This window comes from Coregonus clupeaformis, chromosome 29, assembly GCF_020615455.1.
Source record: "Coregonus clupeaformis isolate EN_2021a chromosome 29, ASM2061545v1, whole genome shotgun sequence".
Lineage (NCBI taxonomy): Eukaryota > Metazoa > Chordata > Actinopteri > Salmoniformes > Salmonidae > Coregonus > Coregonus clupeaformis.
In genome coordinates this window covers 54,422,220-54,666,012 of record NC_059220.1, presented here as the reverse complement: position 1 = coordinate 54,666,012, position 243,793 = coordinate 54,422,220, and the positions used below count along the sequence as shown (strand labels likewise).

Sequence of the window (243,793 nt, the reverse complement as noted above, 5' to 3'; positions counted from 1 at the left end):
TCACGCTGTCATTTAGGTTAGTATTGTGGAACAACTACAATGTTGTTGATCCATCCTCAGTTTTCTCCTTTCACAGCCATTCAACTCTGTAACTGTTTTAAAGTCACCATTGGCCTCATGGTGAAATCTCTGAGCAGTTTCCTACCTCTCCGGCAACTGAGTTAGGAAGGACGCCTGTATCTTTGTAGTGACTGGGTGTATTTACACACCAACCAAAGTGTAATTCATAACTTCACCATGCTCAAAGGGGTCTGCTTTTTTTATTTGGAACCAATAGGTGCCCTTCTTTGCGAGGCATTGGAAAACCTCTATTATTGCACACAGAGTGAGTCCATGCAACTTATTATGTAACTTGTTGATTGGATATATCTGGTTGTTTTTACCCACCGAGTTGCAGGACTGATGGCAGGTTGACTTGTCTGGTTTGGCTAGCTAGCTAGCTAAAGTTTGCATTTAAAAGATACATCTCTCTTCTTGATCAATGAGACCTGACTGCATTATGAAAATGGCAGAGAGCTCGTAGTGAGGATGACTACTGCTCTGGACTGATGTGTGGTGGGCTTTTTTGCGCTGTAGCAGCAGCAGAGGCATCACCCAAGTGGGTGCTACACGTTAGTTGTGGAGGAGTATGAAGTCCAGGCCACAGAGAGACTGAGCTGAGACGACATCAGGGCCAGCAAACCAACCCCATCACCTGGGTTCACAGGCTATCATCTGGCATCAACTGCATCACCTTTATCTGGTATCACCATCATCAAACCATCATCTAACTAAATATAGGAGCCTGAGATCGCTGGTCCTGAGATCACTAATCTACTGTTCCAGGATGATTTTTGTGAAGTCAAGCATTTAAAATGAATGGCCTTCTGGTAAAACTATTAATGATCTTTAACTCTGCACTGTCTAAGCTCAAGTCTCTAATCAACAGTTTAAGACACTCAACTGCAACTCAACACACCCCTCTATTTAATCTATCACTCAATCAATCACCCCCTGTCAATCTCCATCCCCGCTCACTTCCTATCTACCATCTCCCTCTTCTCAGCCTTCACCATCATTTACTCTCTCTCCATCTCTCTCTCTGTGCCATGGCTGAACCTACTGAACTTGCAGCCTCAGCAGTCTGCCCAATCAGAAGCTGAGCCCCATTTCTGGCATGTCTCTCTGGCTTATTCCACTAAATACTTAATTTCTCAGAATTGCCGCGCTGTTTGTTCTTTTGCCATTCCAGAATTGATACTAGAACGTTGATGTGCTTTAGGTTACCATGTATGACCAGGGATCTCTGGGCTCATGGATAGTCTCTATGTGTTTTAGTTTCATGGATGGTGTGTGTGTGTGTGTGTGAGGGCGTCAGCATCATGCATGGTGTGTGTAGCCTATGTGTGAGGCGTTTCTGCCCCCCTAGGCTGAGCTTGCTCCCTCTACTCCCCAGCCCAGCAGAGACGTCAGCTAGCAGCAGGACATCCTCCCTGCAGGTGGCAGGAAGCAGTGGAACTGACGGTTATCATTTCATCCCCTCTCACCCTCAGCCTACAAATATACTGCACTGAACATGGGCCGCCATCACACACTCATTCTAACGTAGGAGTCACAACCCAAAATTCAGATCCAACCTAGTTTAATACTGTGGACTGATTGGTAGTTAGTTACCTACATTCCTACTTTCCTCCCTTGTTTAGTTTGACAAGGTTTTGTATATCTTATTAGCAGTTTGTCAGTAGCAAGAAGGTATCAGGTCTGTGAAGAAAAGGTGGTACTTATGAGTAACAATAAGAATCAGAATGCCCCAAGTTGTAGTCATGAAAACTGTGGGTTTTAATGTAAACACTACATTCGATTGGTATTCCAGCACGAACATCCCACATGAAAGAACAACCATTCACTAAAGAGGGAGAAAAAAGCAGCACAGAAAAGAATTCACTGGGATAAAAAGAATGGATAATAAAAAAGGAGGGGATCAAGGAAAAAAGAATGCCAAACTGATATGTGTAATAATACACAGTATTCTTTAAAAAAGGCAGATAGGTAGGAGAGATCTTTCCAAATCTTTGTGTGAAGTGAGAGCTGTGCTTTTCTATGAAGACCTGGAAAGTGTTTGAGTACAATTCCCCAAAACTAAAAGAAAACGCTTGAATCTGTACAGCCGTGTGGACACCCCTCCCTTACTAGCAACGGTGCGGGACGTGCTCCAAAGTGGTTCTTCCAAAATAGTCAGGCTAAGTAAAGACACTGTAATGCATGGAGAACAGGCAAAAATAATCAGTACAGTGCATAAACATCAACATGGGTTAGTCAGTAAGAACGGCTCAAGAATGGATCACGGGAACCCTTGCAAAACGTTTTTTTTTTTTTAAAGGGGGAGAGAGAAAGAAATGTTCTGTAGCTACAAAGCACAAAAAATGTACTTTAATAATAATATAGAATCATCATCATCATTGATATTGTAATTATTATCATCGTCATTTCATCATTGTTTTTATTGTCATAATCATCCTTTTTTTCTATGTGAAGCATTTAACGGTCTCTTTATACAAAGGCTGAAGGATGGGTCATGCGATCTGTGTCAGGAGGAGTGATGGGGGACACCACCACCAAGCCTGTGGACAACCCAAAACAAGAAAACCAGGTGGGCGCTAGGAAAATAAGAAGGATGATAAAGTGGAGAAATAAAGTACAAGGTGTGTGGCGAGTACAAGGTGTGTGGCGAGTACAAGGTGTGTGGCGAGTACAAGGTGTGTGGTGAGTACAAGGTGTGTGGTGAGTGTGGGACACACGATAAATAAATACATGAATCAATGATAATAAAAAAGTAGAAGTTCCTTACATGATAATGTTAATAGATATTCATTACAGTAACAAAGTGTTCCTTGGACCATCTCCAAACCTGTCATTTTCAGGGGGTTGTCAGCTTTCAGATATCTGATTGGTTTAGAGGCTTGGGGTCACGTGCTGTGACTCACTGCTCCAAAATCCACACAGCCAAAGGCAATGGCCCACCGGAGTGACAGGAAGGGATTGGATAAAAAAAAGAACAAGCTCATAGGGCATCAATCCTGGGTGTTTCTGTTTATCTCAACGATCAAATAGCTGAACAGAACTTCTATGATACCATGAAAACCCAGTCTGGTACAAAATAAAGGAAAGAGGACCGGGACACACTAACACATCAGCTTGTTTCAACTGATCTTGACTGTGGTACTCATGACTATCATACCTGTCAAAGCCATTGTTAGAGCTAGAATCGTTTTTTTGCGTAATTACATAATTACTACAGTAACATACTTAGGCAAACGTGTACAGGTCAGCAAATGGACTGATATTCATGTAATAAATATACATATGATAAACAAAAACATTTAAAAAATTACAAAAAGAAAGACATTATGTAAAACAAGTGAGGGTTGTTTTGTTAAAAACAAAAAGACAGTCAGGAAGGGGAGGAAACAAACATTAAACAAGTTCTCAACTTTGTTCTAAAACTTTAAAGGCTGGGTTTCTATAAGAAATCAGTTCTGTTGGCAGCTCTTTGAAGTCAAACTAAAAACATATATATATATATATATATATATATATATATATATTATATATATATATATATATATATATATATATATTGATATATATATTGATATATACGTATGCCTATTTTAAAACAATCATTATTATTATTTACCAAGTTGCATTTTCAATTAGAATCATTTCCAGAGGAGAGGCAAGGGGGCGGTCAGGGCTCAATACAAGCCACAGCCTCGCAGGTTGTTGGCGATGATGATGTCAGTGACGGCGTCAAACACCACCTGGATGTTCCCTGTATCTGTGGCACACGTCAGGTGACAGTAGATCTCCTTATTGGGCGAGCGGTTCTTGCTCTCAAATTGTGCTTGGATGTAGGCAGCTGCATCATCATAGGTGTTAGGACCTGTACAGGGAGGCAATGCAGAACGTGAACGAGGAAAAACAGAGGGAGGAGGAAAGACAGGATGGAGAGAAAGGTGACAGGGAAAGAGTAAAAACTAAAAGAGCTGAAGAGAGCTTTTAGGGCTTGAATTCATTCCATTGAATACCTTTTATATTCTCCTACATCAATTATTCGCTCTATTACAATCACATTCTGGTGTGGTAACCCATGTGACTTCAGTTAACATGAGGATACAGTCACAATGGCTTGGCTGTGTGTGTCAGATGTGGAAGGCAAAATAATGTTCACTGCAATGTGTCCCTGTGGGCAGCTCTCTAAAGCAGGGAAAGGAAATGGTATGGTGTCTGTCTGTCTGTATGTGCCTAAGCATACAGAGATGGAGACAGCTCTCACTGGCCATCCCTTCACCATGACTGCTCAAGCATGGCTGTGATTTTATTCTCTCTCAGGCTATGCGTGTCCATCTCACCTTGTCAGAGAGGGGAGGGTGGAGAGATACTAAATACAGTATTTGTATTCCCCTCAATTGTATGTACCACAATGTCAACTCACTTCAACATCACATGGTCAATACCTAAGTGGATTTTGCAGACTAAAGAGCAGGCTTTCAGCTAGCAAATATGTTTTGGCCAATTCTGACATTTACAAAGGTACATCTTACCTGTATACTCAGGGAAACAGATACTCAAGGCAGATTTCTTGATCTTTTCGGCAAACAGATCTTTCTTGTTGAGGAAGAGAATGATGGAAGTGTCAATGAAGAATTTGTTGTTACAGATGGAATCGAACAGCATAAGAGACTCGTGCATGCGATTCTGCAGTGGAGAGAAAGGAGGACAGAAGCAGAGGGAGGAGGAAGAGACAGCGAGGATGAGGAAGAGAGGGAGGGAAGGAGGGAGAGAAACAGAGAATGTGGAAAGGTTAGCCTCAGAGCAATAAAAACCAAGCAGGAATAATTGAACCAAGCTTCATGACTTGAGGACAGTATGTTGACAGTAGAAAGAGTGAGCATCCCAAAGCACCCGGACAGGACAGAGACTGCTAAGTAAGAGAATAAATGGTCTATCATGTGACTGAGTTTAACCAATCAGAATAATTGAGCTCTGCGATAAAGAACATGGAATAGTTAGAATCAGATTGAGGCATAATGAGAGGCAGCTGGCAGCTGCTGCTTTGGTCAGTGGATGTGTGTCTGACAATGACCCTGCTAACAGACAGGGGGCAGGGGAGAGAGAGAGACCAGACGACTTCTCCATTCACTGATGTTCTCATCAAGATTCATAGAGAGATAGAGAAAGAGGATGGAGAGAAATAGTTCAATATTTTGTGTCTGTAAGAGTGCATGGCGTGGTACTGAGTGAGGCATTGTGTGTTAGTGTAAAGTATGTGTTACTGCGTGAGTGTGCTGTGCAAAGGGCAGTGGTTTGTTTCTAATAGTCCCCTGTGCTCTGTACTGCAGGTAGTGACACACTCATAAGTAGTTCAGTAGCATTCCCATTGGACAAGAGAAAACAGAGAGCGAGAGAGAGAGCGAAATATAGTTTTTTAAATTAGTTTTTAGTTTATTTCACTTTTGTTTATTATCTATTTCACTTGCTTTGGCAATGTAAACATATGTTTCCCATGCCAATAATGCCCTTTGAATTTAATTTAATTGAGAGAGAGCGAGAGAGAGAGAGCGAGACAGAGAAAAACAGGAAGAGCAAAACACTCACTGCACAGTACATACACAAACTTGATCAGAGAGAGAGAGAGCGAGAGGGAGGGTCAGACTCATAGTTTCATGTGGAGATTTTTTATTTCCTTCATATAAACACACCCTTCAATAAATAATCACAACAACGAAAGAGGCGAATGAGCAAACAATAATTACAGCAGTGACACAAACAACACCTACTAGAAAACAGGTACTTCAATCATACCATGATGTACTGTACTGTCAGCATCCTAGTGCTGCTTGTGGGTGGTGTAAATTGAATTTCTTCATGGGGGTTGTGGTAAGCTCCAGAGAATAGTATCCAATGTATTCCTCCCATGCTGATGCAGAGGCAGTATTTGTGTAACACAAGGTGAAATGCAGTCAGGGAAAGTCGAAGGAGGATTTAAGAATTCTGCTTTTCAAAGTTATATTGTGCCGACTGTTTAATTATTTATGCTGCAGTCTAAATACTGGTATGTTTTGCCTGCTGTGATAGGGAGCTCCTGTGTGTGTGTGTGTGTGTGTGTGTGTGTGTGTGTGTGTGTGGGAGGACTGGGACTCACAAACTTGGGACTGGGAGAGGCTGACACCCAATCAACCGTACTACAGCTACGGTACATGAACCATCTCAGCCTTCATCAAGGCTAATCTCTATTACATCAGGGGACCCCACTACTGTACATGATATTCACTGCTGTTTCTCTCTATATATCTTGGTACCAACTAGACTTGAGATCCAGTTTACTCAGGGCCACATATTGTACCTCCTATCTGTTTCTCTCCAGCAGACAGACACAATTACCAATCTTTCTCTTTACCTTGGCCCTAAGACTCCATTATCCATCAGTCTCACTGCCGTGGACATAGGCTTTATTTGTCATCAGTCAGGTTTAAGGCAAGGCTATAAGATGAGCAGAGACAGACTGTCTGGGCGGGTGATCTGGGACTTACACATGCCCTCCTAGACGTCTGATGGCTTCTGTCTTAGTTTACCCTCTGGTAAAGAAGATATTATAACTCCAGCTGTGAATCTGAGAGCTTGCTGATACCGCAGCACGAACATGCTTCTTGTCAATGAGTACTGTTACATGCACACAATAATACGATTATTGTGGATAGTCAGATTAATATAATAGTTTGATTATAACGTTTACATGCTTTGCAAGAAGAACGATTTCCCTAATAATCCTGTTTACATGGATACCTGATGGCACTCTGATTAATGCAGAAAATCGGCAATCAAAATAAACGTTCTACCACAGCGACCATGTAATTTTTGGGAAGCATATTTGATTCCGATTTCAGGCATAAAAAGTTTGTATATGAAAACCACTTCTAAGACGCATACATTCAGTTGTTCCGAACTCACTTCACTCGCGCTAAAGAGGGAGGCTCGCTCGGTTGGTGCTAGAACATGCACAGATCAAATACACAGCTGGAACGCTGATTAAGGTGTTTACATGTCCTAATCATTTGAGCGATTGCTCAGAAAACCAGGTGTTTTAATCGGCGTATGTTTACTTTGATTTTGACCTGACGCCGATTAAGATAAGCAGAGTAAGGTGTTTACATGACTATTGCATAATCTGTCTACTGCCATAATCAGTTTAATATCAAATTATTACTCTGCATGTAAACATACTCAATGACTGTATATATGAATGGACAAAGCCATCGATCATGTGACACCATTAATTAAGATGGCGTCTCATGGAGACAAAACATGCGCAGTTTGAGCTACTCCAGGAAGTGACGTTGCAGGCTAGCTCAGTGCTGCCCCCTCTCATTGAGTAACTCAAGTTGAAGGTTGACCGGGGTACTGCAGGCTGCCATTAGCAACTAAATTATACTTATAACTTCTTGTGTGTGCGATTTTAAAATAATCGGTTCAAGGACATACATCTGGTGTATTAGAAGCAATTATTGGTACCATGATTGTCTTAAAAAATAGATGTTTCTTTACACGAAGATTCACCACGAAGATTGCAATTTTTCCATTCACTATAATGGGGGATCCTGTTTTCTGCTAACAATACTTGAACTACCATGGTCGGCCTTGAACTTCTGTGGCTTCAATGAGAGGGTGCAGTCATTCTCCCCTGCCTCTTATTGTTCATAAAATGTAAAATGTAGCACATGAACACTATCTCAACAGATTTGGCACAGAATGAAAACTTGTCTGCTCATGAGAACTTAAGAGTTCATGTCCTGTTGTGGAGAACTAACTGGCCTGAGGGCTGACACAGCCTTTGCCTCCTGAGTCCTGTGCACCTACCGAAGCAACACACAGTATCTTACTGCAATGACGTTTTAGTGTAGTCAACAAATCTTTTACAGAGCCCCTAGAATCACTGCAGTGACTTGGGCTATCAGAGTCACCTGACACACGAGGCTGTACCTACTAGCGAAGGCAGGCGTGGTGCTGAGAACGATCATCATGGTAACATCTGCCCTACCCCCACTCACCCGGCACCTACATGGGTGTGTGAGGCAGACAAATTAGTGCTTTCTAAGAGATGGAGCTTCCTACAGCCATGACAAGAAAAGAGTACAGGTTTTTGTACAGCTAAACGAGGAAGGCAGTATCAGTCCACCCCCAGATTCAGGAGCGGCATATTATTTGGCAAGAAACCAAGAGGTTTTGACCCTTCTTAGAGTGGTTTGGCATTATTTGGCAGAAGAACAGGGAGGGTGTTGTGACATTTGGTGTCCTCCCTGAGGGTCTGTGTAATGAGGGATGGAACAGCTGTTTCCTGGATTATTAATCCACAGATACCTAATCTTACACACACTCTCTCTTACAGTATACCACAAACAGATACTACCTTATCTGCTCTAACACACACATTATAAACTACCTGCTCCTTAGCCTATTGACTCTCCCATTAAGAATATAGCATTGGCACCAGTAAGATAAAATAGTTACTGACTTGGCCAGGCCAATCACCATCAATATACGGTAAATAACTCCAAGTGCTTGGTTGAGACTGCTGAGGCACCTAAACTGCAACAGGAAATTCTGGACTAAATATGACAGTTGAATATTTCTACATCTCTAACTATCAGCTCTAACTCAACTCCAGGCAGTGACTATGTTGATTGTCACTCCTACCAATTTGCATAATAAATGGGCTCAGTTTCTTACCCAAATACACTGTTTAGTAAAAATGTTACCTTCAGTAAGGCCACTGCAGTGTACATGACATCTTTGGCTGTACTTTCAAATCTTACACATTTCAAACCCAACCATTGAATCTCACAAAACTTGTAGCGACAACAAAAAAAAGCCTTCCAAGACTAATATCTCAGAACCTACATGACATATAAGCAGAACAGCAAATCATTTTTCAACCCAAGAAATCCACAAATTCACATTATTTATACAGTACCATCTTCCACTAGCCGCAAACAAATTAACTCCAATTCCAACTTCAAAGTGTTTCACAAAACCATCCAGGCACAAATTCCTTTCATATCAGATGATACTACTCAATAAGCAAAATGACAAATTACAATAGATACTTTGTTGGTAAAGATGAGCAGTTTTCCTTGTAAACTGTAGATGATTGTTTATCTCTGGTGGTGACCCAATGCCAGTTACACAAAAGTAATAACTGCCTTAGTGTTTTAGTAAAACAGCATATTTTCCTAAATAACCTACCACTAACATGACTTTGCTACAAATGTATCAAATGCATCTTGCTTCGGAAATGTGATTCACCATGGATGTCTAGATTGTATTGAATAGTTTTGCAGGTGAGTGATTGTCAAAATGTATATTCTTTATCACACTAAACTAATTGTTCCAGTCAAGGGTCATCTCCCTTTCCTGTATTCACTTCTACTTATGATGTTCAATGCCTGAGGCATAAAATACAGCTGGCTCTCTTTATACAACTAAATTAAAATGTCTTATTATTTAACAAATCTAAAAGGTGAATTAAGTTGATATGTGGGTGAGGGAAAAGTGCAGGAGAAGGGTCAATCCAGGGACACACTGGGTCTATCCTTTGGGTTAATACAGGCCACAACCACGCAGGTTGTTGGCGATGATGACGTCGGTGACAGCATCAAACACAAACTGGATGTTGTTGGTGTCGGTGGCACAGGTGACGTGGGCATACACTTCTTTGTGGAGGGACTTGTTCTTGCTCTCGTACTGAGACTGGATGTGGGCCACTGCTTCCATGAAGGTGTCAACGCCTGCAAAAAGGTTTGAAAGAGCAGGAGAAAGAGGAAATTGAGAAAATATATTTATAAGACCAGAGAGAGGCAGGATGTGGAAAGAAAGTGGGGTGAATAAAAGAAAGGATAAATAGAAAGAGGAAAATACAAGTGGAAGAAAAGCAGACAAAACAAAAGAAGGATATGAGGACAAGAAAAACCGAAGAATGGATCAAAAATATATATCGTTTTTTCAAATATTTTACACCTAATGTAAAACCTGATGTCTTTCTAAGCGGCTGGATTATCCTGTAACTGCGGAGGGAGGCCTTGGTTTACACAGAGTGTACAGCAGGCTACCCAGACTCCTTGGCTGCTCTGCTCTATAAGCCCTAAGATGATAACATGGAGTCATGCCAGGTAAGGGATGAGTAACTGTTCTGATTCCAAATGCTAGTCATCTCTCTTCAAGCCTTTCTACACATTATCCCTCCCTCCCACACTATCCCTTCTTCTATTTGTCCCTCCTGCTGCTACTCCATCCCTTTCTTTTCTCCTAGCTCAGCAGCCTCCACTCTTCATCAATTACCTGTGTACTCTGGGAAGCAGATACTAAGGGGAGATTTCTTAATTTTCTGCTCGAATATGTCCTTCTTGTTGAGAAATAGAATGATGGAGGTGTCTGTGAACCATTTGTTGTTACAGATGCTGTCGAACAGCTTCATAGACTCATGCATGCGGTTCTGTGGGTAGAGAAAACAACATGTCAGTCAGTCTGCTGTGTGGCTCTATTTCGAACTATGTCACACACACACACACACACACACACACACACACACACACACACACACACACACACACACACACACACACACACACGATAAAATAAGAGAAGAAACAAGTGAAGAAAGGAAACTAAAAAGCAGAACAGAAACTAAACTGTAGATGCCCTTTCCAGGAGTTCTTGTGTTAACTGTCTGTGAGCCACTTCCCCTAAGAGCCCAGAACATTCTAAAATGCAGTGTCTACACTATTTCATTATCAATATCCTGTTTGCCACAGTGTCATGGTAATATGTTAAGTATGACAAGTACGCAGCATCCTGGGAGGTTAGCCAAGTTCATGCATAATGTTATTAGGTAGGTCGTTCCAAGAATATAGTGCCTTTTGCATTCCTTTGATATTTTAAGTAGAAATTGTGCACCAATATTGAATTTTAAAAGCCTATTATATTAAATTAAGTGCCCTTTAATATAGACCACATGGGGAATTCAATACATCTTTTTTTTATGAATAAATGCTTGCTAAAGTGCCAAAATTCAACATTTTGACATGTCCCTCCGTCAACCCTGTGTCACTTCTAAGATGTTAACCCACTTAATCCTAAAATAAGTTTCACCATCATTGTAAAGCCCAATTTATTTTGTTGCTTTGACAAAGTCATTTCTAAAGATCATTATTTATTTAATGTGATTAGTGATTATTTTACGTCTGTCCCTCATTTTAAGGCCAACCCTGTTACGTGAACTGAACTCTCGTTTTAATATGGTGAAACTATTCCTTTTTAAATATATTATTTTAAAGAAACATTGAACATCTAATAGTAAAATCATAGAGTAAAAGCAGGTGAGCTGGTTCTACTCTTTTTGGACATTTACTGGTGTTTTGTGGTGGAAAACTGTGCGGGTCAAGCATAACACGTCAACCCTGTTACCCATAGATAGACAGGAATTTTTTTACAATTATTAATTTTTTTGTGAAGCTTGCATTCAAGCTTGTGTTCTTTATGACAAAATATTTACTGTAAATTAGGTGAAATCAAAAGATTGTTTTGACCAAGTTACACTTCTCAAAAAGGTACCGAATTGGTGGAACGACCCAGGTAGCCTAAGTCTAGGACAAACCCTGTATGCTTCTCTCTAGAACAGAGATGGGAGGGCATGCAAATACATTTATAGGTATTTTAAGTTATTTCACCATGGTGTTTGCCTGTTTAAATGTTAACTCAGAGTTGAAAGCAGACACTCTCTGATGTGAGTGAATTGTTGCCTTGTTCTCAATCACAGTGGAAAAGACAGAGCACAGTCATGACAGCTCCTTCACAGCCAATCACAATCCACTTAGAGCAGCAGAGAGGGCTCGCACAGCCAATCAGATCAAATAGAGGAAAGCCCTGAGAGAGACAGATTAAATAGAGCAGAGGCCCTGAAAGAGCCAATTACAGAACAATCCAAAAGAGTACATAAGATGAGTCACAGAGACTGGTGTTCTTGTAGTGTTAGTACATCTCAGAAAATGTAAGAGAAAGAAAGAGAAGAGATAAGAAAACTAATAACATAATGAAACATGCATCTCATTAGGTGAATCAGCATCTGATGAGTAAGACTTTGAGAACAAGGCAACACATACATAAAACAGTGTCATATCACATACATTTTTGCAGACACTCTTATCCAGAGCAACCTACAGGAGCAATTAGGGTTAAGTGCCTTGCTCAAGGGCACATCGACAGATGTGTCACCTAGTCAGCTCAGGAATTCTAACGAGCTACCTTTCCGTTATTGGCCCAACGCTCTTAACCGCCAGGCTGCCTGCCGCCCATATACATACAGTCATATCCTCACAGTGAAAATCCCGGGTAAACTCACAGACATGCTAAACACACACACATAATCACATCACAACCAAAAGGTGTGCTGCTTTCAACTCTTTCCAGATGATTTTGGATTCTTTGTCCTTGTGAAAGATTTCATACCTGTGCATATGTTTGGTGGGAGGGCCCTCTGTGGAACCAGGTGGGTTTTTAGCGTTTGCCGATTGGTTAGAGAGGACAGCCGATGGCGAGAGATGACAGGAGAGGAGCTGAGACGAGAAGACGTTGAAGGAGAGACGAGAGCTGCTGGGGGGTTGGGGAGGCTCAGTGGAGCAGAGAAGGACATGCACGAGAGCACAACTCAACTCAACTCATCTCCCCCCTCTCAAACACATACGCATGCACGCACAAGCAAAAACGCACGCACAGTCGTGTCCACGCACGCATGCATGTATGCATGCACACGCGCGCTCCCACACACACCACACACACATACATAGAGACACACACACACTCCCCCCAACGGTGAAAGGAAAAAACTGTAGAGCAGGCAGGAAGGACCCAAACCAAACCTCGCAGTCAAATTATTGAACAGAATTGCTGTAGAAAATCTGCACTGCTGTGCACATCTTTGAGGGTGTGCCAGTACTTGCATGAAGAGGAAAAACAGATGGCGAGAAAGCGAGAGATAAATGCACATTTTTGTTTGTTGAAGTAGTGTATGTGTGTGTGTGTGTGTGGATGTGTGTGCGGGCATGTGCATATGAGTCCAGGAGTAAACAAATATGACTTTGATTTAGGAGTCAGTCAACCTGTCAGAGGCATAGTTCATATTTCAACAGAGCCAGTAGAGCCTTCCTTTTTCGGTTTATCATGTCTGTAAATCTACTCTGATACATTTAGTTGTGTTTTCAAATAGGATTATCCTGACCTCGCTATATAAATTTTTCAAAAATAAACCCATAAACGCACATTTTCTCCTTTCCTCCGCTCCTGACTGCATGTGCTGCCATAAAAATAGGATGAATAGAACCGGCATCCCCATTCAAGTCAATCATGGCATAATGGGTGGACTGGCGGCCATTGCCAGTGCACCGATAGGAGAAAAGCAGGAAGTAAAATATGAGCTGAAATATGTGCTGCGATTTCTTGATTCGACTCAACTGACATTAAAAAATACATTCAATTGCATGAGCCACATCAGTTAACATTTGAATGAACATTCTATATGACCATTATTGCATCGTAATACCAGGCAGCCATTGCGAGTGTACCCATGAGTTTACCTGTCAAATCAATAATGTCTATCTGCAGACAGTGGTTACTACATGCTGCGCCCACTACATGTCACTACATGCCACGCCCACTGCTAGCGCTGTCTCTGGCCCACACTCCAGCACAGTAGGTGGCGGTAATGCACCAACCGTCGAAAAACCCCACTGAAGAAGGCGGTTGCTAGCTAGCTAGGGGACACGGGCACACAGTGTCCTTTGCCCCCGCCTGCCAAGCACTGCTTTCTGCAGTTCTGCTAACGTTACGGCGAGGGAAGTAGCTTGCTAGCTAACTAGGACACCGGTACACAGTGTCCTTCGCCCCCGCTTGCCGAGCACTTCTTTCCGCAGTTCTGTTATGGCAGTGGTCACGTAGTGGGTGTGGCATGTAGTAACTGCAGTGCAACTGCACATAGACCCTACTCAGTCAAATTGCCAGGCTTAGAAGTTCCAAGCACGTTCTATTCATTCTATTTCTATGTGTGCTACTGCTGCTGCATTGTGGGGGGTGTTGCCTAGGCAACCCAAGACTAATTTGCTTGTTTCAGCGAGGAGCAACAAAGTTTCGTCATGTTGATAAGAGTCCATGTTACGGCAGAAACTGACTTAACCGCACGAATGCCCGGCGTTGCTACACAGCTATTTTCAGGTCTCTCCAGAGATGTTCGATCGGGTTCAAGTCCGGGCTCTGGCTGGGCCACTCAAGGACATTCAGAGACTTGTCCAAAAGCCATTCCTGCGTTGTCTTGGCTGTGTGCATAGGGTCGTTGTCCTGTTGGAAGGTGAACCTTCGCCCCAGTCTGAGGTCCTGAGCGCTCTGGAGCAGGTTTTCATCAAGGATCTCTCTGTATTTTGCTCCGTTCATCTTTGCCTCGATCCTGACTAGTCTCCCAGTCCCTGCCACTGAAAGCATGATGCTGCCACCACCATTCTTCACCGTAGGGATGGTGCCAGGTTTCCTCCAGACGTGACGCTTGGCATTCAGGCCAAAGAGTTCAATCTTGGTTTCATCAGACCAGAGAATCTTGTTTCTCATGGTCTGAGAGTCTTTAGGTGCCTTTTGGCAAACTCCAAGCGGGCTGTCATGTGCCTTTTGCTGAGGAGTGGCTTCCGTCTGGCCACTCTAACATAAAGGCCTGATTGGTGGAGTGCTGCAGAGATAGTTGTCCTTCTGGAAGGTTCCCCCATCTCCAAAGAGGAACTCTAGAGCTTTGTCAGAGTGACCATCGGGTTCTTGGTCACCTCCCTGACCAAGGCCCTTCTGCCCCGATTGCTCTAGGAAGAGTCTTGGTGGTTCCAAACTTCTTCCAATTAAGAATGATGGAGGCCACTGTGTTGTTGGGGACTTTCAATGCTGCAGATCTGTGCCTCGACACAATCCTGTCTTTGAGCTCTACGGACACTTGATTCGACCTCACGGCTTGGTTTTTGCTCTGACATGCACTGCCAACTGTGGGACCTTATATAAACAGGTGTGTGCCTTTCCAAATCATGTCCAATCAATTTAATTTACCACAGGTGGACTCCAATCAAGTTGTAGAAACATCAAGGATGATTTTACATTTTACATTTTAGTCATTTAGCAGACGCTCTTATCCAGAGCGACTTACAGGAGCAATTAGGGTTAAGTGCCTTGCTCAACACCTAGTCGGCTCTGGGATTAGAACCAGCGACCTTTCGGTTACTGGCACAACGCTCTTAACCACTAAGCTACCTGCCGCCCCTGGAAACAGGATGCACCTGAGCTCAATTTCGAGTCATCGCAAAGGGTCTGAATACTTAGGTAAATAAGGTATTTCTGTTTTTTATAAATTGGCAAACATTTCTAAAAACCTGTTTTCACTTTGTCATTATGGGGTATTGTGTGTAGATTACTGATTTTTAAAATGTTATTTAATCAATTTTAGAATAAGGCTGTAACGTAACAAAATGTGGAAAAAGTCAAGGGGTCTGAATACTTTCCGAAGGCACTTTATTTTGATTCAAATCCAAAATGAATCTACACTTACATGTAAATGGTTATATTATTATAAGCTACTGTACATTTGCAATGCGTTTCATAGCAGAGCTAGCTAAACCTGTTTACAGTACAGGAAGGAGGATCCATGGATAAAGGGCATGGTAATGCTAATTGTGAACCCTGACCTCAACATGAGGAGGAAACCAGGGATGTGTACAGTACAAAGCCCCTGCTGTTCATTATGTTGATGTCTTCAACGAAGGAAACATATATGACTCATATTAAATGGAATTTAATGTGCTGCATTGTAGAGTGCTGTATGGAGATATGGTCACAATTAATTAATGATGTGTTTGTCTGTGTGTGTGTGTGTGTGTGACTTACCGTGGTCTCGTCTTCATGCAGCACCTGGTCGTACCCACTCAGTGCCACACAGAAGATAATAGCTGTCACGTCCTCAAAGCAGTGGATCCATTTCTTCCTCTCCGACCTCTGTCCTCCCACATCAAACAGCCTACGGAACACACACCATCCGTTACACACGCACAGAAAAACAAAAAGCATCCAAAGCCTCTCACAACCCCTCAGAGGATCACATAGTGAAGTATATAGTATACTTTGTCAGTACAATATCTACTTCATAATAGTCTGTCTAACATAGCAGAAACACATTGGTACGGCATAGCTCTATTGATTTAGAAATTGCTCCCAATAACAGTTTCTGAGTATCATAGCTACTGTAACAATACCAGAGGTTAGGCGCAAGCACAGATTTTGAACCCCTCCCTACATCTGAAGAAACTTGGGGTTTCAAAGGGTTTGCAGCAACAGAAGGCTGTAAAGGTCTCCTACTACTACTGTAGATACTGAGATACGAATAATGACATCATACACGTAACGTTAGCTAGCGAGCCAGCCAGCTAACGTTAGCTAGTTAAACAATTAACCAGAGTGCCAACTCATGTCGTTACTACCCTGCATGAATCTGCTGGTAGCTAACCAACCAGGTTCAATGTTAGCTAGCTAACATTAGGCTCTAACTAGCCAAGCAAAAGGCTCTGAGATATGAATAATAACATCATACACGTAACGTTAGCTAGCGAGCCAGCCAGCTAACGTTAGCTAGCTAGCTAACAGTACACTTTAACTTGAAATGAAACCACTTATTGTCCAACTTAGAAACGTGTAATATCTGAAAATGTAGCTAGCTAGACTATCTTACCCGTATACATCATGCATGATGGACGCATCTCCCTGTCACGGATGCCATGGTTGCCCTTAGTTTGAAGATGTAATACGGAGACAGTCGTTTCCTCCATCTCTTTAGCTATCATTCTCTAATTCCACTGATTTAAAAAAATCAGAAAGTGGAGAGCAACACTTATGCAGCTCCACTACACATAAAAAAAAAAAGCTGCGTTACACAGGATTACCTACACATACTGACCAGCTGAAATAGACAGAAGCCTTCTATATGGCAGACCAATACGAAATCCTCTCATGGCATGTCCAGCCCACTCATTATCTCATCCAATCATGGCTTGTGGGAAGGTTGCTGTCTTTTTCTGTCTTAACCAACTAGGCTCGTAATTTAATGACTTTAAGGCTATTCCATGCGAGAAATTGCCAAGAAACTGACGATCTCATACAACGCTGTGTACTACTCCCTTCACAGAACAGCGCAAACTGGCTCTAACCAGAATAGAAAGAGGAGTGGGAGGCCCCGGTGCACAACTGAGCAAGAGGACAAATACATTAGAGTGTCTATTTTGAGAAACAGACGGCTCACAGGTCCTCAACTGTCAGCTTCATTAAATAGTACCCGCAAAACACCAGTCTCAACGTCAACAGTGAAGAGGCGACTCCGGGATGCTGACCTTCTAGGCAGAGTTGCAAAGAAAAACCATATCTCAGACTGGCCAATGAAAAGAAAATATTAAGATTGGCAGTCTGAGATATGGCTTATTTGTCAACTTGCTCAGGCACTGGGGCCTCCCACTCCTCTTTCTATTCTGGTTAGAGCCAGTTTGCGCTGTTCTTTGAAGGGAGTAGTACACAGCGTTGTACGAGATCTTCAGTTTCTTGGCAATTTCTCGCATGGAATAGCCTTCATTTCTCAGAACAAGAATAGACTGATGAGTTTCAGAATAAAGTTACTTGTTTCTGGCCATGTTGATTCTGTAATCGAACCCACAACTGCTGATGCTCCAGATACTCAACTAGTCTCAAGAAGGCCAGTTTTATTGCTTCTTTAATCAGCACAACAGTTTTCAGCTGTGCCAACATAATTGAAAAAGGGTTTTCTAATGATCAATTAGCCTTTTAAAATGATAAACTTGGATTAGCAAACACAACGTGCAATTGGAACACAGGACTGATGGTTGCTGATAATGGGCCTCTGTACGCCTATGTAGATATTCAATTAAAAATCTGCCGTTTCCAGCTACAAAAGTCATTTACAACATGAACAATGTCTACACTGTATTTCTGATCAATTTGATGTCATTTCAATAGACAAAAACAAATATTTTCTTTAGAAAACAAGGACATTTCTAAGTGACCCCAAACTTTTGAACGGTAGTGTTTATTTTTGCTAAGAAAACTTGGGGTGCCAAATAAAACCACCCGCCAGTTGGGGAACCCTGCAGTAGAAGGATATTTGAGGAGGAAGAGGAGCACTGAGCTAGTGTTTTACCTGAAGTGCAGGTTCTTGAAGACGAAGTGAGTTTCTACGATGCCAGTGGTTTTGACTCGGGTTCTGAGGATGTCCTGCTCTGTGGGCTGGTAGTCAGGAGCACCAATCCGGTCTAAACTGTCTAGGTAGCTGGGGAGAGAGACAGAAAGGCCAGTTAGGATCAATGCATTGGACTCTGTTTTGAACCCTAAGATCTGTGGACTGAGACAGGGGGTCTGAACTCTGTTCTTCTGGGGCTGTGAGTGCACTCTGGTTTTCATTGCACCACAGAACTTAATTAATTGACTTCAATCATTGATTGGAGATGGAGTAGTCTGGCCTGCTCCCCTGAGCCTGGAAGAGGGACTGACAAAAAGCTTATAGCCTAATGACAACCTGGCATTGGAATCTGAAGGGCTGGAGCAGTGCACTCCAGTTACGAGGGCCATCATGGGCATTTTGGACAGGAAATGTCGAAGACTATGCTACATTTGAGCTATGGGCCCACATCAGCTAGAGCAGCTGGGATTGCTTAGGACTGGCTGCAAACCTACTGCTCCACACGCAGGAAAGGTGACAATCAAGAGGGGGAAAATAGACAATGATGACATCAATCTTGCTAGGGGTCAACAAAACATCACAGTGAGTGCCTCATGCTGTTTTTCACACAAACACACGCACACACACAGAGACACATACAAACATATTCTATTTTCATTTACTAATCACATAGGGCTACTAACAAAACATAATTCACAGAGTGCCTCACACTGTTTCTCTCTCTCTCTCTCTCACACACAAAACACAGAGGGATACACATAATCAAATAGAAACATTTTCTCTCCCGCCATCTGTGTTTATGTTTAATGGTGTCATTCACTGATCTGCATCCAGTTGAGAGCCATGGGGCTTTGCTCGGCAGCTGCAGTATTCAGCAGCAGTGTGTGAACATTCCAACCTGGCCACAGCCTGCTGACACAACCCACTGAGGGGGGCATTTACACTGCATAACGCAACCATACACTGCATGGAACCGCAGTACAGTATGTTGCTGAATGCTTTTGAATGTATGTACACATTAAATTAGTGATCAATGATTAACAAGCCGATGTCCAGCGGTAAATGTGCTGCATCAATTGCCGAGCTCTCAGTTTGGGTGGCAGAGTACCCAGCACTAACGCAGCTCATTAACAGTAGTGCCTAAAGACCTGGGCTGTGTCCACACTGCCTGCCTGTCTGTTCATGATATAGGGAGGGGGGCAGAGATAATGATGCAGTGAGAGAAAAATAGGAAGAGGCCCAGGTCAGGGAGATAGAGGAAGAGCAGTGGGGAGACCTGTGATGTAACTGCTGGAACTAGAATGAGATGTGACATCTGTACAAAGTGTGTCCATAACTCACACTGACATGGCCATTTGAACCCAGATGAAACCACTCCAGAGAGTGGATTCAACCTGCCCTGCCATTACAGGCCAGCCCATCTGCTCAGAGAGATGTAGTAAACCTCACTGTCTCCAGGGGGCGACAATAAGACAACTGGGGTTACAGTCATTACTGTCTATGAATGTTTGATTCTGGCCACATCATCCACATAGGGCTGGGCGATATGGCCAAAATATAATATCACGGTAATTTTAACAAATTGGACGGTATGATGGTATTTGATGGTATTTTATGTTTTTTAATAATAAAAGTTCTACATTTGCTTTATGACTACCGCGTGACCCTAGGGCGGCAACACATACATTCTAAGTGATTTCAATGGGTCTTTGTCCATTCGGATTGTTATATACTGTTCAATTCAACCCCCCAAAAATGTAAGCATTTTCAATTTCTGCATTTCCTGCACTCATTTGAGATCATTTCCACTCTGCCACGTAGGGCTGCACAATATCGGCAAACTAGGCTAAACTTATTTTTAACCAAATGTTGCAATTGCGATTTGACTTGTGATTTAGAGCAAAACACTTGGGTGAACTGTTGGAATCATGGAAATATAATGATTATTCAAATTCTATAGTCAGAATATAATAGTGAGCACTTTGAATACAGTGTTGTTTGACATGACAACGAATGAAAATGCCAGGGAGGAGTTATTGTGACAGGGTAGGAACCAAAGTGTTGATAAGTGTTTGCTAGGGGACCCTATAATCTTTGGCTACGTTGACTGTTTACTCTTAGCTACTTAATGTAGCTAACATATTCATGCTTTGTGCATTCCTCTTTGATTTAGAAGATACTGTTGCACAAACAACATGCTGATTTAGGTCTACACCATCACTGGTATTATCAGGCTGTATAGGTAATTACGTTTGCTCTGACTCAGTGCATTTATTAGCTAGCTAGCGAATAGCATTAGCATTAGAGGCTAACAATTAGCAGCTAACAGGATTTAGGTCCAACTTGCTAAGAAAATTCAAACTAGCTGTCTGCAGATGTTGCTAAGAAACACAAACAAATAGTGTAATTATAGAACGCTAGTGGATTTATATTAAGAAGCAAAGTGAAAACAGCATCCTTGTCATCAACATTGTTGCATGTGCTGCATTGACCATGCAGACTGAACTCAAGTGTCTTGTGGTCCAGGAACAACAAATATGCTCCTTGAGTGACAAGGGGTGTGGCTAGGTCTGTGTGGAAAGCGGCATGGAGAGAGGGAGCGGAGAGAGATGACTCAAGTAGTGAAGTAAACTATAAAAATGGATGTTACATACGCCGTATCACATTTAACAAACCAAACATTCAGATACTGTTATAGAAGGTAAACCCAAACCGGTCCGTGCGTCAATACCGGTATATCGTAAAATATGGTATACCGCCCAGCCCTACATCCACATCATATTCACACAGCAATATTACTTACACAATATATGAACCAGCCCAAACAAAAAGCTAATTTCCCCTCTGGAAGTTCAACTTGTAACCTAAAATATCATAAACATTATGATGAGAATATAGGTTACAGCTTCCAGCGCCTCCTTGAATTTACTGTTTCAATATTCTAAGGTAGCACACTCTCCTCTCCAACGCTCTCCTTTCTGTCCATCACTGATATGTTCTATCCTTTTCTGTTTTTCTCTCCCTGTTGACCATTCCTCTTATCTGTGTTTGCCTTGCCTTTCTCCCCCATTGTGATATATTGTTTAACATCAAATAGGAGCTGCCAATGCAAATTTCAGCCGGCTATTAGAGGGGGATTTCCATAAAGGACTGTGAGTGGTCTGTTGCACAGTCTAGTCTCATACAGTGTCATAGTCTCAGTACCAGCTACAGCAAGCGCTTTATGAAATTAAGTGTGCATCTCTGTTTACTTTGGAACAGAAAGAGCACAGTCCAATGAAGAGTAAGCAGCAGAAAGTGTGTTTCCTCCTCTTTCTATCCAACTGGATATCAGTGTGCTCTTCAATGAAATAACATCTCTCCCTTATCTTCCAGCCAAACCTCCCTTGAAATATCTACTGGAGTTCATGAAACCAACATCCATATTTTCCACCAGTGACTAATATGATGAATAAAATCCCAAGGGAAGTCTTGGGGATTTGAGGTCTGGTATCTTATGTAGTATGTCACGAAAATGTAGTAGCTCTGTGGCTCTGCAACCCAGTGGTGCTCTATAGAAATGAGGTTCTATGCTGTTAGGATTAGGCTGGGTCATCTGGGGTCTGTTCAAGTGGTGTAGAAGTGGAGTGCATAGGGGAGGGGGCTCTCTCTTTGGTATGGGGGACTCATATCTGTCCCTCACTACTATGGCTCCCTGCCAGTAACATCCTCCCCCTCCCACACCCACACCATCTCCCCTCTTCCCTCCCTCCTCTCCTCCTCCCTCACCCCCTTCATAATCCAGCTTGAGTGCTCTGCCTGGCAACACCTCTCAGCCCCAAGCCTGCTGTCAGCTGCTTCCCTTACGCAGCAGGTTAGGATAATTAACGTTGCCGGTTAGGATAATTAGGTTAAGGTTAGGAAAAGGGTTAGGGTTAGCTAAAATGCCAAAAGGTCAACTTTTGACATCAATTTGACATGTGACTCAAAGACAGAGGGTAGAAAAGAGGAAGATCAGAAAGTAGAGAACTAAGTGTCCTGTGGTACACCACAGTTCAGTGCGGCATGGTAGGGCTGGGGCCCAAGCACAGCCAGGGTGGTGGGTTAAGCCACACATGGTTATCTGAAGGGCCTCTGGTAAAGGTGATGTGGTAAAACACAGCACTGCTTCAGTGAAGCTGATGGGTAGTGAGCACTGTAGCACTAAATGGCTGCCATGCATGATTTAGTTGGGAACTATGATATGCTTGTTCATGGGTATTCTTTCAGTATCAGCTGATTGTTTTAGTTGATAAAATGAACACGGTGTATTTTTGAGAGGGAATCTTAAAATTGGTTATTTTGGTCCCTCGGGGCTCCGCACAGGGGCACCGTCTGAGAAGACACACACTACCATGTAAATAGCAGTGTAATGAATATGCACATTGTGAATAAATGGGTCACAAATGAAGGGCATCCACATACTGATAGTATATCACTGAGGACATATCCAGGGCCATTGAGAGAGAGAGAGAGAGAGATAGAGAGAGAGAGAGAGAGAGAGAGAGAGAGGAAGACTGCTCTTGGCACCAGTGAATCTTAACTTTACATGTCATGTGGGCTGCTTTCATACATGTCTTTTTTTTTTTTTTTCAATACATCGAAATACATCTTCATTTCATATCACCTCAATTAGTTATAATCATGCCAGACATTGGCATATCAAGGTCTGCATGGTGTGTCTTGAGTTCCATGTAAATGTGAAATAAATGTGTTTTGTAACATATTGTCGATTGAAAGAAAATGAAATGCAATAATATAGGCTTAAAGCCCCCACCTCCTTTGAGAAGCTGAGCCACTTGCCACTGGCTATGTCCTTTAATCATCCTCTCTCTCCTGCTCCAGTCTACAGTGTCACAGTGTATCACTTTTATTTTATTTTATTTATTTCACCTTTATTTAACCAGGTAAGCCAGTTGAGAACAAGTTCTCATTTACAACTGTGACCTGGCCAAGATAAAGCAAAGCAGTGCGATAAAAACAACAAGACAGAGTTATATATGGGGTAAACAAACATAAAGTCAAAAAATACAACAGAAAATCTATATACAGTGTGTGCAAATGTAGCAAGTTATGGAGGTAAGGCAATAAATAGGCTATAGTGCAAAATAATTACAATTAGTATTAACACTGGAATGCTAGATGTGCAAGAGATGATGTGCAAATAGAGATACTGGGGTGCAAAAGAGCAAAAATAAATAACAATATAGGGATGAGGTAGTTGGGTGGGCTAATTTCAGATGGGCTGTGTACAGGTGCAGTGATCGGTAAGGTGCTCTGACAACTGATGCTTAAAGTTAGTGAGGGAGATAAGAGTCTCCAGCTTCAGAGATTTTTGCAATTCGTTCCAGTCATTGGCAGCAGAGAACTGGAAGGAATGGTGGCCAAAGGAGGTGTTGGCTTTGGGGATGACCAGTGAGATATACCTGCTGGAGCGCAGACTACGGGTGGGTGCTGCTATGGTGACCAATGAGCTAAGATAAGGCGGGGATTTGCCTAGCAGTGATTTATAGATGGCCTGGAGCCAGTGGGTTTGACGACGAACATGTAGTGAGGACCAGCCAACTAGAGCGTACAGGTCACAGTGGTGGGTAGTGTATGGGGCTTTGGAGACAAAACGGATGGCACTGTGATAGACTACATCCAATTTGCTGAGTAGAGTGTTGGAGGCTATTTTGTAAATTACATCACTGCTGCTCTACACGCTGGTGCTCTCCATACTAGTCCTCATGATGACTTACTGAACCACCACACTCATGAAGACAGCTGCCTCTGAATGTCTGATGTTTTGCCTTAATTAATGCAACATTCATTGATGATTCATATTCATATTGGGTTAGTTGGGATGGGGAACGGGTGGATGAGACGATGGCCACACCTGGTGGTGGTTTCTCTCTCTCTCTCCCTCCCTCCCTGCCATTTTGAGAGCTCACTGAAATGTAATGTGAGGGAGCCCTACAGGCTCCTAAATAAACAACATAATAGCTGATACTAAATTCTCTCTCTCTCTTTCTTTCTCTCTCTCATTTTGAGAGCTCACTGAAGTGTCTCTGACAGACGCACACAAAAACACTGTACCAGAAAATCCCAAATTACGTTAATTCAAGCTCTCAAGATCTCCCTCCAAAACATACATGATTGTGTATGTGTACAGTGCATTCAGAAAGTATTCAGACCCCTTGACTTGTTCCACATTTTGTTACATTACAGCCTTATTCTAAAATTGATTAAAAAAAATTTTCCCCCTCGGCAATCTACACACAATACCCCATAATGACAAAGCAAAAACAGGTTTTTAGAAATGTTTGCAAATGTATTAAATATAAAAAACTGAAATATTACATTTACATAAGTATTCAGACCCTTTACTCAGTACTTTGTTGAAACACCTTTGGCAGCAATTACAGCCTTGAGTATGACGCTACAAGCTTGGCACACTTGTATTTGGGGAGTTTCTCCCATTCTTCTCTGCAGAGCCTCTCAAGCTCTGTCAGGCTGGATGGGGAGTGGCACTGCACAGCTATTTTCAGGTCTCTCCAGAGATATTCTATCGTGTTCAAGTGCGGGCTCTGACTGGGCCACTCAAGAACATTCAGAGACTTGTCCTGAAGCCACTCCTGCATTGTCTTGGCTGTGTGCTTAGGGTCATTGTCCTGTTGGAAGCTGAACCTTCACCCCAGTCTGAGGTCCTGAGCATTCTGGAGCAGGTTTTCATCAAGGATCTCTCTGTACTTTGCTCCGTTCATCTTTCCCTCGATCTTGACTAGTCTCCCAGTCCCTGCCGCTGAAAAGCATCCCCACAGCATGATGCTGCCAACACCATGCTTCACCGTAGGGATGGTGCCAGGTTTCCTCCAGATGTGACGCTTGGCATTCAGGCCAAAGAGTTCAATCTTGGTTTCATCAGACCAGAGAATCTTGTTTCTCATGGTCTGAGAGTCTTTAGGTGCCTTTTGGCAAACTCCAAGTGGGCTGTCATGTTCATTTTACTGAGGAGTGGCTTCAATCTGGCCACTACAGAGTGACCATCGGGTTCTTGGTCACCTCCCTGACCAAGGCCCTTCTCCCCTGATTGCTCAGTTTGTCCGGGTGGCCAGCTTTTGGTGGTTCCAAACTTCTTCCATTTAAGAATGATGTAGGCCACTATGTTCTTGGGGACCTTCAATGCTGCAGACATTTTTTGGTATCCTTCCCCAGATCTGTGCCTCGACACAATCCTGTCTCGGAGCTCTACGGACAATTCCTTCGACCTCATGGCTTGGTTTTTGCTCTGACATGCATTGTCAACTGTGGGACCTTATATAGACAGGTGTGTGCCTTTCCAAATCATGTCCAATCAATTGAATTTACCACAGGTGGATTCCAATCAAGTTGTAGAAACATCTCAAGGATGATCAATGGAAACAGGATGCGACTGAGCTCAATTTCGAGTCTCATAGCAATAGGTCTGAATACTTCTGTAAATAAGGTATTTCTGTGTTTTATTTCTTATACAATTTTCAACAATTTATAAAAACCTGTTTTTGCTTTGTCATTATGGGGTATTGTGTGTAGATTGATGAGGATAATTTAAAATAAGCCTATAACGTAACAAAATGTGGAAAAAGTCAAGGGGTCTGAATACTTTCCGAATGCACTGTATGTGCATGTACGTGTTTGATACAAATTAATTATGCTTCATATTTGTTGTATATGACTACGGTCATATGGACATAAATTAATGTAGTGAGTGGATGATGTTTATGTATGTGTGATCCATAAACACTAGCATCGATTGAACAGAGTAAGGAGAGTTGTATTGATCCTGCAGCACCAGGCCCTCATGTGGGGGGTGGTAGAGGTAGAGTAGTACTCACTATTGGGCGGAGTCATTGAGCTGGTATTCTCGGGCGCGGCTGAAGCACTCCTGGATGCCGGAGTCGGACCACAGGTGGACCATAGCCCCCAGGAGCTCAGGAGAGTATGGCTCAGTGTCCTCCATACGACTCACCACGTCACACACTAGCTTAGCATCAGCCTGAGGAGGGAGAGGAACAACAGGTATGTTACATATACAGCAACTACAGTACAACCTATACACACAAGCCCGTAGACAGGCAAAGACAAAGCACTCACATTAAGTTTTCATACCACAGAATAAAACCAGATAGGTATTTCCTGTGCAGAGATAAAAATACTCCTAAAATTACAGTGTAAATAGAAAATAGAGACATCCAATCTAGGCGCTGAAATGAAATAACTGTTTTCATCCCACTAGTGTCAACAAATGCAAAGGTCACAGGAGAGGAGCATCCTGGAAGGAGTGACTCCCCTTCACCCCAAACACTAGTCACGATGCCCCGACCTGCACACTGGTTCTGGGAAAGGTGAGTGTGTCAGCCCTTACTGCCGACCCTCCACTGCCTGGCCAGAGAGGCGTGCAACAGTAACTCAGTTACAGGCTGGGCATCCTGTGTGTATGTGTGTGTGTGTGTGTGTGTGTCTGCCTCTTCCCTCTGCAGCTGTAATCCCACCCGCTTCCTGTGGGCTCAAACCCTAGTCCACACTAAAACCGGACACACACACACACACACACACGAAAGGAAAAATAGAGACAGTGAGACAGTGGTCCTCTGTAGCTCAGTTGGTAGAGCATGGCATTTGCTATGCCAGGACAGTGGGTTCGATTCCTGGGACCACCCATACTTAAAATGTGTGCACGCATGACTGTAAGTTGCTTTGGATAAAAGCGTCTGCTAAATGGCATGTACAGTATATACAGTGAGAGGGTCACCATGACAACAGAGTGCAGCTGTAATCTCTATTTCTCTCTGAGGACAGAGCAAGAGAAGGGTGGAGGAGGGCAGACATTCGTTCCTCAAAATCTTGAGATCAGAACACTGTGGTTTCTCTGTAGTGAGTATTGGAGCGTGATAACATGAGAGTGTAGGGAGTCATTGACCTGTGTGCCCTCTCTGAGTGACCATGTGCAGTTGACACCCACCATAGTATTTACTGACAGGCTCTAGTCTGTCCTGTGACATGCTACAGCCTTGACACAGCAGCTCTACTCCAGCCCGTCTGTCACTCACAGCACCAATCAGGAGCCTAGTTACCAACAGAGCAAAGGTCATGGGGCGTCACCAAGAAGAAAAAAAAAACTCAGTTTCTGTTTCACCTCCTGCTCTGAAGCTGATCAATACCCAGAGTCATTGATAATGATCTACACACCGGATACACGTGTTCACACACACACGCACACCTTCTAGCTGCAATCTCCTCTACAATGGTAGAGAGGATGTTACGTTTAAAAAAAGATGGAGGGAGAAACTGCTGTTTCTCTCTTTTTCACTTCCTCTAATCTCCTCACTTGCTCAACACTTCCCCTCCTTACGTCATTTCACCGATGTCCTTCACTTTTCTTTTGTAGCATCGCTCCAAAGTTACACTCCAACACAAAGCCAGGCAGTGTCTGCAGCCAAGGCCCTGAAAATAGTGTTTTGTTCCTTTAAGCAGGAGAGCCAAACAGCTTAGCTGTGACAAAGCCCAGCGTTTTAGGGTCAGACTCCCTCGGCAGTCCTAACCTGGGTGAGAGAGGCTACGCCAGCCAACTGAGCAGGGAGAGGGAGGAACACTTCAACCCAAATCAGCACAAAAACAAGCGTGAGAAATGGAGGATAGAGTGTTGATAGGGGGAGAGAGAAAATCTGTGATCTCCGTAGATTCTCTATGCCATACAGTATTATCCCTGGTGGGAGAGAGAGACTGCATTGTTTACATCGGCACGAAACCCCTGGAGACATCTGGAGCCCATCACAGGAGAAGTGACAGGAACTGCTATCTCCAATTAAAGTCTGACACTAAAATACCTCTCACTGTGAGATGAACTGAGACTAGGAAACCAAGAAGCTGCTGTTGTAGCTTAAATGATTTTACCACCTGTATTACCATATTACCTGTTCCAAAATGGCTTCTCAAATACAACTTGCCAATACACATTCAGGCCGTGTTCGAGAGCATCAAAACGGTGATGTATCATGGGTAAATTGTGACTGACTGATCTACAAATAATATTGAGCCGTTATTTATGATGCAAGGTGATTTGCAGATCAGTCAGTCTCGCCTCACCTTTAAAGTCAGCTGCAGTGTCAAACGCGCCCCCAGTCTTTCGACAGATCAGCATGGTGATCGATGACAGAGTTAGGCAAAATGTTTGTGATTGGACAGGGGAGGCTCTCTCTCCTCCCTCCCGGTAAGCCTAACCTTTAAGTACAGGCCCTGTGAACTCAGTTGACTGGAACCCTGTTGGTCCCACCTCTTCCACTATAGACGGTTTCAACAGTCAAAACAAAAACAAACCCATGCATGGCCTGAGAGGAACGAACTCCACTGACCCCTGGGCCCTGACTGATATCAGCCTGAGTGGGCATTTATCCACATTCCTTACTCCCCCTCAATCCTAAATGGATGTTTTCCAAAGTGAAAAGAAGAAACATGGATAGTCCAATACAGGGAAAGCCTGATAGCACCTTCATGCATAAACCTCATCCCACCTTTGCAGCATGGAAACCTATGGACCGTGAAATGTAAAATTCTGGACTGTGAACTGTGGCGCATTATAAACTCCATGGGCTCAGTCTAGTCAAGATAGGCTCCATTGATTTAGTGTTGAGCAGTGGAGGCTGCTGAGGGGAGAACGGCTCATAATAATGGCTGGAATGGAGTGAATGGAATGGTATCAAAGACAAACATGTGGTTTCCATGTGGTTGATACCATTCCATTCGCTCCCTTCCACCCATTATTATTAGCCGTCCTCCCCTCAGCAGCCTCTACTGGTGTTGAGGCAGCAACAGAGGCAACCTTTCCTTCCTAATTAGGGCAGGGCCATCAGAGACAATCTACTCCTCCCTGAGCCTGGCTGCTACCAGTACCCTGCCTGCCTCCTGGTCCTGTGTGGGACCACATCAAACAGGTGCCTCCCTGCCTGCCCTTCTCACCCATCCCCAGGAGACCCAGCACCAGCACCACTACTCCCCAGCACTAGCACAGGTTAGGATTAAAACAAGGCCGCAAAGTGCCTGTTTATTGGTATTATGATAATCCCTTCTCAGACTGTGTCATGTCCTACTTTACTCCCATTGCTATCTTGTTATCTTCAAAAATAAACCTTTTGATCACAGCTAAAAACAGAGGATTAGAATAGCGATGGGGATAAAGGGGTGCAGGTTAAATGTAATTTAGGATATTTCTACGCTACTTACAGTACTATTCTAGCCTGGTCCCAGATCTGTTATGTTTGGCATAACAAATACCATAATGTAGGACTTGGCTATACTGCACAAAGAGATCTGGGATCAGGCTAGTAGGCTAGTAGTTTACCCCCGGGTTACATAATTTCCTGTTCCACTGTAACAGTCTGTGTGATGGGTGAGCTGAACAGCACTCCACTCCATTGATGATCCTGAGAGGATGTACAGTAATTATGGATGTGATGACTGTGTGTGTGTAAGTGTGTGTGTGTGTGTGTGTGTGTGTGTGTATTTGTGTGTGGTCATGGATCACTGAGCCTCATGACCCTACTCAAGGTACAGTACAGGGAGCCTCTGTCGCAGCCGCCTGCACGGAGCTCCTCAGAGGAGAGATGCTACTCTGATTACAGCAAAACCACAGCAGAGGTTGTTAAAACCCCTGGAGCCTCTATTATTGGCCTGTAACAGATAAGGAAAATATCGATCACTTCAGTTTACGTCTCTCTCTTTACAACATGTTGTGTACTGTAGTGTACAGTAACTATACAAAAGGGATGATGGGTCTGTGGACAAACCGTCATGCCACATTACGATTAGACAGTGGGCTAATCAGAGCCAGAGAGATAGGGGGTCAGCTATGGGCCATAGACGTGCTGGGAGCCTCTAAACCTAGAACATGCAGGAAACAGACAGACAGACAGGCACATATGCTTGGCAGGTCAAATGGCTGCTTCCTCTGCCTCTCCCAGGAGAGACCAGTGGCCTGATCCCATTTCCTGAGACCAAGCTCTGATACTACATGAACTGTTATTTACATAAACTGTTATATACTGTCTTTTCTCTTTCTCTGTCTTTTGACTCTTTTTGACTCTCTGTGCTTGTGAATAGCACCCCTCAGCTGGAGAGGGAGACCAGTGAATGGATGTCTTTCTGTGAGCAGCACACACAGTTGAATTAGCCTTGGAGGAAAAGGTCAAAGATCAATGCTCAACAGCATTAGCTGTCCTGTGGCACAAAATGGGCATTCTTCAGGAAGGTCAATGCAGAGCTCCCAATGCGAAAACAAAACTGACTTCGGCATCAACATCTATGATAATCACCTGGCCACACATAGCTGTAGAGCATAATCCAGCAGAGAAGAATGTAGCTGAAGGTAAACCAGCACGAAGCCAGAGAAAGGCCACTCTGATCAATAGCTCTGCGTGGAAATCCTATTGACAGCATTGCCTCTTATTCAACAAATTCAATAGAAAAGAACACAGTACATTAGAATACGGGTCATTCCATGTCATTTCAGAAATCCATGACACCCACTATCTCAGATTGTTCTGAAATAGTTTCTGTAGTTAAAAACAGATAAGATTAGCATTCCTGCAACATTATTTTGTTGAAATATAATTTGAAATTAAGCTAATTGGTTGCACCCAAATTGGCCATTTTAATTTATAGGATTCGTATAATATTCAATAAATATAGTCCCTAACTTCCGATTTTGACCAACGTTTTTTTCTAACAATGAGTAAGACGAGGAATCCAAATAAATGGTCAAAAGTCACCCACGGACCCCCCCACGCCAATACCAACCCAACAACGAGTACACAGTATCAGTTCTCTATGTTTGACAAGTAGTATGGTGGTCCTCTGTAGCTCAGCTGGTAGAGCACGGCGCTTGTAACGCCAAGGTAGTGGGTTCGATCCCCGGGACCACCCATACACAAAAAATGTATGCACGCATGACTGTAAGTCGCTTTGGATAAAAGCGTCTGCTAAATGGCATATTATTATTATTATTATTATTATTATTATTATAGTATGGAGCTGCAGCTCTGAGTATTGTTTCTTCCTCCTATGTAATGTATTCTCAGTGAATTTGGTGATGTTTTCTTTTCCCTGTTCAGAGAAATTAGTCATTGAAGTTGTTAGGATTATGTCCCATCCTGGATTCTAATGTAACCTATTAGAATATATATATATATATATATATATATATATATTTTTTTTTTTCTCCCAAATTACAAAATTATACTGAACAGAAATATAAATGCAACATGCAACAATTTCAAAGATTTTACTGAGTTACAGTTCATATAAGGAAATCAGTCAATTGAAGTAAATAAATTAGGCCCTAATCTATGGATTTCACATCACTGGGAATATAGATATGCATCTGTTGGTCACAGTACCTTAAAAAAAAAAAGTAGGGGCGTGGATCAGAAAACCAGTCAGTATCTGGTGTGACCACCATTTGCCTCATGCAGCGCGACACATGTCCTTCGCATAGAGTTGATCAGGCTCTTGATTGTGGCCTGTGGAATGTTGTTCTACTCCTCTTCAATGGCTGTGTGAAGTTGCTGGATATTGGCGGAAACTGGAACACGCTGTTGTACACGTCGATCCAGAGAATCCCAAACATGCTCAATGGGTGACATGTCTGGTGAGTATGCAGGCCATGGAAGAACTGGGACATTTTCAGCTTCCAGGAATTGTGTACAGATCCTTGTAACATGGGGCAGTGCATTATCATGCTGAAACATGAGGTGATGGCGGCGGATGAATGGCACAACAATGGGCCTCAGGATCTCATCACGGTATCTCTGTGCATTCAAACTGACATCAATAAAATACAATTGTGTTCGTTGTCCGTAGCTTATGCCTGCCCATACCATAACCCCACCACCACCATGGAGCACTCTGTTCACAATGTTGACGTCAGCAAACCGCTCGCCCACACGATGCCATACACGCAGTCAGCATGCCAATTGCACGCTCCCTCAAAACTTGAGATGTCTGTGGCATTGTGTTGTGTGACAAAACTGCACATTTTAGAGTGGCCTTTTATTGTCCCCAGCACAAGGTGCACCTGTGTAATGATCATGCTGTTTAATCAGCTTCTTGACATGCCACACCTGTCAAGTGGATGGATTATCTTGGCAAATATAAATGCTCACTAACAGGGATGTAAACAGATTTGCACCCCAAAATTGAGAGAAATAAGCTTTTTGTGCATATGGAAAATTTCTGGGATGTTTTATTTCAGCTCATGAATCATGGGACCTTTACATGTTGCGTTTATATTTTTGTTCAGTGAACATATTGGTTTCCTTACCCTGTAAGCAGTCTATAGGCAAGATATGACAAAAACCAATTTTCTTATGTTACCTGGCCACTGTTTCAAATGCAAAATGTTTCGCATGTGGCACAAATCCAATAGTCAATGGTACCTATATTAGCATTTTCACGCTTCATATCCAAATCATTTATAAGTAACATCATTGAGTTACACAATACATTTGTTGATACTTTAGGATGATTTGAACATGAAGCGTGAAAATGCTAATATAGGTACCATTGACTTGCATTGGATTTGTGGCACAAATACAAAAAAGATAGCATTTGAAAGAGTGGCCAACAAAACCAAAGCATGGGTTGCTGTCATACCTTGTCAATGGACTGCTAACAGGGTAAGGAAACCAATGTAATTTTGTAATTTGGGTGAACTATCCTTTTAACTTCAAGGGGAGGGGGGGCTTCAAAAAATTTTCACCTAATAGCAGGAACAGCTTCATCTAGTGGTCAGAACCTGGTAATATCAGGCTGTAGGATGGGATATAAACCTAACAACTTCAATTACTAATTTCGTTGGACAGGGGGAACAAAAAACATCACCAAATTCACTGGGAATACATGACATAGGATGAAGAAACAATACTCCAAGCTGCTGCTCCATACTACTAGTCAGACACAGAGAACTGATACTATATACTCGTTGTTGGGGTGGGATTGGCGTGGGGTGTGGGGAAAAAAAGTTTGGTCCAAATCAAATGTTAGGTACTCGGTCCGTGGGTGGCTTTTGACCATTCCATTGGTTTCCTCATGTCTAACACATTGTTAGAAAAAAGTTTGGTCCACATTGGATGTTAGGTACTACATTGATTGAATATTATATTAATCCTATCAATTAAAATGGCCAATTTGGATCAGGGGGTTGGATCCAAAATTATTTTCCAATCGTTTTTTTTCTGAACAGAACCATCAATGTTTTTGTTCCGTTCCACTGTTCCGACCAGCCAAATAAAGTTCTGAACAGGTTCGAACCCCCGAAAAAGTAAATTTAGCTTGACATTAAATTACTTCACCAATCAGTGCAGATAGAGCAGCTTTCTATGGAGCGGGCAAGTTATAGTTGTTTACATGCATTGGACAGACAAGTGTAGGGTGCAAGATGCGACTGAAATTTTGCGGGTGGGGAGAGAGCGAGAGAGGTTGGAGGAGGAGGCTTGGCTTGAAGCGCTGGGCATCTTTTTATGACATGCATTATCTGAATTAGGCCCACAGAATTCCCCCAAATCAAATAAAATTTTATTGGCCACATGCGCCGAATACAACAGGTGCAGACATTACAGTGAAATGCTTACTTACAGCCCTTAACCAACAGTGCATTAATTTTTTTATAAAAAAGTAAAATAAAACAACAACAAAAAAGTGTTGAGAAAAAAAGAGCAGAAGTAAAATAAAATAACAGTAGGGAGGCTATATATACAAGGGGGTACCGGTGCAGAGTCAATGTGCGGGGGCACCAGAAGAGCAGCTTCTATGAAGGAACTTTGAATGTCTTTGAACTTCGGAGAGTTGGCTTAACGTTGGCTTAACGTTGGACCAGCTAGCTAACAAGCTTGTGTGTGCAGAGCGGCACCAGAATTTAAATATAAACACGTCTTACCTTTTTGTAGTTAATAAATCCCATGTGAAATGTGATAACCATAGTATCCTTAACATGAAAAAGTGAATCCATTCTTCTCTAATTAAAAATATCTCTCCCTAATTTCTGAATCACGTTTGTAACGTTTGTAGGCTACAGTAGCCTATACTTCGGAGGGGGAGGGGCAGGTAGCCTACACACGCACACACACTGGCAAATATTTCCAGCTGGCAGGCAGACACTGGAATACGTTTCTGAGTGACAGAGTGAGGGCTTTACATAGGCACCTTTTTGCTTTTAGGGGGGACAGGAAAAAAATGCCCGGAACGTAAAACAGCGTTAATAAGCCATTCCCATGCTTTTAAAATAACTGTTCTGTTCCGAACAGTATAGATCACTTTCGTTCCCGGTTCTGATTCTGTTCCTCAAAAATGCTTGTTATTTTTCGGGTTTTAATAAAATTGCAGGAATGCTAATCTTATTTGTTTCCAACAACAGAAACGATTTCAAAACAATCTGAGATGCTGGGTGTCGAAATCCTCTTTCTTGTGCTTTTTGAGGAGGAATGACCCATACAGTATCTACTGTTATCTCAAAGCACACAATAATCTTGTACCATCCATGTTGAAGGGGAGGTTTGTCCTTTTCCCTGCATGTACACTATATATACAAAAGTATGTGGACACCCCTTCAAATCAGTGGATTCGACTATTTCAGCATAACCCGTTGCTGACAGGTGTATAAAATCGAACACACAGCCATGCAATCTCCATAGACAAACATTGGCAGTAGAATGGCCTTACTGAAGAGCTCAGTGACTTACAAGGTGGCACCTTCATAGGATCCCACCTTTACAACAAGTCAGTTCGTCAAATTTTGTCCCTACTAGAGCTGCCCCGGTCAACTGTAAGAGCTGTTATTGTGAAGTGGAAACGTCTAGGAGCAACAACGGCTCAGCCGCGAAGTGGTAGGCCACACAAGCTCACAGAACGAGACCGCAGAGTGCTGAAGCACATAGCGTGTAAAAATCGTCTGTCCTTAGTTGCAACGCTCAATACCGAGATCCAAACTGCATCTGGAAGCAACGTCAGCACTAGAGTCAGCACTAGAACTGTTCGTCGGGAGCTTCATGAAATGGGTTTCCATGGCCGGGCAGCCACATACAAGCCTAAGATCACCATGCGCAATGACAAGCGTCAGCTGGAGAAGTGTAAAGCTCGCTGGAATGAGATGTTCAACGAGCAGGTGTCCACATACTTTTGACAATGTAGTGTATGTACAGTTAGGTTGGAGTCATTAAAACTTGTTTTTCAACCACTCCACAAATTTCTTGTTAACAAACTATAGTTTTGGCAAGTCGGTTAGGACATCTACTTTGTGCATGACACAAGTCATTTTTCCAACAATTGTTTACAGACAGATTATTTCACTTATAATTCACTGTATCACAATTCCAGTGGGTCAGAAGTTTACATACACTAAGTTGACTGTGCCTTTAAACAGCTTGGAAAATTCCAGAAAATGATGTCATGGCTTTAGAAGCTTCTGATAGGCTAATTGACATAATTTGAGTCAATTGGAGGTGTACCTGTGGATGTATTTCAAGGCCTACCTTCAAACTCACTGACTCTTTGCTTGACATCATTGGACAATCAAAAGAAATCAGCCAAGACCTCAGAAAAAGAATTGTAGACCTCCACAAGTCTGGTTCATCCTTGAGAGCAATTTCCAAACGCCTGTAGGTACCGCGATCATCTGTACAAACAATAGTACGCAAGTATAAACAATTTAAAGGCAATGCTACCAAATACTAATTGAGTGTATGTAAACTTCTGACCCACTGGGAATGCGATTTAAAGAAATAAACGCTGAAAAAATCACCCTACTAATATTCTGACATTTCACACTCTTAAAATAAAGTGGTGATCCTAACTGAACTAAGACTGGGAATTTTTACTAGGATTAAATGTCAGGAATTGTGAAAAACTGAGTTTAAATGTATTTGGCTAAGGTGTATGTAAACTTCCGACTTCAACTGTATGAACAATTGATTTATTTAAGCTTTTATTTCTTTCATCACATTCCCAGTTGGTCAGAAGTTTACATACACTCAATTAGTATTTGGTAGCATTGCCTTTAAATTGTTTAACTTAGGTCAAACATTTCAGGTAGCCTTCCACAAGCTTCCCACAATAAGTTGGGTGAATTTTGGCCCATTCCTCCTGATAGAGCTGGTGTAACTGAGTCAGATTTGTAGGCCTCCTTGCTCGCACACGCTTTTTCAGTTCTGCCCACACATTTTCTATAGGATTGAGGTCAGGGCTTTGTGATGGCCACTCCAATACCTTGACTTTGTTGTCCTTAAGCCATTTTGCCACAACTTTGGAAGTATGCTTGGGGTCATTGTCCATTTGGAAGACCCATTTGCGACCAAGCTTTAACTTCCTGACTGATGTCTTGAGATGTTGCTTCAATATATCCACATAATTTTCCTTCCTCGTGATGCCATCTATTTTGTGAAGTGCACCAGTCCCTCCTGCAGCAAAGCTCCCACACAGCATGATGCTACCACCCCCGTGCTTCACGGTTGGGATGGTGTTCTTCGGCTTGCAAGCATTCCCCTTTTTCCTCCAAACATAACAATGGTCATTATGGCCAAACAGTTCTATTTTTGTTTCATCAGACCAGAGGACATTTCTCCAAAAAGTACGATCTTTGTCCCCATGTGCAGTTGTAAACCGTAGTCTGGCTTTTTTATGGCAGTTTTGGAGCAGTGGCTTCGTTGCTGAGCGGCCTTTCAGGTTATGTCGATATAGGACTTCTTTTACTGTGGATATAGATACTTTTGTACCCGTTTCCTCCAGCATCTTCTCAAGGTCCTTTGCTGTTGTTCTGGGATTGATTTGCCCTTTTCGCACCAAAGTACGTTCATCTCTAGGAGACAGAACATGTCTCCTTCCTGAGCAGTGTGACGGCTGCGTGGTCCCATGGTGTTTATACTTGCGTACTATTGTTTGTACAGATGAACGTGGTACCTTCAGGCGTTTGGAAATTGCTCCCAAGTATGAACCAGACTTGTGGAGGACTACCATTTTTTTTCTGAGGTCTTGGCTGATTTCTTTTGATTTTCCATGATGTCAAGCAAAGAGGCACTGAGTTTGAAGGTAGGCCTTGAAATACATCCACAGGTACATCTCCAATTGACTTAAATGATGTCAATTAGCCTATCAGAAGCTTCTAAAGCCATGACATCATTTTCTGGAATTTTCCAAGCTGTTTAAAGGCACAGTCAACTTAGTGTATGTAAACTTCTGACCCACTGGAATTGTGATACAGTGAATTATAAGTGAAATAATCTGTCTGTAAACAATTGTTGGAAAAATTACTTGTGTCATGCACAAAGTAGATGTCCTAACCGACTTGCCAAAACAATAGTTTGATAACAAGAAATTTGTTGAGTGGTTGAAAAACGAGTTTTAATGACTCCATCCTAAGTGTATGTATACTTCCGACTTCAACTGTATGCATGTACAGTACCAGTGAAAAGTTTGGACATACAGTGGGGAGAACAAGTATTTGATACACTGCCGATTTTGCAGGTTTTCCTACTTACAAAGCATGTAGAGGTCTGTAATTTTTATCATAGGTACACTTCAACTGTGAGAGACGGAATCTAAAACAAAATCCAGAAAATCACATTGTATGATTTTTAAGTAATTAATTTGCATTTTATTGCATGACATAAGTATTTGATCACCTACCAACCAGTAAGAATTCCGGCTCTCACAGACCTGTTAGTTTTTCTTTAAGAAGCCCTCCTGTTCTCCACTCATTACCTGTATTAACTGCACCTGTTTGAACTCGTTACCTGTATAAAAGACACCTGTCCACACACTCAATCAAACAGACTCCAACCTCTCCACAATGTCCTGTGTAAGGACATCAGGGATAACATTGTAGACCAGCACAAGGCTGGGATGGGCTACAGGACAATAGGCTTGGTGAGAAGGCAACAACTGTTGGCGCAATTATTAGAAAATGGAAGAAGTTCAAGATGACGGTCAATCACCCTCGGTCTGGGGCTCCATGCAAGATCTCACCTCATGGGGCATCAATGATCATGAGGAAGGTGAGGGATCAGCCCAGAACTACACGGCAGGACCTGGTCAATGACCTGAAGAGAGCTGGGACCACAGTCTCAAAGAAAACCATTAGTAACACACTACGCCGTCATGGATTAAAATCCTGCAGCACACGCAAGGTCCCCCTGCTCAAGCCAGCGCATGTCCAGGCCCGTCTGAAGTTTGCCAATGACCATCTGGATGATCCAGAGGAGGAATGGGAGAAGGTCATGTGGTCTGATGAGACAGAAATAGAGCTTTTTGGTCTAAACTCCACTCGCTGTGTTTGGAGGAAGAAGAAGGATGAGTACAACCCCAAGAACACCATCCCAACCGTGAAGCATGGAGGTGGAAACATCATTCTTTGGGGATGCTTTTCTGCAAAGGGGACAGGACGACTGCACCGTATTGAGGGGAGGATGGATGGGGCCATGTATCGCGAGATCTTGGCCAACAACCTCCTTCCCTCAGTAAGAGCATTGAAGACGGGTCGTGGCTGGGTCTTCCAGCATGACAACGACCCGAAACACACAGCCAGGGCAACTAAGGAGTGGCTCCGTAAGAAGCATCTCAAGGTCCTGGAGTGGCCTAGCCAGTCTCCAGACCTGAACCCAATAGAAAATCTTTGGAGGGAGCTGAAAGTCCGTATTGCCCAGCGACAGCCCCGAAACCTGAAGGATCTGGAGAAGGTCTGTATGGAGGAGTGGGCCAAAATCCCTGCTGCAGTGTGTGCAAACCTGGTCAAGACCTACAGGAAACGTATGATCTCTGTAATTGCAAACAAAGGTTTCTGAACCAAATATTAAGTTCTGCTTTTCTGATGTATCAAATACTTATGTCATGCAATAAAATGCAAATTAATTACTTAAAAATCATACACTGTGATTTTCTGGATTTTTGTTTTAGATTCCGTCTCTCACAGTTGAAGTGTTCCTATGATAAAAATTACAGACCTCTAAATGCTTTGTAAGTAGGAAAACCTGCAAAATCGGCAGTGTATCAAATACTTGTTCTCCCCACTGTACCTACTGTGACGTCACGAGAGGCTACACAGCTTTCAGCGGGATTGTGTAGTCCACGTTGCAGCTAGTGGCCAACCCAGCAAAAAGTCCTTCCAAATGTCTCTCACGTATTTCCACAGGTGCATATATCCAACGGTGAGTATTTCCCAAAGGTAAGTATCTCCAAATCCTTATATTCCTCATGGAAGTGGACGTGCAGCACTCTTGTTCTCCAGAGAGCCCAGGTTGGAGACTGTGTCTCTTCCCTTCCCAAACCTTCAGCTCATCAGCTCCTCATTTGTTTCAGCTGCGTGGGAAGATTGGCCATAGAGGGGTGGAGTTCCCGACCATACCAGCAGATGGAGCCATAGCTGTCTGGGTTTGCAGCCACCTCAGGGGGATGTAACGTCCCTCCAGGACACAGCCTCTCGTGACATCACACATCCCCCTCCTCGGGACCGACGTCCCTCGTCGGGGTAAAGGCAGCGAAGAAGGCATCACGCCGGGAGAGGGCGTCCGCATTGCCGTGGTGCTTGCCAGCCTGCTCTCTCTTCAACTCCTCCACCTCTAGGACCAGGGACTCAGCCTCCTGTTGTCTCTCCTTGAGTTTCTTACTGAACGCATCAGCCTTGGTTTTAGCAGAGTTTAGCTTCTGTTGAGCAGCTTTCAGTTCCTTCTCTCTCTCTGCCTCCGCATTCTTCATCTTGTTCTCCAACACCTTGTACTTCTCCTCTGCCTTCTTCTGGACCTCCTTACTACTGCGCAGGGTCTCCTCACACTCCTCGATGGTCCTGCGCAGCCTCTCCAGCTCCTCCTGTTGCTTATGGAAGGAGCTCTGTTGGAGTTTAGCCTGGAGGATATCTAACTCTTCTGTCTTCATGTCTAACTGTTGCTTTAACAAACGATACCTCTCAGCGGTCCCCTTCAGACCAGACAGTTCTTTGTCCAGATTCTGTAGCTCCGTCTCTGTGTCGGTCTGGGCACCTGCCATCCCTATCAGAGCCCGGGCGGGAGTGAGTAACTCGGAGGATTGCACCGGAGCCTTCCCAGGATGAGTCTTGCCTCTCCGTTTCCGAGGTACTCGGGTTATCCTCTCCTGAGACTCTCTCCAGAGTGGGTAAAAGGCTGGGCAGTCTCGTCCAATTAGGACAGGGACGGGGAGGGAATCAACCACCCCCGCCGTCGTGTGTATGGTTCCCCGTGTGCTGGTCATTGTAAGTTCAGTAATGGGGTATTCTCTGGTGTCCCCATGGACACAGGAAACTGGGAGGACTTTCCCGGGGTCAGACACGTTGGGCCCACCAAATCCTTACGCACCAGGGTGGCCCGGCTACCAGAATCCAGTAAGGCCTCCACATCATGGTGATTCACAGTTACCGGGCAGGTGGGGGGGTCGATCTGGGCCGCCATCTACGACTCCCAAGAGCGAGGCAACACGGTGTGTGGGTGCTGAGCTGGAGGACTCCGCAGTGGGCATAGGTTCATCGGCTGGTTTCCCACACTGCCAGGAGATATGTCCCATCTCCCCACACCGGTAACACTGTCGAGTTTCCCCCTCCTGGTGTACTCTTCTTGGACCCGCCTGGTTTCTGGCTCCCCCTGGAGCCGGGATAAGTCCTGACGTGGCTGGGTTCGAGACCTTGGGGTCCTTTGGACGGGTTCTTCCCATTTGTGGTGGGGCCGCACTCCTGGGGTCTTTTTCGGGAAGCATTCAGCATCTCCGCTGTGGCCTGGTACTTTTCCACAGCTTCCACGGTCAGATCAGCCGTGGTCAAGGCCTGTTGACTGATGAACCGTTTTGCCTCATAAGGCAGGGCGCGTAGGTAACGATCCACCACAACGGCCTCCACCACCGCCGCTGCTGTATTCCTCTGCGGATCCAGCCATTTCCTTGCGATTCGGACAAGTTCATGCATCTGCGCCCGAGGAGGTTGGTCTGGTTGGAAGGTCCAGCTGTGAAAGCGCTGGGCCATACCAAACTTTGTGAGTCCATATCTGCTGAGGATCTCAGACTTCAGGGCATCATAGTCAGTAACCTGGTCAGGGCCCAGGTCCCGGACAGCATTCAGCGATTCCCCGGTTAGAAAGGGGGCTAACAGACCAACCCACTGTTGCTTGGGCCAGGCTTCCCTAGTGGCCGTGGCCTCAAATGCATGCAGGTATGCCTCAATGTCATCGGTAGCTCCCATCTTAGATATAAAGTCACTTGCCTTTATTGGGCGGGTATTTTGGACCACCCTCTGTCTCTGCAACTGCAATTCCTCTGCCTTCAGAAGGTTGGCTTTCTTTTGCTCCTCCAAGAGAGCCACGTTTGCTTGCATCTGGGCTTGCTGGCCAGCAACAAGGGCTTTCAATATGTCCTCCATTTCAGTCGGCGGGGAGCCTACGGCCAACTTGGCAAACTGGGTGATCAAACCTTCGGTATCCTCCTCTGACATGCACTATTAACGCTTGAGCGTGCCCGTATTCTCCACCATCTGTGACGTCACGAGAGGCTACACAGCTTTCAGCGGGATTGCTCAAGTAGTGCAAGGAGACAAGGTTCATACAAAACAAGGATTTTATTATAGGTCTTGGGAAATTAACTGAAAATATAACAAAATTCTGTTCTCTTGTGGCTCTTTAAGGGTTAACAGTTCAGGGATGTCTCTTCCACATCCAAAATCATAATTCTCACTCGCTCAGATAACTTTTCCCCAGCCTTACTGTAGTCCACGTTGCAGCTAGTGGCCAACCCAGCAAAAAGTCCTTCCAAATGTCTCTCACGTATTTCCACAGGTGCATATATCCAACGGTGAGTATTTCCCAAAGGTAAGTATCTCCAAATCCTTATATTCCTCATGGAAGTGGACGTGCAGCACTCTTGTTCTCCAGAGAGCCCAGGTTGGAGACTGTGTCTCTTCCCTTCCCAAACCTTCAGCTCATCAGCTCCTCATTTGTTTCAGCTGCGTGGGAAGATTGGCCATAGAGGGGTGGAGTTCCCGACCATACCAGCAGATGGAGCCATAGCTGTCTGGGTTTGCAGCCACCTCAGGGGGATGTAACGTCCCTCCAGGACACAGCCTCTCGTGACATCACACTACTCATTCCAAGGTTTTTCTTTATTTTTTACTATTTTCTACATTGTAGAATAATGGTGAAGACATCAAAACTATGAAATAACACATATGGAATCATGTAGTAACCAAAGAAGTGTTTTATATTTTAGATTCTTCAAAGTAGCTACCGTTTGCCTTGATGACAGCTTTGCACACTCTTGGCATTCTCTCAACTAGCTGCATGAGGTAGTCACCTGGAATGCATTTAAATTAACAGGTGTGCCTTGTTAAAAGTTAATTTGTGGAATTTCTTTCCTTCTTAATGCGTTTGAGCCAATCAGTTGTGTTGTGACAAGGTAGTCCCCTGTAGCTCAGTTGGTAGAGCATGGCACTTGCAACACCAGGGTTGTGGGTTCGTTTCCCACGGGGGGCCAATACGAAAATGTATGCACTCACTAACTGTAAGTCGCTCTGGATAAGAGCGTCTGCTAAATGACTAAAATGTAAACGTAAAATGGGTGGTATACAGAAGATAGCCCTATTTGGTAAAAGACCAAGTCCATATTATGGCAAGAACAGCTCAAATAAGCAAAGAGAAACGACAGTCCATCATTACTTTAAGACAAAGGTCAGTCAATCCGGAAAAGTTCAAGAACTTTGAATGCAGTCGTGAAAACCATCAAGCGCTATGATGAAACTGGCTCTCATGAGGACCGCCACAGGAAAGGAAGACCCAGAGTTACCTCTGCTGCAGAGGATAACTTCATTAGAGTTACCAGCCACAGAAATCGACAATTAACTGCACCTCAGATTGCACCTCACAGAGTTCAAGTAACAGACACATCTCAACATCAACTGTTCAGATGAGACTGCATGAATCAGGCCTTCATGGTCAAATTGCTGCAAAGAAACCACTACTAAAGGACACCAGTAATAAGAAAAGACTTGCTTGGGCCAAGAAACATGAGCAATGGACATTAGACCGGTGGAAATCTGTCCTTTGGTCTGATGAGTCTAAATTTGAGATTTTTGGTTCCAACCGCCGTGTCTTTGTGAACGGATGATCTCTGCATGTGTGGTTGCCACAGTAAAGCATGGAGGAGGAGGTGTGATGGTGTGGGGGTGCTTTGCTGGTGACACTGTCTGTGATGTATTTAGAATTCAAGGCACACTTAACCAGCATGGTTACCCCAGCATTCTGCAGCGATACGCCATCCCATCTGGTTTGCGCTTAGTGGGACTATCATTTGATTTTTAACAGGACAAAACACACCTCCAGGCTGTGTAAGGGCTGTTTTACCAAGAAGGAGAGTGATGGAGTGCTGCATCAGATGACCTGGCCTCCACAATCACCCGACCTCAACCCAATTGAGATGGTTTGGGATGAGTTGGACCGCAGAGTGAAGGAAAAGCAGCCAACAAGTGCTCAGCATATGTGGGAACTCCTTCAAGACTGTTGGAAAAGCATTCCTCATGAAGCTGGTTGAGAGAATGCCAAGACTGTGCAAAGCTGTCATCAAGGCAAAGGGTGGCTATTTGAAGAAAATCGAAAATAGTAGAAATAAAGAAAACCTTTGAATGAGTAGGTGTCCAAACTTTTCACTGGTACGGTATGTACAGTAGGGAGAACAAGTATTTGATACACTGCCGATTTTGCAGGTTTTCCTACTTACAAAGCATGTAGAGGTCTGTAATTTTTATCATAGGTACACTTCAACTGTGAGAGACGGAATCTAAAACAAAAATCCAGAAAATCACATTGTATGATTTTTCAGTAATTAATTTGCATTTTATTGCATGACATAAGTATTTGATACATCAGAAAAGCAGAACTTAATATTTGGTACAGAAACCTTTGTTTGCAATTACAGAGATCATACGTTTCCTGTAGGTCTTGACCAGGTTTGCACACACTGCAGCAGGGATTTTGGCCCACTCCTCCATACAGACCTTCTCCAGATCCTCCAGCTTTCGGGGCTGTCGCTGGGCAATACGGACTTTCAGCTCCCTCCAAAGATTTTCTATTGGGTTCAGGTCTGGAGACTGGCTAGGCCACTCCAGGACCTTGAGATGCTTCTTACGGAGCCACTCCTTAGTTGCCCTGGCTGTGTGTTTCGGGTCATTGTCATGCTGAAAGACCCAGCCACGACCCATCTTCAATGCTCTTACTGAGGGAAGGAGGTTGTTGGCCAAGATCTCGCGATACATGGCCCCATCCTTCCTCCCTTCAATACGGTGCAGTCGTCCTGTCTCACCTCCATGCTTCACGGTTGGGATGGTGTTCTTGGGGTTGTACTCATCCTTCTTCTTCCTCCAAACATGGCGAGTGGAGTTTAGACCAAAAAGCTCTATTTTTGTCTCATCAGACCACATGACCTTCTCCCATTCCTCCTCTGGATCATCCAGATGGTCATTGGCAAACTTCAGACGGGCCTGGACATGCGCTGGCTTGAGCAGGGGGACCTTGCGTGCGCTGCAGGATTTTAATCCATGACGGCGTAGTGTGTTACTAATGGTTTTCTTTGAGACTGTGGTCCCAGCTCTCTTCAGGTCATTGACCAGGTCCTGCCGTGTAGTTCTGGGCTGATCCCTCACCTTCCTCATGATCATTGATGCCCCACGAGGTGAGATCTTGCATGGAGCCCCAGACCGAGGGTGATTGACCGTCATCTTGAACTTCTTCCATTTTCTAATAATTGCGCCAACAGTTGTTGCCCTCTCACCAAGCTGCTTGCCTATTGTCCTGTAGCCCATCCCAGCCTTGTGCAGGTCTACAATTGTATCCCTGATGTCCTTACACATCTCTCTGGTCTTGGCCATTGTGGAGAGGTTGGAGTCTGTTTGATTGAGTGTGTGGACAGGTGTCTTTTATACAGGTAACGAGTTCAAACAGGTGCAGTTAATACAGGTAATGAGTGGAGAACAGGAGGGCTTCTTAAAGATAAACTAACAGGTCTGTGAGAACCGGAATTCTTACTGGTTGGTAGGTGATCAAATACTTATGTCATGCAATAAAATGCAAATTAATTACTTTAAAATCATACAATGTGATTTTCTGGATTTTTGTTGAAGTGTACCTATGATAAAAATTACAGACCTCTACATGCTTTGTAAGTAGGAAAACCTGCAAAATCGGCAGTGTATCAAATACTTGTTCTCCCCACTGTATGTATGGTGATAATGACATCACAGTAGGCTGTGTCCACTGAGACATGACTGTAATTCTGAAACAATACCAAGTGGCTTCCTTCACTCCCCATTTCTTCACCTTTCTCCCTCTATCGCTCTCTCCCTATTCATCTCTACCCCTCATGTCCTTCGTCACCTCTCCCTTCTGCTTTCTTTCTTTGTTTTTTTCATTCACATCTCACCTCTCCCACCCTCTCTCATCACCTCTGGATAGACCAGATTGTTATGTCATCACACTCCACAGGGCGCTTCTGATTCACAGATAGGCATAGTGCCTTTTCTAAATGGACACTGAATTGAAAGTCAAGATATTTACTGCCCCCCTCCTCTTCACTTCATTATCGTGTCTCTCATTCTCTGTCACTGGCTCACAGGTTCCACCCTCCCTCCCTTCCTCTTCACTCCTCCGCATCATGTGACAGTCAGCTCCAGTTGCCATGGTTACCAGGCCCTTCCTGGGAATGCGGTCTCTCTCTCTCTCTAAAATATTTAACTGTTATTCTGCTTTCCTGCTGAATGTTCCAGTTGTGGCCTAATGGCTGACAGCCAGGCCTTAAAGGCCCTGCCGTGTGGTAGGGTACTATGCATCGTGGCTCTGCCTCTGTTGCCACACTAAGTGCAGCCCATTGACCATGGATGCCACTCATCTCACATACACAGAGCCAACACACACACTCTCCAAATGTGTCTTCCACATGCCAGATGTTCACAATCAGAGCAATCCAGAAGCCAATATGACTGCAGACTGTTTTAGTGAAACATATCAGTGAAACATTAAGTTCATATTCAAACAGACCAGAACAAAACTAGAAACATCCTCAATGAAATGTCACAAAGCCAGGGGATGTGCTGTTTTTGTGCTGTTTTGTTTTCTGTTTCCATACTAACGTTGACCTAATTTTCATTCCACTGTGCATGTCATGTCTCGTTTCGCTGATGTACCTAGGGTTTGAACCTCTACTGTCTCTTTCTCGCTGTAATAATAGAATCAGGGACATCCTCATCTCACTCATTGTCAGAGACATACAGTACATGCACACCACTGAAGGGAAACTAGATCTGGATCTGGGTCACTGCTCTGCTGCCCACTCTACTGCACGCTCCCTGACCTATGAGATGCCACAGAGAACCTAGCGGAACTCTGGACTTTTAGAGTTAAAGAGCGCTCTACTCTGCTCTGCTTGGCTGAGCCTCTCCAACAACAGCAGCCCGGCCCGCTCCTCCCCACTTCTCTCTGCTCAGCTTTCATTTCAGCTCCTCTCTGTCTCACAGACTTCACACAGACTCTTTATTTTTAGAAGCAGCACAAAGCTGCCACCTCCACCCCTCTGAAACACACCTCAGTGAGACTCTGCCCATTTAGGTGTCAATCTTTCTCACCATTCTGCACAGGCAGTAGGCTATGGGGTTAATATTACACCTACTAGTAGGTAGGTAGCTACATGGCTTCAGTAGGGTTGCTGGATGCACTATGAACATTACCAGAGGATCTCAGCTATCTCACTCCTCACCCTTTGTCTAGGCGCAGGGCCACAGTAGGTACAGCATGCAGGAAAAACACGCCATCCTTTCTGTTGCACCCCCATATGGGACTATCCCCAAACATTAACCCCACCCCTCTCAGACATCCCAGAGAAGTTTATCAAATTAAGCATGCAAATAACAAACAACATGGGCGTCAGGGCGTTGGCTCTGTGCTGTGTCAGGCTGTCCAGTAATTAGACTGGCTTGTGTGCCAGGTGGAAATGACGTGCCCACAGGTGGAGGTGGAGTTGGCACATAGTGGTGCCCGCCTGGCAGGACCCCCGGGACACCACACAGGGAGGAGGAGTAATTAGACAGAGTGCAACAGGATCCATATCTTCTCCTGTCTTAACGTTACTGCTTTGTCATCATCCTGACCTATGACTTTTCATTTCATACTCAGGTTGTAGTAGTAGTGGTGGTCCATTAGTAAAGTAGGGGGTGAGAGACGAGTGCAAAAATGGAAAAGGGATGTGTTCCCATATTCTCTGTATGTACAGTATGGATGTATTGACCACTCACATGGAGGTATCGATCACAAGGTTTGACCAGCAGAGGATAATGCAATTCCACCCCTTAAACCACTCAAAATCGCACCAATAGGAAGCCATAGTATCACCCCACCAAAGCCACTGAGGGAGATGGTGTTCTATATGGAGGGTAGGAGAAAGAAAAAAAGGCTGACAAATTGTAAAAAGAAAGAAAGTCTGGGCCCTATTCAGAGCCATCCTGGCCAATGAAAGGCTGAGATCACATAGACGCAGTGTTCCTGTTCAAGTGTCTGATGAGCTGTGTCTCTGTGGTAACCACCTGTTTCCTAGCAGCACAGCACAGCTTATGGAAAAATGAATGAAAATCCACCCTGAGAGAGCGGGAAGGAAAGAGAGCAGGCAGGCCGGAAAACAAGATGTCCACAGTGTTACCGACAAACCAGGAAAAACAAGCTGGTGCTCCCTCTGTGTGGAGAGAGGAACATAATCACACCCAAGACTAACAAACCGTCAGCATCCAGTGGTGTGGAAGAGAGGACACACAGTACACTTAAACTGAAACACACACACACACACACACACACACACACACACGATTGCTGCTTATCAGCTGAAGAGGAGCTTCTTGTTTTGGGGACCTAAATATAAATCTCGCCTCTGAATGCATTAGTTCGATAGCTGTAAGTAAGATAAGAGCTGTTGAATTAGATGATCTTATTTTCTCAGTTTGTCGGATGAAAAAGTACACAGTGTACCCTTACAGTAAGAATGCTAATGCATCTATAAAAAACTGAGGAAAGTAGTCACTCAAACCACCATTGTCCCCAGTGCTCTCTCTGTAACCCACACACAAACACACTAAAACACACATGCATACCTCAAATCAAAGTTTATAATTTATATATATATTTTTTTTTGTCATTTAGCAGACGCTCTTATCCAGAGCGACTTACAGTCAGTGGGTGCATACATAATTTTTTTTACTTTTCATACTGGCCCCCCGTGGGAATCGAACCCACAACCCTGGCGTTGCAAACACCATGCTCTACCAACTGAGCTACATCCCTGCCAGCCATTCCCTCCCCTACCCTGGACGACGCTGGGACAATTGTGCGCCGCCCCATGGGTCTCCGCTACGACAGAGCCTGGATTCGAACCAGGATCTCTAGTGGCACAGCTAGCACTGCGATGCTGTGCCTTAGACCACTGCGCCACTCGGGAGGTTATATGCATACCTGTGTGCGTGTGAGCGTGTGTGCGCGTGTGTGTGTGCGTGCGTGCGTGTGTGTGTGTGCAAGCAGTGTAATCCTGCTGTCGTTGAGAAGCACTCAGGCAGACAATGAAATACAGTATAAGCGCTTATTGCCACAACCACCCATCTCCCACACCAAGCCTAGGCTACTGGAACATACTGTAGGGACCAGGGGAGATAGGACAGGACAGGACGTCTCCACTGGATGTCATCCATCTACTACTACTACTACTACTAACTACTACTGCTAATAGTCTACTACTACTATTACTAGTATTACTACTGCTAATAGTCGATTACTACTACTACTACTACTACTATTGCTACTGCTACTACTACTGCTACTACCAACTTCTAGTGCTAATAGCCTACTACTACTACTGATAATAGCCTACTACTACTACCACTAATAGCCTACTACTATTATCACCACCACTACTACTAACTGCTAATATCCTCCTCCTACTACTACTACTAATAGCCTACTACTACTATTGCTATTAGCCTATTACTACTACTACTACTACTACTACTACCACCTTCTAGTGCTAATATCATACTACTACTTCTACTTCTACTACTGCTAATAGCCTACCACTACTAGTTCTACTACTACTACTGTTACTAATAGCCTAAGACGACGACGACTACGACTACTTATATTACTACAACTACTACTAGCCTACTACTCCTCATAGCCTACTACTCCTCATAGCCTACTACTCCTCATAGCCTACTACTACTACTCCTCATAGCCTACTACTACTACTCCTCATAGCCTACTACTCCTCATAGCCTACTACTCCTCATAGCCTACTACTCCTCATAGCCTACTACTACTACTCCTCATAGCCTACTACTACTACTCCTCATAGCCTACTACTCCTCATAGCCTACTACTCCTCATAGCCTACTACTCCTCATAGCCTACTACTCCTCATAGCCTACTACTACTACTCCTCATAGCCTACTACTACTACTCCTCATAGCCTACTACTCCTACTCCTCATAGCCTACTACTACTACTCCTCATAGCCTACTACTCCTCATAGCCTACTCCTACTACTACTACTACTACTACTACTACTACTACTACTACTACTACTGTCTGATCCTAAGGGTCTAATGGTAAGCTTACTGTACCTGAGCTGTGCCTTGTTCATGGGCAATCCATCCATATGTCATTGAAATCAAAATGATTTTTAGCACAGCATTGTGTGCTTATGCTTATTTTAATCTGCAAACAATTTTGATTACACAAAGGCCAGATTATTTGGGATGACAATTTCGATTCAATCTGGATGAGCGCAGGGTTCGGCGATGGTATTAAACTGTTTAGGCTTAGCCATTGCTTTTTAATTTGGAGTGATTTTCATTGATTGCTGATGATGGCTTCTTTCCTCATCTACCCATTGAGTGTTAGGGTGCAGTAGAGCTGACCCTGGTGAGGCTTTTGATATTGTATCTGCTGCTTTTCTAATGCTTCCATTTAATTTTCCATATAGAACATTACTCAAAATGACATTATTTGGAATGCTGACAGAAAACGACTTAAACTGAAGAATTGAAGTGGGCAGAACAACACCTACTGTGGCTGCCAATCGGAATATAATTAATTGAAATAGTGGCACAATTTGGCTTGGTCACAAAACCTCCAACAAAAACTATTGTGTGTGTGTGTGTCTGTGTCTGTGTGTCTGTCTCTGTGTGTGTTTTTGGTTTGCGCCCATGCATGTGGTTGTTTGTGTGTGGCCGTGTGTGTGTGTGTGTGTGTGTGTGTGTGTGTGTGTGTGTGTGTGTGTGTGTGTGTGTGTGTGTGGCCGTGTGTGAGTGTGTGAGTGTGTGACCGTGTGTGAGTGAGTGAGAGAGCGAGAGTATGTGTAGAACTCCTGGAATACAGCCCAGGGGCTCAGCTCTCTGCAGCAAATGGTTAGAAAGCACCAGCTGGCCGGCTGGCTGGGCATTTTGAGACGACATCTACCCCCCAAACCCATTTCACATCTTCCATCCTTTTCTGTCCTTTCTCTTCCTCTCCTCTCCTCCCCATCTCCCTCTCCATTTCTCAGCCAACCCATTACTGGCATTCACTCTGGCTCTATTCAGCCTGGGCCTCACACTAGCTACCCACACTCTCTATCCAGTCTGCTCTCAGCTGGGCTCTGCATGGAGCACTGCTGTCGGGGGCTAGATAGAGAAGATAAAAGAGTTCTACATTAACCCATAGCTACCGGCAGGCACTGTTTTCCACACACACACACACACACACACACACACACACACACACACACACCGTTGGTGGTGAAGGCTACACACTATCCTGGCAGAGGAAGCATATTAACGTATGCATGGCAGAACAGGAACATGCCTGCCCATAAGGAATCCAATGCATACATTTGCAGAGCAGTGCTGTTGTTCAATTCACTGGATGTGAGCACGAACAAAGATCATATTGAAATATTAGTTGATGCAAAGAGATCATACTGTACAGTGCCTGAGGTTTTCACCAGGGCCTAGGGTCTGGTTGAAGAGTGATGGGTATGGCTGAGTTGATGTGATGTTAGAACTGCTCTGCTCCTCTAGCAGTTTTAAATACAGCTTCTACGTCAGCATAAACTGCACTTATCCTGATCTATAGTCAAAGAGCTGGCAGAGCAGATACATACTTAAATAAATATTGTTGTCTTTTGGCGAGCAGTGGATAATTCAACCAAGGCCGGCAGTATTGATGGCCCACTGAACCACGACTAGATCTGTAAATATACCACTGTGCTGATGGATGGCTCGTATGGTTTACCAATTATTTCCATGTGTTTTAAATGGTACCCATGGGTGACAACATGAGTCAGATTATTTTCAGATGCACATTTTCTCGATCCTTTTCAAACTGGGCAAACGCCATAAACCGTTTCAAGGAGACTGCTATTTGACTGTTTGCTCTTCCATAATTCAAACAGCATCTAAATAAGTAAACAAGTGGGGTCTAGAAATCTGTGAAAGGTGGCGTGGATGTTCAGATAGGAGTTTAAACAGGTCAATGCAGGCCTGGGGGCTAGGAGCAGGTCACTGCCTGGTCTAGCTGCCTGATATCAACACTGTCCAGAGGGTTCTGAGGGAGAGAGAGAGATGGAGAGAGAGAGAGAGGGAAGTGTGACAGAGAGTGTGTGTAAGAGAGAAAAAAACTGAGAAAGAGAAATTAGAGAGAGAGGAGAGGAGGTGAAGGAGAGAGAGAGAGAGAGGAGAGGAGGTGAAGGAGAGAGAGAACGAGAAAGAGAGAGAGAGAGCGAGATAGGAGGGGCAGAGAGAGAAAGAGGGAGAGAAAGTGAAGGGGTGAGATTGAAAGAAAGAGACTTGTAGAAAAGCACTCCATTAAGAGTCCAGACATGTTGGAGCCGTCTTCTTCTTATGTCATCTCACACTCCCCTTCATTCCCCCTTCAGCCTCTTCTCCTCCCCTTACATACCCCTTCCCTTCCTCCAGCCTTCCTCCAGCAGCACAGTACTCTACCTTTTAACCAACAGCAACACAAAAAGCAGCAGAGGCAGGGAGAGGCCTAGCTGCACATTACACTCATAATGTAAGGGGTTTGGGAGGGAGAGATGGCTCTGGAGATGGAGTAGAGTCCACACATCATCCTGAATGACGCTCGAACAGCTATTAAAAATGATTATTACCACTACTGAAAGGTACATGATGATCCGGAGGGAAACAAATATTGCCTATGATAGTGTAAATGCTGCTGATGCATCATGATTATATTGGAGCATGTTTGTGTTATTGTATACTGTCTATTCTGTGAAATCCTACTGACTATATACAGTGGTAGTGTGTGAATCAGCAGCCATTTAGAGGCAGGTAACCAACTGTGAACCGCTACACAGCATTGATATTATCTCAAACCACAACAATCAATAGCCTACCATTTATCATTCTGTTCAAGGGCAAAATCGGCTAATAGGCTATCTACTGGGTTCACTGGTTTAGATAAGCAAGCAAGGTCATTTATCTCAAACAGTAGGGTGCTCAAATTAGCTTCACAATCATTTGTATTTGTCAGCCAGTTGGCTAATCACACGATAATGGGAATTATATCTGCCAAACATCTGCCTTTGAATTATTCTGGAAAATTAGTCCGACCTAGAGCACAGATCTCTTTTGGTGGGGAGCTGTGGACTTGTGGTGAGAGCAGAGCAGTAGAACACCTATCTAAGAAGAACATTACTGGGCTCAGTAATGGAAGGCTGCAACATTCACAAATGTGTTTCTCCAGCCCTGTTGGCTCTGATCCTACCACCACTACCACTAGATCTCCCTGCCTGCTGGGTGGGAGGATGGATGGAGACCCAGCATATGGGGCTGGCTGATCCCCCTGGTACACCCTGCTCTCCTCTCCCTGCCACTCCCTCCCTCCTCTCCAGTGAAACACATTTTAAGAGTAAATAATTAATCTGCAGACAGATGTAGCTTTTTATTGAGTTAATAATTCAAAGCCACTCCCACCAATGTAGATCTGTGCTGCCTGAGCCTCGGCAGCAGCCCCCTATCCTAGCCTCTCCCTGGTGGGCCCTGCTCAGTGAGAGAGGGAATGCACGCCTATTGTGCCTCAGAACTCATAACGGTGCCCCTCCCTGGCTCCAGTTTCATTTCCCCTTTCCATTTCACTGGCTGCACATAATGAATGAGAGGCTCCTCCACATCTTTGTTGCACTGTGTTTCCCCTCATTTACTAGCTTATGCAAATACGTCTGTGGCTCGTTATCGGACCAGAAAAAACACACACACCCAAATGCACGCATAAACACACAACAACCATAACACACAATGCACCAATCTTGGTTAAGCCATGGTGAAAGCCTGCATTCTTTTCACATAATGCAACACTGTGCAAGTGAGTGCATTTCACAGCCATGATTCTGGGGTGTGTCTGTTGTTGACAAGCTAGTCAGATGGATGGGGGTATAACACACTGAAAGCTTTGCATGAAACCAAATATCAAGAGCAACTGCAGTCATTAACCAAATCCAATTATACACACTAATGGTCCAATTCACAACAGCCCTTTCCATGCTACTATGCGCTAACTCTCTTTTTCAGTGTGTGAGTTGGTAAGTGAGGGAGTGTTGACTGACAGTGTGTGAGTTGGTAAGTGAGGGAGTGTTGACTGACAGTGTGTGAGTTGGTAAGTGAGGGAGTGTTGACTGACAGTGTGTGAGTTGGTAAGTGAGGGAGTGTTGACTGACAGTGTGTGAGTTGGTAAGTGAGGGAGTGTTGACTGACAGTGTGTGAGTTGGTAAGTGAGGGAGTGTTGACTGACAGTGTGTGAGTTGGTAAGTGAGGGAGTGTTGACTGACAGTGTGTGAGTTGGTAAGTGAGGGAGTGTTGACTGACAGTGTGTGAGTTGGTAAGTGAGGGAGTGTTGACTGACAGTGTGTGGGGGGGAGTGAGGGAATGTTGACTGACAGTGTGTGGGGGGAGTGAGGGAATGTTGACTGACAGTGTGTGAGGGGTGAGTGAGGGAATGTTGACTAGATCCTCACTGTAGTTGGTTGGATAAAATAAACACATGATTTAGTCCCTGGACATACAGTACAATGAGAGATATACAGTTATTTACTCTCCCTTAAGCACCACTGACCTGGAATCTAAATAACAGCATGCTGACAGTAGGTTGTCAGATTGACCTCACACATTTCTAAATATTGTGCCATAACTCTTAGTCACACAAAGACAAGGCCAGTCAGGTCTGTTCATTTGTGTGTCTTAACATCTCACCCTCTGTCTCTATCTACATTCTGTCTATTTTTCTTTTCTCTCATTCCCTCCAATCTGAGACCCCTTCTAGAAGCGGAGGGCGAAAGAATGCTCCCAGGTGTTGTGGTTGCCATGGAAACCACCAGCCATCAGAATTAATCATCAGTCACCTGCAGCAGGTTTTTTTTAATCTGTTCCTCTGCTGCTGCTGACACCGTGCAGCATAACAGTCCTATCACAGCCAGCAATCATTATACTCTGTGTTCTGCCCATTTCGTCAGCAGAGAAATTACAGCTCAAATTCATTTGTAAACCCCTGGCTCACGTGAACAGCAGTGGTGAAGTAGCCCAGAAATAAATCGCTATGTAGCCTACACTGAGTGTCCAAAACATAAAGGACACCGTCCTAATATAGAGCTGCACCCCCCCTTTTGCCCACAGAAAAGCCTCAAAGCGTTCCACAGGGATGCTGGCCCAATGTTGACTCCAATGTTTCCCACAGTTGTGTCAAGTTGGTTGGATGTCCTTTGGGTGGTGGACCATTCTTGATACACACGGGAAACAGTTGAGCGTGAAAAACCCAGCAGCGTTGCAGTTCTTGACACAAACTGGTGCACCTGGCACCTAGTACCATACATGGATCAAAGGCACTTCAATCTTTTGTCCTGACCATTCACCCTCTGAATGGCACACGTACACAATCGATGTCTCAATTGTCTCAAGGCTTAAAAATCCTTTAACCTGTCTCCTCCCCTTCATCTACACTGATTGAAGTGGATTTAACAAGTGACATCAATAAGGGATCATAGCTTTCACCTGGATTCACCTGATCAGTCTATGTCATGGAAAGAGCAGGTGTCGTTAATGTTTTTTACACTCAGTGTATGTATTGATTTCAAACAGAATAAACAATTGCATGGATATGAATGAGTGAGGGAGAGGCTGTGGCAGGCAATGTTCTGCTCTGTTCCACAGTGAGCACAGGCTCATGCTGCTGTTATCTCTTAACCTTCAATTAGCAGCGCCAGGCAGCGCAGGGGATTGATTAGGCGCTAAATGCCAGCGCGCACCCGCACACCAGCTCTACACTCAGCCACACAGTCAGGGTATTCCTCAGGATCTGCATTATTGAAGACCAGCCACTAATTGCAGCGCCAGCGAGGAGGACAGAGGCACACACACACACACACGCACACACACACACAAACCCTCACACAATAGCAAACAACAAAACCAATACTAACATGCTCAACACACCCTATCACATTCACATCTTTGAACATAACACAAAGAAATTACTTGCAAAGTCAATCACAATACATTAATCACACAAACAAGCCATCTACTAGGCTCGCTTGAATGTGAGTGTGTGTGTGAGTGTGTGTGTGTGCACACGTGCAAGTGCTTGTGTGGCATCAGCCTCAGGCAAACAGGCAATGGATGTAAGAACCTTCCTTTTTGGTGTCATTTTTAAAGTTTTGTATTTTTAGTTTATTTGTGTTAATTTTTTACCGTCATTTTACCCTTCACTCAGCAAATTCACTCCCACTCATCTACGGTTCCAAATTCCAACCCTCGGTTTCCCTCAGCACATCCCACCTTTTTCTGCTGGCTAGAAGATTCTTGTTTCTTTCTCCCTTACTTTAGAACCATCAAATATGCTACGGCCCAAATGTGCTTCTATAATGCAGTGTGAGGCGGATAGAGAGCTAACTCTGGGGAAGTACTGCATCTCATTCTGGACGTGAGCAGCGGGCTTTGGAAAGCACTGAGTCAGTTTGTTCATTACCTGCAGTAGCACAAGGCCAAGGACCATTAAGCTGCCTGTGCTGAATCAACTTTACACACACACACACAGTCGTACAAAATCATGGACGAACACACACACACAAAACAGAAACAATGCATTCTAATGGCATCATTATCGGGGAAAACTCTACAAACATCTTGATAACAATAAGTACAACAGAATCTGTCTCATAAGACATGCCCAAAGACTACAGAACCTGTGTTTAGATTCACTGAAGGAATACTAGAAATGAATAATTCTGACATTGGAAAAATCCAGTGGAAGGTCGTATTAATAAAGCTGAATCGGAAGTCAAGGCAGGCTGGTCTGTTCAGAGGAAGAGCTCTAACCTCTGCCCTGTGGAAAGCTGGGAAAATGAATGCGTTTTCTTATCATGAAGGAAGTTTAACAAATGGTCACATGTTCAGTTCTCTTTCCCCCCCCCCCACAGAAGATGGTAAAGACCCCTCAATATAGTCCCAAACCAGATGCAGACGTTTCTATTGGTCCAATTCACATTGCAGAATAATGGTCCTATTACGTATTTATGACTGCTAGGACTGGGCAATTAAGTTATATCTACCGCAGTCATCCCCTTGAAAGTGTCTAAGGTGCGTTTGTTTGTCTATAAGGGTACACTACAGCTTTTTAAATGCCGACACAAAACCTCCTCTAGAGAGGGTTTGGAAGCGCCACTGAAAGGGCATTTTACTTGTCTGTACAGGAATGCCGCTTCTGAAGCGGGACTCCATCACTAGGCCACCAGAAATGTCAATCAAATAATTTTGAGCTGCCTACACGCAAACCACTCATACAAAAGTACTTTAAAGCTCATTAAATACCGTGACTTACCAAGACACTTAGCTGAAAGAAAACACATCTTCCGCTAGTAATCGACTCTTAAGATTCAGTATAATTTTTGGAACGGAGGACACTGATTCGTTTCCGTAACTTGCGAGAACACAAACACTCGCATCTTTTATAGCGAGCTAGTTTATGGTTGTGAGGTCTGGGGTCCGCTCACCAACCAAGAATTCACAAAATGGGACAAACACCAAATTGAGACACTGCATGCAGAATACTGCAAAAATATCCTCCGTGTACAACGAAAAACACCAAATAATGCATGCAGAGCAGAATTAGGCCGATACTCACTAATTATCAAAATCCAGAATAGAGCTGTTAAATTTTATAACCACTTAAAAGGAAGTGATTCCCAAACCTTCCATAACAAAGCCATCACCTACAGAGAGATGAACTTGGAGAAGAGTCCCCTCAACAAGCTGGTCCTGGGGCTCTGTTCACAAACAGAGCCCCAGGACAACAACACAATTAGACCCAACCAAATCATGAGAAAACAAAAAGAGAATTACTTGACACATTGGAAAGAATTAACAAAACAACAGACCAAACTAGAATGCTATTTGGCCCTAAACAGAGAGTACACAGTGGCAGAATACATGACCACTGTGACTGACCCAAACTTAAGGAAAGCTTTGACTATGTACAGACTCAGTGAGCATAGCCTTGCTATTGAGAAAGTCCGCCATAGGCAGACCTGGCTCTCAAGAGAAGACAGGCTATGTGCACACTGCCCACAAAATGAGGTGAAACTGAGCGGCACTTCCTAACCTCCTGCCAAATGTATGACCATATTAGAGACACATATTTCCCTCAGATTACACAGATCCACAAAGAATTCGAAAACAAACCCAATTTTGATAAACTCCCTTATCTACTGGGTGAAAAACCACAGTGTGTCATCACACCATTGTAAATACAACCCATATTTATGTTTATTTATTTTCCCATTTGTACTTTAACTATTTTCACATTGTTACAACACTGTATATAGACATAATATGACATTTGAAATGTCTTTATTCTTTTGGAACTTCTGAGTGTAATGTTTACTGTTAATATTTATTGTTTATTTCACTTTTGTTTACTATCTACTTCACTTGCTTTGGCAATGTTAACATATGTTTCCCATGCCAATAAAGCCCTTAAATTGAAATGGAATTGAATTGAGTGGAGGGGCACGGTATAGGCAGGTCGGCAACCGGGCAGACGGAGTCAGAACTGCCTATCTATCGGCAATCAAATGCTGTATTTCTTAATTTCTTGGCTTGCAATGTCTCGCAACTTCAGTAAAGCAGGGCCTATCCTCAATGAATAGGCTAGGATATTCTACAGGCAACAGACCGAAGACTGAACACATACTAACATCATTAGCAAAGAGAAAGAGCAGGTGAGCCAGCTGCACTGTGATTTTTCTTAATGTTAAGGATCCCAATTTTGTTTAAACGTTCACACCCCTACTGTACACAGAGAAACATACACATACTCACTCATGCAAGTGTCTACATCCTGTATGGTTGAGGGCATTTCTTGGGAAATGTAGGTTATGGTAACTCATCTTTCATCATCATAATTTAAATATGTAATGCAGTGTTGAAACAGCCACTATTTAATATATTCAGCTCCTGTGAGTAACCCTCATCCTACAGTAATCCCCTGTACCACATACCCTCTACACACATCAATTATTCTACAGGCATGTCATGGCACGAGAGGTGGCAGCCAAGCAGAATTTGGGAAGGACACTTCATACACTGGTTGTTGTTGTTAGGCAGAAAGGCAGTCTGACCTGCGGGTCCGATTGAGCTCATTGCAGTGCGGTGTGCATTTTTCATGCTGCGGTTGGGAGCAGGTGGTCAGAGTTAGACAGGATGAAAATATTTTTGTTGTCCCGCAGATTATTTGGAAACGGTGGTTTTTCGGCTTTGTATGCATTAGCCTACCTATTCTATTAAAATCACATCTTTGTTGCATTATTCACACACTTTCAGAATTCGCTACTTCAAGTTAAGTAGCCTACCTCTCCTCTCCTAGTTGCGCGTGCGAGATCAAGTGCGCCTAAAGTGTGGTCTCAATTAAATAGAGTATAGGCTGCCTATATCCGTGGAGAATCACATGGCATTTATCATTCCAAGGAAATTAACTTAAATATAATTAGACTATAGTTTACTACAGTGTCTGTAAATAAATATTGATAATGGAAAGAAGTGGAGGGCGCCCAAAATGTGATCATCACTGAAAAGAAAAAGGCGCAACGCACACATAGGCTACCATGGTGAGCGAGCGTTGCGCCTTCTCATTTTCAATAAATATTGATTACCCATTTATTTGTCTCTGCCTGCAAATCCTCCTCCTAAAATGTAGGCTAGCTGTATCCTATATGCAAAACGTAGCTCAAGAGAAAGTGCAAGTGTCCTCTCTCATCATTCTCGCTGCTTCAAGTTCAGTAGCCATACATGCGAGATCATGTGTGCGTGTGGTCTCAATTAAATAGAGTAGGTTATAGCCTATGCATGGGCGGAGAAGCACAGGGCAGTTATCTTTTCAAAGAAATGTACTTCCTAAATATGATTAGGCTATAGTTTACTACATTGCCTAGAAATAAATATTGATCACTCGGTCTGAAAATCGTCTCACTCCTAAAAGGTAGGCTTTAAAACGTAGCTCAAGAGAAAGTGCAAGTCCATCCAACTCTGCTCTCTTCAAACTAGGTCTAGCCTATTGGCTGACATAGCCCAGTAATACCGATAGCCTAATATAATGGGCCACGTGATAATTGAACCTACTCTATATATACAAAAGTATGTGGACACCCCTTCAAATTAGTGGATTCGGCTATTTCAGCCACACCCGTTGCTGATAGGTGTATACAATTGAGCACACAGCCATGCAATCTCCATAGACAAACTCTGCCCTGCTAAATCTGTCCTGTCAACTGTAAGTGCTGTTATTGTGAAGTGGAAACGTCTAGGAGCAACAACGGCTCAGCCGTGAAGTTGTACGCCACACAAGCTCACAGAATGAGACCGACGAGTGCTGAAGCACGCAGCGCGTAAAAAACGTCTGTCCTCGGTTGCAAGAAATCAGTCCTGTGCAGACCTCTCTGGGATAGGCTGGAGTGGAGAGCTACAATACATCACATACACATGCACTGTACACAATTGTTTACATATGCACAAACCACATGGCCCAAAGTACCTACTGTGTAGTGCATATTGTGCCTGTAACAAATGAATCTTAGCCCCAACAAGAACACACAACACACTGACTGACAGAACACTCAGTCTGCAACCGTGACAGGGAGCCAACCTTCAGAGCAGAAACAGTCACTGACTGGGCACAGACCCACATGGCTTTAACATTTTTACCTCTCATCCTCATATTCAGATCCAAATGCCACTAATCCTGCCTCAAAGCTGCCAAATGTATCAGCCAATTATAAATAAGATTAAATCATTATAGAAATTCTGGTATTATTTAGTGCTACAAGCACAATCATCTTCCATAGGCAGCTCAGTCGGGACACGAACTGAAGACAGGGGGAAAGGTGGGATGGCGGGGGGGGGTATGAACGTCATGAAGTAGGAAACTAGGGCAACGGAACAAGCATAGCCAAAAAGCTCCTTCGCTCAGCGTGCTCTCTCACGGTCCCCGTTTTCCCCGCTCCAACTCTGGGTTTACTAGGCCCAGTCAGCGGGACGGAGGAGGGAGGAGAGAGAGAGAATACTCGCCTCTCTAAACCCCTCCTTCATCCCCCCAATCCTAGCCCCAGTCTCAGTAATGGAGGAAAGCGTCTCTCTCCACTCCTCTTTTATCATTCCTCCCCACCTGCTGGGAGATGCTTTCACTTCCTCTTTGTGATGTGTCGGCCTTCTCAGACTCCTCAGAGCTCCGGCCAACATCCCATCCTTGCCTCGCCCCGCTACCCCCTTCAACCCTCTCCTCAGCTTCCACAAGACCACACTGTTTAAAATCCTAACATTTAGCAGGAATCCAGTTAGAGAGGTTTCATATCTTAATTATATTCCTAGTTTGAGTTATCTTTAGGCTCCTTAATTAACGCCAGGCATTCAGATTCATTAACGACAAACTGGTTTTATATTTAGATCGGCTGCTGGCTGGTTGAGGGCTGACGCATTATTAAAGAGACATTTCTCTGTTGCTGGATTCTGGAAAATCCACTCTTTTCTGCATTCCAGGTTGAAATTGATGATAACCGCGCTCACGAAAATACAGAAATACGATATTGTCATATGAACGATGAAAACATACAACTCACATGTAAAAGCAGCCAGCAAAACAATCAACAGACAAACACAAACACAGTGAGGCACTTAAGAGAACACTGGGTTCTCTACTTGATCACAATGTTCCATCTCTGTTTTGCTCTCTAATCTTCTGCACTGTATTTTGTGCCTCTTATGTTTTTCTCTCCATTCTTTCCCTCTCTCTCCCTTTACTGTCTTCCTCTGCTCGCTTTCATTTTCTCTCACTCCCCCTCTTACTCTGTCCCTCTCTTTAACTCTCCTCTTTGTGTGTCTCATGGCTTCTCATGGCTGGGGCTGAGGGATACAGAAGCAGGGCCCTGTAGTCCCCAGTGTGTGGAGCCGAGCGTGTAGATCCATTGAGAGAGCACTGTGGCCCCCTTGTCCTGTCAGCTTTGGTTAACAGTGGGAACCATGGTGGCTCAGCTGTTTTCTAGGGGGATTAATCCAGTTCAGCAGACAGCTCTGTTTCCCCCTGACCTCCTTGATATGACAGAGCCAGTCAGCAGCATTGAGTGTAGCGGAGCAGAGTTGTGTGATGAGGAACTGTTCCCTGGGCACACTTAATTCTGGGATGCACGCCCCAGCCCAACCAAAGCCCTTGCTCTTTAGAGGAATGGCCAATTGGGTTCTGAGCTCCAGGTCTCATTGGAGAGAGCGATGTTCATCTTTCCCTGGCTTTTGTCATCTGTGACTATCCACGATGGCATGTTATTCCCCATAGGTATCTGACCTGATATACACTAACACACACTGACGATAAGCCCCCAACACACATATAAAACACACATGGGATACAAACCGGAGATGCTGTGTGTATACCGTCTATGAATGACCAGAATACTAGAACTGACCACGTCTGATTTGCTACATTGACTGTTCAGAGCCAGAGACATTGAATAAACTCTGTATAGATCTGGACCAACCTCAAAGCGAGGCCACTACTATACACTACAACTCCATAGTGGGTTGGCGCCTGTGGTACTTTAATAACTCATGGTAATGTGGATCATTTGGAAAGTCCTTTGGGTTTCCAGTCTAATGAGTGAGAGGGGTGAAGGAAGGAGTGCCAGGCAGTGTCTCCTCCTCTTCCTCATCGCCCAGAGGTCCCAGCAGTAGTAATGTGGTGACAGAAAGGCCCCAGCACGCAGCGGGCAGAACAGAGCTGGGCCCGTATCCACAAAGCGTCTCAGAGTAGGAGTGCTGATCTAGGATCAGTTTAGCTTTTTAGATCATAATTCATTTGATTATATGGACAGATCCTAGATCAGCACTCCTACTCTGAGATGCTTAGTGGATACGGGCCCTGATGTCATCTCATCTATCTGCAAACAACAATGTGTCGTTAGGACGTCTCCAGAACGTCAGGAGGTTGTCCCCTGGACATCCTTAGGACGTCCCCTGTTTGCTGGGCAGTCACACTTCCACAGCCTAATTCTCTCTGACTGGGTCCTCAAATGGTGATGATAAATCTTGTCTAATGGTTTGACTGAGCTGTGAGCCCATTGAGCCATGGGAGATCTCTCCAGAGACTGAGCCACAGCACTGCCTCCAACCAACAAACCCACCGCCACAGAGTAAACAAGGAAATAAAAAAGAACCAACTGGGATAACAGGCGGGATCTGACAGTTAATCCACACCCCCGCTCTGCTCTGCCACCCCCGCCCACAGCCCACAGCCCACCTCCTCTCCTCTCCTCTCCTCCCTCATCCCATCGGTCTGCTGTCCATTAGGATGCAGCTGTTCAGCTCACTCAGGGCACATGACTGATAGATGGCATGCAATAAACACAGGAGTGGCTCAGAGACCATGAACACAGGGAACCAATCACATGGACATGAAGGCCAAGGTGGCTAATGAATGGAACCTATCACCTGTGGGAGGGGCATGTCATCCTAGGTAGTGGTGCATGGAGAAATCTGAGATAAGCAGTCAAAGAAGAAAGGGAAAGGGGATACTAGTCAGTTCTACAACTGAATGCATTCAACTGAAATGTGTCTTCCACATTTAACCCAATAAGGGAAACGGGCATAGATTAACTAAAAACTAACACAGTCACAACAAACAGCATCTGTGAGATGCTAAACAAGATCTAGCCTAATTAAGCAATGGCATTTCTCTAGCTGCTTCTCTTTGCTGATTGGACCTATACAGTGGCTTGCGAAAGTATTCACCCCCCTTGGCATTTTTCCTGTTTTGTTGCCTTACAACCTGGAATTAAAATAGATTTTTTGGGGGTTTGTATCATTTGATTTACACAACATGTCTACCACTTTGAAGATGCAAAATATTTTTTATTGTGAAACAAACAAGAAATAACACAAAAAAACAGAAAACTTGAGCGTGCACCCCCCAAAGTCAATACTTTGTAGAGCCACCTTTTGCAGAAATTACAGCTGCAAGTCTCTTGGGGTATGTCTCTATAAGCTTGGCACATCTAGCCACTGAGATTTTTGCCCATTCTTCAAGGCAAAACTGCTCCAGCTCCTTCAAGTTGGATGGGTACCGCTGGTGTACAGCAATCTTTAAGTCATACCACAGATTCTCAATTGGATTGAGGTCGGGGCTTTGACTAGGCCATTCCAAGACATTTAAATGTTTCCCCTTAAACCACTCAAGTGTTGCTTTAGCAGTATGCTTAGGGTCATTGTCTTTCTGGAAGGTGAACCTCCGTCCCAGTCTCAAATCTCTGGAAGACTGAAACAGGTTTCCCTCAAGAGTTTCCCTGTATTTAGCGCCATCCATCATTCCTTCAATTCTGCAAGTTTCCCAGTCCCTGCAGATGAAAAACATCCCCACAGCATGATGCTGCCACCACCATGCTTCACTGTGGAGATGGTGTTCTCGGGGTGATGAGAGGTGTTGGGTTTGCGCCAGACATAGCGTTTTCCTTGATGGCCAAAAAGCTCAATTTTAGTCTCATCTGACCAGAGTACCTTCTTCCACATGTTTGGGGAGTCTCCGACATGCCTTTTGGTGAACAACAAATGTGTTTGCTTATTTTTTTCTTTAAGCAATGGTTTTTTTCTGGCCACTCTTCCATAAAGCCCAGCTCTGTGGAGTGTATGGCTTAAAGTGGTCCTATGGACATATACTCCAATCTCCACTGTGGAGCTTTGCAGCTCCTTCAGGGTTATCTTTGGTCTCTTTGTTGCCTCTCTGATTAATGCCCTCCTTGCCTGGTCCGTGAGTTTTGGTGGGTGGCCCTCTCTTGGCAGGTTTATTGTGGTGCCATATTCTTTCAATTTTTTAATAATGGTTTTAATGGTGCTCCGTGGGATTTTCAAAGTTTCTGATATTTTTTTATAACCCAACCCTGAACCTTGTTCCTGACCTGTTTGGAGAGCTCCTTGGTCTTCATGGTGCCTCTTGCTTGGTGGTGCCCCTTGCTTAGTGGTGTTGCAGACTCTGGGGCCTTTCAGAACAGGTGTATATATACTGAGATCATGTGACAGATCATGTGACACTTAAATAAAGTCCACCTGTGTGCAATCTAACTAATTATGTGACTTCTGATGGTAATTGGTGCATACATATGCACGCACCACTTTTACGTTATTATTTTTTTAACAAGTTGTTTTTTTCATTTCACTTCACCAATTTGGACTATTTTGTGTATGTCCATTACATGAAATCCAAATAAAAATCCATTTAAATTACAGGTTGTAATGCAACAAAATAGGAAAAACGCCAAGGGGGGTGAATACTTTTGCAAGGCACTGTAAATCACAAATGGTACATTTCCAAACAATTCTGTGGGGGACGTTGAGAATATTCCTCTAACCCTAGGAAGCTCTTTGCCACATTCTCCTCCCTGCTGCTACGCTGACGACACACAACTAATCTTCTCCTTTCCCCCTTCTGATAACCAGGTGGCGAATCGCATCTCTGCATGTCTGGCAGACATATCAGTATGGATGACGGATCACCACCTCAAGCTGAACCTTGGCAAGACGGAGCTGCTCTTCCTCCCGGGGAAGGACTGCCTGTTCCATGATCTCGCCATCACGGTTGACAACTCCGTTGTGTCCTCCTCCCAGAGTGCGAAGAGCCTTGGCGTGACCCTGGACAACACCCTGTCGTTCTCCGCTAACATCAAGGCGGTGACCCGATCCTGTAGGTTCATGCTCTACAACATTCCGAGAGTACGACCCTGCCTTACAAAGGAAGCGGCACAGGTCCTAATCCAGGCACTTGTCATCTCCCGTCTGGATTACTGCAACTCGCTGTTGGCTGGGCTCCCTGCCTGTGCCATTAAACCCCTACAACTCATCCAGAATGACGCAGCCCGTCTGGTGTTCAACCTTCCCAAGTTCTCTCACGTCACCCCGCTCCTCCGCACACTCCACTGGCTTCCAGTTGAAGCTCGCATCTGCTACAAGACCATGGTGCTTGCCTACGGAGCTGTGAGGGGAACGGCACCTCCGTACCTTCAGGCTCTGATCAGTCCCTACACCCAAACAAGGGCATTGCGTTCATCCACCTCTGGCCTGCTGGCTCCCCTACCTCTGCGGAAGCATAGTTCCCGCTCAGCCCAGTCAAAACTGTTCGCTGCTCTGGCACTCCAATGGTGGAACAAGCTCCCTCACGACGCCAGGACAGCGGAGTCACTCACCACCTTCCGGAGACAGTTGAAACCCCACCTCTTTAAGGAATACCTGGGATAGGATAAAGTAATCATTCTACCCCCCCCCCCCTTTACTCCAACCCCACCCCCCAAAAAAATAAATAAATAAATAAAATACATTGTAAAGTGGTTATCCCCCTGGCTATAAGGTGAATGCACCTATTTGTAAGTCGCTCTGGATAAGAGCGTCTGCTAAATGACGTAAATGTAATGTAAATGTATACACTTGACAAAATATGAACAATTCACCCAAAGTTATCTTATTAGCCCATGTCGGATGTGATTTTTTTTTCTGTATGGCATTTCCATCACCATGCAATGAGCACCGTAGTACCTCCCAAATAGAGCATCTACTGCAATTACAATACTGCTCCTTACCTTGCTGAAAGCAGTGGTGAAAAATGGCTTGATTTACAGTGGGCTGAGTTCCTGTACTGAGAGGGTTTGGAGCTTTGCATACCCCTCCTTATAAGGTGTGGAGAGTGACTGTGGCTCACATAAACATGTAGAGTGATGCAGAGCAGAGCAGAAAATCCACCATCTGCTGCACTAACCCACCTCCAAAACTTCCCTTCCTCTCCAAAGAAAAACACAATTCCCGTTTCTCCTCTGTGAACTCCAGCTTATTTCACCACCTTGTGATTGTGTCTGACAAACAAGGGGAGACAGGAGCAAAGCATCAGGGGTCTATTTTTAGCAGGAATGTCCACCTTGGCTTGGAATGTACTTTTCATGAGTAGATCATATGATGTGAGGGGTTGTTCCTGGCAACAAAGACAAAGATGTCTCTGAGGCGGCTCCAAAGAATAATCCTAAAAAACAAGTCAGAGGCGATTCAAATCAAGCTGGCCTCCAGCCGGAGGGGGCTGTTCTTACAGGATGAGTGCACATTGATTTCTGAATGAGGGCTGAACCCACCACAACCCAACACTCCAAACCTGTCATGACGCAGACACACAGCAGACACACAGCAGCAGAACTATGCTCCAGGCTGTCCATGGCCTTCAGCTACACCGGAGTTAATAAAACCATAACCACAGCCAAGGTGCTACTGATTGATGAAGGTAACAAATCACTGTTATTTTCTTACTTGCATGGTATCTGTGCAGTGGTTGAAAAAAAGTACCCAGTTGTCATACTTGAAAAAAGTAAAGATACCTTAATAGAAAATGACTCAAGTAAAAGTCACCCAGTAAAATACTACTTGAGTGAAAGTCTAAACGTATCTGGTTTTAAATATACTTAAGTATCAAAAGTAAAAGTATAAATCATTTCAAATTCCTTATATTAAGCAAACCAGACAGCACCATTTTCTTGTTTTTTTAATTTACGGATAGCCAGGGGAACACTCCAACACTTAAACATAATTTACAAATGAAGCATTTGCGTTTAGTGAGTCCGCCAGATCTGAGGCACGAGGGTTGACCAGGGATGTTCTCTTGATAAGTGTGTGAATTGGACCATTTTCCTGTCCTGCTAAGCATTTAAAATATAGCGAGTACTTTTGGGTGAATGTATGGAGTAAAAAGTACATAATTTACTTTAGGAATGTATTGAAGTAAAAGTTGTCCAAAATATCAATAGTAAAGAAAGTACAGATACAAAAAAAACTACTTAAGTAGTACTTTCCAGTATTTTTACTTAGGTACAGTGGCTTGTGAAAGTATTCACCCCCCTTGGCATTTTTACTGTTTTGTTGCCTTACAACCTGGAATTAAAATTGATTTTTGGGGGCTTTGTATAATTTGATTTACACAACATGCATACCACTTTGAAGATGCAAAATATGTTTTATTGTGAAACAAACAAGAAATAAGACCAAAAAATATAAAACACACACCCTCCAACAAACTGGATTTTTTTCTATTCTTCAAGGCAAAACTGCTCCAGCTCCTTCAAGTTGGATGGGTTCCGCTGATGTACAGCAATCTTTAAGTCATACCACAGATTCTCAATTGGATTCCAAGACATTTAAATGTTTCCCCTTAAACCACTCGAGTGTTGCTTTAGCAGTATGCTTAGGATCATTGTCCTGCTGGAAGGTGAACCTCCGTCCCAGTCTCAAATCTCTGGAAGACTGAAACAGGTTTCTTTCAAGAATTTCCCTGTATTTAGCGCCATCCATCATTCCTTCAATTCTGACCAGTTTCCCAGTCCCTGCCGATGAAAAACATCCCCACAGCACGATGCTGCCACCACCATGCTTCACTGGGGGATGGTGATCTCGGGGTGATGAGAGGTGTTGGGTTTGCGCCAGACAAAGCATTTTCCTTGATGGCCAAAAAGCTCAATTTTAGTCTCATCTGACCAGAGTACCTTCTTCCATATGTTTGGGGAGTCTCCCACATGCCTTTTGGCGAACACCAAACGTGTTTGCTTATTCTGTTCTTTAAGCAATGGCTTTTTTCTGGCCACTCTTTCGTAAAGCCCAGCTCTGTGGAGTTCAAAGTTTCTGATATTTTTTTATAACCCAACCCTGATCTGTACTTCTCCAAAACTTTGTTCCTGACCTGTTTGGAGAGCTCTTTGGTCTTCATGGTGCCTCTTGCTTGGTGGTGCCCCTTGCTTAGTGGTGTTGCAGACTCTGGGGCCTTTCAGAACAGGTGTATATATACTGAGATCATGTGACAGATCATGTGACACTTAGATTGCACACAGGTGGACTTTATTTAAGGTAATTGGTTGCACCAGATCTTATTTAGGGGCTTCATAGCAAAGGGGGTGAATACATATGCACGCACCACTTTCCGTTATTTATTTTTTAGAATTTTTTGAAACAAGTTATTTTTTTCATTTCACTTCACCAATTTGGACTATTTTGTGTATGTCCATTACATGAAATCCAAATAAAAATCTATTTAAATTACAAGGTTGCAATGCAACAAAATAGGAAAAATGCCAAGGGGGATGAATACTTTTGCAAGGCACTGTACTTTACACCACTGCATCTGTGGATACAAGGTGCTGAATCCTGCAACCTTGTAAGTGTAGAGTTAGGCAGTATAAACTACCATGTCCAAGGAGCTTCCATCCTAATCTGTCTGTCTGCCTTTCCCACAACCTCTTCAGTGACTGACAGAACTCTAGTGGATGTTCACACGACCTGTGAAGAAGATCTTGTAAAAACAAGATACATTCTCTCCTGTCATGTCCTTAGAGCACTAAAAGGGTGATCTCACGCCTACGTCTATCAACTTCTTATCACCATCTATTTTTTCTCATTTGTGTCATTCTGCTTTTGAAGCTGGGCCAGCTCTTGCCCACTCTCCATTACCGTTTAATTTAATGCAGAATGTTTGTTAGCCCGGGAAAGAATTGAAGAGAGACCCTGGCCTCATCTACCACTAGGGCTGGGAATTGCTACCTTGCAAAATTTTATTTTTTATTTTTTATCGATACAATTCCAAAAGGCCAAACAAAATGAAGAGATTCCAAGACCTCCAATGATAGAAGCAATCCAATGTTGAATGAACGCAGAGTAACCTTTACAGTAATTCCTGCTCCATCATTCCCATCACAGAGGCTCTACATCAGAGATGGGCAAACTACGGCCGCATCCAGCCTGCAAGCGGATTGAACGCGGCCACACTTGAACGTCTAAAACTAGGTAGAAAGTATGTAAAATGATAATGGACCTATATATTTTCAAATAACTGCCTTTTTTTCTGGCCCGCAAATTGATTTTGACTAACAAATCGTAAAAATAAAAGAAATCTGTGCGGCCCATTGTTGAATTTCGAAATCCTGATGTGGCCCTCGAGCAAAAATTTTTGCCCACACCTGCTCTACATTAACCCCACATCACAGAGGTGAATAAGCATCTGCCCTCTGATTGGTTGAAACGGCCTGTGATGGTGGTTGCCTGGTGATAGCTCTAGTCTCTGTGAAAAATGGAGGCCAACAGGGAATATTCTACAGAGTCTACTGGAGATATCAAACAGCTGCAGAAATAAGGTATTTCTATCTTTAAAGCTGCCTGTGTGCTTCTCCCTCCCTTTCTCCCAGAAATCTGAGAGAGAGAAAACTCTTCCTAAATGAAGAAAAACCACACCCGCCATTTCATTGAGTGGTTACTACAGTGGTACCATGACAAACACACACACACTCTTCAGCACTCAGAAGACCATTTGTTGCTCTGACCGCTTTATTTTTGTCCCTCCAATTAAAATCCCCATGGCAGGGGCATCATCACTGGCAGAGTCCCATGAAAATCACTGAAGGTGCTTGATACCTAGCTGAGAAAATCGCAACTCTCCACGTACAAGTGCATTGCCACACCGTCATCGTAAATAAGAATGTATAATTTTTTTGTACAAGGGAGTAGAGTGGTGACGAGTGTGGGCAGACTGGAGCTCCGACTACATCGAGTAGCTGTCAGTCGATACTTGTAAAAAAAAACACACAAAAAAAACATCTTAAACCCTTACCGTGTACCTACAGTATGTTTGTCCTGTGTAAAGTCGGGCCTGTCTTTGTTTGATGAAATCGATGCTTTTTAATAAAACTTTCATCAAATACAACCACAGACATTTTCTTGTTTCTGTTGCTCTAAGATGGCAACTCAGCGTGAATGTGCATGTGCGCCAATTGAATCTCAGATTACGTAGGGTAATCTACATTTTAGAGCCATTTTAGAGCAACAGAAACGAGGAAACGGTCGGTGGTTATATTTGATGAAAGTTTTATTAAAAAGCATCGATTTCAGCAAACAAAGATAGGCCCTACATACACAGGACAAAGATAGGTACACGGTAAGGGTTTAAGATTTTACATTTTAACAAGTATCGACTGACAGCGACTCAATGTAGTTGGAGCTCCAGGGACCAGATGAGCATACAGAAACTCAACACCGGTCATCATCTGGAGGAATATTACTAGTCTCAGTCACCGGCTTAGCTAGCTGAGCTCCATACATTTACAGACTGAAATGAATTAGTCTTATGCTAATTGGATGAAACCATTCTGAATATTAGAGGATCTGTGGATTTCCCTCCCAACCCTCTTTTCATTGCTTTTATTGATTATTTGACTGTATTTGAGGGAGATAGCACAAGCATTTCACTGCACCTTTAATACCTGCTGTAAACTGTGTGTGACGATTTGATATGAAAATAAAAAAGCTGTGGGAGGAAGGAACCTGCTCTAAACATCAGAGGTGATTGATTGATTATCAACTGATTGTTTAAAAGACTAATGGATAAATTTAGGGGCTGTTTGTGTGCTATTGTGGAGATCTGGAACCTTCTCTGGCAGATAGCTGCGGAAGAGGAGAGGGCAGGAGAGGAGAAGATGGGAAGGCAGAGGAACGAAGGGGAGAAGAGGGGAGAGGGGAAGGGATGGGAGGGAAAGGACAGATGAAAGGTTCCCACCTCTGCTGGACTACAGCAGGTTGCACAGATAAGAGAGGAGAGACCACACACTTCAAACAAACGTGAGCTCCCTCTAAATGTGGAGGGCTTTTTCATCAAAAATTACCTTCATAACCTGGTTAGAGAATCCATACTGCTTTCTAGGGATGTGCATCTCTCCTTTCATGAATGATTCGATAAGCATCTAGATACATGGGCTCCGATACGATACAAGAACGATATGTTTGGGCCTCCCGAGTGGCGCAGCGGTCTAAGGCTGGGGGGTCGTCAGTTGAACGGTGTTTCCTCCAACACATTGGTGAAGCTGGCTTCCGGGTTAAGTGGGCAGGTGTTAAGAAGTGCGGTTTGGCAGGTCATGTTTCGGAGGACGCATGGCTCGCCCAAGCCCGTTGGGGAGTTGCAGCGATGAGACAAGATCGCAAATGGTTATCACGAAATTGGGGAGAAAAAGGGGGTAAAATACACAAACAATTTTATATAAGAACGATACGTTTTTAGTTTGAAACGATTCGGTGCAATTTGGTTTGATTAGAGGAACCAATTGATGTGATTCAGTTCGATTCGATACACTTTTTTTCCATTTTAAATTAATATCTGCTGCTGATGTGAGCTCAGGAGCTGGGCCTCTCTGAGCTGGATCTGTCTGAGATTACTTCTCTTAGCTCTGTTACTGTCAAAACAAATTTGAAATCAAATGTTTTTTGTCACATGCTTTATAAACAACAGGTAGACTAACAGTGAAATGCTTACTTACTGGCCCTTCTCAACAACGGAAAAAAATTGAAATAATAGAAAATCGAAAAATAATAAAACGAGGAATAAATACACAATGAGTAACGATAACTTGGCTATTACATGGGGTACCAGTACCGAGGCAATGTGCAGGGGTATGAGGTATTTGAGGTAGATATGTACATACACATTCCTAATATTGAGTTGCACCCTCTTTTGCTCTCAGAGTGACCTCAATTCATCGGGGAATGGACTACAAGGTGTCGAAAGCGTTCCACAGGGATGCTGGCCTATATTGACTCCAATGCTTCCCACAGTTGTGTCAAGTTGGTTGGATGTCCTTTGGGTGATGGACCATTCTTGATACACACGGGAAACCGTTGAGCGTTAAAAACCCAGCAGCGTTGCAGTTCTTGACACACTCAAACTGGTGCGCCTGGCACCTTCTAGCATACCCCGTTCAAAGGCACTTAAATAATTGTGTATTTCCCATTCACCCTCTGAATGGCACACATACAGTGGGGAAAAAAGTATTTAGTCAGCCACCAATTGTGCAAGTTCTCCCACTTAAAAAGTTGAGAGAGGCCTGTAATTTTCATCATAGGTACACGTCAACAATAACAGACAAATTGAGAAAAAAAAATCTCCAGAAAATCACATTGTAGGATTTTTAATGAATTTATTTGCAAATTATGGTGGAAAATAAGTATTTGGTCACCTACAAATAAGCAAGATTTCTGGCTCTAACTTCTTCTTTAAGAGGCTCCTCTGTCCTCCACTCGTTACCTGTATTAATGGCACCTGTTTGAACTTGTTATCAGTATAAAAGACACCTGTCCACAACCTCAAACAGTCACACTCCAAACTCCACTATGGCCAAGACCAAAGAGCTGTCAAAGGACACCAGAAACAAAATTGTAGACCTGCACCAGGCTGGGAAGACTGAATCTGCAATAGGTAAGCAGCTTGGTTTGAAGAAATCAACTGTGGGAGCAATTATTAGGAAATGGAAGACATACAAGACCACTGATAATCTCCCTCGATCTGGGGCTCCACGCAAGATCTCACCCCGTGGGGTCAAAATGATCACAAGAACGGTGAGCAAAAATCCCAGAACCACACAGGGGGACCTAGTGAATGACCTGCAGAGAGCTGGGACCAAAGTAACAAAGCCTACCATCAGTAACACACTACGCCGCCAGGGACTCAAATCCTGCAGTGCCAGACGTGTCCCCCTGCTTAAGCCAGTACACGTCCAGGCCCGTCTGAAGTTTGCTAGAGTGCATTTGGATGATCCAGAAGAGGATTGGGAGAATGTCATATGGTCAGATGAAACCAAAATATAACTTTTTGGTAAAAACTCAACTCAGTCGTGTTTGGAGGACAAAGATTGCTGAGTTGCATCCAAAGAACACCATACCTACTGTGAAGCATGGGGGTGGAAACATCATGCTTTGGGGCTGTTTTTCTGCAAAGGGACCAGGACGACTGATCCGTTTAAAGGAAAGAATGAATGGGGCCATGTATCGTGAGATTTTGAGTGAAAACCTCCTTCCATCAGCAAGGGCATTGAACATGAAACGTGGCTGGGTCTTTCAGCATGACAATGATCCCAAACACACCGCCCGGGCAACAAAGGAGTGGCTTCGTAAGAAGCATTTCAAGGTCCTGGAGTGGCCTAGCCAGTCTCCAGATCTCAACCCCATAGAAAATCTTTGGAGGGAGTTGAAAGTACGTGTTGCCCAGCGACAGCCCCAAAACATCACTGCTCTAGAGGAGATCTGCATGGAGGAATGGGCCAAAATACCAGCAACAGTGTGTGAAAACCTTGTGAAGACTTACAGAAAACGTTTGACCTGTGTCATTGCCAACAAAGGGTATATAACAAAGTATTGAGAAACTTTTGTTATTGACCAAATACTTATTTTCCACCATAATTTGCAAATAAATTCATTAAAAATCCTACAATGTGATTTTCAGGATTTTTTTTCTCATTTTGTCTGTCATAGTTGACGTGTACCTATGATGAAGATTACAGGCCTCTCTCATCTTTTTAAGTGGGAGAACTTGCACAATTGGTGGCTGACTAAATACTTTTTTCCCCCACTGTACATAATCCATGTCTCAATTGTCTCAAGGCTTTAAAATCCTTCTTTAACCTGTATCCTTCCATTCATCTACACTGATTGAAGTGTATTTAACAAGTGACATCATAAGGGATCATAGCTTTCACCTGGATTCACCTGGTCAGTCTATGTCATGGAAAGTGCAGGTGTTCCTAATGTTTTATACACTCAGTGTATAGGTAGGGGTAAAGTGACTAGGCAACAGGATAGATAATAAACAGTAACAGCAGCGTATGTGATGAGTCAAAAGAGTTAGTACAAAAAGGGTCAATGCAGATAGTTAAATAGTTAACCAATAGCTACCCGGAATAACTATTTAACAGTCTTATGGCTTGGGGGCAGAAGCTGTTCAGGGTCCTGTTGATTCCAGACTTGGTGCATCGACCCCAGTGATGTACTGGGCCGTATGAACTACCCTCTGTAGCGCCTTGCGGTCGGATGCCAAGCAGTTGCCATACCAGGCGGTGATGCAGAAGTCAAGATGCTCTTAATGGTGCAGCTGTATAACTTGTTGAGGATCTAAAGGCCCATGCAAAATATTTTTAGCCTCCTGTGTGTGTGTGTGTGTGTGTGTGTATATGTGTGTGTGTCAATGTCAACAGTATGTGTAGGCACCTGAGCTGAGCCATAGGGCAGGCTGAGCATCTACCACCCCACTATCGGATTAGGGGTAGGAGCAATTTATGATTGTTGTTCCTCCACTTTTATCTGAAATCACCATCACTCACTGATTAACTTGTCATTTTCTGCAATGATTGATGTCCTTCATGAAATTACCCTGTTCACGTCACAATGACCAAATACACTGAATGTTTAAAGCAAAACTACCAAAGCTATTTCTTATGGTGAACATGAACAATCGAAATAAAATCTGAATGATTGAAAACCCCCATCAGCAGTTGGATGTGAGTTGTGTCCATTCCAGAGTGGGGACGTTTGCTATATAACGCAACAATTTTTGTGACAAAACCACCAGTAGCGTTGAAAATGCGATGGAAACCCATTTACCTTGTATATTTCATTCGCAGTTTGATGGAAACACATACAGTGAGGGAAATATTTATTTGATCCCCTGCTGATTTTGTACGTTTGCCCCCTGACAAAGAAATGATCCGTCTATCATTTTAATGGTAGGTTTATTTGAACAGTGAGAGACAGAATAGCAACAAACAAATCCAGAAAAACGCATGTCAAAAATGTTATAAATTGATTTGCATTTTAATGAGGGAAATAAGTATTTGACCCCCTCTCAATCAGAAAGATGTCTGGCTCCCATGTGTCTTTTATACAGGTAACTAGCTGAGATTAGGAGCACACTCTTAAAGGGAGTGCTCCTAATCTCAGTTTGTGACCTGTATAAAAGACACCTGTCCACAGAAGCAATCAATCAATCAGATTCCAAACTCTCCACCATGGCCAAGACCAAAGAGCTCTCCAAGGATGTCAGGGACAAGATTGTAGACCTACACAAGGCTGGAATGGGCTACAAGACCATCGCCAAGCAGCTTGGTGAGAAGGTGACAACAGTTGGTGCGATTATTCGCAAATGGAAGAAACACAAAATAACTGTCAATCTCCCTTGGCCTGGGGCTCCATGCAAGATCTCACCTCGTGGAGTTGCAATGATCATGAGAACGGTGAGGAATTAGCCCAGAACTACACAGGAGGATCTTGTCAATGATCTCAAGGCAGCTGGGACCATAGTCACCAAGAAAACAATTGGTAACACACTACGCCGTGAAGGACTGAAATCCTGTAACGCCCGCATGGTCCCCCTGCTCAAGAAAGCACATATACAGGGCCGTCTGAAGTTTGCCAATGAACATCTGAATGATTTAGAGGAGAACTGGGTGAAAGTGTTGTGGTCAGATGAGACCAAAATCGAGCTCTTCGGCATCAACTCAACTCGCTGTGTTTGGAGGAGGAATGCTGCCTATGACCCCAAGAACACCATCCCCACCGTCAAACATGGAGGTGGAAACATTATGCTTTGGGGGTGTTTTTCTGCTAAGGGGACAGGACAACTTCACTGCATCAAAGGGACGATGGACGGGGCCATGTACCGTCAAATCTTGGGTGAGAACCTCCTTCCCTCAGCCAGGGCATTGAAAATGGGTCGTGGATGGGTATTCCAGCATGACAATGACCCAAAACATACGGCCAAGGCAACAAAAGGAGTGGCTCAAGAAGAAGCACATTAAGGTCTTGGAGTGGCCTAGCCAATCTCCAGACCTTAATCCCATAGAAAATCTGTGGAGGGAGCTGAAGGTTCGAGTTGCCAAACATCAGGCTCGAAACCTTAAAGACTTGGAGAAGATCTGCAAAGAGGAGTGGGACAAAATCCCTCCTGAGATGTGTGCAAACCTGGTGGCCAACAAGGGTTTTGCCACCAAGTACTAAGTCATGTTTTGCAGAAGGGTCAAATACTTATTTCCCTCATTAAAATGGAAATCAATTTATAACATTTTTGACATGCGTTTTTCTGGATTTTTTAGTTGTTATTCTGTCTCTCACTGTTCAAATAAACCTACCATACAAATTATAGACTGATCATGTCTTTGTCAGTGGGCAAACGTATAAAATCAGCAAGGGATCAAATACTTTTCCCCCTCACTGTATCTGGTGGGGAAATTAGCATATTGTTTTATGCAAATTTCAGAATATTCACATGAAAATCTATCGCAAATCAGATGGAAACCTAGCTAGTGACCCAGCAAATTATGTTGGTTGTCAGTCAACTAATAAAGCCTATGATTTGACATTGCGAAAGCCATTTTACAAGCATCTGCATGCTGAAGGTGCCGTGCAGATGTAGGAATAGCTTAGAACAGGGATAGGCCTACCTCTCGTTGGCGTGAGTAGCTGTCTCCCACACTGTGCGCACAGTTGTTATCTGACAGTCATACGCAGTTACATGCCTAAAGGTTTGATGGGCTACTGAACTGAAGGAGAGGATGCATCGATTAAGTCACAATAGATAAGAGGTATTTCCGGAATAAAATAATATGAGTAAAAAACATTAGTGAACCGACGATTCGTAACACGTCTGACCGATGCGTTCTTAATTTGGATCGGTTTGGGCTCCTTAAATATATCGTAAACATTTGAATATTTGAACCTGGCGCCGATGCGTAACGGTGAATCGCTACATCCCTACTGCTTTCACCCCCACTGGGGGCCTTCAAAGCACCACATACACTCATCAATAGCCTCCCATGTCTGTCACCCACTCACACACACACACACACACACACACACACACACACACACACACACACACACACGCACTCACACACACACACAGGCACGCACTCACACTAGAAGGGCATTTTCCAGAGAACACTTTACTAATAATTCAATTCCTACAATGCAATTGGCATGAAGCATGGGTTTCCCATAGGAGGAAGGATGTCAACAGAACAGTGATATATGAACCAATAATCACAAATTGGCTGTGTTCCCAGGGGAGGGACAAAAGTCTGGCTATGCCAGGGACTGATATTTAGATACAGTGGGGAGAACAAGTATTTGATACACTGCTGATTTTGCAGGTTTTCCTACTTACAAAGCATGTAGAGGTCTGTAATTTTTATCATAGGTACACTTCAACTGTGAGAGACGGAATCTAAAACAAAAATCCAGAAAATCACATTGTATGATTTTTAAGTAATTAATTTGCATTTTATTGCATGACATAAGTATTTGATCACCTACCAACCAGTAAGAATTCCGGCTCTCACATACCTGTTAGTTTTTCTTTAAGAAGCCCTCCTGTTCTCCACTCATTACCTGTATTAACTGCACCTGTTTGAACCCGTTACCTGTATAAAAGATACCTGTCCACACACTCAATCAAACGGACTCCAACCTCTCCACAATGGCCAAGACCAGAGAGCTGTGTAAGGACATCAGGGATAAAATTGTAGACCTGCACAAGGCTGGGATGGGCTACAGGACAATAGGCAAGCAGCTTGGTGAGAAGGCAACAACTGTTGGCGCAATTATTAGAAAATGGAAGAAGTTCAAGATGACGGTCAATCGCCCTCGGTCTGGGGCTCCATGCAAGATCTCACCTCGTGGGGCATCAATGATCATGAGGAAGGTGAGGGATCAGCCCAGAACTACACGGCAGGACCTGGTCAATGACCTGAAGAGAGCTGGGACCACAGTCTCAAAGAAAACCATTAGTAACACACTACGCCGTCATGGATTAAAATCCTGCAGTGCACGCAAGGTCCCCCTGCTCAAGCCAGCGCATGTCCAGGCCCATCTGAAGTTTGCCAATGACCACCTGGATGATCCAGAGGAGGAATGGGAGAAGGTCATGTGGTCTGATGAGACAGAAATAGAGCTTTTTGGTCTAAACTCCACTCGCCATGTTTGGAGGAAGAAGAAGGATGAGTACAACCCCAAGAACACCATCCCAACCGTGAAGCATGGAGGTGGAAACATCATTCTTTGGGGATGCTTTTCTGCAAAGGGGACAGAACGACTGCACTGTATTGAGGGGAGGATGGATGGGGCCATGTATCGCGAGATCTTGGCCAACAACCTCCTTCCCTCAGTAAGAGCATTGAAGATGGGTCGTGGCTGGGTCTTCCAGCATGACAACGACCCGAAACACACAGCCAGGGCAACTAAGGAGTGGCTCCGTAAGAAGCATCTCAAGGTCCTGGAGTGGCCTACCCAGTCTCCAGACCTGAACCCCATAGAACATCTTTGGAGGGAGCTGAAAGTCCGTATTGCCCAGCGACAGCCCCGAAACCTGAAGGATCTGGAGAAGGTCTGTATGGAGGAGTGGGCCAAAATCCCTGCTGCAGTGTGTGCAAACCTGGTCAAGACCTACAGGAAATGTATGATCTCTGTAATTGCAAACAAAGGTTTCTGTACCAAATATAAAGTTCTGCTTTTCTGATGTATCAAATACTTATGTCATGCAATAAAATGCAAATTAATTACTGAAAAATCATACAATGTGATTTTCTGGATTTTTGTTTTAGATTCCGTCTCTCACAGTTGAAGTGTACCTATGATAAAAATTACAGACCTCTACATTCTTTGTAAGTAGGACAACCTGCAAAATCGGCAGTGTATCAAATACTTGTTCTCCCCACTGTAGGTATTGCAGTATATACACAAACATAGCATTGGTGATAATGGGGAAAAGCTAAGCTCAAGATATGGGGGCCATCTTTCAGGCTGAGCAGGCAGTTGCTCTCAAAATGAAGACTGGGTTGGGTAGATCTGACAGAGAGCGAGTTGTGTGTGTGTGCCAGTGTATGTGTGTGCCTGCATGTGTGTGTGTGTGTTTTTACCTCACCCTTTGTCTCTTCGTCTCTGTGGTTGTTTCCTCTAATGAGGAGTGGGAGCGTTATCAGCACCAGGACGTCCCTGTGGGCATGGCACACCCTCTGCCCTCCAATGGCAAGGAGGGACCAGGAGCCAACAGTCAGTTGCCAAGAGGGCAAGCAGGATCCAGGGGCAATGGGGAGCAGGGTGGACTCTGCTCCAGCTTCTCCAACCCCATGGTGCCGTAAGGTAGCCTAGGCAGAGAGCTCTGTCGCATTTTTGTATGTATTTTGTTTTTTTTGGGCTGCTCTATGGTTTGATCACTATATCCTGTGGTCTTGACTCTCAGAGTTGCAGGATCGTGATGAGAAAAGTATATATTTTGGCATGATAGCTTTTGGATTCAAATAATGTGGCTTTTTGTTTAATCTGTTTGGAAGTATTACACCAAGGACTGCATGCCGTGTCCAGAGGTAGCAGAGGAAGTTCAGAGAATGCTCCTACCCACTGCCAAGATGTGGTCACTTTTCGTGTCCTTTTCAGCAGCCGGGCCATCACCCTGGTTGGTGCTACATTCCTGGCAAAGGAGGACCAGTACCAGAGAAGCGGCTCCAATGGAGTGACTGACCATTCAGAGAAGCAGGTGTGGTGGGCCTTGGAAGAGCCTGTTTTCTCAGACCATCTTCTCCTTGGCTGTCCCATCGATACCCTCTCCACTGAACCTACACTGCCTTTCCAACCCAAATTGTCTCAACTTCATCCCAAGCCGACTGAGACTTTCAATCTCCATCATTTCAATTTTTTGTCTGATGTTTTACTTTTTATGCGCTTTGAGATTATTTGAAAAGTGCTATACATTCAAAAATATATGAATGATTATTAGATCTGTTACCCAAGTATAACTATTAGGCCAGGTCTACTGTGTAGCCTAAGCCTACTATGTTGTTTGTTCATTTTTGAAACAATAATAATAATAATAATAATAATAATAATAATAATAATATAAATGCCATTTAGCAGACGCTTTTATCCAAAGCGACTTACAGTCATGTTTCCTCTATGATTTTAAATGCATTATCCACATGTGTGGTTGTATTGTATTTTAAATGATCAAATAAATCTATCTATTCAATGTGTGTTTGTGTGTATGTGTGTGTATATCGGCGGGAAGGATAAAAGTAGAAGACATTTCCATTTCGCATGGACTAGTAAAGTATATCTTATCTTACTATACCATTAACCATCACATCACTCCCCTTTCAGACCTCCACCCCAGACCACAACACCACTCGTCTCCAAAACAGCAGCAGACACCCAGACTCCCTGGCTGGCTGAGGCACTGGGGACGTCTGCCACCCCCTCTCCTCACTGGAGAGGCCCTCTCTCCCCCCTCTCCTCACTGGAGAGGCCCTCCCCCGAGAGGCTCTCCCCCTCTCCTCACTGGAGAGGCCCTCTCTCCCCCTCTCCTCACTGGAGAGGCCCTCTCTCCCCCTCTCCTCACTGGAGAGGCCCTCTCTCCCTCACTGGAGGCCCCTCTCCCTCACTGGAGAGGCCCTCTCTCCCCCCTCTCCTCACTGGAGAGGCCCTCTCTCCTCCCTCTCCTCACTGGAGAGGCCCTCTCTCCCCCCTCTCCTCACTGGAGAGGCCCTCTCTCCTCCCACTCCTCACTGGAGAGGCCCTCTCTCCCCCTCTCCTCACTGGAGAGGCCCTCTCTCCCCCTCTCCTCACTGGAGAGGCCCTCTCCCCCCTCTCCTCACTGGAGAGGCCCTCTCCCCCCCTCTCCTCACTGGAGAGGCCCTCTCTCCCCCCTCTCCTCACTGGAGAGGCCCTCTCTCCCCCTCTCCTCACTGGAGAGGCACTCTCTCCCCCCTCTCCTCACTGGAGAGGCCCTCTCTCCCCCTCTCCTCACTGGAGAGGCCCTCTCCCCCTCTCCTCACTGGAGAGGCCCTCTCTCCCCTCCTCACTGGAGAGGCCCTCTCCCCCTCTCCTCACTGGAGAGGCCCTCTCTCCCCCCTCTCCTCACTGGAGAGGCCCTCTCTCCCCCTCTCCTCACTGGAGAGGCCCTCTCTCCCCCTCTCCTCACTGGAGAGGCCCTCTCTCCCCCCTCTCCTCACTGGAGAGGCCCTCTCTCCCCCCTCTCCTCACTGGAGAGGCCCTCTCTCCCCCCTCTGTCCACAGGGTAAAGTGTATAAACAAGATAATAAATGGCGCCATAAGCAATTGCATGTTTCAGTCAGAGTCAGTGACTCTGAAGAAGTACTAGGTGAATTATTTAGATGGTGACGCACAATTCAAGAGCCGTTGCTATTATAATTTCAGTGCTGCCAGGTCTATTTCAGATCCCTTCTGTATTTATTTGCATGTGGAGCACACAGTCTGGAGCTTCCCAGATGGGGGTGTTGGTCAAGTTAACCCCGTTGCCAGTGAAATGAAAGGCCATATGGATGCCATCGGATGGTCAGCAGTCGTGACCAGTGCCAGAGACTGGCTTTCTGACTGGGTTATCATGGCACGGCACCAGGCCGCTACCACCAACCCATGCAGACAATGCTCCAGGAATACAGAGTGAAAGTACAGGGGTTTGCTTCTCCTTAACTAAACCTTCCAGGGCAGATTTGCAGTCTTGAATGCTCCATTATGGCTGATTGAGTGAGCAGAGCCAGAACAGAGATGAGATGAATGTCAGACAGAGTCAGTTGGCTGGACAAAGGGAGCAAGCCAGGGAGGAAATAGATGGATGCTGGCTCATTGGGGTTTTATCGTGTGTGGTGAGCACAGGGAAATGGATCATAAAGAGTGAAGAGCTCCGGAAGATAGAACAATAGAGAGAGTTCTGCCAGCTATTGGACTTGAGCTACCCACACTCTCTAATGAGCAGGGAGAGGACAAACTGGCAGCCCACTGGGCAAAAACTGGTTGAGTCAACATTATTTCCACGTCATTTCAACCAAAAATTAAATGTGATGACGTTGAATCAACGTGGAAAACTGATTGGATATGCAAAACGTCATCAACGTAAGGGAATGTTGTCTTTTTTTCACCCAACTTTTAACCTAAATCCAATGACACAGTGACATTTTTGGTTGATTTCACGTTGGCTAATATAAATCAAAACTAGACATTGAACTGGCGTCTGTGCCCAGTGGGCTCAAGAGTCAGAACATCATGAAACAACGCTGATAGAAACACATCCAAGTATGCATGGCTGCATACATAGAGGAGTGGGTGTGGCAAAAATGCCAGAATAGATGGATGCAGTACTCTTGGTCACGCAGCACTGAGTGACTGCACAGCCTGCCTCTCCACAGTTCCAGGCCTGATGTATTCGAGTGGTTTCTCCCTTCATGTGAGTGACATTGCCTTTGGACACAGACTTGCGGAATGTGTTGACAGGAAGGCAAACACATGGTAGCCATGGCAACAGGCTTGAAAGAGGGAGGTAGAGGAGGAAGACAATCAGAGATGAGTGAGAGGAAGGGAGAGAGCGAAAGGCAAAGGACGAGGATGGCAGGAGGGAACAAAAGAGGAGAGAAGGAAAGGGAGAGAGAGAGAGGGAGAGACAGAAGGAGTGAGAGTGGTTGCTTGGCTGTTGAGAGAGCAGCTCCAATAAAAGCTTCCCACTTCAGATTAAAGAGGTGCGAGCCAGCTGGCCAGCCCAGTAAGGAGCAGAGAGATAGAGAGACAGTGAGAGAAAGAGAGGGAGAGAAAGAGATAGAGGAAGAGATAGCGAAAGAAGGGGCACTCTGTTCCCTGCTGCCACACCATTGTGCACATACAGGCTATATCCACATGCTGGAGAAACACTCACACATTCACACTAGGCTTGGGCGGTACACTGTATGCCGAGGTATTTGGAAATTGCCAGGGGATGGTTTTTCAATACTGTTAAAACCGTTGAAACTACTTCTTTGAAGTTTTTCACAAAAATATATATATTTGTAGCTTTTTAGTAAATAACTGCAGTCAACTTGTGCAATATGTTAGGAGATAAAGCAGATTGCATTCTTCATTTCACCTGTCACATTATTTTACATTATGACGCTTACCGTAGTTCCCCAGAACAGTTGAGCCAGTCACGGGTTTGTTTGTAAATAGCACAACGGGAGAAAGCGGGAGCAGGTGAGTCCAGCTGTGTATTGACAGGGTTGAGTTTTATATTGAAAGTCAACAGTGTTTTTTTGCTTCAATAGAGTGATCAGGGGCGTGCAACTATAGTTTTCCTTCACAGAAAATACATTAGTGCAACACATTCGGCAGGAAATAGCTTAATTTTTATCCAATGACAACAGAAGTGCAACACTATTTGGCTGGCAGCCACAAGTAAATGAGCTTACAATGAAAAAGCAAGGTATTTTTTGCAAAATGATGCATGGCCATCATATTTCTAATGTTTATCATAGAAATAATGTAGCCAACTACATTTCCTAATGTTTTGCTTAAAGTTAATCTTGCATTTTACTGGAGAAAAGTAGGCTGGCTACACCTAGAAAAGTACCAGAGAAAAGTACTCATCAGTCAGAGTGCAGTCTTTTGATAGAAAGCCATTGGTGAATTCTCATCTGAGTGGAGAAGTGCAACTGAAGCACAAAATGTGTCTGATGCCGAGCAGAAATTACAATAAGAAGCATTTTAGATGCGCGTTTACGAAACGCAGCAAGATATTTCTTATGTGTTTTATATTTTTTTCCTGTGTGAAAAATGAAGAATTCTGCATTAACGCGACCCCTAAGTTTAACTTGCTGAATTAATAAGGTGACGGGGCATCATATTGTGATAGCGTTCTGCCGTGTTTGAGAAGTCAAGCCCTTTGGATGAGTTAGTTCTCTGTACAGCTGCCACTGCTATCTTGATTTCCTTGCGTTTTTTCTCCTCTCTGTTCTTGGCCCGTCTGCTCCTCCCCCATCTTCTCCGAGCAGAGCAGGAAGGCCCGTTGCCCTAGTGACTCCAGACACCACACAGACACAGCGTGTACATATGCTGCTCCAGAGCCAGTACTGTTCTTCCTTCAGACAAGCATGAGTCAAAACTTTGTTCATTTGCACAATGTCTCTCGTTCACATTCGCTTGTAAATGTCCAAACTCACCAAAAATGACATTGGGTAGCTCCTACCTATATATGTATAACTTTATGAGCTGGATTGCCTGTCTTTGCAATTTGTTTATTTTCGTTTGCACTCGTTAACATATTTAGCTAGCAGCCTCCATGGAAACTCGCTAACATTTGTGCTAATTTTGTTAGCATTCTGTTAATAGACGGCCAATGTTTTTTTTTGGTGCCCCCTTGTGTACTAAGCCGGTAATACCATAAATCTCGGGATGCAAGAAGGACGGTATGATGATATGAAAATCTGGATACCGCCCATCCCTAATTCACACTAAGGTACAGGTAAACAGGGGTCCTCAACAGGACACACACCAGTTAGGGACTCACCTCCCCTGCATTCTCTCTTTTCTCCATTCTATTTCACACTTATTCTCTCCTCTCATTCTCTCTGCCCACCTCAGCTTTTTTCTCTCTCTCTTTCTGTGGCGGTCCTTCGTTTTCTCTCTCCATTAGGGAGAGGGAAAGAGATTCACCACTTGGGGACGGTGACCTCCGACCTATATCACAAATTACTTTTGGAGAGGTTACTTTTGGGTCACATGCACAGATGCGCACACGCACCCACACTGAAGCACTCTAAATGACTTCTCTGAGAATGACACAACCATAGAGAAAAAAAATTTATGGACATAACCCCTGCGGCTGTCAACTCTAAAACACTCCAGTTTATTGGGACCGAAATACAATTCTTATCTAAAGAAGCGCTCTGGTTCTAGCAGAAGAAAGAGATAATATAACAATCAATAGCAGCTGGATATTTCAGATGACTTGTCCCAGTCTATTGATAGCATTGGTTTGATCAAAATATAAAGGACTTCCTGGAAAGGTCAGAGTCAGTGGTGTGCCTCCTGTTTTAGAGAGGGAACAGAACACAGCAGGGGAACGGATACCAACACAACACGAGAGGAGGCATTAGGACAGCAGCTCACATATCCTACTGTACACCTTCCTTCAACCTGTCTGTCCTCTTAAGGTCACTCTGAGGCCATGTACTGACAGCTGATGACCCATGACCCCTGACAGAGACATGACCTTTGCCCTCCCGCTCACACTCCAATCCAGCCTGTCAGCAGTTTGACATTGTGGACTGAACCAATAACCAATCCCAAACCATTCCCATCATCATATATGTGTCATCAACACTATAAATGTAATGTCTACTAAATGCATTCACCTTTTCAACTGGAGCGTTCATTCATCATTGTCTGAATACAGTATTACAATTCCAAACCTGTCTGATTCCCTCCATTAATATTCCATGGTGCTGGTGATAAGTAGTAATACCATGTGTACAGACAGACAGACAGACAGACAGAAGTGTTGTGTGAATCTACATTTCCTGCTGCTCCCCTCCTCTCAGTGGGTGATTTATCGAAGCCAGTAAACAAGCTGAAACTAATGTGTTCTGATATCCTGTCAGAGCCTTGTGGCCAATTACCTGTTACAACATTGAGGTTATGGATTTTGATAGATGGATAAGGATGAATCAAATCAAATTGTATTTGCCACAGGCGCCGAATACAACAAGTGTAGACCTTACAGTGAAATGCTGACTTACAAGCCCTTAACAAACAATGCAGTTTTAAGAAAATTAAAACATTAAAAAAAATTTAAAAGAGCAAATAATTAAAGAGCAGCAGTAAAATAAAATAACAGTAGGGAGGCTACATACAGGGGGTACCGGTTCAGAGTCTAGTGTTCACAAGTGGTTTCACTTGTGAACACTAGAACTGCTGAGTCTCGAGGGTCCTGCCTTCAAGCTAATGAGCAGTCATTCTGACTGCAACATTCTAATAGTGTAATTAATACATTTCGTATATACTATTGCAAAAATAATCATTTGGCTGTGTTTATTAAGGTCTTAGGTAACAGAATAATAAGAAAAAAACATTTTAAAAAACACAATAGGCTTTATGTAAAAACAGAAAAACACAAATTATGTTGAACCAACCTGGAATAGACATTGAATTGATGTCTGTGCCCAGTGGGATGTGTTGGACCACGGTAAAAGCTTATTTTTATAACGACAAAATAATAAAAATGCCCTAACCACAAAGACGAACGGTCAGCGAGGTCAAATGATGAAAATATCAGTAGCCTAAACATAATTATAAGCGCCAAGTGTGCTTGATAAATAAGGAAAATCAGCACAAAAGCAATAATGCCATTATAATGAATGAGTGGTGAGAACAAGTATTTGATACACTTCTGTTTTTGCAGGTTTTCCTACTTACAAAGCATGTAGAGGTCTGTAATTTTTATCATAGGTACACTTCAACTGTGAGAGATGGAATCTAAAACAAAAATCCAGAAAATCACATTGTATGATTTTTAAGTAATTAATTTGCATTTTATTGCATGACATAAGTATTTGATCACCTACCAACCAGTAAGAATTCCGGCTCTCACAGACCTGTTAGTTTTTCTTTAAGAAGCCCTCCTGTTCTCCACTCATTACCTGTATTAACTGCACCTGTTTGAAATCGTTACCTGTATAAAAGACACCTGTCCACACACTCAATCAAACAGACTCCAACCTCTCCACAATGGCCAAGACCAGAGAGCTGTGTAAGTACATCAGGGATACAATTGTAGACCTGCACAAGGCTGGGATGGGCTACAGGACAATAGGCAAGCAGCTTGGTGAGAAGGCAACAACTGTTGGCGCAATTATTAGAAAATGGAAGAAGTTCAAGATGACAGTCAATCACCCTCGGTCTGGGGCTCCATGCAAGATCTCACCTCGTGGGGCATCAATGATCATGAGGAAGGTGAGGGATCAGCCCAGAACTACACGGCAGGACCTGGTCAATGACCTGAAGAGAGCTGGGACCACAGTCTCAAAGAAAACCATTAGTAACACACTACGCCGTCATGGATTAAAATCCTCCAGCACACGCAAGGTCCCCCTGCTCAAGCCAGCGCATGTCCAGGCCCGTCTGAAGTTTGCCAATGACCATCTGGATGATCCAGAGGAGGAATGGGAGAAGGTCATGTGGTCAAAAGCTTTTTGGTCTAAATTCCACTCGCCGTGTTTGGAGGAAGAAGAAGGATGAGTACAATCCCAAGAACACCATCCCATCCGTGAAGCATGGAGGTGGAAACATCATTCTTTGGGGATGCTTTTCTGCAAAGGGGACAGGACGACTGCACCGTATTGAGGGGAGGATGAATGGGGCCATGTTGGCCAACAACCTCCTTCCCTCAGTAAGAGCATTGAAGATGGGTCGTGGCTGGGTCTTCCAGCATGACAACGACCCGAAACACACAGCCAGGGCAACTAAGGAGTGGCTCCGTAAGAAGCATCTCAAGGTCCTGGAGTGGCCTAGCCAGTCTCCAGACCTGAACCCAATAGAAAATCTTTGGAGGGAGCTGAAAGTCCGTATTTCCCAGTGACAGCCCTGAAACCTGAAGGATCTGGAGAAGGTCTGTATGGAGGAGTGGGCCAAAATCCCTGCTGCAATGTGTGCAAACCTGGTCAAGACCTACAGGAAACGTATGATCTCTGTAATTGCAAACAAAGGTTTCTGTACCAAATATTAAGTTCTGCTTTTCTGATGTATCAAATACTTATGTCATGCAATAAAATGCAAATTAATTACTTAAAAATCATACAATGTGATTTTCTGGATTTTTGTTTTAGATTCCGTCTCTCACAGTTGAAGTGTACCTATGATAAAAATTACAGACCTCTACATGCTTTGTAAGTAGGAAAACCTGCAAAATCGGCAGTGTATCAAATACTTGTTCTCCCCACTGTAAGCTTCGATATGACAGCAGTCAAAAATAGTACATTATTGTCAGCTCGTACTTACATGTTGTGATTTTTCACACAATGGCATCAGTTGGATTTCATTTAGCAGCGATCCCTTGTCCTAACAGTCGACACAAATCTTCGCCACTTTCACTTGCTTGACACACTTCCACTCCCCGGGAGCTGGGCGCAATTTGCCTCGTGCAGCGGCTCGCGTGGAATCTTTGCTGCTGCCTTGGACCTCATATGTCTCTCACGTAGCCCGTGTACCAGACTCATGATGAAGTCTCTCCTGGGCATGGTGTTGTTCATGCACTGCTTGAGCAACACGTGTGCGTTGATAGCAGCCAAGTCAAGCATGTTGTAGAACACAGCAACAGGCCAGGAGCGAGTGCCTCCTTTCACCGAGTACAGCCGTGCCATCTGATCCAAAACATCCACATTGACGATATATATGCCCTTTCCACCGAATGCTCCACGGAGATACAGGATTGAAATGAGCTTCCAACTCATGAACAAGACAGATCGCAGGCAGTGTCTCCTTGCTCCCTGTGCACCTCAGCCACAGTATAGTCCCTGATGTGCTGTAGCATGTCCCATAAACAACGAAAGCTTGTGAGTGCGTTGCTGATGTTGTCTTCTGCAATGAGATGTAGGGCCTGCTCTCTCAGTGATGACCTTTTGTGCTGATAGCATTGTCACTGGCTTTTTCTATCCAAACAGTGCCTTCCCTTCCTCTCTCCTGTCTCAGTGTTTCATTTGGTGGTGGCAGGGGCACCTGCTTAGTGCGCACCGTTCAGCCTTTTTTGCGCTTAGGCCTCAGAGGTGTCATTTCAGGCTGAGGCTCAGAACCAGAAGAATAATCATCAGAGATGTCATGATTCATTTCTTTCCCACCATCTGAATCATTTTCATTCAGATCTTGTAGCAGCGCTAATGCAGCATGTGCATCCATTCATCTTGTTCTTCTTGTCATTGTAAATTACACAGCTATCACTGTGTACTCCAAGTAGTCCAGAGTAGACTGATAAGACATGGTGGACTGATATAGGGTACATACCATTTTGAGATTATAATTAGAATATACCAATATAGAATGGCACGCCGTGTTCTTCATTCACAATTTGTGATTACATAATTATAAATCGTTGGCTTCCCCTTGCTCATCAACTCACCCATTCTCCCCCATCATACTTTACTTCATTTATTTCATCTGTTATATACTGTATGTGTGAAATTAGTTTCGGTATAGTTTCGGTTCAGTTTCGAGGCAATTATCAGTGTGATTATCACCTGGGCAAGGCACCTTCCACTGTCGGGAGAAAGAGTCGAGCAGGCCCTACAGTTGGGAGAAGGAGGCATGAATGACATGCCCTCCTAAAACTGGATATTACTCCAGTTCTGTTTGTGATATTAAGATTCTAACAACAGCAGTGTGATATATAGACTTATTTAGGAAAAGTCAAGAATGGAGGGGGGCATAAATAAATAAATAAAAATGTATGAGCAGTCAAAATGACTGCTTTAGCAGTTCTAGTGTTAAAAGCCTATGGGTGAATATATGGGTGTCTGTCGGTGTGTGACAGTTTGTGTATTTCTTTCTTTAAATCTGTTTGGGAGGCCATCTCTACAGTAGAGTGGCAAGAGCACACAATGCTCTGCTTACTAATGTGTGTGACAGTGTGTGTGTGTGTGTGTGTGTGTGTGTGTGTGTGCGTGAGTCTGTCTGTCTGGCTGTTTGTGCCTGTGTGTGTGTAGTTGTAGTCCATTCCTTCAGTGCTACACTCTACAGATAGAGTGGGAGAGAGACTCACTTTTCTCTCCTTGTCGCCGTACTCCAGGCCCAGGGTGTCCATGGCACGGACGATGGCAGCCAGAGACTGGATTGTGTTGCTGTAGACCACAGGCTTGTACTGCTTCACATCATCTCCAGAGAAGCCATCCTCATGGATTATCCTGCAAACATGAACATGATTCATTGGTCAAATAGGCATTTACCTAAACAGGGACATCATGTCCATGGCACACACTGTCGACCAGCACACAGAGGCACACATGCTGTATCACACATAAAGCACGCAGGCACAGCCACACACACGGCCACTCAGCCCCACGCAGGCCACACACACACACACACAGTCTTGGATAGCCCTGAGCTTCTCTCCCTTCCTCAGCCTGGCTCCATTTTAATTCTATTTTCCTTTCATTTGCGCCATTGCTGCTGTAACTGGCCGGGGGAGAGAGGGGAAGATCTGAGAGTTTCTCCCCCACCCAGCAGACAGAGCCAGAGCCAGGACCAGATGTAGAGAGTGCGCCCCATTAGGCAGAGACAGATGGAGACACATTGACCCCAGGCCTGAGATCTCTTCATGACACAAACACCACAGCAGAGAGAGGCTCAGCCTATTAACCCACCGGCTCCACCAGAACACTACAGGCACCATTAAGCCCCACACTCCCATTGGCCATGATATCCAGCCTCCAGTCCATTCAATGGGTCAGATAGAGCATGATCTCCTATCAAGAAAGAGTACAGTCTGAGCATTGTGTTTGTGAAAGTGAGTGTGAACTTTGAAGCAGGCCAAGCATATAAAAAGGGCCGAGAGATGTCAGTGCCCTAAGCCCTGACTTACTGCGCTGCGCGAAAGAGAGGGAGAGTGGCCCAGCCCGTGGAGCCTACGGCTGCACACAGATACTGTTTGGGATCCTCCGACAGCAACCTGCTTGCTCTGCAGTGGCCTTTCATGAGACTCTTTCCAATGACTTCCAATGAATCACTACTCTCTCAATACACTGACAAGCCTAAACGTGCCATGCTGCCCCACTGCTGTGTGTGTGTGAGTATGTGTGTGTGCGTGCGTGCGTGTTCGTACGTGCATGCGTTTAGCGACAGTGACTTAGCTACAGCTCAGTAGTAATGCTGCTGTGACACAGACAGGTGTGTGTCAACGGCAAGGGGATACTGCCTCTTATCTCCCCTGTGCTCTCCCTTTCTTCTCTGTCTCTCTCTCCTTCTCTCTCTCATTAATTAATAAATCACCCCATTATGAAGGCTTTATCTGTGGGTGTATTAAACAGCAGGGCATACACTGATCCTGCACTGCTGGGACCTGGGGACCTGAGAGGGGAGAGGGTTCCTACTCTCTCCAGCACAGAGCACACGTGGAAGGGGTGAGGGGAGGACAGGAGGGAGGTGAGCTTTGCATTACATAGCCTATTGTCAACTGTGTGTAGTTGTGACTCTCACATAATGCTGTGGTCAATGACTCTGGTATCGATCGCATAAGCTTAGGTCCTCTCCAGGAGAAATGAAAGCTCTGTAGGTTGGACAGACTGTTTTCCTTCCTCTTTAATATACTTGGCTTACCCTGGCTGGCATTGTGTCTGGCAGACCAGGTGTGCCCTGGCAGAGATAGGTGTGTGCCAGCCAATAATCTATGCCAGGGGAAGGTACAATGGTTTTGTTTTTGGAGGATGTATTTAGCCATGCCACACAAAGAAACCCCTCCCTCCTATCGGTCCACTGGGGGAACTAAGAGAAGGGTTAACACCTGGCAAATATCATTACCTAAATAAAGATCTGCCAACAAACCCTGAGTCTGCTACTCTGCTCTGAACAACATGTTCCACTGGACCACCACCACCCTGGACATTACATTTACTAAACAAACATTGCTGCTCAATGTTTTAACCAGACACAACAGAAAGCAGAAGATACGTCTCCACATCTCTCCACACTGACCTCTGACCCATTGGGATGACCCATACTTACCACAGCTCTACTTTGACCATGACCCTACACAACCACATATCTCTAAATCACCATTAAAACAACCCTCTACACCTGCCACCTTGCCAACTCTTAGTCAATATCAAGTTGAGCCAATATCACCCAGCACTGCTGCCAGCTGGGTTCGGTTTGCTCCTAGCAGAACACGGCTAATGTGCGCCCCGTTTCGACTGGGAAGCTTTATACCAGGCCCCACACAGAAAGGTCAGCTAGCTGCAACACAGTGCAGTCTGCAGAGAGCATGTCAGGAGCTGATACAAGGGCGATAACATGTCGCTCTACAAGGGTAATTACAGGTATTGTTTTTCCCCGTGTCCCCTCACTCATCCCCCGTTACAGATGTCGGGCCCTTTTTTCCTGATTCCGTTTAGTTTTTTCCCAAATTCCATTTTCTCCATTGAGTTTTTATAGGTTTCTGTTTGACCCTATTTTTTCAGGTTTTTGCTCTCAGAATCACACTTTTTAAATAGAAAAACAACTAAATAGGATGTTTTAAGTCTAAAACAATGCTTAAACTACATCAGGAGACCACTTTTGAGGTCTGGGATTTTTTTTTTGAAATTAAGATTTTTGAGTGTAGTTACCCTTTCATTCCAGTGTGCACCTAGCAAGAGGCTGTTTAGCAATATTTTTGTAGCACACATTTTTGAAAGTCTTTGTGGCTTTCATTAGGGTGGTTTCCTTTCTTCTCTGCAAAGCCTCATCAGCAGTGTGTGTGGGTGGAACACTGCAGGAGAGCTCAGATCATTATTACTGTCTTCCCTTCTCACCAAGTATATAAAGGGATCCTCATTAAGTCACGGATAGAGAGAGAAAAGAGAGTGAGGGAGAAGGAGGGAGGGGGAGAGAAAGAGAGGGAAAATACGTACAGAGTAACTGAGCAGCGAAAGAGCTAATTTGGGGGGTCATTAGGGCTGGCACAGTAATTGTATAATAGTGTCTCCGACGATTATGGATGAAGACCGTCATCAAAATTAAATAACCGTAATAACCGTTTTAATAAAAGTAATATATTTGTTCAACTTCATTTTCAGCTGACTGAAGATGGGACGGCCGGTTATTCAAAAGTCAGTTTCCACGGTAACATGGACTCTTTACAACTTCTTGAAAATGTGTTGCTCCTTGTTTCAGCAAGGTGTCGTAGCAAACGAGTATCATGAAAATGTGTTGCTCCTTGTTTCAGCAAGGTGTCGTAGCAAACGAGTATCATGAAATACATGCACCCAATGGCTTACCAAAAACAGGGCACACTGTGACTTGACCATCGAGCGTATAAGGGACTTGAAAGAGAAATGCCAGCAAGTTAGGCTAGCTAACTGCAGCTAGATATACCCTCTGCTAGCTGTCAGCCACTGGGGAGGGCAGAACAGAGAGCACATTAGGCCCTCCTGGGTCTCGGACACGTAGAGATCTGTGACCTGTTACCGCTACCACCACATTACTCTCACTGCCATTCACAAACCACAGAGGGAGGGAGGGAGGGAATACTGAGGCTGAGCAAGTGATAGATTTCTTCCAAGAAGTGGTGGTGATTTTGCATTCTAGCCATGTACTGTACTGACTGACTAAATGCTATACTTGTTTTCCCCACAGGAACAACTGTTTTCATATTGCTTTTTATCTTGCAGTAAATTAGCGCTTTGCATTTTGTTCAGGTTCATTAGACCCAATTCACTGTTCAGAGGAGTACGAGGAGATGAGTGTGGATTTTTGAGCCAGTAATTTAGAGTTTGCAAATCGTCATGCCACACTAATATGCAGCATGCATGAACACACACACACAGACACCCACCGACACCCACTCAAGGGCACACACACCCTCCCTGTTAGTCTTTATCATCCTAGTGGCATGTGGTTTCCATGCTGCTCACTAAGAAGACCCTTTGTCCTCACAGCGCGCTCGAGTGCTGTTGCTGTCATCGGCCCCAGGACACAGCTACTTATCCCGTTTCATTCCCTACCAGTGTGGTGGGGGGGGCGTGGGGGGGCTATTTATAACCTCTGCAATCAGAGGAGCGCTACCTCCCTAGCATCAGCTGCTCCAGCCTTTAGCACCAATCTGTCCCCCACACCCTGAGGTCGACCCACAGACACACACACAGGCAGCGTCCCAAATGACACCCTATTTTCTATTAAGTGCACTACTTTTGATCAGGGCCCATACGGCTCTGATCAAAAGTAGAGCATTATATAGGGAATATGATGCCATTTGGGATGCACAACAGACACAGCCAGGGCTACGGCAGCACCACACTAATCCCAAAAGACAGGAACAGGCACACGGCATCACTCCTTCACTGCAGTCAACTTCCATCTCACATTGACTTTCTGCTATATTCGTACAAATACACAATCACACAACAGTAACTGTATGTAGGGTGTATCTAAGGACCCACTGTCTTTTCCCCTTCCCCCACTTTTTCCCCATCGCTATCGCTAACACTCTCCCTCTCCGTGACTGTGTCTGCTGATCCCTCCTCTCACCTCCCAGTCACCCATTTACACTACTTTGACGACACATACTAGTCCCAGGAAATGTTCTTTTGTAGTGTAAAGAGACAGATCTAGATGTAAATCTCTCTTTGAGAGATGTTTCCCACACTACCTCTGGAGGTATTGTGGGAGACATCTACACCACATACCCCCCTCTGAGTGGTATAGTGTAAAGACAATGGGGGTTTCTCATTTGAGGGCTCATCCGTCCTCTCTCCTCCATGACCCAGAAAAAACGATAAGTGGTCGAGGAGTGTGTCCTCCCCTTCTCGACTGCCACCTTCCATCGAGGATACTCATGTGTATCCTACTGTGGAAGAGTTTAGAAATCCGCCCCCCCTTTGAATCAGCTTTTGTTTTGAAAAACATGCACACGAGAGGACAAAATGCTACTTATTGTTTTATCTATAAAATGTATTTCAGAACTAACTAAATTGTTTTGATCACTTTACACATTTATTTTGGGATCCACCCCTGTAAGCATTGCAAATCTGATGTTGAAGAGAGACAGATCTTACTTCACATATGACTGTAATATTACATATTATACTAATATGAATCCACCCTAAGAGACAAATCCTGCCATTGAGATTATGAAGTGTCCTCCATCAGTTGGGACGTGGAAGCGGGGTGCTGGGTACTAGAGAGGGTGACAGTGATTTGGAGTTTGCTTCACACTCGGCCTTGATCAGTCACAAACGCTGAATAATTACAGTCAGAGATCTGCATGTGTACAGCTGTCATTAAAATCCCTCGATCTCCCCAGCCCCTCCCTAAACAGCAGCCACTTGTTCCCTCATTCACAGTCCTCTGCCTCAACCCCTCCTCCCCCTCTCCTCTCCTCCTCTCCCTCCTGGCTGTTTGTCATCCTGTAATTATATCTGCAATTGTCATCTCCCCTGGAACCCAAGGAGGAGGAAGAACAGGGGGAGCAGGAGGAGGAGGAGCAGGGGGAGAAATAGTCTGTGTATTGCTGAGAATGTCATCCTAATGGCCTGCAGGGTTTTGGGCTCCAACCCACCAGCCTGTTCTGATCACAGCCATATTTAACCAGCGTGGAAGATCCAGGGTGGCATCTCAGCCCTGCAGACACCAGAGACCACACTGTCTCATAAGAGGAGGAGGAGAGAGCTGTTCACATCTACTCGGATGCCCATAAACAGTGACACACCAGGCCTGGGGTGTAAAGGTGCAGCTACAGGGCAAAGCACTGCGACTCCACATAGAATTGACTGCCTCTGCTCTGCCCCTCACCCCGCCTCTCCTCTCATCTCCTCTCGGCTGTTCCACCTGCATCTGCAATTAACAATTAAATAAAAACAGCCGGAGCTAATTTACAGCCTCCTCCTCCTCCTCGTCCCCCTGGAGGCTAGCCGCTGCTGGGAGGGCGTCGCCTTCCACACAGGCCAATTTAGCTCCCCCACACCCAGTAAACACAGTCACAACCTCCTCCAATTAACGCTGCTCACAGCAAAACCAAACACAGATCAAGAACAACTACGTTACTGACTATTACTCAGAGCAGCTAAAGAAGCCTGTCTACACATACGTTTACACCATTCTGATTAGTCCACACCTGGACTGTCAACAGCGTAAAAGTTTTCAAACAGCTGTTAAAATTCACACAGTGATATAACAGCCCCGTGTTGTAATGTACTTCACTGTGTTCAGCATATAATTAAGACTATTCACAGTTACAGTAGTTATGTCCAAGCTAAGTTCAGACATCAGACATAACACAGCCATGCTCCGGATCACCTGACATCAGATCAGCTAAGGGGCCCAACACAAACAGACATTCCAAGAAGGCCCCTTTGTCTGGCCTGCACAGGACCTGACCTGGGATCTGCTGCGTGCTGCTGCCCAACACAAACACCTCCCAGACCACAGACAAAGGCCCTTTGTTTCCCTGCAGGGACCTGACCAGCACATGGAATCACTGACTGGCCGGAAGGTCAGCTCTGGCTCTGCCGTGTCGGCACTCTGCATGTGGACTTACTGGACCCACCACAGTGAGAAAAGGAGGGAGGGAGGTAGAGATTGAGAGAGATTCATAGAGAGCAAGTGGGTGAAAGAGAAAGAAGCAGAGAAATAAAGAAAGATTAGACAGATAGAAAGAGCAACAGAGAGAGAGAGAGAGAGAGAGAGAGAGAGAGAGAGAGAGAGAGAGAGAGTGATACTTCTTTCATGTAGGATTCACAGTATGTTGCCTGTAAAAACAATTGGGCAATGTTTATGCAGTATGATCCCCTTTCAAACAGCCCCATCTTTAACTATTTCTTGTCGGCATTAACCTTTTATATGGCTATTAAATAGGCGGCAACTGAGCAAGAGACATTCAACCTTGACCCTGTTGTTGCGACCATTGTCATGGTAACCTGACACAGCAAGCAGCATTAATCAAGTTCTAAATTCCTCTGATAGGACAGAATCCAATACACTGCTTTCATTTCTGCACATTCACAAACAGCAAGTTAGCAGCTCGGCATACTTAATTTGTAAATAATTACCTTGTAATAGGTTTTAATTTAAAGGAATGGTTTAATATTAATATTGCTATTTGGACCAGGCTGCTGCATGCAGACTGCCGTTTTGTTTATACTTTTTCATAATGACAAGAACAAGAGAAGAACAATAGAACGTTCAGGATTGAATACGTTCCAAAGCCGGTTAGATGATAGGGAACATTTCTACTGAGGGGTTGGCGGGACTTTTAAACATACAGTATTACCGCAATCATGACTAGGTCAGTTGGCAGAAGAAGAAAAAAGTACAGGCTTTGTTGCCGGCAATACCTTTCAGATATAAAGAAAAGTCTGCAAAAGTTGGCGGCATGCTAAAGTTGGCGGTAAAACGTCTTGGTTTGAAAGGTGTATGAGAGTGACACCCCACAGACAGAAAGAGAGAGAGTGAGAGTAGCAGACTCTCCCTCATTCCCCTCAGTGCACAGAGGAAGAGGAGGAGATATGGGGAATATGACACATGCCTCTTGACCTTTCCAGATACTAATCACGTCCTCAAGGCAGCCTTCCCGGCAGTAGCAGCAGCAACAGAGCCAGCCAGAAGTGAGTCCCCCGGCCCCGCCCAGACTTCAACACCCTGTCCCACTCCATCCTGTTACCAGGGCCTTGATTCACACACTGATAAATGAACTGTGATACACTGTAGTGGAGTACAGTGGGGAAAGAGCGAGGCCACTGACCTCACATTAGCTAAACCCTCACAAGCAGTGCATCTCCTCACTCCATTTATTATGTAGATGAGTGAGAGCATAATTATGAGACTGATGAGGTAAAGCAACAGAGTGTAGGACTATGCCCATATTGTACTGTAGCTACTGGCTACATATCTCACGTGAACTGTAAACTCAGGCAGGCACAAGAAAAACATTTGTCCACATAATGAATGCTTATGATTATTGTGAGTTATAATGCAGTGCAGATGCACGCAAGGTAAAACTCTTTAAGCAATCCCAGATGAATATCTCGCTGAGATCCAGTGAGACCATGAGTGGCTCAACAGCTTAAGATTCCTTTGAAGCAGGGGTTCTCCACCTTCTCCTCTCTCAGACCTAATGACATTCCAACAAAAACCTGGGGCCCCACTACAGACAACATTTTAGCCCAAATTCTATAAATGCTATAAACTGCTAGTTGAATTCATTGTTGGCCCAAAATGTGAACAAAGATTGTGTTATTGTGATTTTCACTGACCCATTGAAAACCCAATTAGGTCCCTTAGGGGTCTCTAGCCCTCTGAGAAAAGCTTAAGAGGACTCAGGTGGCTGGAAAAACTCCATCCTGACCTCTCCATAGGTCTGATGTGATGATGTGAGGTCTGATGTGTCTCTGGTTCCATTATGGCTATAATTAGTCCTACACCAAATATTTTTTGCCCTGTGTTTTGCATGTCTCTCTTTATGACGGTAGTTAACGCAAAGTGGATGCAAATAGGGCATAAAATGGCAACACAAGGGCAGCTATCTAGAAATACTGTATGTTACCATGAGGTCAGTGTTCTGCAGCCCTGGTGTCTGTTATTGAACCAGCAAACAAACACACACCTATGGGAGAACTCAGGCAATGTGTGACGAGCATTGGACTGCTAGATGGCGAATCTGCAGATGCAGGGTGTGAGATGAGCATGTAGGCTACATTCAATTTGTAACGTCCCTTCATGTAACACTTGAGTTAATGTGGCCATCCTGGCATGCCATCACCCCACCCCACCCCCTCCCCTTCTTCTCTGCCGTTAACCCCCATTTTGGAGGGAGGGCAGACCCTCAGTGCCAGAGCGGATCAGTACCCCCCAACCCCACACCACTCTAGGCCTGACTGTGGGAAAATTACAGTAAGGGGATGGGAATGGTGCAGCCGGGCCGGTCGGCCCTGGTTTGTTCTTGCTCCGGTCAGTCGCCTCCAATCACGTCATCAGAGGTGGCTGGACTGGCCCTCTTAACGTGATTAGCATCCCCACACTGAGTGTGTGAGCGGCATGGAATGAGGAACAGAGAGAGACTACTGAGACACGGCCAGGAGCAGGGTTGGGGAGTAATGTAATCCGTTACATGTAACTGATTACAAAAAACCTTTAACTGTATTCTGTTACGTTACCAGCAAAAATATTGTAAACAGATTACAGACACTAAACTAGATGATTACTTCTAGGATTATGTTTAAATTCAGAAAGGATGCTTGCGAAAAAGACACAGTTTCTGTTTTCTCTATGACATTCAAATCAGCATTGAAAAAAGGCGCAAGTGTTTGTTCCGCCTGAGCGCCTGACCACAAGTAAGAGAACACTATGATGACACATCAAATGTGTTTGATGGACTGCGGGAAAAGAGTAGGAATAGGCTTTTGTATGCTACAGTCCAAGCTATGTCCCAATGGTGCGACTGCTGTCGGCATCCAAAGCTTATCCAACTTGAATAAACGCTTGGAGGTAAGGATGACAGCAGTGGTGTGGTGCCAGCACAACAACCTCTCCCTCAACGTCAGCAAGACGAAGGAGCTGATCGTGGACTACAGAAAATGGAGGGCCGGCACGCCCCAATTCACATCGACAGGGCTGTAGTGGAGCGGGTGGAGAGCTTCAAGTTCCTTGGTGTCCACATCACTAAGGATCTATCATGGTTTTACACACACCAACATAGTCATGAAGAGGGCAAGACAATGCCTCTTCCCCCTCAGGAGGCTGAAAAGATTTGGCATGTGCCCACAGATCCTCATAAAGTTCTACAGCTGCAAAATTGAGAACATCTTGACTGACTGCATCACGGCTTGGTATGGCAACTGCTTGGCATCTGACCGCAAGGCGCTACAGAGGGTATTGCGTACGGCCCAGTACATCACTGGGGCCGAGCTTCCTGACATCCAGGAACTCTATACCAGGCGGTGTCAGAGGAAGGCCCTAAAAACCAAAGACTCCAGCAACCCAAGTCATAGACTGTTCTTTCTGATACTGCATGGCAAGCGTTACCGATGCACCAAGTCTGGAACCAACAGGACCCTGAACAACTTCTACCCCCAAGCCATAATACTGCTAAATAGTTTGTTAAATAGATAACTAAATAGCTACCCAGACTATTTTTTTAATCATCACATACGCTGCTGCTACTGTTTATTATCTATCCTGTTGCCTAGTCACTTTATTCCTAGTTATATGTACATACAGTATCTATCTCAATTACATACAGTATCTGCTCCATGCCAAAACCAGTTGAGCTGCACACTCTTGCTGCCTGCAGATGATATTCCGCTGAAACTAGGCTATGTGTGCGGCGCGCATGTTAATATATTCCACATGCTTTGCGATTGTGTAGGCTACTTTGTTCAAGATTTCTCTATTGTACTACATCATTGATAACTCGTACACCTCCACTACACTACTTTGATACGCATCAGTAGGGATTAAAAAGTGAGTATACGCAATGCCCACTAAAAAAAGTGGGTATATGGTTTATACCTGCGCACACCCCACTACACCACTGGCCCTTTGTGTTTGACATGAACGCGCTGGTATTACGGTTGCTGTCCTTTCAGAATCACGAACCTGTCACACACTGAAGGCCTATAGGTTCGCCACTGTGCAAACATGTCTATAATATACATTACCAGTCAAAAGTTTGGACACACCTACTCATTCAAGGGTTTTTCTTTATTTTTTTACTATTTTTTATATTGTAGAATAATAGTCATATAAAAGACATCAAAACTATGAAATAACACATATGGAATCATGTAGTAACCAAAAACGTGTTAAACAAATCCAAATATATTTTATATTTGAGATTCTTCAAATAGCCACCCTTTGCCTTGATGACAGCTTTGCACACTCTTGGCATTCTCTCAACCAGCTTCATGAGGTAGTCACCTGGAATGCATTTCAATTAACAGGTGTTCCTTGTTAAAAGTAAATGTGGAATTTATTTCCTTCTATCTTGAGCATTTTTCAACAGGGGGGGTATACAGAAGATAGCCCTATTTGGTAAAATACCATATTATGGCAAGAACAGTTCAAATAAGCAAAAAGAAACAACAGTCCATCATTACTTTAAGACATGAAGGTCAGTCAATACGGAACATTTCAATAACTTTGAAAGTTTCTTTTGCAGTCGCAAAAAACATTAAGCGCTATGATGAAACTGGTTCTCATGAGGACCGCCACAGGAATGGAAGACCCAGAGTTACCTCTGCTGCAGAGGATAAGTTCATTAGAGTTACCAGTATGAAAATGTATGCACTCACTAACTGTGGATAAGAGCGTCTGCTAAATGACTAAAATGTAAAATGTTACCAGCCTCAGAAATTGCAGCCCAAATAAATGATTCACAGAGTTCAAGTCACAGACACATCTCAACATCATCTGTTCAGAGGGGACTGTGTGAATCAGGCCTTCATGGTCGAATTGCTGCAAAGAAACCACTACTAAAGGACACCAATAAGAAGAAGAGACCTGCTTGGGCCAAGAAACCAAATTGGAGATGTTTGGTTCCAACCGCCGTGTCTTTGTGGGACGCGGTGTGGGTGAACAGATGATCTCCTCATGTGTATTTCCCACCGTAAAGCATGGAGGAGGAGGTGTTATGGTGTGGGAGTGCTTTGCTGGTGACACTGTCTTTTATTTAGAATTCAAGGCACACTTAAAAGCATTCTGCAGCGATACGCCATCCTATCTGGTGTGGGCTTAGTGGGACTATCATTTGTTTTTCAACAGGACAATGACCCAACACACCTCCAGGCTGTGTAAGGGCTATTTTACCAAGAAGGAGAGTGATGGAGTGCTGCATCAGATGACCTGGCCTCCACAATCCCCTGACCTCAACCCAAATGAGATGGTTTGGGATGAGTTGGACGGCAGACTGAAGGAAAAGTAGCCAAATAAGTGCTCAGCATATGGGGGAACTCCTTCAAGACTGTTGGAAAAGTATTCCAGGTGAAGCTGGTTGAGAGAATGCCAAGAATCTGCAAAGCTGTCATCAAGGCAAACGGTGGCTATTTGAAGAATCTCAAATATAACATATATTTTGATTTGTTCAACACTTTTTTAGTTACTACATGATTCCATATGTGTTATTTAATAGTTTTGATGTCTTCACTATTATTCTACAATGTAGAAAATAGTGAAAATAAAGAAAACCCTTGAATGAGTAGGTGTGTCCAAACTTTTGACTGGTACTGTATATATAGGCTGTTAAGATATTAAATGTTTCAAGAAAGGAGTGCATATATTTGGCCTGGCGAAGCGGTTTTATTCGCTGACTGAATGGAAGCTGATAATTATGAGGTTTCTACACTCCGCTGGTCTCGGGGAGAAATTACGAGTCCTCCCTGTCCGAGACCAAGTCAAGACCAAGTACAAATGTATCCGAGGTCCCGAGACCAGACTACTACAACACTGGTTTACAGCATTAGCGGTCGTGAGTAGATTTGCTTGTTTTGAGATCAAAGCGAGAGCTGCATGTAGCCATGTGTGCACATTTTTTCATCTCCTTTGCTAGTTAGCAAGTTAGTAGCCCAGTTATAGAATCTGTAATCAGCAATGGCGGAGTGATTGCTTCCTACAAGAGCACAAAATGTGTACATTTCTAGACATCTTTGAAAAGCGAGTCGGATAAAGAGCTTTTTTTTGTCTTAAAGGGGCAGTGTTGTATTTTGAGACAGGCTTGAATAAGCTAAGTAGCCAATAGGCAGTAGCATAATTTGTCTGATTTTCTGTAATAATGGTATGGGAATAATAATGCATTTTATTTTGTAAAGTGGTTTCTTGCATCAAACAACCCAACAACATTTTCAGTCAAGTGCATAACAAGCCCTGAATGTTTTTTTTCCAAAAGTCTCATGGAATGTAGGCCTACATTGAACACCACACATTGGCTGCTACTGTAGGCTTAATGATTGAACAGCTATTTCCATGTTAAAATGTTATGGGACGCATTTTCTCCATTGTTTTTTTATGGTAGGCCACTCTGGTAGGCCTACATTATGATCAAATAGCCACAGTAGCCTTGACTACTGTTTGAAACTGTAACTTAAAGTGGTTACAGCCTCAGTGTTCACAGTAAACGCGGGCTGGACGTTGCACTGAATTTTCACATCGAAGTTTCCGCTCAGCAGACCTGAAATTTGCTCAGTGCCTAATTTTGTTTGAGGGAACATTGGTGATGGTGATTTCAGATCAAAAGTGGGGGAGAAAACGCAACCATTGCCCCCCTTATCTGATAGTGGGGTGGTAGATGCCCAGTTTCCCTTATGGCTCAGCTCAGGTGCCTACATACACCATAGACATATACACTGAGTATACCAAACATTGGGAACCCCTTCCTAATACTGAGTTGCACTCCCCCCTTTTGCCCTCAGAACAGCCTCAATTCGTCAGGGCATAGACTCTACAAGGTGTCAAAAATGTTCCACAGGTATGCTGGCCCATGTTGACTCAATAAGGTATCATAGCTTTCACCTGGATTCACCTGGTCAGTCTATGTCATGGAGAAAAGAGAGACGTTGAAAAGATGAGAGCGGACATGGAACCTGACACCAAAGCAGGTAGAGTAGGCATGGGGGAGTGTCCAGAGTTTAGTGACTGAGATAGCAGTGACGGAGGACGTTCAATACAGACTTTACAGAACAGAGTTTCCCAACACAGCAGTGTGCCACGCTACATCTGTACATTCTGTATGTCAGCTCAGCTCAGTGAGTCAGAATTTCCTCTGAAGGCAGAGAGAGGGAGTATTCCTACCACCCAACCACAGTACCACCCCCCCCTCACCCCTCCACCCAGTAACTCTACCCAGCCCAGGGCAGCTAGGCCACCCAGCCTGGCCACACATTGGTCCTCCTAGCCCTCTCTTTACACAGGCTCATCCAGATGAGAACATACACAATTACATTTTATGGTGTCTATTTGTATTGTCCCTTGCACATTTCCCCATAGAAATGAGTAATTGAAGCAAATCAGCTCCTACTAAAGCATGCTGGTTCCACACTCCCACATGTCTTCACACAGTCTGCTCTCCACACAGTGTTCCAAAGCTTGTCATCTCGGCACTGCATTGTAGCTAGATTTTAATTCACATTTGGGACTGTCCTCTGGGACATACCATAAAAGGGAAATTCCACGGTAACAGAGTGATGTCTTGTGCGGTTTGTGCCGGCATTCTGTTACCAAACTTTGCATCTGCACTGTTCTTCAAGTAAATGTGTTTTTGTAAACTTTTCAGGTGTGCTATTTCTTTAGCGCTGATCTCAACTTTTTTTGTACATAATGTTTCCGCCATCGTTTCCTATGACCGGAAAGAGCTTCTGGACATCAGAACAGCTATCACTAACCTCGATTTGGATGAGGACTTCTACTTCAATGAGTCGGAGGTGAAAGACATATTGATTATCCTGGACCAGGCCCAAATCCCTGACCCTTGAAGGAGGAGGAGACGGCGGTATAGAGGCAGGCGTGCGGGATACCTGACGAGACTACTTCAGAGAATGGATAAATCGCCTCTACCCACCGTTCTATTGGCGAACATGCAATCACTGGAGAATAAACTGGATGAGCTCCTTTCGAGACTATCCTATAAATGTGATCTGAAGAACTGTAAAATCCTATGTTTCTCAGAGTCGTGGCTGAACAAGGACATGGTAATAGTGGAGTTTGGAGTGTGACTGTTTGAGGTTGTGGACAGGTGTCTTTTATACTGATAACAAGTTCAAACAGGTGCCATTAATACAGGTAACGAGTGGAGGACAGAGGAGCCTCTTAAAGAAGAAGTTACAGGTCTGCGAGAGCCAGAAATCTTGCTTGTTTGTAGGTGACCAAATACTTATTTTCCACCATAATTTGCAAATAAATTCATAAAAAATCCTACAATGAGAAAAAAGTATATATTCACAATCTGCTCTATACAAGTCCTGGAGGGTCTTAACAAAATGAAATGAGGTAGTCACCTGGAATGCATTTAGGGTAACTTCATCCAGTGTCCAGAAACATTTATTTGCGGTATATGCAAATATGCACATTTAATTAGATGCCTCATTTGCATATATTAACATATTTCAGAAAAGTTGTAAAACAAAAAGGTATTATATTGGTGTCTATATTCAACTGGTAAAAGTTCATTGTGATATGATTAAGGGAAAAAATTACCCTATTAGGTTGTGATGCCTCGCCTTAATTGAGCATTCTAGGTGAAGCTGGTTGACAGAATTCCAAGAGTGTGCAAAGCTGTCATCAAGGCAAAGGATGGCTATTTGAAGAATCTCAAATATAAAATATATTTTGATTTGTTTAACACTTTTTTGGTTACTACATGATTCCATATGTGTTATTTCATAGTTTTGATGTCTTCACTATTATTCTACAATGTAGAAAATAGTAAAAAATAAAGAAAAACCCTTGAATGAGTAGGTGTTCTAAAACTTTTGACCGGTAGTGTATATCTCTAAGCTTCCTTATATCTCTCAGATATATAGTGCCTTCAGAAAGTATTCACACCCCTTCACCTTTTCCACATTTTGTTGTGTTATAGCCTGAATTTAAAAATGTTTGATTTTGTGTCACTGATCTACACACAATACTCCATAATGTCAAAGTGGAATTTTGTTTGTAGAACATTTTCGAAATTAATAAAAAATGAAAAGCTGAAATGTCTTGAGTCAATAAGTATTCAAGCCTTTTGTTATGGCAAGCCTAAATAAGTTCAGGAGTAAAAATGTGCTTAACAAATCACATAATAAGTTGCATCTACTAATACTGTGTTCAATAATAGTGGTTAACATTATTTTTTTTATGACTACCCCATCTCTGTACCCCACACATACACTTATGTGTATGGTCCCTCAATCATGTAGTCAAGCACAGATTAAGCCACAAAGACCAGGAAGGTTTTTCAATGCCTCGCAAATAAGGGCACCGATTGGTAGAAAAAAGCAGACGCTGAATATCCCTTTGAGCATGGTGAAGTTATTAATTAGGCTTTGGATGGTGTATCAATACACCCAGTCACTACAAAGATACAGGCGTCCTTCCTAACTCAGAGAAACTTCAGGGATTTCACCATGAGGTCAATGGTGATTTTAAAACAGCTACAGGGTTTAATGGTTATGATATGAGAAAACTGAGGATGGATCAACAACATTGTAGTTACTCCACAATACTAACCTAAATGGCAGAGTGAAAAGAAGGAAGTCTGTACAGAATACAAATATTCCAAAACATGCATCCTGTTTGCAACAAGACACTTAAGTAATACTGCAAATAATTTGGCTAACAAATTCACTTTTTGCCCTGAATACAAAGCATTATGTTTGGGGCAAATCCAACTAAACACATCACTGAGTACCACTCTTCATATTTTCAAGCATAATGGTGGCTGCATCATGTTATGGGTATGCTTGTCATCGGCAAGGACTAGGGAGTTCTTTAGGATAAAGATAAACGGAATACAGCTAAGCACAGGCAAAATCCTAGAGGAAAACCTGGTTCGGTCGAAACACATATGAAACATTCATGGACATTTAGCTAGCTTGCTGTGGCTAGCAAATTTGTCTTGGGAGTTAAACATTCGGTTACTTTATCTGAAATCTATTTGCTGGATCTTTGTAGAATTTTGACCTATTTTGAGTCACACAAAATTGTGTGTTCTCTACTCTGACAATTAATCCACAGATAAAAGGGGAAACCTAGTTAGTTTTTAGTTAGTTATTTAATTTATTTGTATTAGGCGGTAGATCAGCTTTAATATTGCAGATAGATTGTGGCTTCTATCAATGTAATGGTCTGCATCATTTCCTCATATATATATATATATTTTTGTAAATATATATATATTTTTAAAATATATTTTCCTTCTTTATTATTTTCCCCTAACCCTACCACCCCTCCCTAATTGGAGTACACTAATGGACAACAATACTTAGGCTTCTACTTCCAGTTATATACTTACTATATACATTTTACGGACAGTATATTTTACATTAGTTATCTTTTGTTTGTTTTTAGTCCCAGCCTTCAGCTACCCACAACCCCTCCCATCTATCTCTGAAGACCATCCAGTTTTGATTTCAGGCTGCCATATATTTTTTCCACTGTGCTGTGATGTTAAAAAAAGTTCTGAACCTTTCTATTCTCATAGTTTCTACAGATTGTAAATTAAACATAAAACATTTTGCTAAGAGTATTATTATATTATTGATCGATTGACTATGACTTCTAAAATCACCCAACAGTGCTATTTGCAGAGTAAGCTCCAAGTAAATGTTGCAATTCCTACAGAGCTGGGATGGTCTATTGGTTGCAAGAATTTTGTATAATAATTTAAATAAAAAAACTGAAAGATCTGAATCCGGCGTAATTTTGTGTATCAGTTCATAAACCATGTGCCATGGAATCGGTACATCGAAAATGTCCTCAACTATTTTACAACCTGTAAGGCGCAGCTGTCCATTCTTTGGTCCTTAAATAAAAAAGTATACCAGTTTCATTTATAAAAAATTTATTTAGCAAAGTTTGGTCTTTAATGCAGGGCCGACAGACAAGTTCCTTCCCTTCTCCCCTTTCCACTTGCCTCCTCCATTTTTGTGGTAATGCTGCAATCAGTTGGTTGTAATTTTGGATAGAGCAGACATTTCCATATATTTTTGTTTGTTAACCGCATGAGTAACAACTCCACCAGTCCTATTTATGATATCATTTACAAAGATTACACTGTATATTTTTTTTATCAATTAGTATATTTGAGTTTAACCATAATATTTGTTCTGTCTTTTCTGGTGTATTAAACTGAAATTGCAACCAGCTTTCTATTGCTTGTTTTAAAAATGGCGATATTTTAGAGATTATTTCATTTTCAAATAACCGAAAGTGCAAGGTTGTAATCTGAATGAAGGGGAAAATGCCATTCTTGAACAAGGGGTGAGCCATTCTTACTAATCTGCTAGAGAACCAGTTCGGATTTAAGTATAGTTTTTGTATGACTGAAGACTTTAGTGTGAGGACCAGTGCTTTAATGTATATATTTTTTTAAATAATTTTTGCTCATATAATTTAAAAAGGTGTAGGCGAGGCTATAAGTAAATAGGTAAACTGGGATATGAGTAATGAATTAATCAGGGTGATTTTTCCACAAATAGATGTTGTCTTTTCCATGGCAGCAAAATCTTATCTAACTTTCTATTAAAATGTATTGTAGTGAGAGCATTTCTTTCTTTCGGGATATAAATACAGAGTATGTCCACTTCACCATCAGACCATTTTATTGGTAAACTACATGGTAATGTAAAAGTTTTATATATACTCAATATGGTGCATTTATCATAATTTGGTTTTAATCCAGAGAGGTTAGAAAAATTATCTAGATCCTCTATTTGGCTGTGCGGGGATCCAACCTTTACCTTTTACAGCTAATTTCCTACAACTCTACCTATTTTAAGCACATTTCCTTCAATTCTACACATTTTGTAATGACTTATGCCATATTAATATGACTAACATATTAGTGAGAATGACTAACAAAATTATTCCTCTCAATAGTAAGGTTGAGACCCCGACTGAGATCCTATTTTCTAATAATAATAATTATTGTTTTTTTTTGACTGGTCGGGGAGCCCACTGGAGGCCGGGGGGCCCTAAATGGCCACTTATGTCGCTTATGCCTGGAACCGGCCCTTTTTCTATCCTTGACTAGCTAGCTACATAAAGCTGGCAAATAGCAATGGTATGGTTGCTACTAACTAGCACAGACTTTGGTCTTATCTTCCCTGAACCTTGTTCTTGTGGTAACCGTACCCCAATGGTATTACGTGAGACACACCCAGCATGTTATAAGGCAGTGGTCACCAACCTTTTCTGAGTCAAGATCACTTCCAAAAGCAAGCTGAGATCCACCGCTCAAATTATTTTTTTAAACTTCAAAAAACATAAGCCTGTGCTACATTAACCTATTAAAAACAGTTCTGTAGCAATGAGGTTTGTGCAGTAGGCTATAGGCCAAATACATTATCACTACATATTGGCTATGCTTGAATTGCCCTGCCAATGTTGTTCTTCTCAAACCATTTTGAAATTATCTTTCAGAATTGTATGTGATCACACTGATAATGTGTTGTATTACTTGAGGCACAGCTGAGTGAGCATAATAATTTGCTTTTATTTTATTTTACTGGACTAATGGTCAGTCTGAGGGGAGGGAGGGAGGGATGGGATAGAGCAGAGGTGAGGCTGCCTCTCACACGACTCTGATCGTCCCTCCGCTCTCCCTCCGCTGAGAAAAGGGGACAGTCTTCCAGCTGATGGCAAAACTCAAGTCGCACTGCATTATTTCTACCTCATGCACAAATTCATGTTGTTATTCCTATGGCCAGAGAAAAGACTCAAGCCACTAATATTAAGAACGCAAGCTTATCGTAACACTTTGCTATACTCATTCATTGCTGCTGCACAGTGCTGGTTGCAGCGTGAGTGGAAGTAGGGAGTATGCACATTTTATGGCTTATAAAGGTGTTGCACAAAGTGTTGACAGTGCTGAATAACAACTTAAACAGAAACTTACTTATAAAAACAACAGCTAGATGTAGGCTACTGAGCTTGTAAGATGCTTTAAGCGCTGCGATAAAAAATTAAGACACACAAATTACTAAAGAGGGAGCCAGAGATCAAAAACCAGAAGAAAGAAACCTGTTCCCTACCCTCCTCCTCCTGCTGCTGTCCAGATTCTGCCTTTAAGCTCCTGAAGTTGCCGGTAATAGGCTACACCAGCAGTCGGCAACCTTTTCCATTTGGAGTACCAAGTTAATAACATTTCTACTGATCTGCGTACCAGTTATGATTTTCATATGCACATTTTCATGGAACAGTTTAATTTAATTTATAATAGGGTCTTCATATCTCATGTCATGTGGTTAATCAAAACTCCATCTAAATGAAAATGGTACAAATCTAAAAGTAACTTCGATTGCCATTGCCAATATGTAAAAATAGCCTATATAAAGTGAACAAATAAAAACATTGCAGCCCGAAGGTAGAAAATATCCTGATAAAAATAAATATCCTATAAATCACATTGGCTACGCATGGCCTGTCTGCAAGGAGCTTGAAACATTGTATCAACGATTAACTTGGTCAGCCCCGAAGCTCATGCTAGCAAACTGCAACATTGTATAAAATATTCTGGGCCCTCAGAGTTTCCTGCCCCAGTGAGCTCCAGACAGACAGACACAGCTGTAGGCTATTTGCGCAAGGGATAAGAAGTAATCAGGTAGGCCTATATTATGACGTTTCCACCCAACCAGAGCATGACATTTTTTACCCTTTCATGCTGAGTTGTTATCGAAAGGGAGTGAGCTGTAAAGATTTTTCAAATAGGCTATGTTGAGGAACAATTGTCATTCTCAATGGATGTAAAAACAGACTTTGTTTACTTACTGTTTAAGGCGAAGAAAAAAATACTTTGAGAAGCTCCACAGTGATGGTGAGTTAAGACAATCAGAAATAGTTTAAGAAATAGTATTTGGATCCCCAAATGTGCACATTTATAGGCCTACATTTGCACGCAGGCCAGGATGCCTAGGCCTAGTTTTATGCGTAATCAAGTGCGTGTCCTTACTAAAGATTACAAAAACTCGTAAATGGAATTAAATAAACCAAAACTTTTCTATTACAAGTGTAGCCTAGGATGTGCGCTCTGCAAACAACGTGTCCACTCCTACAATGACAACGGTAATACTGTAATAATAATATATTGAATACATTAACAGAAATTACCGTAACCAAACAATCGTAGATGAGAAATTATGTAATTGACGGTAAATGTACTACTGGTGATACTGGTGTGCCACCCCCACTGCCTCCGCAATGGATTAGTCCACTCAGACAGGCGTGAATCAGACAGGTGTCTCATGTGCCATATTCTTTTTATATAGCCTATATTTGCCACTGCTCGACTAAAACAATCTCGGTCGACCAACAGCCTATTGACCAAACAATCGACCAGTCGACTAAATGGGGTCAGCCCTAATAAAAAGACAATCCCATTTTTTTGAATTAGCTATGTTATTGAGTAGGCCTGCCTCTAATTAATCAAATTATTAATCTAACAAAAATATTTATTTTCTAAGAAATGTAAGGTCTTTTAACATGTTGCAATAAAGTTGACTAAAGTAAAAGCTCATCTTTTGTTTGTAGGTATTTTCACTAGGTATTGAGGAGTAAGTATGGTAATTATAAAGGTAACTAACTATAAAGTTACTTTAAATAGCTAAATCCTGTGTAACAACTAGCGATAGCATTGTACTTATGGAGATGTTACAGATATGTTGTCTGTGATGTATTAGTGTGTTTACCTTAACACTTGGGTGGCGCTTCTAGAAGCTTCAAAATTAGGTCCAGGTTGCCAGGATGTGTAATGCACTATGTAGGTAATATACTATGTAGGTACACATTAATTACAAGTTGTTTTGAGTACAGTATACAGCCATCCACTTGTTATAATTTCATAGTGAATCTCATTGCTAAATCTTCAAAATATTTATTACAGAGGCATACGTTTACTAAGTACGGTAAGTACGGTCCATAAATTACAGTATATTCATCCATCCTCAACAGTAGATTAATTACCTTTTTGGAGGATCAAAACATTCTGGTGGAAGAAGAAAATGTGTTTTGTAAATCCAGAGCCTGTATCGATCATATCTTCTCGGTCTACACAATAGTCAGAAATAGACTACAGGAAAATAAGTCAGTAGGTGGCATCCTATGACTGTGCCACGTTGAAAGTCACTGAGCTCTTCAGTAACGCCATTCTACTGTCAATCTTCGTCTATGGAGATTGTATGGCTGTGTGCTCAATTTTATACACCTGTAAGCAACGGGTATGCCTGAAATAGCCGAATCCACTAATTTGATGGGGTGTCGACATACTTTTGTATATATAGTACTAGGGGTGTTACGGTGACTGCCACACCGGCAGTCACGAGTCATGACCGCAGTCAAATTCCACGTGACCGTTTAGTCACGGCAACTTAATGAGAGCCCATGAGCTCGTGTTGCGCAACATTCCTACAGGCTATGCAATTGCGTGAGAAAACTGAGTTTTGATGGCCTCTATTAAAAAGAGGATCCCATCAGCTTTCTATAGGCTAGGCCTACTATATTTATTTTTCAACTTTCCTAATATTAAGCACATTGCTTCGCTTTGCAACAGGAGTATACCCTACCTGGCCGGCACAAAATAAGCGTCCTCCATTCACTATTTAAGTGCATAGATTACATGTATATTTTTTTCCCATGCCCCTTTTCCAAGACAGGTACACGATAATGGTCCATTCTAAATCAAAACTAATTTCACACATATATATTATTTAGTATATGTAAAGACAACATTAAATTAATAATAGTTTGATAGGTGACAATATTAGCCTATCACTTGTGAATGATGTATTATCACTTGTGAATGATTCCCAGCGTGTACCGTAAGGCAAGAAACATTTTTTTTGTGCATCTTTTTCAAATCATAGTTGCACACCTCATGTAGCCTAGCCTATAGGCCTATATGTTTTGATACGGTTTGTATCATAACTAAAGTGGCCAAATAACTTCTTAAAATTAAGCACATTAATCTGCGTTACAACCGGTGTAGAGCCTAACTGGCATGAATTTCAAGTTTGGGAAAAATAATTTTCACCATAAAAATGCACCTTTCTAATAAAGCATTACATGTATAATCGCATTTGTGGTCACTTTTGAGAACAGCGTTTTCCCACTACTTGATTTCATTTTGGAACATTTGCGCTTATAGCCTACTGCCATGTGTGCATTGCTGCGCTTATGTGAAGAAATAGCCTAATAGTTTATCAACATTTTAAGCTAAACGTTCTGATCTGTTACATTAGCCTCATTGCTTTTATAAGGTTTTTTGATGCAAGTGGATGTACTAATTTGGGATCTATCATATCCCACAACTGTCCCAGCATATGTTTGGAATATGTATTTATTGCACAGAAGGACAAGTTGACCAATAGAATAGGTCAACTTTTGTACTATGGGGGATAGTAGACATAAGCTAGTGCTTTTGCGGTTCGTTAGGCCTACTCATCTTGTTGGCTGACGAAAAGTATTCGCCTCCGAATTCGATAAGAGGGACGCACGCATTGCGTCCCCAATGTGTCTGTCTTCACTTGTAGCATACTTCTTATTAGCTGTGAGAAGAACCCGATCACGTGACGGGCATCGGCTCATAAGAATTTTGATATCTGAGAGAGTGAGTGAGAGGTGCATCAGAGCACGGCAGCCAAGAGAAGGTAATTATAATCATTATATTCAGCCCAAGGGCACAAAGGCCACTTTGGCCACAAAAGGCATGGATTCTTTTAGGGGGCATTACGGCCACACAAGGGGGATGCCGCCGGGAAATTCGAGGCCTGGTGAGAATATGATCAAGTGCTTGTCAAATTGTGAATGAGAGACTGATGAAGTGTGTACAGCCTGCACAAGAAACAAATCAGAGCTCATGCCTTTCATGCAACTTTTTTCAAATCATCATTATAGTCGCATCATGCAGCCTTAGAATGTATCAAAAATCAAAACATATAGCCCAACATTTGTATCGCAACTGAAGTTGTATAAATAACTCTAAATTAAGCATATAGGAGGACATCTTTCTTTCTTAACCGCTCAACACAGAATAGACGCATGTGCGCACTACCTTGGAGATCGTTTGAAGAAAAAATATACATTATTTTGTATTCAGCTATGTTAAGTGTTATTCTTCATACTATAAAATAATAAAAGATAATGCCACGGAATTCTAAGCAAATCTTGTCCGTTAAATGAACTAGTGTAACTCACAGCCATATCGCATAACCATATCAGGGCCTAACATAAGGACAACTCAGAGTATGCTATTCTGTTCTTCTGAAATAGACTACATTATGAAGCTTGCTGTAGTTCCCCAGAATAGTTGAGCCAGTCACGGGTTTGTTTGTAAATAGCACAACGGGAGAAAGCGGGAGCAGGTGAGTCCAGTTGTGTATTGACAGGGTTGAGTTTTATATTGAAAGTCAACAGTGGGTTATTTTGGTTGAATAGAGTGATTAGGGACGTGCAACTATAGTTTTTCTTCACAGAAAATACATTAGTACATTCGGCAGGAAATAGCTTCCTTTTCATCAGATGACAACAGAAGTGCAACACTATTTGGCTGGCAGCCACACAAGTAAATGAGCTTACAATGAAAAAGCAAGGTATTTTTTTCAAAAACGATGCATGGCCATCATATTTCTAATGTTTACACCTATCATATAAAGAATGTAGCCAGCTACATTTCCCAATGTTTTGCTTAAAGTTAATCTAGCATTTTACCTGAGAAAAATAGGCTGGGTGCTGTCTGCTGATAGAATGCAGTTTGTGAATTCTAATTCTAATTTAGAAGTGCAACTCAAGCACACAATTAGTCTGATGCCGAGCAGAAATTCCAATAAGCATTTTAGATCTACATTTACAAAACGCAGCAAGATATTTCTTTTTTTCCTGCGTGGAAAATACAGAATTCTGTGTTAACACGACCCCGAAGTTTAACTTTCTATCTAAGTAAGTGGCTGAATTAATAAGGTGATGGGGCATCATATTGTGTTAGCTTTCTGCCGTGTTTGAGAAGTGCTATCTTGATTTCCTTGCGTTTTTTCTCCACTCCGCTGCTGGAGAGCCAGTACTGTTCTTCCTTCAGACAAGCATGCTTCAAAACTTTATGAGCTGGATTGCCTGTCTTTGCAATTCATTTATTTTCGTTTGCGCTCGTTAGCATATTTAACTAGCAGCCTCTATGAAATTACTTGTGCTAATTTTGTTAGCATTTTTGGGAATAGATACCCAATAACCTTTTTTGAAAATCTGGATACCGCCCAACCCTATCACCTAGTAATGAAATTGTACTTATGCAGATAGTACATGTACTCCATGGTGTACTAGTGGGTTTATCCTCCCACTTGGATGGCAAGAAGGTTCAGGTTGTCATAATGTCCAACATACACATTAATTCTAAGTATTTAAAAATAAAATATAAAAATAAAATATATATATATATATAAATAATCTGGGATGACACCCGTATAGTAGACCCAACCAAGTTAACCCAGATGGTACACTTTTGGGGGGCAACTGCTAGCAACAATATTGAGTGGAGCTTTTGTAGAGTGCACATTCATGGGTTGGAAATTAGACCCTATCCAACCTTTCTAATCTTGGACAGCCAGCGCATCTGTCCACGAGAGATTACAACCTTGTGACAGTTGTTACTGAATCGGATGCAGCTGATAGGAAACAAAATACTAAATTGGTGAATTTAGTGGAAACCTGCCCATTTGTAAGAAGCATTTAATGTTATGACAGCCATCATAACATTAATCTGAATTCTTAATTAGTTGAATATCTGAAATGGCATGATTGATTGATTGATTAAAAGGCAAGAAAGGGTGTTGGCTATAAGGCAGGCAAATAAAATTTTCTGTGTGAAGTTCCCACCCAATTATTCGCTCAAATAGCCTACATAAGTGTGTTTGAGAACAATTTAATTTCATCTTCAACATTCATCAGTTACAGTGAGCTCCAAAAGTATTGGGACAGTGACAAATTTTTTGTTGTTTTGGCTGTAATAAAATGCAAATTAATTACTTAAAAATCATACAATGTGATTTTCTGGATTTTTGTTTTAGATTCCGTCTCTCACAGTTGAAGTGTACCTATGATAATAATTACAGACCTCTACATGCTTTGTAAGTAGGAAAACCTGCAAAATCAGCAGTGTATCAAATACTTGTTCTCCCCACTGTATATGTATTAAAGTAGTCAAAAGTTTAGTATTTGGTCCCATATTCCTAGCAAGCAATAATTACATCAAACTTCTGACTCCACAAAATTGTTGGATGCATTTGCGGTTTGTTTTGACGCAATATCATACCCCCAAGACATGCTAACCTCTCACCATTACAATAACAGGGGAGGTTAGCATTTTTGGGGGGGTATGATATTTACGCCTCTAACTTTCTCACTCATCATGATTCATTCATGATTATCCGTAATCATGGTAGCATCCACATTAATGTAGAAGTGTTTAAACATTCTTATTTACAATAAAATTGACTCCAAAATTACACAATACATTATTTACCATTGATTTTTAATCGGACAGAAAATATTCTGAAACAAGCTTGATGTAATCATTGCGTGTTAGGAATATGGGACCAAATACTAAACTTTGACTACTTTAATACACATACAGTTGAAGTCTGAAGTTTACATACACTTAGGTTGGAGTCATTAAAACTCGTTTTTCAACCACTCCACAAATTTCTTGTTAACAAACTATAGTTTTCGCAAGTCGGTTAGGACATCTACTTTGTGCATGACACAAGTAATTGTTTACAGACAGATTATTTCACTTATAATTCACTGTATCACAATTCCAGTGGCTCAGAAGTTTACATACACTAAGTTGACTGTGCCTTTAAACAGCTTGGGAAATTCCAGAAAATGATGTCATGGCTTTAGAAGCTTCTGATAGGCTAATTGACATCATTTGAGTCAATTGGAGGTGTACCCGTGGATGTATTTCAAAGCCTACCTTCAAAACTCAGTGCCTCTTTGCTTGACATCATGGGAAAATCAAAAGAAATCAGCCAAGACTACAGAAATAAAATTGTAGACCTCCACAAGTCTGGTTCATCCTTGGGAGCAATTTCCAAACGCCTGAAGTTACCACGTTCATCTGTACAAACAATAGTACGCAAGTATAAACACCATGGGACCATGCAGCCGTCATACCGCTCAGGAAGGAAACGCGTTCTGTCTCCTAGAGATGAGTGCAAATCAATCCCAGAACAACAGCAAAGGACCTTGTGAAGATGCTGGAGGAAAAAGTATCTATATCCACAGTAAATCGAGTCCTATATCGACATAACCTGAAAGGCCGCTCAGCAAGGAAGAAGCCACTGCTCCAAAACCGCCATAAAAAAGCCAGACTACGGTTTGCAACTGCACATGGGGACAAAGATCGTACTTTTTGGAGAAATGTCCTCTGGTCTGATGAAACAAAAATAGAACCATCGTTATGTTTGGAGGAAAACTGGGGGATGCTTGCAAGCCGAAGAACACCATCCCAACCGTGAAGCACGGGGGTGGCAGCATCATGCTGTGGGGGTGCTTTGCTGCACGAGGGACTGGTGCACTTCACTAAATAGATGGCATCATGAGGAAGGAAAATGATGTGGATATATTGAAGCAACATCTCAAGACATCAGTCAGGAAGTTAAAGCTTGGTCGCAAATGGGTCTTCCAAATGGACAATGACCCCAAGCATACTTCCAAAGTTGTGGCAAAATGGCTTAAGGACAACAAAGTCAAGGTATTGGAGTGGCCATCACAAAGCCCTGACCTCAATCCTATAGAACATTTGTGGGCAGAACTGAAAAAGCGTGTGCGAGCAAGGAGGCCTACAAACCTGACTCAGTTACACCAGTTCTGTCAGGAGGAATGGGCCAAAATTCACCCAACTTATTGTGGGAAGCTTGTGGAAGGCTACCCGAAACGTTTGACCCAAGTTAAACAATTTAAAGGCAATGCTACCAAATACTAATTGAGTGCATGTAAACTTCTGACCCACTGGGAATGTGATGAAAGAAATAAAAGCTGAAATAAATGATTCTCTCTACTATTATTCTGACATTTCACATTCTTAAAATAAAGTGGTGATCCTAACTGACCTAAGACAGGACATTTTTACTAGGATTAAATGTCAGCAATTGTGAAAAACTGAGTTTAAATGTATTTGGCTAAGGTGTATTTAAACTTCCGACTTCAACTGTACTTTTGATCCCATAAAATGGTGGAACTATGTACAAAAAGTGCTGAAATGTCTAAATGGTTCACGATATGGTAAAAAATATAAATAAATAAAGCTGACAGTCTGCACTTTAACCTCATAGTCATTATATCATTTCAAATCCAAAGTGCTGGATTACAGAGTCAAAACAACAACAAAAAATTTGTCACTGTCCCAGTACTTTTGGAGCTCACTGTAGCCTTTATCAATCACTTGGGTTGACTTCACAAAATCAATTAATTTGCCATTGACAGCACCCAAACGTTCAAACCAGCAGATATCTCCCACAAAAACTCTCTAGTCTTAATATATACCCCGGTTACATTTATAGCCTATAACATGAATATTTCTCTAAATTATGAAGCAGCCTGCTTGCACGCCACGAGATCAGACATTGAAGGGACAGGGGACATATTTGGGAAATAAAATACAACATGCCGAATTGAAAGAGGTGTATTCTCGGAACTGGTCATTGCACGGTTTAATAATTTACAGACTGACACAAGCTGTCAGTGAAAGCTGTATAGGCAAAACGTGCATTAGCTGTATAGGCAAAACAGGTTCCGATTTCAGCACCATTTTTGTGAACAGCTCATCGATATTTTCCCTTAACCCGCAACGCTGTTGGTTTAAGTCAATAAGCTCTTCTCACCAGTAAAGGTAAAACATATTTGGAAATGTGGCATACCAAATCAACCTTTTCTCAAGCTACTAGTAAAAGCCTACGCTAGCCCCCTGCGTGTGTGTGTGCGTGTTTAGCCTTTCATGCGTATCCTTCACACACATTCAATGCAAATAATTATTAGACCGTGACACTTACTTCATCTGTTTCACGATGGTACTTTTTCCTGACTCCCCAGCCCCTGGAGGGATGAAAAGAGACAAGGGGGTGTAAAGTACATCAATGTTGTGGTTTTAATATATATTCATAGTCAGATGAGCGTCTGGCTATGTAACCAGAAAGCATGTGTGTGATTTGGACACTTCAGACTATGGACAAGCAGCCAAGAAGCCGGCCACCCCTCCTCCGGAAGCATCTTACCCAGCAGGAGTAGTTTTACGTCTTTCGCGGCAGTGACTCCATCTTCTTTGAGGTTTTTCTCGATAGCCTTGCTCCTGTCCAAAGCCGCTCTCTCCTCGGCGCTCAGTGTACATCCCATGGCTACACAACCTCGGATCTTCTTGATATCCAAAGTAACGGTTGGCGAGGACCAAAATATACAAGCAATTATTTCCCCCCTATTTCTTCCTTATCCGTCTCTAGGCTGACTCGCTCTCGTTCTCCCTCGCGCTCTGCCGGTGACTGGTTAAAGCATTAAAAAATCCGCCACGACAACGTTTGACACTTGTTTGAAAAAAAAGGACTTGCCTTCGTATCTTGCGCTCACACGGTCTCTTTGTCGTTGTGCTTGGTCCTCGGGCGGGGAAACTCTACTGGGCGGCGGCGACAGCTACGACCGCTCGCATCGTTTAGCTTGCCACTCACAATGGACGGAGGAGGGAGAGTGCGCTTCGATCCGCACGAAAATCTCGCTGACGTCAGGACTAACGCGAGCATGCTCGAGCAACCATCCTTGTGGCAGAGTACGGTTACACTGCCTGTTTGACAGTCTGAAGTCAAAATAATTGTATTTATTCTACAGTGGTTCACTTTTCGGATAGGGATTTCTGTAACAGAGCAGGTAGATTTCCAGTTGTCAGATTTCCTCTGATAACCTATGCAAAAGCCGCAAGCCAGGTTGTCTGTTGTTGGGCTAGGTGTGATCTTATTAAATCATAATTGGCTTGCAATTAACTTATTATTCAAATAGCACACAGTTCATCAAATTATTGGTCAATCACCATCATCATCATAAAATCATCATTAGGCCTATCCTCTTTGATATAAATATGTCAAATATTTTTTTCAGGAAAACAGCTAACTTCCTGCATTTCAACACATTTTGCAACGGGGCATGTAGAAACATGTGCTGTTTGATAATGTTATTCTACACATTTTGTCATGAGTCTGAGATAACATTTTGCCGTTTTAAAGCTAATTTCCTGCTACTCTACACATTTTGCAATGAGGCTGAGAGAAAATGTTAGTTTTAAATCTCAATTTTAAAAGTTAATATTCTGTAAACTCAAATCAAATCAATTCAAATTGTATTGGTCACAGACACGTGTTTAGCAGATGTTATTGCAGGTGTAGCGAAATGCTTGTGTTTCTAACTCCGACAGTGCAGTAATATCTAACAAGTAATATCTAAAAATGTCACAACATATACCCAATACACACAAATCTAAGTAAAGTAATGGAATTAAGAATATATAAATAAATATATGGACAAGCAATGTCAGAGCGGCATAGACTAAGATACAGTAGAATAGTATAGAATACAGTATATACATATGAGATGAGTAATGCAAGATATGTAAACATTATTAAAGTGACTAGTGATTTCTAATCTATGTATATAGGCAGCAGTCTCTAATGTGCTAGTGAAGGCTATTTAACAGTCGGATGGCCTTGAGATAGAAGCTGTTTTTCAGTCTCTCGGTCCCAGCTTTGATGCACCTGTACTGACCTCGCCTTCTGGATGATAGCAGGGTGAACAGGCAGTGGCTCGGGTGGTTGTTGTCCTTGATTATCTTTTTGGCCTTCCTGTGACATTGGGTTGTGTAGGTGTCCTGGAGGGCTGCTAGTTTGCCCCCGGTGATGCGTTCGGCAGACCGCACCACCCTCTGGAGAGCCCTGCGGTTGCGGGCAGGGCAGTTGCCGTACCAGGCGGTGATACAGCCCGACAGGATGATCTCAATTGTGCATCTGTAAAAGTTTGTGAGGGTTTTAGGTGCCAAGACACATTTCTTCAGCCTCCTGAGGTTGAAGAGGCGCTGTTGCGCCTTCTTCACCACACTGTCTGTGTGGGTGGACCATTTCAGTTTGTCAGTGATGTGTACGCCGATCTTGAAGCTTTCCACGTTCTCCACTGCGGTCCCGTCGATGTGGATAGGGGTGTGTTCCCTCTGCTGTTTCCTGAAGTCCAAGATCATCTCCTTTGTTTTGTTGACATTGAGTAAGAGGTTATTTTCCTGGCACCACACTCCCAGAGCCCTCACCTCCGTCTCGTCATTGTCGGTAATCAAGCCTACTACTGTTGTGTCGTCTGCAAACCCCTTGTGGGGCCCCAGTGTTGAGGATCAGTGAAGTGGAGGTGTTGTTTCCTACCTTCACCACCTGGGGGCGGCCCGTCAGGAAGTCCAGGACCCAGTTGCACAGGGCAGGGTTCAGACCCAGGGCCTCGAGCTTAATGATGAGCTTGGTACTATGGTGTTGAATGCTGAGCTATAGTCAATGAAAAGCATTCTTACATAGGTATTCCTCTTGTCCAGATGGGATAGGACAGTGTGCAGTGTGATGGCAATTGCATCGTCTGTGGATCTATTGGGGCAGTAAGCAAATTGAAGTGGGTCTAGGGTGTCAGGTAAGGTAGAGGTGATATGATCCTTGACTCTCAAAGCACTTCATGATAACAGAAGTGAGTGCTACCGGGCGACAGTCATTTAGTTCAGTTACCGTTGTTTTCTTGGGTACAGGGACAATGGTGGCCATCTTGAAGCATGTGGGGACAGCAGACTGGGATAGGGAGAGATTGAATATGTCCGTAAACACACCAGCCAGCTGGTTTGCGCATGCTCTGAGGACGCGGCTAGGGATACCATCTGGGCCGGCAGCCTTGCAATGGTTAACACGCTTAATTGTCTTATTCACGTCGGCCACGGACAAAGAGAGCCCACAGTCGTTGGTAACGGGCCGTGCCGGTGGTGATGTGTAGTTTTAATGGATTATCAGATGAAATTGAGTTAATCATGAACATATAGTTAAAATTCTGTGTGGCTGACTGAATTGGGCCGTTTGTTTTTGTCTCTCTCTTCAAACACAGTGAAGGGAGCGGCACCAGGGTTGAATAGAGTTTGGGCTAGACCTTTGTCTCCCTGGTATCTTCTTGATTGATTACAGCTTGAGGGGGTGAGGTACAGGGGAGCGGGTGATTGGTTGGAGTAATAGTTCAGCCGTCCTCAGGGACAAAGGAAGTGGGCGGAGCAATAAAAGAGCGGGAAAACTGAAGAGGACTATATAAGATGGAGGGGGACCTTAAGAATGGGTGCTCCTCTGCAGACGAGTATCGGCTTTGTTGGAAACTTTAATAAAGCAATTTCTTGGTGCAACAAAAACTCTTTAAGACCTTATTTGTAATAAAGTATGGTGGTTATTTTCCACAACAGTGGCACTGTATTATCCTCAAAGCGGGTGAAGAAGGTATTTAGCTTGTGAAGCGGGTGAAGAAGGTGTTTAGCTTGTTCGGAAGCAAGACGTTTGTGTCCACGACATGGCTGGTTTTCCTTTTGTAGTCCGTGATTGTCTGTAGACCCTGCCACATAGGTTTCGTGTCTGAGCCGATGAATTGCAACTCCACATTGTCCCTATACTGACGTTTTGCCTGTTTGATTGCCTTGCGGAGGGAATAACTACACTGTTTGTATTCTGCCATATTCCCAGTCACCTTGCCATGGTTAAATGCGGTGGTTCGTGCTTTCAATTTTGCGCGAATGCTGCCATCTATCCACAGTTTCTGGTTAGGTAGGTTTTAATAGTCACAGTGGGTACAACATCTCCTATACACTTCCTGATAAACTCAGTCACCGTATCAGTATATATGTCGATATTATTCTCTGAAGCTACCCGGAACATATCCCAGTCCGCGTGATCAAAACAATCTTGAAGCGTGGATTCCGATTGGTCAGACCAGCGTTGACTAGTCCTTAGCACGGGTACTTCCTGTTTGAGTTTCTGCCTATAGGAAGGTCAGATTTCCCGAAAGGAGGGCGGGGGAGGGCCTTGTATGCATCCCGGAAGTTGGAGTAGCAGTGGTCGAGTGTTTTAGCAGCGCGAGTACCACAGTCGATGTGTTGATAGAACTTCGGCAACCTTTTCCTCAAATTTGCTTTGTTAAAATCCCCAGCTACAATAAATGCAGCCTCAGTCCAGTGAAGTTCTTTGAGGGCCGTCGTGGTATCGGCTTGAGAGGGGATATTCACGGCCGTGACTATAACCGAATAAAATTATCTTGGGAGATAATACGGTCGGCATTTGATTGTGAGGTATTCTAGGTCGGGTGAACAAAAGGACTTGAGTTCCTGTATGTTATCAGAATTACACCATGAGTTGTTAATCATAAAACATACACCTCCGCCCTTCTGCTTCCCGGACCGATATTTATTCCTGTCTGCGCGATGAACTGAGAACCCAACTGACTGGACCGACTCGGACAGTATATCCCGAGAGAGCCATGTTTCCGTGAAACATAGTATGTTACAATCCCTGATGTCTCTCTAGAAAGAAACCCTCGCCCTGAGCTCGTCAACTTTATTATCCAGAGACTGAACATTAGCGAGTAATATACTCGGACGCGGTGGGTGGTGTGCACGCCTCCTAAGTCGGACTAGAAGACCGCTCCGGGTACCTCTCCTCCGGCATTGTTTTGGGTCGGCCTCTGGAATCAGTTAAATTGCCCTGATAGCTGCGAACAAAGGATCAGTTTCATGAAAGTCATATTCTTGGTCGTAATGCTGGTAGTGCTGGTTAGTTACCGCCGCTCTGATATCCAATAGTTCTTCCCAGCTGTATGTAATAACACAAACAATTTTCTGGGCTTATAAATACGTAAGAAATAATACATACAAAAAACAAAACACTGCAAAGTTTCCTAAGAGCTAGAAGCAAGGCAGCCCTCTCTGTCGGCGCCATTTTCCATTAATTAACTCATACCCAAATAATCTTGTTGACTCATCCTATACTAGTATTTGTGGCCAAAGCATAAAGTGGAGGGAAAAAAATGTCAAAAATGCTTGCTATTTCCTCATAAAGGATGATGTCATCCTCCTGTGGAGGATGAGCTGGCCAATGAGCGGTCTACTCGCATTAATATTTTCAATGACCGGTATACGCCCACACCATTCTATTGTTGGGTTACGCCCACACCATTCGCCCAGCTCAAACCATCACTCTTCCAGTCAGATGAAGAGAAACTCTTCCACGCCTTCATCTTCTCCTGGATCAATTATGGCAACACTCTGTTCGGGGTCTTCCAGCCATATCCCTTCGGAGGCTACAACTTCTCCAGAATAGTGCTGTCCTGACCAGGACCAATAAGTCAGCCCACATCACCCCCATCCTTGCTGAACTCCACTGGCTATGGGTCTACTATATGATTGAGTAAAATAAAATCCTCCTAGTGTTTAAAGCCTTGAATGGGTTGAGTCCCACCTACATCAGCGACCTCATGTCTTGCCTCAAGTCCCCAAGACACGTTTACGCACTATGGGGGGGCCGAGCCTTCTGCTCCATTGGCCCTCACCTATGAAATGCTCTCCCTGACCATCTGAGAGTCGCTTCATCAATCGGAAACTTTAAAAACGGTCTTAAAACACATTTCTACAGACTGTCTTTCTTATAGTCCTAATCTGGATATTCCTTTCAGTATTTTTTTTATTTAATAATCTTTTTTTTATGTAGAGCTTTGAGAACACAGTAATGAAAGGCGCAATACAAATTAAATGTATTATTATTTATTATTATTCCAACACAGAAAAGCTGCTTTTTAATATACATATTAAACATATTTTTTAAGGAAAACTACAGTATTTCACTCATATTGTAATTATAGGTCATATTTCATAGGAAATCTGTAAACACTGGACAGTTACTTTAAAGGTCGGCAAAAAAGCAAAAATAACATATTTAACTGTATAACTGATCAATGTTCCATCATACCGGGTCATTTAATGCTTAAAAAAATGGATGAATAAGATATTTGGCTACATGGGGCGGCGCACAATTGGCCCAGGGAAGGTAGGGAATGGCCGGCAGGGATGTAGCTCAGTTGGTAGAGCATGGCGTTTGCAACGCCAGGGTTGTGGGTTCGGAAAAAAAATTATGCACTCACTAACTGTAAGTCGCTCTGGATAAGAGCGTCTGCTAAATGACTAAAATGTAAAAAATGTAAATGTATATGTAAATAAGTGGCTGTGGGATGATTGTGGATGTCCACCCACACACCATTACATAGAAGTCAGCCAGCGCTTGTCTTCTGTCTGCCTATGCAGATTACAATGCATTCAATCATATCGATGCATTCGCTTAACAATAACACACGCACAAAGACAGTCACACAAGCATTCTTAATTATAAACATGTCAGATTCTCTTTTATGCTGTCTCTTTCTGAAACAGAGCAATGTTCCCTTTCCCATTACCTTCTTTTCATGTAATTTAATTTCATCCCCTGTCATTCAGGGATTTCAGCTGCTATTTCATGGTGATCTCAACAATGGGCTGACCTATAACCTGCTCTGGGGCCCGGTAGAACAAATTAGCAGGTGATAGGTCCATGGAAGATGAAATAAAGCTAGTGATGTCTTTGTCTATTGTATAGTTTTCTTTATACACTATTACTGTAGTTACCATTAACCACCTAATTTCTATGGAACACCATTCATTTTTGTGTGGATATTGCAGATAATATGCTGCTGACAGCGTCTTCTTTAAATAAATTCCTAGATGCTATTAAGATTACTGTCAGAAAGAATGAAAATAAGCAGTCATTATAAGATATGATTTTATAATAAACTGTCAGGGAGTAGATGATGATGAGTAGATGAGTGAAGGGGTATGATTACTCAAAAATCATGTTGGCTGTGAGTGAATGCCAGTAATCTTCCTCCATACTTATAAACAACAATTAGCAAGAGTAAGAGTTCTTATGAAAAATCCCCCTCTCAAAAATCACTTATCTAAGTAACAAGCTGTGATAATATATTTGCTCCTGTTGTACAATGAATACATCTGATATGATGCAAGGTTCCCAGGAACCGTGCAAAAGGAAGCCATGGGGGAGCTAAACAACACTGGATGAAACTGATTCAGTACATTAGATGAAAATTATCCTTTATTCTGATATGGTATGTCTTTTTAATAGGTAATCAATTATCAACATTATATTAAATGTTTTGCAATAAAAAAATATTATTCCCTAGGGGTGAAGGTATTTGTGTGTGAGTGTGTGTGAGTGTGTAGTATGGAAGGATATTGGTCAACAGTCAGAACTTGTCAAGTTAATGTGTCATCGTCGTCAACACACATTGTAGCCTTTTGGTAATATAGTGTCCTCAATACAATTCTATTCAAAATAATTCACTCTAAGGAGTTCATCACATACTGTTCTCAGCAGCAGCCAAATCCAAAATAATGATACCTAACAGTTACTAATTTGACTAATTCATTGTGAAAGTGCCGGAGGTCAGATTGTATCACAGATATCTCCATCTCTATATTCAAACTTGATGGAAATGCTCACTCACAACAGTTGACTTTTTCAACATCCAGTCTAGGCCTACTTGTTCAATGTCCGGAAATGAAATCAGGACAAAGGATTGTAACTTTAGCAGCAGTGTCTGAAGGAGCTCTGTGATAGATCTCTGAGACATGATGAGCAACATTCCGCCCTTGCCAGATGAGCAGTGTCCCTGAGAGTGGGATGGCCATGAAGTAACAGACAGTATAATTCTCTCCAGACCACTGAGGCTTCTCCCAGGGGAGCTTTTTAATGAATTGTCAGAAAGCTCCAGTCTGAACATTCATAATTCTGGTACTTTCTTAAATTCTCCAACCTCCTCTGTAAACCTCTCTCCTCGAACCTCATTCTGTAGCCTAAAGGACAATTAAAAGCAGTCTGAATATACGGCTGGGCTGGCCCCCTTCAGAATGAACATGATAAATCTTTGTCATCTAGTGCAGTGATATAAAGTTTAAGCTGTGCAACTGATCTGGCTGAAGTGAGTTAGTGGTATAATACTTATTATAAACTGGGCAGTTTGGGTCCTGGATGCTGATTGACTGAAGTGAGTTAGTGGTATAATATTTAGAGTACACAAGCAGTTCAGGTCCTTTACATACAGTAGGAGGGATGACATAGAAAACGGGGAAGAGAGAATGACGGTAGAGGACAGGAAGCGAAGCATAGATATTGTAACACTGGCGGATGTGAAAGGATTTAATTCACAGTCGTCTGCAGCGTTCTCAAGAGGGAAAAGCTATATTTACAGCTTTTCTTACCTTCACAAGTCACCGCTGTGGCGAGGAAGGAGGAGAGAGAAAAGGACAACTCGGTGAGCAACTACAGAGAGAATCAAGCTGTACAGAAGAGTAACTTCATTACCATATCTAGGCAGACAGAAAGAGAGCGAGAGAGGGAGAGAGAGAGAGGTGTGAGAAATCGAGAGACAAACATAGAATGACAGTTAGCAGTCATTGAGTTACTTTTCAGAGCATCTGATGAAATTAAATTATCGAATGTCAAATGTATTAGCCCTCCTTACAACTCAGCCAAAGCATCACACCACATAATGGAACTATAATCTAGAATTCAGTGTCTGAGGCCTTCTCCCAGAAAAATACAGCTGAAGACTAAGGTCCGTTCTAAGGCCAGAATTACTGTACAGGGCATCTCTGCACTTCAGCATAACCAAACTCGTTTAATTTAGCTTCCAATAAATATGCTTACATTCTCAGTGAGTATTAATAAATAAGCCCTGTATTTGACAATATATAACAAATTATTTAATAAATTGTCTGAAAGGAATGCAAAGCACTGAACTGATTTGACAGCACAATTTTAAATAGCAAACTAATCCAGCCACCACAACTTTACATGGGCATGCTGCTTGGGAGTGGATGGTTGAATATGAAAAGGGGGAGACGGGAGAGGGGAGAGGGGAGAGGGAGAGGGGGAGGGGAGAGGGGGGGGAGAGAGGGGAGGGAAGGGGAGAGGGGAGAGGGGGAGGGGAGAGGGGGAGGGGAGAGGGAGAGGGGAGAGGGAGACGGGAGAGGGAGAGGGGAGAGGGGAGAGGGGAGAGGGGAGAGGGGGAGAGGGAGAGGGGAGAGGGGAGAGGGGAGAGGGGAGAGGGGAGAGGGGAGAGGGGAGAGGGGAGAGGGGAGAGGGAGAGGGGAGAGGAGAGGGAGAGGGGAGAGGGGAGAGGGGGAGAGGAGAGGGAGACGGGAGAGGGGGGAGAGGGAGAGGGGAGAGGGGAGACGGGAGACGGGAGACGGGAGAGGGGAGAGGGGAGAGGGGAGAGGGGAGACGGGAGACGGGAGACGGGAGAGGGGAGAGGGTGGAGGGACAGAAAAAAAGTTACTTAACTTTTATGTTAATGTAATACATAAATTATCATAAATCATGGGATAATTCAAAGTCACTTTCAACATTTGCTAAATTAAATGCAGTGATATAGTGGAAATAATATAGGGTTCTGTTGATGCTATATGTAACAAGACAGGTTCTAGATAGGGCAGGGTCAAAGCAGGGTACACAGCCACTGATCAACAAGTTGTACTCATAATACTTACAGTGCCCTCCACTAATATAGGCACCCTTGGTAAATATGAGCAAAACGGGCTGTGAAATTTTTTTATTTGCTGTTTATCCTCTTGGTCTTTCATTCAAAATATTCACAAAAATCTAACCTTTAATTGAAGTAAAATGATTGAAAAAAAGAAATAAAGATGTGCCACAATTATTGACACCACTAGAAATTCTTATGAGTAAAATCTAACTGAAGTATATTTCCATTCATATTTTACGTTTTTAAGTTCACCTGAGTGATTAGGAACACTTAAGTGGTAAGCCATGACTTCCTGTTTCACTGGGGTATAAATGTGAGGTGACACACAGTGTTGCCAACTTAGCGACTTTGTCGCTATATTTAGCAAGTTTTCAGACCCCTCTAGCGACACATTTTCAAAAAAGCGACTAGCAACAAATCTAGCGACTTTTTCTGGTGTTATTGGAGACTTTTGGAGTCTCTGACGTGAAAGCACGTATCGTTCTCACTCTTCTCAATGAGCAGCGGGTGCTTTGTTACCCAGACAGAGAACTGATCCATTGTTACAGGCTGTTCTTTAAATACCCTGACAGTGATAGTTCCCGCTCCTTGCTGGGCCTATCAGGGTAGAGACTGAGCGTGGTTTAGACTTACTCAGCCAATCCGTTGGCGCACAGGCTGGTCCCAGCCCCTTGGCGCTCCACTGTTGCCAGGTGTCTAGTTGTTTTGCAACTTATCCAGAAAGTCAGCACTTTTTGCAGTACACATCCTTGAGTATGATGGTTTAACAAAGAGGCAGTGTGTATGTGTCTGTGAGAAATACAAGTCTTATCTCATCCTACCCCCTAACGTTCCTCACATGAATCACAGCTTGTTATGTGAAACAATTTATATCAGTACAGTACAAAACCATTATGTTTAATCATTAATGCATTCTTTCTAAGCTAGTCATCACATCTAGATCCCCACATCATCCATCACTATGGGAAAGACCCGAGAATACAGTAATGATGTGCGACAAAAGGTTGTTGAGCTGCACAAATCAGGAAATGGCTATAAGAAAATAGCTCAACGGTTGAAAATGCCCATTTCCACTATCAGGGCAATAATTAATACGTTTAAGCAACTGGAGATGTTAACAATCGGCCTGGAAGAGGACGTGTGTCTATATTGACCCCACGCACAGTGAGGAGGATGGTTTGAGTGGCCAAAAAATCTCCAAGGATCACAGCTGGAGAATTGCAGACGTTAGTTGGGTCTTGGGGTCAGAAAGTCTCCAAAACTACGATCAGACGCCACCTACATAACCACAAGTTGTTTGGGAGGGTTGCCATAAAAAAGCCTTTGCTGTCATCAAACAACAAACTCAAGCGCCTACAGTTTGCCAAACGTTACTGAAACTTTCAATGGGACCGGGTTCTATGGTCAGATGATACCAAAATATAGCTTTTTGTAAACAAACACCAGAGGTGGGTTTGGTGTAGACAGAAAGATAGCCATGCAGAAAAGTACCTCACCCCCACTGTGAAGTATGGTGGTGGAACAAGTATTTGATACAATGCCGATTTTGAAGGTTTTCCTACTTACAAAGCATGTAGAGGTCTATACATAGGTACACTTCAACTGTGAGAGACGGAATCTAAAACAAAAATCCAGAAAATCACATTGTATGATTTTTAAGTAATTAATTTGCATTTTATTGCATGACATAAGTTTTTGATACATCAGAAAAGCATAACTTAATATTTGGTACAGAAACCTCTGTTTGCAATTACAGAGATCATACGTTTCCTGTAGGTCTTGACCAGGTTTGCACACACTGCAGCAGGGATTTTGGCCCACTCCTCCATACAGACCTTCTCCAGATCCTTCAGGTTTTCGGGGCTGTCGCTGGGAAATACGGACTTTCAGCTCCCTCCAAAGATTTTCTATTGGGTTCAGGTCTGGAGACTGGCTAGCCACTCCAGGACCTTGAGATGCTTCTACGGAGCCACTCCTTAGTTGCCCTGGCTGTGTGTTTCCGGGTCGTTGTCATGCTGGAAGACCCAGCCACGACCCATCTTCAATGCTCTTACTGAGGGAAGGAGGTTGTTGGCCAAGATCTCGCGTACATGGCCCCATCCATCCTCCCCTCAAAACGGTGCAGCCCCCCCGGATGTGGAGGTCCTGGGCTGGAGTGGTTAGACGTGGTCTGCGGTTGTGAGGCCGGTTGGACGTACTGCCAAATTCTCTAAAACGACGTTGGAGGCAGCTTATGGTAGAGCAATGAACATTACATTCTCTGGCAACAGCTCTGGTGCATGCTCCCTCAAAACTTCAGACATCTGTGACATTGTGTTGTGTGACAAAACTGCACATTTTAGAGTGGCCTTTTATTGTCCCCAGTACAAGCTGCACCTGTGTAATGATCATGCTGTTTAATCAGCTTCTTGATATGCCACACATGTCAGGTGGATGGATTATATTGGCAAAGGAGAAATGCTCACTAACAGGAATGTAAACAAATTTGTGCATGAAAATTGAGAGAAATAAGCTTTTTGTGCGCATGGAAAACTTTGGGGATTTTTTAATTTAGCTCATGAAACATGGGACCAACACTTTACATGTTGCTTTTATATTTTTGTTCAGTAGAGTTCTGGGGCCTGGCCAGGTTGCAACATAGTTGAATTACACAAAAATAGTATTGAGAAATGAGTACAGTACACATCCGAAAGATGTCTCTATTTAAAACATGTACACACAGTGCCTTGCAAAAGTATTCATCCCCCTTGGCGTTTTTCCTATTTTAGTTGCATTACAACCTGTAATTTAAATGGATTTTTTATTTGGATTTCATGTAATGGACATAAACAAAATAGTCCAAATTGGTGAAGTGAAAATGAAAAAATCACTTGTTTCAAAAAAATCAAACAAAATAAATAACGGAAAAGTGGGGCATGCATTTTTATTCACCCCCTTTGCTATGAAGCCCCTAAATAAGATCTGGTGCAACCAATTACCTTCAGAAGTCACATACAGTGGGGGGAAAAAGTATTTAGTCAGCCACCAATTGTGCAAGTTCTCTCACTTAAAAAGATGAGAGAGGCCTGTAATTTTCATCATAGGTACACGTCAACTATGACAGACAAATTGAGGAAAACTATGACAGACAAATTGAGAAAAAAAAATCCAGAAAATCACATTGTAGGATTTTTAATGAATTTATTTGCAAATTATGGCGGAAAATAAGTATTTGGTCAATAACAAAAGTTTCTCAATACTTTGTTATATACCCTTTGTTGGCAATGACACAGGTCAAACGTTTTCTGTAAGTCTTCACAAGGTTTTCACACACTGTTGCTGGTATTTTGGCCCATTCCTCCATGCAGATCTCCTCTAGAGCAGTGATGTTTTGGGGCTGTCGCTAGGCAACACGGACTTTCAACTCCCTCCAAACATTTTCTATGGGGTTGAGATCTGGAGACTGGCTAGGCCACTCCAGGACCTTGAAATGCTTCTTACGAAGCCACTCCTTCGTTGCCCGGGCGATGTGTTTGGGATCATTGTCATGCTGAAAGACCCAGCCACGCTTTCATCTTCAATGCCCTTGCTGATGGAAGGAGGTTTTCACTCAAAATCTCATGATACATGACCCCATTCATTCTTTCCTTTACACGGATCAGTCGTCCTGGTCCCTTTGCAGAAAAAACAGCCCCAAAGCATGATGTTTCCACCCCCATGCTTCACAGTAGGTATGGTGTTCTTTGGATGCAACTCAGCATTCTTTGTCCTCCAAACACGACAGTTGAGTTTTTACCAAAAAGTTATATTTTGGTTTCATCTGACCATATGACATTCTCCCAATCCTCTTCTGGATCATCCAAATGCACTCTAGCAAACTTCAGACGGGCCTGGACATGTACTGGCTTAAGCAGGGGGACACGTCTCGTGCTGCAGGATTTGAGTCCCTGGCGGCGTAGTGTGTTACTGATGGTAGGCTTTGTTACTTTGGTCCCAGCTCTCGCAGGTCATTCACTAGGTCCCCCCGTGTGGTTCTGGGATTTTTGCTCACCATTCTTGTGATCATTTTGACCCCACGGGGTGAGATCTGCGTGGAGCCCCAGATCGAGGGAGATTATCAGTGGTCTTGTATGTCTTCCATTTCCTAATAATTGCTCCCACAGTTGATTTCTTCAAACCAAGCTGCTTACCTATTGCAGATTCAGTCTTCCCAGCCTGGCAGGTCTACAATTTTGTTTCTGGTGTCCTTTGACAGCTCTTTGGTCTTGGCCATAGTGGAGTTTGGAGTGTGACTGTTTGAGGTTGTCGACAGGTGTCTTTTATACTGATAACAAGTTCAAACAGGTGCCATTAATACAGGTAACGTGTAGAGGACAGAGGAGCCTCTTAAAGAAGAAGTTACAGGTCTGTGAGAGCCAGAAATCTTGCTTGTTTGTAGGTGACCAAATACTTATTTTCCACCATAATTTGCAAATAAATTCATTAAAAATCCTACAATGTGATTTTCTGGATTTTTTTTTCCCTCAATTTGTCTGTCATAGTTGACGTGTACCTATGATGAAAATTACAGGCCTTTCTCATCTTTTTAAGTGGGAGAACTTGCACAATTGGTGGCTGACTAAATACTTTTTTTCCCCACTGTAATTAGTTAAATAAAGTCCACCTGTGTGCAATCTAAGTGTCACATGATCTCAGTATATATACACCTGTTCTGAAAGGCCCCAGAGTCTGCAACACCACTAAGCAAGGGGCACCACCAAGTAAGCGGCACCATGAAGAGCAAGGAGCTCTCCAAACAGGTCAAGGACAAAGTTGTGGAGAAGTACAGATCATAATAAATATCTGAAACTTTGAACATCCCACGGAGCACCATTAAATCCATTATTTAAAAAATGAAAAGAATATGGCACCACAACAAACCTGCCAACAGAGGGCCGCCCACCAAAACTCACGGACCAGGCAAGGAGGACATTAATCAGAGATGCAACAAAAAGACCAAAGATAACCCTGAAGGAACTGCAAAGCTCCACAGCAGAGATTGGAGTATCTGTCCATAGGACCACTTTAAGCCGTACACTCCACAGAGCTGGGCTTTATGGAAAAGTGGCCAGAAAAAAGCCATTGCACGTTTGGTGTTCGCCAAAAGGCATGTGGGAGACTCCCCAAACATATGGAAGAAGGTACTCTGGTCAGATGAGACTAAAATTGAGCTTTTTGGCCATCAAGGAAAACACTATGTCTGGCAAAAAACCCAACACCTCTCATCACCCAGAGAACACCATCCCCACAGTGAAGCATGGTGGCATCATCATGCTGTGGGGATGTTTTTCATCGGCAGGGACTGGGAAATTGGTCAGAATTGAAGGAATGATGGATGGCGCTAAATACAGGGAAATTATTGAGGGAAACCTGTTTCTGTCTTCCAGAGATTTGAGACTGGGATGGAGGTTCACCTTCCAGCAGGACAATGACCCTAAGCATACTGCTAAAGCAACACTCGAGTGGTTTAAGGGGAAACATTTAAATGTCTTGGAATGGCCTAGTCAAAGCCCAGACCTCAATCCAATTGAGAATCTGTGGTATGACTTAAAGATTGCTGTACACCAGCGGAACCCATCCAACTTGAAGGAGCTGGAGCAGTTTTGCCTTGAAGAATGGGCAAAAATCCCAGTGGCTAGATGTGCCAAGCTTATAGAGACATACCCCAAGAGACTTGCAGCTGTAATTTCTGCAAAAGGTGGCTCTACAAAGTATTGACTTTGGGGTGGTGAATAGTTATGCAAGCTCAAGTTTTCAGTTTTTTTTGTTTCATAATAAAAAATATTTTGCATCTTCAAAGTGGTAGGCATGTTGTGTAAATCAAATAATACAAACCCCCCAAAAAATCCATTTTAATTCCAGGTTGTAAGGCAACAAAATTTGAAAAATGCCAAGGGGGGTGAATACTTTCGCAAGTATCAAACCACCATTTAATGGTATTGTGGCAGCCATATTGGATTTTGGATGCCATAATGGATTTGGAGCAGAGGAGGCTAGTGGGATGAGCTATAGGATGCTGGGCTCATTGTAATGGCTGGAATGGAATTTTTGGAACGGAACCATATGTTTTATGTGTGTGACACCGTTCCATTAATTCCATTCCAGCCATTACAACGAGCCCATCCTCATATAGCTCCTCCCACCAGCCTCCTCTGATTTGGAGTCAAATCTTAGGGGCTCCCCCTAATGTAATTGCAAGAGGCTGAACATATAAAATCTACAGAGGAACCTTTGACTGAAAAGAAATGACAGTTTTCACTGTCTCAGCCCAATTGTTTTCCTTAGAGCCGATTTAGATTACAATAGCCACAACATCAAAAAACATGTGTAACTATATGCATTTCTGTCAGTCATTGACAGTAAATTGGACTTGGAATGTTGTCTATTAATCAGCTACCAAAAAGTAAAGCTTACATTCATTATAAATATTCATAGTTGATATTTCCACCTATTGTATCTCTGTGTTTACAGTTCTATATTTCCGAGATGCATTACGATATCCTAATCATGTTTGTTTGTGTATGTACGGCACACAACTGACTACTTGTATTCCAAATTTTAGCAATATCAGAACTTACGATATTGGGTTACATGAGCTTATGTGGCCCACTTCCCCTCCAGCCAGGCATTATTCTGCGTTTAGGGACTGTGTCTCAATATCTATAAATTGACCCACTATTACAGTAAAAAAAAAGAATCACAACCATCCATTTAATAAATGGGAGACATTAGAGATGTGAAAAAACATGATTGTGTTTTGTTCTACCTTGGGTAGGGGTATCTCCAAAACTAAAGCCCTTTTTGAGGATTGGTCACTAAGCCTATCCTGTTACATATATATAAATACAAAAGAAAAACAAGAAATCAATCTTCATGTTACATAATCCTATGCCAGTTCGCATGGTGAAAATGTTATCAAATCACATAACGTCAAGATATAGTTAGCTATGGTTTTCTATTTTACTACTGAAAAGTGGTTATAATACATATAAATATGTACATTAAATTAATATTATGTTATAATAGACCTGGTTACATTTAATACAGCATCAGAGGACTCAATCGTCCACAGGTAATTACACCCTCACAGAACAATGTGACTAAGTCATCTTCCATCTAAGTCATCTTCCATTTACAAGTTGTATGCTTCTCTCCCTGACATTATAGGAAAATACTTATAATAATAGAGGAGTGGATAATAAAATCCTAAACAGTCACCAGAATACACTACATCCCCCACTACATATTCCACCAAACCCTGTAAAAACATGGTCATCAAATCCCCCATAATCCATTGAAACAGTCCATGTACATACAAGACCATGGTGTATGAAAGAGTTCATGGAGAGTGAGGAGGGAGGGGCGGATGTGTGTAGGGTAATCCGCATTTAGGCATGTCTCAATGAGAGCATATGTACACCTCATAACTAACAGCATACGCAAATCATTACTACATTCAACTTAATCTCATTGACTCATAAACAGTTGTCTCTCATAGGCTAATCCTTTATTATTCTAAATCGCCCCCTTTAGCTAATACCATTGTTAACTATTATTAAACTACAAACACCCAGACAAATACAACTCACCAGCAGAAAGTACAAAGGTGCAGGGGCCTATTATTGATAGATATAGGACCAACCACCATATATGTAGCTCAGGCTGCAGAGTGCTTTTTAATGGCACATGCAGCCCCTGGAAATGGAGACTCAGGTTGTTTGAGAGGGTTTCATAACAACTACAATGAAAATGATGACCTTTGAATGGACACCATTGACCGGACTGGACCTAAGTACCTTCAGATCAGATGTTCTGGAGGATGTTTGTTGTTGTTTCTCCTTTCCTTGTTTTCATGGCTTTCATGGCATGTTTAACCACACACCAGGCTTAGCTTGTTCCAGATGTTCCAGGAAAAACTCATGGTTGGCCTTTCCCTGCCATCTTTAGTGCCGGTTGTAACCCAGAAAATATACAATCAGAATCCTATCTTATCTATAAAAAGCAACTTCATGAAAAATGCAACATTTTACATCACAGTACGAATCATACTTCCTTTCCAGGAAAATGTAGTGAGTGTATGAGTGTGTTTTTACTCTACAACAGGCAATCTGTAATGATGTTATATTATGTACTGTTTTATGAAATAAAAAATGTATTGTTTATTTTGTGATGTGCCTTAATGTGTCTGGACCCCAGGAAGAGTAGCTGCTGCCTTGGCAGCAGCTAATGGGGATCCATAATAAATACAAAATCTGGTCCCACTTAAAGTAACTGTCCAGTGTTTACATATTTCTATGAAATATGACCTATAATTAATTACAATATGAGTGAAATCGTTGTCCTTAAACAAAATGTCATTAAGTATGTTAAAAAGCAGCTTTTCTGTGTTGGGATGGTGTGAGCGTACTCCAACAACAGAATGGTGTGGGCGTATACCAGTCATTACAAATATTAATGCGAGTAGACCACTGATTGGCCAGTTCATCCTCCTCAGGAGGATGACATGATCGTCTATGAGGAAATAGCTAGCATTTTTTAAACGGTCTGCCTGAGATACAAGTTTGAGGTGGGGGTTTTTAAGTGTTTTTTCTCCAATGTATGTTTTAGCCACAAATACGAGTAAAGGATGAGTTAACAACATTATTTGGGTATGAGTTAACATTTACATTTACATTTACGTCATTTAGCAGACGCTCTTATCCAGAGCGACTTACAAATAGGTGCATTCACCTTATAGCCAGTGGGATAACCACTTTACAATGTATATATATATATATATATATATATTTTTATTTTTATTTTTTTATTTATTTATTTATTAATTTTTTGGGGTGGGGGGTTGGAGTAAAGGGGGGAGGGGGTAGAAGGATTACTTTATCCTATCCCAGGTATTCCTTAAAAAGGTGGGGTTTCAAATGTCTCCGGAAGGTGGTGAGTGACTCCGCTGTCCTGGCGTCGTGAGGGAGCTTGTTCCACCATTGGGGTGCCAGAGCAGCGAACAGTTTTGACTGGGCTGAGCGGGAACTATGCTTCCGCAGAGGTAGGGAGCCAGCAGGCCAGAGGTGGATGAACGCAGTGCCCTCGTTTGGGTGTAGGGACTCGATCAGAGCCTGAAGGTACGGAGGTGCCGTTCCCCCTCACAGCTCCGTAGGCAAGCACCATGGACTTGTAGCAGATGCGAGCTTCAACTGGAAGCCAGTGGAGTGTGCAGAGGAGCGGGGTGACGTGGAGAGAACTTGGGAAGGTTGAACACCAGACGGGCTGCGGCATTCTGGATGAGTTGTAGGGGTTTAATGGCACAGGCAGGGAGCCCAGCCAACAGCGAGTTGCAGTAATCCAGACGGGAGATGACAAGTGCCTGGATTAGGACCTGTGCCACTTCCTGTGTAAGGCAGGGTCGTACTCTCCGAATGTTGTAGAGCATGAACCTACAGGATCGGGTCACCGCCTTGATGTTAGCGGAGAACGACAGGGTGTTGTCCAGGGTCACGCCAAGGCTCTTCGCACTCTGGGAGGAGGACACAACGGAGTTGTCAACCGTGATGGCGAGATCATGGAACGGGCAGTCCTTCCCCGGGAGGAAGAGCAGCTCCGTCTTGCCGAGGTTCAGCTTGAGGTGGTGATCCGTCATCCATACTGATATGTCTGCCAGACATGCAGAGATGCGATTCGCCACCTGGTTATCAGAAGGGGGAAAGGAGAAGATTAGTTGTGTGTCGTCAGCGTAGCAATGATAGGAGAGGCCATGTGAGGATATGACAGAGCCAAGTGACTTGGTGTATAGCGAGAATAGGAGAGGGCCTAGAACTGAGCCCTGGGGGACACCAGTGGTGAGAGCACGTGGTGCGGAGACAGCTTCTCGCCACGCCACTTGGTAGGAGCGACCGGTCAGGTAGGACGCAATCCAAGAGTGAGCCGCGCCGGAGATGCCCAGCTCGGAGAGGGTGGAGAGGAGGATCTGATGGTTCACAGTATCAAAGGCAGCAGACAGGTCTAGAAGGACAAGAGCAGAGGAGAGAGAGTTAGCTTTAGCAGTGCGGAGAGCCTCTGTGACACAGAGAAGAGCAGTCTCAGTTGAATGACCAGTCTTGAAACCTGACTGGTTTGGATCAAGAAGGTCATTCTGAGAGAGATAGCAAGAGAGTTGGCTAAAGACGGCACGCTCAATAGTTTTGGAGAGAAAAGAAAGAAGGGATACTGTTCTGTAGTTGTTGACATCGGAGGGATCGAGTGTTGGTTTTTTGAGAAGGGGTGCAACTCTCGCTCTCTTGAAGACGGAAGGGACATAGCCAGCGGTCAAGGATGAGTTGATCAGCGAGGTGAGGTAAGGGAGAAGGTCACCGGAGATGGTCTGGAGAAGAGAGGAGGGGATAGGGTCAAGCGGGCAGGTTGTTGGGCGGCCTGCCGTCACAAGTCGCAAGATTTTATCTGGAGAGAGAGGGGAGAAAGAAGTCAAAGCATAGGGTAGGGCAGTGTGAGCAGGACCAGCAGTGTCATTTGACTTAACAAACGAGGATCGGATGTCGTCAACCTTCTTTTCAAAATGGTTGACGAAGTCATCCACAGAGAGGGAGGAGGGGGGGGATTCAGCAGGGAGGAGAATGTGGCAAAGAGCTTCTTAGGGTTAGAGGCGGATGCTTGGAATTTAGAGTGGTAGAAAGTGGCCTTAGCAGCAGAAAGAGATGAAGAAAATGTAGAGAGGAGGGAGTGAAAAGATGCCAGGTCTGCAGGGAGTCTAGTTTTCTTCCATTTCCGCTCAGCTGCCCGGAGCTCTGTTCTGTGAGCTCGCAATGAGTCATCAAGCCACGGAGCTGGAGGGGAGGACCGAGCCGGCCGGGAGGTTAGGGGACATAGAGAGTCAAAGGATGCAGAAAGGGAGGAGAGGAGGGTTGAGGAGGCAGAATCAGGAGATTGGAGGGAGAAGGATTGAGCAGAGGGAAGAGATGATAGGATGGAAGAGGAGAGAGTAGCGGGTGAGAGAGAGCGAAGGTTGCGACGGCGCATTACCATCTGTGTAGGGGCAGAGTGAGTAGTGTTGGAGGAGAGGGAGAGAGAAAAGGATACAAAGTAGTGGTCGGAGACTTGGAGGGGAGTTGCAGTGAGATTAGTAGAAGAACAGCATCTAGTAAAGATGAGGTCAAGCGTATTGCCTGCCTTGTGAGTAGGGGGGACGGTGAGAGGGTGAGGTCAAAAGAGGAGAGGAGTGGAAAGAAGGAGGCAGAGAGAAATGAGTCAAATGTAGACGTAGGGAGGTTGAAATCCCCCAGAACTGTGAGGGGTGAGCCATCCTCAGGAAAGGAACTTATCAAGGCGTCAAGCTCATTGATGAACTCTCCAAGGGAACCTGGAGGGCGATAGATGACAAGGATATTACGTTTAAATGGGCTAGTGACTGTGACAGCATGGAATTCAAATGAGGAGATAGACAGATGGGTCAGGGGAAAAATTGAGAATGTCCACTTGGGAGAGATGAGGATTCCTGTGCCACCACCCCCGCTGACCAGATGCTCTCGGGGTATGCGAGAACACATGGTCAGACGAGGAGAGAGCAGCAGGAGTAGCAGTGTTTTCAGTGGTAATCCATGTTTCCGTCAGCGCCAAGAAGTCGAGGGACTGGAGGGTAGCATAGGCTGGGATGAAGTCTGCCTTGTTGGCAGCAGAACGGCAGTTCCAGAGGCTGCCTGAGACCTGGAACTCCACGTGGGTCGTGCGTGCAGGGACCACCAGGTTAGAGAGGCAGCAGCCACGCGGTGTGAGGCGTTTGTGTAGCCTGTGCGGAGAGGAGAGAACAGGGATAGGCAGAGGCATAGTTGACAGGCTGCAGCAGATGGCTACAATAATGCAGAGGAGATCGGAATAAAATGAACTAAACATCTGGGAAAGGAGAGAGCGGGGCCTCCCTCACCACAACTCCCAAATATAGCTCTCCCAACTTCCACCTCAGAAACTATAATTGTTGTAAACTACAGCGGTTCAATGTTTTCTAGGAATAGACTAACCTAGTTTATTCAGCTAGCTAACTAGGTGCAGTATTATTCCGTGAAAAACGTCCGGGCACCTCGTCATAAGACGCCACAGCCAGCTAGCATGCCGGTCTCCAGCAGCACGGTTTAGCGCCAGTACTCAGCCACAACAACCACCAGTGTATCAACACACAAGCAGATCGTTCGTGTCCGTGTCTAACGTTGTGGGTTAGTCCCGACAGCTTGAGCGAGTCCGTCGTTGAGCGAGTCCGTCGTCAACTTATTCAGCCAGTTAGTTAGCTAGAATAGTTAGCAAACTAGCTAGCCATTGCTTTCAGACAAAGAAGAACCCCTCCTTTCACGGCACGAACACACAGAGAGAGCCAAACTAACGTTAACTAGTCACCCATGTCCCGAATTCCTTGAGCGACTCGGGCTATCAATATGTAAAAAACAAAACACAAGTGTAGGTTATGACTTACCCCTAGCAGCTACTGTTAGCTAGCCAAGTGCAAAGCTAGCCACTGAATTGACTCAGCCAGTTCGCGTCTGTTCGCTCGGTCGTTCCAGCTATTGTTTACAAGTAGCTATCCAGGTTGCAACAAGCTTGCTAATTTTCAAGCACAGTAGCCACTTGCTACCTAACGTTAACGGTTCAGACAATGAGGTTAGAAAACAGCTGAATGGTAGGCAGTTATTGTATGTAATTAGTTAACAGAATATGAACTTTTAAAAGTGAGATTTGCTCTGGAGAATTACTTTAACAATATATCATGTATCACTATGAGTTTACATGGTAATTACATATGAAGGTACAGTGAAAGCCCAACATAACAATGTTTCCCTACATTGCCATTGTACCTATATAAATAGTTTTAGCGACACTTGATGTTAAGTGGGAGGACCAGCAATCCTGTTGTTATCACAATGTTGGATATTTAAAGGAAATCTCTTGTTGTGCACCCTCAAATGGTGTGCTCTGCAGCTCCTAGCTATAAATAAAAGAGAGGTTCTCTGTTGTAGTCTGTGCTTCTGCTTCTTAAGTGATCTTGGAGGACACCTTGCTGTGTTTCCAGCCTCCCATATTTGGGGAGAGTCTGTGGGGACGGGCGGCCCTGACATGAGGAGTTTCAGGAGGGGTGAGCTCCTTGAGCAGCTCTGTGGAGCATGAGTAAAGGAAAGGCGCTGTCTCTGAATAATGTAGAGAGCTGGGAGGAAGAGAGGAGGAGGAGGAGATTAGAAGGAGAGTATAGAACTGCCTCTGCCAGCTTTCTTCTGAATTAAACACACTGAAATGACATTCAACTACACTGGGGGAGAAATCAGGGAGGGAACAAAGTGGATGAGAGAAGGAGAGACCAAAAGAAAGAGGGAAAAATATCAGATACTGTACATTTAATGTGTACAAATATACAGTCACGTAATGCAGTAACCACCATCATAAACAAGACACAAAACACATTTATGTAAATTAGGGTTTACTGAAGAGCTGTCATGTTGTCAACATATTGTCTTAGAACAGAATTATAACAAACTATCATTTTCTTCATACAGTTGAAGTTGGAAGTTTACATACACCTAGGTTGGAGTCATGAAAACTCGTTTTTCAACCACTCCACAAATGTCTTGTTAACAAACTATATTTTTGGCAAGTCGGTTAGGACATCTACTTTGTGCATGACACAAGTCATTTTTCCAACAATTGTTTACAGACTTATTATTTCACTTATAATTCACTGTATCACAATTTCAGTGGGTCAGAAGTTTACATACACTAAGTTGACTGTGCCTTTAAACAACTTGGAAAATTCCAGAAAATGATGTCATGGCTTTAGAAGCTTCTGATAGGCTAATTGACATCATTTGAGTCAATTGGAGGTGTACCTGTGGATGTATTTCAAGGCCTACCTTCAAACTCAGTGCCTCTTTCCTTGACATCATGGGAAAACCAAAAGAAATCCGCCAAGACCTCAGAAAAAAAATTGTAGACCTCCACAAGTCTGGGTCATTCCTTGGGAGCAATTTCCAAACGCCTGAAGGTACCACGTTCATCTGTACAAATAATAGTACGCAAGTATAAACACCATGGGACCACGTAGCCGTCATACCGCTCAGGAAGGAGACGCGTTCTGTCTCCTAGAGATGAACGTACTTTGGTGTGAAAAGTGCAAATCAATCCCAGAACAACAGCAAAGGACCTTGTGAAGACAGGTACAAAAGTATTTATATCCACAGTAAAACGAGTCCTATATCGACATAACCTGAAAGGCCGCTCAGCAAGAAAGAAGCCACTGCTCCAAAACAGCCATAAAAAATCCAGACTACGGTTTGCAACTGCACATGGGGACAAAGATCATACTTTTTGGAGAAATATCCTCTGGTCTGATAAAACAAAAATAGAACTGTTTGGCCATAATGACCATCGTTATGTTTGGAGGAAAAAGGGGGATGCTTGCAACCCGAAGAACACCATCCCAACCGTGAAGCACGGGGGTGGCAGCGTCATGCTGTGGGGGTGCTTTGCTGCAGGAGGGACTGGTGCACTTCACAAAATAGATGGCATCATGAGGAAGGAAAATGATGTGACTATATTGAAGCAACATCTCAAGACATCAGTCAGGAAGTTAAAGCTTGGTCACAAATGGGTCTTCCAAATGGACAATGACCCCAAGCATACTTCCAAAGTTGTGGCAAAATGGCTTAAGGACAACAAAGTCAAGGTATTGGAGTGGCCATCACAAAGCCCTGACTTCAATTCTATAGAAAATGTGTGGGCAGAACTGAAAAAGTGTGTGCAAGCAAGGAGGCCTACAAACCTGACTCAGTTACACCAGCTCTGTCAGGAGGAATGGGCCAAAATTCACCCAACTTATTGTGGGAAGCTTGTGTAAAGCTACCTGAAACGTTTGACCCAAGTTAAACAATTTAAAGGCAATGCTACCAAATACTAATTGAGTGTATGTAAACTTCTGACCCACTGGGAATGTGATAAAATAAATAAAAGCTGAAATAAATCATTATCTCTACTATTATTCTGACATTTCACATTCTTAAAATAAAGTGGTGACCCTAACTGACCTAAGACGGAATTTTTACTAGGATTAAATGTCAAGAATTGTGAAAAACTGAGTTTAAATGTTTTTGGCTAAGGTGTATGTAAACTTCCGACTTTAACTGTATGTAGGACACTGTAGGTGTGTAATAGAAAAGCTGGTCGTTTCAATTTATAAGATCCACAGGAAACCTCTCAGACCAATATCTGTATAAAAGGGTTTGAATCTAATTAAAATGCCACTTAAATCAAATGCCAGCTCCATAAAGATAGTAATGGAGGAAAGTAGGGTACGATTTCACTAAATAACAAAGGGAAAAGTATAGTCGGAAGAATATCTGACTCACTGCGAACACAGGAGCAGAAGCAATCCTCTTAACGGACTGTTTGAATTTCTGCTGGATCCAATATCTTCCCACCCTACAACAATACTGTACCTGTGGGACCATGTATCTCTCTCAACCCATCTGGTCTTTGGTATTCTGCAGAGTAACAGCCTGGTGAGGGTCCAGATTCAACTGCAAAAGCTAATAGTCAGCAGCTGGACCTTAGTCTACTGTATCTTATTGGAGTGTCAGGGCAGGAGAGGATCCTATCAATCAATCAAGGGCCTGTTCAATACTGCTTATCCTACCCCTGAGGACTCCCATCTGACTCTGCTGTCTAGCTCAGGCTTGGATTAGATGTTCAGGAGTCTTATGGCTTGGGGGTAGAAGCTGTTTAGAAGCATCTTGAACCTAGACTTGGCGCTCCGGTACCACTTGCCGTGCGGTAGCAGAGAGAACAGTCTATGACTAGGGTGGCTGGAGTCTTTGACAATTTTTAGGGCCTTCCTCTGACACCACCTGGTATAGAGGTCCTGGATGGCAGGAAGCTTGGCCCCAGTGATGTACTGGGCCGTACGCACTACCCTCTGTAGTGCCTTGTGGTCGGAGGCCGAGCAGTTGCCATACCAGGCAGTGATGCAACCAGTCAGGATGCTCTCGATGGTGCAGCTGTAGAACCTTTTGAGGATCTGAGGACCCATGCCAAATCTTTTCAGTCTCCTTAGGGGGAATAGGTTTTGTCGTGCCCTCTTCACAACTGTCTTGGTGTGCTTGGACCATGTTAGTTTGTTGGTGATGTGGACACCAATGAACTTGAAGCTCTCAACCTGCTCCACTACAGCCCTGTCGATGAGAGTGGGGGTGTGCTCGGTCCTCTTCTTTTTCCTGTAGTCCACAATCAGTCACAGTGGTCAGGTATTCTGCCACTGTGTACTCTCTGTTTAGGGCCAAATAGCATTCTAGTTTGCTCAGTTTTTTTGTTAATTCTTTCCAATGTGTCAAGTAATTCTCTTTTTGTTTTCTCATGATTTGGTTGGGTGTAATTGTGTTGCTGTCCTGGGGCTCTGTGGGGTCTGTTTTTGTTTGTGAACAGAGCCCCAGGACCAGCTTGCTGAGGGGACTCTTCTCCAAGTTCATATCTCTGTAGGTGATGGCTTTGTTATGGAAGGTCTGGGAATCGCTTCCTTTTAGGTGGTTGTAGAATATAACGGCTCTTTTCTGGATTTTGATCATTAGCGGGTATCGGCCTAATTCTGCTCTGCATGCATTATTTGATGTTTTACGTTGTACACAGAGGATATGTTTGCAGAATTCTGCATGCATAGTCTCAATTTGGTGTTTGTCCCATTTTGTTAATTCTTGGTTGGTGAGCAGACCCCAGACCTCACAACCATAAAGGGCAATGGCTTCTATATCAGATTCAAGTATTTTTTGCCAGATCCTAATTGGTATGTCGAATTTTATGTTCCTTTTGATGGTATAGAAGGCCCTTCTTGCCTTGTCTCTCAGATTGTTCACAGCTTTGTGGAAGTTACCTGTGGCGCTGATGTTTAGGCCGAGGTATGTATCGTTTTTTGGTGTCTAGATGGAATTTGTATTTGTGGTCCTGGCAACTGGACCTTTTTTGGAACACTATAATTTTTGTCTTACTGAGATTTACTGTCAGGGCCCAGGTCTGACAGAATCTGTGCAGAAGATCTAGGTGCTGCTGTAGGCCCTCCTTGGTTGGGGACAGAAGCACCATATCATCAGCAAACAGTAGACAGAGCCGTTATTTATACTTCTGAAAAAAGAAAAACACTAACATTTACAACTGATTTACTGTTGGGCAAAATACAGTTTCAATACAGATACAAGTAAAACCACTGGGTGAATAAGACATTTTCTAATGGATTATGTGTTAATTGAGATTAGCATGAGCATAATGCTATGTAAATGATGACGCACTACACTGGGTAGTGCTGCTGGGGGACACCATGTTTACCCCAGGCTTTTTACTAGATCATGACCCAGAGGCTGCACTGGCGACCACAGATGACTGTTTTAGGTCCTTCATCATCTTATTTTAGTCATTCCACGGCCTTTCTGACGGCTGACAAGCCCAGGATTACATAACCCATGGTAAGTAACTGTCTGCCACAGATTTAGGAAACATCACAGAAAGATGGATTTCACTGGATTCAATTAGGTGGAACAGATATGTCTGATATAACAGTGTAATAAGCCTTAAGAAACTATATGATTACTTATTGGATTACTTTTGAATTCAGAAAGGATCTTCACCTTTCTGTTTTCTCAATGACATTCAATTCAGCATTGAAAAAAGGCACAAGTTTACGTTTGTTCCACCTGTGTGAGTCTGACCAAACGTCAGAGACCACTGAAATGCATTTGATAGATCCTTTTTGTCTTCTTCTAATGCCTCTTAAGGGGAAAGTAAATCAAAAGGAATGGAAAGTAGTCAGATTACGTTAGTGAGTTTGGGTAATCCAAAAGTTTTGTTACTGATTACAATTTTGGACAGGTAACTAGTAACTGTAACGGACTACATTTAGAAAGTAACCTACCCAAACCTAAATAGGCCCTTCAGTCTATCAAGAGAATAAACATCAATGCAATGCATTTTTCTCTCCCAGGCACATGGGGGGTCAAATGCATCTAAATGCAAATTCAAGTGATTTCCTGCATCACATTTGGAAAAAAAGACAAAGTGTTGCTTTGTAGTTGCTCTCAGCATGTAAATGTATTTTTTGGGATAAAGAAATGATCAGGATAAGTATCTAAACTATTTTCTGTTTTTCAGAAAGCAAAAAATAAATGTTGTTTTGAGATATTAGACAGACTGTAACTTTGACTGGTTGCTTACATTAGTTTCTCTACCATCCATTTCCTCTAAAGTGGGTGTGACACTTGTCCCTGTCAAGGAAGTGCCCTTCTCTACAGAATGGCCTGCCAGATAGGAATCTAATAAAATCCTATCTCTATACCTGAGTATGTTGTAACTCTTTTGGCAACTCGCGTAAATTGGAAATACTCTGACAATAGTAAGGTATAAGAGCATGCATTGCATCACCTAACTCTCCCTTAAGAAACTCTTTATTAACCCAAAAGGAGGTGCTTGACTTAAAGTCTGTCTGAAGGTCTCTTGTGTGTGTTCAGCATACTGTAACGCTGACCACATCTTTCAGTTATGCAAAGTTCTGTTTCTAATTGCTATTAAACAAATGTGCTTTTGACCTCAAGGACCAGTGCAGCTCAATTCATCTGCATTTGACCCAGAGCACAGTGCACTCTGGGAATTTAATATACCAGCGCTGCTCAAGTTTCATCCTCCCATGGCAGAGAGGGCATCTTTGGCCTGCATGAAGCCTCTGATCCTGGCTAGCTGTTGGAGACATCCTGTTGGTCCACCTGGAAGTCATTGTGAAGATCACATTCAAATGTAAGAGGATATCAAACACCTTGTTATTGCAGTACTGACATTTTCTATAAAGTGTGCACTGACTATGAACTGGCCATCTGTAGTAAATGTGATTTTGGAATCCATAAACATCTAAGCACTAGATGGCGCCACAATACATAAAAAGACAAAAAATGAAACTTCCCATTATTTTAATGTTGTAGGCCAGAACAAAGTGAAATATCCCTATTGTGCCATGGAAAAAGAGTGTTGGGTGAATGATTATTGAAGGGCTCTGTTGTCCCTGTTTAAATGGAGACTTTGTATTAGATAAGAGCTTAAGTCATTCTTTCAACTTTCTTTCACAGATTATTGAAAGAATAATAGTCTGCAAGGCCACCTTAAAATGAAACATTGATGTATGATCCAAATAATCTATCAAAATACTGGCAATTTTCTCTGTTGGATGAAAAAGTCCATCAATACTCATTACATTTCCCTTTACCATTGAACTCAGATGTCTAGTTTCAGAGGAAGCTACTGCACTCTTAGAAAAAAAGGTTCTGGATATATATTGTCTTGCCCATTCATCCGCTGAATGGCACACATACACAATCCATGCGCAGTGGTCTAAGGCACTGCATCTCAGTGCTTGATGCGTCACTACAGACCCCCTGGTTCAATTCCAGGCTGTATCACAACCGGCCGTGATTGGGAGTCCCATAGGGCTGCGCACAATTGGCCCAGCGTCGTCCGGGTTTGGCCGGTGTAGGCCGTCATTGTAAATAATAATTTGTTCTTAACTGACTTGCCTAGTTAAATAAAGGTTAGATAAAAAATTATATAAAAAAATGTCTCAATTGTCTCAAGGCTTAAACATCCTTCTTTAACTTGTCTCCTCCCCTTCATCTACACTGATTGAAGTGGATTTAACAAGTGACATCAATAAGGTATCATAGCTTTCACCTGGATTCACCAGATCAGTCTATGTCATGGAAAGAGCAGATGTTCCTAATGTTTTGTGCACTCAGTGTATAGAACCCTTTTGTAGGGTTCTTCTTCACTGAACCCAAACTGGTTCCATATAGAACCCTTGGGTTCCATATAGGGTTCTATATGGAACCAATTTCGGTTCTATATAGAACCTTAAGGGGTGCCATATATGATGCAAGAATATAACTATTTTTGGTTCAATCCAGATCCTTTTTCTCTAAGCATGCTGTACAAAGGTTGCTGCTCGTTTTGAACGTAGCCTTATGTTTTGTACTTTGGTGTTTCTTTTTCAGTGTTGTTTCAGTGATTTTCATCACATCACAATTGTAGGCCCTACTTCTATTTGTATTTACGTTTCAGTTTTTGTTTAGCGCCTAAGGAACTTAACTATTTGTCAATAAACACAGATCAAGATACACTACCGTTCAAAAGTTTGGGGTCACTTACAAATGTCCTTGTTTTCTAAAGAAAAGCAAAAATGTTTGTCCATTAAAATAACATCAAATTGATCAGAAATACAGTGTAGACGTTGTTAATGTTGTAAATTGCTATTGTAGCTGGAAACGGCTGATTTTTAAAGGAATACATAGGCGTACAGAGGTCCATTATCAGCAACCATCAGTCCTGTGTTCCAATGGCACATTGTGTTCGCTAATCCAAGTTTATCATTTTAAAAGGCTAATTGATAATTAGAAAACCCTTTTGCAATTATGTTAGCACAGCTGAAAAAATAGATTTTCTGTCGAAAACAAGGACATTCCTAAGTGACCCCAAACTTCTGAACGGTAGTGTACATAAAAAGGAGCATTCTTCAGCGATGCAGCAAGAATTAAAATGACATGGTCACAAATAGGAACTAATTTGTATTTCTGACCAGGATTTTGAGATTATCCTTATCAGATTTTTCAATGACACTCAGTTAAAATAACTTAATGTTTTTTCGGGAAAACAATAACCATTATGACACAAAACCAGTGTGCATTGATACAAAATTCATGCAAAGCACATACTGTACTATGTACTCTTTCTAAGGGTTATATTATGTTGTTATATGATATTTATGTGTTTGTCTATGAGCTAATTGTCTCAGTATAGGTCGGTGTATCATGGCCTTTATGAATTGTGATGAATGTGCGGACTTCAAGACAACGACTCTCCTTCTCTTGGCCCTGGTCCTGAAAAGTTGTTCTTATGGGAGTGTTTGTATCTGCGCGCACACACACACGTATTCACCAGCCCTCCTGTGCTGTATTGTGCCGTTTGGCATGACAGTGTGGTATTATTCTAGGCTTTGTAATGGCCTGTATTGTTTTCCAGTAGGGTCTTTTGTTGTGTTGGAGGGCTATGGTGATGCTGCAGGGGCAGGTTTGTGCTGACGCTGGCCTGTAGGGATGACAGGGCCTGATATGGCTGAATGAGTGGTCCAGAGAGAGAGAGAGAGGGAGCAAGAGAGAGAGTCAGCAGCAAAGCAGCTCAGAGATGGAGTAGGACCTGTGCACATACACACTCTTACACACATTCTTAATAACAACGCCTTGCTCCAACTGAAGCGCAGCCATGCAGGAATCTCCTGGCTCTATTGGTGTGGATGGAGGTTATGCCAGTAATGTGCCTGCCTTCCTCACCAAACTGTGGACCCTGGTAGAGGACCCGGACACCAACCACCTCATCTGCTGGAGTTCTGTGAGTACCGGAAGCACTGACTCTTCTGATTGGTAAAGTTGGTTAAAGAGAGTCAGAGGTCTTTAGGTCTTTCCTACAGTTGAATATATTTCATGTGTTTGAAAGAAATTACAAGAATGAGAAGATAAGTAATGGTTAGGTGCAGTGGCAAGATACTACTTGTCTATTACTCATAGTTCTATGTTTGACTATCAAATTAATTGGTTATCGTGACTGTTTATACCCGGGTTGACTGAAAAGTGGATGTGTTTAAACCTTTGGTTAACCCAAAACATGTGCCTTGCATTCATCGGCAGCATTAGATAGATCTGGAGGGGAAACGAGGAAATGTCTTCCAGTGTTGTTCCCTTTATAAACTAAGGGGTATCATCAAAAAGTATGATTAGTACTGATCATATCAGTATTGTCTTACACATCTTCACAGTGTAAGGACTGGTGAATGAGACCACATACTAAGCAACCCTTGACATCTTTATCTTTGTACCTGTTTGTGTTACTGTTATGCCCAAGACTCCACAATCTGGCTTACAGAATCCTCAAAATGTAAGTGAGTAACCATCTTTGAGAATATCATGACTTCATCATGTTCATGAACTGATTTTGCTTACTCAACTCATATGGGGATAGAAATATTGACTTTAACAACCTTTTCAAAATCATGTGGCCAACCTGTTTACCACTTAAAGAATTTGCTATTGGAATATGACAAAAGTCCATAAACTTGGCATTGATTTACTGTTTAAGAGGTGTGGGTACAGTTTGCTGGTAAATAGTTTTTTTAAATAAACTAGGATATGCACATTTCTCAGAACAGATGTTATATGGACTTATTGGTATAAATTAAATAATACACTTCCTACTTGATCAACCTTCACAGGATTTATAGGACTGAGCATTTTATGGTTTTGACATTGGACTAGTTTCCCGGACACCCTAGACCTGGACTAAAAAGCATGCTCAATGAAGAATCTCCATTGAAAGTGCCTTTTGGTTCCTTTAACTTGTCCGGGAAACTGGCCCTGAATGTTGAATTTAGGTAGTCAATGTCCAACCAGTGGTTCATAGAACTTAAAGACAAACCCCTATTTTGGTTATGTCCCTCAGACTGGGACCAGCTTCCATGTGTTCGACCAGGGCAGGTTTGCCAAAGAGGTGCTGCCAAAGTACTTCAAACATAACAACATGGCCAGCTTTGTCCGTCAGCTCAACATGTGTGAGTACCTCTCCTCAGCACTAGAAAATAGACAAATACCCTGTCAGATATTTAGCAGTATTTAGAAGTCAATTGTGTAGGAGTGACTTTTGTATTGTTTATGTGTAAGTAGGCTATGCATTAATTTGTGTATTTGAGTGTTTGAGCCTCTGTGTGTGTGTGTGTGTGTGTGTGTGTGTGTGTGTGTGTGTGTGTGTGTGTGTGTGTGTGTGTGAGTTGCTGTGTGCCGCTAACCTTTGGACTGATGTGCAGATGGCTTCAGGAAGGTGGTGAACATAGAGCAGAGTGGTCTGGTGAAGCCAGAGAGAGACGATACAGAGTTTCAGCACCTCTACTTCCTGCAAGGCCACGAACACCTGCTGGAGCACATCAAAAGGAAGGTGAGACAGAAACCTAGGAAACAAAACACACACTCACACACACACACACACACACACACACACACACACACCAAAAAAGTACACATAGTAAGACCTCTGTGTGTGTTTGTCTGTGTGTTTAGGTCTCCATCGTGAAGAGTGAAGAGACTAAAGTACGCCAGGAGGACTTGAGTAAGCTGCTGTATGAGGTGCAGGTGCTGCGCAGCCAACAAGAGAACATGGAGTGTCAGATGCAAGACATGAAACAGTAAGTAGCAATGTGTGCTGATACACAGCATCAATCATAACTACAACGACAATGCGCTGTATGACTCATGCTAAATCAATAAAAGTACCATAATCAGTGCTGTAGATGTTTTAATGCTATAAAAAATGTGGTTAGAGGCCACTGAACTGGGACAAAACTAACCATACTAAGCCATATTGTATGTAACATAGTCCATCCTCAATAGCCCATGCATTGTCCCTGGCCTCATTGTATGTTCCAATGGTTTAGTCTATTGTCTACATTGGTTGAAGAGAACATTCAGCTGCTCACCTGACTGTTGCGCCCTATAATAGCATCAGGTGTGCTGGTCAGGTGGTGCATGTGTCAGGTAGCAGTACAGGTGGTCTTGTCACGTGTCTATCTGATCTGGAATCTGGCTGAGCCCTCATATAGGACACATCAGGGTGAACAGGCTGAAATCAGAGCATCGCCCAGTCACACCATGTAATCACACATATAGATCACACACATGGGACGTGCGGGGTGGTGAGTGAGGAGGTTGATAGTAAAGTGGTGAATGTCACAGTGATCTGTCTTACTCCTCCAGGCAGAATGAGGTGCTGTGGAGAGAGGTGGTCTCACTGAGACAGAACCACACCCAGCAGCAGAAAGTCATGAACAAGGTGAGAACCTCTCAGTTAACATGACTATACAGTGTGTGTGTGTGTGTGTGTGAGTGTGTGAGAGAGAGAGAGAGCCTGTGTGTGTGTGTGTGTGTGTGTGTGTGTGTGTGTGTGTGTGTGTGTGTTGTGTGTGTGTGAGAGAGCGAGAGAGAGCCTGTGTGTGTGTGTGTGTGTGTGTGAGAGAGAGAGAGAGAGCCTGTGTGTGTGTGTGTGTGTGAGAGAGAGAGAGCCTGTGTGTGTGTGTGTGTGTGTGTGTGTGTGTGTGTGTGTGTGTGTGTGTGTGTGTGTTGTGAGAGAGAGAGAGAGAGAGCATGTGTGTGTGTGTGTGTGTGTGTGTGTGTGTGTGTGTGTGTGTGTGTGTGTGTGTGTGTGTGTGTGTGTGTGTGTGTGTGTGTGAGAGAGAGAGCCTATGTGTGTGTGTGTGTGTGAGAGAGAGAGAGAGAGAGCCTGTGTGTGTGTGTGAGAGAGAGAGAGAGCCTGTGTGTGTGTGTGTGTGCGAGAGAGAGAGAGAGAGAGAGAGAGAGAGAGAGAGAGAGAGAGAGAGAGAGCCTGTGTGTGTGTGTGAGAGAGAGAGCCTGTGTGTGTTTGAATTAGAGAGAGAGGAAAAGAGAGAGAGAACAGGAAGTCAGTGTATTACTTTGGTGCTGAATCATTCTCTGTGTTTTGCTCCTTTATAGCTGATTCAGTTCCTTTTCAGCCAGATGCAATCAAACACACCCAGTACTGTAGGAATTAAGAGAAAGCTGTGAGTACTCTGCCTCGCTTTGTGGTGCGTGCCCACACACACACACACAAAGGCTAAGATTCACAATACATGCACTCAAAAACACACACACACTTGTATGTACATACACTCATTAACACACCATACTAACAATTCGACAATAGTAACACAAACACACGAACACATCAGTGGGAACGGCCAACTCAGCTGTATGTGCTCAGCTGACGCGCTGCACAATCCCAGCTAGGATGAATGGAGCTGAATGCTGAATCAGACCTACTGAGCCCTAAGCCCCTCACACACACACACACAATCACTCACCCACCCCTCCCATCCTCTCACACCCACACCACCCCACTGAACCAGGACGCATGACCCTCTACCCTCTATGGGAAATGCACCATCAGCTTGTGTGACCCGTGTGAACAAATCGGTCAAAGTCAAAGAACAAGGCACAGTGACATAAAACACTCAAATTTTCTGTCACATCCATACCGCCTAAAGATTTAGAACTGACATCACTTTAACTGGACATTTTTCATATCTGTTTATACCGTTTCCAATAACATTCATAACACTGTGCCATAGCTGTGCTCTACAATACAATTTATGCTGTCATTGTGCCCCGCTGTTGGTGGTTAGTAATGGTACACTCTTAGAAAGAAGGGCTCCAAAAGGGTTCTTTGGCTATCCCCATAAGAGAACCCTTTTGGGTTCCTTGTAGAACCCTCTTTGGAAAGGGTTCTACATGGAAACCAAAATAGTTCTACCTAGAACAAAAAGGGTTTTACCCAGAACCAAAAAGGGATCTTCAAAGGGTTCTCCTATGGGGACAGCCGAAGAAACCTTTTAGGTTCTAGATAGCACCTTTTTTCTAAGGAGAGTAGAGATATTACTGATAGAGATATTACATTATGTGTACACTGCTTTGGCAAAATAGAAACAGCAGTGGTTGATATAAGATGAATGAAAGAAAATGATCAGAAATGTCAATTACATATTGTAATTCCTAACTTATTAACTTTTCTCAGTGGTCAAAAAGCAAGTGGGTGTTTTAAGGCCTACATGTTCGATACAAGCGTAACTTTATTGAACATGTAGTTTTTCAAAACTACCACTGCTTTCTCGACTCACCCTTCCAAGCCATCAGAAAGGTTACAGTTATTTCCCCTTATCCTCGGCTCTCATACAGTAAGGCTAAGCAGATACAGCTCTCTAAGTCTCTCAGTCTATAAATTATGAGTTTAGAGTTCTAAGGCATGTCATTGCAAAAGAGAAGAGAGTATTTCCCATTGATTTCTCTATATTCCCCCTCATGGTGATCCCTGGCCCTCCCAGTCCCCTTATGTTGGATGATGGCTCCACCACACCCCCAGCCTCTAAGTTCAATCATAACCACCAAATGGAGCCCCTGCATGAGCATTTCTATATCCAGTCGGTAAGAACCCACTCTACATTTTACATTTTTGTCATTTAGCAGACGCTCTTATCCAGAGCGACTTACAGGAGGAATTAGGGTTAAGTGCCTTGCTCAAGGGCACATCGACAGATTTGTCACCTAGTCGGCTCGGGGATTAGAACCAGCGACCTTTCGGTTACTGGCACAACGCTCTTAACCACTAAGCTACCTTCTGCCCCATACCTTTCACCATTACACTATTTCTACACCGTATGGTGCTAGTTGTACTGTGTTTACAGTTTCCATTTAGCATTGGGACATCATGACTATCATAGAAAAAAACGTTATATTTTTAACTGCATAGTGACTGTCAGGCTGTGAGCTTCACAAACCTTTAATTAAACTCTATTACTGTTCCTTCTCCACAGCCATCAACAGAAACTGCCTCTTGCTCCAATAGTGCAATGACAGGAGGACCAATCATATCAGACGTTACTGAAATGTCACAACCCAGCAACTTGGCCATTCAAATGCAAACAGAGGAGACAAGGTGAGGGTCAAAGAACAAAAGCAAAGTCACATTTTATCCTGTAGTGGCTTCCAAAGCAACAAAATCCAGTATGTAGTCGAGATTGGATGAAATCTTTTGTTGAGAAGCCTTATTCAGCAGGACTGAAATAAACAGATAAGACTACTGTGTTTCTGTCCCCACACAGGGATAAGTGTATGATGCTGATCAAAGAGGAGCCAGTGAGCCCAGGGGTGAGAGGCCGGGGGGAGGGCGTCCCACTGGGCTCCTGTGAGGTGTGTTCTGAACCCCCCATCCTCCCTGTTGCCATGGTACAATCCGTCCTGGAGGGCCGAGGGTCTGGAGCAGACAGGAGGATCACGAGACCTGCTCTGGAGAGGTAGACATACACACGTCCATTCGTTTTCCAAGCTCAATAATAAGTTCTACATCGTTTTTATTATTACATATGAATGTATTGTTTACCAGTGAAGCCCTAGTAGTGTGATATGTGTGTTGTAGGCCAGAGGTACCTGATGCTGTAGAGAATGTGGACATGAGTCTGGAGGACCTGCAGCTTCTCCTGAGGACCCACCAGCAGAGTGTGGAGCCCACCGCTGCTGTCATGGATGTGAGTAATACCCTCCAAAACTTGGCAGACACAGAGTTTGTTCAAGTACTGTGTCACAAAGGCATGGGATACAAAATTACTGCAGGAAGATATATAATACCTCCCATTTGAAGATCTCTAGTTTCTCTTCACTAGGTAGGAATGAGTCAGACAGTGATCCCAGCAGCTCAGATTGATATGACGCTGTTCTGTCTTTACAGCCATTCAATTTCAACCTGCCCTTGAGTGAGTGGAACTTTACTGATATGGAGTCCAATCTGAAATCAGTGAGTAGAATATGTTTATGGTGTTTGAATTAGCTCTGCATATATTGTCTTAAAGTCTAGTTATATTCAGTGAAATCAACCCGCCAGTAAAGTCAGCACAAGTTGTCAGTTACTGTGTCAGCCATACATTTCTGTGGCTTTAGTCAGACAAGGGCAGGTAATGGTCGAAAAATGTGTCAACAATATACCTTCTTACTTCTTGGGTAGATTAATCAGTGTGTGCTGTGCAGGTAGCGTCTCTGCAGTTAATTGAAAGTACTGGTCAGTGTTATCTTCAGGAGTATCTAATCCCCCCACTCTGTGTTGCTGTGTTCCAGTACATGTTTCAGAGCCAGGAGGCAGAGGCTTACCCCAACGCTGGTTGTGAGGAACAGTGACGGCTTGACAGATCAACTGGCACAGGCTTTTCCTGACAAAGGCAGGTACAGTATGTATATGGCACACACTCAGCTCCATCAATCATTGAATCAGATGGCTCATTCATCACAAAACCCACTGATATTGCCAATTACTTTAATGATTTTTTCATTGGCAAGATTAGCAAATTTAGGCATGACATGCCAGCAACAAAGGCTGACACTACACATCCAAGTATAACTGATCAAATTATGAAAGACAAGCATTGTAATTTTCAATTCCATAAAGTGAGTGTGGAAGAGGTGAAAAAAGTATTGTTGTCTATCAACAATGACAAGCCACTTGGGTCTGACAACTTGGATGGAAAATTACTGAGGATAATAGTGGATGATATTGCCCCTCTTATTTGCCATATCTTCAATCTAAGCCTACTAGAAAGTGTGTGCCCTCAGGCTCGAAGGAAGCAAAAGTAATTCCGCTACCCAAGAATAGTAAATCCCCTTTTACTGGCTCAAATAGCTGACCCATCAGCCTGTTAAGTAAACTTCAGCCTGAAAAGTAAACTTTTGGAAAAGATTGTTTGACCAGATACAATTATATTTTACTGTAAACAAATCCACAACAGACTTTCAGCACGCTTATAGGGAAGGACATTCAACAAGCACAGCACTTACACAAATGACTGACGATTGGCTGAGCGAAATTGATGATAAAAAGATTGTGGGGGCGGTTTTGTTAGACTTCAGTGAGGCTTTTGACATTATTGATCCTAGTCTGCTGATGGAAAAACATATGTGTTATGGCTTTACACCCCCTGCTATATTGTGGATAAAGAGTTACCTGTCTAACAGAACAGAGGGTGTTCTTTAATGGAAGCCTCTCCAACATAATCCAGGGAGAATCAGGAATTCCCCAGGGCAGCTGTCTAGGCCCCTTACTTTCTTTCAATCTTTACTAATGACATGCCACTGGCTTTGAGTAATGCCAGTGTGTCTATGTATGCGGATGACTCAACACTATAAATATCAGCTACTACAGCGAGTGAAATGACAGCAACAGTTAACAAAGAGCTGCAGTTAGTTTCAGAATGGGTGGCAAGGAATAAGTTAGTCCTAAATATTTCCTAAACTAAAAGCATTGTATTTTGGGACAAATCATTCACTAAACCCTAAACCACAACTAAACTTGTAATAAATCATGTGGAAATTGAGCAAGTTGAGGTGACTAAACTGCTTGTAACCCTGGATTGGAAACTGTCATTGTCAAAACATGTTGATACAACAGTAGCTAAGATGGGGAGATGTCTGTCCATAATAAAGCGTTGCGCTGCCTTTTTAACAACACTATCAACCAGGCAGGTCCTACAGGCCCTAGTTTTGTCGCACCTGGACAACTGTTCAGTAGTGTGGTCAGGTGCCACAGAAATTACAAACTGGCTCAGAACAGGGCAGCACGGTTGACCCTTAAATGTACATGGAGAGATAACATTAATAATATGCATGCCAATCTCGCATGGCTAAAAGTGGAGGAGAGATTGACTTCCTCACTACTTGTTTTTGTAAGAAGTATTGACATGCTGAATGCACCGAGGTGTCTGTTTAAACTACTAGCACACAGCTCGGACACCCATGCGTACCCCACAAGACATGCCACTAAAGGTCTCTTCACAATCCCCAAGTCAACAACAGACTATGGGAGGCTCACAGTACTAGATAGAGCCATGACTACATGGAACTCTATTCCACATCAGGTAACTGATGCAAGCAGTAGAATCAGATTTTTAAAAACAGATAAAAATACACCTTATGGAACAGCGGACACACACACACATACACATAAGACACGCACTCTACACACACGTAGGCATGGATTTTGTATTGCAGATATGTGATAGTAGAGTAGTGGCCTGAGGGCAGGTAGTAGAGTAGTGGCCAGGGCGGCAGGTAGCTTAGTGGGTAAGAGCGTTGTGCCAGTAACCGAAAGGTCGCTGGTTCTAATCCCCGAGCCGACTAGGTGAAAAATCTGTCGATGTGCCCTTGAGCAAGGCACTTAACCCTAATTGCTCCTGTAAGTCGCTCTGGATAAGAGCGTCTGCTAAATGACACAAAAAAAACTAAAAAAATAGAAAAATTAAAAAACAAACACAATGTGTTGTGAAAAGTGTTATGCAATGTAATGTAACATTATAAATTGTATATAACTGCCTTAATGTTGCTGGACCCCAGGAAGAGTAGCTGCTGCCTTGGCAGCAGCTAATGGGGATCCTTAATAAATACAAATACACACAGCCATATCTCTTACTGGATTTGTGCAAAGTTGAATGATGATTCTATGGGCAGCTCAGTTTGTGTGTAACAATAACAGCTAATATTGACTTTTCTTTCTTTTGCGTCTCCTTTTCAGACCAGAAATAAGACATTCCTCAAGGCTCTCAGATTTGTTCCATCCCCAGTCGTCATGTCTTAGATCTAGCCCACCTGACCCAATGTGAGCAGAGCAGGAGGGATTCTTGTCACTCAGAGCTCTGTGGGCCTACCTTCCATCCACTAGGATGTCAGTTCTGGGGAGTTTTCTTCAGAAGCACTGTATGGCTTTTCAGAGAACCAAAGTTTAATCTATTTGGAATTATTCAGACTTCTTTCACTGAAGTTCAACAGTTTTACTGGTGGGGACTCTGGCAGTTGTCACTTCAAAGGCTGATCCGCAGGACATCCTGACATAAGCAATGGCTTCTCTCCTAAAGCTGGACTGATCTACAGTCGGAGTGTCTGACTGAGGGATCTCAATTCATGAAAGACCAACCGACCAGTTGACATTTCAAGGATAAATTCCTAGCACAAAAGTGGAGTTTGGAGTATGACCGGCACTATTACGAAGTTCCAATATTCTCTGCCATCATGCCAGCGGTAGTATGAAAAGTTGCATCATACCACGGTGGCCCAGGTTTGTAAGCACTTTAGTCTCTGTGAGAGTTTCTGCTTGTGGAGCTGATTTTTTTCCCTAAATAGCATATTTGGTTGTATAGAAATCATATTTTCATTATATTCTTATGGAAAATACTATATTTGTATTTCAAAATGATATTCATAAGATAACAGAAATAGTGTTACTTATCTTCTGTATGTTTTAATGTGAGAGGTCTAGGAAATATTTGATGATAGACTTCCCATTTGAAAAAACAATGAAGACACCATACATTGCTTTTTTGCACAATTTGTATCACTATTTATTCTTAATCACAATCCATATATTTATCTTGAAACACTCAGTGCTTTTCCTGTGCACAAGAGTACCTTTGATATTTATCAAGTTGTCTATGATGACTACTAGGCTGTATATAATATAATGCATACATTAGTAAAATTAGAACAAGAGGTAGATGAGCCAACTTCATCTGGAGTTTAGATAAGATCAACATGTAGACTCGCTAAACAGAGAGGAAAGAGAGATGTTCTAGTGTCACTAAACCTGTGTCCATCTATTTAAGTGTCTTTATTCTTCCATCCATCTAGCTTTCTACCACATCCCTCTTTTCAGCTTTTCTGACTAGTATAAGATTATTTATTATAGATAAACATTCTGTCCTGCCATTGATTTTAGTGGTGGGTAGGGGCAAAGTAAGATTTCAAGACAGACGAAGAGCCTCTCTAGAGCCTCCATTTGTTTCAGAGATAGGCCAAATCCCATATTGGGATTATATCTATTTTATACAAACTCCAGAGGGTGCGGACATGGACTGATGATGTAGGAGATGGGTGCAATAACCCCCACCTTCTTTCTCAATGATCTGAGCAGGTTCATATGATTTTGATAGACATCAAACTGGTCGGACACATCAATGGGAGACACAAGTTGCCTTAAAATGTCACCTGCATCAAGAACTTTCCACAAATGTGTGAACATCAAGCATTACCCAAATGCTAAATTGTGTTAAAAAAAAAAAATAATCAGTAGGCCCGGCTGCCTAACCTTGTAAAAAGACATGACTGAAAACTGAGCTGTGTCTGTTGGAGGCAGCTGCTGACATATTCCCATATTCCTCAGATAATATGTGATTTCTGGGAATCCATTAGAATCTGAAGAAACACAATGCACTTCCTTTGACTGTGGAGGACACATCCACATGGAAAACAGCCCAGGTCTTTCTTGACAATCTTCCTTTTGAACTGATAATACTATACTGTGCAATATTACAGTTGTGAGAATTCACAAGGTTGCAATACATCAATGACCATTGGAATGTAGAAAGTAACTGTATCATAGGCTGCATCATGGTAAGTGACACCTGTAGCTATAACTACAAGAGGAAAATATAAGGTGGCGTATAAATGAAATTGCACTAAGAATGATCATTGTATTAGATTTAGCAGTATTCATTTAGACTTATTTTTTATCAGTGTTTTCTTTATTACTGAAATATGAGTGTTTCTCTGATTTGCTAGGAGTGATACTTTCATTCAATTGCTGTTGTATATTTTTTTATTTTATTCATTTGCACTGGTAATGATCGGATGTTTGAAATATACATAATGCTTGTCAGGATTGCAGACTTATCAAAGTATTTTTGTTGTTTGAGGAATCATCTGCTGTAACAAAATAAATCCATGGTCATAATGCATCATTGTCTATGGCTTTGCAATGACAGTGTTGTATATGGGTAGAACTGGACAAAAGTCACAATGAAACAAAAAATGTTTGCTATGTATGCAATGACAATACAAGTTGTAAAACCAGAAAAGTGAGCATTGTACAAGCGCTCTTGTTTGCATGTGGGGAAGAGACAGGGGTGGAATATTTAACCAAAAAGAGACCTATCATCAAATTATAGTATTTTCTAATGTATGTGATTAGTTTCTAATTGTAAAATAAATAAATAAGCAGCATCATTATTTTGTATTATTTCTGTAAGAACTACATTGTAACTGTAATCTCATCACAAATGTAGGAAAAACTCTGATATCTCTGCGGGGTGTTAGTAGGGTATGGTCAAAATATCAGATCACCATAGGTTTTACATTTCTGACGGTATGGCAGTATTTTATATTTTTTGAATAATAAAAGTTCTAAATATGCTTTATAAGTGGTGTATGACCATAGGGTGGCAACACATACAGTACCAGTCAAAGGTTTGGACACACCTACTCATTCAAGGGTTTTTCTTAATTTTTCCTATTTTCGACATTGTAGAATAATAGTGAAGACATCAAAACTATGAAATAACACATATGGAATCATGTAGTAACCAAAAAAGTGTTAAACAAATCAAAATATATTTTATGTTTGAGATTCTTCAAAGTAGCCACCCTTTGCCTTGATGACAGCTTTGCACACTCTTGGCATTCTCTCAACCAGCTTCATGAGGTAGTCACCTGGAATGCATTTCAATTAACAGGTGTGTATTGTTAAAAGTTAATTTGTGAAATGTATTTCCTTCTGTCACACCCTGATCTGTTTCACCTGTCTTTGTGATTGTCTCCACCCCCCTCCAGGTGTCGCCCATCTTCCCCAGTATATTTATACCTGTGTTCTCTGTTTGTCTGTTGCCAGTTCGTTTTGTTTCGTCAAGCCTACCAGCGGTTTTCCCCTTGCTCCTGTCTTTCTCAAGTTCCTGGTTTCCCGGTTTTGACCATTCTGCCTGCCCTGACCTTGAGCCTACCTGCCGTTCTGTACCTTGTCACACCACCCTGGATTATTGACCTCTGCCTGACCTGACCCTGAGACTGCCTGCCGTTCTGTACCTTTTGGACTCTGATCTGGATTACTGACCTCTGCCTGCCCTTGACCTGTCGTTTTCCTGCCCCCTGTCTTTGTAATAAACTTTTGTTACTTCGACACTGTCTGCATCTGGGTCTTCTCCTGAAATGTGATACCTTAATGCGTTTGAGCCAATCAGTTGTGTTGTGGCAAGGTAGGGGTGGTATACAGAAGATAGCCCTATTTGGTAAAAGACCAAGTCCATATTATGGCAAGAACAGCTCAAATAAGCAAAGAGAAATGACAGTCCATCATTACTTTAAGACATGAAGGTCAGTCAATACGGAACAATTCAAGAACTTGGAAAGTTTCTTCAAGTGCAGTCGCAAAAACCATCAAGCGCTATGATGAAACTGGCTCTCATGAGGACCGCCACAGCAAAGGAAGACCCAGAGTTACCTCTGCTGCAGAGGATAAGTTCATTAGAATGAACTGTACCTCAGATTGCAGCGCAAATAAATGCTTCACAGAGTTCAAGTAACAGACACATCTCAACATGAACTGTTCAGAGGAGACTGCTTGAAATCAGGCCTTCATGGTCGAATTGCTGCAAAGAAACCACTACTAAAGGACACCAATAAGAAGAAGAGACTTGCTTGGGCCAAGAAACACAAGCAATGGACATTAGACAGGTGGAAATCTGTCCTTTGGTCTGATGAGTCCAAATTTGAGATTTTTGGTTCCAACTGCCGTGTCTTTGTGAGACGCAGAGTAGGGGAATGGATGATCTCCGCATGTGTGGTTCCCACCGTGAATCAAATCAAATTTTTATTTGTCACATACACGTGTTTAGCAGATGTTATAGCGGGTGTAGCGAAATGCTTGTGCTTCTAGCTCCGACAGTGCAGTCAGTTCCCACCGTGAAGCATGGAGAAGGAGGTGTGATGGTGTGGGGGTGCTTTGCTGGTGACACTGTCTGTGATTTATTTAGAATTCAAGGCACACTTAACCAGCATGGCTACCACAGCATTCTGCAGTGATACGCCATCCCATCTGGTTTGCGCTTGGTGGGACTATCATTTGTTTTTCAACAGGACAATGACCCAAAACACATCTCCAGGCTGTGTAAGGGCTATTTGACCAAGGAGAGTGATGGAGTGCTGCATCAGATGACCTGGCCTCCACAATCACCTGACCTCAACCCAATTGAGATGGTTTGGGATGAGTTGGACCGCAGAGTGAAGGAAAAGCAGCCAACAAGTGCTCAGCATATGTGGGAACTCCTTCAAGACTTGGAAAAGTATTCCTCATGAAGCTGGTTGAGAGAAGGCCAAGAGTGTGCAAAGCTGTCATCAAGGGTGGCAACTTTGAAGTATCTAAAATATAAAATATATTTTTATTTGTTTAACACTTATTTGGTTACTACATGATTCCATATGTGTTATTTCATAGTTTTGATGTCTTCACTATTATTCTAGAATGTAGAAAATAGTAAAAATAAAGAAAAACCCTTTAATGAGTAGGTGTGTCCACACTTTTGACTGGTACTGTAAATTATAAGTTATTTTACAGGGTCTTTCTTCATTCTGATTGTTTTATACTGTTCAATCCAACTTCAATCAAAAAAAAAATAATGTATGCATTTCCTGCACTCATTTGTTATAATTTCCAATGTGTGCGAAGTAGGGCTGCATGATATGGGCAAAAGATCAAGGCCTATTGTGATTTAGATCAAAACACTTGTCAGAACTGTTGGAATCATGGAAATATAAAGATGTTTGTAGTTATATAGTTGGAATACACTGAGTGTACAAAACATTAGGAACACCTTCCTAATATTGAGTTGCACCCCCCTTTGCCCTCAGAACAGTCTCAATTCTTCGGGGCATGGACTCTACAAGGTGTCGAAAGCGTTCCACAGGTATGCTGGCCCATGTTGACTCCAATGCTTCCCACAGTTGTGTCAAGTTGGTTGGATGTCCTTTGGGGGGATGGACCATTCTTCATACACACTGGAAACTGTTGAGCGTGAAAAACCCAGCAGCGTTGCAGTTCTTGACACACTCAAAACTTGTGTGCCTGGCACCTACTACCATACCCCGTTCAAAGGCACTTCAATATTTTGTCTTGCCCATTCACCCTCTGAATGGCAAGACTGTCTCAAGTCTTAAAAATGCATAGCTTTCACCTGGATCCACCTGGTCAGTCCATGGATGCCAAAGGAAGCCAGGCTTCCTCAAATATTTGACCAGTAAAAAAATTGAATTTATAAAATAATTTATTTTGTCTCTCTGTGTTTTCATAATTTTCCATCAATTCGCAAGTGCCTGAATCTCACCGGAGAAATCATCAGAGTGAGGGAAACAGCACCCCTCTGTCTCAGTATGTGTAGCCCATGTATCTGATGCTGTCTGGATCAAAAGAGTATAACATGTTGCCGCAGTAGCATTTGATGCCAGCAAGCATTTGGCCTCCATTGATAAAATGTTTATAAAAGAATTAGCCAATCAGAGCTGAACTCAACTGTGGGTGGGTTGTCCTGGCGCAGCAAAACATCCCCCAAGGGAGGCTAGTTTGGATTTGGCTTCACACCAATCAAATCACTTTCTAAGCAAAACATCATTTTCAGGAAAACGTGTCTGTTTCTGGTCTGCTTGTGTTGATATTCTGCAGTAGAAAGCTTGCTAAATCGGTCCTTTCCTAAGCCATGGATGGAGATGGGTATTTGGACTTGTGGTTTTGACTTTATTCTCTGTACAGGCCAATGATTATGACGGCGATTCTGATCTAACCATAAATTACTGTTGTGCCACTGGCCTGAGACGATTGAAGTTCAATATGTAGTCTAGATGTAGCTTAGTAAGTTCACGTTAACTAGCTAGCTAACTTAGCTGGTTCATTGTTGCCCATGCGAGGAAGTTAGGCTAGCAAGCATTTTTAGCTAGGTAGCCTATGACAACAAAAACTAAAAGTGTACTGTATGACTGCCCAATACACCTTTTTGCCAACATGAAAGAGAGGAGGATGGCATTGGTGTTCAACTAGTCTACAAGTAGGGTGAGTCAAAAAAAAAGTTTTACTTGCGCGGGCACAGACACAGACAGACAGACAGAAATCAGTACCATGGACAGCCACATGATATTTAGCAACATTGATTGGACTAAATTGTTTTTGGTATCTTGAAGTTTGTTTTCAGTGTATTATCAATCAATCAATTTTATTTTATATAGCCCTTCTTACATCAGCTAATATCTCGAAGTGCTGTACAGAAACCCAGCCTAAAACCCCAAACAGCTAGTAATGCAGGTGTAGAAGCATATATAGGCTTGTTGATTTGATGATGTTTAAATGTTTAAGTTGAAATGGTGCTGGAATAGCGGAGGCAGTGCTCCTGTTGCCTTTCTGCTGACTTGCGGTAACTCCGTGGTTCTAAATCAGTAGCTTGACCATGCTGCAGGTCATATAACTGTTTGTTAGGTGCAATATTTGCTTTGTGGACTTCACCGGACAGATGTTGCGCAACGGTTTTGTGATGAAACAAACGTATGTATAGTTGAATTTATTCCGCCACTGTGAGACTGTTGTCTTTTTGTTGTCACGTCCTTATTGTATATCATGGTGGCGTATGAACGAATGGGTTATAGAGCAAACAACGCAATTATCACAACATAGGTTGTAATATGGCTTTGTTACTGGCTTGGCTTGGCTTCCTCATTGATTTTACACACGCACCGCTACTGAAGGAATTATTGTGACAGGGTATGAACCAAAGTGTTGGTCAGTGTTTCCCAGTGGACACTAATTAGATGTTACATTACATGTTTTCTCCAGGGGAGAGGCAATACCGACATGCCTGGTGCCCAAAATGTATGACGTATGAGAGTTGAGCGGGGATGGCGGATTTGGTTCAGTCAGTTCAGTCAGTTCAGTCAGTCATCCTAATGAGCACTCCCTAGCTAGCTAGTTTATACTTGTGGCTAGAAACTTCAGCAACAATTTGAAATGTGTCTACCAAAGTTACTGCAGGACATCAGTGCACCAGGCCAGCATGACTCGGGAGCAAAGGACACACTGTGCCCCATGTTGTGTTGCCGGCTTGCAGCACAAATTCTCCCCATTAAGCAGCAGTAGACTGTATCACGTTGACATCCAGATGGCGACTAACAATATTACATGTTATTTATTGTGTAGGCTGCTATCCTACTAGAAATATAATTGGGTATGTAACAAATTGTCCACATTAGCTACCGCCAGCGACATGTGATACAGCTGCCCGCTGAAGCAACTGATGCCCCGTGGAAAGCAACAGTGGGAAAGCACCTCAATACAACAAACGCATTGGTCATTCACACCTGCTTGTCACTATGTTAGCTAATTGGCCTGTCACGGTGATATCCAGATTCCAGATGGTGACCAATACTACAAGTTATTTCTCCCTCGCCCATCGAAATAAACATAACTTTATTTTACACGTTTTAACTAGTGTCATGCTGTTGTAGTTGCACACTAGCTAGCTCGGGATGGGCTCATCAGGACGACTGACTTTAACGAAACCATTCGTCTCCACTCGACTCTCAACTGCGCGACATACGTCATCAATTTGGGCACCAGGCGTGTCCCTTTACCCTCTCCCTTTCTTCATGTAGTTAGCTAGCTAGCTAACATATTAATGCTATCTTATTCCTCTCTGATTTTGAAGATACCGTTGCACAAACAACATGCTGATCTAGGCCTACACCAGCACTTGTATCAGGCTGTATTAGCTAGCTATGTTTGCTCTGACTGAATACATTTAGCCAGACAGCTAACTAGCGATTAGCATTAGCACGATTTATATCTGCCACAACTTGCTAAATAAAGACAAATTAGCTGTTTGCACACAGGAAGATACACAAACTAATAGTATAATAATAGAACTTGTGGATTTATATTAAGAAGCGAAGTGGAAAGCAGCATCATTGTCACCAACATCTTGTTGAATCTGACCATGTAGACTGAGTGAATGGCAACTTGTTGGCAAGTGCCCGTGACTCATGGTCGAGCAACAACTTGCTCTCCTTGAGTGACGGGGCAGGGCTTGGTGTGGGAAGTGGCATGCAGGAAGGAGAGGGAGAGAGAAGACTAAAGTATCAAACAAGTAAAACTAAAGAAATTGACATTACACATGCTGGAGTGGGGTATCACATTTAACAAACCAAACATTGAAATTCCATTGCAGAGGGTAAAGTAAAAACCCAAACCGGTCCATGCAGCAATACCAGTATATAGTAAAATAAGGTATACCCTCCAGCCCTAGGTGGTAGTAGACAACCTGGACTCAGGGGTAGACGTACATAGTACGTGTAATTTCGGGACACTCCAATTAGTATGATGTGTTACATTTTGTATGGTATGTATTAATTTGTGGATATTTCCTATGATATGTTAGAAATTACAATTTGTTGTGGCTAACTTTAGCTAGGTGGCTAACGCCAAACTTTAGCTAGGCGGCTAACGTTAGCTAGGCTAATAATCATTATTTATTGTGTATCCCTTTCAGGAAATTTGTCTTGCATCTCAACAAATAACAGCACAGAATCACCAATAGGTGCATAAATACATACATAAATCACAAGCAATAACTACAACAGACAACACATGTGGATACAGTTCGTAATTCAGTTAGTAAATTGTAGGAGGGGGGTGGTGGGGGGTTGAGCAGTTATTTATTCAATTGAGTTATGCTGGTGGGAATTAATTATTTCTGGGCTCTGTCGGTTTTGTAAAGATGGACGCTGTATAGGCGGCCTGGTGGTAGGAGCTGGTACTCCTGGTTGAGTGGGTGTGTCAGGTTGGTGGCAATACTCGCTCCTGCCCTCACTACTCTCTCCAAGAACAGCTCTTCCATGTTCTTGAGATTAACTCCACTGATTTTGCTTGACAGCTTTACTATTTTATGTAGTTGTTTTTTATTTACGATGGATAGCTGATTGCACCAGGCTTGGAAACAGAAAGTGAGAACACTCTGAACAAAGGATTTGTAGAACATGGTTGTTATTCTTTTATTGACCTGATATTTATTTAAATCGCCTCATGAAATGCAGTCGTTGTTGTCCCTTTTTGTATATCTGTTGTGTGTTTGCAGTCCCGCAGAGTTATGAGTCAATTATAGTTCCAAGATATTTATATTGCTAAACTGATTCTATTTGGTCTGTGTCAATGTGGATGGGCCCGGCGTCTTCTTTTATAGTTCTGAAGTTTATAGTAATTTCCGTGCAACGCCACTCTCTCGCAAGGGTTAGGAGTTAAGGTTAGAGTTAAGGTTAAGGTTAGGGTTAAGATTAGGAGTTAGGCTAAAAGGTTAAGGTTAGGGTTAGCTAACCTGCTAAGTAGTTGCAAAGTAGCTAAAAATGTGTAAGTTGTTGCAAAGTTGCTAATAAGCAGCTAAAGTTGTCTGTGATGAGATTCGAACACGCAACGTTTAGTTTTCTAGACATTTACGCTATACGCCCACCCATCCACCTCGACCAACCACACAACTTTTGTTTTTGCCTTAAGTAACCTTCTCTCTTATGTAACCAACTTCAAACTGGACATCATGGATCAAATACTGATAACCCTGAAAAGGCAGAAACTCAACCTAATCCAATGAGATCTTACAGACGCTCTACCATTAGCACCACTGTCTACTCCCACCCCTCATACCTGCCCATAGGCATTTTGGATGCTCTACCCTCAGTGCCACCCTCTACTACAGCCTGGCCTCAGACTAAACGTAAAATAGTAAATGTGAATACGAAATGTTCAAATTAGTATGATGTTACGTTTGGTATGGCAGCTGTTGAATGGTGTTAGTAAAGAGATGTGGAAAGAATGTAAGAAGAGGTAGGGCAGTGTAAATCATTGAGCTGGTATTGTTCTTGAGAATGGTTTTGCCTAATGGTTCCTCAACTGTTACATTGGATTTGTTTATGACAGGTGGATTTGTTTGGAGGCAATTTTGTCATGTAGCAGTGATCAGATAGAGTCAATTGGAGGATTCAGCATTGAGTCTCTGCAGTTTGCATCTGGATCTGGTCATCCTCATCTTTAGTAACGTTACAGCTTTGGGGTAGACTTATTTTGCAAACTGTACCAACACTCAGTTAGCTGTACCAACACTTAGTTAGCTCACTAAGTACCACCAAAACAATATCTCTCAGATAAATTAAGTAGCTAGCTAGCTACATTTTCTAACCTGGATGCATGTTCTCATACAGTATATACTCCAACTGCACCGGAGTAGGGAGAGACTCCATATCAAAAGAACAGATAGACTTCACTTTCTCTTCAATCATGCTGAGCACTTGTTGGCTGCTTTTCCTTCACTCTGCTGTCCGACTCATCCCAAACCATCTCAATTTGGTTGAGGTTGGGGGATTGCGGAGGCAAGGTCATCTGAGGCAGCACTCCATCACTCTCCTTCTTGGTAAAATAGCCCTTACACACCCTGGAGGTGTGTTGGGTCATTGTCCTGTTGAAAAACAAATGATAGTCCCACTAAGCCCACACCAGATGGGATGGCGTATCGCTGCAAAATGCTGTGGTAGCCATGCTGCTTAAGTGTGCCTTCAATTCTAAATAAATCACAGACAGTGTCACCAGCAAAGCACCCCCACACCATAACACCTCCTCCTCCATGCTTTACGGTGGGAAATACACATGCGGAGATCATCCGTTCACCCACACCGCGTCTCACAAAGACACGACGGTTGGAACCAAACATTCCCAATTTGGACTCCAGACCAAAGGACAGATTTCCACCGGTCTAATGTCCATTGCTCGTGTTTCTTGGCCCAAGCAAGTCTCTTCTTATTTGTGTCCTTAAGTAGTGGTTTCTTTGCAGCAATTCGTCCATGAAGGCTTGATTCACACAGTCTCCTGTGAACAGTTGATGTTGAGATGTGTCTGTTACTTGAACTCTGTGAAGCATTTATTTGGGCTGCAATTTCTGAGGCTGGTAACTCTAATGAACTTATCCTCTGCAGCAGAGGTAACTCTCGGTCTTCCATTCCTGTGGCGATCGTCATGAGAGCCAGTTTCACAATAGCGCTTGATGGTTTTTGCGACTGCACTTGAAGAAACATTCAAAGTTCTTGAAATGTTCCGTATTGACTGACCTTCATGTCTTAAAGTAATGATGGACTGTCATTTGTCTTTGCTTATTTGAACTGTTCTTGCCATAATATGGACTTGGTCTTTTACCAAATAAGGCTATCTTCTGTATACCCCCTACCTTGTCACAAGACAACTGATTGGCTCAAACACATTAAGAAGGAAAGAAATTCAACAAAAAAATTTATGAACGGAAACTGTGTTTCAAACAAGTTGCTCAGATGGCGATTGTATATACTACTACGGTATAGTGTAGTATACTGCTGCACTGCTTTGGGTCATCCAAAACCAATGGTCACATCGCCACACCTACCAAACGGAAGAAAGAATACCAAGAACACAGAGTTTTGAAACCTATCGACATACTAAACCATCTTTGCCTCAACGGACAATTACCCTGCCCACACCCCAATGAAAATTTACACTGAGTGTACAAAACATTAGGAACACCTGCTCTTTCCATGACAGACTGACCAGGTGAAAGCTATGATCCCTTATTGATGTCACTTGTTAAATCCACTTCAATCAGTGTAGATGAAGGCGAGGAGACAACTGAGACATGGATTGTGTATGTGTGCCATTCAGAGGGTGAATGGGCAAGACAAAAGATTTAAGTGCCTTTGAACTGGTATGGTTGTAGCACAGGAGGTTGGTGGCACCTTAATTGGGGAGGACGGGCTCGTGGTAATGGCTGTAGCGGAATTAGCAGAATGGTATCAAATATATCAAACGCATGGTTTCCATGTATTTGAAGCCATTCCATTCGCTCTGCTCCAACCATTATTATGAGCCGTCCTCCCCTCAGCAGCCTTCACTGGGTAGTAGGTGCCAGGCACACCGATTTGAGTGTGTCAAGAACTGCAACGCTGCAGGGTTTTTCACGCTCAACAGTTTCCTGTGTGTACTACCCAGTGGAACATGTTGAGAGATTCAAGTACCTTGGTGTCCACATCACCAACAAACTATCATGGTCCAAACACACCAAGACAGTCGTGAAGAGGGCACGACAAAGTCTATTCTCCCCCAGGAGACTGAAAAGATTTGGCATGGGTCCTCAGATCCTCAAAAAGTTCTACAGCTGCACCATCGAGAGCATCCTGACTGGTTGCATCACTGCCTGGTATGGCAACTGCTCGGCCTCCGACCACAAGGCACTACAGAGGGTAGTGCGTACGGCCCAGTACATCACTGGGGCCAAGCTTCCTGACAACCAGGACCTTTATACCAGGCGGTGTCAGAGGAAGGCCCTAAAAATTGTCAAAGACTCCAGCCACCCTAGTCATAGACTGTTCTCTCTGCTACTGCACGGCAAGTGGTACCGGAGCGCAAAAGTCTAGGTCCAAAAGGCTTCTTAACAGCTTCGACCCCCAAGCCATAAGACTCCTAAACAGCTAATTATGGCTACCTGGACTATTTGCATTGTCCCCCCCACCCCACCCCCTCTTTTACGCTGCTGCTACTCTGTTGATTATCTATGCATAGTCACTTTAATAACTCTACCCACATGTACATATTACCTCAATTACCTCGACTAACCGGTGCCCCCGCACATTGACTCTGTACCGGTACCCCCTGTATATAGCCTCCCTACTGTTATTTTATTTTACTGCTGCTCTTTAATTATTTGTTATTTTTTACTTATCTATTTTTTACTTAACACATTTTTCTTAAAACTGCATTGTTGGTTAAGGGCTTATAAGTAAGCATTTCACTCTAAGGTCTACACCTGTTGTATTCGGCGCATGTGGCAAATAAAATTCAATTTGATCAAGAATGGTCCACCGCCAAAAGGACATCCAGCCAATTTGACACAACTGTGCTTTGTAAACTCAGTGTATATTTATCATTGTCGCAGTTGTAAATATGCACATATAATAATAATAATAATAATATATAAATGTTTTTTTATTATTATTGTTTCATTCACACCTGCACTGTTGTAGCTCGGAGCTTAAGTATTTCACTGTACACTGCAACTACATCTGCGACCCTGTGCATGTGACTAAATAAACATCTAATCTAAAGATTAAAAATAATGTTGAAGGACGACGGTGCGCAACGTTTTGTGATAACGTGTCATTCGGTATAGATCTACAGTTGCAAAATGCATCACAACGTTAAACCAGCTAAATGCATCCCGGCAGTCATAGATCATCTGATACCGTCGTAATTATTTGAGGCAGCCGGAAATAGTTTATTATTTTTTTTACGGAAAGAGAAGTGTTCCGAATTTTGCTTCAGTTATCTAATGTTTTCTCTTGATTCGTATTTTTTTATTTTGAACGATGTCGGTTGTACCTCCCAACCGACCTTCAACCACGCCACTTGGTAGGAGCGACCGGTCAGGTAGGACGCAATCCAAGAGTGAGCCGCGCCGGAGATGCCCAGCTCGGAGAGGGTGGAGAGGAGGATCTGATGGTTCACAGTATCAAAGGCAGCAGACAGGTCTAGAAGGACAAGAGCAGAGGAGAGAGAGTTAGCTTTAGCAGTGCGGAGAGCCTCCGTGACACAGAGAAGAGCAGTCTCAGTTGAATGACCAGTCTTGAAACCTGACTGGTTTGGATCAAGAAGGTAATTCTGAGAGAGATAGCAAGAGGGTTGGCTAAAGACGGCACGCTCAATAGTTTTGGAGAGAAAAGAGAGAAGGGATACTGGTCTGTAGTTGTTGACATCAGAGGGATCGAGTGTTGGTTTTTTGAGAAGGGGTGCAACTCTCGCTCTCTTGAAGACGGAAGGGACATAGCCAGCGGTCAAGGATGAGTTGATCAGCGAGGTGAGGTAAGGGAGAAGGTCACCGGAGATGGTCTGGAGAAGAGAGGAGGGGATAGGGTCAAGCGGGCAGGTTGTTGGGCGGCCTGCCGTCACAAGTCGCAAGATTTTATCTGGAGAGAGAGGGGAGAAAGAAGTCAAAGCATAGGGTAGGGCAGTGTGAGCAGGACCAGCAGTGTCATTTGACTTAACAAACGAGGATGTCGTCAACCTTCTTTTCAAAATGGTTGACGAAGTCATCCACAGAGAGGGAGGAGGGGGGAGGAGGATTCAGCAGGGAGGAGAATGTGGCAAAGAGCTTCCTAGGGTTAGAGGCAGATGCTTGGAATTTAGAGCGGTAGAAAGTGGCCTTAGCAGCAGAAACAGATGAAGAAAATGTAGAGAGGAGGGAGTGAAAAGATGCCAGGTCCGCAGGGAGTCTAGTTTTCTTCCATTTCCGCTCAGCTGCCCGGAGCTCTGTTCTGTGAGCTCTCAATGAGTCATCAAGCCACGGAGCTGGAGGGGAGGACCGAGCCGGCCGGGAGGATAGGGGACATAGAGAGTCAAAGGATGCAGAAAGGGAGGAGAGGAGGATTGAGGAGGCAGAATCAGGAGATTGGAGGGAGAAGGATTGAGCAGAGGGAAGAGATGATAGGATGGAAGAGGAGAGAGTAGCGGGAGAGAGAGAGCGAAGGTTGCGACGGCGCATTACCATCTGTGTAGGGGCAGAGTGAGTAGTGTTGGAGGAGAGGGAGAGAGAAAAGGATACAAAGTAGTGGTCGGAGACATGGAGGGGGAGTTGCAGTGAGATTGGTAGAACAACAGCATCTAGTAAAGATGAGGTCAAGCGTATTGCCTGCCTTGTGAGTAGGGGGGGACGGTGAGAGGGTGAGGTCAAAAGAGGAGAGGAGTGGAAAGAAGGAGGCAGAGAGAAATGAGTCAAATGTAGACGTAGGGAGGTTGAAATCCCCCAGAACTGTGAGGGGTGAGCCATCCTCAGGAAAGGAACTTATCAAGGCGTCAAGCTCATTGATGAACTCTCCAAGGGGAAGCTGGAGGGCGATAGATGACAAGGATATTAAGCTTAAATGGGCTAGTGACTGTGACAGCATGGAATTCAAATGAGGAGATAGACAGATGGGTCAGGGGAAAAATTGAGAATGTCCACTTGGGAGAGATGAGGATTCCTGTGCCACCACCCCGCTGACCAGATGCTCTCGGGGTATGCGAGAACACATGGTCAGACGAGGAGAGAGCAGTAGGAGTAGCAGTGTTTTCAGTGGTAATCCATGTTTCCGTCAGCGCCAAGAAGTCGAGGGACTGGAGGGTAGCATAGGCTGAGATGAACTCTGCCTTGTTGGCAGCAGAGCGGCAGTTCCAGAGGCTGCCTGAGACCTGGAACTCCACGTGGGTGGTGCGTGCAGGGACCACCACCCATCTACGCATTATACTATTTTCATCAATAGTGGTGTTTAGAATGCTTTACATTTATATTAATTAGAGCAGAAGAAGGATATCAAGGATCTGGATAGATTCTGTATGGAGGAATGGTCCAAGATTCCTCCCAACGTGTTCTCCAATCTCATAAAAATACTGTCGTTATCCTCGCAAGGGGAGGTTGCTAGAGTATTCAAAACAGGGGTGCCAATAATTTGGACCCCTATCTTTTTAGATTTTAATTTTGTATTACTTGTTAAAGAAAATGTCTTTGAGCAATTATATTAGTATAAAATAATATATATATATATTTTTTTGCATACAATATACAGGTAGCTGCAAAAAATTTAAAATAAACGCCAACAAAGTGTCTTAATATGGCGTTGGGACACCACGAGCCAGAACAGTGTCAATGCACCTTGGCATAGATTCTACAAATGTCTTGAACTCTATTGGAGGGCTGCGACACCATTTTTCCATGATACATTCTATCATTTGGTGTTTTGTTGATGGTGGTGGAAAACGCTGTCTGAGGTGCCGCTCCAGAATCTCCCATAAGTGTTCAATTGGGTTGCGATCTGGTGACTGAGACATACATGGCATATTGCTTACATCGTTTTCATGCTCATCAAACCATTCAGTGGCCACTCGTGCCCGTGGATGAGGGCATTGTCATCCTATGGGGGCATAGCTATGGTAGCCAAAAAATGCTAATTGAATACATGAACCAAGTTATTTTCCAGAGCTACTACTTATGTTTCTCTTCACTCTGTTGTGGACTGCTAACAAGAAGCCATCTCACCATGCAGCCGACCAACATTTCTACCTCCTTCACTTTTGACGCTAACCTGAACTCCAACTGTACTTTCATCTCGGACAGCAACTTTACCTCAAACCATACTTTTATGTTATAGCCCCTTGCTTGGTTCTGGGGCTGTGTTGCCTAGTGGGACTGCCTTGCAATGTAGCAATGATTGTTGACATTACTCAAAAATGTAAAAATCCACACAACAACCGGATGATCCTGAAGTTGATCCTGAACCTGGCTGTCTCAGACACTTTGTCCCTCAGCACCATCCCGCTGGTCATCTACGCACTGACCTATGGATGGACCCTTGGCCATTGGATGTGTAGCCTTTCCTACTATGGCTTGTACTGCTGTTTGTATGCCAGCGTGCTGACTGTCACACTGATGGGTGTGTATCTCTACCTCTCCCTCACCTCAAACATTCCTGACTGGAAAAAATATGAGAGAGTTCACAGTGAGCAACATAATAAGATGCTGGTGGGCCTCTGGGTAATGGTGTGTGTCCTCACCTCCCCCACCATCTTCACTCGAGCAGTCGAGCACAAGAGGGGACGGCTGAGGCTGAGGTGCCAAAGGAGTACAAGGACAGACTGGGAGAAAGTGGCAGTTCTTCTGATGGAGAATATTTTGGGGTTTTTCATTCCTTTCTCCATCCTGACCACTTCTCCACCAGAAGGTTAGCAAACAAATCAATAAGTCAGAGCCAGTGGAGGTGGTCACAGAAGATCATTACTTAAAGCATCAAAAGGCTGTCTCACAGCGTCGGAGAATGACCAAGCTAGTGACCAGCATCTTAGTGACCTTCTTCATATTCTGGACGCCTGTAAATATCATCAATGTTGTAGATATCGCAACTACTTTAATCAGAAAATCTGATCCGGGGGCCCACAAGGACATTAAATCCTTTAGGTGGAAGGTTGGGGATGCTGTCAAGACTCTGACCTTCATCAACAGCTGTTTGAACCCCTTCTTGTATGCCTTTGCCTCAAAGCAGAATCAAGACACAGAATCAAAGAAAATCAAGACAGAGAATCAGAGGCAAACCAACTCCACAAATGCAACTTCAGATCTCTGTTCCAGTTCAATTTATCAGATTAGTGTGAGCACTGCAGTAGCTTCGTGCGGGGCCAACACATTGGTGTGGTGCAATCAGGCAAGTGATGATCAGACAGGTTCTTTGGCAGAATAAATGTGTGTTTGGGTTTTGTGTTATTACATTTATCACTTTGCAATATGTTTATAAATTATTGTGTTTATTACTTATATATTACACATAATTATCTTATGATTAGAAGTATGTAAGGATACATTGTGGTTTTCACCTCCCCCGCCTTATGCCACCACGAGCCCGGCAGTGTGTTGCTGCACTTGTCCTCATCACATGAATCTTCAATACCGCAGGGTTTTTTTTGTCCGCGCTACGGACTGCTATATCGGTCCGCTAATACAGGACTTTTGTGAACGATGGCTTTAAAAAAAATGATTTTTCAGGGGGTACTACACCCCTACTTCCTGCGGTTATGTATGCATGACCTCTCCTTAACTCTGTTTCTGTTTTCAAAGCAGGTTAGAGTTATTTGATGGATAGTATTTTGTGATTGCTAGTCAAATATAGGCCAGTGTGGTTTGTCTCGACATTTATAGCTCTCGGTCTCTCAAAAGACAGACCACCTGCACCTCTGTCTGCTCAAGCCTTGTGCTATTGACTGTCGCTCCATCTGTTCGAGGCTTGAAGTACTCAACTTTGTAGTCCAGACCTATACTCATGCAATTTGTGGTTTGTTTTGCTTTTTAAGCACCTTGAGATTTGTTCACTTGTATGTGCTGTGTACTGCAATTCAGCTTTTAGCTGCCAAGTATGACCTACTTGTAAAAATGTAATAAACTACTACAAACAAAAAAGCGAGCTTCACTGTTTACAGTGAAATACCAAATCACCGCTGTCAGTAATTTGAATCCACAGAAACCTATTTAAATTGTTGTCCTATTTCAGATACTCAGCAGCACTTGGTGGATATGTAAAAAAAACAGAGTGAAACTTTGAAATGCTGTGTGGCCTTCTGTATATTTTACAATATGTTTCCTTCCTTTCATTAAAATTAATTGATCTGCTGAATTAAATGTTTGAGATATATTGGATATCAGTGGCGGTCGGTGCCGTTTAAGATGAGGGAGTCAGATTTTTTGTTGTTGTTGTGAGCATGGCCTTATCCAATATGCTGTAATTGAAATGACGGTCATTCATATTGCATTCACCCAGCTCAATGTAACAATCAATAGGTTTAGGCTACTACATGATACTCGATTTTCCCCTATACCCATCATGAGGTTGCTACAACCTAGCCTATGACAGAGTGTACAACGTCGGTGCACAGGTTGAGAGAAGAATTTGAGTAATCAAAGTGACAGACCGTGACACATTCAATACCACCTTGCACACTCTTGCCTGCATGTAGCTGGTCTAGGGTGTAATCATTAGTCCAACAATTGCAAACGAGAGTTTCTACTAGACAAATTCAGGTACACTATCCACACACACATAAGTATGTGGACACCCCTTCAAATTAGTGGATTCGGCTATTTCAGCCACACCTGTTGCTGATGGGTGTATAAAATCGAGCACACAGCCATGCAATCTCCAACAAGTCAGTTCGTCAAAATTTCTGCCCTGCTAGAGCTGCCCCGGTCAACTGTAAGTGATGTTATTGTGAAGTGGAAACGTCTAGGAACAACAACGGCTCAGCCCTGAAGTGGTAAGCCACACAAGCTGAGCTCACAGAACGGGATCGCTGAAACTATTGTTTTTCTCTCTCTTTGAGTCAACTACTCACCACATTTTATGCACTGCATTGCTAGCTAGCTGTAGTTTATGCTTTCAGTACTAGATTAATTATCTGATCATTTAATTGGTTGGACAATATGTCAGTTCATGCTGATAGGTTGGAGGACATACTCCGGAAGTCATCATAATTACTGTGTAAGTCTATGGAATGGGATGAGAACCATGAACCTCCTAGGTTTTTTATTGAAGTCAATGCTGTCCTCCTGCTACACCATGGTGCTACCCTACAGAGTGCTGTCGAGGCTACTGTAGGCCATTGCAAAACAGTGTGTTTTAATCAATTATTTGGTGATGTGAATATATTTAGTATAGTTTTATCTAAAAAGGATAATTTTGAATGTTTCACTATTTTTATTTAATTCACTGACGAGGATAGTCCTCCCCTTTCTCCTCTGAGGAGCCTCCACTGTGGGTATATTGGGTACCTGATTTATGAATTTACTAAATAACTAACACAAAAAATGCAGGTTCTTTGGCAGAATAAATGTGTATGCATTTTGTGCTACATTTTCATTACTTTATAAAATGGTATTTTAGAGTTTTTATTAGTAAGCAGGGCTTGACATTAACTTGTCCTTCGAAAAATTAGGACTGATCTTTTACTTGTCCGAAAGCTGAAGTCACTTGTCCCCCCAAAAATATAAGGTCTGTAACACCATCAAAAGGGTGACTGAAAATGAGTGAAGTACATAGGAGGGATCTGAATAATTTTCTGCCCTTGCCCATGTTATCGACCCCTAGCTGCCGTCCCCCAAAAACATTTTTTCAAAAGTAAAACAAAATAAGACTGCTTCGCATTTGCCTGGCATGCTACGGGAGGGACGAGAGGAATGATTACATTGACAAAAGACATTTAATGGAGCCAAATCTTTTCAAATAGCCTATTCCACTCTGGTGGAGCTGTGGCACAAAAGATGTGTAGTGTAGTAGTCTAGGCCTATCTGGGTGTCTGTGTGTGCTGAAGCACTCAGATGGAGCTAGTGACAGTCGACGAGTCTTGCTGGCTGTGTGTCGTGATGGGTTGTCAATCCTCATGGGCTGCAGAGCAACGCTGATGTCCTCAGAACTGAATAATTATAAACTGATTCATATTTTTTCTTCACCCTCCTTTCTTATTAGGCCTAGGCTACTACACTGAACAAAAATATCAACGCAACATGTAACGTGTTGGTCCAATGTTTCATGAGCTTAAATAAAAAATATCCCAGAAATCTTCCATACGCACAAAAAGCTTATTTCTCTAAAATGTTGGGCACAAATTTGTTTACATCCCTGTTAGTGAGCATTTCTCCTTTGCCAAGATAACCCATCCACCTGACAGGTGTGGCTTATCAAGGAACTGATTAAACAGCATGATCATTACACAGCTGCACCTTGTGCTGGGGACAATAAAAGACCACAGGAGTATTTCTGTCTGTAATAAAGCTCTTTTGAGGAAACACTCATTCTGATTGGCTGCGCCTGGCTCTCCAGTGGGTGGGCCTGGCTGCCAAGTGGGTGGGCCTATCCCCACCATGGCTGCACCCCTGCTCAGTCATGTTAGAGCCTAATGAATTTATTTCAATTGACTGATTTGACTGAAAATAAGAGACAGCGCCGGAAGAAGATGGCTGCCGTTTTACAGCCCTCTAACCAATTGTACTATTATGTGTGTTTTTCCGCGTTATTTGTAATTTATTTTGTACATAATGTTTCTGCCATCGTCTCTTATAACCAAAGAGAGCTTCTGGATATCAGGACAGCGATTACTCACCTGGTATTGGGCCGAAGACTTTTTTCTTCAACGAGGCGTTCGCGAAGGATATTCTACAGACTCCCGACAAGGCCCAGATCCCCGTCATTCGCGTGAGGAAGAGACGGAGATATCGTGGACGCAGATCCGGGTGCCTTGTAAGGATCCGACGGCGACCAGTAAACTGCCTCTCCCATCAATCCTATTAGCCAACGTTCAAGCTTTTGAGAATAAAATGGACGATTTAAGATTACGGTTATCCTACCAACGGGACATTAAAAACTGTAATATCTTATGTTTCACGGAGTCGTGGCTGAACGACAACAATGACAACATTCAGCTAGCAGGCTATACGCTACATCGGCAGGACAGAACGGCAGACTCCGGTAAGACGAGGGGCGGCGGTCTGTGTATATTTGTAAACAACAGCTGGTGCACAAAATCAAATACTAAGGAAGTCTCAAGGTTTTGCTCGCCTGAGGTAGAGTATCTTATGATAAGCTGTAGACCACACTATTTACCAAGAGAGTTTTCATCTATATTTTTCATAGCTGTCTATTTACCACCACAAACCAATGCTGGCATTAAGATTGCACTGAATGAGTTGTACAAGGCCATTAATCAACAGGAAAACGCTCATCCAGATGCAGCGCTCCTAGTAGCCGGGACTTTAATGCAGGGAAACTTAAATCCGTTCTACCTCATTTCTACCAGCATGTTAAATGTGCAACCAGAGGGGAAAAAACTCTAGACCACCTTTACTCCACACACAGAGACGCACAAAGCTCTCCCTCGCCCTCCATTTGGCAAATCTGACCATAACTCTATCCTCCTGATTCCTGCTTATAAGCAAAAACTGAAGCAGGAAGCACCAGTGATTCGCTAATAAAAAGTGGTCAGATGACGCAGATGCTAAGCTACAGGACTGTTTTGCTAGCACAGACTGGAACATGTTCGGGATTCTTCAGACAGCATTGAGGGAGTACACCACATCAGTCACTGGCTTCATCAATAAGTGCATCGATGATGTCGTCCCCACAGTGACCGTACGTACATACCCCAACCAGAAGCCATGGATTACAGGAAACATCCGCACTGAGCTAAAGGGGTAGAGCTGCCGCTTTCAAGGAACGGGACTCTAACCCGGACGCTTATAAGAAATCCCGCTATGACCTCCGACGAACCATCAAACAGGCAAAGAGTCAATACAGGTCTAAGATTGAATCATACTACACTGGCTCTGACGCTCGTCGGATGTGGCAGGGCTTGAAAACTATTACAGACTACAAAGGGAAGCACAGCCGCGAGCTGCCCAGTGACACAAGCCTACCAGACGAGCTAAACCACTTCTATGCTCGCTTCGAGGCAAGCAACACTGAAGCATGCATGAGAGCACCAGCTGTTCCGGACGACTATGTGATCACGCTCTCCGTAGCCGATGTGAGTAAGACTTTTAAGCAGGTCAACATTCACAAGGCCGCAGGGCCAGACGGATTACCAGGGACGTGTACTCCGAGCATGTGCTGACCAACTGGCAAGTGTCTTCACTGACATTTTCAACATGTCCCTGACTGAGTCTGTAATACCAACATGTTTCAAGCAGACCACCATAGTCCCCGTGCCCAAGAACTCTAAGATAACCTGCCTAAATGACTACCGACCCGTAGCACTGACGTCTGTAGCCATGAAGTGCTTTGAAAGACTGGTCATGGCTCACATCAACAGCATAATCCCAGAAACCCTAGACCCACTCCAATTTGCATACCGCCCCAACAGATCCACAGATGATGCAATCTCTATCGCACTCCACACTGCCCTTTCCCACCTGGACAAGAGGAACACCTACGTGAGAATGCTATTCATTGACTACAGCTCAGCATTCAACACCATAGTGCCCTCTAAGCTCATCACTAAGCTAAGGATCCTGGGACTAAACACCTCCCTCTGCAACTGGATCCTGGACTTCCTGACGGGCCGCCCCCCAGGTGGTAAGGGTAGGTAACAACACATCTGCCACACTGATCCTCAACACGGGGGCCCCTCAGGGGTGCGTGCTCAGTCCCCTCCTGTACTCTCTGTTCACCCATGACTGCATGGCCAGGCACGACTCCAACACCATCATTAAGTTTGCCGACGACACAACAGTGGTAGGCCTGATCACCGACAACGATGAGACAGCCTATAGGGAGGAGGTCAGAGATCTGGCCGTGTGGTGCCAGGACAACAACCTCTCCCTCAACGTGACCAAGACAAAGGAGATGATTGTGGACTACAGGAAAAAAAAGAGGACTGAGCACGCCCCCATTCTCATCGACGGGGCTGTAGTGGAACAGGTTGAGAGCTTCAAGTTCCTTGGTGTCCACATCACCAACGAACTATCATGGTCCAAACACACCAAGACAGTCGTGAAGAGGGCACGACAAAGCCTATTCCCCCTCAGGAGACTAAAAGATTTGGCATGGGTCCTCAGATCCTCAAAAAATTCTACAGCTGCACCATCGAGAGCATCCTGACTGGTTGCATCACCGCCTGGTATGGCAACTGCTTGGCCTCTGACCGCAAGGCACTACAGAGGGTAGTGCGTACGGCCCAGTACATCACTGGGGCAAAGCTCCCTGCCATCCAGGACCTCTATACCAGGCGGTGTCAGAGGAAGGCCCTCAAAATTGTCAAAGACTCCAGTCACCCTAGTCATAGACTGTTCTCTCTGCTACCGCACGGCAAGCGGTACCGGAGTGCCAAGTCTAGGTCCAAAAGACTTCTCAACAGCTTCTACCCCCAAGCCATAAGACTCCTGAACAGCTAATCATGGCTACCCGGACTATTTGCACTGCCCCCCACCCCATCCTTTTTACGCTGCTGCTACTCTGTTAAGTATTTATGCATAGTCACTTTAACTCTACCCACATGTACATATTACCTCAACTACCTCAACTAGCCGGTGCCCCCGCACATTGACTATGCAACGGTACCCCCTGTATATATAGCCTCCCTACTGTCACTTTATTTTATTGTATATATAGCCTCCCTACTGTCACTTTATTTTACTTCTGCTCTTTTTTTCTCAACACTTTTTTGTTGTTGTTTTATTCTTACTTTTTTGTTTAAAATAAATGCACTGTTGGTTAAGGGCTGTAAGTAAGCATTTCACTGTAATGTCTGCACCTGTTGTATTCGGCGCATGTGACCAATAAAATTTGATTTGATTTGATTTGATTTGATTTCCTTATATGAACTGTAACTCAGTAAAATTTTTGAAATTGTTGCATGTTGCGTTTATATTTTTGTTCAGATATATGCGTTGTAGGTAGGTTGCACATCTCTAGAATAATAAGAAAATAGGCCTAGGCCAACTATGCATCATGTCTTTCATAAACTTTACTCAGCTGTAGCCTAAGTTTTCTATTGACTCCACAATAGATTTTTCCAGCTTGGGAATGTTTGCTCAATTTCACTTGTTGTGGCCTAAAATATTAGTCTTTCAAAATAAATATCTGAATGACAATAGCATAGACTCCGACTTTCATAATTTCATAATTATTCCCTTTTAAAAGCTGCAACTTTAGGACATTAAACACTTTATTAGAATAGTTCGGAAAATAGTCTAACTTTAATTTGTCTTAATACTTTTATGATATTTCAGTTAGTAGGATTGGGTTTTTGTTCGTTTGGTTCGCAACCGCAAGGAGGGATTTTTTTTCTGGCCTGGCATGCATGCATAATTTCTGTCTTAATGCTTTGTTCAACTGTAAGGTTTGTTCAAATTTCAAATGTGATTTGTATATCTTTATTGTTTATTCCATCTCTCGTTATTACCTTAGGCCTCCCATGTTTTGGGGTTATTCAAAAAGAAACTTTCTGAGATATCTAACAGAGTTCTAAGCTTCATTTGTTTGATCATGAAATAGCGCGGTAGGAGAAATGTAGCATGCATTAAAACTGAAAGAGTTTCTTAATAGGCCAAGTCATATTCATATGAAATGGAGAGAAACAAAAACCAAATATGGGCTTCTATAACAAAAAGACACCGGATTATCCGCTATAAAAATAGACTTCGGCTATTAACCCAGATCATCCTACATTCGAGAGAGAAAAAACATTTTCTGACCGGATATTTTGCGCTGCTTTGGTGAGACTCTTATATTTACACTAAGCAAGAGAACAATTTAACATATTTATTTAAAATTGCTATAGCACATAGGAATATAGTCATTTTACTCAAAATGTCAACCATGCACTGCCCTCCTGTGCGCTGCCTGATTCAATTCTGATCGAAGTAATTGTTTGATATTGGGATTTTGTACTTTACTAAAATCTATATTCTGGTTGTCCAAATTTTTTTTTAAATAACTTTCCCCGGACAAGCCTGAATGTTGAGCCCTGCTAACACAGAATTCGTTTATGATTAGAATAATGTAAGGATACATTTTGTGTTTTATATTTGTTGTTTTATATGGTGTGGTATTTGCATGCAAAGTGAGTGTGTGTATGTGTGTGTGAAATTATGCCCCCCTTCCTTTGCACTAGCTGTTGCTATACTCAGTAATCTCTCAAGATAACATTGAGAAAGTCAATGTGTTAAAGAAAAACCGGTAGGGTCACTGAGGTGTAATAATAGACAGAAATATACATGGCCATATGATCCTGGGCGAAGATAAAACTAAACTAAACACTGCCACCAAGTGGCTTCATAATAGAAGGATTCATGCTGAGCTATTATTGCTGTATCTGTATATAGACCGTAGCCTATATAAAACATATTTAGGGCTCTATTCAATCTGTTAAAATGAAGCATTACAGATTCCACAATAGAAATGAAAGGTAATTTACGATTGAGCCGACATAAGCAGTGTTTACCCTGAATGCAGTATCACAGCTAAAGCGGGACCATTGACTTTAAGGGCTCTATTCAATTTGCATCGCGGAAGCTTCAGAGCATTATTGACATTTAAAGGCTATGTTCCCGTTTTAGAGGCGACTGTATTGACGGAAAACGCGGCATATGTCGGCTCAATCAGAAATTGCCTTTACATTTCTATCGCGGAATTTCTGTAACTCTTCAATTTTACAGATTGAAAAGAGCCCTACATTTCAATCACGCTGTAAAGCTGAATTTCCATGATGCAGATTGAATAGACTCATCATATCCCTAAGTGGTGACCCATGTGAAATAGCCTACTTTTTTTAAGGTTTAGGAGCTGGACTGTATCTATGTCAAGCCAGAAGAATGAGTTATGAACCTTATGCAAGTAGAAAAGATTCAGTTCCATTAGAGAAATATCTGTGATATAAATCCTCATCATGTTCATGATCATAGCCCGGGTCCTTACCATAACTGTAGGCCTATATGATAGAACCATAGGGATAGAACCCACAAAGACAGCTAAACTGGCCAGTTAATCCTTTCTATGGGCCGTTATTGACCCATTTACTTCTCTCTCAGCTCTAAGTGTTGCTTCTGGACACTGGTTGGTAACAGTGTGATTTCTGTCGTGGAGGATTTCTCATTATAAGACATTTCTCTCCACCGACCCTGCAGAAGCATAGCAAAGCTGTTTAAACATGAAAATAAAAATATGGGGCTGTGAAACTGCCTTCTGTTAGTAAATGCTTGTGTCAGCTAAAAAATTAATAGGTTCCATTTCCTAAATCAGTTGAAAGTCCAGGAAAGCCAGGATCCAGTTCTACATTTAGATATTTAACACTTATTTATGCGTCACTAGGGGCTAATTACGATTTAGTAAATCATGGATAGGCAGACAATTCCATAAAAATAGACTCTATAGGAGAAAGCCCTGCCTCCAGCGGTTTGTTTAGAAATTCTAGGGACAATAAGGAGGCCTGCGTCTTGTGATCGTACGTGTAGGTATGTACGTCAGGACCAAATCGGAGAGATAGATAGGAGCAAGTCCATGTAATGCTTTGTAGGTTAGCAGTAAAACCTTGAAATCAGCCCAAACACGAAATAAAGCCAGATTTCTAGAAAACAGTAGTCTATACTGATTTAAACTGGTGTTGAGAACAACGCTGCGGAGGCGGGCGGCAGCGGAGGAGACAAAGAAACAGCTATTGGGCCTAGAAAAAGCGCAGCGAAGAAAACTCACCTTAGTTATGATCAACTTCATGATGAAAATATTGGAATAATGTAGGCTAATGAAAATGAAGGCATGTATCCAATTATTACTTATACTGAAACTCCCAAAGTCATATAGAACCGTTATACTAATTTAAAGCAATAGTCACGTGGTCACCTAGATTATCATTTCAGCACAGTTTTGATTGGGACAGTGCCATCACGCTGCTTTGAGATAAGCATGGGGGACATGTCTAGACATAGCCGTGGGAAGTATGGGTGCTGCAGCACCCGGAAAAATCGGAATAAGAAAATATATATATACACAGTGCATTTGGAATGTATTCAGACCCCTTGACCTTTTCCACATTTTGTTACATTACAGCCTTATTCTATTTTTTTATCAATCTACACACAATACCCCATAATGACAAAGCAAAAACAGGTTTTTATTTTTAAAAAGCCACTCCTGCGTTGACTTGGCTGTGTGCTTAGGGTCGTTGTCCTGTTGGAAGGTGAACCTTCGCCCCAGTCTGAGGTCCCGAGCGCTCTGGAGCAGGTTTTCATCAAGGATCTCTCTGTACTGTATCTTTCCCGCAATCCTGACTAGTCTCCTAGTCCCTGCCGCTGAAAAACATCCCCACAGCATGATGCTGACACCACCATGCTTCAACGTAGGGATGGTGCCAGGTTTCCTCCAGACATGACGCTTGGCATTCAGGCCAAAGAGTTCAATCTTGGTTTCATCAGACTTGTTTCTCATGGTCTGAGAGTCCTTTAGGTGCCTTTTGGCAAACTCCAAGTGGGCTGTCATGTGCCTTTTACTGAGGAGTGACTTCCGTCTGGTCACTCTACCATACAGGCCTGATTGGTGGAGTGCTGCAGAGATGGTTGTCCTTCTGGAAGGTTCTCCCATCTCTACAGCTCTGTCAAAGTGACCATCGGGTTCTTGGTCACCTCCCTGACCTAGTCCCTTCTCCCCGATTGCTCAGTTTGGCCCGGCGGCCAGCTCTAGGAAGAGTCTTGGTGGTTCCAAACTTCTTCCATTTAAGAATGATGGAGGCCACTGTATTCTTCAGGACCATCCATGTTGCAGAAATGTTTTGGTACCCTTCCCCAGATCTGTGCCTCAATCCAATCCTGTCTCGGAGCTCTACGGACAATTCCTTCCACCTCATGAGTTGGCTTTTGCTCTGACATGCACTGTCAACTGTGGGACCTTATATAGACAGGTGTGTGCCTCCAAATCATGTTCAATCAATTGAATTTACCACAGGTGGACTCCAATCACGTTGTAGAAACATCAAGGATAATCAATGGAAACAGGATGCACCGGAGCTCAATTTTGAGTCTCATAGCAAAGGGTCTGAATACCACAGGTATTTATGTTTTTAATGTTTTATAAATTTGCAAAAATGTTTTGGCTTTGTCATTATGGGGTATTGTGTGTAGATTGATGAGGGGGAAAAAACAATGTAATCCATTTTAGAATAAGGCTGTAACATAACAAAATGTGGAAAAAGGGAAGGGGTCTGAATACTTTCTGATTGCATATACAAAAGTATGTGGACACCCCTTCAAATTAGTGGATTCAGCTATTTCAGCAACACCCGTATGGCTCATTAACCTTTACGGACCAAATAATGATGATCCACACTTCTTTGACAATATATATAATAAATTATCAACCCTGCAAGCAATTCAAGACAATATTATTATGGTTGGGGATTATAATACTGTTTTAAATAGCTCAATGGACCGTAAAGGAAATCACACCACAAACAATCACCCACATGCTCTTAAGGAAATCGTGAATGTCATGGATACATTAGAACTAGTAGATATATGGAGGCTTAAATATCCTGATCTAGTGAGATATACATGGCGGAGACTCAATCAAGCTAGTCGTCTTGACTTATTTCTTATCTCATTCTCGTTGGCACCAAAAGTTTAAAAAGTGTTGATAGGGGACAGAATGCGGTCGGACCATCATATAATTGGCATATACATTACTCTTACTGAATTTCCACGTGGGCGAGGATATTGGAAATTTAATCAAAGCCTATTGGATGATAATTTATTTTTAACTAGGACAAAATAATTTATAACTGACTTTTTCCGACATAACATAGGTACAGCAAATCCCCTTATTGTATGGGACGCCTTTAAATGTGCCTTTAGCCATGCAATTCAGTACTCATCTCTAAAACAAAAGCAATTTAGGTCAAAAGAGTCCATACTAACAAAGGAAATAGAAGGTCTAACAGAACAGATAGATAGCAATAAAAACTGTCCCATAGAGGCTCAGAATAAGTTAGAGGAAAAACAAAAAGAAATGGAGGAACGTATTCAAGAAAAATCAAGTGTAATATATTATAAAAATAAAGCAAACTGGATGGAGTATGGGGAAAAATGCACCAAATTCTTTTTAAATCTTCAATATAGGAATGCTACCAAAAATAATTTAATGAAACTGGTTACAATTGACGGAGTCACCCATGATTCACCAAATTATATTTTGAAGGAGGAAACAAAGTACTTTAAGCATATGTTTTCATTTCAGTTGCCTCCATCTCCTCTAACTGAAGCTAATTGTAGAGATTTTTTTTCTATTGATAATGTAAAATTAACAGCCATACAGAAAGACTCATGTGAAGGTGAAATTACAGAGGAGGAACTTCTGGATGCAATTAAAGACTTTAAGTCCTGGAAAACTCCAGGGTTGGATGGCATACCAGTCGAGGTATACCAAACCTTTTTTGATATACTAAGAGGACCGTTATTAGCATGTTTTAACCACTCCTATGTAAATGGTAGATTATCTGACACTCAAGAAGAAGGTCTGATCTCATTATTACTGAAACAGGATACAAGTGGAAAATATAAAGATCCAGTCCATAAAAAAATTTGATGTATGTAATGTATAGCGCATAGAATTAAAAAGGTATTGTCGGATATTATCCATTCTAATCAGACAGGTTTTTTACATGGAAGATACATTGGAGATAATATAAGGCAAGTATTGGAAACAATAGAACACTATGGAAAATCTGGGAAACCAGGCCTGCTATTCATAGCAGAATTCGAAAAGGCATTTGATAAAGTATGACTGGGGTTTATATATAAATGCCTGGAGCATTTCAATTTTGGAGAATCTCTTATAAAATGGGTCAAAATCATGTATAGTAACCCTAGATGTAAAATAGTAAATAATGGCTATTTCTCAAAGTTTTAAACTGTCAAGAGGAGTGAAACAAGGTTGTCCACTATCGGCATATCTATTTATTGTGGCCATCGAGATGTTAGCTATTAAAATCAGATCCAACAATAATATCAGGGGATTAGAAATCCAGGGCTTAAAAACAAAGGTGTCATTGTACGCTGATGATTCATGTTTTCTTTTAAATCCACAACTAGAATCCTTCCACAGCCTCATAGAGGATCTAGATACATTTTCTAACCTCTCTGGATTACAACCAAATTATGACAAATGTAATATATTACGTATTGGATCACTAAAAAAATAAAAATTTTACATTACCATGTAGTTTACCAATAAAATGGTCTGATGGTGATGTTGATATACTTGGAATACATATCACAAAGGAAATAAATGATCTCACTTCCATACATTTTAATAGAAAGTTAGCAAAAATAGAAAAGATCTTGCTACCAGGGAAAGGTAAATACCTGTCAATTTGTGGAAAAATCACCCTGATTAACTCTTTAGTATTATCCCAGTTTACCTATTTGCTTATGGTCTTGCCTACGCCTAGTGAACAGTTTTTTAAATTATATGAGAAAAAAATATTCCATTTTATTTGGAACAGCAAGCCAGACTAAATTAAACGGGCCTATTTATATAATGAATATGAATTCGGAGGACAGAAATTATTAAATATTAAAGCATTAGACCTATCACTAAAAGCTTCAGTCATACAAAAGTTATACTTAAATCCGTACTGGTTCTTTAGCAAATTAGTAAAATTGTCTCACCCAATGTTCAAGAATGGCCTTTTTCCCTTTTTTCAGATTACAACCTCTCACTTTCAGTTATTTGAAAAGGAAATCATCTCCCAAATATCACTATTTCTAAAACAAGCCATAGAAAGTTGGTTGCAATTTCAATTTAATCCTCCAGAAACGACAGAACAAATAATGCAACAAATATTGTGGTTAAACTCAAATATACTAATTGACAAAAAACGTTTTCTTCGGGACCATTTTCTTTGGGAGCTTTTGTAAAAGAGCACAGTTAGAAAGATATGGCATATAGAACCAAACCGGATGGACATCATGAAAATGATCAGAGAGGTTGAGAGTAGAAGAAGTTCAGAAGAAAAAACAAACGAAATATAATTATTGTAAAATTGACTGTGTCCATAAAATGTATATAGTAAGTATAAGCTGGAAGTAGAGGCCTAAGCATTGTTGTTCACTAGTTTACTCCAAGTAGGGAAAGGGTGGTGGGGTTGGAAAGTAATAAAGGGGAATATATAATTTTTTAAAGGATGTGTACAGTGAGGGAAAAAAGTATTTGATCCCCTGCTGATTTTGTATGTTTGCCCACTGACAAATACATGATCAGTCTATAATTTTAATGGTAGGTTTATTTGAACAGTGAGAGACAGAATAACAACAAAGAAATCCAGAAAAACGCATGTCAAAAATGTTATAAATTTATTTGCATTTTAATGAGGGAAATAAGTATTTGATCCCTCTGCAAAACATGACTTAGTACTTGGTGGCAAAACCCTTGTTGGCAATCGCAGAGGTCAGACATTTCTTGTAGTTGGCCACCAGGTTTGCACACATCTCAGGAGGGATTTTGTCCCACTTCTCTTTGCAGATCTTCTCCAAGTCATTAAGGTTTCGAGGCTGACGTTTGGCAACTCGAACCTTCAGCTCCCTCCACAGATTTTCTATGGGATTAAGGTCTGGAGACTGGCTAGGCCACTCCAGGACCTTAATGTGCTTCTTCTTGAGCCACTCCTTTGTTGCCTTGGCCGTGTGTTTTGGGTCATTGTCATGCTGGAATACCCATCCACGACCCATTTTCAATGCCCTGGCTGAGGGAAGGAGGTTCTCACCCAAGATTTTAGGGTACATGGCCCCGTCCATCGTCCCTTTGATGCGGTGAAGTTGTCCTGTCCCCTTAGCAGAAAAACACCCCCAAAGCATAATGTTTCCACCTCCATGTTTGACGGTGGGGATGGTGTTCTTGGGGTCATAGGCAGCATTCCTCCTCCTCCAAACACGGCGAGTTGAGTTGATGCCAAAGAGCTTGATTTTGGTCTCATCTGACCACAACACTTTCACCCTGTTCTCCTCTGAATCATTTAGATGTTCATTGCCAAACTTCAGACGGCCCTGTATACATGCTTTCTTTGCAGGGGGACCTTGCGGGCGCTGCAGGATTTCAGTCCTTCACGGCGTAGTGTGTTACCAATTGTTTTCTTGGTGACTATGGTTCCAGCTGCCTTGAGATCATTGACAAGATCCTCCTGTGTAGGTCTGGGCTGATTCCTCACCGTTCTCATGATCATTGCAACTCCACGAGGTGAGATCTTGCATGGAGCCCCAGGCCGAGGGAGATTGACAGTTATTTTGTGTTTCTTCCATTTGCGAATAATTGCACCAACTGTTGTCACCTTCTCACCAAGCTGCTTGGCGATGGTCTTGTAGCCCATTCCAGCCTTGTGTAGGTCTACAATCTTGTCCCTGACATCCTTGGAGAGCTCTTTGGTCTTGGCCATGGTGGAGAGTTTGGAATCTGATTGATTGATTGCTTCTGTGGACAGGTGTCTTTTATACAGATAACAAGCTGAGATTAGGAGCACTCCCTTTAAGAGTGTGCTCCTAATCTCAGCTCGTTACCTGTATAAAAGACACATGGGAGCCAGAAATCTTTCTGATTGAGAGGGGGTCAAATACTTAGTTCCCTCATTAAAATGCAAATCAATTTATAACATTTTTGACATGCGTTTTTCTGGATTATTTTGTTGTTATTCTGTCTCTCACTGTTCAAATAAACCTACCATAAAAATTATAGACTGATCATTTCTTTGTCAGTGGGCAAACATACAAAATCAGCAGGGGATCAAATACTTTTTTCCCTCACTGTGTATATATATATATATAAAAAAACATGGGGGATTGGAAGTGATGCAGACAATTACATTGATGGAAGTTACAATCTATCTGCAATATTAAGCTGATCTACCCCCTAAATAAAAATAATACAAGATACATTTTTTTTTTTAATACACCCGTTGTTGACAAGTGTAAAAAATCGAGCACACTGCCATGCAATCTCCATAGACAAACATTGGCAGTAGGATGGCCTTACTGAAGAGCTCATTGACTTTCAACGTGGCACAGTCATAGGATGCCACCTTTCCAACAAGTCAATTTGTAAGTCGCTCTGGATAAGAGCGTCTGCTAAATTATGTAAATGTAAATGTAAATGTCATCCCCAAAGCCAACACCTCCTTTGGCCGCCATTCCTTCCAGTTCTCTGCTGCCAATGACTGGAACGAACTGCAAAAATCTCTGAAGCTGGAGACTCTTATCTCCCTCACTAACTTTAAGCATCAGTTGTCAGAGCAGCCTACTGATCACTGCACCTGTACACATCTGTAATTAGCCCACCCAACTACCTCATCCCCATATTGTTATTTATTTTGCTAATTTGCACCCCAGTATCTCTATTTGCACATCATCATCTGCACATCTATCACTCCAGTGTTAATACTAAATTGTAATTATTTTGCACTATGGCCTATTTATTGCCTTACCTCCATAACTTACTACATTTGCACACACTGTATATAGATGTTCTATTTTTCTATTGTGTTATTGACTGTACGTTTTTGTTTATCCCCTATGTAACTCTGTGTTGTTGTTGTTTTTATCGCACTGCTTTGCTTTATCTTGGCCAGGTCGCAGTTGTAAATGAGAACTTGTTCTCAACTGGCCTACCTGGTTGAATAAAGGTGAAATTAAAAAATAATATATATATATATACAGTGGGGAGAACAAGTATTTGATACACTGCCGATTTTGCAGGTTTTCCTACTTACAAAGCATTTAGAGGTCTGTAATTTTTTATCATAGGTACACTTCAACTGTGAGAGACGGAATCTAAAACAAAAATCCAGAAATTCACATTGTATGACATAATTTTATTGCATGACATAAGTATTTGATCACCTACCAACCAGTAAGAATTCCGGCTCTCACAGACCTGTTAGTTTTTCTTTAAGAAGCCCTCCTGTTCTCCACTCATTACCTCTATTAACTGCACCTATTTGAACTCGTTACCTGTATAAAAGACACCTGTCCACACACTCAATCAAACAGACTCCAACCTCTCCACAATGGCCAAGACCAGAGAGCTGTGTAAGGACATCAGGGATAAAATTGTAGACCTGCACAAGGCTGGGATGGGCTACAGGACAATAGGCAAGCAGCTTGGTGAGAAGGCAACAACTGTTGGCGCAATTATTAGAAAATGGAAGAAGTTCAAGATGACGGTCAATCACCCTCGGTCTGGGGCTCCATGCAAGATCTCACCTCGTGGGGCATCAATGATCATGAGGAAGGTGAGGGACCAGCCCAGAACTACACGGCAGGACCTGGTCAATGACCTGAAGAGAGCTGGGACCACAGTCTCAAAGAAAACCATTAGTAACACACTACGGCGTCATGGATTAAAATCCTGCAGCGCACGCAAGGTCCCCCTGCTCAAGCTAGCGCATGTCCAGGCCCGTCAGAAGTTTGCCAATGACCATCTGGATGATCCAGTGGAGGAATGGGAGAAGGTTATGTGGTCTGATGAGACAAAAATAGAGCTTTTTGGTCTAAACTCCACTCGCCGTGTTTGGAGGAAGAAGAAGGATGAGTACAACCCCAAGAACACCATCCCAACCATGAAGCATGGAGGTGGAAACATCATTCTTTGGGGATGCTTTTCTGCAAAGGGGACAGGACGACTGCACCGTATTGAGGGGAGAATGGATGGGGCCATGTATCGCGAGATCTTGGCCAACAACCTCCTTCCCTCAGTAAGGGCATTGAAGATGGGTCGTGGCTGGGTCTTCCAGCATGACAACGACCCGAAACACACGGCCAGGGCAACTAAGGAGTGGCTCCGTAAGAAGCATCTCAAGGTCCTGGAGTGGCCTAGCCAGTCTCCAGACCTGAACCCAATAGAAAATCTTTGGAGGGAGCTGAAAGTCCGTATTGCCCAGCGACAGCCCCGAAACCTGAAGGATCTGGAGAAGGTCTGTATGGAGGAGTGGGCCAAAATCCCTGCTGCAGTGTGTGCAAACCTGGTCAAGACCTACAGGAAACGTATGATCTCTGTAATTGCAAACAAAGGTTTCTGTACCAAATATTAAGTTCTGCTTTTCTGATGTATCAAATACTTATGTCATGCAGTAAAATGCAAATTAATTACTTAAAAATCATACAATGTGATTTTCTGGATTTTTGTTTTAGATTCCGTCTCTCACAGTTGAAGTTTACCTATGATAGAAATTACAGACCTCTACATGCTTTGTAAGTAGGAAAACCTGCAAAATCGGCAGTGTATCAAATACTTGTTCTCCCCACTGTAGTAGCTGATCAGAACATTTTGATAGCATGTTATACAAGTGGATTTTGCTCCTGTAGTAGCTTGTCCTACTCCAGACCAAAAGCCTGTGACTGGTCTGATAATCAAAGAGATTTTGTTTAACTGAATCTCTGTCTATATATTTGGTTAATTGATCTCTGGCTGGACATCCAAAATGTTCAGCATGCAATAATGTAGCCTAAATCAAGTGTATTATTTATCTATTGACTCACGTAGTAGCCTTATACAGTTGAAGTCGGAAGTTTACATACACTTAGGTTGGAGTCATTAAAACTTGTTTTTCAACCACTCCACAAATTTCTTGTTAACAAACTATAGTTTTGGCAAGTAGGTTAGGACATCTACTTTGTGTATGACAAGTACATTTTCCAACAATTGTTTACAGAAAGATTATTTCACTTATAAACTCAGCAAAAAAGGACCCTGTCTTTCAAAGATAATTCGTAAAAATCCAAATAACTTCACAGATCTTCATTGTAAAGGGTTCAAACACTGTTTCCCATGCTTGTTCAATGACCCATAAACAGTTAATGAACATGCACCTGTGGAACGGTCGTTAAGACACTAACATCTTACAGAAGGCAGGCAATTAAGGTCACAGTTATGAAAACTTAGGACACTAAAGAGGCCTTTCTACTGACTCTGAAAAACACCAAAAGAAAGATGCCCAGGGTCCCTGCTCATCTGCGTGAACGTGCCTTAGGCATGCTGCAAGGAGGCATGATGACTGCAGATGTGGCCAGGGCAATAAATTGCAATGTCCGTACTGTGAGACGTCTAAGACAGCGCTACAAGGAGACAGGACGGACAGCTGATCATCCTCTCAGTGGCAGACCACGTGTAACAACACCTTCACAGGCTCGGTACATCCGAACATCACACCTGCAGGACAGGTACAGAATGGCAACAACAACTGCCCGAGTTACACCAGGAACGCACAATCCCTCCATCAGTGCTCAGACTGTCCACAATACGCTGAGAGAGGCTGGACTGAGGGCTTGTAGGCCTGTTGTAAGGTAGATCCTCACCAGACATCACCGGCAACAACGTCGCCTATGGGCACAAACCCACCGTCGCTGGACCAGACAGGACTGGCAAAAAGTGCTCTTCACTGACGAGTCGCGGTTTTGTCTCACCAGGGGTGATGGTCGGATTCGCGTTTATCATCGAAGGAATGAGCGTTACACTGAGGCCTGTACTCTGGAGCGGGATCAATTTGGAGGTGGAGGGTCCGTCATGGTCTGGGGTGGTATGTCACAGCATCATCGGACTGAGCTTATCATTGCAGGCAATCTCAACGCTGTGCGTTACAGGGAAGACATCCTCCTCCCTCATATGGTACCCTTTCTGCAGGCTCATCCTGACATGACCCTCCAGCATGACAATGCCACCAGCTATACTGCTCGTTCTGTGCGTGATTTCCTACAAGACAGGAATGTCAGTGTTGTGCCATGGCCAGCGAAGAGCACGGATCTCAATCCCATTGAGCACGTCTGGGACCTGTTGGATCGGAGGGTGAGGGCTAGGGCCATTCCCCCCAGAAATGTCTGTGAACTTGCAGGTGCCTTGGTGGAAGAGTGGGGTAACATCTCACAGCAAGAACTGGCAAATTTGGTGCAGTCCATGAGGAGGAGATGCACTGCAGTACTTAATGCAGCTGGTGGCCACACCAGATACTGACTGTTACTTTTGATTTTGACCCCCCCTTTGTTCAGGGACACATTATTCAATTTCTGTTAGTCACATGTTTGTGGAACTTGTTCAGTTTATGTCTCAGTTGTTGAATCTTGTGTAAATATTTGTATGAACATAACATGTTAAGTTTGCTGAATATAAACACAGTTGACAGTGAGAGGACGTTTCTTTTTTTGCTGAGTTTAATTCACTGTATCACAATTCCAGTGTTTACATACATTAAGTTGACTGTGCCTTTAAACAGTTTGGAAAATTCCAGAAAATGATGTCATGGCTTTAGAAGCTTCTGATAGGCTAATTGACATCATTTGAGTCAATTGGAGGTGTACCTGTGGATGTATTTCAAGGCCTACCTTCAAACTCAGTGCCTCTTTGCTTGACATCATGTGAAAATCAAAATAAATCCGCCAAGACCTCAGAAAAAAATTATTGTTCATCCTTGGGAGCAATTTCCGAAAGCCTGAAGGTTCATCTGTACAAACAATAGTACACAAGTATAAACACCATGGGACCACGCAGCCGTCATACTGCTCAGGAAGGAGACGCGTTCTGTCTCCTAGAGATTAACGTACTTTGGTGCGAAAAGTGCAAATCAATCCCAGAACAACAGCAAAGGACCTTGTGAAGATGCTGGAGGAAACAGGTACAAAAGTATCTATATCCACAGTAAAACGAGTCCTATATCGACATAACCTGAAAGGCCGCTCAGCAAGGAAGAAGCCACTGCTCCAAAACCGCCATAAAAAAGCTAGATTACGGTTTGCAACTGCACATGGGGACAAAGATCGTACTTTTTGGAGAAATGTCCTCTGGTCTGATGAAACACAAATATAATTGTTTGGCCATAATGACCATCGTTATGATTGGAGGAAAAAGGGGAAGGCTTGCAAGCCGAAGAACACCATCCCAACCGTGAAGCACGGGGGTGGCTGCCTCATGCTGTGGGGGTGCTTTGCTTTAGGAGGGACTGGTGCACTTCACAAAATAGATGGCATCATGAGGAAGGAAAATGTATGTGGCAAAATGGCTTAAGGACAACAAAGTTTAGGTATTGGAGTGGCCATCACAAAGCCCTGACCTCAATCCTGTAGAACATTTGTGGGCAGAACTGAAAAAGCGTGTGCGAGCAAGGAGGCCTACAAACCTGACTCAGTTACACCAGCTCTGTCAGGAGGAATGGGCCAAAATTCACCCAACTTATTGTGGGAAGCTTGTGGAAGGCTACCCGAAACTTTTGACCCAAGTTAAACAATTTAAAGGCAATGCTACCAAATACTAATTGAGTGTATGTATACTTCTGACCCACTGGGAATGTGATGAAAGAAATAAAAGCTGAAATAAATCACTCTACTATTATTCTGACATTTCACATTCTTAAAATAAAGTGGTGATCCTAACTGACCTAAGACAGGGAATTTTTACTAGGATTAAATGTCAGGAATTGTGAAAAACTGAGTTTAAATGTATTTGGCTAAGGTGTATGTAAACTTCCAACTTCAACTGTATATAGCCTTGGCTATTTTCCTTTTCCTCCCATTCCCACTAAAACCCAAAATCCTGACTCCTGTATCCCATGAAAATTCCTAACTTTATTCTGTAATCCATAGGTTGCATTATCAAAGCATGTCTCGCCAATGCATGTCAAAATACCGCTATAACATTTCCCCTGCTTCTCTGCGTTGTCCCATATTGCTGCCCATATGAGAGCTTCGGTAGAGAATGTGTGATCAGCAAAACGGTATGAGAGTAGATGTGGATGTTGTTTTAACAGAGTTGGTCCCCTTTTAGATACCTTGATATTTAAACAATTTCCTCTCTTCATCTCAGTTATTCATGAGCTGATCTGCTATCTGTATATTCACCAACTCGATTTTGTCAAATAGGAAATACAGTGGGGAAAATTTTTATTTAGTCAGCCACCAATTGTGCAAGTTCTCCCACTTAAAAAGATGAGAGAGGCCTGTAATTTTCATCATAGGTACACGTCAACTATGACAGACAAAATTAGAGAAAAAAATCCAGAAAATCACATTGTAGGATTTTTAATGAATTTATTTGCAAATTATGGTGGAAAATAAGTATTTGGTCAATAACAAAAGTTTCTCAATACTTTGTTATATACCCTTTGTTGGCAATGACACAGGTCAAATGTTTTCTGTAAGTCTTCACAAGGTTTTCACACACTGTTGCTGGTATTTTTGGCCCATTCCTCCATGCAGATCTCCTCTAGAGCAGTGATGTTTTGGGGCTGTCGCTGGGCAACACGGACTTTCAACTCCCTCCAAAGATTTTCTATGGGGTTGAGATCTGGAGACTGGCTAGGCCACTCCAGGACCTTGAAATGCTTCTTACGAAGCCACTCCTTCATTGCCCGGGCGTTGTGTTTGGGATCATTGTCATGCTGAAAGACCCAGCCACGTTTCATCTTCAATGCCCTTGCTGATGGAAGATACATGGCGCCATTCATTCTTTCCTTTACACGGATCAGTCGTCCTGGTCCCTTTGCAGAAAAACAGCCCCAAAGCATGATGTTTCCACCCCCATGCTTCACAGTAGGTATGGTGTTCTTTGGATGCAACTCAGCATTCTTTGTCCTCCAAACACGACGAGTTGAGTTTTTACCAAAAAGTTCTATTTTGGTTTCATCTGACCATATGACATTCTCCCAATCCTCTTCTGGATCATCCAAATGCACTCTAGCAAACTTCAGACGGGCCTGGACATGTACTGGCTTAAGCAAGGGGACACGTCTGGCACTGCAGGATTTGAGTCCCTGGCGGCGTAGTGTGTTACTGATGGTAGGCTTTGTTACTTTGGTCCCAGCTCTCTGCAGGTCATTCACTAGGTCCCCCCGTGTGGTTCTGGGATTTTTGCTCACCGTTCTTGTGATCATTTTGACCCCACGGGGTGAGATCTTGCGTCGAGGGAGATTATCAGTGGTCTTGTATATCTTCCATTTCCTAATAATTGCTCCCACAGTTGATTTCTTCAAACCAAGCTGCTTACCTATTGCAGATTCAGTCTTCCCAGCCTGGTGCAGGTCTACAATTTTGTTTCTGGTGTCCTTTGACAGCTCTTTGGTCTTGGCCATAGTGGAGTTTGGAGTGTGATTGTTTGAGGTTGTGGACAGGTGTCTTTTATACTGATAACAAGTTCAAACAGGTGCCATTAATACAGGTAACGAGTGGAGGACAGAGGAGCCTCTTAAAGAAGTTGTTACAGGTCTGTGTGAGCCAGAAATCTTGCTTGTTTGTAGGTGACCAAATACTTATTTTCCACCATAATTTGCAAATAAATTCATTAAAAATCCTACAATGTGATTTTCAGGATTTTTTTCTCTCTCAATTTGTCTGTCATAGTTGACGTGTACCTATGATGAAAATTACAGGCCTCTCTCATCTTTTTAAGTGGGAGAACTTGCACAATTGGTGGCTGACTAAATACTTTTTTCCCCCACTGTATTCTGTCATTCGTTGGAGGTTATCTAGCAAGCTCAGTAACTTTGGTCAGTTGACTTTTGTTTGACTGTCCTTACAAAGTTAGTATGATTCGACAACACAATGGCCTACTCCGGGTGCGCTCTGTGCGTCCTGGAGCGCGCTCTGTGTCGAGATAACCTAGGCCTACTGTTGAAATGCGCTGAAAGAAATTGAGGAACATGATAACGCTCTTAATTAATGAACGGCCTGTTTCGCAATTCACAACAATGTCATTGGCAATCAAAGTTACTCTATCATTACTAAATATGAGTTCCACTTGCTGTGAAATATTTACATATTGGCGAGGCCAAGACGGAAATGTGGCACAGTGACAATCTTATTTTGGGAGAACCCTGAGTGACCCTATCTTGGTTTTAAAGGCTTGAAATGGGCACTTCCGATTTTCGCGAAATTTCCCTGGACAAATATGAATTATTCCCGGGACTGAAATTTGGTAGATTTTCTGGAAAATATTAATCCCTAGTGCAGATATGACAAAGTAGTGCCAGGTGACTATGGGGAATAGGCTTAACATTTGTATTCGTATTTATTATGGATCCCCATTAGCAGCTGCCAAAGCAGCAGCTACTCTTCCTGGGGTCCAGCAAAATTAAGGCAGTTCTATACAATTAAAAACATTCCATAACAGATTTCACAACACATTACGTGTGTGCCCTCAGGCCACTACTCTACAACACAAAATCCATGTGTGTGTATAGTGCATATGTTGTCGTGTGTATGCATTCGTCTGTGTGTGTCTCTTCAGTCCCTGCTGTTCTATAAGGTGTATTTTTATCTGTTTTTTAATTTTATTTTACTGCATGCATGAGTTACTTGATGTGGAATAGAGTTCCATGTAATCATGACTCTATGCAGTACTGTGCGCCTCCCATAGTCTGTTCTGGACATGGGCACTGTGAAGAGATCTCTGGTGGCATGTCTTGTGGGGTATGCATGGGTGTCCGAGCTTTGTGCTAGTACAGCTCGGTGCATGCAATATGTTAAGTACTTCTCACAAATACAAGTAGTGATAAAGTCAATCTCTCCTGTAGGAGAGATTTACATGCATATTAATTCATGTTAGCTCAGTGTACATTTATGGGCCAGCCGTGCTGCCCTGTTCTGGGCCAATTGTAATTTTCCTAGGTCCCTCTTTGTGGCACCTGACCACACGACTGCACAGTAGTCCAGGGGCAACAAAACTTATAGCCTACACCATCAAAATAAATCCATGATTTATTTTAGACAGGTCTAAAGAAACATGATATGAAGAAAATGTAGTCTATTTCAGAAGAACAGAATAGCATAGAGTTGTCCTTATGTTAGGCCCTGATCTGGCTATGCCATACGGCTGTGGGCTACACTAGTTCATTTAGCAGTCAAGATTTTCTTATAATTCGTGGCACTATTTTATATTATACTGAACAAAAATATAAACGCAACATGTAAAGTGTTGGTCCCATGTTTCATGAGCTGAAATAAAATATCCCAGAAATTTTCCATATGCACAAAAAGGTTATTTCTCTCATATTTTGTGCACAAATTTGTTTACATCCCTGTTAGTGAGCATTTCTCCTTTGCCAAGATAATCCATCCACCTGACAGGTGTGGCCTATCAAGAAGCTGCTTAAACAGCATGATCATTACACAGGTGCACCTTGTGCTGGGGACAATAAAAGGCCACTCTAAAATGTGTTGTGTGTTATTTCACACAACACAATGCCACAGATGCTTCAAGTTGAGGGTGCGTGCAATTGGCATGCTGACTGCAGGAATGTCTACCAGAGCTGTTGCCAGAGAATTTAAACTGGTGTCCAAGACCCGCCCCACCCAGACAGCTGATGAAATAATGTCCTTTTGTGGGGAAAAACTCAGTCCGATTGGCTGGGCCTGGCTCCCAAGTGGGTGGGCCTATGGGTGCGCCCCTGCCCAGTCATGTGAAATCCATAGATTAGGGCCTAATATATTTCAATTGACTGATTTCCTTATTTGAACTGCAACTCTGTAAAATCGTTGAAATTGTTGAGTTTAGCTGGCTGACTAAGAACTGCATACAGCGGTAACATTATTTGATAACTGATAGCATTATGTATTTACAAAACTTTGGTTTACTTTAATGTAGCTGTAAACTAGGTGTTGATAGCAACTGGCTGACTCACGCAGTGCTAATGTAACATTAGCAGACTAGTTGGCTAGCAACCTTGCAAGCGGTTTTGTAACAATAAATTCAATAAGTGTTGGCTGAAAATTAAATTGAAACCAGTAATCATGAGTGCAATCGATTGTTTAATTTGAAGTTATACATTTGAAGTTATTTATTTAGGAGTTTACATTATAGGGAATAGGCTGGCTTGCCGGGTCCTCCATATAACGTCACACCCCGCAAAAGGTTAACACAGGCTTAGGAGCTCTTATGCATTTTGTTCTATGAGATAATAGCAGTCAGTTATCATGACTTTTATGCATTATGAAGCCTTTATGTGATTTGTGTTTTTTATTATTACATAAATTCTTCAAAATACACAAAAAGTGACGTTAGCTGATGAAGATGATCTCATAGAACAAAATGTATAAGATCTCCTAAGCCTGTGTTTACCACAGACCTCATTTTCGGCGTTTATCAAAAAACCCTACAAAAACACCATTAATTTTCCTCATATGTTTTGCCCAACGAACCATGGCAGAGTTAGTGCCTACAAAAAGATGCCATTACTCTATTTCTCTCCATTTTTTCTTTGTAAAAGGACATAGATATGTATGAAACGGTAAGCAAAAACGTTGAATTTGGTCATATGCAATGTGTTTTACTGCCTTTTGAATTTTGCATAACGTCAGTATAGTCAAGGAAGCATCATGCAGAATATATTGTCACCAAGAACATAGCCAAATAAGGTGCGCTGTCACCTGCTTTTATAGTAAGTTTTGAGGTGGTACCACCCAACACATCTAGAAGGGATTATATTTGATTCTGAACCCCTCCCTTGAGATGACGTAGAGCAACATCACGATTTAAATGGTAGAGTTGAACTGCTAGGGGCAAAAAGAGCTAGATTTAATACTAAAATACCAAAATATATCACTTTTGCAACAAACTGTCAAAATGAAGACCAGAATTGACGTGTTTCACTATAACTAAGCCTAAAAACATCTGGTTTTCAATTTAAAAAAAGTTACTCTTTAAGTTCAAGGTCAGAATAGCATAGACAAAAGTGCATAAAAGGGGAATTGCGTTCCTCCCTTGACTAGGAGGTCAGATCTCTCTCAGCAATTTGTGTTAGTGCTGAAGTTAAACTGATGTACAATTATCTCCCAACTATACAACTACGATCATTTCTAGTATTTGCAATTTCACTCACAGCACATAACTTCTTAAAGAGAGAGTAGGTTTGAAGTAAATTTTTTAAAGAATATATTTTAAACATATATTTTCCAGTTATGCAATGTACAGCAGAAGAATGTTCTTAACATACAGTACCAGTCAAAAGTTTGGACACACCTACTCATTCCAAGGTTTTTCTTTATTTTTACTATTTTCTACATTGTAGAATAATAGTGAAGACATCAAAACTATGAAATAACACATATGGAATAGTAACCAAAGAAGTGTTAAACAAATCAAAATATGTTTTATATTTTAGATTCTTCAAAGTAGCTACCCTTTGCCTTGATGACAGCTTTGCACACTCTTGGCATTCTCTCAACTAGCTTCATGAGGTAGTCACCTGGAATGCATTTCAATTAACAGGTGTGACTTCTTAAAAGTTATTTTGTGGAATTTCTTTCCTTCTTAATGTGTTTGAGCCAATCAGTTGTGTTGTGACAAGGTAGGGGTGGTATATAGAAGATAGCCCTATTTGGTAAAAGACCAAGTCCATATTATGGCAAGAACAGCTCAAATAAGCAAAGAGAAACGACAGTCCATCATTACTTAGAAAGTGCAGTCGCAAAAATCATCAAGCGCTATGATGAAACTGGCTCTAATGAGGACCGCCACAGGAAAGGAAGACCCAAAGTTACCTCTGTTGCAGAGGATAAGTTCATCAGAGTTAACTGCACTTCAGATTGCAGCCCAAATAAATACTTCACAGAGTTCAAGTAACAGACACATCTCAACATCAGGCCTTCATGGTCAAATTGCTGCAAAGAAACCACTACTAAAGGACACCAATAAGAAGAAGACTTGCTTGGGCCAAGAAACATGCACAATGGACATTAAACCGGTGGAAATCTGTCTTTTGGTATGATGAGTCCAAATTTGAGATTTTTGGTGTCTTTGTGAGACGCAGAGTAGGTGAACGGATGATCTCCGCATGTGTGGTTCCCACCGTGAAGCATGGAGGAGGAGGTGTGATGGTGCTTTGCTGGTGACTCTGTCTGGGATTTATTTAGAATTCAAGGCACACTTAACCAGCATGGCTACCACAGCATTCTGCAGCGATACGCCATCCCATCTGGTTTGCACTTAGTGGGACTATCATTTGTTTTTAAACAGGACAATGACCCAACACACCTCCAGGCTGTGTAAGGGCTATTTGACCAAGAAGGAGAGTGATGGGGTGCTGCATCAGATGACCTTGCCTCCACAATCACCCGACCTCAACCAAATTGAGATGGTTTGGGATGAGCAGCCAACAAGTGCTCAGTATATGTGGGAACTCATTCAAGACTGTTGGAAAAGCATTCCTCATGAAGCTGGTTGAGAGAATTCCAAGAGTATTTTGATTTGTTTAACACTTTTTTGGTTACTACATGATTCCATATGTGTTATTTCATAGTTTTGATGTCTTCACTATTATTCTACAATGTAGAAAATAGTAAAAATTAAGAAAAACCCTTGAATGAGTATGTGTGTCCAAACTTTTGACTGGTCCTGTATATATTTCAAATATTGAAACACAGATTTGAGACCAGAATAACATTACCAGTCAGCTTTGTTTTCAATGTATTATTTTTACTTCATAGGGGTTTCAACTATATCCACAACAACATGTTGCAGTGCTTTATAGTACAATATGTTGCATTGAACTACGCCCTCTGACATAATCTGATACTTAGAATACAACCAGTGAGGTTTTAGAAAACAGGTCAATGGAAACTAGAGTGTTAGCAGATTCCTCTGCTTTGTTTGGAGATTTCTCCAGGACTCGAGAAATAGTAAAACACACCCCCTGGCCAAGCTAACTCACATCCCTCTGGTACAGCTATTGGAAGTGTGAATATGATACAGCTGATGCAATGTGATTCCCGAGTGGCGCAATGGTCTAAGGCACTGCATCGCAGTGCTAGCTGTGCCACTAGAGATCCTGGTTGAAATCCAGGCTCTGTCGTAGCCGGCCGCGACCGGGAGACCCATGGGGCGGCGCACAATTGGCCCAGCGTCGTCGAGGGAATGGCCGGCAGGGATGTTGGTAGAGCATGGCGTTTGCAACGCCAGGATTGTGGGTTCGATTCCCACGGGGGGCCAGTATAAAAAATATATATAATAATAACGTATGCACTAACTGTAAGTCGCTCTGGATAAGAGCGTCTGCTAAATTACAAAAAAAGAAATAGTGTCAAGAATGGTTAGTGTTAGGCTAACAGACATTACCATCAATATCTTACGCGTGTGTGTACATCCATTTGGTAAAATGCAGAGGTGGAGGTCACAAACAACCACTCTAATATACTCATCAATTTACAAGGGGGTTGAGTGCATGCTAATGACAACAAATGCACTTTTCACACCTATTACAGTGCCTTCGGAAAGTATTCAGACCCCTTGACTATTTCCACATTTTGTTACGTTACAGCCTTATTCTAAAATTGATTAAATTGTTTTTTTTTCTTCTCATCAATCTACACACAATACCCCAAAATGACAAAGCAAAAACAGGTTTTTAGATTTTTTTGCAAATGTATATTTAAAACCCCCCCGGAAATGACATTTACATAAGTATTCAGACCCTTTACTCAGTACTTTGTTGAAGCACCTTTGGTAGCGATTACAGCCTCGAGTCTTCTTGGGTATGATGCTACAAGCTTGGCACACCTGTATATGGGGAGTTTCTCCCATTCTTCTCTGCAGATCCTCTAAAGCTCTGTCAGGTTGGATGGGGAGTGTTGCTGCACAGCTATTTTCAGGTCTCTCCAGAGATGTTCGATCGGGTTCAAGTCCGGGCTCATTCAGAGACTTGTCCCGAAGCCACTCCTGCGTTGTCTTGGCTGTGTGCTTAGGGTTGTTGTCCTGTTGGAAGGTGAACGTTCGCCCCAGTCTGAGGTCCTGAGCACTCTGGAGCAGGTTTTCATCAAGGATCTCTCTGTACTATGCTCCGTTCATCTTTGCCTCGATCCTGACTAGTCTCCCAGTCCCTGCCGCTGAAAAACACCCCCACAGCATGATGCTGCCACCACCATGCTTCACCGTAGGGATGGTGCCAGGTTTCCTCCAGACGTGACGCTTGGCATTCAGGCCAAAGAGTTTAATCTTAGTTTCATCAGACCAGAGAATCTTGTTTCTCATGGTCTGAGAGTCTTTAGGTGCCTTTTGGCAAACTCCAAGCGGGCTGTCATGTGCCATTACTGAGGAGTGGCATCCGTCTGGACACTCTAACATAAAGGCCTGATTGGTGGAGTGCTGCAGAGATGGTTGTACTTCTGGAAGGTTCTCCTATCTCCACAGACAAACTCTAGAGCTCTGTCAGAGTGACCATCAGGTTCTTGGTCACCTCCCTGACCAAGGCCCTTCTCCCACGATTGGTCAGTTTGGCTGGGCGGCCAGCTCTAGGAAGAGTCTTGGTGGTTCCAAACTTCTTCCATTTAAGAATGATGGAGGCCACTGTGTTCTTGGGGAACTTCAATGCTGCAGAAATTTTTTGTTACCCTTCCCCATATCCGAGCCTCGACACAATCCTGTCTCGGAGCTCTACGGACAATTCCTTCCACCTCATGGCTTGGTTTTTTCTCTGACATGCACTGTCAACTGTGGGACCTTATATAGACAGGTGTGTGCCTTTCAAAATCATGTCCAATCAATTGAATTTACCACAGGTGGACTCCAATCAAGTTGTAGAAACATGTCAATGATGCTCAATGGAAACAGGATGCACCTGAGCTCAATTTCGAGTCTCATAGCAAAGGGTCTGAATACTTATGTAAATACGTATCTTTATTTATTTATACATTTGCAAAAATATTTTGCTTTGTCATTATGGGGTATTGTGTGTAGATTGCTGAGGATTAAAAAAATAAAATAAATTTGAATAAGGCTGTAACGTAGCAAAATGTGGAAAACGTCAAGGGATCTGAATACTTTCCGAAGGCACTGTATAACCCCACAAACAGTACACCAAACCATGATGGGTTCCCCTGGCCTGCAGGGTGCAGCGATGCTGTCCAGGAAGTGCTAGGGGGAGGAGAGGCAGAGTTCCACCTCTGGGAGATGAGCAGAGAGCCTGGTATGGAAGACAGGAGACTTCTAGAACAGGAGACTTCTAGAATAGAGTCACAGGAGTCCAAACCAACCCTTTAGACCACAGAGCATGCAGGACTAGGCGAGTCTGGGAGAGTGTGGTGAATCCTTGCACTCTAGTGGCAGCAGACAGATGGATAAAGCTTTGTGCTTTTGAAGAACGAGGGAAGTAGAAATGCTGACCATTAAAAAAGTAAATTCATAATTATTTTCTCCAAATCAGATTTGTTCTTTTCATTCTTCCTTCAATCTCAAAGGAAGAGATGGTATTAAAATACAGTATTCTAATTGGGACATTTTAATTAGCATGTAGAGCTACTCTAATGAAACCTGTCCCATGACAGCAGTGAGAACGTTATTAACTGTCTGTCAGGGAAACCTCTCCCTCCCAGCCCCTACCCAGAATGCCTTGCAATCACAACAAGACACCCAGCCTCCTTTCACTGCTCTAAGGAAAGCTATTAATTGTCTGTCAACATATCCTCCACCTCACCTAAGTACATTACTTTTACAAAATCCACCAATATTGATAATCTGGGATGAAAAACAGCATTAAGTACGACATACATTTTGTTTGAAATTTAAACATCCTTAATCAACGCATTATAACAATAATGATAACAATTATAATAATCAGAGCAATAATTATAGTATAGCAATAATAATAATGGACATTGCCTAAAAACTACATAATGTTGCATTTTTTCCGTAAGGTCTCAAAAACATATATATAGTGGAAGTACATTTTCTTTCACTTTTTTTCTGGCTAATAGTAACTTAAATATTTACAATGATTAATTTACAACCAATGGCCCAGCCCAGTCAGATAGTTGTCCTTTAAAAAAAATTAAAAGCACAAGAGGAGGATGAAGGGTCCATGTGTCTGTGATAGTGGCCCACTGGGTAGGTGGGTGCTGTGTGTCCCAGTGTGGACTCCCCATGTCAGTGTCTCAGGACCGAAGGTTCACATGGCCACCAGCTGGCCCAGAGCCATGCGGAACTGCTGTGTACAGCCGGCCAGCTCCCGAACCCTCTCCGTCATGTCTCGTGCAGCACCAGGGGAAGGGTACTGCAGCGCTGCAGTCTTGGTGCTCACCACGATGTCCTTGAGTTTGTCACACAGAGCATTACTGTGCTGGGCCACATGCGCCCGCACCTCCAGGGACTTGGCCTGCCGAGAGAGCGTGTCCCCGATGAACACCAGCTTGTGTGCGCTGAGGATGACAAATTTGCTGTGAGCCACAAAGATCTTGGGCGGCTGGTTGTTGTTGATGGAGGAGTAGAAGGCGTCGATGGCGTTGGTGAGGGTGGTGACGTTTGCCTCACACTGCTCCGAGTAGAAGAGCAGCAGCTGCCGGTCGCCCATGCTCAGCTTGCTCCGCTGGGCCGCCGGATAGTGGGGAGGCGGGGTCCAGCCTGAGATGTCATTGTTGATTGGCCGGCTGACTTCCTGCTCCAGTTGCTCAAACTGTTTCAGCTGCAGTAGATGGGAACACAGAGAGAGTAAATAAATACCCGCCTGATCTGTAAACATCCCATATGTACTGACTGAACCCTCAACCTCTAAGACACCAATGTAACAGCACAGTCATTCATAATGTTCTTTCAAACACTCCCTTATTAATGAATCAGATACAAATCCACTCTCACTGACTGATAGACCCACAGGTCCTCACCTGCTGCCGTTCCAGTGTGGTTTTGTTTTGTCTGGTCCCTTTCTCTAATAATTGCCTCTGATTCTTCTCAAACTCTTCCTTACCCTGGAAATCAAATGACAGAAAGAAAATGTATCTTATTTACTGCTCCAAGCACATAGACACAAACACACTAAGCCAATGCTGGGATGGAATTTTAATTCAACTGGCTCAAGGGAGGATTACCCATATAAAATAATGTCTGAGACCACGTGATAATTATCCTAATCAGCAGAGGGCAGTATGAGCTCATATCACACCACACCAGACCAGACTGCAGCTCTGCCACAAAGTGACACATGACATCAAGGTTTGTATGTTAGTGTACCAAACACACATAAAGCACTGAAACATATTTAAGATATAACTGTATTTTAAATAAGATCATATCATCTTAACATCATCTGTTCTCCTTGCATTTTCACAACAACAATACTGCTGCACATGAGGGATACAACAGTAGCAATGGACAGCGAAAGCGATGATGTATGATGGGTATGTAGAGAAACAAACAAAAAAAAGCCTCCTGAGTGGCGCAGTGGTCTAAGGCACTGCATCGCAGTGCTAATTGTGCCACTAGAGATCCTGGTTCGAATCCAGGCTCTGTCGCAGCCGGCCGCGACCGGGAGACTCATGGGCGGCGCACAATTGGCCCAGCGTCGTCCAGGGTAGGGGAGGGAATGGCCGGCAGGGATGTAGCTCAGTTGATAGAGCATGGCGTTTGCAACGCCAGGGTTGTGGGTTTGATTCCCACGGGGGGCCAGTATAAAAAAATATATATGTATTCACTAACTGTAAGTTGCTCTGGATAAGAGCGTCTGCTAAATGACTAAAAAATAAAAAATGTTTAAAAAAACACGCCTGCACATGCAGTAATGGTGACTGATGATGACACCTGAAGCAGTGTGTTGGGGGAGTATGTGTATCCCACATGGCGAAGCCTTGTATGGGCAATTGATCAATCTACTGGCTGTTGTATGGAGATAGACTCCAGGTGTATCATCATCTCTATCTTCTCTCTCATCTGAAATACTGTAATAATGTATCATTAAACACAGATAGACACTATGGCTTAACATAATCCATGGGTTAATGTAGAGTGCTGCTGATTGCGCCAAACCACCATACTGTTATGAGAGTACCAGTGCTTATTCTCGACTGATAATTAAGGATGTAAATGCATGTGTGATGATCTGTTTTGTTCTTTCATATGAGGAGGTTTCACCTGTAAATGCACATAGTCATAGTCCTCCATCCAGCCCTCCTCTGTGGTCTCGTACGGCCGGTCAGGGGTCTCCTCCTCGGACGTGAACTTGGGCGGGGGCGGCAGGGGCCGGGACTGGATGTTGGCCCTGCCATCTCCTGTCTGATAAGCTGAGATGTTGTTGTTGGTCATCTGACCCATGAGGTCAGCAGTGTGGGGGACAGGGGGCAGAGGAAGCTGCTGCTGCTTGTTTGTCCTTTTAAAGAGCAGCGAGGCATTGCCATGGAGAAAGGAGGCCAGCTGTTTGGTGTCGTCGGGCACGCCCCGGGCACACATGACCAGCCGGTCCAGGTCATCCCCACCACTGCCCGCTGAGGGTGCCATCAGAGCAGAGGGGGCCCAGGCCACAGCATCCAGAGCCTGGCTGTACTTGACCAGGCTATGGAAGGCTTCCTCCATCTTCTGCACCTGCTTGCCAAGCTTGGCCTGCAACGTGCGGTCAGTGGCCTGGGCAGAGTTGGCCACGGCCCCCCGTGCAAACTCCAGCAGGTCCCTGACGGCCGCCCTCATCCTGTCCACCGCCTGCCTGATGGCTGGGAGGTTGGCCTCCATCTGGGTGGGGCTGCGCCAGTTCCCACTAATGAAGGACATGAGGAGGGAGACGGAGCCCTCCACCTCCTGCTGCAGTTGGGAGAGGCGCTCCATGGCCTGCTCCAGGTCTAGGATCAACAGTTTCCCCAGGCCGGCCTGGCCGGGCACTGCCGACTCCCTGACTGGCACCATGTCCAGAGAGGAGGTGGACAGGTTGCTGCGGGTACTGCCCGTGCTGGAGGCAGACAGTCGTTTGAAGCTGACCGTCAGCTCCTCTGTGGCACCCGCGTCTCTCACCACCTGAGGGGGGACGTCATAGATGGAGTCCTCGCACGCAGGCCGCTCGCGCGGGAAATCGTACACATCCTGGGGGTTGTGGGGTCCACCCTTCCTCAGAATGGCGGGGATGTCGTAGATCTCCTGGCCCAGTGGGGCGTGGTGGGCGTCTGGGTGGCACTTGCCGGTGAGGGGAGGGGGAGGGACATCGTACACGTCTTCAGGGATGGGGGGCTCAGGCCCCCCGGGGATCAGATAGCCCTGGTTCTGGCTCTCCAGACTCTTCAGCTTGGCGAAGTGGGGGGGAACATCATAGGTCTCCTCCCTGATAGGAGCGTCTGGAACATCCTTACTGACGGAGGGGGGGAAGTCGTACACCTGGGAGGAAGACAGAGGCAACGTCAAACACACATACTGTAGTGACTCTCACTGCCATATGACTTCATAATGACGTGAAGCACACACACTGACTCTCACTGCCATAGGATTTCATAATGATGTCAAACACACATTCTGACTCATGATAAGGAGGAGGGATGGTTACTTTAAGGCACCACATATCCAGCAAACAAGGACAGGTGGTAAAGTACACAGGGATTGATGAGTCTACCACTGTCTCCCTCCTCTACTACAATAACAGACAGAGAGGACACCCTATTGGTGCAGCAGCAGCAGCCTCTCACCGTTTGCTGGGAGAACATCTGGCTCTTGTCCACACTTGGGGGCGTGTCATAGATGTCTTGGCCACTGGGGGGGCCTTTCACCACCATGGGGGGCGTGTCATACACCTGGGAGGAAGATAAAAGGTACAATGAGATAAAACACCCACACCCCAAGCAATAAAGATACATTTACAGACACACTTTCAGAGATATACATACACACATTAAAAGAGACGTGCACACATACAGACACACATGGGGCGGCAGGTAGCCTAGCGGTTAGCGCGTTGGGCCAGTAACTGAAAGGTTGGTAGTTCAAATGCCTGAGCCGACAAGGTGAAACATCTGTTGATGTGCCCTTGAGCAAGGCACTTAACCCTAATTGCTCCAAGGTCACCGTTGATAATGGCAGACGCTGGCCGTGACCCCACTTTCTGAGGGTGTCTCAGAGGGAGTTGGGATATGCAGAAAACACATTTCCAATTCACATATGTGTATTAATACACACTTATATAAGCATCCACCAAATTATTATTATTACATAAATACGCAATCAGGAATAAGAGCTCAATTACAGCTGCAGCAGACTCCATTGAGGAGCATACTAAAAAAGGGAGGGACTAATTAAATCAAGCTTCTGAGAGCCTGTTGGTTTAATCCAGTTGAATGTGGAGAAGGTGGGAGGGACTTTGCCCACTTTGTCCTCTAATCTCTCCTCTCTCTGGGGCTCCTCTCTTCTCCGCTGCCTTCCTACCATTTTTTGTATGCTTTCTTTTTTCCTCTCTCCTCTTCTCATTAGTTAGGGTGCATAATGTTAACAGAGGCATTATTAAGGCTGCAAGCTGAGAGGGGGTTAGTGATGGCGTTGATACACGCGATAGGGGACCCTCTCTCCCACTCCTACACAGAGGATACACATCCTATCTGGGACTGGCCCTGACACACACACAGGGAGCTGGACTGACTGGAGCATGATTAAAGTTGGAAACAGCTGGAGAAAATCTCGTATACAGCAGAGACCTTAACCTCAATGCTAACTCTGCTCTCATAAAACCTCGGTGCTACTGGTCAGTTGTGCCTGCTCTCGCCACTGTATGACATATGAAAACCATAAGGATATGTGTGTGATGCCCACAAAATGCAACATTCAAAACAATGTGGAGATATTACTGCAACAATGCTACAGAATGTTTTTGAGAGGATGCCTATTGCCTAACCTCCTATTTTCTAAAGCACCGTCAAATTCAATCCCACAATGCACTTGAGCCTGGAGCAGCGGCGAGAGAATTAACTTTGCTGTCAGTCTTGTGTGAGTAAACTTTTAGAACATACCGCCATGCAGCAGCCAAAGTCTCCGTCTGTCTCTCTCCAGCCCGTGAAGGGTCTGTTGTTGTGCTCTGCACACTACTTTTACAGCTTTTGATTAATAGACTATTTCAGAACTATATAGGTGATGGTAGTTCACCAAGTCAATGAGCTTGGTAATGAGTTTTAGAGGGCAGTTTAATGCTACATCTTTTAGGTTAATGGCTGTATTAAACAGTACTTTGTTGATCATAAACATCAGAATGACGCTCCATGTGTGACACTCGCAAACACACAACCCAATCTACTGCCAGGGTCTGACAAGGGACCCTCTCTAAAGTTTATGATGCTGAGGAAGGATTATCTGCAGGCTGGGTGTCAATAAGTGTTGCACCTGAGGAGGAATATTGTATGTGGTATCTAAGACTCAACTTCATCCCTGTTTCTCTACAACCTGACGGCAAACAGCAGCAGACTGACAAGCCAACTTCTCCATCCACTCCTGTACCCCTATTAACACACAGCAAATTGCACTCCCATCACTCGAAATGCGGCTGTCCCCAAACAAGCAGATTAACAATTATAATTCTGTAAAATACAATCTGTTCTCCAGGCCTTTGGAGGATGAGACTGACAGAGAGAGGAGGCAAGAGGGACTACAGTATGAATAATAAATCCACCCCCACAACCATTGGGCACCTTGAGAAAACACCCTGATCAGAATCTTGAATTCAGGCGATGCAATTTGTTTGGAGTTGGTATTCAGCGCGGGTACACTGATCTGATAGCAGACAGGTTGGAGTGAAAAATAGATGTTTGTGTTACTCCTCTCAGCAGAAAACCAAAGCCAGGGCTCAATAGATTATCCAGTGAACATGTGCTGCTATCTGAGCTTGAATGCAATGATATCCCTACAGGCCCTGCACTATATTTGAAGGATCACACTGTCTCTCTAAAAGGCTGTATGTCTACTCCTTTCAGCTTCCTCTTATTCATTTTTGTTTCTACTCTCAGTTTGTCTTCCAGCTGTTTTTCTCCCTCTCTGACGCAGTCAAACAGCTTTTCCTATTTTTCCCTCATTCTCTCCTCCCTCCAGCTAGTTCTTTACCCCTCTCTACTGCCATGCGACCTTTGCTTTGGGAATAGAAGATGTCAGTAGATAGAATGGCTGTGTGCTTGTCTATCTGCTCCAGAAGTCTGTCTGTGTCTGTGTCTGTGTGTGTGTGTTTGTTAACGAATGACACCTTCAGAGCCAGAGCACATGCAGCTCAGGACATGCTGCTCACTGTGCTTTGTGGACAAATACAACCTTCATTTTCTAACGCCTCCAGACACTGAAATATCTACTTCCCCTGCTAGTAATGTATGACCTCCTCTAAAAATAGACATGGAATCACAGAACTGCCGTGGGTTTAAACATACACAGAGAGTGAGAGAGAGACAGAAAGAGTGAGAGAGAGACAGAGAGAGGGAGGCGAGGGAGAGTGGTTTAATATTCCCAACACATCAATTATTAATGAGAAGCGAGACACTTCACAGACAGATGACCAATCGAGTCGGGAAGTGTGTCTAAGGCAGTCGAGAGGAATAATAGCCATCAATCTTGTGAAGAGGATGAAATCACTTCAGTGACATAGGAGACAATAAGTGGCGAGGCAGGACAGTGAGAGGACATGAATACCACAGCCCCTCTCATACACAGGACACCATCACTAGTGTGGCTCAATTGCTGATGATATGGAAGATGAGAAATGTGATCTTCAGAGATGTGGGTATGTTACTGTTACTTTACTAGAAAGGCGGGGGAGTGCAGTGTTAACATAAATACAGGTGAGGTAAACATATGTTTCCCATGCCAATAAAGCCCTTTGAATTGAATTGAGAGAGAGACGAAAACAGCACGTCCAGGACAAGGTAGCATGTCTGCTGAACAAGTCAGAGTTCCATAGCCACAGGCAAAACAACAGAAACTGGATCAGCAGCACGACCAGGTGGACTGGGGACGGGGAAAGCCAGGAGTCATCAGGCATGGTCCTAGGGCTCAGGAGAGAGATCATGTGTTTCTAGCTGACTCCTCACCTGCTGGTTGTATTGGCCACGGGTCGGGGGAACATCATAGATGTCCTGGGACTGCTGGGAGGGAGGCAGGTGTCTGGGGGGGACGTCATACTCATCCTGCTCTGAGTTCCCTGTGTCATACACATACACCTGGCCCACCCGCGTTGGCACCACCACCTGACGGAGATGGAGATAGAGACAGAGAGAGCGAGACAGAGAGAGAGAGACAGAGAGAGACAGAGGGAGAGAGGCATGAGGTTAGTGAAATGGTCTGTTACAGTATTTTGTCAAATTGATGCATCTTTAAGCCTAATGTGCTTTTCCTCGGTCCAAATGACTCCATCACATAGACGATTACTGTAGTACGCACATTATATCCACTCAAGACTCAATCATAATGAAGTCCCCCTGCCCACAGTGAGAAGTCAACACGGCCTGTAACACAGTCAGGGTCTGGATTAACCCCAGAGGCAGTAAAAACAGAATGGGGGTCCTGGCAGGTCAGTATGGGAACAAGGGCTGTCCTATTGTCTGCCTGTTTACCCACAGTATTATAGTCTCAGGGTTATGTCAACTGTCTGGGCCTGGGAAATGAAAACAGACAGACCGCTATATAGACAACAGCACATTGGCTTTCCATCAATACAGAGACAGTAACTGGAGCATACCATCCATCCAAACTAGTACACATACTTAGTATTCAATACATCACAGGATATTAAGAATCAAAGCATTACCACTCCCTATCAGGACCATATCATGTCATATAATCATATGATATTTCCCTGCATCAGTGCTCCTTGGCAGTCTATATCTGAGTTCCTCTGACTGTGTGTTTGTGTGTGTGGATCTCTCTCCTCTAACTTCCTTTCATCTGGCCCTGCTATCGATCCCCTGCAGGCGAGGGCTGTGGAATCACACAGAGAGGGAATGCTGGTATCTCTCTCCCAATCAGGGCAATGGGGAAATCTCTGATGATCTACTCCCAGCTACAGAGATACACTGCTGCTGCTGCTGCCTTCACTACTGATGGGAGAGGAGTGTAGCAGTCCAATCACACATACATGCACACACACATGCACTCACGCACACACACATGCACTCACGCACACGCACACGCACACACACACACACACACACACACACACACACACACGGTCAATCACCTTAGAGAAATAATACAATACAAAAGCTGCAGCACTGATACTAACTATACTGAACACACCTCCTGGTACAAGATGGTGGTGCCTAGTGAACTGCCCGATAGCACTTAATAGAATCTCATCATATCCACTCTGGAATTCCACCTCCACTCCTCACTAGTGGCTATGGCAACCAGGCATGTGGGAGTGAGATAGATGCTCTTCAGATATTGAGTGTGCACCAATCCAAGTTTAAAAAATGCAGCAATAAATATCTATTAGTAATCAATATGCAAGTTCACATTCAATCAAATAAATCCTTTGTCCATTTAGATAGACAGAGAAACAAATACACACCGACACACTTGCATACACAAATATGCATGAGTACTCGAGCACCCCCACACACACACACAACCACCCACACACACACACACACACACACACACACACACACACACACACACACACACACACACACACACACACACACACACACACACACACACACACACACACACACACACACCAGCCTTTACTAATTGTTAATTCTACTCCCCTTCTCTGGCTCTCCTTTGTGGAGGGTACCTCAGTAGTCTGCTTGACTAGCATTTAAGAAACCAATGACATTCTTTGTTAATGAAACGCCACAACTCTCCCAGATCCTCTAATAATATTTGCTCTCCCAGTGAGGCTGCCTGCCACTTGAAAGGTGACAGCACAGCTAAACAGATAATTAAGCCATTGCCCCTGAAATAAATCTGACAATCTGCCTCTGTTAATATGTCTCATCCCTGTCCTCATGTCCTGTCTGTATCCCTCCTCCTCCTCCTCCTCCTCCTCCTCCTCCTCCTCCTCCTCTATATGCCTCCCTTAGTCCATTCATTCAGAACCAGTGTCTAAAGAAAGAGAGTAGATGTTCTTAACTGACAGCCTATACGCTGAAATAGGAGTAAGGGAAAACCCCAGAACAAATTGAATCAACTGAACCAAAGTAATATTAGAATCTCTCCCTACACAAAACTCCCTCCCTCTCCCACCTCCTCCCCCTTTTTCCATCTCTCTCCCCTCCTTTCCCTGCCTTACTTTCCTAGTCTCTACAGACAGCCTATTCTCCATGGCGCTAGCCAGTTTCACACACGTTTAAAGTACACAGCAGGTGTTTCATCTAACACATCACAGGATGATATCTCCCAGCCTCCTTGGCAGCCTTCTCTCACACAAAACGCTCACTTTCCTCAATACTCAGATATAATGTAGATCATAACATTTACTGTATGCTCCTCTTGACCTAAAGACCTTTACTACAACATAATAACAATATTCCGTTGTGCTATAAGGGTGATGAGATGGGATATGCAAGCACAACTGACAACATGTCATTCTGAGTTTATTCATATTTATTGTGTTTTATCTGGCATGTTTTGTCCTGTTGACATGTATGTAAACAGCCCACAGAAACATGGATCACACACACACCAGCATGTTCCTGGGAGCGTCAGGCTACTTATTGACAGAAGTAAGTGAAAGTCAGATGTCTATCACGTAACCTCGCTCTTATCGACAAAGATCCTCCATGAGCTTTTAATGAGATTAGAGGGAAACATTCTCAGAGTTTTGGTAATTCAACACATGGTAATGAGCCAGCCCTATCAATGCCCTCCTCAACTGGCCCTTAACGTCATCTAATGGTATTGGAGGATCCCTCTGAGGCCCTGAGCTCCATCAGCATAACTAATGGTGATCAATAGTGTGAATTATCAATGAGGAAGATGCTGGAGAGGGGAGGGGATGGGCACATATGGGCTCTGGCTCTTAGCCAAGTCCTCATCAATAGTGTTGAAAGGCTTCCGTCAATGGGAGAGAAGCAGGGGAGTGGGGGGATAGGCCACACCCAGCCGCCAGCTGTCACAACATTCTATCAGGCCCTAATGATAATGTCACTAAAAGACGAGGAGCTCCATTGGAGCCATTGAGGGTGTGGAATAATGGGGAGCAGTGATGCTCTGCCCTAGGCCCTCGCCGCTTTACTGGGCTGGCAGCTGGCCACAAGGTCCTCTCATGGAGGCTCTGTCTGTTGGAAAAGGGGTCACCCTGAGGAGAGGAACAGATTGCAGAGCCCCCATCACCACCACCCCACCGGCCCTCTGTTGCCCATGTCCCCCACCACCCACAGTCCACTGACCCCTAACCCAGCTGACACCATGATATATGCCACCACTCTCCACAGGCACCCTGTCTGTCTGTCTGTCCAGATCGTTTCAGAACACAAGGGTTTGCCAGTCCACCTGCAACAGGCAAGACAAATAAAACCTTCTTCTGACCCTTGTGAAGTGGTCTTTCAAGTGAACCAAGGGTAGAGTACTAAGACTAATATCCCACGTTGGACCTCACTTCTTCAGATGTTTGAAAATTAAACTCAGTTTTATGGCTTCCTTTGATACCCTTGATAGCTTTTTGGTGCTACATTCAAACACCTTAGGTAAAGTGTTATTATAATATAAATTATTAAAATAACCTAATAATCATAATTCCATCCCTATGATGAGGAGAATTTAATCTGATTTAGGTTTGATTGAAAATGCAGTCTGTATCTACTGCTGTGTGTTTCTATTACTCTCCCAGAGGCAGAACCCATTTTAGTTCACAGGTAGTGTGAGTGTGTTGTAATGTTAGTACAGTGCCCTGACCATAAAATCCTATTACATTATTAGAGGGCTATGTCATAAACACTAATAGTTCAAGAATGGGGTGAAAATGGCAGCCATATTGGTCAGGGAGAAATCCAAACCAGTCTAATTGGAATGAATGGCAGTAGAGGCATAATCCTGATTTTACATATGCAGGAAAATAAAAGTAAGGCATGTGATATATTTAAGTGATTATGCCCGCTGATTGGAGGATATTGGCACAGGTGTTGTTAGGTCCGAGACGAAGTCGACACCAGCTTCGAGGGCATTATCACTTTTATACAACTGGTTACCAACATATACCAAAATAATGATTATTTTGATTAATATATTCATACTATTTCATCCTTCCACGAGATATAGTGTTTTTCTATTGACATTTCTTCATTTACAGTATATCCATAAAAACTATGCTGATTCATGATTTCAACTGGCTGAGAAAAGCTGCCAGCCTGTCTGCCTCGTCCCGACTCCCAACACGTTCATTACCATAGGACACCTGGAGACCGAATTTCAATATTGAAACAATGTTGCAAATGTTGGAGAGACAGACAGCTAGGTTATTACAAATCTACGCTGTTGAAAACCAAATGCGAGTCTAAAAGAAATGGGAGATAATGTCTAGATGCTTTTTACAGTGTAGATCTAGTACATAAATTGCCTGGCTGGGCTGATTAGACAGTGGATTGCGCAGTCAGATGGAACAGAGTAAATAGGCATTTCAACGTCATAGATTTAGCTGGTGGTAAATTGTGGAATAGACACCGGCTGGAATGCGGTTTTAACCAATCAACATCCAGGATTAGACCTACCCGTTGTATAACAGAAATTGTGCAATAAAATTATTGTCAACCTAAAATATTGTTGTGTAATTATAAATACAGTTTATATGAGTTTTATACAAATGTTCTGTATAAATAGCCAATAAAATATATGCAAACAGACCATAAATGTCAAAATTGTTGTTTTCTTGGAAAGCTGTGAGTGCTATACTCCGAGTCGGTATTCATGTCATAAGAAGGAATTCCCCTCGACCACGCACACAAATTGGGGAAAATAAACATTATTTTCCATTGACCCCCATTGTAAAAGAGCCAACTTCGTTGTTGATTTTTTGTTATACAGAAATAACAAAACATGCTGAAAAGCTGCTGTGTTGTTCAATATACATGTAACCAGGTTCGCAATGCTCCCACGTAGAGAAATAGAGCCTGCGGAAAGAGGCCGAAGGCTTCAGGCTATATGGCGTGGGAGATTGGGAAATGTGGGGACCCGGTGTCCAAGTAGGCTACACGTAGCTATGTGTGTGGAAAACATTTGGCTGAGGATTGACTGCATTGTTTGAATGTAATGTTGGCATATTAGCAGTTAATTTGAAACATTTATGGAATAATTCCTCTAAAAGTGGCTGGCTAGCTAGCTAACAAACATGAAGTGCAGATACATTCTTCAAATTCATTATTTTTTACACAATATCTTATCACAGCACTGGTAAACCATGGTTGACCAACTCCCTGAACAAAATGGCTGACCTTTATCCGATCATAAGAAGGTCCATTCTAGTATTCTAATTCCTAATTCTATTCTATGGCCCTGACTAGGCCATGAATAACAAAGCCCTGAGTGCTTTATCCTAGGGTCAAAGTCCAAACGCTGAGGGGAGTTGAAGTAACTTCACACATATTTTTTTCTTCATGAGGATTAGGAGGCCGACCGTCCCAAAAGCATGGGTTTCTCCTTTTAGTTTGGGAGGGAATGAGTCCCATCTGGTCCGTCAAGTCACACCAATACAAAGGACTTATGTAAAAGTCAAGATGGAAATATACTTTTCATAAACCCCCTTAAAACCTTGGAAAGAACTTCAAACAAGTGTATTCTTTTGCGTGGTTGTATTAACAACATAATTGATCACACACACCCACACACAACAATATAACAAATCAATGCACTTATGTTCATTTAGAAATGTCCTGTACCTCGGGCATAAAAAGAGTCCAGCCCGGTAAATAAGTTCAGTGACTCAAGTATCCTTAGTCCCAACGCTTTGTCCGTAGCATAAACCCAGTATATCCATACACATCAAAATAACACTTATTTTGTAACACAACTATAAAGCGTATCAAAGACTACCCAAAGAATAATACGTCCTCACAACTACATAAATCACAGTATACATCACCCCAAACAAATGAAATACCGTGTACAAAAAGTTGTAGTCAGTCGGTCAGTCAGACAATCCGCCAACAGCTCTCCAGCGGAGAAAAGGCCACGAAAACCAACGGAGAGTTGTAGTCCACAGACGCACAGAGTGGATCCAATCCTGGGTAAACTCGCTTTAAGGCTACAAAACACACTGTAAGGCAACAAAACAAACGTAATGGCGAAGCTTCATGAACTGAAGGTAGTACACATCCTCATTCATGTCTCAATCACAACTTCCTCTTTTGCGCAGCCGATGCTGGCTATTTAATGGGGAATTAAAGGGGAAGCGCCCTATTAGAAGGAGAAGCACTGAGACGGTTCAGAAATATTCAGGGCCGTCACACACCCCCTCCCCTGGAAAAAGCCGACCATTGCCGGGAAGGCAGATCTTGGTCGGGAAACCGAGAAAGGTCTCCTCATCACTTTCCTCTACAAAAATATTCATTACTTTTTTGGCGCTCACGCTCCTCAGCTGAGGGGTCACAGGCATTAAGCCGTGAGACTTCTGGGTCTGGGAATCCGAGAAAAGTCTCCTTACTTTCCTCTTCAAAGATCTCCAGGACCTTGCGGCGCTCAATCTCCTCAATTCCTCAGCCGAGGGTAACAGGCCTTAAGGCGTGAGACATGGACAACGCGCATATCTTCACCTGTGTCCTCTTTCACCACTCGGTAGTTCAAAGGGCCCATCTGCTCCACAATCCTATATGGTCCTTGCCATTTAGGAGCGAGCTTGGCCGAGAAGAATTGTTCAGCTTTCGAGAAGTAAGGATGAGAGCGAAGCCACACCCGATCACGAAGCTGGAACTGCATGTCTCGTCTGTTCTTATCATAATTTCTCTTCTGCTTGAGTCGAGCCTGGATCATGTTCCTTGAGACAAGAGCTCTCAAGTCGTGGAGATGGACTACCTGGTCATAGCAAGCAGCGTCTGGAGTAAGCTGCTGGGGCTGTAGCACCATATCCAAGGGTCCTCGGAGGAGACGACTTAGGTTCAGCTCTGCAGGTGTGACTCCAGTGGACTCTTGCACAGCAGAATTCAGGGCAAATCGAAACTCGTGAAGGTGCTTGTCCCAGTGGTTGTGCTGGGTCCCTACATAGGAAGCAACCATTGTCTTCAAGGTTCGATTTACTCTCTCAGTGAGGTTGGTCTGTGGGTGATAGGCTGTGGTCAACTTCTGTCTCAGGTTCCATCTTTGGCAGGTCTCCCCAAAGAGATCAGAGACAAATTGGGAACCTCGATCAGACAGGATGTAATCAGGCACTCCCCAGCCAGTCAGGATCTCTTTCGTAAGGATGTTAGAGACGGTCCTCGCTGTGGCCTGACGCAGGGCAAAGAGCTCAACCCACTTGGAATAGTAATCAACAAAAACAAGCATGTACACATTCTGATTGGAGCTTCTAGGAAATGGACCCATCAAATCCACTCCTAACATTTCCCAAAGGTCGGGTAACCACAGTTTGCTGCAACTTGCCAGCAGGTTTTCTACCTTCTGGTTTGTACATTTGACAAACCTGACAGTTTCGGATATGTGACTTCACATCCATGCTCAGATGTGGCCAGTACAGTAATGCTTGCAAACGTTTGTAGGTTTTGAACCTGCCCAAATGACCAGCTAATGGGTCTTCATGGAAATGTTGAAGCAGTTGAAGGCGTAGAGTTTCAGGTATGTACATTTGGTAGAGTGTTCTGTGAGGTAGTTGTACAACTCGGTAGACTTTGTCTTCAATGATGGTCAGCTTTGTGGTAGGGTTGACCATCTTTTCTCCATCTTCCAGGATAGTCTGGTACAAAGCCTGTACTTCGGGATCATCCTGTTGGGCTTTCCAAATGACCTCATCAGAGATGGGAAAGTCAGTTTTGGGTGAGTCTCGACTGCTAGACAGGACAGTAGCACATGTAAGATGAGGGCCACCATTACCACAAGCAGGAGCTCTGGATAAGGCATCTGGAACAGTGTTGTATTTTCCTTTCCTGTATTCTACTGCAAAGGTGAACTCTTGCAACCGTAGAGCCCATCTGATGAGCCTGGTGCTTGGTTTGTTGGTCTTGAACACCCACACAAGGGAGGAATGGTCAGTGACCACAGTGAAGTGTCTTCCCCTCCAGGTAGTACCTCCACTTTTCCAAAGCCCAGACAACTGCAAGGCACTCTTGCTCGGTTGTGGAGTAGTTCCGTTCTGCTCCATTCAATGTCCGACTGGCTAACGCTAGTACTTCTTCAGTACCAAGTCCAGTCTGTTGGACTAGGACAGCACCAAGTCCAACATCACTTGCATCAGTGTAAACAACAAAGGGGAAATCAAAGTTGGGATGACCCAAAATGGGAGGTGTGACGAGGTGTCGTTTCAGGGTTTCAAAGGAGTTCTGGCACTCTGCCGTCCATGGAATTTCGCTCCTTTTCGCTTCAACCCGTTGAGGGGTTCTGCCACCTGGGAGAAGTTCCACACAAACCGATGGTACCATCCAGCCATCCCAAGGAACCGTTGAAGGGCCTTGAGTGTGGTTGGCACAGGGAAGTCTTGTACAGCCTTGGTCTTTTTCAGGATCCACATGAATACCATCACAAGACACAATATGGCCAAGGAACTTCAGGGAGGTTTGGCAGAAGTTGCTCTTCTTCATGTTCACTGTCAGACCAGCTTCTCTTAGCTTGTCCAACACTGCTTGAAGGTCTTGAAAGTGTTGCTCTCTGTTCTGGGAGTAGATAATTATATCGTCCAGGTAGACGAAACATATCTTCCCTTTGAGCTCACCCAACGCAATCTCCATAAGTCTTTGGAAAGTGGCAGGTGCATTCTTTAATCCAAAAGGCATCACCTTAAAGGAAAAAAGCCCTCAGCACAGACAAAAGCAGTCTTGTCCTTGCTTTCCTGGTCCATCTCAACCTGCCAATAGCCACTATTGAGGTCAAGGGTAGTGAACACAACAGCGCCAGACAATGACTCCAGGATCTCGTGGATGGTGGGAAGAGGATAGGCATCAGTCTGGGAAACATTGTTGGTCTTCCTATAGTCCACACAAAATCTAAGACCACCGGTCTTTTTTGGAATGAGGACAACAGGAGCAGCCCAGGAGAGGAGGAACGTTCTATTATATCTTGTGTCAACATATCATTAATGAGTCCCTTTTGGATGATTAGCTTCGCTGGGGACAAACGATATGGCTTTGCTTGATCGGCATTTCCTGTGTAAGGAATATTTTGTGCTTCAGGAGTCCGGTGCGTCCTAGCTTTGAAGTACACACATCAGCATTATTCTGCAGCTGTTCCAACAGCCTTAACTCCTCTGGCTGTTCCAGCTGAGCTCTTCTTACAGCCTGTAAAAGGAGATCATCAGAAGGATTACCCAGGGTTAGTGGTACCGTAGCAACGGCAGAGAAGACTGCCACATTTGGACCCCAATCATGTAACTTTGTAACTTCTGATTGGAAGAAATGCTTCTTGCTCGGATTGTTTGGAAACCAGTAGCAATTGTGTGCGATATCAATCTGGACACCACTGAAGTACATGAAATCAATTCCCAACCACGACAGGAAAAGCAAGGTTCTTGGTTTGTAGGATAACCGAAGGAATCATATAGGAGCGGTTACACAGGCGGAACTCCACCTCACTCCATCCAAGTGGTCGGTTTAGCCTCACCGTCCAGCCAGATACAGTGGACCTTCTGTCCACGGCTTCAAGTTGTATTTTGGACCTTGAACCTCCTTCCACAGTTTCTCATTGAGCAGTGTGTAGGATGACCCGGTGTCCAGGATGTCTTCCTGTCCATGGGCCTATGGACAGGGGTAACACCAGCTGGTGTGGTATTAACTGAAAGGAAGGGGATGTCGGGCGGGGAAGCGTAGGCAGTGACTCTTGAGGTTTCAGCTCTGGTCAAAGCACCCAGAGTAGGATGGTCGTTCCTGCCGAAGTGTGTTAGGGGTGTTGGCCTGTTGTGATTTGTGGTTTCTGGAAGGGTTTATTTGATACGGTCTTGGACATGTAGCTGAAGAATGTCCCTTTTGGCTACATCTCCAACAGAACATGGGAGGGGTCTTGGCTGGAGACTCTGGCTGTGGTTGATGATCTGGCTTAGGTAACTGTTTGTGTGTCTGTTTCTTTCTCTGTTCATATTGCTGTTGGCATTCTCTGTCCTTCTCGAACTGCTGTCCCAGGCGAACCAGTCCATCGACAGTGGTGACTCTTTCTCTGAGTTGACTGGCTAGTAGTGGGTTGATGTTCTTCAAGATCAACTTAATGACCTCTTCCTCCTCAATGCCAGGTTTCCACCTTCTGCACAGGGAGTGGTAACCGTATGCAAAGTCACGGATATTCTCATTCTCCCTTTGCACTCGATTCCTGACTCTGTCTGCCAGCTCATCTGTGTAGTCCTCAGACAGAAATGCAGAGGAAAACTTGGCCTCAAAGTCAGCCCAGGAGGTAGTGGTGAGACGTGCCACATCCCACCAGTCTCGAGCTGTCCCATGCAACACATTCCTCAATGTGGCAAGGAGTTCTTCGTCCAGCCAGGGGATTGAGGGCAAGAAAGTCATGACATCTTTCCAGATACATTGCGGATCAGGACTGTCATCCTTTTTCCCAAAGGTGGGAAATTGCAATTTAATGGGCATCGCTCCCACATGACGTCTACTCAAATCACCATGAACAAAAGAGCTAGGAGGGATTGAGGAAGTAGAGGGTGAGGAGTTATGGGACCATGAAAATGAACACCAGGATGCATGGTGGATTGCATCCCTGCAAAGGGGGTGGCTGCAGCATGGCCTTGTCTTGGCTGTTCTGAGGTGCCCGCTTGGCCCTCAGTGGTCTGAACAGAAGTGGACACAAGAGAAGCTCTGTGCAAGGAGTTGTGCCTAATGGAGGCCATGTCAACAGACACATCATCCAACATTTTAACACAATTAGAGAGCGCTGTCTGCAAGTGGTCTACAGTGTTAACCAGGGGAGAAAATACAGAATTGACGTCCTTGAGGACCTCAGTGTGATGATGTTGCAGGCGCCACTGGAGAGTGGCAGTGAGTTGGCTTTGTTGGTAGTCAAACTGCCTGTCCATGGCACCAGTAATTTCCTGTCTTCCACTCTCACTGAGCTCTGTCAGAGTGTGGGTTAGAGTACCCAGTGAGTTTCTGAATTCCATGGCACTCTGTTGTTGCTCTACACTCAGACATTTGAATTTATGATGGATTAGAGTTTGGAGATGTTGTTGAGTCTGACGAATATCAAGGATGTCACCTTGAAGTTGTAAGACTACAACCTCTGGAGATAAACCAGACAATGGAGGAAGGTTGGGCATCAGAGGGAGGGGCTAGCTCAGTACTTTCACACAGATCCATGTCAATAAGTGAGTTACTAGTTAGACCTGTGGCCTGTGGTCCAGACCGAGCATTTAGATTCCCAGGGCTCTGGCCCAAATCAACTCCATTATTTCCATTCACATTATGATTTGTATTGTTAGCTCGGTAGTCAGAATGGCCCTGTGTATTCCCATTGACAGGTAGGATATGGATGAGCACATTTTCTTGTAGTGAATCCATTATTTTAATTCCACTCAAAAGATTTGCTTTGGTTAGTTCTCAATGTTGAGGTCCCATCTGGGGTGCCATTTTTTATGTAACGGTTTTGACTTGAGGTTATTTATAGGGGTGCCAGGTAGGTTGTGCCTACCAGAGAAAGCATGGGTTTCTCCTTTTAGTTTGGGAGGGAATGAGTCCCATCTCGGTCCGTCAAGTCACACCAATACAAAGGACTTATGTAAAAGTCAAGATGGAAATATACTTTTCATAAACCCCCTTAAAACCTTGGAAAGAACTTCAAACAAGTGTATTCTTTTGCGTGGTTGTATTAACAACATAATTGATCACACACACCCACACAACAATATAACAAATCAATGCACTTATGTTCATTTAGAAATGTCCTGTACCTCGGGCATAAAAAGAGTCCAGCCCGGTAAATAAGTTCAGTGACTCAAGTATCCTTAGTCCCGCAACGTTTGTCCGTAGCATAAACCCAGTATATCCATACACTCAAAATAACACTTATTTTTGTAACACAACTATAAAGCGTATCAAAGACTACCCAAAGAATAATACGTCCTCACAACTACATAAATCACAGTATACATCACCCCCAAACAAATGAAATACCGTGTACAAAAAGTTGTAGTCAGTCGGTCAGTCAGACAATCCGCCAACAGCTCTCCAGCGGAGAAAAGGCCACGAAAACCAACGGAGAGTTGTAGTCCACAGACGCACAGAGTGGATCAATCCTGGGTAAACTCGCTTTAAGGCTACAAAACACACTGTAAGGCAACAAAACAAACGTAATGGCGAAGCTTCATGAACTGAAGGTAGTACACATCCTCATTCATGTCTCAATCACAACTTCCTCTTTTGCGCAGCCGATGCTGGCTATTTAATGGGGAATTAAAGGGGAAGCGCCCTATTAGAAGGAGAAGCACTGAGACGGTTCAGAAATATTCAGGGCCGTCACACCGTGAAGGATAATTCCTCCACAGACCCCCCCCTCCCATCATCTCCCCCATCTCAGCCTGATGAGGGGCCATCTGTGGTACAAGCTGTGACCATTCCTTTTTTTGTAGAGAGGGGATAGAGGGATATGTAGGGGGGATAGGGGGACAGGCAGATGATTTTGTACACAAGCTTCAAACAGCAGATCATCACCTTCCCTCCAAGCCTCTCTCTTCCATGTTATTTTCCTAATCTTTCCCTAGACATGGCTGAGAGACTGGGGCGTGTAGCCACTGCCTCACAGCTGCACAGGTTACAGGCATGATCAGCTGTGATGCCAGCGCCCGGCCCAGAACAGGGCATGGCATGGCAGAATGCAGCTGTGTCATGGCAACCCAGCTCCTGGGTCCTCCTCAGCTGGAGAGTGGCATGGCTGCCAGAGAAGAGAGACCTCATCTACACCACCGCCCACTCCAAGATGGCGGAGAGGGAGAAGAAGGGAGAGATGGAGGCAGTGTGGCTTGGACACAGTATAGGTCAAACACACAGACCACAGACTACAGGACAGAGGACAGGTCAAAGAAGGCCCATTCGAAGTTGTCCGATAGGTAATTTTATCCTATATGTATGTGGTAAACTGCATATTTATAAATGTATGTGGGGAGACTCAAACTGACTACTTCAGCTGGATATAGTAGTGACGAAGGGTTTCAATTCCGAGAAGGCTCTTAAATAAGGTCTTAATCCTCCCTCAGACCTAGGGTTGTTTAACCTAAAACTTTCCAAGCAGCTGGTGTGTGACCCAGATCAGAGCTAATATCCCTCCCAGCAGCAGCAGTAAATGGGAGCAGTGCAGTAAAGCTTGACTGTAGTGGAGCCCGTGGGGGTGTGGGGGGCTGAGACGCTGACGCAGGGTGGGGTGTGTAGATTTACAGCCCCATATCCCTGGTTCCCTGGTCCGGGCTGCAGGATTAATCAGGCCTTAATTAACTCCACACTTCTGTCGGAGCTCTACTGCTGGCCCCCTGGCCCCTGTGTGCCATGTGGCATGCCCCGGGCCAGAGTGAGTCAGCCTGGTGAGCCTGGCAGGACGGAGTACAGCGCTACTGGAGACAGGGAGGGCCTAACAACTAATCCGCAAAGACCCCCTCAACAGCCCCACGGGCCAGGGACGCATGCCCCAAATAGCTGCCATGACTAGGCAGGCCGTGACTAGCTGGGAGCACCACTCTCTACTGCTCTCTCTGCAACTCTTTATTTTTTTCGCTCTCTCTCAGTGTGTTTGTCTACAGCCCCCATGTAAAATCTCTCTTCAGCATCTCCTGGCAATACCACACTTATGTCTGTCTCAAATGGACGTGACTGTGTTACCGTGGAAAGGGTATCCGTCACAGCACCGGTCGGATAAGAACAGGAGAATCCTTCACTATCAATCTATTCATCTGTAGTTTCTATTGTAGAGAGAGTGTCAAGTGGGAATAGAAATGCTTCCATGTTGTTTGGACGGTGTAATAAGCAGTGTTAGGCTATGCTTTTATTTTTATTTTTTTACATGAATGCACTATTGACACTAGAACATAGCCTGAGGTAGCATTTGGTCCCCATCACTTCAAGCTTTATGTATTTCCTGTCTCCTTACTCAAGATTGGTCCCTTCTATCCCTGACCCTACTGAGAGGACCATGAAAACATCAAAGAGCCAGCCCCTATTAAAGCCATGACCACTAGGTTTACTACTCACTAATAAGGCCAACCTCACACCACATATACACACTCACAAAGAAACACCCATACATGGCTACACACATCCTCACACTAATGACACCACTCAGGAGTCAGGAGTGGGTGTTGAGCTGACAGAGGAGATGTGGTGCGTGTGTGAACCCTGTGTCCCTCCACTCTGATTTGGCCTCTCCCTCTCTCTCTGGCTTTTTGAGTCCCCCAGCCCAGAACAAAGAGCGCCCCTGGCTTCTGTGATATCCCATCCCTTTGATGAGAAACCACTGGAGCACACAGAGAGAGAGGCTTCTGGGGACCTGCTTTTTACGCTAAGGGGAAGATCCATGTCACCGTGTCCCTCGCTAACCCCTATCTCCTTTCCCCATCCCTCCCCTCTATCTGATGTAGGCTTTGTGGGGATGTAATAACAGGACCAGGGATGGAGCTCTGCATGAGAGCCCAAAAAGGCCCCACCAGCGCTCCACTGCTCAGGGCAACGTGTCCCCTGTAATTCCCTCTGCACTCTCTCACTCTACCCTCCCTCCCTCTGTCTCCCATACTCACTTTCTCTCCCCCTTTCTCTAAACACTATCAGAGCAGAAAATGAGTCCACAGCAGGTAATGGAGGGGAGACCTGGCAGGCAAGAAACAAGGCTTTTAAACACACACTCACCATACGCACATGCACACACACACACTGACCTCCTTACTCAGACTGCGTCACATCTACAGAGGAAATGTGTGAAACTCATTTTTTACATTTGACATTTTAGTCATTTAGCTCTTATCCAGAGCGACTTACAGTTAGCAGCCACAGATAGATCACAGATAGATTCACCTGGGTCCGTAGTGAGGCTGTACTCTAGAGATCCCTCAGTGCTGCTGACCAATGAGCCCACAGTAAGGACCGTGGGCTGGTGACAGCTGGACTGGGTACACTGTGAGGTGGCAGCCAGATGTGCAGGGCATCCTCTATCTCCTACGTCCCTGGCTGCTGGCATGTACCCACAGCACACCAGTCCTCAACTCACCCTCATGCACCAACACCCTTCACATAGGAATTCCTGACCAGCCACCATCCAAGAAGGGTTCCCACACACCCACACAGTGCCGTTTGGTGATGCCATGTACTAGAAGAGTAAACTCTGATTCTATAAAGACTAACCCAACCACTTCAGTCCTACTTCATCCCCAACCACACCATTGAGGGCCATAGTTGAGGGCAGGCAGAGCCATCAAAGCTGCATCCCAGCATGGAGTCATTACTATACTACTGCTGCTGGAGCATGAGCTAAGGCTGGGGAGGACTGTATGGGACTCCAACCACAGCCTCCCACCCCTCCCAGTGTTCCCTTCCCAGAGCACAGCACAGAGCAGCTGGGCAGGGAGCAGGGAGTAGCGACACTCATATCTGGATCCTCTGTTTATACACAGTCACACAGTCCCAGTGCCACAGTCCCACTGCAACAACATGAGAATGTATTCTGAGTGCATAGTGGAGCACTGTGCAGAGGTGCCTAGTGAGTCACTCAGTGAAATGCTTACTGAGTCACTCACTGCACAGCTCCACATTACAATACAGTGGAAAGGCCTCGGGGAGCAGGGAGTCTAATGGTTATTGTTGAGCAGCGTGGGGCAGGGCTCTCTCTCTCTCTCTCTCGCTCTCTCTTCTCTCTCTCTCTCTCTCTCTCTCTCTCTCTCTCTCTCTCTCTCTCTCTCTCTCTCTCTCTCTCTCTCTCTCTCTCTCTCTCTCTCTCTCTCTCTCTCTCTCTCTCTCTCTCTCTCTCTCTCTCTCTCTCTCTCTCTCTCTCTCTCTCTCTCTCTCTCTCTCTCTCTCTCTCTCTCTCTCTCTCTCTCTCTCTCTCTCTCTCTCTCTCTCTCTCTCTCTCTCTCTCTCTCTCTCTCTCTCTCTCTCTCTCTCTCTCTCTCTCTCTCTGCGGTTTGGGAAGTTTGCTTTGCAAGTTCAATTAAAATTGTCCTGTTGGGTTGCAAACACCCGGCTCTGAAACCGGTTTATGTTTTTGGACTCACCGGAGCAGACTTAGGAGTTATCGTTTATAGTCAAGTATGACAACAGACTGTATATGGCTTATGCTAGTACGGGTAGTCAACAATGTTTTGAGTGTGGGGATGTTGGCAATAAGCGACATGCTCGCCCGAAAAGGGAGAAGGCGGAGGGAGGCATGCATGCAGGTGGTCCTCGTAACGCCTGTGCCCACTGATGTAGGGAGAGGTGGGCCGACAGTGGCAGAGCAGCCACAAGCACCTGTTGCTGAGGAACAAGTTGTTAGTGTTGAGGGTACTGAGTTGCAGCTTGTAACAGAGGGGAATATAGCGTCTGATGTGCAGCAGAAAAATATTGTTGTAGGAGCCATTTCCCCAGACTGGTGAGGAGATGCCCAGTACGAGTGATGGGGTACAGGATGGGGTTCAGGTAGAGCTAGTCTCCCAGGTAGTGGAGGAGATGTCCATTACAAGTAATGGGGTACAGGAGGGGGTTAAGGTGGGGCTAGTCTTCCAGGCAGTGGAAGAGATGCCCGGTACAAGTGATGGGGTGCAAGTGGAGAGTGTTGAGAGGGCTGTGGCAGAGGGGAGTCAGGGGTCTGTGGCCTCAGTTGAGGAGGATCAGGAGAAGGATATGGACATTTCTGATATCCCAGTGTATATGATAGCAGCTGGCGACAACTCAATTTACAATCTAGATGAGGTAAATGGGTTCCTGGACCAGACTTTTGGGAAATCTGTTAAAATTATTTGTATGTTGATCAATTTGTGAGGTCAGCTGTGGTGTTACAAAAGACGGTGGGGTTAGACCAGTTGAGTGTGAAGAAGCGTTTCCACTTGAGGAAATGTGTTACTGCTGTCACGGCAGCAAAAGGTAGTGGGAAACGTGGTAAGGTTAAGAGAAAATTAAAAGAATGATGATTATCATGCCTCATAGGTTGCTTTTTATTCTTTGTCTGGTTTCTCTGTGTGTCACGTTCGTTGAAGGACGGGTCAGACCAAGGCGCAGCGGGATATGCATACATGTTTATTTAACTGATAAACACACGACAAAACAACAAACCAAGGCTGAAGTCCAAAGGCTGAACACAAAACTAGCCTTAACACGGAACAAGATCCCACAACCCCTAATTGCCAATAGGCTGCCTAAGTATGTTCCCCAATCAGAGACAACGAGCGACAGCTGCCTCTGATTGGGAAACACACCCAGCCAAACATAGAACTACACATACTAGATAGAAACATAGAAATACTAACATAGAACATTCACACCCTGACTCAACATATAAGAGTCCCCTGATTCAGGGCGTGACAGTACCCCCCCCCCTCCCCAAAGGTGCGGACTCTGACCGCACAACCTTTACATAACAGGGTAGGGGCCGGGTGGGCATTCCGCCTCGGAGGCGGATCCGGCTCCGGGCGTGACGACCACATACTCTCCGCCTCCCTGTTGCGCCCCTGGTCTGGTCTGGACCTCGGCGCGCCTCTTCCCCTCTCCTTCCTCCCACGATACTCCAAGCCCTGTCTGGACCCTGGTGTGGGAGACCCCGAACCTGGAGAGGGGCTGACGTCTGGGTCTGGACTGGAACCGCTGACCGGAGCTGGACTGGGCACCGGTGGAGCGGACTGCTCTGGCTCCGGAGTGGAGCTGCTGACCAGAGCTGGACTGGGCACCGGTAGAACGGACTGCTCTAGCTCCGGAGTGGAGCAGCTGACCGGAGCTGGACTGGACCCCGGTGGAGCGGACTGCTCTGGCTCCGGAGTGGAGCAGCTGACCGGAGCTGGACTCGACCCCGGTGGAGCGGACTGCTCTGGCTCCGGAGTGGAGCAGCTGACCGGAGCTGGACTAGACCCCGGTGGAGCGGACTGCTCTGGCTCCGGAGTGGAGCAGCTGACCGGAGCTGGATCAGGCACCGGTGGAGCGGACTGCTCTAGCTCCGGAGTGGAGCAGCTGACCAGTGCCGGACCAGGCACCGGTGGAACAGGCATGGGCCATGCCGGACTGGACACAGGCACCACTGGTCTGGTGCGAGGAGCAGGCACGGGCCGAACCGGACTAGGAACACGCACCACTGGCTTGGTGCGAGGAGCAGGAACGGGCCGGGCCGGACTGGCGACACGCACCACTGGCTTGGCGCGAGGAGCAGGAACAGGCCGGGCTGGACTGGCGACACGCACCACTGGCTTGGTGCGAGGAGCAGGAACAGGCCGGGCCGGACTGGCGACACGCACCACTGGCTTGGTGCGAGGAGTAGAAACAGGCCGGGCCGGACTGGGAACACGCACCACTGGCTTGGTGCGAGGAGCAGGAACGGGCAGTACCGGGCTGGCGTGGGAACACGCACCACTGGCTTGGTGCGAGGAGCAGGAACGGGCCGTACCGGGCTAGCAACACGCACCACTGGCTTGGTGCGAGGAGCCGGAACAGGCCGGGCCGGACTGGGAACACGCACCACTGGCTTGGTGCGAGGAGCAGGAACAGGCCGGGCCGGACTGGGAACACGCACCACTGGCTTGGTGCAAGGAGCAGGAACGGGCCGGGCCGGACTGTGGAGGCGGACTGGAGGTCTGGAGCGGAGAGCTGGCACAACCCGTCCTGGCTAGCTGCCCACTTTCACACGACACATGCGGGGCGCTGGCACAGAACGCACTGGGCTGTGCATGCGCACTGGCGATACAGTGCGTATCTCCGCATACCTGGGTTCCTCTATTAACCCACGCTCCTTAAGTTGCCTAACCAGCTCCTCTCTCCATGCATCAACTTCCTTCTTCTCCCTATGAGCCTCCTGCAGTGCCTCCTCTTGACTGGATCTCTCCCGCTCTATTCTAGCTATAAGGCCCCGTAATGTAGTGGCCTCCTCTCTTACCCTGCAGATCCAATCCTTCTCTCTCTCTCGGCACTCCTCCGCCAGTGAGGACTCCTCCGGGAGCCCCCACGAGTTAGGGAACAGAAACTCATCGTCGTCGTCGTCATTCTCCGACTCCTCGGTATAATACTGTTCCCACTCTTCTTCTCATGGTCGTAGGGAATCAATCTGGAAACCCAACCGGGTGTAGTGGTCGGGGCTCTTCTCTCACGTTCCCCGACCACCCCTTTAGCCCCCCCATTTTTTTCAGTGGGGCAGAGATGGGATGAAGACTTTGGGGGGTTTTCTAGGCTCTGATATCTTTCAAAAAAAGAACTGTGAGGGTGTAGTGGAGAAGGTGTGTGGCAGATTGTCTAGGTGGAAATGGGTGCTACCCCAGCTGTCTTATAGGGGAAGGGTGCTGGTAGCCAATAACCTAGCCGCCTCTACCCTGTGGCACAGACTAATGATTGTATAGCCACCGGGGGTCTGATACAAGACCCTTGTCAATTTCTTCTGGACTGGACAATATTGGATTAAAGCTGCAGCCCTGTACCTGCCACTGCACAAGGGTGGGCAAGGCCTGGTGGACATTTCTTCCAGGATCATGGCTTTCCGGCTTCAAGCAGCCCAGAAACTGTTGTACAGTGACGGTTCTAGCTGGGTCGATACAGCCTACACATTGATGAAGAGAGCGGGCTGTTTGGGCTTAGACAAGCACCCTTTCCTCTTAAAGCTAGAGGGGGGTGATTTGTCTGGCCTGACTCCATTCTATGAGTCTGTTATGCAGGCTTGGAGAGTTTTTGACATGTCCCGTAAGGCTAGCACGCCACCAGGGATGTGGCTTTTTGAAGAGCCTCTTTTATATAACACTGCCATCCAGTCCCGTGCTATGGGTTCAGCCAGCCTATGTTCATGCCTCTTAGGTGTGGGTCATCTGATGCGGAGCAGATCGTTGGAGGAGCTGGGAGAAAGAGCGGGGATCCGATCATCTCGCCTACTCAGGAAGGTCGTAGCTGAGGTCTGCTATTCCTTGCCAGTACTTCATCGACAATATGTGATTGACACTTCCAATTCTGATTGGTGGACGGAGGGCCTGGATTTTGTGTTCCCTGCGCTGAATGTTAGTGCTGCGGCGGGGGCATTAGAGGAGGACGTGGGGATGCTGCTTTCCTTCGATACCCCGGAGCTGGGGGAGTTCAAGGCGGTGGGAAAGAAGGCCATGTACAAAATCTGTGTAAAAGTGTCCCCCTGGAAGGGATAAAATCGACGAGGTGGGCAGGTGTGTTTGGTCCAGGTGCCTCCCCAAAAGGCTGTTGGCGGTCTTTATATAAACTGCCTATTGAAAAGAGGACAGCTGACCTCCATTGGAGGATAATACATGGAGCTATAACCACCAACATGTATCTGGTACACCTGGATCCTACTGGGAGGGGTGTCCATTCTGTGCTGAGTCTGAAACTCTGGCACATCTCTTCTTACAGTGTCCCAGGTTGGTTGGGATGATTGACCTGATCACTAGTTGGTCCTCAGCTCTGGGAGAGGTTTTCTCTTCCCAACAGTTTATATTTGGGCCAAAGTACAGGTTTAGTCGAAGGGTTGTAGTTATCTTGCTTAACTTTGTGTCAGGGGCAGCTAAATTAGCAATTTGAAAGACACAAATGAACAGTATTCAGGGACAGGGGTCTGTGGATGTGGTGGGAATGCTGGAGGGGATGTTGGCAGCGAGACTGAGGGTTTAGTTTGCCTATTACAAAATGGTTAATAACATTGGGCTGTTTATGAGTATATGGGGTAGTTAGAGGCTATTGTGTTTAGTTACGGTAGATTTGGTGTTGTGTGATGTTTAACCATGTTTTTGTTTGTTTGAGTGTTTATTGTGTTGTGGGTTCCCAGACCAAATAAAGGTTATTTAAATCTCTCTCTCTCTCTCTCTCTCTCTCTCTCTCTCTCTCTCTCTCTCTCTCTCTCTCTCTCTCTCTCTCTCTCTCTCTCTCTGTGTGCATGCTGGGATTTGAGAGTTCGTGTGAAGGGCTCTGTGCTAACTTATTTTCTTGAGTCTTTCCTTGGTCTTTTCTTTTTTTTTCTTTTTTTTTATGGTGGAGGGTTAATGCACTGTTTGTTTTAGCGGTACCCACTGTTTTTTTTTTCAAAGTTAGGGAGGGAGAGGACAGCGTTTTAGTTTCCTGGGGTTTTGAACGGTGTGGTGTGCGCAATGGCTTCACAGCCTAGCACGGAGGAGACGCTGTCGTTACGGCATGGATTCAGGTGTGTTCCTGAGAATGGAATAAAGGTGGAGGAGGTTTTGCTCGCGATCGGCGAACAGGTAGGAGCTGAATTTATACATTCCGCTTCCAGAATGAACAAAGCTGTGATTGTGTTCATGAAAAGAGCAAATTTGGTGGGTAGGCTCATTGCTAGTGGAATATTTGTAAGGGGTGTGTTGGAGCCAATTTCAAATCAAATCAAATCAAATTGTATTTGTTACATGCGCCGAATACAACAGGTGTAGACCTTACAGTGAAATGCTTACTTACAAGCCCTTAACCAACAATGCAGTTTTAAGAAAGAATACCATAAAAAAAGAAGAAATAAAAGTAACAAATAATTAAAGAGCAGCAGTAAAATAACAATAGTAAAAGAACAATAGCGAGGCTATATACAGGGGGTACCGGCACAGAGTCACTGTGTGTGGGCACTGGTTAGTCAAGGTAATTGAGGTAATATGTACATGTAGGTAGAGTTATTGAAGTGACTATGCATAGATAATAAACAGAGAGAAGCAGCAGCGTAAAAGGGGGGGGGACGACGACAATGCAAATAGTCTGGGTAGCCATTTGATTAGATGTTCTGGACTCTTATGGCTTGGGGGTAGAAGCTGTTTAGAAGCCTCTTGGACCTAGACTTGGCACTCCGGTATTGCTTGCCGTGCGGTAGCAGAGACAACAGTCTATGACTAGGGTGGCTGGAGTCTTTGACAATTTTTAGGGCCTTCATCTGACACCGCCTGGTATAGAGGTCCTGGATGGCAGGAAGCTTGACCCCAGTGATGTACTGGGCCATACGCACTACTCTCTGTAGTGCCTTGCAGTCGGAGGCCGAGCAGTTGCCATACCAGGCAGTGATGCAACCAGTCAGGATGCTCTCGATGGTGCAGCTGTAGAACCTTTTGAGGATCTGAGGACCCATGCCAAATCTTTTCAGTCTCCTGAGGGGGAATAGGTTTTGTCGTGCCCTCTTCACGACTGTCTTGGTGTGCTTGGACCATGTTAGTTTGTTGGTGATGTGGACACCAAGGAACTTGAAGCTCTCAACCTGCTCCACTACAGCCCCGTCGATGAGAATGGGGGCGTGCTCGGTCCTCTTCATTTTCCTGTAGTCCACAATCATCTCCTTTGTCTTGATCACGTTGAGGGAGAGGTTGTTGTCCTGGCACAACACGGCCAGGTCTCTGACCTCCTCCTTATAGGCTGTCCCGTCTTTTCTGGTGATCAGGCCTACCACTGTTGTGTCATTGGCAAACTTAATGATGGTGTTGGAGTCGTGCCTGGCCATGTAGTCATGAGTGAACAGGGAGTACAGGAGGAGACTGAGCACGCACCCCTGAGGGGCCCCCATGTTGAGAATCAGCGTGGCGGATGTGTTGTTACCTACCCTTACCACCTGGGGGTTGGCCCATCAGGAAGTCCAGGATCCAGTTGCAGAGGGAGGTGCTTAGTCCCAGGGTCCCTAGCTTGGTGATGAGCTTTGAGGGCACTATGGTGAGGGGTCAAAGTACACGGTCAGGGAACTGTCAAGTTTCTTGAATGAAACTAAAGGGAAAAAGGTTAATCTTGAAGATTTTTTGGGGAAGTTTGTAAAATCAGTACAACAGGCTATGAATGAGGGGCATGGTGCCTCTCACCCAGAAAACATTTTAGGTTGAGGAAGTGGGTCACAACCGTGCGTAAGGGTCTACCTTCAGATGCTGTTTAGATGAATAGTTATTTTTCTGGCACTGGGGCTTTTTGAGCTTTGGTATTGGTCTCTTTCTTTGCTGGCTTTTCTCCCACTTCTTATGGATACTCTTCGGGTAGGCTCGCTTAATATAATTGGCGCCAGAGATGCAGGAAAGAGGAGTCTGTTGGGTGAATATGTAAAACAAAAAAAAGTACAGGTGTTGTTTCTGCAGGAGATACATAGTGATGTGGTGAATAAAGTTGATTGGGGGCTCTGGTGGAAAGGGGCAAGTGTGCTGAGCCATGGAACAAATGTTAGTGCAGGGGTGGCAGTCCTTTTTGCACCGGGTCGGGGTAGACTGCTTGTAGTAAAAGCAGAAATTAACCACAGGTTTTGTCCTTATAAATGTGTATGCACCTAACACAGGGGGAGAGAGGGGGCGTCTGTTTGGGTGTCTTAGACAGGAACTCTCACAGGTAGCGCCTGAGTAGACGCTGGTGGTCGGCAGGGACTGGAACTGTACGATGGATTTTACAAAAGACAGAAATGGGGAGGAGCCTCATTCAGGCTCAGTGGGGGTGTTAAGGGACATTATTAATCAGTTTGACCTAGTGGATGTTTGGAGAACTAGACATCCCAACACAAGACAGTATACATGGGTGAAGGTCTTTGGGACTAGGGTGAGTGCAGCCTGACTCGATCGGTTTTACATGTCTAGGAATCAGAGCAATAGGCAGTTGGGCGCTACCATTCTCCCGGTGGGTTTTTCGGATCACCACATAACAATGGCTCGGCTGTCTATTTCACCAGGGCCTCGGCAGGCATCCTATTGGAAGTTTAATTTAAAGCTCTTACAAGATCCCACTTTTTGCTCAGGTTTCCAGACTTTTTGGGAAAGGTGGGGGCAGCAAAGAGAGGAGTATGAGTCTCTGAGTCAAAGGTGGGATGTGGAAAAAAGTACAAATGTGGCTTTTCTGTCAACAGTATACAGCGCTCTCATCCTCAGAGGCTAGGAGAATATTGGGGGAACTTGAGCGTAGTATCAGTGAATTGGAGGTAGAGCTGGTGGGGCAAGGCAATGTAGGCCTCCAGGCTAATTTAGCTAAATTACATAGGTACCTGGGCAGTTTTTTCCAGGTTAAAGCAAAGGGAACACTTGTAAGAGATAGGTTCTCCATGCTCAATGAGATGGATGCTCCCAGCTCCTCTTCTTTGGTTTGGAAAGACAGAGCGGTGAAGCCAAGGGTATGCATTATCTACGGCTGTCGGATGGGCGGGTGACCTCTGTGGTCGGGGAGATGCGGGAGCGGACTGTGGAGTTTTTTTTTTTTGTCATTTAGCAGACGCTCTTATCCAGAGCGACTTACAGTTAGTGAGTGCATACATTATTATTATATATATATTTTTTCATACTGGCCCCCCGTGGGAATCAAACCCACAACCCTGGCGTTGCAAACGCCATGCTCTACCAACTGAGCTACATCCCTGCCGGCCATTCCCTCCCCTACCCTGGACGACGCTGGGCCAATTGTGCGCTGCCCCATGAGTTCTATACTGAGTTGTATAGGACAGAACTGTGTGATCCTATGTGTGCTCAGGTTTTGTTTGCAAAACTCCCTAAGCTCTCTCTGGCACAGAGGGATGAAATGGACATTCCCCTGTTGTCCCATGAACTGGCAGAGGCCGTAACCCAGATGTCCCCCGACCGTGCACCAGGGGTCGATGGACTCCCAGTGGAGTTTCATACAAAATTCTTGGGAATAATTGGACTGGACTTCTTTTGCGTGTTGCGTGAGTGCGTCTAGGTAGGAGAGTTGCCGATGAGCTGCCGTTGGGCGGATCTGACTCTCCTGCCCAAAAAAGGGGACTTGTGTGAACTTAAGAACTGGAGGCCTGTGGCATTGCTCTGTGCGGACTACAAGTTTTTTGCCAAGGTACTCGCTAACAGACTGAAGTCCCATCTGGACTCTATAGTACACAAGGACCAGACATATTGTGTGCCAGGACGCTCAATCACGGACAACTTGTTCTTAATCAGGGACATGTTCGACTTGTCGAGAGGTTCTAATATGAACTTTGGACTGGTCTCTTTAGATCAAGAGAAAGCTTTTGATAGAGTGGACCATGAGTATCTGTTTAATGTGATGTCTGTGTTTGGATTTGGAGAAAGGTTTTTGGCATGTGTGAAGATGTTGTATGCTGGGGCGTCATGTATGGTCAAGGTGGGAGGGGGGCTCTGTAGGCCAGTCTGGGTGCGGCGGGGCATTAGACAAGGATGCCCTCTATCGGGGCAGTTATATACACTAGCCATTGAGCCTTTTTTGGGCCTGCTATGCAGGAGATTTCAGGGAGTCTGCTGGACAGGCATGGGTGTGTTGACAGGCATAGCAGTGTCAGCGTATGCAGATTACGTTTCTGTGATGGTCAGGGACGGGCAGGATATGCAGGCACTAGAGACTAGTCTGAAGGTGTACGAGGGAGCTTCGTCAGCTAAGGTGAACTGGGACAAGAGCAAAGCTCTGTTATGTGGGGCATGGAGGGATAGGGCCCCACCTCTGCTTCCAGGGGGTTTGCAGTGGGGTTGTGAAGGGCTTAACATTTTGGGGGTGTACCTGGGCTCAGAGAGGTGGGTCAGGAAGAGCTGGGAGGGGCTGTCACAGGCAGTGGTGTCAAGACTGGCCAGGTGGAGGTGGCTCCTGTCCCAAGTGTCATATAGAGGGAGGGTGCTGATAATCAACAACCTGGTGGCATCTTCCCTGTGGCATAAACTGGCCGTCCTCAACCCCCCCACCGGTCTGCTCGCAGACCTGCAACGCAAACTGGTGGATTTTTTCTGGTCGGGCCATCACTGGCTGAGGGCGGCAGTGTTGTATATGTCCGTACATGAAGGATGACAGGGCCTGGTGGAACTGGAGAACAGGGTGGCTGCATTCCGACTAAAGGCGGCGCAGAGACTGCTATACCATACTTATGTCAGCTGGAGGGAACCAGCATGCATGCTGCTGAGGAGAGCTGGCGGATTAGGGTTGGACCGGCAGCTATTCCTCAGGAGGCTGGAGAGGCTGAGAACAGCAGGTCTCTCTGATTTTTACTCTGCGGTGCTGAGGACCTGCCAGCTCCTAAGGCCCACACAAGCAGGGGGTGTGGAGCCTGGGCTGTGGGTGTGGGAGGAGCCTATCTTCCACAACCCAGCCATCCTTTTGAGATTGGTTCACTTGGCCACCCTGCAGAGGCGACTGATGGCAGCGGGTTTACTAAGGCTGGGTGACCTGCGACTGCTGGGAGAGGAGGGGTGGGGTGGCCCCTCCCCCACCAATGTTTCCGCCACTGCAGGTGACGGCAGAGACTGGGGACTGGCAAGGGGGTCTGGAGGACTTGTTAGATTTTAACACTCCAAGCCTGGGGGAGTTTGAGGGGGTGGGAGGTAAAGCCCTCTACAACCTCTGCACCTCGCAGCCGGCCGCGACCGGGAGACTCATGGGCGGCGCACAATTGGCCCAGCGTCGTCCAGGGTAGGGGAGGGAATGGCCGGCAGGGATGTAGCTCAGTTGATAGAGCATGGCATTTGCAATGCCAGGGTTGTGGGTTCGATTCCCACGGGGCCAGTATAAAAAATACAAAAAAATATGTATTCACCAACTGTAAGTCGCTCTGGATAAGAGCGTCTGCTAAATGACGTAAATGTAAAAATGTAAATTAAGTTAAGGAACATTATGAGCCTAACAGGAGTGAAGGCACATCAGTGGCAGGGGGTATGTGGGGCGGAGAGTATGGTGGGTTTTAGATGGAGGGGGCTCTACAAACTCCAAGTACCAAAGAGGTCAGGGGACCTCCAGTGGCCACAAACAGCTGGTTGGCACGGGATGACCCGGGAGTCGGACAGGGGTGTCCTTTCTGTGTCATGAGTGAAACTGTGATTCATGTGTTTTCTGTGTGCACCAGGTTAATGCCATTAATGTCTCTGTTGGAATGTCTGTGTGAGAGGTTGGGGAAAGAAAGTCAAAAGTCAAAGTCTCTCTCTCTCTCTCTGTCTCTCACTCTATTCAATTCAAGGGGGCTTTATTGGCATGGGAAACATATGTTTACATTGCCAAAGCAAGTGAAATTGACAAACAAAAGTGAAATAAACAATAAAAGGTTAACAGTAAATATTACACTCACACAGTGTGTGGCAGAGCAGAGAAGAGCTCCTCTGGCTCCCAGGCTGAGACTAGGCGAGGTGAAGCTACAAGGGCCGTGTGGGAGTGAGGCACAGAGAGAGGTAGTGCACACAGGAATGTGTGGGTTACAGCTAAAGAAGGCCACAGAAGTACAAGCCTGCAAGGCACTAACAGGAACACACAGCAGCCATGTCATGTCTATGGATGAGCACATTTCTGAGCTCCGGACCGGCAGCTGCACTGCTTTAGACTGTTGCTCTAGCCTGCGGGAGAGTGACTCCTCAGCGTGCACATCCATCCATCTCTCTCTGTTCCTTCCCCGCATTCTCTCTCCTCACATCATCCATCACAAGCGCACACAAACACACACGTGTATCTATTATACACTGCTCAAAAAAATTAAGGGAACACTAAAATAACACATCCTAGATCTGAATGAATGAAATAATCTTATTAAATACTTTTTTCTTTACATAGTTGAATGTGCTGACAACAAAATCACACAAAAATTATCAATGGAAATCAAATGTATCAACCCATGGAGGTCTGGATTTGGAGTCACCCTCAAAATTAAAGTGGAAAACCACACTACAGGCTGATCCAACTTTGATGTAATGTACTAAAAACAAGTCAAAATGAGGCTCAGTAGTGTGTGTGGCCTCCACGTGCCTGTATGACCTCCCTACAACACCTGGGCATGCTCCTGATGAGGTGGCGGATGGTCTCCTGAGGGATCTCCTCCCAGACCTGGACTAAAGCATCCGCCAACTCCTGGACAGTCTGTGGTGCAACGTGGCGTTGGTGGATGGAGCGAGACATGATGTCCCAGATGTGCTCAATTGGATTCAGATCTGGGGAACGGGCGGGCCAGTCCATAGCATCAATGCCTTCCTCTTGCAGGAACTGCTGACACACTCTAGCCACATGAGGTCTAGCATTGTCTTGCATTAGGAGGAACCCAGGGCCAACCGCACCAGCATATGGTCTCACAAGGGGTCTGAGGATCTCATCTCGGTACCTAATGGCAGTCAGGCTACCTCTGGCGAGCACATGGAGGGCTGTGCGGCCCCCCAAAGAAATGCCACCCCACACCATGACTGACCCACCGCCAAACCGGTCATGCTGGAGGATGTTGCAGGCAGCAGAACGTTCTCCACGGCGTCTCCAGACTCTGTCACGTCTGTCACATGTGCTCAGTGTGAACCTGCTTTCATCTGTGAAGAGCACAGGGCGCCAGTGGTGAATTTGCCAATCTTGGTGTTCTCTGGCAAATGCCAAACGTCCTGCACGGTGTTGGGCTGTAAGCACAACCCCCACCTGTGGATGTCGGGCCCTCATACCACCCTCATGGAGTCTGTTTCTGACCGTTTGAGCAGACACATGCACATTTGTGGCCTGCTGGAGGTCATTTTGCAGGGCTCTGGCAGTGCTCCTCCTGCTCTTCCTTGCACAAAGGCGGAGGTAGCAGGCCTGCTGCTGGGTTGTTGCCCTCCTACGGCCTCCTCCATGTCTCCTGATGTACTGGCCTGTCTCCTGGTAGCGCCTCCATGCTCTGGACACTACGCTGACAGACACAGCAAACCTTGCCACAGCTCGCATTGATGTGCCATCCTGGATGAGCTGCACTACCTGAGCCACTTGTGTGGGT

General features: G+C 43.8%; 3 protein-coding genes across 9 annotated transcripts in view; 1 reads left to right on the top strand and 2 right to left on the bottom strand.

Annotated features, from left to right (window-relative positions):
• Positions 1-1,794: 1,794 nt before the first annotated feature.
• On the bottom strand, positions 1,795-119,744 carry LOC121576655 (guanine nucleotide-binding protein G(o) subunit alpha). 3 transcript variants are annotated; one of them, XM_041889978.2, is made up of 8 exons: positions 119,258-119,742; positions 119,036-119,078; positions 90,385-90,526; positions 26,218-26,378; positions 18,305-18,433; positions 15,994-16,123; positions 10,375-10,528; positions 1,795-3,922 (listed from the first exon to the last, which is right to left on the bottom strand). In XM_041889978.2, exons 1-8 carry the CDS (start codon positions 119,373-119,375, stop codon positions 3,735-3,737), a joined length of 1,065 nt encoding a protein of 354 aa, XP_041745912.1. In that variant the 5' UTR covers positions 119,376-119,742; the 3' UTR covers positions 1,795-3,734. The 3 variants fall into 3 exon arrangements, with proteins under 3 accessions (XP_041745912.1, XP_041745910.1, XP_041745911.1); XM_041889976.2 differs by lacking the exon at positions 10,375-10,528 and adding an exon at positions 4,584-4,737 and having other exon boundaries at positions 119,258-119,735; XM_041889977.2 differs by lacking the exon at positions 1,795-3,922 and adding an exon at positions 7,394-9,824 and having other exon boundaries at positions 119,258-119,744.
• Positions 119,745-149,823: 30,079 nt separating this feature from the next.
• LOC121576653 (heat shock factor protein 1-like) lies at positions 149,824-161,336 on the top strand. 3 transcript variants are annotated; one of them, XM_041889973.2, is made up of 14 exons: positions 149,824-150,092; positions 150,603-150,635; positions 151,197-151,305; positions 151,558-151,685; positions 151,808-151,932; positions 152,501-152,576; positions 153,254-153,321; positions 154,639-154,738; positions 155,128-155,249; positions 155,416-155,607; positions 155,730-155,838; positions 156,039-156,104; positions 156,422-156,522; positions 158,865-161,336. In XM_041889973.2, exons 1-13 carry the CDS (start codon positions 149,967-149,969, stop codon positions 156,479-156,481), a joined length of 1,314 nt encoding a protein of 437 aa, XP_041745907.1. In that variant the 5' UTR covers positions 149,824-149,966; the 3' UTR covers positions 156,482-156,522; positions 158,865-161,336. The 3 variants fall into 3 exon arrangements, with proteins under 3 accessions (XP_041745907.1, XP_041745908.1, XP_041745909.1); XM_041889974.2 differs by having other exon boundaries at positions 156,422-156,526; XM_041889975.2 differs by lacking the exon at positions 150,603-150,635.
• A 45,643-nt stretch (positions 161,337-206,979) lies between these two features.
• The window catches only part of LOC121576652 (breast cancer anti-estrogen resistance protein 1-like), a 117,305-nt gene continuing 80,491 nt past the window's right edge, over positions 206,980-243,793 (bottom strand). For 2 of the 3 annotated variants that reach the window (XM_045209235.1, XM_045209234.1), the window contains exons 3-7: positions 215,002-215,157; positions 211,639-211,743; positions 210,110-211,333; positions 208,867-208,950; positions 206,980-208,670 (exon numbers count right to left, since the gene is read on the bottom strand). In XM_045209235.1, the coding sequence (XP_045065170.1) occupies positions 208,155-208,670; positions 208,867-208,950; positions 210,110-211,333; positions 211,639-211,743; positions 215,002-215,157 (2,085 nt within the window). In that variant the 3' untranslated portion in view covers positions 206,980-208,154. The remainder of the gene's footprint in view (positions 208,671-208,866; positions 208,951-210,109; positions 211,334-211,638; positions 211,744-215,001; positions 215,158-243,793) is intronic. The other variant, XM_041889972.1, reaches the window with a different exon arrangement.

Coding starts and splice junctions, on each gene's coding strand:
- LOC121576655 (XM_041889977.2), bottom strand. CDS start 119,375: ATGGGATGTACACTGAGCGCCGAGGAGAGAGCGGCTTTGGACAGGAGC. Junction 16,124..18,304: donor TTCAAGAACCTGCACTTCAG/GTAAAACACTAG, acceptor TGTGTTCCGTAG/GCTGTTTGATGTGGGAGGAC. Junction 9,825..10,374: donor CTGCTTCCCAGAGTACACAG/GTAATTGATGAA, acceptor ACCTTTTTGCAG/GCGTTGACACCTTCATGGAA.
- LOC121576653 (XM_041889973.2), top strand. CDS start 149,967: ATGCAGGAATCTCCTGGCTCTATTGGTGTGGATGGAGGTTATGCCAGT. Junction 152,577..153,253: donor AGCAGAAAGTCATGAACAAG/GTGAGAACCTCT, acceptor GCTCCTTTATAG/CTGATTCAGTTCCTTTTCAG. Junction 154,739..155,127: donor AGCATTTCTATATCCAGTCG/GTAAGAACCCAC, acceptor CCTTCTCCACAG/CCATCAACAGAAACTGCCTC.